This window comes from Dermacentor andersoni, chromosome 3 (genome assembly GCF_023375885.2).
Source record: "Dermacentor andersoni chromosome 3, qqDerAnde1_hic_scaffold, whole genome shotgun sequence".
NCBI classification, from domain to species: domain Eukaryota; kingdom Metazoa; phylum Arthropoda; class Arachnida; order Ixodida; family Ixodidae; genus Dermacentor; species Dermacentor andersoni.
This window is the reverse complement of record NC_092816.1, coordinates 90,875,859-91,164,216: the sequence shown is the minus strand read 5'-3', so window position 1 is coordinate 91,164,216 and position 288,358 is coordinate 90,875,859. Positions and strand designations below refer to the sequence as shown.

The window sequence follows — 288,358 nt, the reverse complement described above, 5'->3', positions numbered from 1 at the left end:
TGCGCTGCTCTGTTCGTTTGCATAGTGTTGCTATATTGGTTGGCGTTGCAGTATGGTAAATATTTTTTTTAGTTACTGCAGATTGTGAGTCATCCCGAAGCGGGCCGCTCACACGCGGGAACCGGTAGGCCAAGCCTCTCTGCCGCATTGTCGGCCTGCTGGACAGCCCTGAGTTCGCCAGCCAGAAGAGTGCTGGGGAGAACCACCTCCTATCTGAGCGAGCTGTTATCGATGATAGATCACGACCGGGCACACCGCCAGAGCATATGTTCTAACGTGGCTATTTCTCCACAACCGCGGCGAGTACCATCGGTGTAAGCATCCGCGTAGATTGCATTTAAGAGCGACGGATGGGGATACGTATTCGTTTGGAATTGACGGAGCGTTAGTGCTTGAGCTCTAGTGAGCCGCGGTGAGGAACGAAGTAGATTCTACGACTGAGATATTAGTGTTTACTCAGCTCATTGTAGGTGGAGGGCGTGTTCCTGTCCTCTGGGGACTCGCCTTCCGATTGATCGGGGGTAGCACGGTGGGCAAGTCTGCGCGCAGCCCCGTGAGCCGACTCGTTCAGGTTGGGAGAAGCGCCCTCTATATGACCCTGATGTGCGGGCAACCAAAAAATGAAGTGGTGTGTGATTTCCTTGCCCCCAAGAAGTCTGATGGCCTGTTTGAAGCGGCGCCTTTTTCAAATGCTCTACCTGCCGACCTTGAATCGCTATAGCTATCACCCCGTAAGCTATCCAGCAGGGGTCATGCAATAGACGTTTGTTCGGAAATTTTCAAGCGCCTGGTCCGAACCGAGGCAGCATTGGTTGTTCCTTGCCGACCATCGACAGTGATGATAGCGAACGCCCGACTTTCCTTCCAAAGACCGCCCACAAAGCTGACCTGTAGCTAATCACTGTGTATTTGCCTAAGGAGGCTCGCCGCCTTTGCGTTACTTCGACAGCGAATATGGTTGGGGTGCATGTTCCTATGTATGGACATGACCGTAGTGTTCTTAGGAATCGATGGAGGAACGTCAGAGAACTCCTACGCTACTCTATCATGGTGGTGTCCGAGTTCCTGCAAGATGGATCTCCCTGCCTTAGCCGTAGTGAGTTTGATGTGGGCGCTCTCGGGCCTCTTCAATCCTTCCAGAGTATTGCGAACGCCAAGCTGTATTACGCGTTCTCTACAAGTGTATACCAGTGACACGAGAACCCGCCTAGTAATGTTCCTGAGCTATGCATAGACGTTTTCCCGGTCTGCCCGTTTACATCGATGCATGGCTGCCACGCAGGTAAAGTGGCACAGAACGGAAGCATGCATTAGTCGAACGAGGTTATCCTCCTTACGTCCCTGTCGCAGATTTGATATCGTCTGAACCAAATGACCGGCACTTTCAGTTTTATCAATTTGCTCCGCTATAGTGTTGCCATTTCTGCCCCCTGACTCATCGATCATGCCCAACACCTTGATTGAATCGACTCTGGGTATGCGGCAACCGTTTCTAGTATATAGGTTGATTTCTCTGTCTTCTAACGGTTTCCAACCCCGTGGCCTCGGACCCCGTTTCTTGGGGCTATACAGGAGGAGTTCCGACTTCAAGGGGGAGCATCTGAGACCAGTAGGTTTCGATAGTGTCTATGGCCTCCTGTAAGGCTCCCACAACCTGACCATCATTGCCTCCTCTGTAGCATATAGGGATATCTTCAGCATAAATGGTGTGTTTGTTGCCTTCAATCTCGATAAGCATTCTGCTAAGGCCGACCATGGCTATATTGAATAATGGGGGGGAAATGACCGCCCCCTGTGGCGTGCCCTTCTCTCCAAGTTCCAGCAGTTCAAATTCGAGATCGGCCACCTGGAGGGTAACCTCCCTATCCGCAAGGAACGGTCTGACGTAGTTCTAAAATCTCTCACCCAGATTGAGCCGATATATCGAGGCTAGAATATGCGAATGTAGAACGCTATCGAAGTCCTTCTCAAGATCAAGTCGCAAAACGGCCCGAGTGTCGCTAGGGTCGTTGTCTATGATTTGATGCTCAGTCAGTTTCACAGTATCCTGTGTGGATAGGACCGCTCTGAATGATATCATACTATGGGGGTAAATGTCATTATTCTCCCAAAACCGGGAAAGTCTGTTGTGGACCGCATGTTCCGCTACCTTAACCACACCGGATGTAAGCGTGATCAGCCTAAAATTGTCAACGCAAGGTATCCTACCAATTTTGTGGATGAGAAATGAGAGAGCTGTCTTCCAAGGCAATGGGACGGTTCGATTCCTCCAAATGTCATCGATTTCCTCTGTGAAGTATGCGATTAAATTTTCATCCAGATTTCGCAACGTCTTGTTGTGTCCATGATAGACTAGGACCATTGAGACCATTGAGTCCATGATGAGGACTAGAAAACTCCTCAACGCTAAACTCCGCATCCATGTAGGCCCTGGTAATTGGCATGCACGGTACAACGCCCTAACCGGACTGGGAATTATTTGTCAGCAAGCGTACAGATTAACGCGTTCTCGGAGGTCATTCGTGTTGACTCATGTATGGTTCTACCAAAGACATGCCTCTGATTAGGGTTAGTAGAAGGCTCATTAGGCAGGTGCTTAAGCAAGTTCCAAGTTCTACCATTACGCATCTGCCGTCGATGCAATTGCAAATCTCGTCCCACTGCCATTTAGAGAGAGTTACGCAATTCTCATCAATCTGCTCTTTAATCTCACATATCTTTTTGCGTAGCCTACAATTAAGTCACTGACTATTCCATCTGTTGAGAATGTACTGTTTGGCTTCTAACAGATGGGCTAATATATTGTCCATGTTGTCAATAAAAAAGTACCTCGTATGGCATAAATATTATACACGTATAATAACGACCTAACATGCAAGTACTCCTTCACGAGCACACTCATAAGCAGTCTCAACACGATCAGCCTTCACCAGAGCCACGGCCTATAATGTAAAGTAGCAAAAAAAGTAGCGCGGTAATGGGAGATGTCGGGTGCTTCAGATCTGATGTCGGTGAATTGTGTATTTGCACCCAGGTTGGTTTTCGGCCTCGGTGGTCAAACAAATGGGTCCAGCACGACAGCGACCCGTCGTCCGTATGTTGCACTTCCTGGATAAGAAGGCCTTTGGGGCACCGAGGCAGTCTTATTCGAGATGATAGCGTGAAAGTCATTACTTGTGGGCATTATTGTTCCATCACATTTGAGCAGGTGTCAATGTCCGAAGGCATAAGCACCCGTTCGAGTTGTGAAAGGTCAGCTGTACAAAGAGTTGACTTCGGGTGACCACAGCAGCGCCGTCTTCTTACGGGGGTGCATGCTGCCGCTGATCGAGCAGCCTGAGAGACGGCTTGGCCGACCTCTCACGGCTCTCCGGTACGCGGTAGGAGGGGGGAAAGGGAAAGGGTTCGGCTGCGGGTTGCACTCGCGGAAGGTAGGCATAATGTCAGGGCTTGAACGTCCTCTGAAAAACCGGTTTGGTGGACGCTTCGCACAATTCTTCTCAAAAGGCGCATTTTACGAGCGACGTCGCTGATGTCGGCTTTTTGTTTTAATTTGCACACTTCGGTCACAAATGCGTACATTTCTGCACGGGACTTGTTTCTGCTAGTCTTCAATAGCTTAAGCACTTACGCAGCGCGTAAGTGAGGCCCCCCCTGCATGATAAGTGTGGCTCCGTTTGGCTTCACTGTGCGGAGATTTGCTATAGACTGCCATCCTGCTAAAAGCCAGGGTTACCGGATCGCTCCAACCACCCATCGCCAATTTGGCCGTTGTAGTCGCCAAACGGTAGGCAAAACCGAAAAACATTTAGTGGCCCAAAAGTGGCCAGAAATCTGTATCTTTTGTAATGTGATTCCAAGCACATTATTTTTCTGCAAAAAAAAAGTATCCATATTAGATTCTTCCGCGGATATCTACTGAAAACTGAAGGCCGGAATTAGAGCAATCTTGCACTGTGGCCACTGAATAAACCACAAAGAAGGTGCCAAATAATACTTGGAAAGTTTTCCGAAGACACGTAACGTCAGAAGAGCAAGATAACCAAAAGGAAATTTTGTGTGCCAACTCGGACGAGAGGTAGCCTGATTTGGATATTAATTTCCCAATCTGATAAACCAGCTAAAGGCGCTATACCGTTTTTGACAAGATACTAGACATGCCTTATTCTGCCAGTTATCGCGAAAGAAGAGTGTTTCCTTCCTCGTAATGCTTGCAGCCAATAAGTAACTTGCACATGCGCTGTGAGCCTGTGATGCAATCACTCTTGTGAGGAAGATAAACGCAACGTCCTATAAAATTTTAAGAGAAAAATGAAGATACAATTTTTTTTAAAAAAAGAACACTAATGCGGAATCTCACATGAAAAAAAAAATAAATACGTGCAGCGTCATCGCTTCCCAATAGAAACAAAATAGTACATAATATTATTACGGTGAAGGGAAGGAAGAAATTGAATTGGACTAAAAGAAGAAGTCTGCCAGTTGCCTGAACGCCATATACCGCAGTTATTTTGCATCTTGGATTATTTGTTTTCCTTTCTTTTTCCGGGTTATTTATTTATTAACCAATTTATTTTGTTTTATTTATTGAATCATATTACCATCCGATTCGTGGCCTATCCCCCTCAGTGGATTTGTGCCATTAACTGAGGCTTCATCATCATCATCATCATATACCTTAGTTGTAAATATACATTATTTTACACTCGTAGGCCTGCTTTCTTCCTGCAACATTTTGGTCGAGGTGCGGGGTACAATCACGGAACTTCGCAGCGCACGTCATCTTGCTGACGCCACAATGGCAAATCAACTGACACAAGCGACAACGCCTCAGCAGCCCGTGCCAACGGTCATCCTCACTCATCCGCGGGACCCAGGGACATCTTGTGGCACGGACAACGCCGATGTCGAGGACTGGCTTACGATGTACGAGCGAGTGTGCGACAACAACAGGTGGGATCCAACAGTGATGCTAGAAAACGTGGTATTTTATCTAAGAGGAACTGCGAACCAATGGTACGACACACACGAAGCTGACCTAACGAGCTGCAGGATGTCTGCAAAGAAAAAATGTGAGACCTGTTTGGCAGACCTGTCGGTCGTCAGCTGGCAGCAAAAAAAGAACTTGCGTGCCGCGCTCAGACGTTCACAGAATCCTATGTCGTGTACATACAGGATGTGCTGGCCCTCTGTTGCAAGGCTGATAACAACATGACCGAGGCAGACAAGATTGGTCACATACTGAAAGGTATTGCAGACGATGCCTTCAATGTCCTGATGTGTAAGGATTGGGCCACTGTGGATGCTATTATAAACGCGTGCCGGCGCTTCGAACAAGCGAAGGGCCGCCGCGTCGCTCAAACTTTCGACCGATTGCCCAATACCGCCGCGACATCTCTTTGCGAAAACCCGCCGCGGTTCGTTCAGCCCGCAGGACCGGATGATATCACGCGCATCGTTCGCCGTGAGCTTGAGGCCACGGCTCCGGCTCCAATTCGTCCCGACTGTCGGCAAAGCGTGCCTGCTATCTCCCTTATACAAGTGGTCATTCGGGAGGAAACAGCAAGTTTGGGCATTCCATCTCTCTGCTCGGTCCGCCATACAAACACCTACCAGATTTCTCCGGCCGGTCGCTCCCAGACGCAAAGCTTCCCGCCACTCCGTCACAACCCAGCTGACTGGCGCACACCGGATGATAAACCCATCTGTTTTAATTGTTCCGGTATTGGACACATCGCCCGTCATTGCCGCAACCACTGGTCGCCGCCTCCTCGGTGGTCGTCTCCGAGTCACTACCGCCAAGTACCATACAATCCTACTTTCTCGCCCTATACGCCTACTAAGAAAATCAACGCCGACAGTGCTCCACCAAGATCCAGCCGCTCCCCGTCTCCGCAAGGTCGTAGGTCCCGTTCGCCTCTCGTTCACTGCTCTTCGTGCCCTTCTGCAACCGGTCGCATCGCTTCGGCAAACTAGGCGGTGCAGCTCCCGGAGGTGAAGCTGCAACTCCGACCCGGCCCAGAAATCCTCTGTTCACCCTGCCTACATGTGGAAACCTACTGGACATTGAAGTTGATGGTGTTCCTGTTAGATCTCTCGTTGATACAGGAACGCAGCTTTCAGTTGTGAGCGCTGCTCTCCACCGAAGGCTCAAAAAGGTTCTGACACCCGCCGTACTGGGCACTGTGCGAGTCGCCGATGGAAGTACTTCACCCATCGTGCACTGCACGATGGGTGAAGTATGCACCCATCGCTGATGTACAACACGTGTGACGATTGGGGACCATTATACAATTGTTCTATTTATCGTCCTTGAACACTGTCCGCACGACCTAATTCTCGGCCCCGACTTCCTTTCGAAACACTCTGCCCAAATTGATTGCTCCGCAGATGTTGTACAGATGGATCTGCCGCTTCCTGCCGACGCATCCACTTGTGCTTCACACCGCTTATGTTCTGCTGAGTTTGCAGGGCTGTCTCCACAAGCAACTACAAATGTCCTCCTGACGCCCTGTCCTCCCGTACCTGTGTGATGTGTGGTGCGCGACATGGTGCGGTGATCGCGACGGTCAAGAGCAGACGACGCTGAGTGCACGCGCGCCGAGGTGGAAGAAGGAAAACAACGACGACGAAGAGCGTCCGGCACGAGAACGCGCGGCGCAGGAAAGACAACAAAAAGAAAAAAGCAACCAATCAAGAAAGACCACGGAGCGTCGGGCAGCCAATCCTAAAATGCCAAATCGGCCAGACCAAAAGAAAAAGCGCGGTGCGCCGGCATAGGAGGGCGACACGCAAGAGGGCACGCAGGGAGACGCCGGGGAGACGCCAGGAGAGTCCCAGGAAACGACGGCCGGAGGAGGTCAACCACCGGAGCGGGCGTTGAAGACGGGCCGTCGGGTTCCGGACCCGAGCCCACCAGGACTTCACCCGCCCGGGGCCTCCTGCCAATCTGTTCCTGTGCGTCGCCCGTCTACCTGAGCGTGCCGTCAGCTCCTCAAGGCCGGTGAGCTTTTGCGCCTGTGGGCAGGACGAGAACAGTCGGGCTTCGGGCCCGAGTTCTACGCCAGCTGCCCGTCCAGAACGCCACCCCCGTCTGCCGTGCCGCCTGCTACCCGAGGTCGGCGTTCGAGCTTCCGTGCCCGTGGGCGAGATGGGAACAGTCGGGCTACGGGCCCGAGTTCTACGCCAGCTGCCCGGCCAGAGCGTCGACACCGCCTGCTCCTGCCACCCAGCCGCCAGCGTTACCTCGCCTAACCAGAGCTGGCGCACTCCCGGCGCCCGGTCGGTCAGCTTACACCGCGACTTTTGGTGAGACCGGCGCCACTCCTTCTGCCAGCTTCTCACCGCGTTGCCGCGTCGAGACTGCGACGCGTCCCCGCCCTCGTGGCAAGCCCGGACTCGCGCCCTCGTTAAAGCCCTATGTGTGTTCCTTACCGCAAAGTACGCTTGAGTGTTTATTTTATGCATGCTTTCTATATCTTTCTAATTGCTTTATGCCTTTTTTAGTTTGATTAAAAGTCTTTGTGTGTGTGTTCAAACCAACGGCTTTGTCCTCAATTGGGTTCTCGGAGGCTCCGCCTAAGAGAACCGTTAAAACATTGAGAACACGAACCTTTGCCCCCATAAGTGGGTCATCACAACCTGATGGCGAGTACGTCGTGTCGCCGCTTACTGACGTGGTTTTGAAGCGCAATATTGCCCTGCCGAGTACCTTAATCCGGACCCGCGAAAACTGCACTCGCGTGCCCATCCTCAATATTGGGTTTTCGTCGCATGTGCTGCCACACGGTATCGCCATAGCGCATATCACTCCTTTGGAAGAATTTGAGGTTTCTTCTTTGACCTTTGAATCCTTCCTCAGTACCAACGGACCTTTGTCACCCACTCCTCCGTACTCGACGCCTGCAGACAATGTTTCTGAGATGATCGCCCCTGACTTTCCTTCCGAGCAAACGGCCCCTCTTCGTCACCTCCTGTCATCTTATCGGGACATCTTTGATTTGGACGACCGTCCACTTGGCCAGACATCTGTTGTCACGCATCGCATCAACACCGGTGGCGCCAGCCCCATTCATAGGCGGCCATATCGTGTCTCCGCAACAGAAAGGGTCATCATGCAGAAAGAGGTAGACAGGATGATGGACAAGGACATCATTGAACTTTCCAGTAGCCCGTGGGCATCACCGGTTGTCTTAGTAAAGAAAAAAGACAACTCGTGGCGCTTCTGCGTTGACTACCGTCACCTCAACAGGATAACAAACAAGAATGTTTATCCCCTGCCTCGCATTGATGACGCTCTTGACTGCCTTCACGGATCCCAATACTTTTCATCAATTGACCTCCACTCCGGCTATTCGCAGATTAGCGTCGATGAGATGGACCGAGAGAAAACCACCTTCATCACATCGGACGGTCTGTACCAATTTCAAGTCATCCCCTTTGGATTATGCAATGCGCCAGCTACATTCGAGCGTATGATGGACTCTCTTGTGTGGCTTGAAGTGGTCTACATGCCTCTGTTTCCTCGACTGTGTGATTGTGTTTTCGCCGAACTTTGAGAGCCATCTGCGGCGCCTCACAACCATACTCTCCGTGTTTCGCTGGGCTGGCCTTCAGCTAAACTCCTCCAAGTGCCATTTCGGTCGCCGTGAACTTAACATGCTCGGCCATCTCGTAAACGCCGCCTGAATCCAACCTGATCAACAGAAAGTTCATGCCGTGCGAAATTTTCCTGTATTTTGTTCAACAAACGATGTCCGTAGTTTTCTGGGCTTATGCTCTTATTTCCGGCGATTTGTGAAAAATTTTGCCGACAACGCTCACCCTCTCACTGACCTTGTTAAGAAAGACTTCTCTCTCTCTTGGGGACCACTGCAGGAGAAAGCCTTCTCTACCCTCATTGAGCGGCTTACAACTTCCCCAATTCTGTCACACTTTGACCCTTCTGCGCCCACTGAAGTACGAACTGACGCGAGTGGTCATGGCATCGGCGCTGTCCTCGCTCAGCGTCAACAGGGCCAAGACCGCGTCATCGCTTACGCTAGCCGTCGTCTACGCCCGAGCGAAATTACGCCATTAGTGAGGGAGAATGTCTCGCGCTCGTATGGTCGGTCGCGAAATTTCGGCCGTACCTTTTCGGTCGGAGCTTCTGCGTCGTAACCAATCATCACGCCCTCTGCTAGCTCTCCTCTTTGAAGGACCCAACTGGACGACTTGTACGTTGGGCAGTGCGTCTACAAGAATCAACATTTTCTGTTATGTATAAGTCAGGGCGCCTGCATAAAGACGCGGACTGCCTGTCCTGCAACCCCGTGGATCAACCGGACGATACCGAGTCAGACTCGGAAATCAGTGTTCTATCCCTCTCCGGCTTCCTCCATATTGGCGACGAGCAGCGCAAAGATCGTGTTCTTCGAACACTTATGAAACGCCTAAGCTCCTCGCCCAATAACCCGTCCCTCCGGATGTTCACCTTGCGCGATAGAACTTTATACCGTCGTAGCGTTCGTCCTGACGGCCCGGAGCTCCTCCTAGTCGTTACCAAACACCTTCGACTCGCCGTGCTCCAGCAACTTCACGACGTTCCTACTGCTGGACATCTGGGCATCACTCGTACATACGACCGCCTGCGGCGCCTCTTCTTCTGGCCCGGCATTTATCGCTCTGTGCGCCGTTATGTCGCTTCTTGCGACCTGTGTCAGCGCCGGAACACGCCTGCTATGCCTCCCGTTGGTTTGCTGCAACCAATTGATATCCCTACATAGCCCTTCTTCCGTGGGGGCCTAGACCTCCTTGGCCCCTTTCCAATTTCCATCAAAGGAAACAAATGGATTGCTGTAGCAACCGATTATGCCACGAGATATGCCATCGCACGAGCGCTACCAACCAGCTGCGCTACAGATGTCGTCGACTTCTTACTATACGACGTCATCGTGCACCACGGCGCCCCTCGGCAGCTGCTGACCGATCGCGGCCGCTATTTTCTATCGAAGGTCGTCGATGATCTGCTCGGCTCCTGTTCTACAGAACACCAGTTTGCTACCGCGTACCACCCTGAAACGAACGGCCTCACCGAGCGACTCAACCGAACGCTAACTGAAATGCTGGCCATGTGCGTTTCCGACGATCACCGCGACTGGGACGTCGCTTTACCATACATCACTTTCGCATACAACTCGTCTCGCCACGCCACTGCCGGATTTTCGCCATTTTACCTGTTGTATGGCCGTGACCCCACCTTGCCTTTGACACGTTGCTACCTTCCGCAGTACAATCATCCAGCACTGGTAACGCTCGCGATGCTATTGACTTAGCCGCCCAGGCCCGAGAAGCCACCCGTCATCACCTCACAGTCTCGCAAGCTTCTCAAAAGCGACGCTACGACCAAGCTTCGGAACCAAGACTTGCATTTTTCAGCTGGTTCCCTTGTCCTTCTCTGTACGCCTTTACGTCGCGTCGGCTTGTCGGAAAAAGTACTTTCCCGTTATTTTGGACCGTACCAGATCTTACGACAACTGTCCGACCTGACATACGAGATCGCCCCAGTCGGTCAGCCTTCAGTGCCTCCCAACGTCACCAGCAATGATGTTCACGTCACCAGGCTCAAGCCCTATGTCCCCCCATTAAGTGAGGCTCTGTAACTTGCACATGGATGGAGCTACTCCACCGGGAGGTAGATGTTACGGTGAAGGGAAGGAAGAAGTTGAACTGGACTAGAGTAAGACGAAGTCTGGCCGTTGCCTGAATGCCATATACCTCAGTTGTAAATATACTATATTTTACATTCGTGGGCCAGCTTTCTTCCTGCAACAATATTATCATTAAAACCCGGACAAATCCTTGCCGTAATTCCGGTAAACAGCATATAAGTTGTCTCCCGAGACTCTAATAGCACAACAAATATGAGTTTTTGAATCGTATCGATAAGAAACGAGCGTAACATTTTTTTTTCTTCTTTCTCGCAGATTCACCTACCCTGCGGTTGCATGTGGACGCAAACGTCACATTGTGCGAACGTGTGCCTAGAAATAAATTCGCTCTCAATGTTCTAACTGTTGAAAAAGCTAACAGCGTGAGAAAGGGTAAGTTCCTTGTTCCCGGTACAAAGAAATAAATGGCCTGGCATGGTGTCAAATACTTGTTCTGTGTAAACTTTTAACGTTCGTCTAAGAACGCCTATGTACGTATTGCGACGGCAGTCTGCGACGGCAACCAAGAAAATGGTGCAGCGTCATAGCGTCCTGTTTCATATAGTATTGCTCATAATCATCACGGCGGTCACTGGAGAGATAAGCTGGAGCGCCATCTTTAAATGAATGCGCCCGCATAAAACGCTTAAATATATAGCACTGTAAATACATCAAACTTGGACAAAGTTTTAATGCGTCCTAGTGAGTTTTGCCTGGTGGCATGCATAGCATCAAGTAAAACTCTTGCTTGGGCTAGTTGGTTCATGCTTGAAGTAGGTAAAGGCAAGGCGCAGAAGACCAGGACTTAGGAAGAAGAACACAAACGACAAGACGGGCGCCTGGCAAGCTGAGACGGCGATCAAGTTGACGCACAACATGGCAGGATCGGTGCGAAAGCTTTGATGAAAGAAAGGGCCCAATGTAGAAGAAATATGCTCAAGTAAAACTCTTGCTTGGGCTAGTTGGTTCATGCTTGAAGTAGGTAAAGGCAAGGCGCAGAAGACCAGGACTTAGGAAGAAGAACACAAACGACAAGACGGGCGCCTCTGGCAAGCTGAGACGGCGATCAAGTTGACGCACAACATGGCAGGATCGGTGCGAAAGCTTTGATGAAAGAAAGGGCCCAATGTAGAAGAAATATGCTCAAGTAAAACTCTTGCTTGGGCTAGTTGGTTCATGCTTGAAGTAGGTAAAGGCAAGGCGCAGAAGACCAGGACTTAGGAAGAAGAACACAAACGACAAGACGGGCGCCCGTCTTGTCGTTTGTGTTCTTCTTCCTAAGTCCTGGTCTTCTGCGCCTTGCCTTTACCTACTTCATGCATAGCATGCTGCTGCAAATAAATGGGGCGACTAACGTAATGACGAGCTTGTAGTCCACAGCACAGATACAAAACATACAAAAAACACAACACTTAACGCTCGATTAAGGTATCTCATGGAGACCAGCGTCTCTAAGAAAACACAAGAGCTAACATATTAGTATGTCACTTCACTAGCACGAAAGCACTGTCAGGAGTTAGTGGGGAAAATGGCGTATTTTCGCCTAAATGTCAAAACATTGACAGTGATAGCAAATTATGAGACAATTAACTACGATCATTACTTCCGTAAGGGTCGTAGTTTTATCAACCGCATAAGTCGCTGTAGACATTTCGCTACTAATTACACGAACAAGCAATGTGTCACGCACTCACAGGAAAACGTGAACAGATTTCGCTCTATGACCGCCAGCAGTTGCGGTCACAACGCTGACGTCATGAAGAGTGCCGGCCTCGGGGAGGGAACGCTTCGCGGTGTCTCTCGCTTGCACTGGTCTGCGAAACTTGAGATTACGCGAACTAAAACACTAGGAGCGCGGGAAGACAGCGCCCATGAAGCGACCAGCCATCTCCACTCACCAATATTTTGCACCCGCCGCATATTACCTCCAAGTTAGGTCATGCGGGTCGTGCATGTGCTCAGCCGGGCGTCCAGCCATGCGCAACCACGTCTGTGCTGGCAAGGAGACGCGCTCTCACCTCACTCCCTAACGCGCGCTTAATCAGGCTAACCCTCGCTTCTGCCACGCATTACGGGCACTTTGTCACGTGACCTCCAACACTGGGCCACCTTCATTCTCAACTCACCCTCGGACGCCTTTCCTCGCACACGGACAACACCACCTAGAATAAATTCTAGCAGCCCGGTGACAGTGCCTCCTTGACTTGACAGGAAAGGGGCCCCACCTGCAGCGTCTTAGCTCCGAGCGGCCGCTTCCTTATTTGCTAATAATGTAATATTGGCCTTCTTTTACGGCAGCTGCTCGTATGATCCGAGCAGTGACATTAAGTAAAAGGGAGCACACGATGTTGAAGACACCTAAACCTAGAGATTTCTGCCGCCCACCGCGGTTCTAAATTAATTTCATTGCCAAAGTCAAATTGCCGCAGCAGTAGCATTATCGCACGTGAAAAATTCTTTTACATCCCAGCGGAGAAGAGATGTATCGATGCCTGAAAAAGAAACATAATACCGCAAGCATGCCTTTGTTTTCTAATTCCTATCTGGCAAAATAGAGGTTTTCGTTAACTTTTTCGAAGTGTCGAAAGTTACGTTGGAGTACGCGCGAGCAATCCATTTTACGCTCTAAACATACTGCGGAATGGCCAATCCTATCAGGAGAAGGACGCTCTTCTGCCACCGCATTCCGCGAAGCTTCGCACTACCTTCAGAATACAGTAGGTAAATCACGTACAAAGTAGCTTATTATACATGTTAGGAACCTGTACAAACAAGAGGAAGGAATAGGTGCCGTAGCACATTTGAACGGCACTCCATGCTAGCGCGGCCGAGGGCTCGCTGTCCTAACGGAAGGGGTGTTTAGAAGCGGCTCTAGGCGTTAAGTACGTTAAAGGATAAGAGGTTAGAGTACAATGTACGTAAAGCACGCAAGAATCGGTCGTCGACCGATTCTTGCGTACCTGACACGTACCTGCATAGGAGGATAGGAGGTACATGACACGTACCTGCATAGGAGGATAGAGCAAGAACTGGGCTTCAGAAGCAAGTCATTACCAGAAATTAGTCAAGAGAAAACGCAATTAGAGAAATATAACATAAAACAGAAATAGTGCAAAAGTGATCAGTCAGAAGAAATGAAACGAAATTATCGGAAATATGGAGTGAGATATAAAAATTTGGTTTTAATGAGAGTATGGTGAATGTGATGACAAAGTAAGTAAATTAGCACAAGGAAAGCTTGTAGAAAAGAGAAAGATGAATCAAAATAAGACGGTAGTTTTATTCCACATAAATTTAAGGATAAGCGCTCTCAAAATTGCTATTATCTTTTAGTTGCATAGTGCTTCGTTATTAATGTTTGCCTTTTACCCATTTTGTATTTTGGTGGGTATACATTTCAATCAGTTCAGTGAGGACAATCCCCCTCATGGGTGCAGGCCATGTTTTGAAGCAACGACAACAACAAAACTTCAAAAACAGGGCAACAAATATCTATGTGCTAAACCTACCCTATGTGCGTGGAAAAATTATTGTACCGCCGAACTTACTGGTATTCTGGGCTCACAACATGGAGCTTCAAGATCCCTTCTTTTCTTATTGCGATAGCATTTATATGGACACTCAAGGCGCATTTTGCCGTCGCCGTCACCGCGATGTTCCGTATAAAGTCCAACGGGTATAACGCCGTCGCCGGGCGTCGTATATGCTGCATGTGCGAGTGAGAGCACGCGAGGGAAGCCGGCGATCGCGGCTCAATCTGGCGCGCGCAAACGAAGAAAGCGGAGAGCAAACGCGCCGTCTTTTGTCGCGCGAAAAGCCGTGGGGGTATGGGAGGAGCAAGGCGGCGTTGTGCTCCGCCCGCAACTGCACATTTCGCGACCGGGCGCAAGAAGAACAGATGATTGCGGCTCAATATCGCGCGCTATATGTGAAAGCCAGTGGGGAGGCATTGCGGGAGGGGAGGGTGGGGGCCGGCTTCGACTCCGCCAACATGTGCGTACTTTGCACGGCCACGCACGGTCGGGCACGCTGTATAGTGAAAGGCATCTGCAGACGCCTCATATCTTTGTGCGCGCTGTGTTCTCCCCGCTCTTGCGTTGAAGCGATAGACCGCACGAAGGTCACTTCGCTCGCTGCTGCTGCCGCGCTTGCGCACACCAGCGTTTTGGCAGCGAGTGACCTCGCTCATCGAGTGTGATCTGTTCATGTTTGCTTGCGCGCGCTAACACCATGCTTGTTAATTCAGTTAGTGAGCGAATGTTTCCAAGTTTCTACAGCTGATAACACTGCTATCCTTACTCCGTATAGCTGTCTACCAATTTCCTGTCGCAGTCGATGCTTCGCCTTTCGGGCGCAACTGTGACTTTATCACTTCAATACTGCCGACAGGATCAAAAGAAGGGGCCTACCAAACATATTTTATTATGTGTTTGGTGTCGCGCCAGCTCCCTTTAAAAGTAAAGAAATATTTATTAGCAGGATGCGACCACGTGACCTCGTTTATGACACTTTCAGTAGCAACTATCTATGTAACTCTTTGTTCAAACAAAAACAAGGTTGGTCAAATTTTTAACATCTGAGGATGTCAGTGCTTATTTCACGGAATAAATTCGCAAGGAATATTTCTAAACCTCGCTGCAGTGAAATGAACTTTACCGAGCAGAAGACGACTCGCGGGCATATTCCGCGACGTTTGTTCTAATAGATCAGCCACTTCGCTTAAATAAAAGCCCTGGTAACTGGAAGAGTTATAAGCGATTGTCTTGTGCTGACCAAGCTTACCGAAAGAAAAGGTGAGTGGGTCCCCGTTGTATATGAGGGTCACAAACCCGGCTGTGTGCGATAAAGTTCTGTTTATCTTAAGTTGGGCAGCTCTGAAAACGAGCTCCACAGGTGTCACTTCTGTGTGACTGGGTCCGGAGGCGTTTCAACAATGCTAGTTCCCGTATGGATACCGGGAACAGCTACGGTGGACTACGGGGTAATTATTACAGTTGAGAGCCTATCTTAAAGTTGACGGGTTCAGATCCTTGTACGACTGAAGGCAGCCAGTGATGGCCAACATCATCTTTAATAGGGAAGTTCTTGACATAAAAATACGCCCGAAACATTTTTACAGCATAGATCACCATCGAGTACACAATTTCTGAGGCGTGATAACCATTGTTCGGGGGTTACACCTGGGGGCTGGCATACATACTAGTCGTCTCATTCCCCTGTCAACTAACCTGAAGGAAGGCCACCTCAACGTCATTGTTGCTAATATCAGTGTGGACTATGGCAGGTACATTATCCTTCCAGTGTGCAATAATTGGCAGTGTGGAGATGGAACTTTTATTGCGTAATGAGCATAGTTCCAAAATAGAGTGCAGTTGCAGCGCGAGCCTTTGCATAAATGTTCGTTAAAAGGTCCCCGTGAGTACCACGAAAACGACGAGAAGCCAACGCAAACCCGAGGAATTCTTTTTAGATCTTCGGCGGTGATGGAAAGTTGGAGGGGGCTTTTAGCACGGAAAGTTGAGGGCTGAGGTTTTTCCCACTGAAGACATGACTCAAGCCCGTAGCCAGCGCAAATGTGCGCTATCGGCTGCGCTCGAAATCGGAAAATAGGCACCGTGTTGGGACAATGTTAACCTTTAAGAGCGCCACCACAGAAGGAACAAGACAGAGAAAGTGCACATTGAACGGTCCGGCGCCTTTCTTACAAGGCACAGTTGGCGACTGGAGCAAAGCAAAGTAGGCCGTAAAAGAAATCCGTCGGGCAAGAAATTTCTCGCCAGCCGTGTAACTTCAATCTTGATTGTGAAACAACCAGTGGCTGTGGCCGAGCGCTCGCCTTGTTTCACCAGTATGGCCGATCCGTTCAGTGTTCTTGTGTCCCTTGTTTTCTCTTGTGGCCACAGCAGTGAGGAGAAGGAGGGACGGAGCAGTATTGTGTAAGAGTATTGGCGACGGGCAAGATGAAAGAAAGGCGGTCTGATGTGGGGAGCCGCTCAACCGCAACAACTCCGAATGTTTCTGTATTGTTTTCTTTACTCTACGTGTTACTCGGTCGTCGTTAGAAAACAGAAAGAAAGAAAGAAAGAAAGAAAGAAAGAAAGAAAGAAAGAAAGAAAGAAAGAAAGAAAGAAAGAAAAGAAAGAAGCACACCTACAGAAATATAGAAGGCACAGACGGCGCGATCGGCCACATTGCGCCCCAATTAAATGCTGTGGCTGCCCGCAAGGACACACGCGAGCCTAGATCGGCAAGCTTTGTGTGCTGCTAGCGCTTTTCTTAATTGTCTTAAACGCAGGCTTTACGGCGCAGTAGGGCTTGTCACATGACTTTGAGCGGGTTTTATGCCGTTAGGTCTTTGTTGCTGAAGAAAGAAGCTTAAGAAAGAAGCCGACAATGTCTTTGAGACCAGTGGGATCATAAGAAACTCGAACTCATTTCCGAAACGTGCATTGTCCCAAGAATAAAATGCTGGCTTTCTTTTTTTACCCATTGAGCATCTTCAGGGATGGGCGTGAATGCAAAGTGCGACTTAAGTGGCGATGTGTAACAATCTCGTTGCAATAATTATATATATATTATATATATATATATATATATATATATATATATATATATATATATATATATATATATATATATATATATATGCGCTGATTCTGGCGCATAACTGAGCATAACTGCGCCCCACAAGTTATCTCAGTTATGCGCCAGAACCAGCCCTGTCAGCAGACAATCAAAATCACGCAACATTGCGCACAGCAAGAGTTTCATCGATTGTGCAAAAATGGAGAGAGGGTTTCCTCGGAATACATTGCTCCCAATGCAAATGTCGTCCACTCTCTGAAAAAAACAGAAATTTGAAACATAAATTCTAGCAAGAAATGCGCATGGAAACACAAGACTCATCATTGAGGCAGCGATTATCGCAGAAGGCAACTGCGTTAGCAAACTGTCCATAGTGTTGGCTGTTAAAGAATTTGCTTATCTGAAGTTCGTGCGCGGGAGGCCGCCTTAGGCCTTGGTGAGCTCTTGTTGATTTGTGGTGACCATGTTGACTTGAGCGATTGTATCTGATCGTGATCAAGTGCGAGAGCTTATATATGCATGCCTTTTTGTAATAAACGCCAGCTGGAAGTCAGCCCTTAACCTCGTCGCCTTGCTAGTGTCCCGCGTCCACTCTTGCACTGGTTACATCAGCATGGCATACCAACTAGCCCGGTCTCACACCTTGCAAAGGTAACCGCAGTAGATGGTGGCCACAGCTTAGGAGAGCAGCCGAGGAAGGAAGAGGGGTCGCAGCAAGAGAAGCTCCTCTGTCGCGAGTGCGAACACCAAGTGTGGCGTGTTACACCCACAGCCACGCATTGATGAGCCGCATGGGAAGACGCGCCAAGGCGATGAGGGCTACAAGCAGCACGCTGAAAGCGTTTCCACGAGGCAATAGGACGTGCTTCGGCAAGATTAAGGACAGTGGAGGAAGAAGGACAAAATTAAGCAGAGTGTAAAGACACAAGGTGAAGTTTTGGTGCTGTTAGTTGTGTGTTGCGCCTTGTTCTGACGTTCACGCGACAATACGCGTACATATGATAAATTACAACGTTCTACCTTCCAGAACAACATAAAACGTTTTTCTTTCATACGATTAATGGTGTTCGCCTATGTTTCTAACAAAAATTACATGTTAAAGAGCAGAAGGCATACTGCGGGTTAGCTTGTTAAAGCGCCAAAATCGCCTTTCACCAAATGGCAAATCATAAATACTAGCCTCAGTGTTTGTACCACAGTTTTCACTAAAGCATCGCTCTACGCTATATATGTGTTTCATCATTGCTCGAAGTTGTGACTCATGGAATAAATATTATTGGGCAAATTTTCGGCAGAGAAATAGTAAGCAAAAAAGTTACTAACCCGCAGAGTGGGCGAAACTACAGTAGATAAAGCCCCACTCTTACAACACTATACGCTTGCACTCCGTTCCCTAAGGTCCTGAATCATGTGATAAAAGTAATCTCCAGCGTGGATGAACACGACAAGGTCATCTGCAAACAGCAGGTTGCTGAGATGTTCCCCATTGTCCTTTGATCCTAATTCTTCACAGTCTAAAAACTTGAACAGTTCTCAGAATGCAGTTATTTGCACTGGTGAGATGGTGTCTCCTTGCCTGACCACTTCGCATCTGTATGTTTCCACTTTTCCTATTGAGAATAACGGTAGCTGTGGAATTTTATGCATATTTGTTAAGGGGACACTAAAGCGAAACAATAAACAAGTTTAGACTAATGAGGCATTGTTTCAGAACCCTGCCGGCAGTCATTTCAAAAAAATAATTTGATTGTTAGATGAGAAAATGAAGGTCCAAGTATCAGTATTTGAATTTCGCGCCGAAACCCCAGCGCCGGTACGTCAGCGAGACGTTAGGGATACCAAAGTATGTTCTCGCATTTGAGCCGCGTTGGCTGAATAAAGGTTCCCGAAACTTGCCATGTTTAATGTTTGGTTCCTTTAGAACACAGTGTAGTCAATCTGTACCGCTATATATAATTAGTAGGCCCTAGAAGATGCCATCGAAATCCAAGACGTCACAGCCCCCAGGTGCGGGAACTTAAGTAGGCGTCGCCACCCGTATTTCGTTCTTGCGCTTTTTCTGGCTTACCAAACGTCTTATCGTTGTAACAGTGGTGTTTTTGGTGTTGTAGAACGGTAATTTACTGATGCCGAAGAAATCGTTTTTCACTTTAGTGTCCCTTTAAATCATTCACGCATGCTTCCCGTACTCTTTGCCCACGCATAGCGTGCAGGACTACAGGTATCCCCTCTGAATCAAACGCACTTTTGTACGCCGTAAAAGCTGTATAGAGAGGTTAGTTGTAGTCCGCAGATTTTTCGATACCATGATTGGTTGTATAGATGTCATTCATTAGAGAACATATTTTCCTGAAGCCAATTTGTTCTTTAAGTTGGCAGACGTCAAGCGAAAAATCATCACTATATGTAGTGTGAAAACAGACCCCTTGTACTGCCGAAGGGCGCGAGAACTCAATATGGCTTCACTGTATTTAGTGTCTAAACTGCTAACATGGCCATATATCTGGTAATGTTTTCTTAAGAAAGAAGTACGCTGTTCTTGTCAGTTTTTGTTAGTATAGTAACTATCTTATTTTACACAAGTTCAGATTCACATTTCCGTGGTGCGAGCTCAATGCTGCGTGTAGCAACGTTGCACAAAATATCAGCAGGCAAAAAGATGAAACGCTAACATTTATTTTTACCTATTTGTTTCTTTTTTCATCCATCGCATATAACAACACAAAATTCATCTTTATTCCTTTCTTCCCTCTCCGTGAAACGTATTTAATTTGGTCATGAGCTGTCTTGAATATGTTTACAAGCTCATTTTCTTGTATGGGCTTATGTTTACCTTTCTTAGCAATATTTTTAGGTCCCTAGTTGTGTCCTCTTTGGCACACCTGGTTTACCAAGTAATTCTTCATATTTTTCAGCAAGAATGAGTATTTTGCTCTGTTGAGAAGCCCATTCTTATCAATATTTATGTGTTTTAGACCTGCTTTTTTTTTTGTAGGTGCGAGGTTTTTCAACGTTTTAATGTTTAACCTGAATGTTATTTTTACTGCTACATTATACGAAACATGAAGTCAGAGCTTCAATTGGAGCGTAATGCAAAAGCGCTCGTGTAATCAACTTTAGGTGCTCGATAACGCACCCCACGTGACCGGAGCTAATCCAGATAACCACCTCTTCCCTCAATTTATTTATTTAGTTATTTGTTTAAAATGTCCTTACCGGCCTCGTGTGAGGCATTGGGTAAGGGGGGCGTCACAGAAGGACTGAAGGAGTATATATACTGCGCATATAACAAAACATAATATACATACATTATTACCAGACAGTCGAAAAATGTATACACATCTTATACAAGCATTAAAGCATTGCACAAAAATAATAGGACCGGTAGTGTACATATAGAGTAGAGACAAACGATACAGTTCTTTCGATAAACAATGTCAAAAATATAGTCACCCTAAACAAACACTAAATATTACGAAAAAGCTCAAGAATAAAAAGCGAAATAATGAACTCATAAACAAGAGAGCACATAACTAAAGAACAAAAATGCATCATGCATTTTATTGAAATTAGGTAGTGCAATATAATCTGATGAGCTGACGGAATTTATCCGTATTAGTTTCGAAGACGGTGGAATCAGAAAGAGCGTTCCACAACCGAATGCCACGAGGAAGCGTCGAGCAATCGAATGCATGGGTGCTCCCGTAGGTGCGCGTGAAGCTGAGGTGATTATATAGGATAGGATAGGATAGGAATAACTTTAATAAAGTGCCGGCAAACGACGATTTAACGAGTCGTGACGCTGGCCAAGCGTCGACCTGGGGTTATACCCTACTCTGCACTAGCCCAGTTGGGCCCGTTTGTAGTGGGTCATGAGGCTTGTGCTTTTCGAGCGCACCCCGGGCCTGCTGGACGGCCCATAGTTGTGAGTCCTTGTCTGCAGACTGCCGTGCACTTTGAAGTTCTGGCGGGTAAGTCCTGGAGGTAGCTGCCGTCGGGAACCTGGCAAAGTCCCACATGATGTGCCATTGGTCCGCCGGACCCGCTGCACAAACACCGCACAGCCCACACGGATAGAGCTCTGGGTGAAGCACGTGCAGCAGTGCGGGGGCGAGGAGTGACGCGGTCTGCATTTGTCTTAGGATTACGCCCTCCTCCCGACTGAGTGCCGGGTGGGGAGGCGGCATTGTCCGTCGAGCTAAACGGTAACACTTGGTTACTTCGGCATAACTAGTCAATCTGTCCTTGGTTTCGAACCACCACACGGATCGGTCACTCTCGGGGGCGCTGAAGGTAAGCGCTCGCGCCGCCGAATGGGCCGTCTCGTTGTGGTTCGGTGAGAATGCGCACTCGCCGGCGTGCGCCGGGAACCACTTGATACGGACGGTGCTGCCGCGGTTTTGAAGTTGGAGCTTGCCGATGATGGCGGCCGCCGGCGCGCATATTCGCCCCTTGGCAAAGTTGCGCACGGCATTCCTCGAGTCGCTGAGCACGGTGCGACACTCGGCCTCGGTGATCGCCAGAGCGATGGCAACCTCCTCGGCGTCTGTGGCGTTCGTTCACCGTACGCTCGCTGCCGTTGTCTTGGTGCCGGTAGCCGCCGCAACGACCACTGCCGCGAAGCCTTCCCGCTTGTATTCCGCGGCGTCCACGTACCGGGCGTGCGGGTCTTGGGCGTGTTGCTCGGTGAGGGTCTTGGCCCGCGCCTGCCGCCGTTCTTGGTTGTATTCTGGGTGCATGTTCTTCGGGATGGGGTCCACGTAAATGTGGGCCCGCGCCTCATCTGTGATCTCGCACGGTTGCCGGCTGGGAGCTTGGGGGTTGTAACCCAGGGACGTCAGTATACTGCGGCCCGTCTTGGTGGTGGAGAGGCGCTCGAATTGCGCGGTCAGCTGCGCCTCGGCTATTTCTTCTAGGGTGTTATGGACGCCGAGCTGCAAGAGCCGAGCCGTACTCGTGGTCTCCATTAAACCCAGCGCTGTCTTGTAAGCCCATCTGATCAGCGTGTTGATCTTGGTCCTGTCAGTGACGTGCCAGTTAAGGTAGGGCGCAACGTAGGCGATGTGACTGATCACGAACGACTGGACAAGGCGCACGAGACTGTCTTCACGCATGCCCGCCCGTCGTGTAGAGACTCGGTGTATGAGCCGGATGGCGTCCATTGCCTTGGTGGTAAGCTTGTTGATGGTCTCGTCGTTGCGGCCGCTCTTGTTGAGCAGCAGGCCCAGGACCCTGATCTTGGGAACTTCGGGGATGCGTTGCCCCGATGCAGTCACAATTTTGATGTGATCACACGCCCGAAGAGGAGCGCGCTTCCGTCCCGGTCGAAGCGGTGTGACGACGAACAGCTCGGATTTGGCGGGCGAGCACATTAGGCCTGTGCCATCAAGGTGCTGCTCGATGGCGGTAACCGCCGCTTGCAGCTGTTGCTCGATGCTGGCGTCGGTGCCGTCGGCCGCCCACAGGGTAATGTTGTCGGCGTAGATCGTATGCCGGACGCCGGTCCCCGTTACTGCCCTCGCTACCCCGATTATGACGAGGTTAAAGAGCAACGGCGATATGACCGAACCCTGTGGAGTACCCGTACTGCCGAGCTTGTGTTCGGGGAGCTTGAGGTCTCCGGCGTGCACTTCTACCGTGCGGTGATTATATAATCTGCGAGATGTGCAAGGTGCGTTGTGGAACCTGTCATACTAGGTTGCGTCCTTTGGGTCGCAAAAGTCCCAAATTTAACCGCAAGTAATTCCAAAGTCGAGCCTGGCTTGAACAAAGGCCGTGCCGTGGCGGCCAACATTCTTTGTCGCCACTCTATAGCAGCCATTTCTTCCTTTCTCGAGGTCTCACCCTGACGGGTAAACGGAAATTTTGCCCCCACTTTTCCCGCATAGGCAAATGACTCTGTTTCGTACACGTAGAGAGAGTTACGGGCGATTTCGTGTCGCCACTCCATCGCAGTGCCCAGCGCGCTGCCTTGCGTCACGCCACGCACACACTTCGCTTCATCCTACGTAGTAGCACTAGCGCCGCACAGACCCGCTCCTCGCTATCGCGCTTGCGTCAGGCGGTAATGGCGCGCTAAAGCTGCAGTGAAGCTTTCCACTTTGCGAGTGCATGAAACCTCGACTATTTATTGCGGTGACTATTATTTCTGCGGCCTCTATATAGCGCCCACTTTCTCGTGATTTCGTATATATATGTGTGTGTGTGTGTGTGTGTGTGTGTGTGTGTGTGTGTGTGTGTGTGTGTGTGTGTGTGTGTGTGCGTGCGTGCGTGCGTGCGTGTGTGCGTGTGTGCGTGTGTGCGTGTGTGCGTGTGTGTGTGTGTGTGTGTGTGTGTGTGTGTGTGTGTGTGTGTAACTCTTCTATTGTAAAATACTTTCCAGTTGCATCAATTCGAAGGGACGCAACGAGATTTGTTACACGTGGCCAGTAAGGTCACACTTTTTTGTACTTTGCACTCGAGCCCATCCCTGAGGATGCTGAATGAGGGGGGAAGAAAACAAGTATTCTTATTCCGGGGACAATGCGAGTCTCTGAAACGAACCCGCCGTGGTTGCTCAGTGGCTACGGTGTTGGGCTGCTGAGCACGAGGTCGCGGGATCGAATCCCGGCCACGGCGGCCGCATTTCGATTGCGAAAACAGCCGTGTACTTAGATTTAGGTGCACGTTAAAGACCCCCAGGTGGTCGAAATTTCCGGAGTCCCCCACTGTGGCGTGCCTCATAATCAGAAGGTGGTTTTGGCACGTAAAACCCCATAACCTTTAAGTTTATGAAACGATTTCAAAATTCTAATGATCCCACTGGTCTCAAAGGCAGTGGCCGCTTCTTTCTTAAACTTCTTTTTTCAGCAACAAAGAATTAACAGAATAAAATCCGCTCAAGGTCATGAGACAAGCCCTACTGCACCGTAACGCCTGCGTTTTTAAGACATTAAAGAAAAGCGCTTTGCACCAGTTTCAGTGTCTGAGCCCTATCGAAAAAAGGGCAGTGTGGCATATCCCAGAATTTCCGCCACTTCCTTTTTATCATATCCGGCCATGGCATACTCGGGACAGACACGTACCCGCACGTGTAGCGTATCCCCCTAACCTTCCCTACGCACTGTTACGTTGCCTGCTGTCATTCACCATAACCTGCAGAATGACGTCCTTGCATAAATGTTGAACTGATAGCCGTTAGTGACGGGGACTATGTTCCCAGTACAGATGAACAAAAGTACGCTGTAAAGTAAACAAATAGGAAGATTTATAGATTTATGGAATAGAACAGAACTAACCAAGCTATTCTGCTAACGACAGTAAAATGCATAACAATGGCGAGAAAGCTTGCACTTCGTGTACATCCCAAGCTTCCCTTCAAGTTAGCTTATGAGATTACACGTATCGAAATGACGTAATAAGAAGGAGACGCAAAAAATACTGTAATGCCCCACTGTAAATCCTAAATGGCGATGCGGGTAAGTGAAAAAATAAAGAACTAAAACCTTAAACGCAAAGAAAAATAATCATAACACTTCTTACACGTAATTAAACTGGGCAGTTATGGGCAACCGATATATCATCATCATCATCATCAGCCTAGTTACGCCGGCAAAGGCCTCTCCCATACTTCTCCAACTACTTCGGTCATGTACTAATTGTGGCCATGTTGTCCCTGCAAACGTCTTAATGTCATCCGCCCACCTAACTTTCTGCCGCCCCCTACTACGCTTCCCTTCCCTTGGAATCCAGTCCGTAACCCTTAATGACCATCGGTTATCTTCCCTCCTCATTACATGTCCGGCCCATGCCCATTTCTTTTTCTTGATTTCAACTAAGATGTCATTTACCCGCGTTTGTTCCCTCACCCAATCTGCTCTTTTCTTATCCCTTAACGTTACACCTATCATTCTTCTTTCCATAGCTCATTGTGTCGTCCTCAATTTCAGCAGAACCCTTTTCGTAAGCCTCCAGGTTTCTGCCCCATACGTGAGTACTGGTAACACACAGCTGTTATACACTTTCCTCTTGAGGGATAGTGGCAACCGGCTGTTCATGATCTGAGAATGCCTGCCAGACGCACCCCAGCCCATTCTTGTTCTTCTGGTTATTTCAGTCTCATGATCCGGATCCGTGGTCACTACCTGCCCTAAGTAGATATATTCCCTTACCACTGCCAGTGCCTCGCTACCTATCGTAAACCGCTGTTCTCTTCCGAGACTGTTAAACATTACTTTAGTTTTCTGTAGATTAATTAACCGATATATAGTCGATGCTTAAGCATTGTGTCGTTAAAAGTACGGTTCCCAGCCTCAATTCTGTCATTGTTGCAAACATGAACATTGGAACGCAATAGCGCTTTCTAGCTGTTGCTCACGACTCGTTTGTGTTTGAATTTGCGAATATTGTACATGTCGATCAAGATTAATCGAGTTGAATTAATGAAGAGATTGAAGGAAAATTATAAGATGAGAATGGCTCTTCTACTTTCTGATCCTACACAGTTTGGAATGCGTCTTGTATACCAAACACAATGCTATCGCGACCTGAGGCTAACCTATTCTAATGTAATACTGAAGGCTTAATTTAATTTTTTGTGACTGTATCTTTTTCTCTGGACAAGCCTTTTTGCAGAAAAGCTTGCCTCACAATTCTCTGCAGACTGTGCCTGTCGTCCAACCTACGGTGTAGTAGTTCATAGAAATTCACCAGCGAGAGAGCAGCCAGAAAAAAAAAACATACGCAAGAAGGAGCCAGCTTCACACGTTCAAGCAACCCAGGTTACGCACTCTCTCGAGTTGCGTGAGGAAAAGCGAGACAAACGCGAAGCCCTGCGCCAGATACTTCGAAAGTCATCAACGGCAAAAATACCTCTGGGAAATGCTTTTGCCTGGAACAAGGGTTGACTTTGTGAGTGAGTGTGTGTGTGTGTGTGTGTGTGTGTGTGTGTGTGTGTGTGTGTGTGTGTGTGTGTGTGTGTGTGCGTGCGCGTGCGCGTGTGCGTGTGCATGTGCGTGTGTGTGTGCGTGTGCGTGTGTGTGTGTGTGTGTGTGTGTGTGTGTGTGTGTGTGTGTGTGTGCGTGCGTGCGTGCGTGCGTGCGTGCGTGCGTGTGTGCGTGCGTGCGTGCGTATGTGTGTGTGTGTATGTGTCACACTCCGATATATCCTTGTTGGCACGTGATCTATTAAATTCCTCTAATTTACTTTTATACCAACATGCACACAAAACCTGCTTACAACTTTAATATACTAAACGCCTTTTCCTTCTAACACATCAAACTTCTTTTTTTCCTGTTGCATGTCGTGCGACACGTATACCGCAACAAGGTAGCGTGGTCGTGGCAGTATTATCTCCCACTAAGAATTTCAACTGCATTAAGTGTTCTTGCCTTCCACTTGTACGTAATACGTAAATGGTGTTTTTCGAAGTACGTTGTAATAAAGACTGTGCTAACGTAGACGTGCCGTGTGCTGCGCTCAGACACGATATATGTCTCTGTCTGCTGAAGCCAAAGTTTATATTTTAAAAATTATTAGTTTCGCGTCACTAAAGGTTGCGCGAAACGTGATCTATCGGCTGATCTTTCGACTTTTTGTCTCCCACATCTTGTAATTGGTCGGAAAGTTTAACCCGCCAATTTAGCTGGCGGTGGCAAGTACCCTTATAAAGGCTGTCACCACCCTAAAACAGAGCTTGCATTTAGGTTCCCTATTCCCATTGAACGCGCTGCACTACCCGGCGACGCCGCCATGAAATCCGTGCGAGACGGCTGTGTGATTATGTATTCGGAAAAGATTGTCTGACCATATATGTCGTAGGCTTGATTCTGCCTAGCACCGGATAAATTTTAAAATATTTTTTTGTGCGTGTGTATGTATGTGAATGAAAAAGTGCCACGTACGCAATGATCCAAATCGGTGACAAAGAGGTTCATCGAAAAGTTGAAAGACAGCCGGACAAATGTTTATTCCTTGTGCACCTGAACATCTCTGTCATCGCTGCACAGCCGCAACTTTTCAGGACACGACGTAAATATGTAGCAAAAGCGCAATTTCCTTTTCCGCGCTATCTCAGTAAGCTTATGTGTGTGTATCCGAGTACGTATATATCCTTGCCGATCTGGGCACGCGTGTGTTCTTGCGAGCAACCACTGCATTTAATTGGGGCGCCGTGTGGTCGATAGCGCGATCTACGCCTTCTATGTTTCTCGTAGGGGGGCTTCTTGCGTTTGGTTTCTCCTTCTTACTTTCCTGTTGTGTTTTTTTTTCTAACTAGGACCGAGTAACACGAACAGTAAAGAAAAATATAATAAAGAAATCTTCCGAGTCGTTGCGGTTGGCAGGATCCCGACACCAGACCGCCTTTCTTTCATTTCGCCCGTCGCCCGTGCTGTTTGTTATACGATACTGCTTCGTCCCTCCGTCTCCCCACCGCTGTGGCCACGAGAGAATACAAGGCACAGAACAACAGTGAAGGGCCCGGCCATAGCGTAGAAACAAGGCGATCGCGCGCCCGGAAGCGCTGATTGTTTCATCGTCCAGATTGAAGTTACACGCCTGGCCAGAAATTTGTTGCCCGGCGGCTTTCTTTTACGGCCTACTTTGCTGCGCTCCAATCGCCCACTGCGCCTTGTAAGAAAGGCGCTGGACCGCTCGACGTGCACTTTCTCCGTCTTGTTGCTTCTGTGGCGCCACTCTTAAAGGTTAACATTGTCCCAAGCCGGTGCCTCTTTTTTCTCATTTGGGGCGTAGCCAATAGCCCGTAGCCCGCGCACATCGGACAAGCTGAAATTACATGGCCTAAATCCCGAAATCTGAACGGTCATATTTCTTAACAAGACGAACTGCAGGAGGCGGTATCGGTTGGTATTGGTGTCGAGAAGGTTTTCTTTTTTTTACTTTTCTCGGAGTTATTGCTTTGAAAATATACCTTTCTTTATATTTCAATAAAAATGTTAAAAGTTAACGCTGCACTCACTTTTGAGGGTAATTTTCTTTAACAGCCCCTTCTGTTAAAGCGAATGGCATGACACTAAGGCACCTGGTTATACTAGGTCAAATAATACAGGGAAAATGTCGTAAATTAGGTCGAAAACATGGACCTGCAGGCTCGACAGACAGGGGAGAGCTGCTACGGTGAACTGCAGATAGACGTGAAGGAAAACCAAGAGGTTAGCCAAGGTCCCACCCGGTTGGCTACCCTACACGAAGGGAAGGGGAAAGATAAGAAGGAAGAAGCAGAGAAAAATAACCATTGTGCGCAGACTCGAAGATGAACGTTCCCTCACGTACGTGTTCCCTGTTCATAAATGTTCACTCACAAGCGCCCGTCTAGTCCGGTTGTCACAAACAAGCGCATTAGCCATTTGCTGGCCTTGTGCGTATCAGAGTTCTTTGGCCAGAGTTCCAGGATTTTAGCTCATCTGAGGCTTAGGCAGTGAACTTGATACCTGCTTCAATCTATGTATTCAGAGATTACGCCTTCGCAGTTCCTCGTTCTCATTTCAGTCTTATAACGTTTCTTTTTATTTTTGCTTGGGAACATAAGGACAGACAATTTGGCGAGTTACTGTTAGTGAACGATGTGAAACAGCGCACAAAAAACGAAAACGATATACGAAGAGACGAGAACAAATCTTGGCTGTCTGTTTTTCACCTCTCGACGCGAGAATTTCGACGTGGGCCATACCAAAGTGGACGTTCCATTGACATATTAAGTGATCAGTGCTGCACGTTTCATGATCGTTGTTACTTATGTTTATTATTGTAAAATATTACGCTGTGTGAATGAAGAAGGTTAGCGTTAACCATAACAGCAGTTGATGAACAGCACGGCAACATTTGAGCAGCGCTGGAATTTTTGTCCAGCGCCATCGGTTGTTCCCTTCGTTATTTGCGGCGAAATTGACCCCTCGATGTGTGAACGCACTAGTAAAGGGTGGGCTAGTGTGCTTTAGCATCTTGTGTACTAAACAGTACACTAAAACATGTGTTCGTATCACCATTCTGTGAAAAGAGGTTCTGGCGATCACCATTTTTATTTAAGGAGTCCACGCTGTAGTGAGAAATCCATGGTTGGTTGAGTATGCGTATTCAAAGACGCGTAATGTTTCTTGAGGATGCACTTCCGCTACGTTAGAAGCCGTGCTCCCCTCTCTTCTTTTTTAAAGGCTTATATAAAGTACTGTGACCCCAAGCCGGTGTAACCCATTGTATTCCTGTTTTTTCTATATTCCTATTCTCAATGTCCAGTGTAGCGTGACAAACGCGTTTACTTTTCAGGTCCTTGAGCGAGTTTTTGAACAAATTTAGTGCTTCCTAGAAGGCCTTGTGCATAGTGTCACCTTAATGTAGACAAGAGAAGTTATCAATAACCATCCTGAAGGACGCCACTGACCACCGTTTCTCCCCAATTTAGCGTCAAAGAGGACGGCCTCTTGCTCAAGCGAGTAAGTCACGTTCATCTCCACCCTGTTACTTGTAATCCTCGTGGCATTGTGGTTTGGTAGAAATAATTGTATGCATGGGATAGAAGAAGCCTTCTGATGCAAGACCTGTAAATGTTTTGGTTGTGTCAAACCAAGTTATTTCTTCAAAAAGATTTTCTGACATTTCCCGATGTTCAGCTGGGCACACCGAGACGTTCCCACCTCATCGCTACCACACCCCCGACCCTCCCATAAAAATATATTTTTTTTTAAATCTGCCTACCCTTATAGCTCGCATAAAGTGTCGTGCGACGAAACCCGCCTGTCCAGCCACCTTGCTCCCCGGTCAAGTGCATGCCTCCATCTCTTCCCCAAATAAATGTCTAGCTACGCCACTGCAAGGTGTTCTTGTGCATGTAAGGCGAAAGTGACTGCTTTTTCGTATTTAATAACACAAAGTAAGGTGCGCCGCATCCAAACTTTCTTTATATTAACGCTTACGTGTATCAATGTGGAAGAAAGAAGCCTGTTGGAGCAAATGAAAATTGTCGGCACCTGCACTCACTGGAACTGTTGTGCATGTCGCCCACTGCGGTGGACATATTGTATCTTGTGAAATAAACATTCGAAAGCAGAAAAAATTCATTTCACTTTCCCTGGATTCAGGTTGATAGAAAAATAGAAGCAGCCATAGCTTGCATGTGTAATTTTTCTTCGTGCCACGCAGGGTTCCGCTGTCCGCTTGGCTGTCCATTTAAAGCGTCGGCTTCGAACACAGCCTGTGCGTCCGTGTGTTTCGTGCTCTTAGTTTCGTAACAGCCAAACTTCCACGTGCTCAGGAAGCACGAGAGGCTCGCAGGAAGAGAAACAAACTAGCTCCGGAACCGTGCTACCTCAACACAGGCGCCAACATCTCCGTTTCTTTTCGGATGCCATGCAATGCCACGGAAACCCTTATTAAAGTGTAGGTGGTCTAACTGACCTCGCTATCTCCATAGTTTTATTAATGGCATACTAAAAAAACCCCAATCATCCACTCGTGTGAGAAAATGGCGCTTGCGACTGCTGGTCGAGGCAATGGGACAGAGCCGCTGCTGGGGGAAAGGTAGCTCGCCTCGTCGCATAATGACATTCTAACATTTCGTTTGTTTTTATATCGCTCACTACTAAACTTTTAAAGCTTTTTTTGTGATGCAAACATTTGTCAGTGGCAGTTCGCTAATTCTACCCTGTAATCAATATTCTTGACTGGGCCTGATGAGAGACCATTTGAGTGTTTTCGGGAAGTTAGCACCTCCATCCACATTATATGCCTGTGGTGGTGCACGCTTTACAGGCAACAGTAAAGTATGGTTTTTTTCTAAGCCCGATGTTTCAGCCGTGCCAAGGCCCTTCGAGACATGCAAGGCGCATGTAAGCATTGCAACACACACACACACACACACGTGCGCGCAGAGAACGGCTGTGTGCCTCCGACCAAGAGGCATAATGGCGTCTCTTTACGTGAATTACTAGAAGGTTCGTGTAATGCTGTTCGTAGCACTCTACGCCAGTGGAACGATTAGTATGCCATCCTCTCAGAGATAGTCAAGGAACAGAGCTAGGGTCGGGTAGGTTAATCACGAAGATGCAAGCCGTTACGTAACACGCGAAGGCGTGCACACGTCGATCGCGTTACCAGCGACCATCACTCACGACGAGTGAGCAACAATGCGAACGACGTGGATGTTAGACTGTACATCATCGACGCGGCAACACATGTTTTCCGGGGATGGGAGAAGGGTGCGTAGAAGCAGCTCGCAATATTACACGCGGGCCGAATCGAAGCTGAGCAATGGCAACATCATGACGCCATCCGCTCGAGACAAAAAAACGAATAGAAAAAAGAACGAAGCATAAAGAGAAGGATAGCTGCATCGCGAGTCAGATGCATTTGCAAATTGGACGGCGCCGGCTGTCTCTATCGAGCGCACGTCGTGCCTGTTGTCGCCGGACGCGAGACGCGGAAACGCTGCATATGGCCACGCAGTGGCGCGAAAGGCGCCGGAGAGACGCGAAACACCGACGTGCTCGGTCGTGCGTTCACGCCAATGCTTGTTTCTCTGTCACGAAGCGAAGGCGTCGTTTCGGTGTTCACTACGCCCCGGTGCTCCGCGCGCCGTTCATTCTTTAGCACGCTCGCGACTCTGCAGCAAGGGACGCGCTGTCGGCTGCTGTTGCATTCAAATATGCCGTGTCTCACTCGCCTCGCTTCTATCGTGAGCGAGCGGCCGGCTTTTGTTTACTGTCCCGCTGTCGAGGGCTCGCGCCCTCTCTTTTGGCTCGGGAAGGCGTGTCACTTGGGATATAGCCTCGCGTTCCTCGGCTGACTGTGTCTCGCAACGATGCGAACGCACCGCGCGAAACTTGCATTACAACTTGCAAGGGGCTGCTATTTCGTCTTTCTGTGGCTGCGTTGTCGACTTTCGTTCAAGACAACGATAATGTATGCGTACCTTTCTGAAAGAATTGTAGAAGTGGCGCCCTAAACTCAGCTGGTCCCTAGGGCCTCACGAAATATATGCGCGCCGCTAGAGGACGCTAGGGGTCGTGCCGGCTTAGGGACCTTTCATACGCACGTCTAAGCACAGCGCTTCAAGGTGCGCGCGCGAAGGCTCCGTACCCCGATTTCAGTTTCAGTTTATTTCTTTAATAAGCGGATATACATGCTTACATAAGTATACAGAAGGAGGTCCCAGAGCTGGCTGAAAACCCAAGGGCGGAGTTTCCTACGAAAATTACTACAGAGAACTCTGGTGCTACTCTCTACGGAAAACGCAAGTATATGGAGGTTCAGCGAGCATGGAAAGAATGATTAGTTCATGGATTCGCCTAAATGTCGCCTTAGGCGACAAACAGATTCAAACAGATTTGTCACTTTGCAACTTGGTCGTTTTCAGCAAAATATCGCGTCGTGGTTGCACTCGTTCACCACGACTATGCATGTACGCTGAAACGTATTACCATGGTGCGTTTAGAGAGGCGTGAATTCTTGAAAATTTAGAGAAAGAAAGCGTAATAAATAATCCTACAAGAACATCTGAAGCCACAAGCACGAATGTTAGATAATTTCGTGCGCTATCCAACAATGTTCCATGGTTTCTGAATGATCTCAGCGTCAAACTCTCATCTAGCAGTTTTTGTAGGAAACTCTATATGGGGTCTAGAACACGCCATTCACGCTCAAGCGCATGTTACAGCCTAAATATGCAATGAATGTCTCAAAATATTATTTCATTCATAGAAATATGTGGCGTTCATCATATCGGTCACACGTTTTGTGCACAACGTGTAATAGGTGTACCTCAACACATGCCCTATACAGTCGGTGGCCACGAGTGTATAGGGCATGTGGCCACGCTATACGGTATAGTCATCAGTTTTCTCGACATCTTGAGCGAAATAAAAACCTGCCTCAGGCGGCTCGAGACAAGACTCGGAAATGACAACTCTTGAGCTGCGCGATTTGCGCTAACTTCGACGAACGATAAAAGTAAGCACGCCTGAACATACGTCATCAATAATGTGCAGGTACTCTCTTCCTTAGATGTGTGCTTTATGAAAACTGGTTAAATTTTCTTAATTGGCCTTCATAGTTGCGGGCGATTCGGGTCAATTTCAGCGCGACTAAAGATTCAAGGAGTGCGCCTTAACTCCTCCTGGTCACTTTTTTCTCTGGCGTTCTCTCTTTTCCCCAACACTTTGCAGCCAACCTAGACTCAGACTGGCTTACTTCCCTGCTATTCTGTCGTTCACTGTGTAGACACTTTGGATTGCTTAACTGATTCGTGGTCTGCACAGGAGAAGGGTGTCTTTCTTTTTTCTTATTCTTTGAGGGCATAGCATTCAGTACACACGTCTTCTTATCAAGGCACAACGAAATTCGATAGCGGGTACGCGACAGGTGCTGGCGAGCTGTTCAGCTGCTGAAAATTCTGCAATCGAGTTGCGCTTGCTAACAGACACGTCTGCATTCGCCTTGGCAGCCACTCATTGTCAGCACCACCTGAACTAAGTTGGCGCGGAGAATGCACCAAAAACTTCTTGCACCAGTTCTGAACCAGTGCGTTTACAGAGGCGAGTCACCTGTAGTTGGCTTTATGCTACAAAGCACAGCGCGATTTTCTTTTCATTTTGCTATTCTGGCAGCTTGAACCCACCTGATTTTTTTTTTATCCACAGATGCAGAGAACACACTCTGTTCATGTTATTTATTTTTATTATTGACTACGTCCGCCAAATCCAGATGGCGCGCAATGAAATAGGAGAGGACGCAACCATAGGTTTGCGGCTGTCCGTACTGACGACGAGCAAGTTCCAGATGGCAGCCTCTAACAAACCACGACTCGAAACGCGACTGCGAGCCAGGTGTGTCCGCGGGCCCAGTGGGCAAAAAGAACCACGAACGGGGGACGCGTGATGCCATATCGAATACGTCATTTCGCGTCTCGCTGCGAATGCCTCGCGTTTTTTATGTCCCCCTGCGTGAGCCGCCCGAAGCCAAGCGCAATATCCTTCGACCATTGCATACTTCTTACTCCCCTCAGGCTGGAAGAAAGCACATGGAAAGCAAGAAAAAGGGGGTCGAAGGGAGGCTATAATATGGCAGTATAGAAAAGACGGGGGCCAAAGCGTAAAAGCGTCGAACATAGGATAATATGTGAGGAGAAAGTGGGAACGGGGAAGCGTCAAAAAAGGATCTACGGGAGTTGAGGGAAATGCGGAGGGATCTCATAACCTTACCCGTCCAGGGGTTGGGGAGCCGCAGCGAAAGCACCTTTCTCCCGCCACTTCTACGCAGCCGCCGCCTCTGCCGGGCCAAGGTTGTTGGGTCGTCGTGGTGTGTGTTGCGACGCGGCCTACCAACGCGTTGGCCGGCTCCTGCCGTGGCTTGTTCCGGTTCCTTCCTCGCCCGGCCTTCTTTCCTGTTGTAGCCACCTTGTCTATAAGAGCTGTAGGCAGCGTCCCAACTTTCAGGGGTGGCAGCGTTTCATATTTCTGGCGCCAGCTGTTGGGTCGCTTGGCGCAACCAAGTCGGGATATACGCAGCCGGTCTCTCACCTCTCGCCGTATTGATTGTTTTTCTGGCGGCTCCCGGCTCCGCCGTGTTTATTTCTACCGATCTGGATGTTCATTCCTAACCGTGGATCGCCCCTTACATTAGGTATTTACTTCGTGTTTGTTTATCACTCTGCATCTACGTCTGGTTGGCCAGACATGTTCCTATTTCAACGAAAGCCCACGGAGGGACGGAATGCTCACGGGGGGACGGTAATGTATCGGCGCTCACGAATGACGCATGCATATTATCCGTCATGAGAGCCTGCAAGCGTTAATTTTGGCGTGCTGCAACATCTTCAATTGAATAAGTGAACTAAACTAATGAGCTTCGGATCTTACCGCAGAAGTAGGCATAATTTAGAAGAGTTAACTGCTGGGCTAGTTGGTGATCTTGCATACTGAAAAGATCTTGCGCCAAAAAACAACACACACAAGAAAGACGACGACACCACGGGCGAAAAGCACCCGTGGTGTCGTCGTCTTTCTTGTGTGTGTTGTTTTTTGGCGCAAAATCTTTTCAGTATGCAAGTAGGCATAAGCGCGTTAAATAAATGGCAGTAAATGAAACAGAAGAGTAGACCACATGCACGTGTCTTCCGGGAGTCGCAAACATGCAAACGTAACAGGAAATGAAGGCAGGTCAGGCATGGTAAGAGATAGTGCTTACGTTTGTTTGAAGTGTAGAAATGACAAAAATGAAATTTGACAAAAAGAAAGATATCTTGCGAAAGGCGGGGTCCGAGAGTACATCGTCCGCATTACGCTTGCACTCTCATGTGCAAACTTATGCACCCACGCAGATATTAAAGAATGGGGATTTGTATAGCTGCAAGAAACTGGAAGTCGAGGCCCTCGGATCCCCTTACTCTTCCAGCCAAATGCATAGCGATCGCCTCGAATATGGCAGTGTTGATGTCAAGAGGTAGCACACGAGAGTTACCGTACGAAAAAAAAAACTAAATACACTAAAAATACGCCTTATTACTTCTCCGTATATAAGCTCTAAGCAAACTTCGTGCATGTTTTTTTTTTTTTTTTTTTTTTGTTTCAAGCTTCATTTTAACGCTCGTTTCCTTGTCCTTCGTGTACTAGAAGGCCTCAAATAGTCCAATTTACCACACGAAAATGGCCGGAAGCTCAAACCGCACGAACCCTAAATCAATGTGAAGTCGTCACAGAAGTCTTTGCCTTGACAAACAAGAAAGAAAATGAACATGTGGAATGAGCCAGGCTAAAAGACCGACCGACGTGCTGTGCACTGAAAGCGAAACACTGAGATGCTCCGCGCAACCTTGTGATTGTGCAGTTCAAAAAAAATTCCTCGCTTAAAACAGAATTTATGTTTTAAAACTTTCTACATCAATTAGCACCGAAGCATATAACACAGTGCTGGTAAAGCCGTACTTTTACTTGGACCACTACATTGGCCGAATCCCTGCAACAGAAGCTAAAAGCGGGCACTCCAGCGAATGAGGCAAAAGCCAGTGAGCGGACAGACCTAAGACCGGAAGCTGTGCCATATGTGCATAAGACGAGCCACAAATTGAAAAAAAAAAGTGGCGAATAGTTACGGAGTGCCTGTCGTGTTCTCAGCTCCAAAACAGGCTGGCCCAACTGCGTCCCCGCATAATGGTCAGCTCGAAGATAGGCTGCCAAGTAAAACACGTCAAACGCTAAGTGCGTTGTGCCAACGGGGCGGTTTATGAAATCCCCTGTGTTGTGTAAAGTCCTATATAGAACAGCCCGCTGCATCAATGACCGAATGACCGAAGAAGGACTTCACTGCGCATCTTTAAGCACACTGTAAAGCCTGCCCTTGTAAGCCGGTATTTCACGATGAAGATCCTGGGCAGAAGTAAAGATAGAATGGCGCGTGAGCTATTAGAAGCGTTTCGCATAAAAGAAAGAAGTAGTGCCTGCGTAAACCAGACTTCTGTTGCTTTGTACAACGCGAAGCTTACTTTGTTTAGGTCTACCAAGTGATCTTTCCCACCCTGATAATCGCCCTCGGTTGTGTTAGGCGCGTCTCCGTGTTAGGAAGAGTATATAAACTCTTCTCGCTGTCCTTCAAATAAAGTTGTAAGTAGCGCCTGTGACGTGTTCTGTGTCTCTTCTTTGTAATTGTGCCTTCGCACTACATTATGTCGGTAAGCACGCACCAACTGGCCCATCAAGTCCTTCTACAGTACACTGTGAAAATGGAGCCACAAATTGAGTCTGAGCGTGATTTTCTTTTTTTCATTTTCGTCATAATATTAGCAGAAAGTTCATGTTCTATTTCATTTCAGGGTATCTTTGTCATCTATATACAATCTTTGTCATCTAGTATACAAACATGTAAGGCCCATGTTGTGCATATATTCTTCATGGAACAATTAAGTTTTCTCTAGAAAAATGATAAATATGCAGCAATTGTCGACAGTTTCTCATTACTAAAGATAATGTGTATTAAAACAAAAAAGTAATAAAGTACAATTGTCATGAAGGAATGCCGTCTCGAAAACATAATAAAAAATTGCCAGTAATAAGGTGAAGCAATATTTCTGTAGAAATCTGTCTTTGCATTACGCGAAGACGTATATCGCATCTCACCTGCTGCCCCTTGATTCTTCATCCAGTTTCGTTGCCATTAATTTATCATTTCTTTAATTCGATTAATAAGTACAAGTCATTTCCCCTATGCCGTCCTTGGTGTCCTTGTTTGCTGGCAGCTTCTTATGATATCACTAATAGAACTCGAGCCCTTCGGGTTTATGTCACTGATATCTTCTCGCCTGAACATGGGAGTTTCACAGGAGCTCGTTGCGTTTCGACGGTTTCTTTTTTTTTTTTTTTCGGAAACAGCTTTCTATGTGACATACGATGGGTGGGGTTGAGACACACTAGAGAGTTTTAGAATAGGGGCCGCAATAGTTTGGGGCCCCAAACAGCTTTGCGGGTGTTAGCGTTGGGGCACGTAGGAGTGAAGAGTTTTAGAATAGGGTTTTACGTTTGCGGATAGCGTCTTGCGCTGACAGCGCCACTATACGGCATCAAAGAAAAGCTATTCGAAATAATTAAATAAAATATACCATTTTATGATAGGAATAATAATTCTGACTTGCGTGTATTTGCGTTTAATTACAACTTAGAGGTTATTCTGTAAGCAGCAAATAATTAGTTGCGCTTAGTTTTGAGCAAACCAACTTTACTAGCCTTCACCAGCCAAGCTTAGCCGTGTTAGGCCTACGAGCCATAAAATCCACAATCGAATTCAAAATCAGCGGCGTCTAATGAGTCAATCTTCATAACACACGCTGGTTGGGAGAAAGCGATAACCGCAGTCACTTCTCCTAGCTTGCGAACTTCACGCGTTACCGCGAATCGAACCCAGTTTTGTGCTAGGTTAGAGCCGTCGCTTCGATGGGTGCCGCCATGTTTGCCGACGCAAAGCTTTTGGGGACGCTATTTGGGCTCCCGCTAAATCGGTGAAATAGCGTTCCCAACGCAAAACCCAAACGCAGTTTGCGTCGTGCGCATGCGCAGTGGCTTCGACGCTATTTCTTTGGGGCCCCAAAACGTTTGGGGCCCCTATTCTAAAACTCCCTACTTTGAAAAATGTGCCTGACTTGAAATCGGCCTGCGAAAGCAAAAGTAGGCACACTGCGCTGTCTCAATCCCCTGTCGATAGCTGTAGGCGTCACGGTACACTCACGAAATACCCCACGCACATGTAGCATGTCGTGAAGAACTTCCGACAGGAGTCCGCGGTAAGACTTTATATGGGCCCAAAAGGATGGCCCGTGCTTCAACGGCGCGAGGTCTGGGGAACCCCAGGTGGTCGAAAGTAATCCACAGCCCCTCCGCTCCGGCTCCCCTCGTAGCCCACTGTGCAGTTTAAACCACGCAATTTATATTTTAAAAAGCGGCTCTGTGTTGCGCGTGCCTCGATATTTCAGCAATTTGTCATTCCCGGCGCGTCACCTGCCAGACAGCTTAGGGTGGTTGGTGAGATCGACCAACAATATAGCGTAAGGACCGACGTTCGCTGGGTATGTCTGCGCTACCAAAGCCGCTGGATGAAATAAAAGTAGGCACGGCCTGCCACTTCAGGCAGGCTGCAATGGGAGCGAACGTCTTAGCCGTAATTGTATTCTCGGACGCTTCGCTGGGCCGAACGGCGCCACCTCTCGGGGACGAACGCGTCGGTTTCCACGGGCAAGGGCGTTGGAAACGCGTTTCTATGTCGATCCCAGGCAACAGTCCCCAACTGGCGGTGCCGCGACGGATGACAGCGTTTTTTTTCTTTATCTTTTTTTTCAGCGGCCGTGGCACTAGTAAGCCAATCCGAAGAAAAGGAACGAATGTGTTCTGGTGGAGTGTGAGCACCAGTAGCTCAAGTATACAAAAATCACATAAGCCGCCACAAGGTACCCAGAAAGCATTATGTAGTCGATTAGTACCTCCCTCACTTTTTTTTTCTCTCCCTCATCTCTTCTACCACTTTTTTTTTTCTTTTTCCAGTATGGCGTAGACGGCCAGAAATATCCTCTGGGTAGCCTTCATCTCTGGTCAACTTTCAGCTCTCTCTCTCTCACGCACGCGTACCACGCCGTGGTTGATGTAGACATAGTAAAGAGACGACTTGAATGGCTCTATTACTGATCTTTAATGCGATTGGCATTCTTTCGGAACTTCACACCCTCAGTAAGTGGAAGAGCGACAAAAATTGAGCAATGACCTTACACGCCTCGATAGCCCACCGTTGTCGGAGGAGGTTATTTTAGACCCTTGATGAGACGTCAAACAGAGTTTTAAGGCTTTTAAGAACATCCACGCCTTACTGACCTTTTTAAAAACGTACGGGCCTGCACTATAGGCTTTGAGTAGACCAAATTGCTTCCTATATGTTTTACATCATCCTCCTCTCGTCATCGTCATCCATCATGCTCCTAATCCTTCCCTCTTTCTTTCTTTCTTCCCCTTCCCCCAACGCAGAGTAGCTGGCTAGAGGAATGTACCTCAGGCCGACCTCGGCATTTCGTATCATTAAACTTTTCCCTGTCTCTCTCTCTAGCACCCAGTTTGTGATGTGTGCCTGACTTCTTTCGCATACCTAGGGGACCCAAGTCGTCCACCAGTATGGGCCACTAGGTATGTGTTGACTACTGTCTTGCCAAATAGACCTCATTGGTCACTGGGTACCTGTCACAGAGTAGGTGCCCGAACAGACAACTTTTGCGCTCCGTGAGTGATATAGTGTGTACCCATTCTTGGCCAGTCCCCATCCGTAATGGACACCTCCTCGTCGAGTGCGGCCGCTTGACGGATAGCCGCTGCAACGAACTTTGCAGACATAATAGTAGAGGTAGCGGGAGTAGCTACGGGATTTCGAATTGGGTGCAGTGATTGCGACAAGTTATACCTTATCGTGGTATATTTCGGCATTGTCGCTGGCAGCGAGTTGGCAGCGCCGCTTCGTGTGCCTACGCATGCGCCCGTAAGGTCTCGCGATTTCCGGATGGCATGGGGACATGGCATTCGGTATTCAACAATTATCGGAAAGCTCATCATAACGTAGAAAACATGACATCATTATTTGCACACCCATCATAACAAAGATTGCTAATCGCATTAACGTCGCCAATCAACTCCAAAGAATAAATCGATCGCAGTTTTATTTTTATTTTTTTGTAATCGTTGTATTTTTTCATGCCCTCCACAAGCAGCTATGGCGCTTGGTTAAATAAAGAAGGCCAGTTGAAGTTAAATTCGCTATATTTAACAATCTGCGATGGTTGTAGCAAAAGCAGTTGATACGTACAGGCTCGAACCTGTATGCGCTGAACCTATATTTGTTACGACAGACACCGACAGGAGAATCCAGAGATACCGAAGCGAGCCCAGCGTCCATAACACACCTCGTTGTAAAAATCCCTTCCTCTCGACACGTTCTGCACGAGTATGCATGTGCTTCCGCTAAGGGACGCTGGTGGTCATGAAGTATCGTTAAAGCCCCCAAAATAGGGGCTTTAGACGCAGCAGTGGCGGGAATCGCCATTAATCCTTTCGTCGAGGTGTGTCGTCAGCGTAACGACCTCGTCACCATGGTGGGGAATCCAGTCAAATGCGGGGAAGCCGGAGTGCAAGGAAGAGGAAGGGGACCTTGAGATGGCGAAAAATGCTTGAAAAAGACGAAGACTGTACAGGCGAAGCAATAATGTATGAGCGGAAGGCGTTTCGCGATGACCGCGAACAAGTTGCTGTATAACGTAGCGTCGCGAAACGAGCTTGGTCGGCATCGGAGAGATGACCGCGGCTTTTTTTTTTTTCTGTTTAGCGATACTTCGCAAGACGGTGACGACGAAACACGTTGCATTTTTTTTTTTTTCTCAAGGAGTCCTCGTTTGCCGTCTCTGGATGATCGCCGCGAGGAAGCATCAGAGCTGCGACGAATGGATAAAAAAATTTGAAGGGGGGCAATTTTTTTATGTTCCTTTTCTCGTTGCGCGATAGGCTCATTGATAAAGTTTTAAAATATGTCTCAATGGTCGAATAGACATCCGGATACAAAGGGCAGTGCTGTTTGAAGGGTTATGTTTGATGCGAATATACCGCTCATGGCACAAGGCGAATTCTGCACTGCTGCCTTTCGTTGATGCGTCTAGTTCCTGAAAATTACCCTCGGCTAAATCTTTTTCGTTATTTTTTTTGTCGGTGCGCTGATGCGTATACGAGGACTTCGTGAATATGCTTGTGGTTAGTCCTGTTTGCAATGCTGCAGAGACATTTGTACATCAATACGGGTTCTATAGTTGGTGCTCGTCGCTAGGTGAACACCAACGCGAATGCTTCCTCTTCTTTTTTTTTCAAGGCAGTAAAATTGCACGCTCACGTGCCTGCCGACCTTCCTGTCATAAATAACTGAACTTCTTTATGAATCTGACATCTCTTATGATGTAGTCTGCAAAGCAAAGAAGATGTAAAGAAAGTCTGCTGATGAGTTAAGCTCAAGTCGGCCGCTACTTTCTTTTATTCAAGTGACTTGCCGCAACTATAGCTATATTTTTTAACAGCCCATCTCGTATTTTCTTATTATTACTTTCTTATATCCTGTGCAGCGTTTTGACTTTTCTTTTGTTCCTCTCCCTGTTCTACACCGAAGTTATTGTTCTAGTGTCGCGCCTTCTCTTTATTTCTTTTCTTTTTTGTCACCTGACTCATTTATATAGATACACTGATGCCACCACTGGAGTACATGCGGATCGTCGTTCTCTCCAGACATGACAGATTCTACTTAATTCAAGACGTCCCATAAAACGCCGACAGCCTAATTCGGAAGTCAATGCATATTAGAAAAGAAAAACAGAGCGCGGACTAAAGTGCTAAAGTGCTGTGGTCAAAAGGGTTAGGAAAAGCATCGGATTCCACAGGGAAGCCTCGCTCACACCTTCTAACCCTCTTGACGGCGCCATTTTTCTCGCCGTTCTAGACCGGGATAGTGTAACGATTGTATTCCAATTCTATGCCTTTCCGCGTTTCGCCCGTGATCCGTGTTCATTCTATCACCGGAATGGGCCGACCGGCAACGGTGAATGTAATGAAGCAATAAAATCGTGCTAAAAGAATCCTTGCGTTATGACGGCCCTGCTTTTCTTTTGGTAGTATCGAATAACGACGCAGAAATCACGTACTCCGACGCTTTCTCATCCGAATCTGCCGAGCGCGATTCTTTCAGTTCTCAAGCCTTAATTTCGCTCCCACGGCGTCACTGACCGCATAGCCTGTCATGATTCATCGGGATTCAGCCTGTATGACATTACCAGAAAATAAGTACACCCACCAGCTTGTAGAGGAATGAATTCCCCCAACTCCAAGTACGCTTATTCTCACCCACAGCTCGGACAACGGCTCATCGCATCAGTCACGTGTGCAAAACGACATGCTTCTTTTCTTTTCTTTTTTAGACTGTTTATTCGCAAGCGCATATTTAAAAAAAGTATGAGGGACCATTCCACTCTGTCGAGGTGGATGACCACCGAAGCTGCAGCACCTCCCACAGGCTTAGACAAGGGTACATGCATACATTTCCATCATATGGTAATGGTAGTGACGATAGCTTTGTGATTACTGTGATATACAATAAGTGGTTCGGTTGCAACCTCAGACAGATTTCTGGTCAAATTTAAATCCTTACACGACCGTCGTTGAGTAGTTGAGCGATTTGGATCGGTGTGGCGCTCCAAACCAAACTTTTCTAGCACCAATTGAGTGAACCATTTCTTGTCTGGTTGTGAAATGTCCACATTGAAGTAACCAACGATGATCACAGGGGTCGTGTCCTCGCGGCTAACCCATGCAAAGTGCGTGGTCATGAACTTCTCGATATCGCACTTGCGCGTACCTGGAAATATACACGCAGTGAATGTCACAATTCCGTTTTTCGTTCGTACAACACGAACGTCCCTACAGTCGTGCCATCGTCCCCTTGGGACTCAAGGGCTTATGGGTGTACATACATTTTATGCTTTGCGTGTATGGCAGTGCCTCCTGCTCATGAGTCCATGTGCTGTTCGCAAACGAGTCCAGTATACCCATCGACATGAAACAATGCATCTTGATTTATTATTATTATTATTATTATTATTATTATTATTATTATTATTATTATTATTATTATTATTATTATTATTGTTATTATTATTATCATTATTAATTTTATTATTATTATTATTATTAGTAGTAGTAGTAGTAGTAGTAGTAGTAGTAGTAGTATTGGCGGAGGGCTTGAAACCTGAAATCCCGCTGCGGGTCGCCCCGATATTACACTATCCCCGGGAGCGGCCCACGCTCGTCTTTTCTTTTATTATTGTTATTGTTGACGCACAAACAAGAAATATGCAGGGAACCCCAGCAGTACACAGCTTCGCCGTAAAATACTCGCTCTTGAAAGAAGTACCCTTCGCTTCTCGTTCATTAAAATTTCGCCACAGTTCCGTTCAACGGGTCGAACACCTCTTCACGCCAGTACTGCAGTACATGGACAAAACAAGGGCAGTCCAGGCGAACGCAACTCCGTTGAACGATCTACACGTCGATGTAAATCACGGGGAGCCTTCTTCGCAAACAGGGTCGTTGTAAAATTATATGTATCTATCATACACCACAACACACCGTGATTGACCGGTTTCTGTACCTCTTCAAAACTGACGCATTGGTGGGCACTTCAGGATACACTCTTGCTGCTTCAAGAATCGGAGTAAGACGTAGATACACCGAGCTTGAGAAGCTTTCGATCACTACAGTTTGCACAAAAACTGCCGAACGAATCCGCCACACATTTTGCTTCACGGTACAGATCCAGCGAGTTGCACAAGCTTTCGATCACTGTACTTTGTACAACGCTTGCAGAAAAACATTTCCTGTGTACCTGATACATCAAGAGTAAGAGCAATAAAAAAATGCAGCACCTCTGCTTCGCAAACAATAATATCAGGTAGATCAGAGAGCCTACCAATCTCTCGGAAGCATGCGATGCACGCGATACGCGCAAGGGAGAATTACCGAACAACCATGTGGCAATGTACGTAAAATACAAGCGAGACTTGAAAGACTGCTCAGCGTATCACTTCTCCTTGGGGATAAGAGGCAAAGAAATACGTCCGCTATGACCGGCCAGCTAGCCGAAGAAAAAAATCCCTCTTCTTCCAAGAGGGCCATTTCATCCTGGCATCATGCTCTCTTTTCATCGTATCCTCTTCGTTTTCTTTTTTCCCCACTCCCCCGACCACAGCGTCGACATCTCTATATAGCGCGCGTACCCAACCGCACGCTCACTCGCACGCCACATGAAAGGCCTGCTCGGCCAAGAAAGCTCTCGATGCCGACGGGCCGCCTCGAGCCATCTTTCGCGAGAAGCGTCGCAGAGTGTTTGGCGAGCCTAGGATACACACAACGCCGGCGGCAGGCCTGCGCAGCAGCTGTATTCAAACACGCTAGGCTATACCGAGCACTCCTTCGCCCACGCGTATATACGCTTCCGCGCACGCACACACGCCCACTAACACTCACAAGCACGAGCGAACGCAGGAGTGCAAACACCGCCGGGCCGTCGTTTACAGCCGAGTGCGAGACTGCAGAGCGCCTCTTGCGGCGTGACAATGGGAGGGAGGAAGGCAAACCGGCGGCTCCCGCAGATTCGCAAACGGCCGGAGAGTTTTAGGGGATGGAAAGGAGTAGGAGGAAGCCGGTTGTTTGCTCTCAGCTTCGTTGCGGCTATTAACTGGCTGCTCAAACATTGCCCCTGCGGCAGACAGTGAGGGATCAAAGTCCCTCTTCTTTTTCTTTTTCTTTTTATCCCTTTGCGCTTCGTGGCGGTACTGACGAAAGCCATCGTTTTACGCCCGCCACGCTAGTACACACGTATACTAACCATGAGGCCTTGCTTTCAACGAAAGTTGGAGCTCACGCGCCTCTACTTCCTGCTGTGTCATGCTATAGGGGGAAGCAGGCCAGGGTGGGCGGAAGGGCTTTGTAAAAGCGTATATCAGTTATAATCAAATTTGGAGTGCGGTTATTCTGATGTCTTTCGCTGTATGTAGAGTGCACGAGTAAACATGTGAGGGAGCATCATCTGCGTCGTCGCACTACCCTTGCTCTTTCTGGGTCTTATTTTTTTATTCGTGAGCTCCTCTTCGGGACTTCTGACATTTTGGATCTCAAATATTGGCAATTAAACTAACGAGAAGAATCAATCACTCTTGGGGTTCCAGAGCTCTGTGTTATGCTGCACAGTGGATTATCATTGATGCCGAAAAGGAGGCCGGTACGTATGCCTGCAGGCAGTTTAAGTGCTTCTGAAACAACACCTAACCCAACGCGGTTAGAATTTTCTCAAAGCTTTTGTTAGACAGTCAAGTGCAGGGTAAATTTTTGAGGACTCGTACGAATGTCGCCCCAGAAATTATCACGGTCTAACCAGCATAAAAGGCAAAATTTACCCAGAATTCGCACGATTACGCATGCAGTAACAAAGTTGTTGTTGTTGTTGTTGTTGTTGTTGTTGTTGTTGTTGTTGTTGTTGTTGTTGTTGTTGTTGTTGTTGTTGTCCTGAGTGGCCGTGGCACATACCCACAGTGGGGGATTGGCCATGAATCGGGTGAGTGGTGGTGGTGGTGGTGGTGGTGGTGGTGGTGGTGGTGGTCGTCGTCGTCGTCGTCGTCGTCTTAACACGTGGCTCATACCCACGAGCGGGACTGGCCACGCTATGTATAACTACACAGTAAAAAAAATTCTCAACGCACTCTGTGCACGCCCTCACAGCCTTTCTCGCATTTTTTTTTTATTATTGGTCATGTTTTAGGGGAACATGGGAGTAAAAGAAGAAGTACGGTTAAGCGAGCGTGTCTTTATACGCCTTGTAGGAGTTGAGGAGGACGTCAGGATGAAAACTGGAGGAGGTTTATTTCCATTATTTACAGTGAGAGTCAAGTAACAGTCTTAGAGTCATTACGGGCCGGCATCAACTCGGACGCTGCGGCCCGTCGCAAGAAGTTCGAAAGAGATGAATCAAGGAATGCTCTAGGAATGCTCCTGGTCTGCGTCTTTTAAGCCCTTCATTGTCTCGAAGACACGTCACGTTCGGCCAATGGGAGAGCCCGCTCAGGTGACGCCATTTTCAGCCATTCGGCGAGCCCGCTCGGGTGTCGTCATTTTCGGCCAATGGTAGGCGCCCGTGCGATGGAGTCACACCCGGCGAAGAGAGTCGCTGCTCGTGTGTTTGTCCGAAGGCTTTCTTCTCCTTGCGGTCTTGCCTTGCTGACTTGCAATGCACCGTCACTTTCGGGAAGAGTCAAGCAGTGAATAGCTCCACCGGCTGCACACGAAGTGGGGTCCGCCAACTTGTTTGCACGTGCCGTGCCTCAGGAATGTGGTATCCGTGCTTCTGCGCTCCTTAATTAGCTGTGGTGCGATTCGATGTGGTCTGGGGAACTCGAAGTAGGCTCAGGAAACGGTCCCGTATCTAACAGCCTTTATACATGATCCACACTCCTTTTTTCTTGCTCATTGGCCAAGTTTTCACACTTCACAGGTCGTTTTTGTACAAAAGCAATTAGATAGTCTAAATATGAACATTCGAGAGTTAATTCCATCAACTGAATCAAAACAGAATATTAAGATTGAATTTGATTACATCTTCCCCCGGAAACATGTTTCAATCAGTCAGGTTCTTAAATAACCTGTTGCTAGATTACCTTACACACGTACAAACAAATAATAGCTACAGACGCTCCAGTGAACAAAGGTAAGACGGGCGTAGGCATCTTCTCGCTTTCGCTTGGCTGGTCTTTCTCTCTGAGCCAGATTTCATCCCCGTTTTTGAAGCCGAGCTTTCGGCATTGATTCTAGCGCTGAGAAAACTCTCTTTGAAAAGCTATCAGTACTGCTATTATAACAGATGTCCTTTCTGTCTGTACTACGCTTACAGCTCCATCCAATTCACTAACTATAAAGACGTTTCTGACGTTAGTTCCTCCACAGTTGAATTTTGTCAAGCTATTATGCGTACCAGGTCACTGTGGATTACATTTAATTGAAACGACAGATTCATTAGCTCGAACATCCCTGAGTGGACCGATACTGTCGGCTCTTTTAGAAGTGGCGCACATAACAGTGATTAGATATCGAAAATATTCAATTCGTAGAGATGGATGGATGGATGGATGGATGGATGGATGGATGGATGGATGGATGGATGGATGGATGGATGGATGGATGGATGGATGGATGGATGGATGGATGGATGGATGGATGGATGGATGGATGGATGGACTGACGGACGGACGGACGGACGGACGGACGGACGGACGGACGGATGGATGGATGGATGGATGGATGGATGGATGGATGGACGGACGGACGGACGGACGGATGGACGGATGGACGGATGGACGGATGGATGGATGGATGGATGGATGGATGGATGGATGGATGGATCGAGCGGGCTACTCCCACCTTGGGACCGGGAGTTTTAACTCCCTGGCCGCATCCTGGGCTCGCTGGACGGCCCAGAGCAGCTCCGCCTCAAATATCCGTAGGAAATCTAGTGGTGTCCATCAAGGCAATCGGGGAGAGAGAGAGAGAGATGGCGAAGAGAGGAAAGGCAAGGAGGTCGACAAGACGAGCGTCCGGTTTGCTATCCTACACCGGGGGAAGGAAAAGGGCGAACAGAAAGAGGAAAGTGGGATAGAGGGAAAACTGTGTGTGCACGCAGCCAAGCGCCTGGAAATCCGTCAAATCCAAGCAAGGGCCCTGCCGATATGTTAGTCTATATTGCGCTGCCGTGTCCCCCCATTAAACCTATATTTACACAGGACTGGTCTCGCGATATCGCCCTGTGTCAATACTGCCAAAAAACAGAATCCCTAGATCACTATGTTTTGTTATGTCGCTGGTATAAATTATTGAGAAAAAGATTTCTAGAAATTCCGCTTGCTAAATTAGTGTTAACGTTAACATCATAAATAATACTAACCTTCGGAGCGTCAGTTCTCGGTTTTAGCCACAGGGATGTTTTTGGTGCCGGTTGCGGCTAGTGTACACTTTTCAATCTTTTTTTTATCTGATATACAATACTTCAAACATTAAGTAACAGTTCAAGCACACAATTCTTGGCCAATCCCTCAGTGTAGGTGCGAGTCATAGTATAAGGTCATAATCATCATCATCATCGAGCGTGCCTGTCGACGTCCTTTTATCCTTTCGAAAAAAGTTGTTCCTTTAAATGAGTATATACCCATTTAAAGTATATACGTGGCGACGGCCACGAATATCCAGGTAATCGATTCGGAGCTTGAATCTAAATGACGTTATAATGGCAACGAGTCAAAAGCAGAGTTCGCAGCTCGAGTCACGTTTAGCCCGCGGTCTTCATTGTTGGTGCTGACTCTGTCTTCATTCGGTGCTCGCCGCCTAAATTAAGCGAAATAACCGTGTGTTCTTCTTCTCCGGCGAGCTTCGCAGAGCCCAGCCTTTTTGTTGTTGATGATTATGACGACGATGACGATGATGATGATGATGATGATGATGATGATGACCTTAAAGTCTGGCACATACCGACTCCCGGGGATTGGCCAAGAGTTGGGCAGATTTTACACAGGAATAAATTTAGAAATCCGTAATTTCGAGCAAAAAATCAAAGCGAGTAAAATCCAAGACGATTTAGTAAGCAGACAGACGTTCTTGTCGCTGGCTCGTTCTCGTCTTCGTCTTCGCTGCGCGATCGGCGCTCGCGGCTGCGTTCGGAGCGACTCACTCGCTCTCGTTGGCCGGGTCGTCCCCGCCGAAGATCGTCCAGCTGAGGAACGGATCACACGACTCGTGAGGATGCCGTCGCTCGGCGCGCCGCTTTTTCGCTTTCTCCTCGTTCTCACTGCGGCGGCTTTCGTCGGCGGGGCCGGCAACGAGGCCGGCGCTCACTCTGCTCACGGTCAGTGCACTTGGACATTCGCTGCGGTAGGACAGCAAAGCAGTTATAATATGTAGTGAGGGTCCTTTTTCAGCGCCGAAGTCGACCACTTCCGAAAAACATTAAACTCGGCTCGACGAGGTAAATAGGAACCGAGGATCCCGATTTTAGTTCATCGCAACCGTATCCGTTTATTTCTTTTTCGTATCCGTCGTCATCCGTAGGCGCAGGTTCAGGCGTAGTAGACAGTGACGGGGCGTGTTAGGTATTTCCAAGGTTGCACGGTAGCTGCTTATAGGGGGCCCTACACAGGCAGTTGCACGCAAGCGAACGCACAGCTTCCTCGAATGTCTGCCTGCGGCGCTCAGAACCGACAGACATAGTTTCCTACAATCACTGAAGGGAACTCTGGCCCTGCTATCGTTCAGCCACCGCGGTAATTATGGGTTGTACATGGATTTGTCTGATTTTCGTGCTTGTGGATTCAGATGCTCTTGTGGCTTCGTTGATTACGCTTTCATCTGGACCTAAATTGACTTAAATTTCTAAGCAATTAATACTTTTTAATTCAGAAGGTGATAAGAATATGCAATCACGCATAATCGCTGCTAATCGCAGTGGTTCCGTTTGTCCGCGCGTCCGTGGCGTAATAGTTTCAATAGCGGGCCTCAGTGCTAGAGGTCCTGTGTTCGAATCCTGCCGTCGGACAATTTTAATAACGCCTATTTAATTATTTGTAGCGCATTAGTTTCCTAAAATTATAAGTTTGCGAAGCCATTTTAAGCCAGAAAAACGAAGTTTACGCAAACCCATGTACTATTCCCATGATGTCTGAACTATTCTGCTTGCAGTTCGTGTAGACACTAGCGCCACAGGTTCTTTTAGTAATTGCATGAAACTCTATATGCCGACAGACAGCCACCCTTACGTGTGTTCTAGACTGTACAAAGGTTTGCTTGCTAGGAATTTGCCAACAAATTAGACAGTGAAGCCAAGGAAAAGATAAGTGAAAGTTAAGGGTGATTTTAAAGGCAATGAAACTGGACGAAGAGATAACTGGCCGCTAGTTCAGTGTACTAATTCTAGTACGCTGTACCGCTAGTGGAAGCCGAACCCACACCTTACACATGCGATGCTACTGTCGCGGCTAGCCTTTCGTCCAATTCATTGGACATTTGCTTAAGTGTGCTAGATCTGGCCCTGGAAGCGTTAGGTAGTTCCGCTCATGGCCATGGCGGTGGTTATGGCACATTTTTTTTTATTTCCTATGTTTGTTTTTTGTGCCTGCGGATATATATCAAGTACTTTTATTTAAATAAAGACCCTGTTTTCATGAATAACTTTTGAATCTTTATCTTTTTGCGGACAAACCAGGAATGCATTCTTGCTTCTCGTAAGCGAACGTCAAATATCAACGACTTGAGGTCCCTGTCAGTAGTGTCTGCCGCTTGAAACATTAGGGGAGAGGCGGTAGGGCGTTCTGTATTTTTATATAGAAATGGAGGCCTGTTTACTATCAGGGTAGGCGCGGGAGTTTTTTCTCAGATGGAACCCACTTTGCGCGTGCGTCAGTGTGGGCGTAACATTAAGGCGAATCGAAAGATATGTAACGTCACGTGTGTTTTTACCAACTAACGTAAAAAATAAACATGTAAATAATATGTGCCAAATATATCTAATTTCCCGAGTATCGACTTGTACAACATAAGCGCGAGACGGAAAATGACTAAATTAATCAGGGAGAGGTGCGCACGTTTAAGCACGTACCTCTAAACTGTGGTTCGCAATTGTTCACGTACTCATTTAGTTTTGCAAATAGTAATGTATAAATCTGTTATTGCAGCGTTACGATGCGCTCCACACTTCCCGTGTACCGTTTCAAGTTTGTAAAAAGTGCAACACGCTGAAGAATACATGCTTCTTATGTGCGGACTTAGTCTGGTCAATTAACAAGCGCTGTGGGCTTAGAATTACCAAAAAAGCTATCATGTAATGAGGACATCGGATGCAGTATCTAGGTGTGCATGCATGTATGTATGTATGTATGTATGTATGTATGTATATATGTATGTATGTATGTATGTATGTATGTATGTATGTATGTATGTATGTATGTATGTATATATGTATGTATGTATGTATGTATGTATGTATGTATGTATGTATGTATGTATGTATGTATGTATGTATGTATGTATGTATGTATGTATGTAGCACTGAGGACCATTTTTAATCAGTGGGAGAACTCGACCTTGACCCAGCGTGGCACACGATAATGAACGTACACAGGTAACAAAGACAAACATATACAGATGAGGAGGAAGTGCATAATAAATGCCCAAAGTATGTATGACTTTTCACCCTTCGGTGCTTTAGTCGGGCGCACAAACATCTGCACGTAGGCGTTTTAAAGCTTTTAGCTTACTTTGAGAACTAACCGCGATTCTCGACTGTCAAACCGTTTTCGTGGGTCGATCCCAAAAACAGTGGCAGTCTAACACAGCGGCAAAAACCGTACGGTGACAACGGTGTTACTGGTACCACCCTTCTACCGCTGGTACCCGAAAGGAGAGTTCTCGCATTCCACCCTCGCGGTAGCTGGCGTTTTGAGACGATGTCGTCGAGGCGTTGTGCCTCCGGTCTAAAAATACACGCACGGTCGTTTGAGACACTGCACCTCTGATCACTGACACTGCACGGAGATACGAACTGGTCCTTGAGGAAGTGGCGCTCGAAGTAGTGGTTGGCTTCCGCCTACAGATAAGGCACGGTGGTTAAGGGAACGCCACCCACAACATTTACTGCAACATAGTGCGGCAAATAACCACATCTCAAAGCATGTTAAAGGCATTCTTGGACAGCCAGCTTGGTTGGTTCTTCATAAATATTACATTGGTTCGTTCCGGACATAAATGTGAACGCTATGTGGCGCGGTATTGAACTCGTGACCTCGCAGTCGGCGACTGAATGCCATTGATTCGTCGTAACACGCAAGCTTCGAGCCATACCCGTCTGTTTTGGCGATTGAACCAATTAGCCTCCGGCAGCTTTGTCACCCCTTTTTCGGCTTGTCTACTTGCAGGTGCAGACATAGAAGCCCTTCTCGGTGGTCATGGTGCGAGCTTCCCGATCTGGAAGATCTTCGGAATCGAACTGCCGAGGCGGAAGGGAGTAGAGGTCTCCTCTTTCAAGGTCCACGTCGACACCTCCGTGAGCTCGAAACGGCCGAAGAAGCGTGCCCGCACCGACAGTGGAGCCCCGGAACGCAAGCACCGCAGGGGAACGCGCGCGCGACGTCCGCCGTACGTCGTCGTGGAGTCCACGAGCAACGGCGAGGTTCTCGGCAAGTCCCTGCTGCGGAATCACTTCTTCCACGACCTCTTCAAGTTGCAGGGCGCCCCCGCTGGCGAGAACATCAGCGTCGTGGGTCCCCAGTACGTCGTGAACAACGGTGTCGGCCAGAAGAACAAGAGCGTCAATCCCCTCATCGTCATTGTTCGCCGGCGCTCGGCGCGAAACGAGTCCGAGAGAGCTGCGGAGAGCGCCGCTGCGTCGAGGTTGCTCGGCGCCAAGGGGGGTGAGCTGCACGTACTGGAAGGCCACGAGTCAAGGAACGAAATGGGAAGCCGCCAGAGGGCGTCTGCCGAAGCGGCCATCAACGTCATCAGGAAGGTCATCCTGAAGAAGATGCTGTCTTCGAGCCGCTCGGTCGGCGACAGGTCGAAGCCCTGCAAGAACGGCTCTGCTCTGACCGCCGCGATCATCTCGCCGGCGCTGTTGTTTTCGCGTACGCAGCATTTTCCTCCGGTCTTCTTCGAAGAAAGCAGCAAGGGCGGCTACAGGGACGCCGCGCCGGTTCTGCCCAAGATCGAGGTTTCCTACGAGTTCCAGGAGGTCAAGTACGAGGGCGGCATTGAGTCCGGAGCAGGCTCGGCGGCGGATCTACTCTTCCCTGCCTCGCCGTACGACCGCCGACCTCCGGACGCGACGGCTGTCTACGGAGCGGTCCTGGCGATCAGCATGCTAGCGCTCCCGATCACCATCATGGGCCTACTCCGAGTGCTCAGTCGTTACCCGAGAGCGACGACGGGCACCAAGAAGACGATATTCAGGTTGCCCTGCGAAGCACCCGCATACGCTCCCGAACCCGAGCCTAACACCAAGGACCTGAACATCACAGGATCTCTGCTAGAAGATCCCATCTCCATCACGGTCAACAGCTACTATCCCGCAACGGCACGGCCAGGTTTAATGCAGCCGCCCAAGCAGACCACCGTATAAAATTGAGCGAGAGAGAGTGAGAAGGGGTGAAGAAAATAGAGAAAGCGGTTTCTTTGAGCAGTTTTCTTTTTTTTTATCGGCCATATTTATCACCGATGAGTTCCGGGATATATTTTTTTCTTTCTCTTTTCCATTAGGTAAATGGTTGGTGGGTTTGAGTAGCCGCTAAAAGCTTCACCAAAAGGACTGAAAGCATGAAGAGTTGCACCGTAAACGAAGAAAAAATTGACCAGTGCTAGTGGTTTTTCTTTTCTTTTTGTAATAAAAAAAAAGCCAGTCTCGTTAACTTTGCCTGAAAAAGTAAAAATAATGAAGCTAGAATGGTTTCTTGCTGGGCTAGTTAGTTCATTGCAACTCATGTAATGGCGCGAAAAAGTAAGGAAATGACGGTATAGTAGAGACAGTGAAAAGAGCGCCATTTTCACACTGTCTCTATCGTCGTCAAGTTCTTACTTTTTTCGCGTTGTTACGTAAGTTGCAATGAAGACTCTTTCAGTATGGTATGCATTGTATATAAACTAGCACTAGCAAAGTACATGTTACGTGGGTATACGAAATTGGGTCGTCATAATCACCGGCAGCAGTCGCCTCGGCGAGAGAGAACAGTCCATCTCGTAGATTTGGAACTGTGTCCTGGGTGCGCAGAACTCAACTTGCCAGCTGCAAATGTCCTCATTGTCTTCTCTCGCACTTTGCTTGCTTGGCTACTGCTTGTGCCATAGCGCTTAACCACAACGGGAGATTGGCGAAGAAGCCGGTGGTTAAAGAGGAGGGGACAGAAAACTAAGTAGTCGAGGAAGGGTTTCAGAGAGAGAGAGAGAGTGAACTTTAATGAGCACCAGCAGTTCAGTCGGCTGGGCCTAGGCCTCCCACGATGGGACGTCGAGGTCTTGCCTCTTCACCGCTTCGTAGGCCTGCTGGGTACAAAAAATAAGTTGCTACATAAAACCTGGACACATAATGTCGCTTCACAGGCACCTCTAATGTTCACCGATCCCTTAATGGAATGGAGAATTACATTTACTGAATTCTTTGATCTAGGTTCTTTTCTTTGATATAGCAATTTCACTGTGTACTAATTGGTGTGTGCCCGTTTATTGGCCATTCCTCCAGAGTGAGCATACGTCCCACTACTGCTCCAAATAAAAGTCATCAAACCAAACCAAACCAGTTTTTATATCGCATCAAATAGACATAACCATTATACATGCCTTCGCTTCACACTGATTCCAGCATGTACGCTGGACCTGCACCTATCAACAGGACCGCATTTACAAGTTATCAAATGACAATCAGGTGGACCGAAGGCCGAAAAGAAGGAAGAGTCTTGGAAAGGAATATATATATATATATATATATATATATATATATATATATATATATATAATGTGTGTGTTACGATATAACATGTCCACTGTAAAACTAAGCGCGAATAAATGACACGCGCTCCTGCGAAGTCCCGTCGTGGGATTAGCCGGGTGCGCGTTTTATCGCGTTTTGCTTGACCCAATAAAAGGCGAGGACGCGACGAGTTCGCGTCCTCACCGGACCTGCAATAAAAGCTTCTTCACTCACTCACTCACTCACAAGACACGTGGAAAAAAAGAAGAGGGAAACCGCTTGTCCTCGTCTGCTTAATGCGTTTATTCTCCCTTGGTTTTTTAATGAACATGTCAGACTAATCAGCCCAACCTTCTTAACTATATGACATGGCATGCCGAGGGACGCTTACAAAGCTATCGTTTAAAAAGATAGCAACCTAACGTTGGTTCTACCAGATTTTTCTTTTTTTTTTAATGAGAACGTATGATTGCATTAAGCAACAAATTTGGTGGTATTAAATGGACTTCGAATACAGGATCGGCAATCTTGTGAGGAATCCAATTACTGCATCAGAAAGTTAACATGGGACAGTCACAGGGGTACTCGCAAGGAACCTTGCAGACGTTCCTGTGGCTTAAGCCTAATGCAGAGACCCCGAAGAAGAGAATATTTAGTGAATTTGAAGGAACAATTACGTAGTTGTCAGAATTGAATTTCTAAGTACTTTTTCCTCTCGTTTGTAAACTGACCGCAGGTTAAGAAGAAATGGTCAATGGTTTCAGGTTTTCAACAGACATGGCACAGAGGGGATGAAGCCAGATCATCCCGACCATCTTGTCGTCCTTGTTCCTGTTGTCGTTCTTGTTTCCTCTGCACAAGTGACACATGTCACCGTGGGGGATCGGTCATGAATTTGGCGGTTTGCACAAAATGGGAAACAAAATTTAGACGATCAAGACTGTCTTACTGAGGAAATACGTGTTTATTGCTTGCCTCTAATTACCCACTTTACCCGGCTTCAGTTTCATCTGTGCCTATCAACATTGCGAAACTGCTCGGCCTGTATTCAGTCTCCGCCTTCGAGCGCAGAGGGCACATGAGCACTTTCCTTTACTTGCCCGCACGGCGCGTGACGTCACTGACGCAGCCTCTCACCGTGACGGTTCTCCAACATGGCGCCTTGGATGACGTCAGTGTGTCATATTCATTGCCGCGGGTAACTGACTTCCATGCAGGAAGGAAAAGCTAGCAGAGGCCCCTGCCCTACCGGCTGTGTTGGAGTGTTGGAGCCGCGCGAGACCCCAACGGACGCAACTTTTCACCATGCTGGTTCACCAGCATAGCGCGGAGGGTGACGTCACTCTAAGTCATTTATTAATTCAGCCGCGCTTTCTGCCACGCGGCAAACAAGCAAAAGCGGCCAAGTGCGGCTGGTCCTCCGAGATCGGGAGCGGCCCCGCAATCTCGAAGGCTCTGTTTAACTAATGGCGAATTCGGCAAATCGTGCCGCTGCGCACCGGAGCGCCACAGTGCGCCGTTTCATCTAATCCTCGTCGGCCCAGGGCGCCCAGGCGCCTGCCGGTGCGATTTGCCGAATTCGCCATACAATTACTTGATATTGCTGGTGAAATGGAGGAAATAATTGACATAATTGAATAGTTTTATAGAACCTTTCTTCGTGACTAAACTTTGAGAATGCATTTTCACCGATGCTCTCGTTCATCTCCACGTCTACCCTCTCCGAAAAGATCGAAAACAGCAAGTGATATTTAAAAAAAACGCCAAGACTGCATTCGCTATCAACGAACAAAGTGCAATGGAAGGTGTGGGCCGAAAAATTACGAGCAATGTCTCATTCGATGGTCGAAATACACAAATGTGCACGTGTCTTCTTAACGAGGCACTTTAAAAAACTGACCAACATATATACAAAATTAAGAAGAAATAAAACAAAGCGACTTGCCAGAAAGAAAGAAATTCATCATCAAGTTCACTCCCGGAAATGCGTAAGAAACCGACAAAATATTCATCTGAAGAGAAATATTGAAAGTAATCATGAAGTATCTTGTTTGCAATTAATGGTCAATCCTCAACCCAATGCCTCATGACCGCGAGCGTACCGGAATCTTGGAAGAACGCTAACATAATCCTAATCCATAAGAAAGGGGACGCCATAGACTTGAAAAATTATAGACCGATCAGCTTACTGTCCGTTGCCTACAAAGTATTTACTAAGGTAATCGCAAATAGAATCAGGAATACCTTAGACTTCTGTCAACCAAAGGACCAGGCAAGATTCCGTAAAGGCTACTCAACAATAAACCATATTCCACTATCAATCAGGTGATAGAAAAATGTGCTGAATATAACCAACCCTTATATATAGCTTTCATTGATTACGAATAAGTGTTTGATTCGGTCGAAACCTCAGCAGTCATAGAGGCACTACGGTATCAGGGTGTAGACGAGCCATATGTAAAAATACTGAGATATCTATAGCGGCTCCACAGCCACCATAGTCCTCCATAAAGAAAGCAACAAAATCCCAATAAAGAAAGGCGTCAGGCAGGGAGATACGATCTCTCCAATGCTATTCACAGCGTGTTTACAGGAGGTATTCAGAGACCTGGATTGGGAAGAATTGGGGATAAGAGTTAATGGAGAATACCTTAGTAACTTGAGATTCGCTGATGATATTGCCTTGCTTAGTAACTCAGGGGACCAATTGCAATGCATGCTCACTGACCTGGAGAGGCAAAGCAGAAGGGTGGGTCTAAAAATTAATCTGCAGAAAACTAAAGTAATGTTTAACAGTCTCGGAAGAGAACAGCAGTTTACGATAGGTAGCGAGGCTCTGGAAGTGGTAAAGGAATACATCTACTTAGGGCAGGTAGTGACCACGGATTCGGATCATGAGACTGAAATAACCAGAAGAATAAGAATGGGCTGGGGTGCGTTTGGCAGGCATTCTCAAATCATGAACAGCAGGTTGCCACTATCCCTCAAGAGAAAAGTATATAACAGCTGTGTCTCACCAGTACTCACGTATGGGGCAGAAACCTGAAGGCCTACGAAAAGGGTTCTGCTTAAGTTGAGGACGACGCAACGAGCTATGGAAAGAAGAATGATGGGTGTAACGTTAAGGGATAAAAAAATAGCAGATTGGGTGAGGGAACAAACGCGAGTTAGTGACATCTTACTTGAAATCAAGAAAAAGAAATGGGCATGGGCAGGACATGTAATGTGGAGGGAAGATAACCAATGGTCATTAAGGGTTACGGACTGGATTCCAAGGGAAGGGAAGCGTAGCAGGGGGCGGCAGAAAGTTAGGTGGGCGGATGAGATTAAGAAGTTTGCAGGGACAACATGGCCACAATTAGTACATGACCGGGGTAGTTGGAAAAGTATGGGAGAGGCCTTTGCCCTGCAGTGTGCGTAACCAGGCTGATCATGATGATGATGATGAATGGTCAATCTCAGCTCATTTTCTTTGAGCATTAGTGTAACGATACGTTAACGTTTGTTGCTGTTTGGGAAAAGTGCACCACGCGCTCTTCAGCCGTGAGCGCGCCGAGTACGCTAAGAACACACTAGGAAGCTGCGCTCCCTAGAGTACGCTAACAACCCCTACAAATGCGTGAAACTCGATTATGCAGGCCCCTTGGCACACGCTTAAGTTCCTTGTTCGACGCTCTTCCGAGCTATTTCAAGGATGGGCGGAAAACGCCGAAAAACGCCGAAAATCCTTTAGAATATACGAGGGACTTTAGAATGCACGGTATTGGGGCGCTACCTTTCAATCGCAGCACCAAGTGAAAGTACCAGCGCGCATAGCCTCCGAGACAAACATAAGTCAATTTTGTGTACGGTTAGTTGGTCTTGAAATCCAGCAACAGGACAGCAATGGGGCACTCCGCTTCACGCTGGAACCGCTGAATGGCAGCACCAGTAAGCGGGGCTCTTAACGGCGCTTAGTTCAAACGGTTGTTTGTGCAACCGCTTTCGATATTGCATCTGAAAGCCCCGCGCAGAATAAATATGAACAAGATTTTACTCTTTATGTTGCCACACCGAGGAAAGAGCTGAGCGGTTCGCGCTTGCACCAAATCAGCGGAGTTATTGTGGGAGGTTTTGAATGAGCCTGCGATCTATTGATACACAGTTTTCAGTGAACAGAAAACGTGGCAACCAGATTGTACTATGAAATGCAAACAAACAGCCGGTCATCCGCCGCAACACCTGTTTAGTTCTCCCGTTTCTTGTCCTTCTCCCTTAGCTATTCCGTGCACTTTTTCCTTACAACTATTACGCTTTCTGGTGATGTTCTTGAGAACGAAGTTAGCGAAAGTGTAAGTTAGGCGAGTTTATGCGAATTCACACTGCGAAGCACAGCTCTGATATTTGTCGCTCTCGCATTTTTTCTTCTTTTTTTTCCGTCCCTGTGTTCCTTCGCGCTCTGTTCCTGAAGAGGAAATCGCAAAACTGTGAGTCGACAAAAGCAGCGAGCACTGCATTCGCGCAACTACAGTCACGAAAAACACAGTCAGTAGACTAAAGCTTCAGGTGAAGTTACCAAAAGATGGATGCACAGGATCTGTGTAAGTGGCAGAAGCTAAAATGTTATCCGTGAACTGATGGTTGTATATTTCGCTTCATGTCATATCACATATGCGTCGTTTCCAAGTTCTGTCACGCTGATTTCATCCTACACTCTTAAAAAAGTTCGCCTCCTCTGGGGCTTATCTTGTCCCACAGCAATAATCGTCATCTGCCTTGCTTGCGGTTCCTTTCTTGAAAACTCAGCGCTCACTACCTTCCTCTCGAGAATGATGTGTCGCGCTGATAACGAGCAAGCAGTTGGGAGTACCGGGCCCCTAGCGTTAAAGAAAGAAAATGCAGGCAAGCCAGATGACCATTATCGTTGTGGGACAAGGTAAACCCGAAAGGGTGTAAATCGTCTAGTAACTAAACAAGTCGCACTTTCGCCCGAAAGGCGAAGCATTGATTTGATAGCAAATTAGTAGACAGCTATACAAAGTAATGATAGCAGTTTTATGGGCTGTATAAACTTGTGCACATTCGCTTACTAACTAAATGAACAAGCATTGCGTCGCGCGCGCACAAGCAAACATGAACACATCTCACTCGGTGACTGCGGAAACTAGCTGTCAAAACGTTTGAGTGAGGAAACGCAGCAGTTGCAGCGGGCAAATTTACCTTCACGCTGCCTCTCGCTTCAATGTCAACTAAGCACCGAAAACACAGCGCACATGAAGTTATTATTTACCCGTTATTTATACCGCGTTCACCCTATTGCAAAGTGTTTTGAGGAGCTCACTCGACACACCTCCTGCTTTTTCGAGGAGAGACTGCTCCGGAGCAGACCGTCGTCGGTTGCGCCATATACAGGGTGTGCCACATGACTTTTGCCAAAATTTAAAAAAGAAAAGCGATTGCCGCGTAGCTGGACAGAACCAAGGTATAATGTTAATTGCCTTCGCTTGGATGACACCCGACTATTTTGCATGATTAGTTGTAATAATAATTGACTTCTCAAATATAATCAGAGCACAATTGTCAATAAGAAAATTGTAGGCCATCATGAAAAATTCCCGATCTATCCTTCTGTTCCTGGCCCCATGATATATACATATATATATATATATATATATATATATATATATATATATATATATATATATATATATATATATATATATATAGCATTTACTTGTAAACCCTGATGAAGATCGGTCCACCGGTCGAAACTGTTGAAATTAAATACTTGTTCTGTTTACCTTGTAGCACCGCTCAAGTTCTTTATTTTTGAAAGGTAGCCTGATGAATTCCTCGTTACCTAGTATATATATATATATATATATATATATATATATATATATATATATATATATATATATATATATATATCACGTGACCAGCTTCCCGCACTTCACACACGTACACTTTTTCCCACTTTGACACTCCTTATGCCAGAGCATTAATACTTTATTCAGAACAGCACATGAGCGAGCATATATCTCCTCCGCTCTGCAGCGGGTGGTCCCCTCTGTCCAGGAGTCCAGCGCCTCAATCGCACTTCTCGCTCGGTAGACCAGATCAAGCTGGTCCGTCGAGTCGGAGCTGGGCGGCGTTGCCTCCCGTGTATGATGGGGTGTGTAGCGTGGGTGTGAGCTCGGTTGTGCGTCCGCGTACCCGTATAGAGCGTTGCGCATTCATCGCAGTGTGAGAATTTACCTGAATACAGAGCAAGGTGTACGGCGTGGTACAGACTCAAATTTGGCTATGTGTTTGTAGTTCCCCCCATACCATGGCCTTCTCTCGCCTGAGAGTTTTGTGCGGCAGTGGTAGTGATCTCCGTGACAGGTGGTAGTGTTGCAGAATGCATGTAGCGTGAAGAATGTATTGAACTTTATCGGCCCAGGGGTGGAACTCCTCCGCGCTCCCCTCTCGCGGTTCCGGCTGCGCGTGTGCTCGGGCGCAGGCTTGCGCCATGCCGATTGCCGCATAAGGACTCACACCCCGGAGCTCACAAAATGCATAGTTGAAGTTGGTGCGCGCTCCTCTCAGAACGCTATGTGCGGAGCTCGAAATTTTGCCGCGGGAATAATTTCTGCATACCGCCGGAGAGTTCAGGGCTATGACGCAGTGCCAGTGCGGTCTAATACCGTGATGGCTATAGCGCTATCGCTAGTTCCTCTGCCTCCGCAGCACTCACCCGGGAAACGGACGACGCATTTATCTCGATCCCGTGATCGTCGTCTATACGCACGGTGGGCGAATGCGGTGCTTCTTGTCGCGCTGGCCGCGTCCACGGGCAAGACGCTTGGGTTGCTTTTCATACTTCCTCGCGAGTACCTGTGCCCTGGCTTGTCGCCGTCGGCTGTGAAAGTTTCGGGGCATTTTCCTGGGAATCGGTGAGACGTGCGCGATCTACTGCATGTATATTCGTGCTGCGATTCTTGTCGGTACGCGGCTGGTCTCCCGTGCAGAATATATCCGAGACGTTGCAAGACGCAGTGTGTCTCGCAGCGTGCCTTTCCTTCTGGCTTACCGGATGTGCTTCTATGTGATTTCCTGCGCATTGCGTGTTGTACAACCTCGTATCCTTGAGGCTAAAGGTGGCCATACCAGGTAGGCGTAAAAGCGCTTGTTAATACGTCTTTTGTATCAGCCAATTGAGAGCCCCCCCCCCCCCCCCTCCCTTCCGGTTTGCCGAAATTTATACATATGGTGACAAGTATATACGTAATGCGGATCAAAATCAGTGTCTGTGCTTACTCGGATCAGGTCCTGTTCTTTGAGCACCCTTTTACTTTGGTAACTCTGCATCATACGCAAGATCGGCGTGACCGTGTGTCGTAGCTTCTGTATGGCGCACTTCACCGATATTCAGCTTGCGCGCATGCGTCGTAAATCACGCGCGCTGTCACGCGCAGCTCGCTGCCTTTAAACTTCCACTGTAATGGCTGGAGGGCAATAAACGGAGCTTACGTTTATTGTCTTACGAACAATACATTTGTTGTTTACGGACAATAAACGTTTTCTGGAGGACAATAAACGAAAATTTAGCCGCTGCATAACGCTCTTTAATTATCCACTCCCGGACGCTGTGCTCAGCCAATGCCGTAAGCCTTGGAGTGCGCCGGTCCTGAAACTGCAGCGATGCGAACGCGTCTCTGCACGCCCACGTGGACAGTGAGACCGACGCAGAACGAGTGTCCGACGAGCTATATATGTAGATATATATTCGCCGTGTGGAACATTGTAATAACGCAGACATGATTAGGGCAATCACGGCCCCTTCTCCGACGATGACATTCTCGTGGCTGAGAATCGGGGATGTCCTATTCATTTCCTGTCGCGGAAAGAAAAGAAAGAAAGAACGGCATGAGAGCGCGCTATTCTTCTCCCGCACTTATTGCCCGGCTTTGCTGTATATACCGGGACCAGCTGCATATGCCGTAGCTCCGGCCAACAGCGCGTGTGTGTTTGTGTGCATATATATATATATATATATATATATATATATATATATATATATATATATATCGGTCGCTCGGTGTATCCCAGCACTCACGCTGGCGCACAATTCCCAGCGCTATCCGGGGCCGGATTTTGCAGGCGAGTAACGACTTATCCAGGCGGCATCGCCCGATGGGTGTTGCTACATCTCTGGTCGTGCGCCGGAAGCAGAAGCTATATAACTCCTGTGTAGGCAGGGATTACTCCTTCCGGAGGGTATATACAGGCCACGGAAGCATGTACGGTAAGCCGCGATCTTCCGCTCCGCCTTGAGTGTTCTTTCCTCGCTCTCTCCGAATCGTTCTACTCTTTCTAGAGAATGCGTATATATAGCGTGTGCACTTGTGTAGTGCGCGCAGGCATACGTGGGCGGTCTCGAAAAGGCTCTCGCTGAGCCTGCCCTATCCCCAGAGTTTTTGATGATTCGTTATACGGGAAGGGGAGTTTTGATCCCCTGGAGGGGCCTCTCATTATTACGGTGCGCAAGCTGCAGCGATGAATTCATTTTAATAAATAAATAAATAAATAAATAAATAAATAAATAAATGACGTAGAACAAACTAGCTCATTTTGCGATCTGGAGAAACCCGGAATGAGGATATCTTGAGAGGGTCCGTACAGCTTCATTTAATTTTTACTCGCGTACTGGTACGACATGCTCGTTTGCTTGCTCATGTGTAATGATGCGTCAGTGCGTGCGTGCGTGCGTGCGAGCAGGAACGAGTGTCAGCGGAAGAGAGAGAAAGGACGCGTGAGGAGTAGTGAAATGAAGAAAGCCGATGAAGACCACGGAGCGCCGTGGTCTACTTCATCGGCGCCGACTACGGGGGGTGGCTCCGGGGCCCGAGCCCCCTCCGGAGCCCCCTCCGGAGCCACACCCTCCCCCCCCCCCCCACACACACACCTGAAGTGTAATTACCAGAGCTTTGTCACCCACATCATTTGTAGTTTCTTTTTACTTTCCTTGACCTATTCACTTGAAATTTTATGGTGGCTAAAAGCTTACTGCGTCATTGTTGGCGCGGACGTCCACGACTTTTATTTATTTATTTATTTATTTACCCTCAGGGCCTTTGGGGCGTTACAGAGGGGGTGGGTACGTGGTTGAACAAGAAGAGAATCTTAAGTTGCGGATGAAATCAAGAAAAAACAAAGAAAACCAAAGCACACAAATACAGAACATTTAGTTCGTACTTTCGCGTTATTTCTGTAAATCCTGACAATAGGAGCACGCGCGCATTAGAAGCACTATAGGGGCGGCTGCCTCATCCCTATATTCTCATTTCAACATTCTTTTAAATTCCTGCTGTAAACACCGTGCACACACACAATATATTTAAATATACGCACAGGGCAAAGTTTGTTATATTCTTGAAAGAGATGGAGGTAGCGAATTAAAATTATATTTCTCAAGGTATAAATACCCTATGCCTAGAGAATGAAAATGTTGCTGTAAGTTCACTACGCTTCAAATTTATTTGCAGCTTTATTGACCATGAAGAACACCTATAGACTTCATGACCCCTTCGGCAGACATTTATCAATGGCGTGTGAAATGCACGTGATTGTTGTCTCAGAATTGTTTTTCTTACCAGTAAGCAATGCTAACGACTCATAAAAAAGTCTTCTAATAATTTAGAACATTTATAAGGGATGGAAACATCGTCAGTTGCATGCAAAGGTCAAAAATATACAGGGTGTCCAAATTAACTATCATGCACCAAGGTTTAAAAAGAGAGTAATGCGTTACTCGAAGAAAACCTATATAGCATGTAGTTTACAGTATAATGGAGTAGCTGCCAGTAATTCTTTCGTTAGGGGGAGTTAATTAGGTAATTGCAAATAATTATCTAACTCGGGACATACTGTCCTTATTATCAAAGTGTCACTGAAGCATTTGAAGGCACAGCCAAGGCACATCTAACTGCGGTATCTTCAGCGACGTACTAATTGCGTACTAATTTTTTTCCGACTAATAAATAAACCCGCGAAATATGGAGAATACCACGTGACTGCGCTCCCACCAGGATCACAAAGCAGCGCCCTAGAACAGGCGCCCTCTGAGTTATCCAGAACGAAATAAAGGAAATAAAGAAAAACATTGTGATCGAGATAGTGCCTTATCTGCCGCGCCTCGGCCGAAGTAACACGTCCCGTTTGGTGTTAGTTAGAAACAAGCTGTGATAGCCGTTGTCTTAGCGTATACAAAATGCATGGATGGTTTTCTTTTGTTCTTTTGCCACAGAACCTATCACCACAAAAGCGAATTGAAAACGTCAGTGTAAATGTTTAAAAGCGCGTTTTGTTTCGTACCAGTCGCCATGTCTTTCTCTAATGAGCAGAAGGTAAAAATCATCCTTGCTTTGGAAGCTGCAAAGGACAACAAAAGGAAGGTCGCAAATATATATATCAGTCATGGAAGTCTGTCGGTAGAGCAAGCGAGTCGACTGTCATCAGAAATTTTGAAAATCTGGGACAAACCGGCAGCCTCAAGAAACAGTGGTGGAGGACTCCATCTTTGAGTCCTAGCCTATACGCACGGATGTTCTAGCACTTATGGCCTCAAACCCTCATGCTAGCGTGCGGGACGTGGCCGCCCAGGTACCGGGGGACGCTCGGAGGCGTTCCGTGAGGTCGGACGTGCGACGCATCGGCTCCGTCGATTTTAGACTGGAACCGCGGGCCAACACACGGCACACCGAAAATCTTGGTCTTATCCGACGCCGAACATCGCAAGGATCCTGCAGACACCGACCTGAGGCAGGTGGACCAATTTTCAGCGCTCTTACGCCAATCTGAAGATCGCATCATGCCGCGGTTGAGCTGACCCTAACGAGGACTAAGCTCGGCGCAGCCGGCGTCGGAGGTTCTCCGGACATGGCGACGCAGAAGATCACCGGGTACGACCCGCCATCCATGAATTGGACCGCAATCGAGCACAAACCCCGAGATGAGGACATCCTGACCACCGAAAGTGAGTGTCTTCAAGCACTTGTACGCCTGCGGCAACGGAAGCAACAAGCGAACATGGCTACCAAAAGCTGCGTTGGCGCGGCGTCGCCGACGTCAACGGCGGCGGAGAATTCCCTCCGCGCCGGGAATACGGACGGTGCTCGCGCTGCGCCACTGCTGCAAATGAAGACGGCTCGCAACTGGCGCCCGAAACAGACGCCCAGACTCCGTTCCGAGGACCTAATCGTGGTGTTGAAGCCCCGAGGTACCCTGGACCTGAAAATGGCCTTCAAGCATGGTGACGTGGAATCGGCGGTGGCTCAATACGTGGGTGAAGAAGCCGCCGGGGATCTCAATGTGTGGCCCGTATGGGAACAGAACGTTATCGTGTGCGGAACCCAGACAACACCGATAGCTGACAAGCTGATCAAAGATTTCGACCTGCAGGTAGGGGAACGCTCCTATCCCTTCCGCGGTCATCTCAAGCTGAATGGAGAGGTATGCAAGGGGGTGATCAACGTCCGCGAGGATGAAACCTCCGCCTCTCTCAAGCCCAAGCTCTACTGGAGGGAGGGCGAGATCGCCTTTGTCCGAAAATTGGGAACTACTAACGTGGCGGTGGTAACCTTTGAAGGCCGAAGACTCCCCCGTTACATACAATATAATTATGATTGCGTTCCGGTCAGGGAGTATAAGAAGACCATACCCGCGTGCTACAGATGCGGCACGGTGGGCCACTGGGTGCATAACTGCCCCCACCCAGAGGAAGGAAGATGCGGCTTCTGTGGCAAACAAGCCGGCTCCACAACGGACGGACTTGCAGAACACGAGTGCGCACCATCCTGCATGATCTGCGGAGGAGCCCACCTCACTGGATCCGCACAGTGTGTAGAAAAATTCCGGAAACTTAAGCGGCCGGGATCAACGACCCCAGCAAGAGGAGCGGCAACGCCATCAACGCGGCAGCAACGGGGAGGATTACAAGAACCACAACAACAAAAGAAGACAGGCAAGTCCGGACAAGCACCACTGGGACAGAAGGAGCAGAAGACGCAAAATGCTGTACAATCCGAGACCGGGCCGAAGCCGCCTTCTTTCAAAGCAGGGGATTTTCCCCCTCTTGGTAACTCTTCAAAACAGGTGAGCAACTGGGCGGGAGTCGCCTCTCATTCCTCCTCTCCCCCCTCCCAATCTTCCCCAATGGAACTCGAGATGCGGAAAGAGCTAGAAGCTCTCAGGAGACAAAACGCGCAGCTAGCTAGCAAAATTCATGCACTGGAAAACGCCGGGACGAACAGTCCGATTCCGGGAGGACCCATGGATGACGAGGGGGGTTCGGCACCTGTGTGCTCGGGCAGCACCGTAAAGTCGGCAAGCGCGTCGCCTACTAACAACCTAGAAGTCCGGGTTACCGCCCTGGAGCAGCAAATGAAGGCCTTAAGGGGCAAGTGGCTCAACTCCCAAATCTAATCAGTGAGCCAGTCCAGTCTGCCATTCAACTGAAAACACAGCAAATAGCCACAATAGTCACGCAACAGGTGACTCAAAACATCAAAACATGGATCCAAACTAACCCAAGACTCTTCCGCCGCACCGGTCCCATTAGAGAGGCCGGGCGTCCGAGCAAATTCCTCCGCGTAACGGAGGACGAGGAACATGACGAATTTGCTGATTCCCTAGATACCATACAGAGTGCCGGCACGGTTATTTATAGCCAGCCAGAGTCTACTAATGCTAATCATGGCGCAGGGATCTAGAAAAAGGCAAGCTAAATCAAGACAGGGACCACTGTCAATCGTACAGTGGAATTGTAGAGGCTTCAAGAATCGGACTAAACGCGCTCATTTTCGTCTCTACTTAGAAACATTGCAATCTCTAGCAGCCATCATGGCTCTACAGGAACCAGGGGCCTCAGCTAAAATTTCAGGGTACAATGCGTTTCAGCGAGATCCATCTACTTGCATCCTTGTACACAAAGCGTACACCGCACAAGAGGTAGACCTCGACCTACAGACAACTTATTCGTACACCATGGTCACAGTGTTACCTCTGCGACGCTCTGACCCACAAGTACACATCCTTAACATATATTGTCCGCCCAAGCCAAAACGTATCACTTTTGCAGACATCTTCACCCGGGCACTGAAGATAGCTGGTCGGGACCCCTTACTTTTTTTAGGCGACTTCAATGCTCCCAGTAAGGTGTGGGGTTACAAGAAGGAGGAGGTGCGCGGTAGGAAGCTAGCGGAGCTCATCTCCACGCTAGGCATATCCCTTCAGACCAACCCAGCCCAACCAACACGTATTGGAAACTCCGTGACTCGGGACACTTGTCCCGATCTCACGCTTTCCAAACACATACAACACGTTGAGTGGTACCACACCGAAGACACGCTAGGAAGCGATCACTGCATCATTAACACTTTAATTCATACCCGGCCCCTAAAAAGGCAAATAACTCAAGCGAAATTGCCGGACTGGACTGCTTTCCGTAAGTCCCTGCCGCAGGCCAGTCTTCTCGAGGAAGGGTACAGCTTGTGGGTTCAAAATCTTATGACAACACTCAAGAAACATGTGAAAAGCATATAGATTGCGGAGGACTGTCCAGCGGTGGATAATCATTTACTCCATCTCTGGGAAGCTCGCCGCAGTCTCACGAAAAGATGGAAACGACAAAAACACAACAAAAGACTGAAAAGACGTACAACAGACCTGACCCAGCGGGCTGCCGAGTATGCCTCTCAATTAGCTGATTCCAACTGGGTTAATCGCTGCAACACGGCAGCCCGACAGATGTCAGGGAAGAATACATGGAAGCTCCTCCGCAGCTTGATTGATCCCGCTCAATCTCGAAGAGAAACACAGAAACACTTACAACGTGCTTTACACAATTTCCAGGGCACAACAACACAACTGGCAGAAACCTTAAGAGACAAGTATCTCTGCACCAAACAGGACCCTCGAGGTCAGGAATATCTCTATGCAGGCCGAGATAATCCAGAGATGGATCAGTCGTTCGAACTCTACGACCTCAAGGCAGCCTTAGCCAAAATGAAGAGAGGCACTGCGCCCGGTCGGGACAAGGTCACAGTGAAGCTGCTGGCCAACCTCCCGGATCGCGCGTATGAAGCCCTTCTTGACTACATTAATGCCATATGAAAAGGGGAGACTCCCATACCCCTCGATTGGAAAACATCCCTTGTCACCTTCATTCCTAAAGCAGGAAAGGAAATTAATACGGACAACCTGAGACATATCTCGCTCACATCGTGTGTGGGCAAACTAATGGAGACGATGGTGCGAGATAGGCTCTCAGAATATTTGGAAAAGCGTAACACTTTTGCAGACACCATGTTCGGCTTCCGCCCACACAAGTCGGCACAAGACATATTATTACAACTCAATCACGACATATTACAGCCAACGGAGCACCCTCACAACGACAAAGTTGTCCTGGCCTTAGATCTAAAGGGAGCTTTCGACAACGTTAAACACAGCACTATCTTAGCACACCTCCGTGAGACCCACTGTGGCAAAAACACATTTAATTATATCAAGGATTTCTTGACGGATCGAGCCGCACTCGTCAAAATCCAATACAGTGAATATGGACCCTACGAAATGGGTACTAGGGGGACGCCACAAGGCGCTGTGCTTTCCCCGCTGCTATTTAACCTTGCGATGGTGCATCTCCCGGCCCAGCTAAACGGTATTGAAGGCGTGCGGTATGCGCTGTACGCCGACGATATCACCATCTGGGCCACAGAGGGAAACATAGGGCATATAGAGGAAAACCTGCAAGCAGCCGCCCACGTAGTGGATCGCTACGCAGAGCGCTGTGGACTTCAGTGTGCACCAAATAAATCAGAATTTGTGCACCTTAGACCAACACCTAGGGACACTACACAAATACATCTCTTTTTGGCTAGTGGTCCCATACACGAGGCCTAGGAGCTCCGAATTCTCGGACTCTTTATCCACAATCAAAGAAGAGTCGACACAACACTAGAAAAGCTCCGCAATGTTGGGGACCAAGTGGGCCGAATGGTCCGGCGTGTGTCCAACAAGAGAGGGGGATTACGAAGCAGGGACGCTGTGCGGCTAGCTCATGCTTTCGTAACAAGCCGAATTCTATATTCGGTCCCGTATCTCTATCTGCGGCAACATGATGAAGCCAAACTCGAAGTCATCCTCCGCAAAGTGATGAAGAGGGCCCTTGACCTCCCTGTCACAACTTCGAACGCGAGACTTCTCGCTTTGGGAGTAGTGAACACCTTTCAGGAGCTCAGGGAAGCCCACCTTACCAGCCAGTACACACGTCTAGCTCAGACAAACTCGGGACGGCATTTGTTGGACCGGCTGCACTTGAAACACACCTTTCACATTCAGGAGCGGATCCGAGTGCCCGAACTCTGGAGACGCGCCATCAGAGTTCGACCCCTCCCCACAAAAATGGATAGGGAAGACCACAGTGGTCGTCGCCAGGCGAGGGCGGACGCCTTGCAACGCCACTACGGCAACAAACGCGGAGTCTTCTACGTGGATGTGGCCGGTCCATGCCGCGGGGGGTGGTGTACGGCAGCGGTCATTCACGAGGAAAAGCAAGTAGATGGGCTCACTTTCAAAGCCTCGGGCTCAACACATGCAGAAGAAGTAGCTATTGCCCTGGCTGCCTCTGACCCCCGGTCTCAATATATCATAACCGACTCGCGCGGGGCTTGTCGAAATTATGAAGCTGGTTGGATCACCCCACTAGCGGAACGAATATTGGAGAACTACAGCAACGGGGGAATTGATCCTACCCCCCATTGTCTGGTCTGGACTCCGAGCCACCAGGGCCTAGCAGGGAATGAAGCCGCGAACACGGCGGCCCGAGCACTCATATACCGGGTGTCCCAGTTAGACCGTGAGTACCTGGAATCCGAAGGCATTTATCTTGTAACATTAAAAGATATCACGACCTTTTACAAAGATAGGCATCGCCAATACCCAACTCCTGCAAAAGAGCTTGGCAAGGCTAATGAACGGATCTTGATTCGACTTTTCACTAACACTTTATTGTGCCCGGCAATCTTGAAACATTTCGATTGTTCCTTCACTGGCAAGTGCCAATACTGTGGGGAGGTGGCTGACACCTACCACATGGTTTGGGCTTGTCAGCTAAACTCAGCTCTTCCCCTCAACCCTAACCCAACCCGAGAGGAGTGGGAGGCGACGCTGCTCGGTTGCTCGGACCTTCAGGCCCAAAAGGCCTTGGTCCAGAGGGCTAAGCTGGCGGCTCGTACAAATTGGGTCCTGGAATAGAGACTCCACCCATTGCGGAGCCCCATAAGGGCTCTACCTCTCTTCCTGTTTTGAATAAAAGCTTTCAAGCAAGCAAGCAAGCAAGCCCAGGTACCAATTTCCAAGTCATCAGTTTGGAGGATTCTAAACGACGGCCTTTCACCCGCATCATCTTAACCAGCATCAATGCTTAGAAGATAGAGACTTGTAGAATCGTCTAGATTTTTCGAATTGTGTCCTCACAAAAGCCGATGAGTCAACGGACTTTTTAAGCAACGTGATGTGCACAGATGATACCAATTTTCGCAGAAACGCCTAAACAAATTTGCATAATGCGCACTATTGGAGGGACTCCAATCTACACTGGGTAAAGCGCAATCGGCACCAGTACCAGTGGTCGCTCAATGTGCAGTTCGGAATTGACGCCGGTGCTATAATCGGTCCCATCTTCTTCGATCAGACACTGACTACATCGTTACGTGAACGAAATTATCCTTGAAGGAGTGGTGGATGAGTTGCTCAGCGAAGTCCCGCTTTCACGTCTTCCACTTCTGTAGTATCAGAAAGGTGGGGCACCCGCACACAGTAGCAGCCGAGCACGAAACTAACTGGATGCGACTTTTCATGCGCAATAGATTAGGTCACCTGACCTCTCCCCGCTCGATTTCTTTCTTTGTGGATACGTGAAAGATCGTGCTTACAGGATCCAGACGGACTTCAGATTAGTTCAAGGTAAGAATAACGAATGTCTGCGGTAGAATTCCGGCGTCGGTCATCAAGAAAACCATTGAAGATGTTATAAAATGGTAACAGCACTGCGTAGCAGCAAAAAATGAGACCTATTCGAACACGTCCTCTAGGCTGGTGTTCAACGGAGCTCACGAATTCAGAGATAATAAGGGCACACTGAAATATGACGGTTTTTTATTTATTTTTGTTATTATTTTTTTTTTTTTTGTGCAGACATGCTGATTGCCAAATCGGCTCATTTAGGAGTGTTATATTTACTTTATTGAACGCATCAGTTTTGACTTTTCTACACATTGATCGCTTCTCAGTCTGTTTATCTCGCTTTTATCTTTTGACACGAACCTGTTTTTGCGGCAGGTATACACTTTCACGAAAAATTAAACTGTCACTTCAATTTGGCCTTGGTCCGAAGTAAGTTTCTGGCGCGAAATATAGCCTCGCGCGCACTGTTTCGATGCGGTGTTAGCAAAGCCGGGATATTGAAGCATTCTATGGCTATTACATTGCTTTTTGCATTTCGTGCGTGGTCAGAGCGGCGCTTCGGCCGTGTTATCAAGGGGCCTTTGTTATCAATGTGATCGGTCGGCTTCGAGAGACGCACAATAAGTGTGACGCAGAAATGATAGGAAGGAATAGCTGCGAAGCCGCGAAACCTGCTGTTGGTGCTCCTTCCGTGCCATTATCAAGGTGATGCGCTGTCTCTTCGGGTTTGTGACAGGCTATGCAGTTGCTTTCAATAATCTTATTTGAGGGCGCTGCTTTATGATGCGGGTGGGAGCGCACTCACCTGGTATTTTTCATACTTCGTGAGGTTCCTTTGTCAGCCGTAAAAAATTGTACGCAATTAGCACGTCGCTGAAAACAACGCAGTTGGATGTCATTTTGGGGTACCTACAAATGCCTCATTGACACTTCGAAAATTAGGACAGTAGTTCTTGAGTTAGATAATCAATTGCAGTTACCGAATTATATCTCAATAACGAAAGAATTACCGGCGGCTGCTCCACTGTAGTGGAAACAATATGCACTAGTTTTTCTTCGAGTAACGCAACTGCTCTTTTTTTAAATGTTCGTGCATGATAGTTTGGGAACACTGTATAATTCACTCAGTAACCGAAATGAGGCCAAGCTGGGTTGACTCGAAATAAGAATCAACTGAAGTCATGCGCAGCAGCGCTTATACTCGGACTCACAGAAAAAGAAGAGAGAGAGAGAGAGAGAGAGAGAGGGGCTGCAGTTTCGCCGGAAAGGCGAAGCAGTATTCGGGATAGCCAAGTGTGCGACAATTACACGAAGGAAGATTACACCACCAAGAGGACTCAGGCTGTGAAATTGAACTGTCTCCTACTATGAGGTCTTGTATATACTCATATAACGCCGTCACTTCAGCGCGCTCAATTCTTCGAGGTCACACGCAGTTTCTTCAAGCGGAATATATATATATATATATATATATATATATATATATATATATATATATATATATATATATATATATATATATATATATATATATATAAACTCTCCGCCTATGGTCTACTTTATAAGCTTATTCCACGAGGAAAAAAAACGGGCGTGTTAATTAATGCCCAGTCAACACCACATACTGAGTATCACGGCAGCTCAACGTCGCGGCCGATCCCTCAGTGCATGGTTACGTAGCCTGATCGGTCAACTGCGCGCTGATATGAACTCATATCATCGCTAGCGGCCGGAGACACGCAATCAGCTGCCGTTTCGTCGCAACGATGATAGTGATCTAAAGAAAGGAAATACGCTTGATTCTGCAACCCGTGAGGGAGCACGGCGAAGCGTGAGGTGGTAATGCAAACAGTTAGAGGAACCGCGGCGCCCTTTCCACTTTGTTTCCGACAGCAGCCACCGCGAATCGTCCCACGAGGCTATTTGCCTATCGATGAAGAGCGGACGTTCGATGCATGGGCTCCGTTGACAATTTTCGATTGCGGCGGATTACAATATTGGATCACCGTACATTTACCATCCACGGGTTCCCTTCAACGCCTGGCATCGCCTGGTACCACCAGTGAACCTGTGAGTGCCATATTCTAGGCGGTAAAGACTGTCTGGCTTCTCAGCACCACGAGAAGAGCGCTAACCCTAACGGCCGAGCGGTTTGGGTGCATCACCGCAGCGGAGACGCAGGTGCGCCCGCGGATGCGCGGCATGGCGTTCGCGCAACGCTGGGTCTAACGACGTTCGCCGGTGAGTGCTCCCGCTTCACTCATGACTACCGCGACTACTATGAATTCCCTAAGAGGCTACGACCCGACGGAGATGGACTTCAGTCATGTACCAACATCCCAGCAGCAGCTGATGCCCCCGCAGGATCTCCCGAAGGACGACAACAGCCATGGCTGGAACATATGGTCCCGGCGCAACAACGAAAGAGCGGCGCAAGCTAAATCGACAGCTCCCAAGCAAGAGCCGGAGCAGAAAGAACGCCGAGAGCCTCCCGCACCGAGACTTCCGCGTCTACCGAGTTTAAAGAATTTTCCATACAAGGTCATCATCCGACCTAAAACCACGGTGGATCTGCAATCTATGGCTCCACGCTCCTTCGATCTCGAATTAGGGATCCAAGCGGCCCTCGACACACCGCTACAAGAAAAGCCAACCCTGCGCGTTGTTAGCCAGCAGAACATTATAATGATATGTACTCACTGTGAGGAAGATGCGTTCCGCCTCGCCAAGCTTAATAGCCTGCACCTCGACGGCAAGAGTATAACAGTCACCGCCTACGTTGCCTTGCCAGAGGATGTTTGCAGGGGTGTAATACATAATATCAAGCCTGAAGTGGGTGATGACTCTATCTTCCAAGACGTCTCCTCACCCTGCCATACAATCCTGGGAGCGCGCCGTCTGGGCAAGACTACGTCGGCAGTCATCGTCTTCGCCGGCCAGAAAGTTCCATTCACGGTCAACTACGGGTGGTCAGAGCGCCGCTGCTACATCTACCGGAAAACGAGGGCGGCTTGCATCAACTGTGGAATGCGAGGTCACCGAGCAGACGTCTGCCCGAAACCCAAGGGGGCTGCTTGCCAGAACTGTGGAACGCCGAGTCCAGATGAGACGCACGAGTGCGCGCCCGTTTGCGCGCTGTGCAAGGGTCCGCACAAGACTTATTCAAGGGACTGCAAGGAGAAATTCCACAGACCGCTGAACAAGAACGCTAGTGCCACGTCATCAAACGCGGCATCAACAACGGAACTTGAAGAAGGTAGGAGCAGGCCGAGGCAGAAGAAGCAGCCTGAACAGCGATGGCGAGGAGCGTCGTCATCAGTCTCCCACTCTCGTTCCACCTCTCGCGGCCGTTCGAGCTCGAGACGCCGGGCAACCGGCTCCAACCAGAACGCCAGTCAAGTGGAGGCGGGTAAAGAACAAGGCAAGGAGAACCTCACGAAGACCACCGGGGCGCTGAAGAAGACGTCCTCGGGTCAGCTCTCAGATTCGAAGGTGAGCTTTGCAGAGTGGCCTCCCCTCCCCTCGTCCTCCCCGCAGAATAACACGCAGTTGGCAGCACTCAAAAAAGAGATAGAAAGTCTTAAAAAACAAGTCAGCGCTTTAACAATCCAAAACCAAGAGCTTAGGCGAGCCACTACTAATGGAATAACGCCGGTAACTCAGCCGACTCCTCCAAGCCAAACACAGCAGGTGCCTAGCTCCCAACCTGCCTTAGGCGAGGTCTACCAACAAATTATCCAAGAACTCCGATCCTTCAAGGAGGAGTTTCGAGCCTTTCCAATTTACGTGAACGCCCAATTCCAAGAAATTCGAGAGCAGATTGCAAACAACAGACGATACACGGAGACGGCAATTTCTGCACTTCGGAAGGAACATGCGGATAAAAGACATAAGTCTAAATTCGCTCGTACAATGCAAGTGGACGAGCCCTCCGATACGGACTCACCATGCCAGCCAAACCTAGAATAAAGATCTGGCAGTGGAACTGCCGGTGCCGGGGCTACAGGAGAAAGCAGGCGGCTCTTAATCTCCTACTATCTCAGGAATCAGACCCACCGGCAGCTATCCTAATTCAAGAACCCCACCTAATACCTATCAAACTCCAAGACTATGTGACTTATCAGCAAGACCAGTTAACTGCCACGTTAGTGCACAAACTATACACTGCCATACTGCACGACCCTTTCGAGCCGGATATTGCGCACTGCTATATTACTATTCTTCCTCTCCAAAGAGGAGCGACAAGCACGCATGTATTGAATGTTTACAGCCCTCCCAAAGACAGGCACGCAAGATTGGGTTCCCTCATAAAGAAATTTCTGAGCTTAGCGGGCCATGCCCCCTGCGTGATTGGGGGTGACTTCAACGCACCGCACCCTTCATGGGGCTACCCGGCGGCGACACCAAAAGGCAGAAAACTGGAAGAAGTAGTGACGCAAGAAGGGCTATCGATCCTCACCGATCCCACTTACCCTACGAGGCTGGGAAACAGTGTTAGTAGAGATACGTGTCCGGACCTGACGTTCACCAAGAACATAAACAGCGCGATATGGAAGAATACCGAACAGCACCTGGGAAGCGATCACTTCATCCTCTCTCTGGAGATAAGCACAAACGCGTGCAAACGCAAAATAGGTATCGCAAGAATTACGAACTGGGACAGGTGGAGACAGGCCCGGGCATCTACTGCAAACCCTATTACAAACCTAGAGGAATGGGTTAAGGGTGAGGTGCAAGCTTTGAAAGCCTTTACGAAAGAGGTCTGCACGACAGAAGATTGTCCAGCGGTCGATCCGCACCTTCTACATTTATGGGAAGCAAGACACTCATTGACAAAGAGATGGCGAAGACAGCGGCTTAACCGCAAACTCAGGAAAAAAATAGACGAGATAAACAAAAAGGCAGAATCCTACGCCATATCCTTGGCCAGACAGAACTGGAATACGCTCTGCGATGGTATTCAGGGGAAGCTAGGTGTGTCAAAGACTTGGAAGCTCCTGCGTGTCCTAATCGACCCCAGCAGCAGCAAGTCGGCCACTAAAGACAGGCTCACGAAGATTGTACACACCATCCCGGGTACGGACACAGAGTTGATGGAAAACCTCAAGACCAGGTATCTGTGCACGGACCCAGTCGTGGAACAACCGGAGTATTCTGGGCTGCCGAATGCGAAGCTGGACATCGCACTCACGAAAGAAGAGATCAAAGCAGAAATTGCGGCCATGAGAAAAAATGCAGCTCCAGGTCCAGATCAAATAACAGCAACACTCTTATTTAACCTCAGCGATGACACCATCACCTCGCTGGTGGAATGCTTCAACGAGCAGCATTGGGCTACAGGAACGCTACCAATGTCCTGGAAGACGGCCGAGGTTCGCTTTATTCCGAAGCCGAACAAACCCCTTAAACTGGATAATCTTAGACCGATATCACTGACCTCGTGTTTGGGCAAGCTCATAGAGAGGGTCATCAACACGAGACTCAGTAGATACTTAGAAGAGAACAACCTCCTACCTAACACTCAATTCGGCTTTCGCCCTCACCTATCCACCCAGGACGCCCTCTTGTACCTGTACAAGGATCTCCTTGAGACACCCCCCAAGTCACAGACAAGGGCCATCCTGGCACTTGATTTGAAAGGAGCGTTTGACAACGTTCTGCATAAAAATATTCTTCAAAGCCTCGCCGACACCAACTGTGGCTCCAGAACCTACAACTATGTCAAAAACTTCTTATCAGCAAGGCAAGCCACTATAAACTTCGGTGGAATAAAATCAGATCCCATCACTCTAGGCCCGACAGGAACTCCGCAAGGGGCGGTACTGTCACCCCTTTTGTTCAATTTGGCTATGAAAGATCTCCCAGGCCTTCTCTCCGAAATCCCGGGTATCAAACACACATTGTATGCGGATGATATCACTGTCTGGTGCAACTCGGGGAGTGACGCCGAGATCGAGGAGCGTCTTCAAGCAGCAGCGGACACGGTGGACCAGTACGCCAGGGAAACAGGCCTCCAGTGTGCGCCGGAAAAGTCCGAGTTGCTCATCCTGAAGAACCCGAGGACACCCCTGGCACAGAACATCACGGTGTATATAGACAACCACTCAGTACCGAAACCCACGGAGATCAAGATCCTAGGGCTGTATATCCCGCAGGGGCGACAGAATACCACCACTATGAAGAAGCTTACAACATCCACCGAGCAAATCCTCCGGATGATGCATCGTATCAGAAATAAGCACCATGGCATGAAGGAAAGGGACGCCATCCGCTTAGTGCAGGCTTTCGTGATTTCTCGGATAATGTACGGGACGGCATTCCTTAACCTCTCCAAGTCGGAAATTGAAAAGTTGGAGACACTGATCCGGAAGGCCTACAAGACGGCACTGGGCCTACCAAACTCCACGCCAACGGCAAAGCTCATGGCTCTAGGAGTACATAATACCCTCAAAGAGATGTGGGAAGCACAATACCTCTCACAACTCAATAGGCTCGCACTCACAAAACCAGGTAGAGATCTGCTCGAAAAGATCCATATTAATCTGCCCTATACGATAGACCAAAGGGAAGAAGTACCACGTGATGTGAGGAGACGCATCAACGTGTACCCCATTCCGCGGAACATGCATCCCGCATATAACATCGAAAGGAGAAAAGCAAGAGGGGAAGCCCTGCAGAAGAAATGGGACGAGCAACCTAACACCCTCTATGTGGACGCCGCAGGGCCAAAGAATGGAGTGATGACTATTGTGGTCTCAACGCCTTCAGGATTGATGGTGAATTGCGCCTCGATGAAAACATCCAACCCCACTCACGCAGAGGAAGCAGCTATTGCATTAGCTATAGCATCTAACCCCAACGCCGATGTGCTCACTGACTCCCAGAACGCCTGTCGCAACTTCAATAATGGATTAATTCACCGGTCAGGGTTGTCATTGCTGACTAAGCATCCACCCAGCCAAGCCTCAGTCATCTGGTTTCCCGGTCACCTGGAACTACCAGGAGGAAACGAAGCCGCTCACAGGCATGCCCGAGCTCTTCTATACCGGGCGTCTCCCCCTGATGACCGTGAAGAATGCTGGGACCTAACTGCTTTAGCAGTGTATGCTGACAACCTTGCACCATACAGAACAGCCAGGAAGGAGTACCCAACACCACATAAATTCCTCAATAAGTTGGAAGAGAACACTCTTAGGAGGCTACAAACTAATACATACCCAACGCCAGCTAAGTTACACCAGTGGTACCCTACACTATACTCCCCGCAATGCCCACACTGTGGAGAGGTAGCTAACCTCTACCACATGGTGTGGGCTTGCCAATTTAATCCCATAGTTGACCCCATTCCAAATCCCTCAAAAGAGCAGTGGGAGGCTATTCTGCTCAGCGATGATCCTGACCGTCAGCACTGGCTGGTGGGGAGGGCCAGCGCAGCAGCAATAACCAGTGGGCTACCGGAATAGGCGGCCCACCCACGAGTTCTACGAATATCCTGAAAATAAAGATGTTTTCAATCAATCAATGCCTATCGATGCTGCCTATCTAGGCTATTTGTCTATCGAGGCTATTTGCCACGTGTTCGCGTGTTCCCGCTCATATTGCTCACGACTATAATAGTACATCTTGTTGTTTTTCTGTTGGTTTTCTTTTGATTTAATTTCGAGGAAAGATTGGGGTCTGTTATTACCACTGATTCTTTGCTGCAAGGTTCAGAATATAATACGAAAAAAGCGGAAAGAACACAAAAGGAGTAACTAAATTTCTCGTGGTGGGAACATCTAAATTCGTCACGGCGCATTGCACAGAACACAAAATGTCAATCAGCGCTTCCGAGATATTCTTGCAAGTGCTTCAATTTTACTTTACCTCAAGAACCGTCTCCACCTTACCATCTATGAGAATGAAGCCATGTCTTGGAAATTGCGGTATGAAATAAATAAATAAAATATATCAAGCGGGATGGTGCCCTGGCGGCACAGACATAATCGGTATTAATCAGTGTGTACAATAGCGGTAAAGTAATTCTTAATATTTATTACCTCATCGCGCTTGCCAACAAATGCGCGCCAATGAAACTCTTGAATTTAGCGCCTACGAAGTATTCCTGTTCCCACGGAACTGCACAGAACTTGTATAATGAACACTGGTACTGGCGGCCGCTGCGGTGATGTGGTGCCATCTCTCTTCCCGGCTTCGCACTGGCGCCTCTGCGCACCTGAAATGCTTGTGCACAGGTGGGGTTGTACAAGGCCGGTTTTCCGAGCTTTTAGGGCATTCAGCCGTCCAGCGTTCAGTGTACCTGCATACCGCTGTTTGTAGGGGCGGTCAACGCGCTGTCTGCTCGCGCGCCGTTAACCGTTATTTTCTAATCGTCGGCACTTGTGTCTGTGTTGTGCAACAGACTGCAATTATCGCCCGCAGTTGCCTTGACGCACGCACCCATGAAGAAAGCGTGCTTGACTTGCGCGGATGAAAAATAGCTGCACCGGTTGTCGATAACGCGCGTCCTTCCTGTCTCTAGGTGACAGTCGCGGCATTGTGACAACTGAAGGCGTGGGCTGCACAAGTTCGAGCTTCTCGTGTCCGTCGTTCAGGGCTTAAGGGATGTCGCAATTTTCTGCAAAACGTTACGGCACTGCCGGATATCCTTCGGACGACGTCGTGATTGAGCTGGAGCGGGTAAATACGGATCCGTTTGAACTTCTCTGCGATCGCCTTGAACTTGTCGAGCCATTGCGGTGTGTTTGGCGCTTTGACGCTCAGCGACAGTTGCGCGCGATTTGAACGGACTCGTTACTAATGTGCTCGTATTGTGTCGCATGTTTAATTGAACTTTGACGAGTCCTGTGTTTTCTCGCTTTCAGCTGTGGAGGCCCATCTTTGATAAGGTGAGTGCACATTTTGCAGAGTCAGCGTATTGGTAAGTTGAATACGTGTAGATGTCGCACGTTTGCGTCATTCAAGTTGTCCTCTATACTATTATTTTCTCGCCCTCTTTTACGCTCCGTAATTAGTATGACCGTGACCACGATGGCGAGATTCCGCTCGAGGATATCCTGCAGCTGTTGCACGAAAAAAATGAGGAACTTCAGCACGACATTCCTCCAAGCGTCCTCGAGGAAATCGTCGAGAGAGCCGACTGGGATTCCAACCGAAAACTTTCTTATGCAGAATTCAAAAAAATGGTGTGTCCCTTTCTTTATTTCGTTTTGCTATCAAGCACAGCTATTGCTCCTTTATTCCGCATTTCACGTACAGCCTATTTTGAAGCTAGATTCGCGTGATCACGCTAGCTTTCAAAGTGATAAATTGCACTAGTTATAGCCCTGAAGTTAGGTTGAAATTGACCTCCAATGACAGGAAAGCATATAGCCTTTCTAGAGTTACCTATAAAGTAGACCATTCCTTCTCAATCTTGCCACAGTTGCAAGGTGTTGGCCAGACCTAAGGAAACTATTATACGTCAGAACCCTGCAGAAATTTGTATGCATCGCATCCTTAGTGCTATTATGCATCTTGCTGTTAAATATATCATGCAACATACAGGGTGTCCCAGCAGACTTTTGCGAATTAATGTTTAAAAATGGGCTGAAGCACTCTAGGAGGATTAGAATACCAAATGCACATAGTTGGCTTTCTTTATGGTCCCCTTAGAATGTTCCTACATATTTTTTAACTGTTGCTACAAGTTAGCTGGGACAGGGGCTGTAAATGTACACACATGTGCATGGCTTATTGCTAAAAACTTGGTGAAAACAGTTTGTGCATGCAGTGTCGTAAACATTTTCATTTTTGACAACTGTATACATGTTCCACACATGATGTTTGCTTTCTTTTGCTGTTCACTTCTTACATTATAATGATTGTGTTGTGTCAGCGTCAGTTGTGAGTGCTGAGAAGAAAAAACCTATTTTCCTACAGGTACAAGCCTCTGACTTGGCTGAACACAGACCACGGTTCCTTAGATTGGTTCGTTATGCTGCAATGACAGTTGTTCCTAAAGGACAGCGAGCCACAGTGGTGCGTCGATACCTTGAAGAGTATAGCTGCATGCAACCACCTCTCTTCGTGATCACTGTCAGTCTCATTGAGGTAGGTGCACATCTTTTGTCATTTTATAGGGAAGCTGTTAGCGTCTCGGTGGTCGGCATTTTCCATGTCCGTCTGTGAAAAAAATTATCATCATCAGCAATGGCTCACACCCCCTAAGCAAGCAAAAGTGCAATGGTTTACAAGCTTTAACTACCGGGGGAGGGGGGGTGGAGCTGGAGGCCTCGAGACCCCTCCGAAAATTTTCCGGGGGCAAAGGGCACTGCCCCTCCCCCCCTCTCCCCAGAGATAAGCAATGGGATCAGGAGACATCATGTCTTTTGTACAGTTTTGGACAAATCGACTGAAGAACTACAGTTGCCTAAAGGTTTGCCTAATAGATTTGTCTTGCACCACCAAAGGAAAAGCGTGACAACACCAAGAGATTTAGATCCAGTTCATCATCAGGATTCCAACTGGCAATGGGAGCTCTCTGAACGTCTACTGCTCCAAGTCTCTGTGCAGAATCAAATGAACGGCGAATTATTAAGTGCAGGTGTTTCTTTCGTGCCCATTTTCTTCTGAGACTTCAAACCCTTCCTGAACATCCAAATCAACTTTTTACTCAAAACATCAACTGCAAACTTACCTTTAAAAGTATGCCTGGCAGAGGCTACACATCATCCTTGCGGATATAAATAAAATGTATATAGCAAAATGAATGGGACTCTGAGCTCTATGTTAAGCTCCACAGCCTTACACCCATCTTGAGTGAATGGTGGAGTGCCAAACACTGTGAGACCTGTCGTGCTGCTTGTGAGATGAACATTTTTCTTCCAAATACTTCCAGATATAAGGACTCTGGCTTGACATTTGTGCAAAATGGGTTTTCTAACTGGAAGGAAGCTCTTCTGAGATTTAAAAGTCATCAGGCCTCGAATCTGCACTGTGCACCCATGAGTGGAACCACAGCTATGAAAAGGGGGGGTGAATGATGCAACTGCTTGTGTAATTGGGAGTAAAAAGGAAATGGAAGATGCAGGGAAAGTGCTGATAGCGAAATCACCTTCATTGCAGTAATTACCATGCCAGATATTGGCAGCACATGGTCATGATGATGCAGGAAGTAAACATCGTGCCAATGACACTCCAGAACTGCAGCCATGGCTTTCTCGAACCAAGTACAGGCGGCTCTCCCACGACATGTTAAACGAAATGGAAATTTTCGCTTGTGATGTTCTCCAGCCGCTCGCAAATGAGGTTCGTGAAGCAGGGCACTATGCCGTGATCATGGATGAGACAGCGCACATGTCTGCCAAGGAGCAAGTGTTGATCTGCTTTTGTATTGTCCAAAAGAACTTCGAAACACACGAGCTGTCCTGTGTGAGAAGAAAGGGAACCAAGGGGCCAGATTTTTATTAATCATACGATAAGAAGCCAGCAAACAGACACCAAGGACAACATAAGGGAAATTACTTGTGCTTATTAATTGAATTAAATAAATTATAAATTAATAGAAATGAAAATGGATGAAGAAACAACTGGCCGCAGATGGGGAACAATCCCACCTCTTCGTGTTCCTCATGTGATGCTCTTGCCAATTGAGCTTCCGTGGTTGGTTCTAGTATTGAAACATAACCCCAGAAAGTGGATGGGAAAACGGCACCACGGTAGCTCAATTGGTTAGAGCATTGCACATGTAATGTGAAGATGTGGAATCGTGGGGGAACAAATGAAAAAAGAGAATGTGTGAATTTGGCCCCTGCCCCCCTCGGCAGGCTGAAAGCTCGGCGCCTATGCAATGGCTCATCCCCCTTGTAATGCATAAGCTACAAGCACTCGCCAAAGTGAAGTGAACAGTGCATACATTCATTAGAATCACAAATACAACGTACAGAACAGCCTACGTCTCAATAAAGAACAAGCTCAAAACAAGCATACGTCATCATCAGCAAGGGCTCATACCCCGTAAGCAAGCAAAAATGCGATGGCTCATACCCCTTTAAGGCAGAGGCTACAAGCACTCAGACTAGTAAAGCGAACAGTGCATACATTTATTAAAATTGGCCATGCAACACACAGAACAGCATATGTTTCAATAAAGAACAAGCTCAAAACAAGCATCTGAATCATCAGTAAAGACATGTTGGCATGTCAAGAAGCCTGCCATAACTTGAAGGCTGAAGAACAATGGGGGGAATTCATTCCATCCAATTGGGGAATCCATCCAATTTGGGGAATCCATTCAATACTCTCAACTTTAGCATTTAATGTAAGAGTAACTTTTGTTTACATGTTTATGTCTAGGAAAGCTCGTTCAAGATATGAGTTATTTTACATGCTAGCCAACGGCAACAAACTTTCATCACTCACATGTTTATGACATTCCGGAGAAGTGCAGGCATTGCAGGGCGTACTGGCAATGTCGTTAGTTTCAATGTAGACCACCACCTCATTTTCGATTGTTGCAGAGTCATTTGATCAATTGAGAATATCAAAATGAGCAATGGACCATACGGAGGATGATATGTTACGGTCCATGCACAGCAATAAAGTGTAGTCTGATAGTGGGGATATGTACATTAAGTGTAAATAAATGTTTGTTCTTTGAAAGTAAAGTTTGCCTGCATCATCTTTTTGAGTGCCAGAATTGGAGGCGTGCTACATTTTTCTTGCTAGAAAATTGTGTGGGCCTTGGATTTCTACTTTGTTTAGAAGCTGTAATGTCATTTCTGTATTATTGTTCTGCTTTGAACCTATATAAAGTAGCTGCACAATTGTTTCAGGGGCATGTTAAAATTAGACAAAAACTGCTGAATGAATCAGTGATCTGTTTAGTCGTTTTTGGTGCCTTTTGTTTCATTTGACTTGAAAGATAATTCAATCAATTTTGTTAGTACCATCAGAGTCTGATTTACAGAAGTAGACTTGTATCTTGCAAGCTCATAGGTATCCTTAGATGGCCAATATTATCTGCAATGTTGTGTCTCTAAGAGACATATAAAGTCGCTTAGCCATGTTTGCTGTTGAATAATTATCCCATGACAAATCTTTCTCTTTCAAAACTTCTCTTGCTTAGGAATATTTCTGGCATACTTAAGAACTCTCTGTGCCATGTGTCACTGCCCCTGGAATTGCCTAGCTTCCCAACTCGTGGATCAGCATTCTTAGTGTTGAGCTCTCCAATGCGCATGATTATTGTGACCCTGTGCCTAGGTCTCTCATAGAATTGCAGCTGACCAAAGCGAGTCAATATCCCAAATGGTGGTGGCTTGGATGCATAATATTACCAGGCTGTTGCAACAACTATTGAAGCATCCATAGGTATTATAACTGCTGCGAGCATGTAGAATTATTGGAAAACTTTTTTGATAATGGGGCAGGCTTCTTTCCAACACTGTGCTTCATGCAACAGCCCTCAAATTGTCACATTTCAAAAGATGCTTGGAAGTAATGAACATGTGTTGTTTAGTGGCACAAGTGCCAGGTATGGCCAAAGAGTGCCGAGCCAGTGTATGCTTGGAAGTACTGCACCAAGGTTATCTTCTTCCTCATTATGAACTTGATATCCTTGAGAGTGCAGGACAATTGTGTGTTTTCCATGTTCCCCAGAGTTCCCTGGAGGGCATGACACACATCTCACAGTGTAGGCACAAGTTGATTCCTTCAGCTACATTACAAGATCGGTAGGTGTTATTAAAGCGAAGCTTTCTATGTTTCACTGATTCATGCACTGCAGGAAAGCCAACTTACACATCTGCATAGAACATTACAGTTTACATTCGCAGTACCGTGGCAGCGTCAACTGGCCAGCCAGTCAGTGCATGATAATGGCGCGAAACGACGAGCTCAGCAAGAGTAGCGCATGTGCACAAAGTTCACTGGAAGCACAAGTTGCGTGTGCTAGGCATAACACCACCTCTGTCGCAAGTGTGTGAACACGGGCTCGTCTTAGTATCTGAAAAAAAAAAAAAGTCGGAGCCCCTTTCTTAAAGAATTATGGTTGAACACCATGCTACCCAGACGAACTGTATACCGGGTGTCCCAGTTAACTTGGACCAAGATTTTTAAAAAACCCAGGAGCTCAAGAGAAATCATACCAACTGCATAGTAGCCGAAGTCATGTGTGCTTACAGCAAGTATTTTGTTATCACGAAGTATATTGATGAATTGCTTTTAATGAGTCAACTTTTTATTATTGCTTGAATCGCAACTATATCTATTACAAAGTTATAGGGCACCTCAAATAACCTCCGAATCAAGCATTTGTTTCGTGCTCAGCTTTGCCTCATTGTTCTTTTCCAAGAAAAAACAAAAGCATGCGAAACATCCAAAATCGAAATAGATACGCGCTCGCATGCTGCTACTCAAGCGCTCCCAAGTGAATAGCCACAGATACATGGCTTTACTAGCAGTGGCAGCTCGATTTTGCTAAGCATAGCGGAGCTGTAGGGGGTAGTAGGGGGCATTTTGAAGCAGGTATACTGTGACAGTGCACTTGGGACTGTAATTTTGTGCACTTGACTTGTTCTGTAGATGGGCGCGCCCGGAACGTACGTTCCTTTTGTTCCATTTAGCAATAGAAAGAAACCTTGCGCAGGCTATGCCCATCTAATGCGTTTTGACGGATCTGTATGGCCAGCATATGCTGTTGTCAATTACGTAAATCATTTTTGCTTAACATGCCAGTGCGTAGATAATAACGGGAGATCTCCATGGTACCACGCCAGTGACCTGCTCTTCAAGAAGACAGTCATGCCCTTTACGAATGATCAGAAGGCTAAAATGATCCTGGCTTTGGGGGCGGTGCATGGCAACAAGAGGAAAGCAGCCAAGCTATTCCGGATGTAGCATTGTGGAAGATGCCCTAGTCCGTCAACAATACTTAGAACGTACGAAGTCCTTTGCGAGACAGGTAGTTCCACAAGGAAGTGACTCAGGACTGCGACGGTACTTCAAGAAGCGGAAACGGATGTTTTGATATTCTTTGCTGCTAACCCTCACTGTAGTGTGCGCGATGCCAGTGCGGAGGCCGGAACCTCAAGGTCATCAGTGTGGAGGATTTGAAAAAATATCATATGCATTCATACAATGCACATTTTCATAAAAAACCTGAAGACCGAGATTTTGAAAACAGACTTGGCTTTGCCCATTGGATTTTCACGAAATGTGAAGGAGAACCGGACTCTCTCACTCGCGTGCTTTGGATGGATGAGGCTAATTTCTCCAGAAACACACAAGTTAATCTTCACAACGCACACTACTGGAGAGATAGGAATCCCCACTGGCTGGCACAAATGCGACACCAGTACCAGTGGTCATTTAATGTGTGGTGCAGTATTTTTGATGGCAACATCATCAGACCCATCTTTTTTTGGCAACACACTGACGACGCAATGTTACATCAATGACATGCTCATGACCTTGTGAATGACATCTGTTGCAACATTGAAACATTGCTGCAACATTGCACCTTCGGCACGTCTAGTTTCAACACAATGGTGCTCTTGCGCATAGTAGTAGTTAGTCTCGAGTATGGCTCAACAAGTTTTTTTCTGGACATTGGAGTGGCTGGCGTGGACTTGTACCCTGGCCTGCAAGGTCGCTGGACATGACACCGCTGGACTTGTTCTTGTGAGGCTATGTGAAAGATTGCATGTATAGCAGCGAAGCTACCACATTGGATGACCTAAGGGTAAAAATAAGTAGAGTCTGCCATGAGATTCCAACGTCATTGGTCAAAGCTGCAGTAGCACAAGTGTTTGAAAGAAGTTAGTACTGTACTGCTTAAGACGGTGACCTGTGTGAGCATGTTCTCTAAGGGGCAGTAGAAAATAACCGCTGAAAACTGGTATAAAATGTGACTGTTTAACGCACCTTCATGATGTCGCCCTACCCTTACATAAAGGAAGCTTGTGACAAAGATAGAAATATGTAAAAAACTACTTTGTTTTGCCTCTTTTTTTGGGGTTCAAGAGACAGAAAGGGTAAATGGCTAAACCGGTTGCACCTTTGGATGTTTCTCTGTGGGCAGCTGAGACACCTTACATGCTTTTGGTTTATTTTTGATTGAAATAAACTCCCAAGTTGCTCTTTCCTGTTCTTGCGAGAGCTTCCTTTTTTTCTTTTTTTGAGCTCTATTGCGCACTTTTTTTTTTTTTACATTGTTTGAATTTCTTTAGGAGCTTTGTTTCATGCTGTGCTAAGGTTAAAGCTATCCCGAGTGCCTCATGATTGAGCACAACATTCTTGCGTCTGCCGATGCTGATGCTTATCACATCACACTTGTTAGGCCACGAAACTTCTCGAGCCATCCTACATGACGAAGCCTTGTACGATATGGCGATAAACGAATGCAGCCATATATCTTTCAATTGTTCTTTAGAGGCGCTTGAGTAGTGGCGCGCGAGCGCGTATCTATTTCGTATCTCGCATATTTCGTGGGCTTTTGTTTTTTCTTGGAAAAGCTACCAGGCACACTTCAGCATGAAATAAATGCTTGGTTCGAGGTTACTTAAGGTGCCCTACAACTTTGTAATTGACATGTTCGCAATTCAAGCAATAATTCAAAAGTTCACAGCGGTGAATCAATACTTCGTGATTGAAAAAATACTGGCTGTATGTACACACAACTGTCGCTACTATGCAATCTGTGCAATTTCTGTAGAGCTCTTGGTTTTTTAAAATCTTGGTCCAAGTTAACTGGGAGACCCAGTATATCTGCATCGTATTACGCGTGTCACGCCTCTGACCGTCTACTACAGCGATCACAAGGCAGTGCTGTGCAAGCGTAGAGTCGTCCGTGAAAATGTGAGTGCGTGCGTGTAATCAACGACTATATAATCTAAAATAAAGGCTGTGTGTCTTCGTTCAACTTCAACGTTAAAAAAATACAATCCTAAACAAGCAATCAAATCACATATGCATAGCATCGGCTTTCTCAGCATTTCTTGGGTTCGTTGCATGGTCGTTAGCTTAGTACTTTTGACTTTGATTCAGTTTGCATTGGGGGAAAACTTCGCATTCAACCATCTTTCTTTAAGAAAGGGGCTTTGATTTTTTCTTCATCAGTCTACTTAATTGACATCCAAAGAAGCCGTGTAAATCTTTCACAACGATTGAGACTTCACATGGGCTTTGCTCAGCACTACCGTTTTTGTTATTGGCCATGCAAACAGTCCAGACTGCGAGAACTGCACTGTGCTGGAGACTATCGACTGCATGCTCCATGCGTACTCAGCGTACTTGGAAGAGAAGCAATCATTGGCTAAATCTTTCACTTGCCTTGATAACTGGCAACATTATGAAATACTTCCTTTAGGTCCGTGGCCAAAATACTCTGTGTCAGGCCGAGAAGGCCTGTGAAGCTTTTATAAGAGAAATTGAACTGGGTATGTGACTACAATAGATGTTCCCGGCTTTTTTAGTTTTTATTCATGCACATCTAATTTTATCTCCTTACGATATTCACTTTCTAACTCCCCTTTTCCATTACCTCTTACCCCAACATTGAGTAGCAGGCTAGAACTCGGTAATACAGGCCAACTTCTCAGTTTTCTTTTTTTTAATAATACATCTCTTTCTCTCTCTCAGTCGGTTGGCTAGTAGTAGTGTACAAGTAGGAGGAGTGACATTCTCAGTTTCAGTTATCTTTAGCCACTGCTGTCCAAGTTTGCATGGCTTTGCTGTTCAATACTTCACACACTTCACTGTTTTCTTTGATTTTGCCCTCTTGACAGGTTGCCGTGTTCATCTACTATTGTGTGACCCTTGGAGAGTTCACAGCCACAGGCCCAGTGCCAAGAGACAGCCCACTCATCTACAACCCGCGGCGCCGAAAAGAAGCTTGGCGTTACCTTACGTACATGTTAATACATGTTGGGTAAGGTCCGATGTTAACATTGCTGTGCCCACCTAAATATTGTACTTTGGAGAGAGGTACTGAGTTATTTAAAATAAGTACGTCACAGGGTGAGTTTGAGAGAAAGGGGTAAATAATGCATGAAGTCTACACTGGTAAATAAAGTGAATAGAATAAAGGAGTGACAGTAAGGTTCATAAACGCATCCACTTAGCCACGTAATACTGGAGATCATAGGCTGACGAAATAATGAGAAGAATTTATTGTAAAAGCAATGTGCAGGTTTGCGCTGAGCGAAACAAACTACTAGTGTACTTCAGTAATGCAGCAGCTCTTCAGGCACTCTCCTAATCAGTGCAGGAGACCAGTTCTTAAGTGTCTGTCATCATCATCAGCCTGGTTACGCCCACTGCAGGGCAAAGGCCTCTCCCATGCTTCTCCAACTACCCCGGTCATGTACTAATTGTGGCCGTGTTGTCCCTGCAAACTTCTTAATCTCATCCGCCCACCTAACTTTCTGCCGCCCCCTGCTACGCTTCCCTTCCCTTGGAATCCAGTCTGTAGCCCTTAATGACCATCGGTTATCTTCCCTCCTCATTACATGTCCTACCCATGCCCATTTCTTTTTCTTGATTTCAACTAAGATGTCATTAACTCGCATTTGTTCCCTCACCCAATCTGCTTTTTTCTTATCCCTTAACGTTACACCCATCATTGTTCTTTCCATAGCTCGTTGCGTCGTTCTCAATTTAAGTAGAACCCTTTTCCTAAGCCTCCCGGTTTCTGCCCAGTACGTAAGTACTGGTAAGACACAGCTGTTATACACTTTTCTCTTGAGGGATAATGGCAACCTACTGTTCATGATCTGAGAATGCCTGCCAAATGCACCCCAGCCTGTTTTTATTCTTCTGATTATTTCAGTCTCATGATCCGGATCTGCAGTCACTACCTGTCCTAAGTAGATGTATTATGTATTATGTCCTAAGTAGATGTAGAGTATGTAGTAGAAGTGTCTGTCAAGCTGACTTAAACTGGCCTGCTGAGGCATGTGTTGTGATCACAGCAAATAACCACACATAAGTACATTGGCTAGACAGTCTGCCTGAAGGCTTATTTGTGCTAGTTACTGGCTGTGGCTTAGTTACTGTGACATTTGGCTCTTGAATTCAGTGCTTGGCCAGAGTCAGTCATGGGAGTAGAATGCAAAAACATTTGTATACCAATTATGGGGTGCACAAGAGCGCACACATGATCAAAATTAACTTAGAAATGTGCACTATGCATTCCTCCATGTCCCTGTCGCGTAGAGTCCTGCCAGTCATGTATGAGTGCTGTGAGCAAGAAGGATCTTAACCTCATCCCTTGTCAATCCACAATGTTTCCAGGTCCTTAAAGGATAAGAGTTGCAAATGCTGGTACTGTGCGCGAAACAGGAGTGACAACTGTGTATGAAGCCCTTCTTAATGGACAGAGCATGAACAGAAACAAGAAGGCCTGTAGCTACTGGAGCAAAGACTTGAAAGAACTTCACTGGATAAGCTATGAGGAGCTCCTGGAGAAATGCCAAATGCTTGAGGCTGAAATGCTGTCCCTGGGTCAAGTGCCTCGTTAGAGAATCATTATGATCAACTGAAAGATGGGCCTTGAGCATGCTCTCTCAAGCTACTCCTTGGTGCACTATTGCATGGTTTCCTAACCAGTCACAGACAATGCTTATCTCAAGGCCACAACATTTGTTCTTTAGCAAATGGAAAGTTCCGTATGAGTATGCGACTCCGTAGATAAAGTGCAATACTTCGTCAGCAAGGACGACTCACTTCCAGCTCTCAAAAATATTGTGTGTGGCGATGAAATTTCACTGGACATTATCACTGCATGTCACAGTAAGGGAGTGGAGCTGGTACTGGGAAGTGATTCTCTGAAGCTTGGTTCAAAGTCTGTTCAAGAGCCCATTTCATCTACGCAAGGCATGCTATATGGACTTCTCTATACTAATGGAACAGCAGGAATGCCCAAGGGGGGGTGCCTGTCCTACATGGGAGTCTCTTGAAGATGGCGATCGCCATCAACCCTCTGGCAAGGGTGACCACGCTAATGCGTGGAGCAGCCCTGTGCTTCTGCAGAGGAAATGTGCATCTTCTCTTAGATGATAAGAACGCACTGAAGACTCACAACCTGCCCATGGTGCCCTGCATTCTCAATCACATATTTTGCAAGGTTCACTCTAAAGTTCAAAAGTGTGCCATCAAACAGTATATTAAGCAGTATATTCAATACGAAATCCAAGAAAAAACTGCGCAAAAAAAGGGACAAGACAAAGAAAGAACCACACGACACGGGCGCAGACTAACAACTGGTTTAATGCACCATCGTTTGCACCACCATTTGTCTTGTCCCTTTTTTTGCGCAGTTTTTTCTTGGATTTCGTAATGCTATACCAACTAGCCCCTCACCGTACGCTTCTAGAGTATATTCAACTTCGCTGTAAACCAGAAATGCAAGCTTCATAGCCCCTTGTGTTGCTCTGGGATATTAACCAACTCCAGAAAATCGCAACATAATAGGACCGTCAAAGTGGTTCAAGCTGTGCAACGTTCACGGAAGCTTGAAATAATGCGTAATACAAGGTGTCCCAGTCAACATGGGCTAAGCTCCCCAAAAATTTGGGCATGAGATGTCAGGACAAGGTCAACTGTATTCTATCTATGGATGTCTTCTGAAAACTGGGGTATTTTTTTCTGCCACATTTGATTTGCTAATTACCTAAATTAGCTCATTTATTAATCATCGGTCTAATGGCTCATGCTTGAGTGGCAAATTGTTCTAAGCATATTAGAAAGCATCATAGTTAATAGTTTTCAGCCCGCTCCATGTTTTAGTTTTTGTTTCTGCATTTTAATGTTGCGGTGCAAAATACAAAAGGAAAATGGTAGGCGATCCTAATCTTTGACTTCGGTGTCTCTTAGTGGCACTCGCACCTCGGCATTGGTGTTCTTTAGGTTAAGCGTGTGAACGTCTTTGCCCTGGCACGATATGTGGACGAGGAATGAGGGAGGGCGAGGAGGAAGCGCAGCGCATGCCACCTGGCAGGGCATAGCCCCCTAGTGAGCGGCTTGCGAAGCACACCTTATGCGCCCTCTTCGGTGTTGATGTCAGATCATATAATTAGCGTCTGCGCGCACAGATGTGAGCGAGCGAGCACGTGCGCGCCAGTAGAGGAGAAGCAAGAGTGGAGGAAGTGATGTCACATCCGCTCCGCTAGGCAGACGTTCAGTCTACGCCAGGCAACTGCTTTCCATTAATTAGCTGGTTAAATATCATGCCACCTTCTTGTGTGTGACATCATTAGTGACGTCATTGCTTTTGCTTTTTACTTCCGGGTTTCCAGGAATTTCGCCAAAGTTCTGCTCACCTGGCGGGTCCCTAAAGTCTGCGATTCTGTGCTTTTGGGTGCAGTGGTTTCTAGTTAATTCTACTTATTCCAGACACCTCAGTAACTCAACTTGTAACTAAACTTATGCTCTGTTATCATCATCAGCCTATCCAATGTCCACTGCAGGACGAAAGCCTCCCCCTGCAAGCTCCAATTACCCCTGTCCTGCGCCAACCGATCCCAACTAGCACCTGCAAATTTCTAATTTCATCATTCCGCCTAGTCTTCTGCCATCCTCGACTGCGCTTCCCTTTTTAAATAATGGTCCATCGGTTATCTATCCTACGCATTACATGGCCTGCCCAGCTCCATTTTTTTCTCTTAATGTCAGTTAGAATATCGGCTATTCCCATTTGCTCACTGATCCACACTGCTCTCTGCCTGATATCATGTCTATAATGGAACCCATAAAATTTGTAGTGTATTATATTTTTTTATCGGATTTATTTTGAATTTCGTCCCCGGTCATCTCAGGAGGTCTTAGGAGGTGAACCAAGAAAAAATGTAAATTGACTGCATGCCTATGTGCCTCATGTGTGAAACAGGTGTGCTTGCAAAGGGGGTTTCCCACAATTCTCGAAATGACTGAGTTGGCGACCGTGTAGAGTGACAGGGCCTATAATTGTAAGTGTAACAGGATGTAACTGTTGTCCAACGCTAGCGGAGGCAGGCAGATGCGGGTGCAAACTACAGCAGTGCTCACCAGTTTAGGATAGTTATAAAAAGTACAATTGATCTTAGTATTGGCCGGCAATTCCACCAACGCCTTATCACGTTCCTGCTGTTGCCAAGTCAGCCACTTATACAAGCAGTTAGTTGTTTGGAACCCCCTTTAAGAACGCTACTGCTGCACACAGACATGCCCAGTTTGCTTTGTGTGTGTGTGTGTGTGTGTGTGTGTGTGTGTGTGCGTGCGTGCGTGCGTACGTGTGTTTCATGCCACACCTTTGGAACATGAAAAATATAACCAAGAAAAATGTAGCGTGCTGGAAACCATGTAATGCTATGTTTTTGAACATGAAGAACAATTTGGCATTTGATTATGCTACACTAATAACTAATTTAGCTTATTTTCGACCATTTTGAGGAAAAATACCCCAGTTTGTACAAGATGACTGAAAACAGAACCCCGTTCATCTCGTAATGCTATCTCCTTGCCTGCTTTTTTAATTGGCTATATTGACTGGGATACCTTGTATGCAGATAGTATTGGAGACTTTTTCTGAGGCTTGTTCTAGATCTATGGCACATAAGAAACGAAATGACTTCTCTGTTGTCTGTATTTGTCTTCATGGGATTCCGTGCATAGTAAACAAAAAGTTGGTTTCCCTGCTAATCCGTGGGCATTTAGATCAATCAGAATTTGTGGAATTTGGCTTTGAACTAGTCAAAATTCCACAGACTCATTCGTGCGAAAGCCCTGAGTGTTGGATCTTCAGGATCTATCTATGTGATAGGCCTGCTTTTTGAGGCATAATTTCATCACCATACATGCTTTGACCAGAAATGCAGCACAGTCCTTGCTTTTCTACGTATATGCCATTCATTGTTTTCTTTTCATTTTTCAGTGGCTTCCACATCTTTTTCAACCTTCTTGTTCAGCTTATGCTTGGAATTCCACTTGAAATGGTCCACAAGTGGTGGCGAGTCATGCTTATCTATGCTGGCGGAGTCGTGGCTGGTATGTAAAAAGGACTTTACACTGATATTTTCAATCTTTTTGGGTGTAGCAATGATCTTTATGCGCATACTTGCCTAGCATGTAGAATTCTTAATCTAGCCATTATGATTGCTCAGTGGCCCATGAAGTCACAGATTTGTCTTGCAACTATGGCAACCACATTCATAAGCATGTACAGTGGAACCTTGGTTATACGTCCCCCAGTTTTACGACAGATTAGGGCAGTCCCGGCGAAGTCCCCATAGAAGCAATGCATTAAAAACTCTGGTTATCCAACGCAATTTTATGCCTAACCTGCGTAATACGACGACCCTCACAAGGCACGGGACAGAATGCTAGACGAAAGGAAAGTGCCACGGGTCTCTTTCCTCGCTCCAATCACTTTCTCCCTCTCTTCTCGGTGGCGGTGCCTCACGTCGCGTTGGGGAAGCATTTCTCTCCCCCCCACCAGCAGCCGCCCGCGACGCCCGCTGTGCTGAAATAGCGCTTTTTCTTCTCCATACTCACTTTCTCCCTCTCTTCTTGGCAGCGTCGCCTCTCATCGCGTTGGGGAAGCATTTCTCTCCTTCCAGTTTCCCAGCAGCAGATCGCCGACAAGGTAGCATGGAGAGGCCTAGATTTATCGCACGTGTTCTTAGTCGTAATCGTAGCGACCAGCGTTCAGCTGAGGTTTTGAGTTGTGTGGAGCAATGCGACGTATGATGTCCCGAAAGTGGACAGTTCTGTCGCTCGGCGATAAGCTGAATATTATTGAGGAAGCGGAGAAGCGGCATGGAGCCACGAAAGCCAGCATTGCCCGGGACCTTAAGATACCCAAATCTTCGCTTAAGACGATCCTGGCAAACAAAGCAGTGATATTGAAGAATGCCAATAAGTTTGGGCTCAAGCGGAAAGCGGCAAAAGAAGGACGGCATGAGAAGTTAGAAAAAGTTCTTGTCAAGTGGCTGCATCAAGCATGGAGCTCTGCGATCAACGTTGACAGCACCATTCTAAAAGCAAAGGTGGACCTTGTGGCATTGCGTCTGGGCATCGACGACTTTCAGGCATCGAACGGGTGGCTGGATTGCTTTAAAAAACGAAAAAGGATTGTGTACAGCCACTCCTGCGGAGAAAGCACTTCCGTGGAGGTTTCGATGGTGAACGAGTGGATGGAGTCGTTGCCGGAGATGATTGCTGCATACAAGCCCTGTTAGGTTTTCAAAGCTGATGAGAGCGGTATTTTTTACCATATGTATCCTGAGCAAACCCTTGTGTTTAAGGGTGACAGCTGTCATGGTGGCAAGCGTAGTAAAGAGCGTGTGATGGCACTATTCTGTGCTAACGAGGATGGTTCCGAGAGGCTGCCCTTGCTCGTTGGAAAGATTGCAAAGCCACGGTGCTTTAAGAACTTGAAGACGCTGCCGTGCAGCTACAACTTCAACAAAAAGGTGTGGATGACGTCTTCGCTCTTCATCAATTTCTTGCAGCTGCTGGATAACAAAATCGGTGCTAAGGCGAGGAAAATATTGCTTTTCGTGGACCACGCACCGTGCCACCCACCCAATATGTCCAGCCTGAGGAACATAAAGGTTGTTTTTTCTCTGCCCAACTGCACAAGCTGGCTGCAGCGGCTGGATGCCGGCATCATTAACTGCGTCAAGCAAGGGTACTGGAAGTGGTTAGTGCAGCGTCGAATGGCGGCTATGGAGCGCAGTGAGTCGGAAAAAAAGATCGCTGTGCTTGACGCCATGCATTTTATTGCCAGTTCGCGAAGTGTTGCGAAGCACAATTGCTAACTCGTTCAAGCACTGTGGCTTGAACTAAATAGCAGTGCTTTAAGTAAAAAAACTGCACTCTGTTCATATTAAACTACAACTGTAGGGGCATGCGATAGAAAGCTGAAATTTCTGTTACGCACAATGCTGCTGGCGTACTTCCTTTTGCTCATCATTTGCCACTTCAGGGGCATATTGACGAACTTGCACTAGCAAGGTGCTCATCACATGCACTTCTATGAAGCCTTTATGTTCACTGTGTCATGGTATAGTGCCATCTAGCATGCACTTGGAAAATTGCAGCTTGTGCCTCCCAAGATTTGGGTGCACACTTTTGCATCCTTTTCCACCTTGTTTTTCAGTTTTCTTGCCTGATTAGATATATGGTACACAAGAGGCTTCAGACATCATGACATCAACGAGTGCGAGCCCCGTTTAATGTGACCTTTTAATGCCTGCCACACATAGCATGTATTGAATTCTAGTGGGTTGCATGTGAATCTGGTCATTAATTAAAAATAATAATGGAGCACCATTGCCATGTGATTAACACGTTGACCTTCTGGCCTCAGGTTCAAATCCTACGGTAGCCGCAAAGTGTATCTGGTGACATTTTTTTCTTCTTTAGAGAAGGCCGTGGGATGTAGTTGCCACAGGTCATTGTTACTAGAAACATTGCTTGCGGTGCTGTTGTTGATGGCTCAAATTGTCTGTCACGCTTGTTCTTTCTAGGATCACTGGGATCATCACTGTCAGATCCACAAGTTTTTCTTGCTGGTGCTTCTGGCGGTGTGTATGCCCTCATCGCAGGTCATCTTGCCACACTTATACTGGTAAGCCTACGATTAAACAACCTTATTCAAAGGTGCATTAGAGGCAAACAGTAATTTTTGCAACAGTTTAGTAGTCTGAAATACTCAACATGCCACTTTTTTACCAAGGACAAAACTTTAATAAGTGAGAAAATGGCACCTGACTGTACAACAGGACACATGCCAGGACTTTGAAAGTACGGAAGCCCCTAATTGCATTTTTTATCCCTCATGTAATTGCTGCATTGCAATAAAGCAGTGATGATAGAAATATAATTATTATATTTCACATGACTCGTCGTGTGGTAACTTAGTGGCTGTAGGGGTTAGGCTGCTGAGCACCGGGTCCCAGATTCAACTCCAGGCCAGGGTGGCTGCGTTTCGATGCAGGCAAAATGCAAAAATGCTTAAGTGTTCATATTTAAGTGCATGTTAGAAAACCCCAGGTGGGTAAAATTAATCTGGGGCACACCATCATGGCAACTTCCATAATCCACTGTGGCATTTCTGGACGTTTAATGCCACAATAATTTTTTTTTTCCTTCCCATTTTTCACCCTTTCAGAACTTCAAAGAGATGGACTTTGCCTGGGTGCGTGTCCTGTTCCTAACGATATTTGGCAGCACGGACGTGGGGGTCGCCGTGTACACACGCTATATGGAGGAAGATGAGGATAACCGTGTGAGCTATGCCGCTCACCTGGCGGGTGCCACGGCAGGCCTCCTGCTTGGCCTGCCCCTGCTGCGAAATATTGTCGTTCATCGCTGGGAGGTGATCACGGGGCGGGTCTTCTTTGCCGTGTTTGTCGTGCTCATTCTTGCCGCTGTCCTAGTAAATGCCCTTTACCAGGAATACTTTCCAAAGTCGGAAATGTGAAGGAATGGCCCCAGAGTACTGTGGCGAGTTCATTCGCTGAAGCTAAGTGCACAGGTGATCCTCGCTGTTCGTAGGAGACTGTCACCTGTCCTGCTTGAAAGAATGGCCGACCAGGAGTTTAGTGGGCACAGAAATGCCTCGAGCGAGGCCTTTCTCGAATAATCGAAGGCCTAGTTTTACCCGCCGTGGTTGCTTAGTGGCTATGTGTTGGGCTGCTAAGCACGAGGTCACAGAATCGAATCCCGGCCACGGCAGCCGCACATTGATGGGGCCGAAATGCGAAAAAACCCGTGTACTTAGATTTGGGTGCACGTTAAAGAACCCCAGATGGCCCAAATTATTCCGGAGTCCCCCATCTACGGCGTGCTTCATAATCAGATCGTGGTTTTGGCACATAAAATCCCATAATTTAAGTCTAATTTTTTCCTGAAACCTCGTTGGATAAGCTGTGGCATTGCTGCAGAGTAAGAGCTATGCTCACTGCCTTTAATGTGTACAACCACCAAAACGTGCGTGTTTATATTTATGTTTTGAGGGATGAATATGCTTTTTCTGATTGCAAAGAGAAATGTGGCATCTTGTGCACTGTCCAGCTATTTGTACTGTCAGTCTTTGCCAGCTCCGTGCTATATTTCTTCAGTGGTGCTCGTCTACTTTAATTGTCGGCGTTTCGCTGTCCACGCTTCTGGAAGCCAGAAGATGTTACAAGAACTGAGCAGTACGGGTGGGTAATCGGCAACAGGTTTGCCATTGATTGTGTAGATTTTAAGAAAATGGAGTTGTCACACAGCATGTTTCCCGCTCTATCTTAGGCAACATACAGTGGCCTGACTGTACTGCAATATATCCTGTGTACTACCAAAAACCAGTGAATCTGTCGTAAGTGAAACAATTCTAAGTAAAGAGCCGTACGTCTTTCATTGCTGGAGTGGATCAGCATGGTCAGATTTGTTCAGACTGAAGCATAATTTGAACTCAAAATCACTATTATAACCTTGTGTGTATGCCCCAGTCCTGCTCATTCATGCAAGGCAAGCACATTTGTTGCACCGACCAGAACCCCAAAGCTTGAGCTTTTATTAAACAATCGGTGACAGATGTCATTGCAAAGCTGCAAATTTGTGCCATCAAAAACTGCTCCTTTCTGTCGCTAGCCTACATGTTATGGTCCTACTGTCAGCTGAGAAACTTTCTATGGCAGCTCGCTATAAAGAGAATTGGGGTTAAAAATAGAAAAGTTGTACTGTAGTTAGGTGCAACAAGATCTAGATGAGTGTACATTGTCTACACGCTTTTTTCGAGCTATATGTAACTTTGAAGAACAACACATGACAGGTAACTTTTGAAAACTTGTCACTGAATCGTCATGCCTCTCAAGAAGCCATGGGCCAGTATGCCGTGATGCAGCAAACCTATTTCATCAGAGTTAGCACCCCTAACAGCAGTGTATGAGCAGCTGTTCTTCTTTCATACTCGGGGTGTCTAGGGGCTTATGATCACTTTTGAAAGTTGACAGTATAACGATGCTTGTGCTGGTGAACACCAAAGTATAATTGGACGTGACACCTTTGCCTATTTTGAACCGTGTGTATTTTTTCACAAGTTTAAAGGGATGCTGTAACAACTTTTATTTGAACCTGATAGCACATTGAATGTGCCAATGACTAGTTCCTTAGAAATTTTCGGAAAGGACCCATAATATGATAGTGCAATCTTTGCTTTCCCCGTATCCTCTGGACTAAATGTTTCATCTCAGCTGGGGCAGCGCCAATAGCTCCTGTGGTGGTGGAACAGCAGAACAGCGCCAAGGACCGTCCTTTGTGCCATCCTGCTCTAAAACTGCATTTCGGCGGAAAGGTGCACCAAACCTGCGCCAAAGAAGCCTAAAAATGAAGGCCTCATTCCGTTCATGCTGCCTCGCCAGTAAAACTGAAATCAAAACCTCCAGTTCTGGTTTCAGTTTCCGCTCAGCAATCGTTCCCGAGCGGAAACTGAAACGAGAACTGTAGGTTTTAACACAGTCTGCTCAGGAATAATTCATGCTTATGGACAATCGTCCACTGGCTGGTACCTGTGGGCCGTCGTGCAGTCCACGGTGTCGTAGACCACAGCAAAATAGAGGAGTCCTCAGACACCAGAGGAGACGACAAGCAATCTTTTATACAAGATTGTAGGCTCCCAGCTGCATAGTGCAAGGGAATAATACTTGACTTGTACATTGATGGCGGCATAGCCTACAGATCGCAAAGGTATTTTTTCCATTTTATAAAGGTGTTGCAGTGCCCTTTTAGGCATGTGTATTAGGCACTTTTATTGGGTTCGCCCTTCATGCATGACTGCAGCGCATGCCTTCTGCAAAGAGCTTCACGTAAACACTCTTGGCACACAGGAGAAAAATGTTTATTGTTCTAGTTACACTGCTGAGAGGCTCATGTGTTTAAGTCATTAAATGGGAACAAACTGTATCTCTTTTTGCCTATGCAGAAGCCGATGACAGTGTCACCAAAGCTGTTGTGACATCGCGCTTTGTAGCTTGTTTATAAGCTTCTATGCATGCATCATTCCATGCTGTATGCATCAAAGCACATTTTCGTGTTTATACAGATTGGTGACTCACATTTAAACCTCTTGCTGCTGTCACTGGCAGTTGTTGCGATCGCCTGGGAAACAGAAACTGCATTTTAAACAAGCCCAGTTGTTGTCAGAACAATTAATACTGCTGGTTGGTGAATTGCGTGCTGCAATTCCGGCGATTTTGTGTGCATTGCAGGGAGGAAAATGCAGTCAAAGTTTGATGTGTCATGTCCCTTAGACAGCCATTCATTGAGTTTTACTTAATTTTGATCAGAGTTTCTTTCTTTTTTTCTTTTTTCTTTAGAATTGAGTAATGTACCTAGGATTTGGGGGATTCATTTGACATCGTTGAACCTATTGGAAAGCTGTGATGATATACAGTCCACCATTTCACTTGTGGAAGATTATGAGGTGTTACCATAGAAGATAAAATGAGGACTTGGAATGTACACTGTCCATTTTTCAACTACTGCTTGTAATTACCTATGTGCCTTGCAGAATCGGAATGCAATTTTTATTGCTTTCTGCAAAAATGAGCAAGCACTTTTTACCACGTCCTAGCTTCAAGCAGCCCTAGCTGTGTCTACATAAGTGCTGCTGACTTTCAATAATTTATCTTTGGCTGACTTAATCTGCTGAAAACGCTTCTTCACCTTATTTCATTCAGACAGACGCAGGAAATGAATACCGCTCTCACTGACGTGAAACTATTTTATTTCCATGTTTCTTCCTTAGTTGTGTTCAGTTTTAACCCACCATGGTGGCGTAGTGGCTTTGGCTTTGCCACGTAAAATGCCAGAATTTAATTTAAAAACAATGAATCTGGGCCCTTTTGATGATATTTTATTTCTGATTAGCCCTTCAGTACTCTTTATTCTCCTCCGAAACACAGTTAGATCACAGAGCGATCTGAATTGTTGCCAGTCAAACTTGTACTGGAAATTTCGTGATGTCAGCACATCGAACCATTTTACATGGCGTCTTCTTTTTAAAATATTTTTCTCCCTCTTCCGCTTCTTGTAATGTTTGAAAGCAAAGAGATGAAACATTTTTCTATTTTGTATGCTGTGGTGGATTTTATAAAGAAAGGTTTCTTGCCTTTGCCAAAGTTAGATTATGATGAGTGTTGTAAGTAGCATAGACAAATAATCTAGTGAGAAGCATTTTTAACCATAATTGTTTGTGTTGCTGTTTGTGTCTTCATGCTTGTTGTCATAGCACTATGATGTCAAGGAGTTGCATACAGCGACAATCATTAGGCGAGCCACGAAAAGTGTTTAAAAATTCGCAAGTATCTGTCCGGTGCATCGAATATTTCATTACTCTTTTATTGTGCTTTGCAGTAGAAGACAAGTTGTGTTTTTATCAGATGTCACAAATGTTAAAATGCAAAAATGAAAGCAGGATTACTCAGTCAACCTGTTTTTCCTGTCCATACTTCAACACAGCTGCTCACAGATGTTGGCAAGAGAAAGTTTATTTTTAACACAATTGCGTGTTGCTCACTTTTTTATGTGTTGTGTTGTCAAGCTAGTCTCACTACAATCATGATGGCAAATAGTGCAAAGAAATTTAACTTTAATTTTTCTTGGGTGCGATATATACAGTGAAAAAAAAAACATTTTAATGCATTCGGATCAATAGATCAAGGTTAGTTGAAATTCATAACAAAATTGTGTAAAGGAAATGAAGCAGTGATACAAGTAGCAAATTTGGTATGCTCAATACTAAGCATGTCGCTTTACATAAGAAAGATAACATATCCAAATTTTTTGCAATGCACGACGTACAGTAGGCAGTACACAAATGTGGAACATTTTAAAGTAAATGACATGCATCAGAAAAGACCTGCAGTAAATGTGACCTTAAACGGAGGAAAGGAGATCAACGTAGTACAGTTCTAGCGATGTTTAAAAATCGGCTGCCTGTTTTACTTCTGTAGGTAGACTGTTCTGCCTGGACTATACCAACACTTAAAGTTCTTACCATACTCACTGCAAACTTCTGAAACTAGGAAAAATTTTCTTTTTTTAGTGCACTGCAAGTGTTGAATCTTCAGTGAGTAACCTTGCAGTGAGCACTCGTATCTTGGTACGCATGTGAATAGTGCTTATGTCAAGGTTCACTTCTTTGCACTGTTTTTGCCGCCATGAATGCTCACTGTCTCAGTCAACATTCTGTGCTCTCCACAGACAGCCTTTTTTTTTATTATTTTATATTTTATTTATTTATTTTTCAATTGAACAATTGCTCTGCATCAGCGATCGCTTGCACATTTAGACTTGAATCCCACAATTTTTCCTACTCTTTAGGATGCCGTAGTTTGATCGTTGTGCAACCTGTTGCGTCCATTTCCTCTTGAAGTAAGAAAGATGATGGCCTTACTCACAATCAGCACATTGCTGTAAACAATTTTGCATCATGAAGCCATCTTGTGTCAGACTTCATAACTTAACTTCAGGGTGGTGTTTGGTGCACATTCTAACCATTTTTGGTCATGCACAGGTTGTGTTATTGCCCATCTTTGTATGTCATTGTGCGCTTTTTTACATGTTAACCTGAGCCTTTTTTATCGTGATATTCAGCATGTTATCCAGTGAGCTCATTCTAAACAATTTTTTGAAGATAACTTATTGCATGTGCCTCTATCCGCTTCAGGAGTTAGTGCTTGTTGTCCCCAGTACAAGCTTGCTGTGCCTTTTGATATGTCTGATCATGCCTGTCTAATGCCTGCCGCAGTGGCCCAGTCGCTCTGGTGTCCTACTGCTGAGCACGAGGTCATGGGTTTGATTCCTGCTCGCAGTGGCCGCATTTTAATAGGGGAGATCATGTACTTATAGTTAGGTGTACGATCATGTACTTATAGTTAGGTGTAAATTAACAGTGAGGTTATGAAAGGCAAGAAAGCACAACTTTTTTTCTTTCCCCAGGATCTGTGATGTTACCTAATTTACATTTAGCCATTGGTTGTGTCTGCAAAACGTTGCACCATCTGATTGTGGCAAAACAAAAGGAAAGACTGAAAGACATGCTTGTTTTCTGTATGTGCAAGAAAAGAAAGGATCAAAAGTGCTTTGGTAACCACCTCCCTAATACCTTTCATCACTGGCTACTTTAAGCAATGAAACACTGATTAGCCCAAACCTGTGCGAAATGCATGTACTTTATAGGTGATGCCATTGGTCTCCAATAAGATGTGCCGTCTGGAGTTGTAGTACATGCTGACGGGACAAAAAAAATTGCATACTTTCCATAGTACTCTTGCGTTCATTAATGCGTGCAATATGACCAGAGTACTGGGCCTGTATAATGCTTGGATTCCTTTTGCTTGATTATATTTCTTATCATCCGCCATTCATAGTAAGCCAGTCCCAGTGATAACGTGGGCGAAGTGCCGCTCGTACCACAGTCAAAACGTGAAAAGACTAGCATTCGAATAGAATTGTTACATTATACTGGCCCTGGTAACGTCACTACAAATGAGACATTGGCTGTGGTAAGTTGAGCTGCAAATTATCACCAATGTTTTGTGCACTTTGTCTCGCATCTGCACCAGAAGTACTTAGTGCAACAAGGAAACTGGCTAACTGGCGTGTTTATTGATTCCGCAGCCCTGCTTCCAAGTAAGGTGAAAAATTGGGTCAGTTAGTTTTGCATCATGAGATTATACCAGCGCTAACTAAAACAAAGAAAGAGACACACAGCGACCTACTTCCAAGTGCTTGCCACGTACAGTACTGTACGCTCTTAAAGGGGCTCTGAACCACTTTTTATCGAAGTGGAGAAATGCATTTGAAGTCAAAATAGGCTATTTCAGAAATACTTTGCCATAAAAAGTACTAATGCGGTTATTAGAAGCGAAGTTATTGGCAATCAAACACGGCCTCCACTGTGCTCCCGTTCCTTCTTCAATGCCTTGCAATGCGAAGGCTACGACGTAGTGGGCAGTGCCCACAACGTATCTGCCTTATAAATTTCACCTTGGCGCGCAGTTCAAATTTCATTTTGGATGTTAACATAGATGCCGTGGCTTCTGATTTTGGTGCCTACGTCGCGTTAAACATAAGCCAAACGTGGTTGTCTTCAGCATGCCGCAGTCCACTTAAGCAATGGACTCGTGGCGGCACTCTGCAGCACTCCGTGGTATCTATGCTGCCTAGCCGACCCTAGCTACCTATAGTAGCCGCGTATGGGAACCCGCCTTATTACGAAATAAAGTATCCAGAAGAGAGTGAGGAGCAGGCTTCTGTTTGAAAAGAGAGCGTTTGAGAGAAAGGTGACTTCACGCTGCACTTGCAAGCTCCACACGCCGCATACAACAGCAAAACTCGGCTGAGATGTTCACAGCAGTGTATGCTACCCGTGAACAATGTTATTTCACCAAACCCGAGGGGTGGTTGAGGGCCCCTTTAAAAGAAACGCCTAACGGATAATCAGATCAATGTGACTGCAGCATTTCTTTAATAAAAAAAAGTGGTTGATGTGATGCATTAGTCAGGTGTACATGCAGGAAAAAAAAATGAACTGCAGGCCTTCATGCAATATCTCCACTATATCTCCAGGTAGAATTCTAATTACACTTGAGCCTCATTATAGCAGTCATATCCAAAAAAAAAAAAGATACCCTTACATTGCATCTGATATATTCGTTACTAGCATATAGTATTTGTTACGTGATGATTTCAGCAAAACACATTCCATATTTACTTTGTTATATTCATGTTAAATCAAGGTATGACTGTAGGTGTTCTCTTTAAGAGTGAACCGCACAGTATTCATGACACATCCTTGCCACTTTATTATGAAGACTGGTTCTCTTGAATGGTTGGGTTGCAAGCGTACAGTGTACATTTTTGCTGAGTAAAGACAGGTAAACCTGCTTGCGGAGCTATGTTATTGCACAAATAATTTTTGTACATGTGATCCCACTGCTATGTGCTGATGCAGAAGTCGGGCTGCTTTGGAATATATGTCTTTCATTGTTGCCGCCTGTTGCTGCCTGTTTTGATGCTCAATGTGGCAGTTCTATGACTGCTATGTGTTTGGCTTGCATGCCGTCATAGTCTAAAGAATCCTCAGGTAAATCTGTCTTGTATGCTTAGATACAGTTATGATTGGACCTGTGTTCATGCCGGCCTCTTGTTTTGCCTGCTTATTGTAGAGAACTTGTACATGTATTTTATGCTTACGCTTGCGGCTTACAGCATTAATATTTGGCTTGTGATTATTGCTCTCAAAAGTAGCTTTTTATCGTTGCTTATCATGTGTCTGAAGATACGGGCTTTCTCAAGTGTTCAGCTGCATTTTGTTTGTCTCTGCATGTATTAAACTTATTCACTTTCAAGTTGCATTGTACTAAAATGTGACTGCATGTTTACAAGCACACATTTAGCTCTCCATTTACAGTAGTGTGTCTCTTTATCAAGCTCTCAGTTTGTTAAAATAGGGTCCAGGCTTGTTTTTTACTTTAAGCGGTGATCAAATCTTAAGAAACCACATTGCTAAATTGTCAGATGTTCAAATTCACAATGTGAATGTGTAAAAGTTGTCTGCACTGCTTGGTTCAAGAATGCTGTGCACGTGACTGTGGAATGAACAAATGTGTGCGCAATGGCAGCATACCCTGGCACACACCGTCGAGAACTCCTGCTAACATACTAATGTAGACAAAAAAAACAAATAACACGAACGGGATGGTGCTGACCAGATTGTACATACCATTTTCATTCTGAGTGGCATCAATGTGATTTTGGCAATTACGTTCACCTACAAATATTTTGTCACCAGATACTTGGCGTGAAATTGCATACTCGTGTCGTTATTTGTAGGCGGTGTTTTGCTTAATGCTCCTGATAAAGGTATTATTTGTCTGCAGTACTCTGTAGTGCTAGTGGCAGTCTGCAAATCAGCCAGCAAACATATAAAGCTCACCTGTGGAAGTACTGGACGTGATGGTAGTATATATTATATCCTTTCTTGTGAAATCGTATGGCTTTAAATCTGTTACTATGATGATACTAATTGTATTGAAATATATTTAGCGTGCTAGTTCTGATTCTTTCTTAACACAACTAAGCCTTTACCGGAAATGTACACTGCCACGAGGTAAAAATTAAAATGTGACAATGAAATAATGGCTTGTGATTGCAGAACATATTGTGGGAAGCGTGGTCCAGCAGCTTCTTTCCTGTAGCCTGTCGCAACACCTCTTAAGTGTGTTCTATATAGGCCCTAAACTTGTTTTGTGTATGTTGATGTTTGAAATATACAAGTTAAATTGGATGGTGTGGCCCTTTCTTACTGCAGCTGCTATAATTTATACGAACTTCATTAAAAACATTCAGCTACATGTTCTGGCATGGTCGATGCTCAAAGTTCAATATCTCAGGTGTTATTGATCAATTTTATTGCGTTTAAATGCTTCTCTGGTTGTGGTTTTTGTCATGTCTAGTCAGGTAGTTTGCTGTGTAATTATGAATAAAGTGTTATTTTCACCTATTTTGTGTGGTCTCATTAAATATTGTCGCGGTTACACCACTGCTGGCTCAATTCCACTTTCACACACATGTAGTTGCCATATTCTCTGTAGTTATCCAGCAAACATGCAGCTCATGCCATGCTGCAGAGTGACCAAGAAATAGATGGATTATTCGAAGTTTTAATCGGAAATGAATATTCAGGACTGATATAGAGTATGATGCGGGAAGGCAAATTTACATATTAAAATTGTAGAATGGCAGCAGTAACAATAAATAATGCTTAAGTGAAAAGTACACAAGAGATAAGCGATACAAATTTAGGCAATGTGCTGGACTATAAGAAATGAAAGGCGAAGCAAACATCCTTGTGGTTGAATGCTAGAGTCGAGGCCTCAAACGAAAGGACACTGCGTTGGTTCCTCACCATAATCTGCTTTTATTTCATATCTTCTATCAGAATGTTTATCTACATCTTAGCTACTGTCCACAAGGGCGCTTCACTGCAACGCAGGCAATGGTAAGTGCTTGTGCTAGGAGTTTAGATAAGGCGATAAGGTTTTTCTTCCAACTGTTCCAATTTCCACAACATCGACCGTACTCATTTAAAAGCAATGAACGCGGCGTTACGGCGACAAAAGGCCAAAGATGGCAGATCGCCTCCACACGGCGTCTTGGGTCTCGCAACACTGGAGCGATTACGCGGGAAATGGACACCTTGCGGTAAATAGTAAACACGTGAAGTGGACGCCGCCGTTTCTTTTAGCTATGCATTTTTTACCGTCGTTCTATTAGAACAGAGAAAGCTCAGGCTTGTACCCTAGAGCCCAAAGGCGCCCGAGATGAGCCTGCCGGACGGATCGGAAGATAAACCGCTCCTGTTTGAGAACGTCAAGTTCTGCCTTGCCGACGACTTGCAGGACGATGAGGAGGTAGGCGCGGCTGCTATAACCTGCGGCTATTGATAATCGAAATTATTTGCGTTCGTTCAATTAAGTGCTCCCCATCAGCGGAATGAGTTAGTGTTCGATCTGAGCTGAGAGGTCGAGGTGCACGCTTTCATGGCATCGAAACCTACGCATAAAAGCGAAAGCTCGCCGACGCGACTCCAAGCTGAGCGTCACAGCGTGACGAGTATGAGCACTCGTAGGGACGACGCTTGTCTTAATTCTGGGGGATCCACGTCATCATCCCCTACATAAGCTAACTTAGCATGATGCCGCTGACGTTTCGCAGATGAAAAACCCCCTCGTTGACGTTTCTGCGACACTTGCAGATCTACTTCGCCACTTAATGGCACTTGTTAATGGTGAAACCGAATGCGAATAATATTACGCAGAATGGGGACAGACATTTGTTCTAAACTGTACCTTGTAGCGTCACTCGCATTACGCTACCTTCGCTTCACACGCAAACGCTTCATGATTACTTTCGGAAGCGTTCCTAACTCCGTGAACGCTTCAGTTCCAGAGACTCCTTGTCAAGAATGGTGGCACTTTGATCAATTACCTCTCTGACAATGTCACCTACGTAATCGCCGACAATCCTGACAGCTCAACAATAACTGAAGCCCAGGATCTTTACGAGAAACCAGTTGTGACGGTAAGAGACTACAAACATGAGTCCTGTGTCCCCACAAACACCCGAAAGTGAATGAGAAAATATATATGTATATATTTGTTTGTTTTCAGAGCGCATGGGTTCGCCTCTCACTAAAGTGTGGAAAGCTTCTTCCGTATCCTTTTCGTCCACATTATTTGAGTATAACCTAAGTATCATTGCCAACACATGGAAAAAATTGTTGTGAAGCCTCTGGCTGGTAATCTTGTTGGTTTGATTTTGTTACACTGTGAATGCGAGCTAATAGAAACATGTGTAACCTCCCTTTTCACTGCTACGATCTCCAATGTCTCATCTGTACTGCCTTAGTAGTTCAGATTCCCACATAAAATTTCCATGGAGTGCATTTGCTTGCAGTGTTTGATTTTACCTTTGTAGAAGTTTTATCGATGTTTACTCATTAACCCAGCCAGCAAATATTCAATTGTCTATAAACCAAGAATTCCACCCACTGAGATCCGATTGAGTTGTTACATCCTGGACAGTTAAGATAGCTGATTCTGCCAAGAGGTGGCTGATGAAAAAAATATAAGATTTAATGTCCCGTAACTGCATAGTAGGTTATGAAGAATATTGATTACCTGGGGTTAATTAAAAGTGCATTCAAAACGCACAGTATACAAATGCTTGCACACCACCCCTGTCATAATGCGGCTGCCACAATCAGGAATCAAATCCCCGACGTTTTTCTTAGCAGCAGAATGCCATAGCCATTGAACCACTGCAGCGAATGCTATGGCAATAGTTGATAAGGTAAACGGTTTTCAGATTTCAATATTTATTTAGGAATGGGAGGTGTAGACTACGAAAAAAACAAGCAAAGAAAAGATGTGCTCGGCACGGTGGTCTAATGGCCACACTGTTTTGCTGCTGAGCATGTTGTCTGAAATTTAAAAGCACCTGTTTGCTGTAATTTTGTATGTGTAGTGCATGCTAAAGCAGCCCAAGTGGCGTGCATCATACTGGAATCCTCCACTACAGCCACCCTCGCAGTCGGCGACAAATTTTCTAACACAAAGACAGCGGCATGCCAGACACGTGTGAGGAACATAGTGATGTATGCATTCTTTAATTATTGAATCAGTTATTACAAAAGGGCGGGCTACTTGATTACACGAATCGAGAGTACGGTGTCTACCAGCGATACAGGACAGGACACGGGAGAAGAAAGGGACAGTTCCTGCATTTTTCCTATCAGCTTTTTACACACTTTGACTTGGCTGTTGCCCGTAGTTGGCGTTTGTCGCTCTACTATTGGCTCCCACTGGCATGCTTAGTGCCTGCCCTTATTGTAAAATGTTGTTGACAGAGTCCTTGAGGTATCACAAATAAATACCAGAAAATTACCACATTTGGTAAGTGGCCTACCCTTGCGTCAGGCTTACACATTGTTACTGATAATCGCACCAGAGCCATTAGAATGATTAGAGCATATCAGAGACATTAGTGTAGTACATGTTATTTACTCAATGCACATAACGTACATTGCATGCACAAAGTAGCTGCTGAGTGTTTATAAAAGTCAGGAGGTCTACCCATATGAGTCATCTGTTGCGCAACCCGCTTAAGTTGCCCAAGAATAATTGTAGTGTGTCATAAGCTTAATGAAGGGTTATGAATTAATTGGTGTAAGAGTTCAGATCCAACTTTTCTGCAGTCTAGACTTGCGTCTTTGTGGAAGCAATACCTTTGTATTAGGATCTGTTACTCCCAGAATGCTCCTCACTTGGCGGACATATTGACACGGCTAAGAGCACTTCAGCCGCTTTCCTGTTAGCAGGCTTTGCTGCCATTGAAATGGCACGGCATCACTGCTACAAGTATTGCACGTAATTGCGGTGTTGGCATGGGGTGGTCGTTAATGTTGGGGCGCTGTGCCAAGGAATTCTGTAGCACTGCAGCTTAACAAGCATTCCACTAGCTGAAGCCTAGTGAGAAATCTTAAACTGGAGAAAAGGGGCAGAACTACCAGCTAAAAGTAGTGGAAAGGAAAAAAGAAAAGGGTTCCCAAGCTTGTGGCTGCCATATTGTACAAGCTATCATTGTAATTGCTTTGCACTTAGGCTGAAACTACAAATTTTTGCTCTGTCGTGTCTCCTAGCACTGGTGAATTTGTGTCTTAATGGGATCGTCAATGTTGCTCATAGCTAGCACAAGCTTGACATGACAGGAAATGGCTACTTGCGATATTGAAAAACCTTAACCTTGTGCTGCAGTTTGGAAGCGTTTTCACCACACAAGAACCAGATTTTTTCAAATGCGGTCGTCTGCCCTTCCCAGGCAAGTATTTGTTGCTATTTTGTTGCAAGTCTTTGTTGCTTTGTTGCTATTTACATCTGTATGCAAACGAAGTGCACTAATGTCAAGGTGTCTGAATTTGCTACGAGGTTGTCATTGCTGAGATCTGCCAGCTGCAGGGTCTAAATGAAAAAGTATGACATGTAAAATACGTAATTGAATGATTAAATTTGCGATATTTGTTGCTGGATTTGTGGGGATTTGAATGTGGTTTGTAAGAGCGTGATTATAAGTACTGATGCCATTAGGTCCTAGCCTAGCAGCTTTCTGTGGGCATTCTGCGACTTGTTTGTGTTTTATTAGCCTTGCATAAGCATAGATGTATTCCTCAACATATGCTTTGAAGAAGAATGAGTTCTTGAACTGCTCTTTTGTTTTAACTGATTTTCCTCTTGTAGCTTTCAGAAGAGGATACGAAATCTTTATGGGCCATGGTGACTTTTCATGGCGGCAAGTTCCAAAAGGTCCTGGACAAAACTTGTACACACCTTGTGGCTGCCAAAGCAGATGGGGTATGCTGCTGTTATTTCTTTCTGTTTTAATGCTCCTCCTTCATTCAACTTTTGGCAGGCTAATTTTAGTTGCCCGGCAGACACCAGGGTGCTAGCCATAGTGTCCATCAGTTTAAGTGCATAGACAAAAATGTGGAATGTACCTTTTTCTTCTCTCACATGGGTCGCCATGTAGCGTATGTGAAAGTAAAATTATAAGTTAGCATAGAGGTCTGTTTCGTGCAGATATTGCAACAACTTGTGAAATGCATGAGGATGTAAAGGAAGGAAGGAAAGGTAGGGAGGTCAACCAGACCATGAGCTATCAATCGCAGTCAATAGGTTGACCAGTTCTTAACATCCCTAAGTGAATATGGCACTGCTGCCAGAAGGCGTACACCCTTAGGGTGCACTTAATCAAGTCTTAGTGCATTTTGTGTTTTCGCATGTATACCCCCACCCGTGAATGTGATCCACACCTCCATTTACCTGCATGGTGAAAAACGGTGCAACTTCACGAGCACGCAGAAAGAAAAGTCGTGCACCAGTGCTAGTGTATGTCTTTTCTGTGTCTGTGAAATGTTGCACTGTTTTCCACTACACACCTGTACCAACTCGCTATAGTGTCACATTCATTTAGCAACATCAGAAATGGAACAACAAAAAGACGACCCATTTGTGAGCTTTTATGATGCATCTGCTCGTATTTAAAATGTGAAACAATGCACGGAGGTTGCTCTTGATCTACATTACCTGAAACTAGGCTCTTTACACGATCCAAAATTTTGTTGCAGTTGGCCTTCAAGGAAAAGTTGAGATGAAATGGCAGAGTTAGGTAGATTGAAATTAATGGTTATGTACACATCTCAAACAGCTGAATAGCATCTCAATGTAAGAGTTTTTATACCAGGCATCCTTAGAAGAAAGAAATTCTTCTCTCTTTATCATTAACACAGGTCAAATATCAGAAGGCCATGGCTAATGGCTGCCTACAGCTGAAAATTGTCACTCCCGACTGGGTTACGGACTCCCTGAAGAACAAGGCACTCTGTGATGAGGCACGTTACCACCCTCGGCTATTAGTGCAACCTAAGCCTCTGACGCCACCAAAGCCGCCTACCCCTCAGCCAGTGACAACATCCCCGATGACGAGCACTGCTGCTGCCCTATCGCAACAACAGCAAGGGTTCATGAGCTTCCGTGCACAGCAACAGCAGCAATTCGGAATGGCCCCTGTCGCACAGCAGCAGTTGTCAGTGTCGCAACAGCAGCAACAAGCTATGACTTTGCAGCAGCAGCAAATTCAGCAGATTCAGCAACACTTGATGCAACCGCCACCGCCACATCAGCAGCATACTCTTCAGCAACAGCTTGCGCAGCTCCAGGTTTCGCAACAGCAAAACCAACAAGTGAACCATCAGCAATTGCAGCATCAGTTGCAGCAGCAGCAACAACAGCAGCAGCAGCAGTTTCAGCAGCAGCAAGCATCTCAACAACAACAGCAAGTCCCTCAGCAGCAGCAGCAAATGCCTCAACAACCAATGCCTCAGCAACAGCAGCAAATGGCGCAGCAGCAACAGATGCCTCAGCAACAGCAAATTCCCCAGCAGCAGCAAATGTCTCAGCAACAGCAAATGTCACAGCAGCAACTTCAACAGCAGCTTCAACAACAGCAGCAGCAGCAGCAGCACATGGTTCCTACCTCTCAGTTTGCAACGCGCATGGTCAACGTGTCATCGTCAGGCAGTGACATTAAGGTGTCCCTGGCAAGCAATCAAGGAATAAGCATTATGACCATCAACAAGCAGCAGCTCTTGCTGCAACAGCAGCAGCAGCAGCAGCAACAGCAGCAGCAACAGCAGCAGCAACAACAGCAGCAGCAACAGCAGCAGCAGCAACAACAGCAGCAGCAGCAACAACAGCAGCAACAACAGCAGCAGCAGCCACCGGGCAGTGCCATGGTACGGCCAGACGGTACCATGGTGCGATCGGATGGCACGGTGGTTCGTCCTGTCACACAGATGCAGCTCATGCAACAGAAGCAGCAATCGCTCCAGCAGATGCAGCAGCAAAGGCAGCAGTTCCCACCAGGCATGCCAGTAGTGGTGTCGCAGCAAGGCGTTGTGACACAGAGGCAGGTAAGCAACATGTGGCATCTGTCAGTCACTTGTTATGGTAAAATTAGCTTTAATCCTAGTTAAGCTTTTTAGCCACTTGAAACAAATGCTTCTAACCAGCCTTTCAAGCATTTGCTATATTAATGAATTGATCGCTGCAATAAACCGTGCAGCATTGTCGCAGTCTATAGTTGCCGGAAATAGGTGCTTGTGGCAGGTGATAAAAAAGCAAATGATGGCTGTGTAAACTTTCATTGCTTGCTTTCCTGGTTGGTAACTTGTCCACAAAATGCTCGTGTTTAAACAAAACAAGACAGAAGAAATATGTGCCATAGAATTGTAACTTCTTTACAGGACATTCTCATGCTTTCAGTTTTCCGATAGTATTTATAATTTCTTATGCGTATTAGTTATACGTATACGTATTTCTTATACATATTATACATATTATTCATGAAATATAACCAGCTCTCAAAAAAGTTTATAACTGGGGATAGGCTAGGTTTTTCTTACTTCTTAATATTTTTATGAGTTTTCTTGAAGCGTGCCTCACATCCAGAAATGTAATTGAAAGTCTGACTTGGATAAACGTCGCCTGCGTGCGGCTAAAACTCCTAAGATGACTACAATGTCACGTCATGTCAGTGCCAAAATACTCCAGAAGTGCATTTCTTGTGGTTGCTGCTTAAGCACCCGCGCACCCATGTAAACCAAAGTATATGTTCTAAATTAGGAAACCAAAACATTTTCTGAATCTTTTCTGCCGAGAGCACGTAATGATTGGAACCACCTCCTTCGAATCATTGTTCTTATAACTGAACCCTTCCGCTTGCGAAATACTCTAGTTGATTTTTTAGTTGCGAGTAACTTATGTTCTTGTTTTAACATTGTACTACTTGTGTTGCTATGTTCAGCTATTTCTGTTCTTTGTATATTTGTTTAGTTGTTTTTAATTGGGTTCCATTATCTCACTTATTTTTTTATTTGACCGGTGCCTGTTCCCTTTTGTAATGCTGTTAAGCCCTGAGGGTAATAATAAGTGAAATGAAATGCCTGTACTTGCTAAAACTAACTAATTACTGTGACAGAGTTAAGATATGCATAACAACTTAAAGTTGGAGAATTGTTGGCCTGATGCATTAGGCTTGTGTGAATATCACTTTTTGGTTCAAAGCAATTAATACTTAGTGTAGAATAATTTCAGCTATTCGGTGCAGATCTATTTTCAGTGGCTGTAGGGCTCTCATAAATCTGAAGAATTACCTCGCCAGTGAAAGCGAGGGTATGAGGCACAGAACCTGAATTGTACCAATTCTCGTGGGTGCCATTTTTCAGAACCCGTGCCAGTGGATCATGTCCAAAAAGTGAAGCGAGACACCGTATGGCATCCAAAATTTCGGTTGCCATTTCTTATTGGTTTAATAGTTAAGGTGCCACTGTAACAAGGGTCTTTAAAGAATCTAGCTGCTGCAAAAAATCAGTAGACAAGAGTAGAGGAATTTTTCATTCTTGGCTTGTCTTGGCTACGAGCCATGTTAATGGCAATGCAACTTGTTCACAGTAACCGGAACTGTAGGTGATACACATTTGAAATTTATATTCACTTGTTCCGGATACTTTGCATATTCCAAACACTGAAATTTGAACCAAAGTGAAGATCAAATAGTAGAATATTCTATTGAATGTTTGAAAATATGCTGTGAAAACAGTTTAAACCTTTTGAGGTGTGTCTTTGTTTTGTGTGGTGTGTGTCCCTTTCTTTCATAACAATATATCTAATTGTCATCTATCTTGCATGCTTTTTTTTTTTTTAATATGGCTTGTCTGGTACTTCCAGGTAACAAACCACATGCATGTTATCACCGTGACACAGCATCCTTGACTCCTAGGAGAGTAGTCAGTGCCAAGTTTTCAAGAAAGAAAAAGCAAACAAGAGAGGTGACGATTATTACTGTGGGACAAAGATACAGCCCCAAAGGGGTGCAGAGTACTTTTAGAGAGTGCTGAACATTCACACAATCCTATGAAACACGTTTAGTTTGACTTTAGATGCCTTGATCGGTTTGGTCTCGGTTTGACCGAGGCTGTACCTAAAGGAGCATGATGTTCGCGCACCTTCCACTACTGCAGCCATGGCCTCAGCAGGGTGGACTACAGCTGACCCCGCAGCAGATCATGCAGATACGCCAGCGCCAGCTTCAGATGCGTCACCTGACACCACAGCAGCAGCAGATTTTGATGCAGAACCTCCAAAGGCAGCAACAGCAGCAGCAGCGACCTCTTACCATGCAGCAGTTCCAGCAGGCAGTGCACGCTGGTCAGCAGCCCATGCAAAACCTCCAGCAGGCGCAGCAACAACAGCAGCAGCAAGCACAGCAACCTCCTGGGGGCGGCCAGCCGGGTGTCCCTCAGCTGCTGAGGCATCCGCAGCAGCAGGTGCTCATTCAGCAGATGCAGCAGCGTCAGGGCATGCCTCCCCGAATGCCTGCTCAGCAATTCCAGCAGACTGTCCAGGTAGCTCAGTCAGTTGTTTGTTTCGCTAATGAGTGCACACTGCACCCAGGCCTAATTTCTTCTAGATGATTCTTTTATCGTTTCCTCTTTTTGTATTTGCAAAAACAAAAGTGCCGTGAGTGCTTTGTGTTTGTGTGTGTGTGCATGCATGTGTGAGTTTATGCGTAACCACCAAGCAAGCAAGCGAGCGAAATCGGGGCATGATAAGGGCGTTGGCTTTGCTCTCGTTCAATGGTGAAGCATAAACAGCATGGCACTTTGGGCGTTTGCTAAAGACTCGACAGTTATGCTTCTTGGCAGTTCAATTTTCAGTTCAAATTTTTCAATTTCCTGTGTGAAATTGGCCAAAATTTATAACACTGCTGAAATTAGCAGCTTCATCATTTTGTGTGTATGTGAGAAAAAGGGGGGGGGGAGGTAAGAGGTTGTAGAAGTGGTCACCCTCCTTCCAAAGAGCTTGCTACCCAAATGTCTACAGTAATGTTCATCCTGAAATACTAAAATATGCGCCAGGCTTCTACTCTTTACCTCCCCCTTCTCCTCAAGTGACTTATGAGACCACTGAGCAGCATAAACTAAAATGCTTATGCTGAAGAGGAAATGTTTTGTCAATGTAGCAAATCCACTGTGCAACATTTTGACAGTGCTCGTTGCAGTGGGAACAACAATGACGGTTGAGCAAAACAGCATAGGTAGATTTGCATGCCACAGCAGTAAATGTTTGCACTGAAATTCACTGTGCTAAGCCCCTACAAAATCATTTGCCCACAATATTGCCCTGACTGATGTGGTCATGACTTTGTAATTTAGATGAAACGAGATTTTTCTCTCTTCTATTCTTTATTTCACCTTGGGCATCATGCGCCGCCCATGTCTTTTGTCATCAGCACTTCTCAACAACTTGTTGTCCCTGTGTCCCATGGTAGCGGAAAAACCAAAATGTAGGTTGAACTTTTTTTGAAAGAACCGTGGCAAAAAGTCAACCCCCATCTTATATATTGGTCATTTCTCACCTGTTTATACTGTTTTTTTCCTTCTTTTTCATTGTTTTTACAAATAAAGTTTGAGGGCTGACCTATATTCCGGTCTGACATACATTCCTATCTGACCTATATTCCGGTTTTTACATAGCTGCCACTCTGCGTCATTGTAAGGCTACAGCATTGAAGTGCAGGTCACCCTTTATCGCACTGTAGGTTACTGAACAGAATCATCTCTTAGTACACCCAATACATACATACCACACACTTGATCAGAAGGACCTACCTGGCCGCCTCGGTATGTTTGTACACAATCGTCAAAATTGTTTCAGGGTCCCTTTAAGAAGACTTTCGAAAATGACCAAGTTTACACAAGACCTGCAGTATTTTGTGATTTAGAATTTCCTCGATTCTTTTGTCCCGTCTTTCTCTCAGGGCCAAGTGGCTGGGCAGCAACAGCCGCAGCAGGCACCACCACAGAATTCTCCAAATGCCGGTCAGCAGCCGCCACAGCCGCAGCAGATGCTGGCGGGTGCGCAGGGTATGGCGCCGGGACAGTCATCACCGCAGGCCATCATGAAACCACCACCCCAGTACCCATACACAGCCGAAAGACCGCTGGTCCGCCCACCGTACCCGCCACAGCAACAGCCACAGCAGCAGCAATCCAGTTCAGTGGGCCAGCAGCAGGCCGCCGGACCACAGGTTGGTCGTAACGACAATGATTTACTTTTGCTTCAGGCAACGTAACAGTGAAGTGTTGCCAACAGTTGTACTGCTACATGTCTGCATTAACGGGCTGTGTTAAGAAGAAACTGCAGACAAACATAGACGGGGGGGGCACGGGCCTCGGAGACGCAATATCACACAAAAACATCAATTTTCTGAAAGCTTTATTTTTGGATTCTACACTGACTGACGCATGGTCTTGGAAAGTATTGTGTGTTGTGGACTAATATTTTAGTTAATAACCTTTCATATCATGTCGGCGAGCTTAATTTCTACTGATGAACAGGTAAAAAATTTCCTTTTTTCGGGATACGCAGCTGCCATTTCTGATCATAATCATCGTGGTCTCGTTTGAAAGAGCTGCTGTTCTTCTTCAGTTTTCATGCCACAGCTACCCTACGCACTGAATGGCTATGCAGAAAAAGCCAACCAAAAAGCTGTCCTGCACTTGCCAACCTATGAGCTTCAATATTCGTAAAAATCCCAGTGGACATGACAAAAAGGGAAAGGGGGAATGTATAGCATACATTTCTTACATGTTTGCCCTGGTCACATACTTTTTGGGAGTACATTCGCACTTTATTTACCATGATTTACATTTAGACGCAATCAAACAAGCAGCAACCAGCTTAATGTAACAGCAAAGACAAACAAGGAACAAAAAAGATATCACTATGTCTGTTTCCAGGATTTAGCTTTTATCAATTTGGCCTACTTAAGGAACTTGTCTTAATAAACTTGTTCGAAGCAAGTACTCTGGCATATGGCTTCTTGCAGTGGCACAAGAGGACGGTGCCGGTACTACCATATGGAATAGTCAAAAAGTCAAATATTCGAGAAACTGAATATTACATATTCGATGAATTGAATTATTCGAATGTTCACTATTCGATACGAAATCAAGTATTCGCCCAACCCTAAGAGCAAAGTAATCTGCTAAATATGACTCATCTGATTTTTCACTTTAGTGTCCCCTAAATCAGGTTAGACTGGTAGAGCATGTATTAAAATTTATTTGCGTTTCACTTGAACATGTTTGCATGTCCGTGAAGGATCAAGTGCGAATTCATTGTCGGGAATGGGAAAAATATGCATGCACGCTGCCCTTGATGGTTCATGTCCATATAGTATAAATTACCTGTTCAGCCAGTTTGGGTCAGTGCTTTACATTTAGTTTCATCAAAAGGAGAGAAACCTTTATAATGCACAGCAACTACACAAGCGCTACTTGCAAAGCAACCAGCCACTGTGGAAAATTTGGGGTTTTATGTAAGGGGCCTGTAATGGTTGTTTCACTGCTCCTTCCCCACTCCCCCTATAAAGAACTTCGACGTTTTAGAATTTTCTGCATGCACTCTGATATCGAACTTAAAACTTAGCACTGAGATGTCACTGCATCACTTCTTCACTTTATTACCTTAAATACCTCGGTTAGGGGGTATTAAATAAGGGGTAGGTTTACAAATAAAGGTTACAGAGAGTGATCTTCATGACAAACAAATGCAGTTAAGTTGTCTGCAAAAGTTGATGAACACGTGATGGCTGCAATGTCACGGGAAAGGCCATTCCAGTCCACCGCTGTGCAAAGAAAAATTGAGGCCGCAAAAGTAGTGGTGTGAGCACGTGCGCGTGCGATTGAGTAAGGATGGGACGTACGGGGAGATATGCGCGCCAGTGGGATGATATACGATGCTTGATTGAGGGAACTGTGAAATAATTTGTGAAACAAACAAAGACTGGCGATGCGGCGACGCACAGAAAGATTAGCAAGATCAATTTTACGTTTTAGGGGTGATATGCTTATGTCGTATGAATATGAAGAATGGATAAACCTAGTGGCACGATTTTGTACAGATTCTAGTACGTTTCTTAAGTATACCTGGTGCGAGCTCCAGATGGGCGCTGCATATTCTAGTTTCGATCTGATGAGTGATTTGTACGCGAGATGATGGTGCATGACGCAAATGATGTTTTGAAAGACCGAGGGATCTGTTCGCGGATGATATGATATTGCTGATGTGTGCGTTCCATGAAAGGTCAGAGGATAAGGTAACGCCTAGGTATTTGTATGATTGAACTTGTTTGACAATGGAGTGAGAGACTAGGTATGAGAATGATAAGGGATTAAGCTTGCGTTGAAAGGAAACGAGCTTGCATTTAGTGGGATTAAGCTTCATTAACCAGAGATCACACCACTGTTGCACAAGGTTAAGGTCATGTTGGAATCTTTGTAATTGTGCGATAGATGACACAGTCGTCGGCAAATAAACGGATATGGGAGGATACATGTACGGGCAGGTCGTTAATATACATATATGAGGAATAAGAAGGGGGCGAGTAAAGATCCTTGGGGGACATTGGATGTTACTGGGACAGAGCTGGAACGGCTATTTTTAATTGAAACAAACTGGGAGCGTTTGTTGAGAAATGCTCTGATCCATGCGAGAAGGTTAGGGTGCAAATTCAGCTGGGAGAGTTTTAGTATAAGGCATTTATGTGGTACTGTATTGAATGCTTTTGCGAAGTCGAGAAAGATTGCATCGGTCTGAAGGTTGTGGTCGAGATTAGAGTGTACATCATGAAGAAATATAGTAAGTTGGGTTTCACAAGATAAAGATTTACGGAATCCGTGATGCTCTTAAGAAGGCTTCATGTATTGCACAAAATTTTGTTATAGTTCGTCCTTTTTAGCTCACTTCGTGTTGAAGGGCCCCTCACCAGGCCCCATAACAAATTTCGGGTATATGTTAGAAGTTATGTGTACTCACGGAAGCGTTCTGCCGCAAAAATTTTTCAAATCGGCTCATTAATAGCTGAGATAGAAATATTTCAGTGCTGCGAACCCATGATTTCAGCAGGCGGGCTCCACTGCCAAGCAAGACGCTCTCTCCACTCGCCCTGTGTAGCCTACGCAAGCTAAATTCCTTCCCTGCATTCTCCCATACCGGACCTCGAGGATTGCATGACGCATACGGCACAATCCCCGTCTTCATTGTTCCTTTTTTTTTTTTTTTGCCCATTGCTGTTTCTTTTCTTTCTTTTTTCTTGGCGCTATGCATTTCCATCGACGGTGTCGTGCGCGAGCTGTTGTCTCGTTCGTGCAGCTCAAGATTTTGCGCGCTGTGCACAAGGAAACATGACTAGTGGTATAATTCAGTGCTACACGAACACTGAGGCAGAACAAGTGGATCGCAGAGCGTGATCACGTGCTGGAACACTGTATAAAATGGCATAGTTTCAATACCTGCGCACATGACTGTGTCAACAAGCAGACTAAGCGGCAGTACATCTCTCTTGCTTCGGTGTGAAGTAAAACAAAAAACAACACGCAGACATTCCGTTTGTGTGTTTTATTATTTCTGTAAACTTCACTTAGTCAATTCAAGCAACAGATCGCACAGATAACAGATGTTGTCTTGAATAATTCTCGAAGTCAGTTGTCACCACAAGCGACGTCACACTGCGGACACGATTACGTAGGCGCAGGAGCCCGACTACCTATCCTTTCCTCTCCGGGCGGATTCACCGTGAGTGAAGAGGGAAAGGCGTTCGGATTGCAATTTCAGGCCTTCTCGCGGCACGTAGCGTCATAATACTTTGCAGACATGATTGTTATCGCGCAATGTAATGCTCTGTGCTTGTCAGCTCAAAAGGGCCAGACCTGGTGAGGGGCCCTTTAACAAGGGTCTGTCCCTGTTTGTCTCCTTGCAGCAGTTGCAGTGGGCCAACTTCCAGCAACAGCAGCAGAGGAAGACTCCCGACGGTGGTGTCCCAGCGCCCTTGCCGCAGCCGCAGCAAGCAGTCCAGTGGCGACCCGCTGCTGTGCCTGCAGGCAGTGACGAGCTCAAGGCTAAGGTGCCGCAGGGGCTACCCGGGCAGCCTCCAGTACGTCCCGAGGGCGGCTTGCATCCTCAGCAGCAGGCAGCGCTCTGGCAACAGCAGCAGGCACAGCAGCTGCAGCTTCACAAGGTGGCGTCCGTGTTTGGACAGCATCTCATTTAGTGGAGCGCGCCAGAATTGCATTAAGGGGACACTAAAAGAAAAAAATTGGGCAGATCCCAGACAGTATGGAAATTGGTTTAAGCAAAGTTTTTATTGGTGTTTGTCAGGAACGCTATCCTTTAGTGACCATTTGAAGGTAGAAAGCGCACAGTGGGGTTGGACACATCTTTTGTGGTCACCACATGTCTGCTCGACAACCACAGTCAAGTTCATGCTCAAGGAAAGAGTGGACTACAACAACGTATACACTATAAAACCAATTATTATGTTTGGAACTACAGTTGAACCTCGCAATAACGAAATCGGCGGGAAACGCGAAAAAATTCGCTGTCGCGAGAATTTCGTTGTTGCGAAAAGAGACAGCACAGATAGGTAATGCATCGCAGAACAAAACTTTACTGTCCAAATTCCGTTAGCTTACTTTGCAAGCTTTGCTCGAGGATATAGAACCGCATTGTTGACAGTACAAAGTGTGCTGCATGCGTCGACCAGCAGTGGCAGTAGTGCCGTAGCGCAGAATTTACGGTCAACTGCTTTCGGAGATGCGATCACTTGCCGAGATTTTGCGTAACTCGGCACCGGACGCAGAGCAACAGCGCATGCAGCAGCATTTCTCCAGCACACGCTGTTGCCCGTAAGCGCCGACGCGGGCGGTGCTGATAGCAAAAGTGATCGTATCTCGTGTACGCAAAGGCAAATGATCGAGATAACGGCCCTTTCGCGCAAATCTACATCTGGCGTAGAATCCGCACACGATGCCTGTCGGGTGGCACCAAAACCAGCGTTCTTGAAGCAAGGGATGCGTATTCCCGGACGATCAGTCAATCATGGCCCCATACGTGACACTCCATATGCCTCGACCGCCATCTCAAGTGCCATAAACAATTCCACGTAGGTGGGACGTGGATTTCTTTGTTTTTGCTGCATTTTTCCCACCGAGGCGCACATTACGCAGTGCACTGCCGCGATCGGGGATTGTTGTTCGAAACACGCGTCCAGTTTGCGTTCAGTCTCGCCTCACGTGATTGGACTAGGCGGGGAACGCAAAATGAACCGCGGGGAACGCAAAATGAACGCGCGTTTCGGACAACGATCTCGCCTGGTAGGCGCACAAACACCGCCGTCACATGTCGGTAGCAACGTGCGTGCCGCTCATGGTGCCGCTTCAAACGGGCGATCAACAAACAAGATGGCGGCCATGTCGTGTTTCCAGCGCACTGATCGCTTCCGGCGCTTGGTTGTGCTGGTGAACGAAAATGGCGGCGCCCACGCAAGTGTAATGTGGTGGTATTTTACGCAATTTTAATGCAGAACAATCACATTTGAGCACATTTTGGAGCCTGCTAGCCTTACGCAATATGCGGAGTTACGTTCCGGCAAATTTCGTTGATGCGGGATTGCAGTACAGCTACATTTCGTTGCCGAGAGGTACGAAATGCATTGAATCCTATGGGCGTTCGCCGGGGATACGAAAATGTTTCGTTGTCGCGGGAATTTCGTTGTTGCGGTATTTCGTTATCGCGGGTTCCGACTGTACTGCTCAGACCACTTAGAATATTATTGCTTAAGGCCGGGATACGTGAAGCGGAAAACCGGCGTCCAAGCGACGAAATATGCCTGGCGGTGAACGCTCGCCCCTCGGCATCCAAAAATTTCACTCCCGCCAGCTACCCGGTCCAATTGGGAAAACGCTGCCCGACGAAAATCTCCGTCGGAAGTGGCGGGAGTGCATCGTGCGCTCACTGGGCGTCACAACGATCGATCTCCCTCTGACTTCCGACAACTGGTTGGTTTTTGTGTATTTTTGCTTTTCCATCAGAGCGTCCTTCGCGCAGCCGCACTGAAGCGAAGAAATGCGGGCATTTGTGCTAGTTTGGCTGCGCACTTTTGGCCTCTCTTTACGTGAAAGGGACACCGTTGATCATTACAGCCAGATATTGTCTACAAACTTAAGTGAAGTGCTCACGAAACAGATAATTATAAGTGCAGTGCAGCTTTCTTACCAACCCAATCGAAGGTTCCATGGCGCAACATAGTGTTTGCATTGTACTGCTTTTTATTGTCTTCTTTTTGGGGGGGGGGGGGGGTGCCGGCCATATGGGTTCGGGTATAGGGGACGAAACGGTTTCTCATTCGCGGCGCCCGAAGCTGCTTTTTTTCCTTTTTCGCCATCGACATGCGTGCTTGTAAAGTTTGGTTTTGTGCTTCTTCGGTCAGAAATCACCCCTGCTCTACTACAACCATAACTCCCTTCTGCTCAAGTGCCTTGAGGGAAAAGAGTGACGAGAGATTATAGTTAGAAGCCGACCATGCCTGGTCTTGTGGCTCTGTGCATCGGTGTGGACCCAGGCAGTGCATGGAATGCCTAGGGCATCAAGAAAGATAGCCGCTGACTGGCCCATTTCACGCCAAATACGGATAATTCTATCCTCTCCGGCTGCAGTACTAAACGCTTGTTGTTGGAGGAGGCTTTAAAGCAGAAACTGAAAGTGAAGTAAACGTGAATAACCACAATGTGTTTTGACACAAAGTAAAATAAAGTCACTGTTGGAGAACCACAAAACCTTCTGCAACGCCTGCGCTCCGCAGTGCCACCACTCAACATAGCCAGACGGCGCAAAGCTAGCCCGCTAAAACGCTTACAGCTCAATGAAATGTGTGGAAATCGTTTGTAAGTGCCTCTATGAAACTTTTTTCCAAGTTGTTTAGTCATTAACAACAAATAATACAAAGAAATGCCTATTTACGATTTTTCCTTTTCTTACTCAAAAACACATTCCTAGAGTCTGGCAACACTGACAAATATGCCGTGAGCGCGCGGCGTCATCCGCCTGTTTTTCACTGAATGTAAGCTGGTTTTTTATTCTATGTAAGCGATGCCAGCAAACCATCGGCGGCGTCTTGCTGTGTCTATTTGTGGCGGGCGAAGTTCGCCATGAAAGTTCATCTCCACGTATCCCCGGCTTTATAGTGCAAGACTTTATACAATGCAGCCTTCTACGACTCCTGTTTATCTTCCCATAGAACTCAATGTATACGCGTGACTTTTACAGTGCAGCCATGCAGGACGAAATATCGGTTATAATGCGAATGCCGGAAAATCCTGCAGAAACGTGAGGCTGCGAGCGTGCTTCTCAACGAGGTGCCCTGGCCGAGGGGAGAGCAACGAGGCCGATTCAGAGGAGGAGGAGAAGATCCGGAGCGAACGAACGAACAAAAAATGGAGGGAAAGAAAGACACAGCAGTAGCGTGCCAACTTAGCAGGCACACAGGAGTTGCCTAGGCGACAGAGAAGCCTTCTGCTCCAGCCGCTTGCCAGGGATGCGCAGTCCACACCGAACGCATGCACACTGTCGCTTTTTGGATCTTCAGTTTGTCAATGGAAAGTAAATACAGTCGCTGACTCATTTTATTGGACGCGAACAGATTTATCGGGCAGGCCAAAAAGACTAATTTCAATTGTAAGATCAGTTTGTTGTTTACAACTCCAGCACTGCGGAAAAATCAGTTTGAGGGTGCGAGTGCATCTTGTGTTTACCCATCACGATGCCCGTCATTGCAAAGTGCAGATGTCTTGCGCACAATCGTGACCCCATGGTGCTGTCAGTTTAAGCTGTGTTCTGCAAGTCTATCAGTTCAGTCCGCACACGAGATTTCGGCGTTCCTACCAGTATGTGCACATACAAACTTGCTTTGTGTGTTTGCGATAGTTGCCGGCTGATTGCCTGCGAACCCCACTTCATGCACGCTGCCTTCAGTGCAGCCTGTGCGCGGGATCTCGCGCCAGGTCAATGTGTATTGGTCTGCGGGTGTGAACATATACAGTCTACGCTCGTTACAACGGCCCCGTGTACAACAGGTTTTCGGATATAACTGACCATATTTTAGGCTTAGTTTCTTCTACCTATTTTATTATTTAATGCAATGTAGTGTGCTTTTAAAGGAGAATGCTGGAACGGACTATCGGCTACAGCGGATGAAATTAGTGGCAATTTTTTTCGAAGTTGGGTGTATAAAACATACTTTTGCCCTGTCGACACAGGCTGACAGCTGACAGCAGCGAGAAAGAGGGGTTCTACGCCCGCGGCTGTTGCTTAAGGTGCAGCCGCTGTATCTTGAAAGCTGTCTACGATGTGGACAAAATGCACACCCACGCGGGCCTCATCTTCAAAGCAATCTGCAACGTGGGCAAAGTGCACCCAGTGCCGGTAGCTTCATATGCGCTGTGCTTTCAACGTTTAGTTTGCGCTGTAGGGAGAGACAGCTCGAAGGTCAATTCGCTCGCTGCTGCTGCTGCGCTTATCTTGCTTAATTTGCTATTGCAATTGATTTTTCACCTTCGAGCGAAACTGTGACTTCTTTGTTCTTTTCTTTTTTTTTTGTTACTTTGGACGTTCGTCACTCGCTCTTTGCAATAAAGTTGTTAGACATCGCGACAAAAGTTTCGGAAGTGAGGTGTTTCGGATATTACTGACTTCAGATAGAATGGACGTTTCTTGTCGGATTATCGGGGTCCGTTGTAACGAGAGTTGACTGTATCAAGGACAAGCTTCCTACAACGGCCTACTCTCCGAGGCCCCGGCCAGCTAGGCCTAACCAGCACTGTCTCGTCGAAAGTCGGTGGCCAAAGTTTCGGCTTGGTTCAGAGTCAAAGAAATGCTTCACCGTGGCTGTACAGCAGTTAGAAAGGGGAAGAACCAGCTTACCAACAAAAGTGAGGGCACATTCTATTGTATCATTCAGTGATCCGGACACATGCGGCTACTTGGTCTACATTTGTTGCGCGTGCACAGCCTTTGAAAAATGTTTTGGGTACAGTGTGGTACCGCTTATAGTGTGGAAATTCGCGACTCCAGTCACTTACATTATTAGCAGTTTATGCTGTAGTAGTTGGAGCAAGCGTGCTAGCTGTACATAGTTAGCATCACTGAGATAATCCTCGAAGAAAATAAGCAAGTTAAATGGTGCTTCTGCCTTCCCAGCTGTGTACGGGTGGCCACGGTGTCTGTCGCAGCATCAGCCTGGCTAGATAACCACATGTGGGAAGTCAGAAATAATGCATGTAACAAAGTAAATGCATTTTTTTTTTGAAGTCTCCATAAATATATTAATGTATTCGAAACCTCACTTTAATGGAGTAAGATTATCCTGCCAATGGACATAATGACCAAGATTTATCTTTGTGAACAAAAAAGTAGGGATGTGCGAATACCAAATAGTAGCTTTCAAAATGAATATCGAATCGAATCAAGAAAAGAAAAGCCAAATGTCGAACATCAGAAAATTTAATACAATCGTTTATGCTTGCAAGTTTTATGCAAAAAGCACAGTGCTGCGCATGTTCAGGAGGCTAATCAGATTACTTCAAAATAATCTTGCTAGCTATCAGTAACTTTGTTACCTATCAAACGAGATGCATATTACGCTGTACTCTTATTAAAGGGGACGCCAAATAATTATGCCGTAATAGGTCCGTCTGGATATTTTAAATCTGCAATAAAGATAACGACTCTAGAGGGTCACATCTGGCAAAAGAAAAAAAAAATGATGACGCTCAAAGGCTTAAAGAGGTGTGAGAGTACCATGGCATGGCAATGACGGCTTAATTCAGGGTGTAGATGTATGGTCAGACACGGCAGACCCTGTTTTGAGCTCTCAATTGCTGTTGTGGCAGAAGGACACTGTGCCTTTGTGGTGTGCCCGACACAGAGCACCATGGTCCTGTAAAGTATACCTTATCTAGTTCGCTTGCCAGCTCTGCAGTGATTGACTGTGTACTCTCAGGCTCAGAAACTCGCATCTACACTGTGGCCTGTGCACCATGCTTAGGGCTACACTGCAACAAGCGATCCCAACTGCTCCCATCTGCGACATAGATGCAGTACCTAACTGTGGCTTACTTCTGGCCAATGACACCCTTATCTTTCTATCTTTCCTTGATTTTAATATTTCCGTCCTCTTTCCCTTTCCCTATTGTAGGGTAGCCAGCCGGGCTCAGTCCTGGTTAACTTCCCTACCTTTTATTTATCATTTGCTCTCTCTCTCTCTATCTTTCCTTGAACACTCTAGTATAGTTAAACTTTTCATAATCTCTTGTCTATAGAATCTCAATATAGCAAAGTGTGTTTGTATGTAATTTCAGTATAATGAAATTTCGCTTCTGCCACAATGGAAAGCCAAGACAATAAATAAATCAAACTTCGGTGGCCGGTCAAATGATTGAATTACGAGCATCTGCTTGCAAACGCACCTCTCAAATTGCATGCCGCCCGACAAGAGCGATTGCCGCAGTGGAGCGGCATCACATTCCGTATAAAGTCCAAGTGTGATAACATCCTATCGTGGCCCGGGCACTTTGTGCTTTAGGTGCAAGTGGAAGTGTGTGAGGGTGAGACAAGAAAGATGGTGGCTTCGCGAGCGCCGCCTTCCCGCGCAAGCAAAGGGTAACACGATCAAGCGTGTGCACGAGGAGCAAGTGGGGGGAGGGTAGCTTGGCACTTTGCGAATTCTGGTGCGCATCTCAGCTGTGGCTGCCCGTGGCTGCAAGTGCGGCTGAGCGCATACGCAGCCGCACACCCTGCTTTAGAGGCAATCTGCTGCATGTGCAAGGAGTGGCCGTGCCGAGACGGCATGGCCACGAGTTTCGGTGACTTGTTGGAACAAGAAGCAGACGAAGCATTCGCTCCCCGCTGCCGGTGCTTTTCCTGATAGCGTCGTCCCAGTGCGGGTGACACTATCAGCAGCGGGGGCGGAGTGCACGCGAGAGCGTGGCTTGCTTCACTTAATTTGTACTGCTTATGTGATATCGTCGACATGGCATGAAACCATATCATTCATCACCGACTACGAAATTTATGAAAGTAAATTGTTTTCTCAATTAAATTTGCTTTTTCAACTGGTCAATAATTTGGAAAATCCTGCGATCCCTTTCCTTGCAAGAAAAATCGATCGGCAACTGTACTTACTTGCATAAAAGGTCGAATTTCAATAAAAATAAATTTCGATATAACGAAGCAAATTGCCGATTTTACCTACTTCGTTATATCGAGGTTTAACTGTACTACTAATCACACGGAAGTCTCACTTGACTTAGTGGCAGCTGGTAGGGTTCTCAGAGGCAGAAATATCTCACTGCAGTGAACGGTAAAACAGTGAGACACGCACAACACTGCTCTTTCCATCTCCGTCACCTTTTCCTGTGGTTGCCTTTATTGAATGTGCAACTTGGTTCTTCAAAGCACGACACCTGTGTGCACCTTATGTCTTCCTTCTCGTCCATGTGTTTTGCACTGCTTTACTACTCCTAATGTTAAATGTTAAGCCAACCAACCCAAGCTTCCATTCTGAGAGAGCCTGCCATGTACGAAATAATGCTTTACTGAGTAGCTTTGTGAACTGTTTATAAATCAAATGCAGGCACAACTTCAACAGCAGCAGCAACAGCAGCAGCCTGTGCCTACGGGGGGAGGAGAACCAGCGCCTTCGAGCAGTGCTGGAAGCCAGAGTGTGCCCACTCCTCAGCAGTTACAGCAGCAGTTGCAGTGGCAGCAGATGCGTCAGGCTGAACTTCAGCGCAGGCAACAGCTCCTCCAGGAGCGGCAGTTGCTTCAGCAGCAACAGCAGCAGCAGGCTCAGCAGCAAGGGCCTCAGCAACAGCAGCAACCGCAACAACAACCTTACATGGTTCAGCGGCCGCCACCACCGCAGTATCCTGGTGAGGAACATGGTGTCATAGTTAGCCTTCTCTACCTTTACAGTATCGCAGTGAGGGGCATGATACCATTGGTGGCCAGTGCCTGTTGCCCTCCAATACCATCCCCATTGGCCACCATAACAACTAGGGTTGTGAAAATAGTCGAAGGTGACCGAATCAATTGGTGGACGTTGAAGTAATTTTATTCACTAATCGAATATCTACTATTTTAGTTTTCGAATCCAGTAGAACCTCGTTGATACGTTCCTATTACATACGTTTTGCCGGCGGCAATCAAGAACACATAAAAAAAGGACCCAGTAGTGTTACACTCATTTTTTACCGGTTCATACGTTCCCGGAAAACAAAATTTTTCGACACCAACGTTCAGTACATCACCAAACTGGGATCGTATGATATGTTTAGCGGCCACTAGATCCCATGTAAACAAGAAAACGTGCAACGTGCACGTGTGATCGAGAATAGTATGTAGCTGCGTGCCGCAGCAGCTTCACCGCAATACTCGCCTGCCCGTCTCACCATGCAAACGCCGGCACGCACTCAGTTTCTAATTTCGGTACCAGCAAATCTTCTTTGGGGTCGTCACACGTACCATTCACAGCTGTCACCGCCAATCCTATTGCGATAAACATCTTAACCTATCTGCTTCACAGTGCGTGGTGCCGCCGGAAACGTAGTGCATGCTTTTAATAGGCGATAACAGAAACACACTGCCGTTCCCTGCTGCAGACTGTGATCGTATGTGTTTTCGGGCACTAGATCCCATGTGAAAAAGAAAAGGCGCGATGTGCATGCAATTGAGAGCAAGCAGTACATAGCCGCCCATCTCACATGAAATCGACGGTGCGCATAGTTTCCCATTCTGGTACCAGTTTTTATGTCAACACCGTGTCAGATAATGGGGCATATATGACTTTGTGCACCTGCCATGCAATTGCAGGCGTTGGCATGCCAGGACCTCGAGATCAACTTGCAGCAGTGGGCGTTGCAAGGCCACCGCAGGCGGCACCTGGAATGGTGCAGTTCCAGCAGCAACAGCAACAGCCGCTAGTCCAGCAACAGGTCAGTGCTTGTTGATAGACTTTTTGCTTGCGTTTGTGTGGGGGCTATGGTTGTCACAAGAGCTGCATTGGTGCAACCTTGATCAATTTACACGTCTGTGTCTTGTTACTGTGGCTCATGTTGATTAAATGGATGGGTGAAATTATGCACAACTCCATGAAACCAGACTTTTTCGGTGTACTTGCAGCCTTTCGGTATGGAAACTTGCCGTCTGGACAATAAGCAGTTTTTGTATGATTGGAACATAGACTAGCGGAGGATGCATCTTGCTTGGGGAGTTCTGTGTGCCAGACACTTTTGACGAGGACCATGAGTTGAGGTCAAAGTGCTGGTCTTCTCTTTGGTTTCATGTTTTTGCACTGCTGAGGTGCCTGGCCAGTTCCAGCCAGCATGTGTTTCCACAAATCGAATTGCCGATAATGGCAGACAACAATTCACTATGAGAATTGTAAACTGAAAGCTCTCATAACAATTGGATAAATTGAAAAGATTTGTAGTTTATACAGTCGTATAGTCATGTCTGGCTGCAGGCAGACAGAAGCTTAGCTGCACGCAGGATAGGTCTTGCACAGCAGTTTCCATGGCACCAATGCGCTGGACTGTTCCTTTGTGTTGTGGTTCTGGCTACTGGGTTCATGAGTGCTGACACACATTTGGAGCTTAGTGCGTCTTGTCATGTGTGGTGTAGGGATTAAGATAGCCCAAACATCAATACTGCCCACTTGGTACTTGAAATAAAGGAAATGCTTGCCTGCAGGTGGGCTTGCACTTCTCTAGGAGAGTTCAGTGCAGTGCATTACTAAACGCACATCAGTCTCTTCTCATAGCTTCGAGCAACCTGTTGCAAGACTAGCTTTCAATTTACACGACGCATGCGACGTGCCGTATGACAGCCTCTTGTTTCGGGCACCCTTTGTAGACACACACACCAGTTGACATGGCAAGCACAAAAATGTTATTTGACTAGTGTGCTGACTGTTCGGCTGTAGATGCAGTTGCACGGATCATGGAGTGGACGTGGGCAGAGTGTGGTGTGTCACACAAACTTTCTGTTGCCTTCCTGATTTCAGAATCTGTCAACAGGTAGCAATAGATGGCTATCCCGAGAGTGAAGAGCCAGTTGCTCTTCATTGTTGACACCAACCACAGTCGACTGCCACTACACCAACAAAAGCCATGCGTAGAGCAATGACATCAAGTCACATGATGTCTGTCATGCAGACTGACCTTTAATTAGCTGACAATGGCATACAGAATTCGCCTGCAATAAAAATAGGAAAAACCTTTGTTTTCTGAAGGAAATCTGGAAATCGAAACTTCATAAACCAGTAGAAGGTTGCCATGAAGCACATTATGACCCACTATTATACCAAAAGCATAACTGGTATTCAAGACAGCACAATTTTACTATTTCATCAGCTTTAAAGAGAAATAAAAAATGCTTTATTAATTCAATAGACATTCTGTTGATGAAAATGTATTTATTTTTCAGGCCTTCATATGAAAATTAAGCTGTAATCAACAACGGCATGCTTATTTAGTATTCCCTTCAATACGAGTTCACCATACTTTACCATACGTTACCTTTATTTCTAGGTACCAAACTCGCTGATACCTAGCAACATCCTTGTTATACAATAAGAGCGGGCTCCTGAGCATGTGGAGCAGCTGGGTTTCTTGCAAATCTTTAACCCTTTCACTGTCGGACCTTTCTGGCCGTGACGCACCCCCAGTGTCGGCTTGGTTTCAGGGAACGAGCATAACAGGGAATGAACATAGCAATTTATTTTTGATTATGACTGGTATACAAATAACATTGTCAATGCAATATGCACATTTCAGTGTTCTGCAGCTGTTGTTAGTAACCATCATCATCATCATCAGCCTGACTATAACATCCGTTTAACATCCGAATCTGACGATGCGGAACTCATCTCTTCCTTGCATGAGACGCTGTCCGAGTCCAAATCCAAGCTCGGCTCGTATTCTGAATCGGAAGAGCCACCGTTCCAATGAGCAGACGAAGGTCTCGTGCCGCTCAGCCATCCAAAAGTAACCGCGCGCAGGGAGGATGCGCTATCAGTCGCGCGCACAACGGAGAGAAATGGGATGTTGTGTGATCAAGAAGACAGAGGGAGATGGAAAAAGGCTAAAATTTTTTAATTTATACTTTACTCGTTATTGAGCTCTTTTATTTTTTACTGTACAGTGGAATGTCGTTAATTCAAATCCACTTAATTCAAACAGCCACTGCGGCCATATCAAAACGTTGTTTGTTTTGATGCGTGAAAATGGCGATAATTCTAACACATAATCGTTTACGGCGTTTAATTCGATCATGCAACGCCACTAACCATGCTCTCAGTAGCGCACCGACTGATGCGGTGGTACTTTTGAATGGTAGTGCAGCAACGCGGCAGCTTCTGCTCCCGTCTCCCATTGCAGAAACCACATTTTTACCGCACCAAAGGTTCACACAGTTTAACAGTAAGCACATGTGAATTTGCCTTGAGGTGCAGCTTCACAGTAGAGAAAATTTTTGCCTGGAAGTGTGGCTTCTGGAACTTTTTGCTTAGTTCGGTGCACGTGCGCAGCCTAACGCAGCACTGCACGTAATTCCTCCAATCAGTGAGCTTCCTTTATGTCGAACGCTGTTCAATTAGAAAAAATTTTCAGGCCTCTTTGAGTTCGAATTATCAAGATTTCATCATACAGTCGAACCCACTTATAATGATACTGGTTTTGGCAATATCCCGGATATAGCAATGAGCAGCTGATGCACAGTCAACTTTTGCTTGTGTTCTTGGTAAAATAAATTGCTTACTGCAATGCTTCCAGGCATTGCACAAACAAAGGGCCGCAGGTGGAAAAAGCAAAGCGGCGTGGCCTGCACAGCGACGCCTGTGACGCCATTGTACTCCTGCACTCTAGCACTCTCCCCATCCACTATGGTGCGGAGTTTGAATTATCAGTGGCGGCGCGGATTTCGGTGTGAATTAGCGGGATGTGTTACATATTGCTTTCAGTACGTTGCTGGATGAACCGCAGCGACTACTTCGAATTATCCGAAATTTCGAATTAACGAGTTGTGAATTAGCGAGCTTTTACTGTATCCAATAACGCAGCATGGGAATATTGTAGCAAGCGGTTTATTTCACCATAGAGCACGCACGAAAGTTCAGGGTGGGGCAGCTGCTCATTGTTACATTCGAGTATTGTTAAAACTGGTAATGCTTTAAGTTGGTTCGACTGGGCTTCTTTCTGTTTATAAAATGTTGGAAGGTTTGTGCCCTCAGCTTTTGTACAGCCGGTTATAACAGGTATCAGTTATAACAATGGGATTTTCTTGGCATATGAGTATTGTTATTACTAGGTTCGACTGTATATGATGTTCTATTGGATATCTACTGGTATTCAGTATTTGCACACCCCTAATTGTAACACATTATGGTAATAAGTGCCTTTAAAACATAATTGAGTCTTTTTCGCAACACTCTTCTCTTTAAGGCAGGTTCCTGCAACGTTTTCCATCCCTGGCAGACGCCTATTTCGACGGGGTGACATAGGACTGGCTCGGTCCTTGAAACATGCTACACGGCGTAAGAAGGCATGTGAAGTCAGTGCAACATTGTACTAAATGAAAATTTTTGACAATGTGGTTAAACCTCGATACAGTCTACTTCTACTTGCATTAATTTGACCCTGACGGGACCGAATAAACTGTTCATATTATCTGACGGATCGAATTAGGTGAGAGTCAGAACAGAAACCAGAACACACTGCTGAGTTATTTAACAGTATTTGACTCTACTCCAGCACATGCCAGAACTGAACGTGCACCCATCATTTTTATGTTCAGTGCAGAAAACTAATGTCAAAATGACATCAGAGCTCCTAAGCAAATTAGAGAATGAATGCAAAATTAACTTTTTAACAAGAAAAACGTAGCATGCCCCTGATTTTGGCAATAAGAAAAATACAAAACCACCGAACTTACCTTCATAAAATGGTAATTTATTTACTTAATTTCTGTCGTCATCACCCTCAGACAGCACTTTATTGTGGTCTATGAAGAACCACGAGATGTTGTCCTCCGTAAGGTCCACAGCGCGTTTGATATTCTGCATTTATCATAGGCCTCCGCAACAATCGCAAATGGTACATGGTATCCATGCCTTGACTAACCACTTCACTAGTTTGCCATGCGATGAATGCAATTCTCTGTAATGCAACATGTTCCCGCAAGCTTAACATGTAAAAGAACTTATTGTTTGAATCTGCTGTCATAATTAAAATGAAAGCAGCGCGTCGTCCTCGTACTACGCGAGAACTCGTCTTGTTACAATCCTTGGCCCCAGTTTGGTCCCATAGAAATTTATGGGCACCGGCCAGAATCTTCGGTCGGGACCAAATTTACTGAAAAATTTAATGAACCGGAGTTGAATTAACAAAAGTCTACTGTGTAAAAGTCGTAAAGAAACAAGTTCAGCGGAAGTGTTTGAAAGCGATGGCAAGGTTGTAGACGTGAAGGGGCGCCAACAGCGCTATGCCTCGGCATGCCGCGCTCGGCTCACGCCTGCCCATCAACTGCAGTCTGATTCAAGCTTGAGGAAGCAATTGATGACAACCACATGTACACTCAGAAAGCATTTATTACGCTTGCAACTAGCACTTCGAGCAGGCCAACTAGCTAAAGTTCATATGGCTGAGCGATTCCTTGAAAAGAATGTGCTAAAAATAATGAGGGGTTCATGACTTATCAGCTGGGATACAGGCATTTGCAGTGTCTGGCAGAAACGTGGTTGGCTAACCACGTGCAGGAAAACTGGAGCGGCGGCAAAGACATACCTATGTGCCACTTGCTGAAGACCAAAGAGACTAGGCCGATCTCGACTAGAACTCGTGCAGCTCGGCCGGTGGCGCCACCCCGTGCCCAGCCCGTGTGAGGGAGGTTCCCCTCTCTCTTCAATCTGCTGGCACATGTCCACCCACCCAAATGTTCAAGCACTCGCTTTGAGACACAAGGATTCCCGCAAGAGTTCTTATTGCACTGGAGCTCCTCATACGGTGCTCTAAGAACACATGGGCGTGACATGTTGGCACGACATAGCAGGGAAGACAGCTTGTGCTGCATGGCAGAAACAGTGCTCCAGCAGTTATCAGGCGTCTCACAATGCTAGCGTGACAAGGAGCGTCACTATTTGGCATTGCACCTTATTGGGCTCACCAAATGAGACATAAGAAAAAGCACCAGCGTTTGTAGCTTGTGAAGTTTGCTGTCCATTCCACTCATGCCAGTATATGCACCTCAGTGCGGTATGCAGACAGCTGCACACCAGAAACACTAGCGTTTGTGTGCGCAATGCTCGTTCTAGCAGCATAAGGCAGCATGCTGCCCTGTGGCTTTGCTGCAGAGTCAGTTGAGCGGACCATTAGGGTGCTTTCACTTCGCTTCGTCGTTTTCTCAGCCAAATGCACTGTGTGTTTCTGGAAACCTTGTAACTCGCAAGGCGGAGACCACACATGTCCATGACAGCACAGTGGCAATGACAGTGCCTTGGGTGTACATATAACTGCTATCACCATAAAATTGGCACTTTATTTTGTTACATCAAAATTTAATTCCGGTGAAATGCCGTGTATTCTTGTGTAAGCTCCGCGTCGTTTCACGAATAATTATTTAAGAAATTATCCATGGACGGTCTACTCTTGCCTTTACCCAAATCTTGTTACGCACAGCCGCACAGCGCGCGTTTCGCTATCTCCATGTCATATCGACACAGTGCATAAAGGCATGTCAGTGTTCTCTTCAGTTGTCTTGGCAGTTTGTGATCTGTTAGCCGAAAGCTCATTGGCTTCGGGGCTGGCACCACAAAATTCATTCACTGTCACACCACGGTTTGTCCTGCCGTACTTTCCGTACACATCACACACGCCGGGCAACAAGACTTTTCGTTGCTTCTGCACTGCCTAAAAAATACCCAGGTATTACAAATTGAAACATTCCATGGACATTTCATATGCGAACGTCAGTTTATTTTTATATCGCACAACCTTATGTGTGGCACCAAGTCCGAGAACTGCTTCAACTTTGAACGGCACGGTATCAGCGTAGTGCAAACAGGCTGCAGTTTATTGTTTGTCGACTAAAGATTGGGTTGATCATGAAATTCATATCCCTCGTGGCCCATTTGAGACTGCCCAATGAAGGCTACGGGTCGATGGAAGCTTGGGCAGTATTGTTATGTTTTTGTGGCAGGTATTATGTGTTCATAAGCCGAGATGCAGTGTTATAAACACAGCTATTCATTACCTGTCATGGTTGGCTTGTACGTAATGGAAGTACGGAGGTGTTCGGAGCAGCCTGGCAGTTAAAGAATACAAGCACCTTCACACGTTAGTGTTGGCGATCCGATATTAGCATTGCTGTAGAGGAGAACAGAAGAGCACAGCACACTCTTTATTACAACATGCTGCATGCAGAAGATGGAGTACCTAAACCAGCACAAGAAAATATATTTGGTCAACAGTCCTAATTGGTCTCAGAGCTCTTGTTTCAATAGGCTGTGGTGCAGTAAGAACAGAGAGTTTCAAAATTGGTGGCGACATACCTTTGTTAAACATATATGTGTAAATACAGTTAAATGTCGATATAACAAAGTTAATAAAGTCAGCACTTCCTTTTATAGAAATTTTGTAATATTGAAATTCTACCTGATATGCAAATAAGTACAGTTGCCAACTGACTTTTTTTTTTTTTTACATAGAAAGGGCTGTAAAAATTTTCTACTTACCGGACAAATTTCAATGACAAAAAAAGAATTTGAGAGTCGGCTACCAAAGATACGGCAGCAGTGTCACCAAGTGGGACGACACTATCAGCAGGTGACTTTTCGCGCAGTCCAACCATTGTAGCATCAAAACCTATCCGACTTCACAAAGAAAGGTTCACTTTAAGGTTGCCTGAAAGTGAAGCGACGGATGACAATTTGTTGTTCAAGGCTGCCATATTGGTTCCAAATATGTGGCATTGCGCGTGCATGTCATGTCGTAGAAATTGAGCAAGATCCAGTACAGCATCCAAAATTTTGGTAGTCGTTAGTGTTTATAGTATTAGTTGTATCAGTAAAAAAGTCAGTTTCACCCAAAAGGTGAAGCATTGATAGTGACAGTGAAATAGACAGCTTCACGAAGTAAGGGGCGTGGTTTTATCAACCATATAAATTGCAGTAAACATTCGTGTGTTAATTAAATTGATAAGCATGGTGTCACACACCATGCACAAACATGAACAGATCGCACCCGATGATGACAAACGCTTTTGGCCACAACACTGGCATTATGAAAAGTGCAGACAAAGTGAAGCGAATGCTTCGTCTGCCTCTCGCATTCCTTGTGTCGAAACTCGTGATTATGCGAACTCCAATAATAAATGTGTGGGAAGACAGCACACATGAAGCCACCAGCCATCTAGGCTTACCCAAATGCTTGCACCCTCTGTAATGCATACTTTCTCTCACACTCGCAACACAGGGCACAATAGAATCTTATCACACCTGGACTTTATATAGGACATGATGAGGAAATGGTCTGGCATTTAGTACTATAGTTACTCATGTTTATAATGCGCTACTCTGCTTCGGCGGCCGCTCAGCGAGGCACGGTGTACGCAAGCAATCCCACATAATTTAACCACTTAACCATCTGTGCCTGCAGCTGTTTCCATTCGCTGCCTCTGTATTCTTTCGCGGTGGCAATGAAATTTCGTTATATTGAAATCGTTAAAACGCTTAAAATACATGGTGTTCTATGGACAAGAAGTTATAAAATTTTAAATACTTTGTTATATTGAGGTTTAACTGTATACTCATCTTTGCAATTCATTCACATGTGCAACAAGAGGCATTTGCTGCCTGTGTACATTTAGCAACCTTTACCCACGCTGCACAATGCATTTTGGTGTTGTGGTGATATTCTCCTGGGAACCTGTTTCACTGGACCATTTTTAACATTAAGGTGCCTGGCATGGTCTACAGTTTTGTGTACGAAGGTTTCAGTGCACTTATTAAATCTGTGACCAGAATCATTTCAATGTTCTCTCTGGTATGGCAGCTCACATTCATTTTTAGTGCATGTTTTCTTCTTCTTTTTTTTATTCGGAGTTTGCCCTGTGCCATAAAATGTTTATTGCGTGCATGTTCTATATATAGATTGGTAGTTCTTTATGTCCAATGAAAGCTAGCAAGGATCTACGGTGCAGAACATAGATCCTCGGATGGTAGTCAGTAGGGCTTGGGCGCAGCTCCACTTTTGACAGTTAGTGGCACCTTGATGAGTGCAGTCCAGCACAATTCCACAAGAGGTGCAGTAGATTTGCGGAGGCAGAAGCGACAGGTGGGCCAAAGGCAGGCATACAGTCCGGAGCCCATAGACAGGTCGCAGCTGGCGTCAATGCAGCAACCACACATATCCTTCTTAACGCAACCTCCTCGCGGCGGGAGAGACTGGACGGGAGCTCTGATCCCAACGGAGTTATCAATGCTTGTGCGGAGCATTGAAGGACTTCATTTTTTTCATAGCCATGTGAACACGGGGATGTTGTGGGAAGAGCAGCAGTGGATATATCACTGGAGGTTAGGGACCTGCTGCGTCTACCTGGATGTGTCCTGGTGAAGATGAACGGGGTATCCAAACAATTCACACCATGCACGGGAATGTCAACACTTCATGATGCACTTTGTCGGCGAAAGGTGATCCGTTCAATATTGTGCGAAGGTCTTTCACTGCTTTGGTGTTTTTTTTTATAAAGGTGAAGCATTACCTGAAGCATTACAGCTCAAGTACTTGGTTTGATGTTATGCCATACTGTTAAGGCAAACTGGTTCAGAACGATGTGTGTGTGGAGGTTACAATCCAGGCCACATGTAGAATGGCACACATCGTTCCACCCACATTGCATTTCACTTAAGTTGCTTACTTCCTTGGCTCAAAATGGCATAGTAGACATCGTCTGTAACCGAAATTAGTGACAGGAGCCCCATGTTGGCTTGCATGTTTGGTGGTGCCCGAGGTTTGGACAGCTTAACCACAAATTTAAAGGCTATTGCTGGCTAATTACAAAACACATAATGGCACATAAAAGCTCGATATGGCGATCGCTATTACTGCACTGTAGAGTCACAAAAAAACGGATTTGTTTTTATCCACTTCCTTGAAGTGCCAACATGTGGGAGAAGATTATGTTAACAAAGCCTCATAGCTTAGCAGCAGAAATCACTGATGACACTGCAGGTTCAGTTGAGGATGCAGAGCTGGTTTAGAGCACATTGTCTCTGCTGTCAGGGCTTACAGATGTGTCAGCGGGACTACTAGTACTGCCAGCTGCTGCATTTGCATGATAAAGCAGCATGTCTCACATTTAAAACATGTTAGCACTGGCTGGGCAAGTTGCCTCAGTATCATGTCTTCATTCACGAGTGCTCTTCATGCCGCATTACTCAGATAGGAGACCCAAGGCAACATCCAAGCACCATTCTATCTGTCATAAAGCAAGTGTTCTACATCTCTGCCATGAGGCTGTTCATAATGCCATTGCATACATTGTGGAGATGACGGACATGCTTGCTTCCTTTCAAGGCATGCTATAAAGCACTACAACTTCAAGCACCACTCTGTCAGTGACAAAGAAAGTGTCCTATCTTTCACGTGGCGGAAGGCTTGCTATAAAGCATTTCAGTGTGGCCCTGCCCACATACTTGACATTTTGAGTGATCGCTACCACGTGCTAGGCACTGCCTATTTGGTCTTATCCTGGCGACGGTAAAAACAAGAGCTACATCCTTATCTCAAACAGTGGCTTCACATGAAGGTTTGCTCTTTTAGATCACACCACTGAGGCGTTCGTTCCGTGTGGTAAAAATGTGTGGTATGTAAAGATCATCAGTTCTACGCATTTTCACATGGCCAACACCCATTTGTCACCACATTTGACTGAGCGCCTCGTAATTTCATCTCTTTTGCCACCTCTAAAATTAGTACGGTACACGGAGCCTGTTGGGCAAGAAAACGCAACGTCAGAGAAACAGTGCAACTGCTGCAATGGCATGGCAGTTACACCTTTCTGCTAGTGAGCGGGAGGGGACATATTGGACTCCTGGCTGTGGCGGCTGTATTCTGAGTTTATGTACATGCCCTAAGAACCCCAGGACACCATAGTTAGTCCCAGAACCCTTCAATACAGCGTCTGTCACAGCCCAACTGTTGCCTCAAGGCATTCAATCCCACTGGGTAACTTAATTGTAAATGCATTGCACTGTGCAGTTGTTTATCGTTTCTGGGTGTAGTGTCTCTTATGCAGTGTTGATACAGTGCAGTTATGCCTTGCACATTTGTCTCGGGCCAGCACCATCTGTGTCGTCATCAGACTCAGTCCTCACATTATGTCCCTTCCATCGCCATGTCTGCTCTGTCAGGTGCCTTTTGTGGGTGGTCCACAGCCCCCAGTGGGGTCTGCCGCAAACACAGCAGCAGCGGCTGCAGTAGCCGCGGCCACACTACAACAGCAGCAGCAACAGCAGGCTGCTGCAGCAGCAGCAGCAGCCGCAGCAGCAGCAGCAGGTCCCAACCCAGCACAAGTCACACCCAAGACCAAGACTGCACTGGCCAACCTGCTTAACACACGTCTCCAAGGTGTCGCCAGAGGGCCCGGAGACTTGGCTGCTGACGCCCTGGGTCACGGCGTCGTGCGGCTTCCCACCCCAGGCAACGAGGAACAGCAGCAGGCCCAGCACATTAGGGTTGGTGCATGATAGGACAGGCTGCAGCTGGGGCCGTGTCCTCTTGGACTGCTCGCAGAAGTTGGACAAGCTGCATGTTTGTCAACTGAGGATGCACCGTGATGCAAGTTGTTTTAGGGTTCCTGTTTAGCTGTCGTGGAACCCCTTGACCCACTTGCTGCAAGTCATTCACTGACCCTCTTGAATGTGAAGTGTTTTCTTTTAATGCAAGAGCATGCGTGATAAAGTCAAGTTTTGGCTGCAATGACTAAAAGCATGCTACATCTACTGCTAGCAGATTCACGTTTCTTGTATTTGACTTGTGACTTGTTTGTGATCAATAAGAGAGGCAGTGTTGCATGCCAAAATGAGAAACTAACTTCAGTTTCATTTGAAGGCAATCAAGGTCTGAAGTCTGATTTAATATCAACACTGTTCCTTGGTTTGATTTCAAAGTGAAGAGTACATCTTTGCACAGGTTGTCATGGAAACCTCACTCATGGACATTTCAAGAGACATTCGTCCATGGCAAATTTAAATTGCAAATGCTGTGAACAGCCTGGAATTGAGCGCACAAGACATTCCTTTTGTTTGTTAATTATTACATTAGTTCACCCTGCAGCATAGATGGAGTGAGGCTTTTTAAAGACGAAAGAGAAGCCCAACTGCTAAACGAAGTTTATAAGTTGTCTAACATCAGAAGTCCAGTGATCAGTTAGTGTGGAGGCTTACAGGGCGAAGATGGCAGCGACACACTGATGTGAAGGCTTGGAATACGTCAACTGCAATTGACAAGGCCCATGTCAACAACAGGGGCGGCAGGGCAGGGGTCGAAAGCCTTTGTGTAACTACAAGTCAATGGAGAAGCCGGCTTAATAGCTGCATTCACTCTAATGCAAAGGACCGAGAGCTCTCCAAGATGACTGCGATCTGCCATGGATGTCAGAATGCTGCAGAAGTGCTTGCATGGAGCACTGAGCACTTTTGCAGGTGGCTAAGGTGTTTGTCTCCAGAAGTTTAGTTTTCTTGCTCTGTGGGCTCTTTTCCTAGCTTATAACTTAGGCTTGGCAGTCCTCTTGGTTTCATTTCTTTTCATGTTGCTTAAAACGCGAACCAAATTCCAACTATCGGTTATTTTGTCTTGAGGACCTCTGGGAAGCCATGAACCACGGTTTTCGGAACACTGGTTCAGGGTGTATGCAGGAAAAGCCGACACATACACACTGACTCTCGACTTGTTATTTATGTGTTGCTTTGAATGATAACCTTCAGCAGAAAATTTTTGAGAACTTGTCCAAAAGTAGCTTTTTGCATAACGAAACTATATCATTAAACTATGGCATGTAACTCTGCTGGTTATGCTTACAAGCTCACGTGTACATGCTCAAAGGAATAGAAACCCCCTCTACCTAAACAAAAACACTGCAATGCTGCCACATCTGCATGATGTTACATTTTGTAACTTCTGTACATGCACACACCTTTCAACACTCTCAAGCATACCTGTCAACTCTCCCAAATTTTTTTTGTAGAGTCTACGAATTTGCTTTCGATATTACGAACGTTGCACATTCTGTTTGGCAAAAAGACCTTTAAAGTTGTTAAAAGGCCAAGGTTGCGAAATATGCATATAAAAATGAATTGCAATGGTACCTGCACCACTCTTTTGTGGCAGCATAAGGCACCATATGCTAGAAGGGCATCTGAAACTTGAAGTTTATCAAGACGAGTTCCTAGGCCAAATCAGCAACAGCAGATTCGCTGAAAAAGTCATCGTATTGAAAAAAAAAACTGTGTTGCTTGTGGGTCTCTACTGTTCCATGTTTGCTGCCACTTATATGCTGCGTTTAAATGTAAGTCATTGTTAATTAATTAATAAAGCTCCATTTGCAGAAGAGATGGCCTAGCCTGCGTGAGGTATACTGTGCATATATCTCATGGCAAACTTTTGACGAATGCGTGCCATGCACTGCTTACCTCCCTCCCCCCCCACGTCCAGGGACCTTTTACAAGCTTTAAATTTCACGGGTTGGCAGGTATGCTCAAGGAATACACGTTTAGCCAAGCTAGATAGATAATGCCTGCAATAGTAGGTGAGCAAAGAGGCTTGGCATGCCAGATAAATGACTCAACATTTGAGTGAAAGGCAAGGGTGAGATTGTGAAAGCATTTCGTTTTCCAAACGTTCGCTTGCCCTCTCATGATTTGCCGGGCACCACACTCCCGCCCCATTGCAGTAGCGTGCGGTGACGAAAGCGTGTCACCTGGCGAACCAGAAGAGGGCAAATGAACGTTATGAAAGCAAAATGCTTGTGCGATTTCGCCTCCAGGTGACTATGCCACATCTATTATTTCCAAGCAACTTGCTTGTGTTACAGATTACAGCAACAACAGACCGTTATGGCCAGTTGTTTGTTGATTACAAGAAAAGCTGCATTGTATTTGAAAATGAAAAGGAAAACTTGATCAATATGTTTCGTGGGCATGTGTCTTTCGTATATTACCTATGGGACCTGCCGTACAGCGGTATTGCAGTATTCATGAGGTGCAGACAAAACTCTTATCTTTCCTTGTCACTTTACATTTGTTCTGCCAGACGCATCATGCATTGGCGAGGAGTGTCATTTGCACGTGCAACTTGCATGAACACTGCATGATATTGTCAGCCTTACTTGTGAAGGCAGAGTGGCACAGCTACATCTTCCCTGCCCTGGTTGATGCCATGTTGAACTAAAGATTTGGCGGAGTCTAATGTCGCTATATCCTTTTTCTTTGTCCCCCCCCCCCTTTTATTTATTTATTTATTTATTTATTTTTGCTTGAAATTGTCTCACGAGAGGTTTTATGCATTACCTGAGAACCTTCCTGACTTGCATGCTGCACGAGACAATTCGGTCTCATTGTGGGAACAGCGTGGCATAGCCACATCCTCTCTGCACTCGCATGCCAAACCGAACACCTGCTGCACTCTCAGATCCTGAGTATCTTTGAGCTGAACAGCATAAGAGTACAACTCACTAACTTACAGCACACAAAAGAAGCTGTGCTGTACGTACACACATGCAGTCTTCGTGAAAAGTATACGGGCTCCATTGCCTGCAACCACAATGCTCGCTGCAATCTTTGAAGGTGTTCTAGTGGTGTACCAAAACTTCCAACGCTCTGGGGAATGAAAAACACTCTTGTACTTGCCATTCGGAGGTTTGGAGTGTCGGGAGTGCCACAGGTACCGCAGCACATAGCCAGCCAAACAACATATATGGTGAAGACACGGTATAGCCCTTATACTTTTCACGAAGGTTATGCATACCATTGTGCACTGTATAAGCTGCACTCATGAAATGAAATGCGTCAATTTAGGGCTGACTAATACGCATGCCTTTGTTTCCAATGTCTCGAGTTCATTTCACTTTGGCATAATTTTTGCTCTTATGCTTAGATCATAGTTCCTACCACCTTTAATGACCAGATGTATAGGGACGTGACATTGTGCTCTGAAGTAATTTAGATTGTTCGGTGTTGTACTTCAAAATTTCACTATCGCATTTCATTCCGTGAGCATACCACAGTCAATGCTTGTTAAAAAGGACCTGCGTACAACAGACTTTTGGATATAACGCACCATACTTCAGCATTAGTTTGTTTTACCTATTTTATTAATGCACCAAAGTTTGCTTTCAATGGACCGCGCTACAACGCACTATCGGCTACAGCGAACGAAATAATGGCCATTTTTTTTCATAATTGGCCGTATAAAATGGACTTTGGCCATGTCGACATGGCCTGACAACTGACTTGCGAGGGTCAGCCGACGATCGGGACTCAATATCGCGCGCGCGAGGGAGGGAGAAAGGCGGGGCGGAAACACGCTTGTCTCCTTTCGCGCGCGAGGCACAGGAAGGGGGAGGGGCTAGGCGAAAGAGAGAGAGAGCGGGTTATACTCCGACGGCTACTTCTTATGGCGCGGCCACTGTATCTTGAAAGCGATCTGCAATGTGGACAAAGTGTGCATCCGTGCGGGCGCTGTATCTTGAAAGCAATCTGCGACATGGACAAAGTGCACGCCCGCGCTGGCGCCGTATCTTAAAGGCAATCTGCGATGTGGACAAAGTACGCGGCCGCGCGGGCCTAATCTTCAAAACGATTTGCGATGTGGACAAAGTGCGCCCCATGCAGGTAGCTTCATATCCACTGTGCTTTCAACGTTTAGTTCACATTGAAGTTAGAGACAGCATGAAGGTCAATTCGCTTGTTGCTGCTGCCGCGCTTATCTTCCTTAATTTCCTACTGGAATCAACGCTTCGCCTTGCGGGCAAAACTGCAACTTCTTTGTTTGATTTTTTTACTCTGGACATTCGTCACTCACTCTTTCCAATAAAGTTGTTAGACATCATGATAAACGCTTCGCAAGTGAGGTGTTTCGGATATTATGTACTTCGGATAAAACGGACGTTCTTTTATTGGATTATCAGGGTCCGTTGTAACGAGAGTCGACTGTGGTACGTGCACATCTCTGTCCTGTTTTCGTGTGCTGCAAGTTAGTGGGTTAGGAACGAAATTGGCCCCACAGTCTATTCCTGTGATGAGTGTATTCATTTAGAGTATGATGTGCATGCGCTGTACGTGTACACGTTGCATGAAGTAGTTTGCCCTGGTTGTGGGGTCAGTGCAGTGTAGCTGCATGCTGCACGCAATGACACAACGCTCAACTGAGTGCACGTACTGGGTTTTCGTCATATGCTCACGCAATAAACTGTGTCAATTTAGGCCTAATCAGTGTGAGCACATTGCGTTTTTCCAGTTCATCTGACATCGGCATAGTTTTCGCTCTTATGCTTAGATCTGAGTCTGTGCCATCTTTAGCAACCATATACATGGCGCCCTTATACCGCACCCTCAAGTAAATACATTTATTCGGTGTTTAAAATTTCCTTGATGTGTGTCATTCCACGAGCCGTCTGCATACTTGAAATGCATTGAACAACACTCGAGTGCTGCACGCCCCTTGTCCCTGTACAAGTGTCCCGCCGGGTGTTTTATTTATTGATTGGAAACGTTCATGTGCACATTTGCATTGTGTGAAATTCCTTGCACGGTTCCAAAACAGAGTGCCACAGAGGCACCACTTCCTCTTTACCGCCTTGTTGAAGTGAACATCGGCCTTATTCTTACTTTAAAGTAATTCAAATGCATACCAGAATGCTCTTCTGTTGCTGACCTTTTTTTTGTTTTGCTTGCACTTGTTTCACCCGTTGTGTTATGCATTGATTGGGCATCTCATTGCATGTGCCATTTACACTTGTATTGCGCAAAATAATTTGCACTGTTATAGGGCTCATTGTCATAGGTGCCACCTTCTACGTGAGTGCATTGTTTGGCTGGAAGCCTACAGACATTAACGTAGTTGTAGTCAGCACTAATTACATTTTGCTGAGGAAAAAAAAATATAGTACAAGTTGAGCACATCTGATCTCTGTGCTTTAGTTATTGTATTGCACAAATATGATCAAATAATTGGAGATATCTTAAATTTATTGTGCATAGGAACTCACGTTGTGTGCTCACGTGCAGAACACAGCTGATTCTGATGTATTTTTGCAAGATGAGAGGAATTTATTGAAACATCTATGCCATGTGAGAAAGAAAGCTTTGCTAAGTTTGTTGGAGATCTTGCTCTTGACTATAGATCTTTCAATATAAACAGGTGCCCCTGTCGCATATTCAATGGAGTCTTCCAAACAAGAAAAAAAGAGGAGGAAGTGTCAAAATTCTGGCTAGAATTGTGTCAACAGTTGTGTTTTTTGGTGTCCTCTGTCTCCCGACTTCTGCATTAGGGATTTGGTTCTCTTTCGGGTTATGTCAAGTATACGGTCTGCTTATCAGGACGAAAGACATAGGTCAGGGTGTTGATTGTCAGCATTATGCAAGGCATGCACCAATATGAATGAGAAGAGATCAGAAACCATCTGAATACATGTTTGGAAATAAGTTATGCTCATATTAAGAAACTTTAGGTTCAGAACAGAAACGTTTAACGTTTCTCTTTTTAACATAAATGTTCTGATACCCTACATTCCATTATGTAGCTTCAGATACACGTGTGCACAACAGACGCTTCTATACTGTACTTGAATGATTCCTCAAAAAAATTGTTGGCAGCGCATGTGAATGTGAAAATACTTGACCTGCTTAACTGCACGCAGCAGTTACACACGCGTGTTGCATTTTGTTCGCACTGCTTCCCTTGAAATCTTCATGATTTTCGGGGGATAGACGTTGGTGACATGAAAAGGCGGGGCAGTCCACTCGCAACAATATTCGCAAAACCCAGTTATCTGATCATTATATTTACATGTCATTGTGTCTGAACAGTTATATACATTACATATATGATGCAGTAGACAAAGGTAGTTGCTGTTTGTCATTAAATAGTCATATTGTTGTGTAAATGGACTTCTCTGCATTCCAACATTAGCCTTTTAAGATGAAAGCTTTATTTCGCATGCAAAACACCACAGCTGATGGCACGCACAGTACACCATGTGGCACAGACAACCCAGTGACAAAGAAAACGGACAACCTGAGTTCTGTTGTCGGCTTCTTTTCTTTTTGCTCATGTTTTCTATCTCCCATACTGGTTGAAATACTAACAAGCCTGTCTTGATGTCTTGGAAGAGTGGGTGTTCTCAGCAGGGGAGTAACTAGCTCTGGTGCTTTGAGCCAAACTTGGCTTCCCTTCTAACAGTGATGTCTTCACTCACAGCTCAAAAGCATTCTTGATGACTCGTGGGGCATCTACTTCACACTAAATCCTGTATGCTCTGTTTCGATATCTTTATTCTGTTTGTTTGGTTGCAAGGATTTGGTGAGAGATTCTTTATTTTTTTATGATTTTTTGTTGTATGTCCCTAAATTTAGCTATGCCTGTTTTAGGAACCATCTCTGGCTGAAGGTTTTCCGTAACTTAACCCCTTTCTGGTCTGAAATTTCTTTTAACGAAGTGAAAATATATTATGTTCATCGGGGTTATAAAAATTAGGGGGAAAATGTAAAGCAAGAATTCCCCACTGGAGTTATTTGGCAATGAATTAAAGGTTTTTCTCATGAACTGCCAAGAAGTCAATTTGTTGTAAGCAGCATGTGGTTCTTCAGACATATCAGTTCAGGATCATAATCATGTGAAATATTGTCACAGATTATTTGAAGGCCATTTTTCTGTCACCCAAGGTAGGCTATATGCGTTAGGCAGCAGGCTAATGCATATAGCCACATTTATCTATCTATATATAGGGAAAGCCACATTTATCTGTGACATAAAGTCTACAAATTATGTAATTACTAATTTGAATTGCTGATGCTCACATTTCTGAAAATAGTTTCGCTGTTTCTTTTTATTGATGTCTGGATATTTCATGCAAGACAACACGATTCCTACAGGAATCATTGGACCAGAAAGGGTTAATCCTTGGAAAGTAAAGGTAGAATTTACTGAACATCATTTAAGTGTTGTGTTAGGTTTTATTTGCTATTTGTTCTTCTCACCCACTTTTTTTAGGAGGGTCCCATGATGAACCCGGCCTACCGGTCAGTTCGTGCGCCCGTCCCTCCACCAGCTCAGCACTTGGCCAATGATGCAAGAAACTTTGGCACTGAAGTCCCTGTGAATGCCAATGCCCCGGTTGAAGTTCACTTTTATGGACATGATCCAAGAACACAAGGTACACTGGTGTTTCATGCACAGTTCTGACTGCTTTTTTCGCACTAGCTTTTACCTGGGACTTATATATTCGCATTTTTAAATGCTACCGGACAAGACCTGGCACATACGGGAGTGGTTGATCAGTGATGCACCATTAAGATAACATGAAGGAAGAAGTGGCACCTTTTAAATTGGCTTTGGCTGGTGACTTTGCCACTGGATTTTCTTTATAAGACTTTGTGGCCTTCATCTTATTGTGTACAATTGCTTCGCATTTAGGTTCTTGAATAATGCTCCCTAGAAATTGACAAGATAATAAGCATGCTGGGGTGTGTGTGCCTCCAAGCCTTTTTACTTAAAGGGCTTTCCGCCTTTGCTAGCTGCATATTTAGGCTTAGTTTTCCTTCTAATAAGGCAGCATCAGACATCCGTTAGGCTTAGCTCAGCCTACAGCTTTAAGCTTACCACTTCATGTCAAACGCTGCTTTGTTTCTAGGCTTGGATGCTAACGAGTTGCAACATTTTGCAGATATAGTTCGTTATTGCGACGCCCATGGCATATTTTTTTCATAAGAGCGTTTTTTTTTTTTTTTGCTGAGCAGTAACCAGTAGTGCATGAAGTGTCAGATTAGAGACACCAACATTCATCTGGTCTACAGTATGCACAGCAGCAGCACTGATTGTATGGTGCTCCCCACGAGTTCTCCGATAAATAGGCTGCTTTGTCAAGCCACGGTTAACGCAGTGCAGTCGCTCGCAGAAATCTGTGAGACACAGAATCTACATTCAAGAAAAAAGATCGTAATAGGCTCGCAGTAATGAAAAACTTCTGCTAATTGGAGCAAATTCATGTGTTCCACACAATGCAGGCGACGTCGTGAGTATAATTCTGTGGCACGATTGTACTGTTGTGATAGTAACATTGGCAAAAGAAGAATAGTCGCAGAGACAGCAATATTGTCCACACAGGATTCAAATTTGAACGTTGAAGAAACGACTGGCTGTGCATGCTAGTTGGAAAATTAAGTGCTGTAGAACAGAAAGTGCGCACGAGCAAGATTGAAAAAGGTTCAGCAAAAGAGTCGTTCAGTGCAATTATCGGTTCTTGTTTCTGCCTCACCCCGTCATTGCTAAAATTATATTTAGAGTGGTCATAACTACGTGGCATCCCTGACGTGTACACATTTCTGTGGCAGTTTTCAAAGCAAGCGAAAAATGCTAGTTGCACCGCATGCCAATTTTTCTTGTTTGTTATTAACAGCAACAAAATTCTGGACCACGTAAGAAGCCCCGTTGCAGATAATTTAGACATACAGTAGCCTCTGTGGGAAATCTTACACTTGAAATGCGATTGGCTGCTTCACAAAACACTCGCAAAAATTAATTTTTTTCGTACCGAAACTGAAAAAAAGAAAATGCCGCCATTACGACTTGGCGGAAGTGACATACTATTTAGACTGTAGAGAACCAGCGTCCGGGTCGTCTGCTTCCCTTTGTATACCGTTCCCGTGTATCAGCAAACCAGTCCTGCACGTAGGCTAGCCACAGAATTGTATATATTCTGCTAGCTGCCTAGGGCGCTGTAACAATTCGGCATTGCGCGCCCACAGTGTTCGTTTAATACGAAATATTGTCCGAGTCAAGCCAGTTTTCGTTATCTGGTTGTCTACTTTCAACGAGCAGAAGCTCAATACATTCTGTCTCCGCTTAGAAAAAGAGAGAACATTGGGGAGCCAAGCTAAAGGCGCGGTTGTAGGACAGCTTAACACGGACGCGATCCACGCATGGCACAGCAACGCTACGTCGGCAAAAATTGGACACTCTACAGTCTAGTGTGGCAGGCGTGGGAATACATGCCCTATCGCACGCCGGAGCCGGAGCCGCTACGTCGTGTTCTCCTTCCTAACAAATGCAGCACGTGGTTCCTGCTGACCACATTTCTGGCGCTGTGTCAGAAAGGCTTTCATTCGTCTACTTCGATGCGTTCGATTTAGAGACGTGCAAAATGTCTCGAAGATGATGCGCTACTGGAAATAATCACTCGAGAATATCACCCCTTCATACCACTTACCTTTGGCTTTTATGCGCCATCGTGGCTTATAGTACTTATAGTCATACTAAGAAAGCATTTGGCCAGCAGATGTTGCATGAATAAGTGACTGTGCTCGTGAAATGTACCTTGTGCAGCTTCGCCAAGTGCTGTTTACATGCTTTGTGTGTGCTGGCTGGTCTGCATCCCACTTTCCTGCCGCGGCACGGTGCACATTTGCAAGCTGGGACAGAAAATACGTGTTCAGTCTTCCTCTATGCAGCATTGTGTACCGCACAGCCATATCGCTCATGTTTGAGTATGTGCTCGAGCACCTGATGTCCAAGCAACGCGTAGGTATTCTTGCAATATTTCATATCATATGCACAATGGGAAAACATGCCAAGAAAGACACCCATCAATGTTGAGCGAGCGATGCACTTGGGAACCTAGGCACAACTAAGAGATCAGCAGTAGTGCACGGTTCGGAAACTTTCGCCATATCCGCATCACAACCACTCATCGCCAGCCGCATGCATCATCTGCTGAGGTGCTATTTAAAGGCTGCTAATTAGAAACTTACGAGCCCTGTGGCTTTACCAACATTACATAGATAGTACTATACGCAAAGCATTTACGGGAAGTTTATCCCAAGTGAAATTTCGTTACAGTTGGCATTTAAGGAAACCATTCCATTTCTTTGCAGTGCCTACGGAGATGTGCTTAGTGGGTTGTGTATTCTGCATCGTGGACTACGATCGCCTCTATGAATCCTCCGAGATATTGAAGTGGAAAAAGGTGAGTTGGTGTTTAGTGCAAGATTGAAGCTTTGGATTACGCAGTCAGTCGCTACCAATTCTTAGCAGGCCTTCCATTATTTGAACCTTCCAGGGACACTGCTGCATTTGGGGCTTAGAAGCAATTTACAGTTAAACCTCGATATAACAGAAGTGCTTAAGTTTTTATAGCTTGTCCACAGAGCACCATGTATTTTGAACCTCAATATAACAAAGTGTATTTATACACAATTTCAATATAATGAAACAAAAGTGCCACCGTGTAGGAATACTGAGACAATAAATGGAAACTTCTTTGGACTCGGATAATCAAATGGTTGAACTACATGCAACTGCTTGCAAACGCAGCTCTCAAATTGTGCGGTGACCCCCTCAGTGGAGTTGCATCATGTTTCGTATAAAGTCCAAGTGCGATAAGATCCTATCGCATCCCGCGCACAGTATGCTTGATGCGAGCGAAAGCATGCAAGGGCGAGCGAGAAGGATGATGGATTGATGAGCGCCGTCTTCCCGTGTTAGAAAGGAAGACGGGAGCGCACGCAAGGGGAGGGGTGGAGGAAGTGGGCTACAAGTTGACGCAAAATTCCTTTTCTAGCGCGGCCGTGGCTGGGTGGATGGCTGTCAGCATGCGCGTACAGAGCCCATGCGCCATGTTTTAAGAGTAATCTGCCACCTATGCAAAGACTGGGCAAGCTGAGATGGCGTGGCATCGTGCGCTGTCTTCTCGCTCGTTTAGTGCTGGAGGTTGTGTAATCTCCAGTTTCGGAGACACGTTGAAGCAAGATGCAGACAAAGCATTTGCTTCCCGCTGCGGACAACACTATCAGCCGTTGGGCGAAGTGAACACGAAGGCATGGCTAGCTTCGATGTCAAGACCGATGTCAGGATATCATTGCCACGGCATGAAACCGTCACCACAGCATGAAACCGTATCTTTCATCGCCGTCTTTCAAATTCAACAAAATTATTTTTATTCTCATTCAAATTTACTTTTTCTGATTGCTCGGTAAATCTAAAAATATTGTGCCCCTCCTGTGTAAAAAAAAAAAACTCCATCAGCGACTGTACTTATTTTCATGAAAGGTCAAAGTTCATTGCAACGCCGATTTTATTGACTTCATTATATCAAGGTTTAACTGTATAAACAGCATAAAAAATTTCTGCTGTATAATAATGCATGGCTCATTTTTTTTAGCGCTATCTGCATGTACAATTTTGCTGAAATTGCAGCCATTGACGAGGTTGCCATCATTGTGGTCATCACGTGCTGCCACTTCTACAGATGCGCTTCGACATAACAAACTGCCGTATTTGCACGAATATAATGCGCACCTTTCTTTTTCCAAGAAAATGGGTTAGATAATTGCCTGTGTGCTACAATCGTATATGAAACCAAAACCATGTTCGTGCGTTGGCAACAGCCTACCGTCAGAGCCGCCAGACACAGCGTCATCGCCATCACGAGATATTGGCAAAGCTTGTTTTTTTGAGGGGTGCTGTGGGTTCAACTCATGCTCGACTACAATCACTTTCGAAGGTGCTATCACTTTTGTGAGATATCGCGCGACTCGGCACCGAATAGGTTGGCGTATACGGACACCAGCGTTTCTGGTGCTGTGCTGAGCTTGCTGTCACTGTAGAGTGCCAGGAAGGCTCTCGGCCACATATTTCGACAAGTCCGATGCTGAGTCAAGATCTTGTGAATGTGATAAGGGTTAAGGGGTAAAGACAGTGTTTTGTTTTCAAGCTAGCGTGCTTCATAGTGCTTTAATGTGTGAAAATTTGTTGCCTGGGCCGTGAAAGTGCTCAAAAACTCATAAATTTTCTTTGCGCAAAAAGAGCTATGAACCCTTGTTTAAAATGTACTTTTCTTTTTGAGTGTGCTCTTCTTTGCCGCTGGCATGTCAGGCTCGATGACTCCTTTTCCTTTTGTCCTCATTTGCCTGGCCAGGTCATAATGCAGCGAGGGGGGGAAGTGGAGGAGATGTACACTCCCCGTTGCACTCATGTCATCTGCGAGACACAACGCAGCGCTGTTGTCCAGCAGGTTGGTGCATATTTGTCTCGTTGTGTAGTGCACAATTGGTTGTCACGGCTTGACGCGCGTGCGTGGCGCTCTTTGGCTATATCTGGTCCTTGCGCCACTAAAAACTACACGTCAATCATTTGATACAGCCCTGATCTGTAGTAGGTTTACAACGGTATAATTTGTTGGCCACTAATAAAAGAACGTTGAGTAAACAAATGTCTGCATTGGGTAAGAACAATGTTTGACCCAGTCATAGCAATAAAGTATCGTTGTTACCAAGCATAGAAATTTGTGAAGTAGACTCCTCATAAAATTGGTTAGAGGGACCCTGAACCAGCCTTCGGGCTTCGTGAAATAACACAGACCGTGGGTAGCGTATGCTGCTGTGAACGTCTCAGCCAAGTTTTGCGGTCATACGCGGTGCGTGAAGCTCGCAAGTGGAGCGTGAAGTCGCCTTTCTCTCAAACGCTCTCTTTTCAACAGAGGGCCCTGTCCTCACTCTCTTCTGGACGCTTTATTTCGTAATAAAGCGAGTTCCCATGCACGGTTGCTATTGGTAGCTGCGGTCAGCTACGCAGTGTAGATACCACGGCCGCCTTGGGGTGCCGCCACGAGTCCACTGGCTAAACGCACTGCGGCTAGCTGAGAACAACTGTAGTTGGCTTACATTTAGCGCATTGTAGGCACCGTAATCGGAAGTTGTGGCGTCTACGTTAACATCCAAAATGCGATTTGAGCTGTGCGCCATGGTGACATTTAGAAGATGGAGTGTTGTGGGCACGCCCCACTGCACCGTAGCCTTCGCAGTGCAAGGCATTGAAGAAGGAACGGGAACATGGCGGAGGCCGTGTTTGATTGCCAATAACTCTTGTTTTGCTAAATGCATTGAAATACTTTTTGCAGCAAAGTATTTCTAAAATAGCCTGTTTACACTTCAAATGTCTTTCTCCACTTCGATAAAAAGTGATTCAGGGTCCCTTCAAAAGGCTGGTTGATTGGGATATGCGGTTGGTGGTCCATTATCATGAATATACAGCGCAAAGGTTAAACGCGGGCATAGACAAAACAGACAAGCACTTCGTTTTGTCTTGTCTGCGTCTATGTTTAGCCTTTGTGCTGTATTCTCATGATGTTGGTTAAAAGCTTTTGTGTTTGTGTGCATAATGCTGATGGCTGTTTTCTGTAAGAAACTAGGTACAAAATAACGGAATGAGACTGTTTTGGGGGCATTTAATTTTGGGATTATGCACTGCGCTTTGCGATTAGCTTGGATTCCAAGCGGTAATAAAATGGCAAGCTGAATTTTTCGCTGTTTTTACCCTTCAAAGAACTTCAGGTTTTGGAGCTGTACTCATACGCAACTGTCATACTCATAGCACTGTCATACTAAATTAATCAGAATATGCAGGACATTCTTCTAGTACTTTTATTGATCAGATGCAGCCCATATTAAGCAAAAATTACTTGTTCTCGGAACTAGACAGATGCTAGCACTTTGAGGGCCCCCATCAATAATGTAAGGTGTTTTACATCCAAAGCCTGTAAAGAAGGACACTAGTTTTTGTTTGCCTGGGGCTCTTCAACTTTCACTTAATCTTGGTACAGGGACATTTCTTGCATTCCATCCCCATCAGAATGTGGCCATCAAAGGAGGGAGTTCAGCCTGCAGCCCTTCAGATGCAAAAGAAATTGCCTCTAGCTGTAGAAAAGACAAAAAAATTTTTGGAAATAAGCATAACTTGCAGCAACTACAGATCGTAGCCAACAGCTACCCACATTGCTTAAGCCAAGAAAGTCAAAAACACCATTCCACATCAAGGCAAACTAGAACAACTTACTTGCCTTTATTTCTGGTCCTGCCTAAAAAGACAATGAAATGTTATTTGTGTTAAAAATTAATTTGTGTAGTAACTAATGAATACATAATTAGTTTTCTTAGTTTCCACCACTGAAATTTTGCGCCAGAGTGTCTACAACCCTACTCTAGTTTTGCGTCGTTTCACACGAAATACGCATTTTGAGGCATCAGACTAAGCATATTAAATATGATACATTGGGCTTCGTGGGGTTAATTTTTTTACCTCATTGCTGGTTCATGACATCCTCAGGCGTTATGCTACAGCTAGGGGCGAAGGCTGCACTGCACTTATTTATCTTGGTAAAGAAAGTGAATGCACTTGTGGCCACGTGTATGAGGATATACAACATCTTCTGCTAGAATGTTTGCGACATGACACACAGAGACAATGTTTAACACATGATTTAATGGCATTGGACCACAGGCCCTTCAGCCTCAGGAAGGTCTTATGTCCATGGCCCACATATTCATTGCAACGACAAGCGTTACTTACCCAGCAAATATTTCTAGAAGCGAGCGACACTCTCGGAAACTATTACTAAGTCGAATATTTATCATTGATAAGCTCACTCTATGTGTTTATTTGGACCTGGATTTGGTTCGTTCAATGCATGGATGCGTGTGAATCTATTCCGTGTTTTATTATGTGCCATAGTACAGTTATGTGACCGCACTTTGTGTTGACGGTAGTGTACTTGTGTTACTGGACTTTGCGTTGCTTTGTTTCTGAGTTGACTTTCAGTTTTAGTGCGACTTTAGTGTACTTATGTGACTGGACTTTGTGTTACTATGGTTTTGAGTTGAATTTCAGTTTTAGAGCTTTTACGTTATTCTTTTTAATATCTGTGGAGTTCATTATTTGCGCATCTCTATTTGAAAAAGAGTAGCTAATTGAAGGCGTCAACATCTCCTATCCACTAAATAATTTTTTAAAATGTTAACGAAGGAAAAGAAAGTGATGGCCTCGCATGAGTCCCTCGCATGCTGTGATCGTTTTCAAAGCACGGACAGAAAGGAAACAGAATCGTCACAAAATGTGGCAAAGGCAGATGTTTCCTGTTAAGTGCACTGAAAGCACATTCGGGATAAGTGTGATGGCAGCTGACGTGATACCAATGCTAGGTAGGCAGGTACACTAGAAGAATGGAGCAGAACACGGCTCTGATAGTGTCATGTCAATGTTGTGCCACCAACACAACATTGTGTTGTCTTCTTTTTGTGTCCCTGTCCCCCAGCACCAGCATCGCACTGTGTCCAACCAACGAGCTCAGTGCAGTGTGATGACAGCTGTTTGCTTATTTCTTTGTCTGATTTTTTTTTCATTTTCCTTTCTTATGTCCAGCAGCTGGAACCTGCATGTTTATCTAATATTTGCTTTTCTTTCCAGCCTCTCTAGTTTGCTGCATGTTTACACTCCGTGTTTGCACTCAGTTTTCTGTGCGTGTGATCTCTTTTGTTTCGCCAGGCATTGCGTGAAAGCAAACGGTGCGTCACAGTATTTTGGCTCAATGACGTGCTGCTGCGAAAGAAGTTGCAAGCTCCCTGGCATGCCCTGCACTTTCCATCACCGTACCTGGAGAACAAGCCTTGCAAGAACCAGGTGGGGATTCCATTTGTTATCTTCTATAACTCTTGTTATTCACCGTACTGGATGCTTAGATGTGGGGTGGAGGGGAAAAAACAGTGTCAGTAGAGTCGGAGTATTTTTTTAATGTTGTCACCACATGATTAATCAGAGTTTGACGGTATAGACCTTTTACAGCACCAGAGCCATGGGCGCTGCTGTATTTGCTCGCGTGACAGCGCCCGTCATTGAGTGCCTTCTGATCAGCGTTTGCTCCCCTGTTTAATATGGCCATACCAGCTACAGGCATGACTCAGACAGCCGCTATTTCGGCCACGGTGAGTAGTGAGGGGGTAGACAACACAAAACTTTGGTTAAAGGTGATCTGTTCCATCTGTATATTAATCTTATTGTGTGCAAGCTGACCAGCTGAAGGCGACCAATCTAGCAGCCTGAAGTTTGTTTTAGGCTTTTACCCTTTATGATCTAGTCATTGCAGTGCTAGATTTGTAGGGCTGTTATGACCATGTACTTGTTGTTGTTGTTGTTGTTAACTGTATGCAACAACTTCATTCGGGAAGAGGCTTGTGTGCGCGCAGAAAATGTATGTTTGCAAGCTGCTCCTAGCCACGTAATTCTTGTTGCCAGTCCTGATCAGATAACTTGGGAATTGGTTTTCACATTGCTTACAGCGCATATTAAAACGTATTCTCATACACATGGACAAAAATGTTGTAAATAAGGGGCCGAGCGATTGCTTCACATTGTTGTTTCATTCCCGGCACAGAAAGAAAACTCGCCTGTGCTTGCCTATTATTCTCCATTTGACTTCGCTGTTATAGAAAGTGAAGTTGCTCGAGTATGTCAGTTGCGCTGACTTGCACGCTTTTGAAGTTTAAAATTTCGGTATATTTGGGCCAGCAGTAGCGGTAACACTGTGTAAGGGGACAGTACTCATAGAGCACCCCGGTGGAAGAAAAAGAGACAAACTAGCGCCATCAGGCACATAGGCTCGACGATGGTAGCCGCGACATCAACGCAGTCACCTGATAAATAAACAGCAATTCTTTGTGGGCCTTCTGTTCCTACAAGTTGGTGACCTCAGACGTGATACCACATCACAACTGTATACGTCTACCAAGTTTCCTCTTGACACCATGGAACCGGCCGCCGAACAACGTGGTCTTGAAGAAAACCGAACGTCTTCTGTCGCCACACTCAAACTTCCCTATTTTTAACCCTCAGACTATGAACTCTGGTACGTCCACATCGAGGTGCAGTTTCGCCGTCGCCGAGTCACATCTCAGGCGGCCAAGTACGACAACATTGTGAGTGCGCTTAACCCGACCACTGCAGCTTTGATCCACAACATTTTGCTAGTTCCTCCGCACGGTGATCAGTAAGACACCCTTAAGCGGGAGTTACTATGGCGCACACCGATTCTGAGTCGCGACGGATTCAACAGCTTCTCTCATCGGAGGAACTTTGTGACAGAAAACTGACTGAGCTGCCTTGCCGCATGACGCAACTCCTGGGAACCAGTCCATCATCAGCAGACAAAAATCCTTCGGGAGCTCTTCTTCTAATGTCTGCCGAACCAGGCACGCATGATTTTATGTGCCTCACCTACTATAACATCTGTCAAGGCCATAGCGACGATGGCAGACCAGATTATGGATTCTTTCCATTATGTGATATCCGCTGTTGACCGTTGTAATGCAGCCGTGGTGACACAACTCCAGTTACAGCAGCACTTTGACAAACCCGACAGTTCAAGCACGCACCTTGCTGCGCAAGTAGAGGAACTAACTAATCAGCTGGCTGCCTTATGCTTTCGTGTTAATAACCATCAGCAGCGGCATCGCTCGAATGACCAAAATGTGTAACGCCCTCCGTCTCCCTTTATTTGTTGGTATCATGCCAGATATGGCACTCACACACGTCAGTGCCGTGCGCCTTGCAACTTTCCGGAAAACGGTTGGGCCAGTCACTGATGATGGCTAGTGCTACTGGCCCTACATCAAGCCGTCTCTTCTATGTTGCTGACCATGTCACGAAAGTTCACTATCTTGTAGACACTGGTACAGAAATTCATGTCATTCCCCTTACTTTTCAAGGCTACAGAAGACATCGCCATGACACGTATTTTCTCACTGCCGTCAAAGGTTCCAACATAAAACGTACACACAGAAATCTGTCACTCTTGGCTTTGGTCTGCAACACCCTTTTCGATAGCTATTCTCTGTCGCCAACGTCTGCGGGCCGATCATCGGCGCTGACTTTCTGTGGAAGTTTAACCTTCTTGTCGACCTTCGCCACCTCCGCCTTCTTAACTTCTCAACATATTGTCCGTACAAGGTATCATCACGTCTGCACCACCTTGGCATCTCATTTTCGGCATGACACTTCACGTACCCGCCAAGTTCTTCATCTCGGAACCGTCATCTGCTGAGCTACAATCTTACGCCGACCGCCTTTGCATTACAACGGCCACTGTTATACCACCACCGCTTTGTAACGACCACAGAAATGTTTACGTGAGCCCATGTTTACTTCATAGCAGTCATGTATTTATCCGTCACAATGCTACTTGCGCTTCTTTACAAGCTCCTTACAATGGTCCCTTCAAAGTCCTCAAGCGTGACGCTAAGTTTTTTGCACTTCTTGTCAGTGGACAAAGACAATTTCAATCAACCGCTTGAAGCTAGCTCATCTCGACTCTGGCAGTGCCATCTCCACAACTGAAGGCACTGCCGTTGAACGGCAGTGCCTTCATCGCTGGGGGGAAGCCACGTAGTGGACAGTACTCATAGAGCCTCGCGGTGAAAGAAGAGACTGGGACTAGAGTGCCGTCAGGCATATAGGCTTGATGGTGGTAGCCGCGACATAAACGCAGTCAAGTGATAAATAAATGGCAATTCTTTGTGGGCCTTCTGTTCCTACAACCGCATAGCTGCAGGTGGTGCTAGTCTGGCCGTCACTGCCAACAATTGGCTGCCGGTCATTGCCAACAGTTGGCTGTCTAGCACTGACGGTAGAGCTTGTTGTGCTCACATTGTAGAAGAGTGGGCATAGCGAACGGTCATAATTACAGGCGCTCTTTATGCGGCTGAGTTGAATAAAGCTTGCACACAGTCTTATCCCACACAGTCAAATCTCTGTCGCATTTCAATGACAGAGCACATCTTCCCTCTCCTTTTCCACATTTTACATTAATACAGTTGAATCTCATCCATTCGAACACGCTTAATTCGAACTTTTGGTTTATTCGAACTGACACTGTGGACCCGTCAAAGTTGTGCGTATTCCAATGGGCGAAAACGCCCGGTAATTCGAGCGTGCAAGCATTTGCGATGGTTAATTCAAACATACTGCGCTCTGACAGTGCTCTCAGCAGCGTGCCGAATTCCGTGGCGAAGCCTCTGACCAACACATCCACTCTCAGCTGGAGCCACACCGCGGCAACGCTAAGCCTAGCTGCTTCGACGTTCGTTACCAAGCTTCTTGCTGTTCCGCGCCCTGTTTTTCATTGAAACAATTCACCGCTGTTAGCAATGGCACTGACTCTGTCTGTAATTCTCGCCGATGGTTGCGGAGCGCGGAAAGTGTGGCACGCTGCATAATGCCGGTTCTCGAAAGTCAGCTTTGTCCCAATACAGTAATGTTGTACGGTGAAGCATATCAATAGTTAGAAGGGGCAGTTGTCACAGGACGTGGTATGTTTCCTTTAATTAAACACGCGTTCACCCGCCATCTCCTACCACAGCACGAGTACTGATACGCCTAATAAGTGTACTGGCAGGCCCTTAGAGCTATTTTGGACGTGCCTGTGGCAACTTGAGCCCTTGGGGGCAGTAAAAAGGCATGCATTCATTTTTTCGGGCATATTTGTGGCCCCTATGGAGTCCGAAAAAACGGACATCGACTGTAATTATTAAATATGTGTGAATAAACCTTGTGTAACTTCCCACTCATGTGCTAGCTCAGTGCACATACGCCACTGCAGATAAGTCCTCCATTCAATTAGCTTCCTTTAATTTGAACAAATTTTTGGGCCCCTTCAAGTTCGAATTATCGAGATTCGTCTGTAGTACTAAGTGATTCCCGGACTCTCGTTGGAACGTTGCTAGAGCGGCACGTAGCGGCTGATGCATGCTTGCTCTTGATTGAGAAGGTGCTCATTGGCATCGGGCCTGTGGTGGCACCTGGTGCGCAGTCTGCAGACTGCTCACTGTAAAAGGCCTATACGACAGTCACCAATAGGTGTGTAGTGGAGATGAGAAATCAAAACACCCTCCTTATATCTCACCAGAATTATTCACCAGAATTACTCACCAAAAAAATAAAAAAAAGAGAGGATAAAATACACAAGTAAAAGCATAAAATATGGTCTAGTAGCTTTTAATGGTATGTTTTATAAATGGATTAGTCGCATGAGAAACAGTGGTAGTTTCCTCGTGCTGCCATTTTAGGAAGGCACAACCATGAAAGCGATTTCATTGTGTGCTTCCGAATGCAGTGCAGAAATGTTATGAATCAGAGAGGAATAATAAAGTTATGTTATGGCAAGCTTTAATTGCACTTTCTAGAATGCAAATGTCAGATTTTTTTTATAGAACCAGTGTTAACATCACCCTTTATCTTAGCACAATACTTCACCATTGTGTCAGGACTTGCACTTTCTTCTGCAGGCTAATTACTATCGCCCTACACAATCAAGCTGTTAGCAGACAAAAATCTGTTCTTTATGCATTTGGGTGGTGGAACTTGGCACAGGTCTTACTTTGTTGGCCATGTGTTACTCCTCGGCTTGGCTCAAACATTGGTTTTGACAATTATGGACCCTCTGCATTAATCAGCTGTTCCTACATTCGACCTTAGTCTTTCCAGAATGGTATAGTGCTTGAGAAATGGAAGTGCTTGGCACATTAGGTGGGCGAGTCATAAGTGAATCCTTGTGTTGTCCACTTATTGCGTTGCAGATTATCTGCACCACTGGCTTTGACTCCGAAGAACGAGCGCTGCTAAAACAGATGGTCCTGACAACCGGTGCCAAATATACCACCTACCTGACGCGTCTGAACTCTCTGCTCATCACCAAAAAGTAAGTGCTGGTTAAAGTGGAGCACAGGCTTTGTTCACAACCTGCGCATCTCTATCGCATGGCATTAGAAGAACCATTATTTGCAAGTGGGGTGTACAGTATTGCATAGATTCATCTTGGGGCTAGCATTTATGGGGATAGAAGGAGCTGTCACCTGAAGATGTTCTTATTTACATGTATGTTGATTTGGTGGTTGGTTCTTGGCACATGGTTAAAACACACACATGCTCACACATAAAAAGGAGGGAGAGTGACAAGGACGATGTGGAGGTGGGGAAGCGGAGTGAATGAACAAGGAACAAAAAAAAAAAGGATGTGGCAATGTGATGCGAGCGCATGGAGTTGCCTAGGCGATGGAGAAGCCTTTACTCGGCTGCTTATCATGGGCTTGCCCTCCACACTGAATGCATGGGCATTGTTGCTCTATGGCGGCTTTGGCTTTTCAGTTTGTGTGTACCTGTCATTATGTGCATCATCCTCAAATGCAGATATAGTGCATGCAACCTTGACTGCTGTCAGTTTAAGTGGTGTTCCGAAAATTTAGTTCGGAGCCTTTAGGCTTTATGCCCCCCATGCGAGCTTCCACCGTTCCTACTTGTATACGTACATAGAAACGGCTGATCGCCTGAGAAACCAAACTCCGCTTCATATGCGTTGCTGCCAGTTCAGCTGCTGCGCGTGATCACATGCCCAATCTTCTATGGGTATGAACAAATCGAGGGCAAGGTTCCCGCAACAGCATGCTGCCTGTCACTGCCACTGGCTACGACTACCTCGTCGAGAGTAGCCAATCAAAGTTGCGGCTTGGTGCCGAGTCAACGAAATGTGTTGCAGGGGCTGTATGACTACTGGAAAGCAGAGGAACCACTTCAACAATGAACGTGAGGGCACAGATGGCACGGATAAAACTCGAATGGCAGCAACTTGGTTCATGGTCGCCATGTTTTCGGCACTGCTGATTGCGGCAACGAGAGCATGTGCAGCAACAAGAGCATGTGCGGCGTCTGAAATTTCAGTCGCCGTTCTACTTTAGTTCGATGGAGTTAGTTGTGCGGCAGTGCCATGGGGAATTTCAAATAAATGAGCGGGTCTGAAAATTAAGTCTGTGAATTACTTCCCTCTATGCAGTTCATTAATTTTTTTTTTCTGTGTTGCGTTTTTCTTGCAAGGACCGTGGGTTCTCGGACATTAACCTTTCTATGTTCGTAAATATAAACGGATTCAAAATTCCGGTCGCATGCCTTGGTTCTCAGATACAGTCAACGTCCGATTTGTCGGATTTCCTAAGGGCCGTGAAAACGTCCGAAAAATTGGGCATACCGAAAAAATGAATGTATGCCTTTTGCTGCCTGCAAGGGCTCAAATCGCCACAGGCACGTCCGAAGTAGCGCTAAAGGCCTGCCAGTGCACTTATTAGGCGTATTGGTGCTCATACTGTGTGATAGGAGACGGCAGTTTCATGCGTGTATAATTAAGGACAATTGCGTGACAATTGCCCCTTCCCACTCTTGATATGCTTCATCGCGTAACAGTGCTGTATTGAGGCGAAGATGACTTTTGAGAACCGCCATTATGCAATGCGTCGTGCTTTCTGAGCTTCGAAGCTATTGGCGAGGATTACAAAGGCACAGTCGGTGCCATTGCTAACAGTGGCAAATTGTTTCAATGAAAAACATGGCACCGAACATCAGAAAGCTTGGTAGCGAACATCGAAGCAGCTAAGCCTAGCGTTGCCGCGGTGGTGGCTACAGGCACCCTTCAATGAAGTTTGGCTGTACATAATAATAATAATAATAATAATAATACTTTATTGCGCGAAGTATTGAAAAAAACATGTCACGCCACCTAGAAGCGGTAGTGATCACCCGCTAGTAGGCTTTCACCGTCATTTCACCATTGCTCGTACTGTGCTTAGGCCCGCCTGAAAGCTTCGTTTTCCAGTTTTTCAACGGATTAATCACGGCCTGTCGGCAGCTCCTCCATGAGAAGTGTGAACAAGAAGAACAAGTGCAGAGACTGTTGTGTTAAGCATTGTCACAACTGCAAAGGGGATGTTGGCATCAAATTGTAGCGCTTCCCTTCAAAACCGTGAGAAGCAACCCAGCGGCTTAAGTGAATCTTTGCGGTTCATGTCACTCTTGCAAATTTCTGTTAAAGAAACTAAGATGGAAATGCAAAAAAGAAGAAAAAAGAACCAGCAGTGGCATCCGTAAGAATGCACAATAAAGCAACAACTGCATAAAAGCGCATGAACTGATTCCTGCTATTGTAAATTGGTTTAGAAGTTTAGCTCATCTTGCTCCAAAACAAATGCGTTGTAGTTGTTACGTGTCAAATCTAGCTTCGTAAGTGCTCTGTCCTGGAGCTTTGTGCCAACTTCAAACTGGAACTGGGCTCATTCATCTCTATGTATTCTCACACTTAGAATAACAGGAGTAAGGCTGGAGTGCACTGCAGCACACGTCAAGTATTCACAAATTAGCATTTCTCTTGCGCCTGCTAGCGCACATTTGTTGTCTTCACATTATTTAGTCTCAGCTGATTGCTCTCTATTACGTTTGAGCGGCGATGACCTCTCACCTTCGATTCCGAACAGCAATACCAGAATATGCTCGAGGCACTTTGTCAACGGAGAAAAAAGTACTTACTGTAAATTCGCCAAAACCTCTACAATTGTGAGGTACAAGGAACGCTCCAAGTAATGAAGCTACAAATGACAATTAAAAATGTCTATGGCCATATTTGCTCACATAAGTGGCATAAAATAATGATTTATTAACTTACTTTGAGTTCGACGTCGTAAGCATGCTTGCTTTGTTGTGACAAACACTTCACGACCTTTGGTGGTTGCTTAGTGGCAATGGTGCGGATTGCTAAGCGCAAGGTCATGGGATCGAATCCCGGCCACGGCAGCCACATTTCAATGGAGGAGAAATATGAAAACACCCCGTGCACCTAGATTTAGGTGCACATTAAAGAACCCTATGCGGCCCAATTATTCCGGAGTCTCCCACTACTGCGTGCCTCGTAATCAGGTTGTGGTTCTGGCACCCGAAACCCCATAATTTAATTTAATTTAAGCACTTCACTGCAATGTCTGTGCTGTTTACTTCTTTGACACGATATGCATGGTTGTAGTCGTAGATTTGATGTCCTTTCTCAAGCGCCGGCGATCCAGAATAGGCCTTGATGTTTTTGATTGCCTTAAAACCACACTTAGAATGGCCAACATGTTTCAAACGAGTGCTGCAAAAGCATGCCTCTGTAGCAGTGGCCGCCTCGGTGTTTCGCGGAACTGACACAGTGGCACCGATGGCCGAGCCGATTGCTGAGCCACCTCCAGTGAAGGTAGCCGATGGCTGCCACCAGACCTGCATGCGAGAGTGCCAGTTTGAGGCGGCGAGATGATCAAATTAGCAGTGGTGGTGGCTTTGATTATTGTCGTTTCAAACGTACGGTCATGGCAAATAGTCCGGAAAATCGGACAGTGAAGGTTTTTTGCGTCCGAAATAACAGACATTCTTCTACATTGACTCTATTGTGTTTGTGGCGGTGCCGCGAAGGCATCTGAATTACGGGGCATGTCCGAAAAATTGGACCTCCTGAAAATTGGTCGTTGACTGTATGTGCAGCTACTTGATCTACATAGAATGTGTGCAGCCATTAAAAAAATGTTGTTTGGTTATAGCGCAGTACTGCTTATAATGCAGATATTCCCGGCTCCGGCTGCTTAAACTATAAGTGGTCTATGCTGTACAGTCTAACCTTTATATAACGAGCACTGTGTAGCTTTAGGTTGCTCTACCCAATAGTTTAGTATAGTTTAGTTTGCAGCATGGTGACGTGAGGTGAGGTAATGCCACTAATTATGAGAGTAAGTCAGAGTTGTTTTGGTCGTATGCACAGTACACCCATCAAGGAAAGCTTTCACCATTTTGTACCTTGAAATATTAATCAGTGCCTGCTGCTGTGATACTGCAGCACTAGGTGTAGAATGCTGTCAGCTAGTGAAGGCACAATTGACTGATAGTACAATTCACGCTTTAGAAGGCGTGGGAACAGCGCAAAATATTAAGACGGAGACAGGAAAGACACCACACCAGCGCTAAGCGTGTGCATGAATAGAACGCAAGCTTTCTTTGTGTGGGTAATTCTAGTTCAGCTTGTTCATTTGGATTTCACTGGAATCTCTCCGAATCATTTTACTCAACTGGCAACGAGGTTGGTTTGTTGAGACCCGCTGCTAGAGGCAAGAGTCGCTTTACTGTCCCCACGTCTCTTCTGCCCGAGCAGGAAGGAGGGCCTGAAGTACCAGAAGGCCCAGGAGTGGGGCATCAGCATTGTGAACACGCAGTGGCTGCAGGATGTGATGCTGGGCCACTACGAGGCCCTGCGACTGCCCACGGCCCCCAAGTACCAGCAGTTCGAGGACGTCCGACTAGACTACGGGCTCGTGCCGCACCTCATGGGTTAGCATTTGGACTCAGTCTCTCCAGTTATTGGGACAATAGCACTTATGTGACACAAGCAAGGAAGAACAACAAGGACGGGCACTAACTTTCAAGTGATTTTCGTTTCCATAAGTCGCATACTTAAGTCATACTCAGAGCTACAGACGAGGCGGGGGCACTGACACAGCTGGCGCCTGCTTTTGCTATCAAATTCGCTTCCGCGATTTCCTGCGTATCTTTAGCTGCATTACTATACAACGTGAAACATTCCTTAAACAATGGTTCGCAACCACAATCGTCGCAGTGCACTGGTCCCACTAACTGTATCAAACCAACTAGCCCAATAGCCTGTGATCCTCACTCTCTCCACACTGGCATGCGGGAAACCGAGTGTCAAACCGAAACTTTTTTGTTCCAGTTGTCGTTCCAATTAAGAGGAAAGAATTTTGTTCTAGTTCAGGTTTTTAGTAAAAAAATGACTGTTCAAAGTGGTTTGAACCGGTCTATGTACTTTTGCATGACCAAATGATAATTACAGGAAAAGAGCATGAATTTATTTTGTACCAGAACTTCACAAGGGCAGGCAATGCATGGATCAATAGCTCCAGAGAAAGGTTGGCAACTGAACCTAAAACTGTTATTTTTCTTTTTCCATTTCATTCTGGAATGAAAAGCATTGTAACATTCCTGTTCAGTTCAAGTATGATATCGTGGTGAAATCTGAAACTGGGTTTTGCAAGGGTACAAATCTACGCATGTGCCGCTCACTTTTTGCTTCAACACTGCAGCATGACTGATCATATGTCTACTCCACATGCTTGGCTGTGTTGGGATGCTCATTAATATGCTATAAACCAGTAATCTTGAAGTGTGACTTATCAGACACTTTCCCTGTGTGTTTGACTGTGTGCTCTGCTTCAGAGAACGCTTGTTCATGTACATTTATGGGATTTAATGAGAGAGACTTGTGCACTTTTTTAACGCTGAGGGGATTCCCTGTGAGTAAAGCGTTTGGCATTCCTGGAGAGTTTTAGGCAAAGGTTACTAGAAGGAAGGTAGTGACTGTCCTTCTTGAGTTGCTGTTGGCATGACGCTGCAGTGGATTCACTGCAGCATATTTTCTAAGAAGAAAAGAGCCAGTGAAAGAAAGGGAAAAGAATTGAGTGCTCTGTCCTGTCCTCTCTTCTTTCTGGTAAAATGTATTTTTTCATGCTAGGAACTATGTTGCAACAAAAGGAACAGCTGAAACTAGACCAACTCTCTTCCAGAATGAATTCATTACAAATGCAAAGTAACTTTGAAAATGTCTTTGTCTCAGCAGAAGTTCATGTTTAAGACAGTTTCTAGAGCTTGTTGTATGTGAATTCTTAATTTGTCTATTGGAATGTTGGTTGAACTGAATTGGCACCTCTCACGGAAACCAGTACTGGAACTTCACTGTTATGACTGTTTCATAAAAAAAAAAAAAACTTTTGAGTGTATATTGGAATGATCTGGTCAGAACAGAAATGAAATCTTGGAATCAAGTACACTCTTGTTTATTCCTAATCCTCAGTAAAAGTGCCTGTATTTGCTGATAATCTTGTCTGTATTTCAGCGGCGTGGAGGATACCCATTAAGCTCACAGAAGAGGTCTGGAAGGTACGTAAAATGACAGCATGCAGAAGCTGTTGATACCTTGTATACCAAATCTGAGGAACAAATTTTACTCAGAATTTTTGAGAAAATTAAGGAAATGTAACTCACATAAAGTATGAACCGAATCAGATAAAAATCGACCTAATATTTGAAATAAGCACACAAAGATACATATAAAGACAAACAGCTATACTATATTGAAGCCAGTAAAATCTAGAGTTTACTTCAGTATAACAAAATTACATTATATTCTAATTCAACCTTTTGTGCAAATCACCAGTTGCCAACGGATGTTTCTTACCCATGAAATGGCCGTAAAATTTTCCATATTATCAGGCAATGGGAAACAATGAATTTCAATTAGAAAAGAAATTCATTTTCTTAAAATTGAGAGCTGCTGACCAAAGGGAGTGTTTCGTGTTGTATCAACGATATTTTCATATTGCCGGTACGAAGTGAAGCCTGCAAAGCTTGCGCATCCACTCCACCGCCGTAGCTTATAGCATCGCCTGCAGTGGAATGACACTATCATGAAAAGTGCATGCAAAGGGGAGTGAACGTTTCATCTGCCTCTCGCTTCAATGCGCCTCCGAAACTCAAGGTTACGCGACCTCTAGCACTAAATGCACAGTAAGACAGTGCACATAAAGCCACAGCCATCTCGTCTTGTCCAGTCTTCGCACCCGTTGCAAATTATCTCCAAGGCCAGGCATGCGAGTCGCGTTCACGCTTAAGCATGTGCAGCTACGGCCGAACCTGCCCCGACTGCTTCTCCCACTAACACACGCCTGATCACATTACTGCGCGCTCGTCTCCCTGCCCTCCCGCTTGCGAGGGAAGATGGTGTACATAAAGCCACCATTCTTCTCGGCTCTTTCTGGCATGCTTTTCCTTGCACCTGCAGCATATGACGCAAGGCGCACAATAGGATGTTATTGCATTTGGACTTTATAAGTAACGTGATGGCAAGAGGGACTTGCTGCTGCACTTCGGGGGTCACTCTCCGTCGCGGCGTGATTTGGGAGTTGCACTTGCAAGCAGCCACATGTATTTCAACCCTCTGACGATCTGCATCCACGCCAGTTTTCATTTTATTGCCTCAGTATAACTTCACAGCGCAGTGAAATTTCTTTATAGTATTGACATCGTGTATAAACACATTGTGTTATATTGAGGGTCAATATACATAGTGTTCTATGGACAAGAATTTGTAAAAAGCTACCCAATTCATTATATTGAGAATTTCATTATTATCGACGTCTAACTGTATCTGCAAGTTTTCAGCACCATAACTTGATTAATAGGGATTAATAATGTTCTTTTGTCTATGATCCAACTTCTTCCAAACGGCACAATGGTATGGGCTTGATATAATCACCAGCAAGTGTGAAACGTGTTGCCGTGTGTTTATGACTGTGATATTATGTCTCTTAGGGCACAAAGCCAATGTCTGTCTGTGTCTCTTTGGCTTTGTGTCTCTTTTTCCAATCATAGGAGATTATAAAAAGCCATCTATCTACCAAATAAGGCAGAGAGATGGCTTTTTCCAATCTGCTAAAATTAGATGTGTCACTTAAAAACAATTAAAATCTAAATGTAACCTGTATGTAATTTTTTGTTCTTTGTTAAGTGACATGGCTGTTGTGCGACTTTACACAGCATATGACCTCACTAGCGAGCTTGTTCACTCCAGCTGTTCTGTGGGCAAATATTGCATTCAAACAGAGGGCTTTGTTTTTAATCAGCATTAATGTGATCGATGTTACTATGTTCTCTTGTTTTCCTTTAGGTATGACGCTACAGTTTCTATGGTTTTTATATTCTTGTTTCTTTGCACCCTTCTGTTCTTGTTAAGCTCTGTTAATTTCATTCAAGGAGAACTGTTTCGCTGTTCCTTTTCTTTCTTCTTCACTGTGTGCAGCGGTTCACAGCTTCAGAAGCCTTCAAGGAAGCCCAGAAGCGGAAGCAAGAGAGCCCAGTGAAGTCCGAAGCAACGACTCCAAAACAGCAAAGGTCTGTTCACATTTCCGGCTTGTGCAGTGCTTTTACAATATTTTTGTTCAGCATCATTCTTGTTGTACCACAGGCAATTAGGTTTGTGTACAGTTCTGCTAACGCAATAATCGACAACTCACTTAGTTTTGTAATATTGTTCAGTATTGCTGAACAGCCAAACGCTGTAGAGTGCAGTCATTAATATGAGGCAAGGAAGAAGGAAACCGAGGAGAGGTCTCACCAATTCCAGATGCATTGAAAGAACTGGTGTAAGTCACATGTCGTTTTAGGCATCGTTTATACTGCGTTGACAACACTACAATTTTGTTTAAGGAGCTGGTAGATATCCATGGCTCATAGTAACCTTGTCATGGCTAGCACAGTGGCAGTTGTAGCATCTGCTGTTATTACATCAGTGATAGGCACATTGCACCTTTGTTTTTGTTGCCTTTGGTCTAGGAGCATGGAGGAAAAGTGCTTGGCTGCAGGCAAAGGAGAGGAGTTGGCCCATATTCAGAGGTGTTTCAGTCCTGTTACAGAGAGTGACACAGGGGCTTCCTCTCACTTTTTTTCTTGTCCTTCCTCTAGAGTAGAACACACCTGTTTAGCACTTTGTGAATGGCATGCTCCTACATAGTTGCTTAAAAGTTTGGACAGTGACAGGCTTTTTGCTTTACAGTAGCTGTGGCTCTTCTTCAGCTTATTATTATGAAATGTATCATCATCATCAGCCTGTCTACGTCGACTGCGGAATGAGGGCGTCTCCCTGTGATCTCCAATTACCCCTGCCATGCGCCAACCGATTCCAACTTGCACCTGCAAATTTCCTAATTTCATCACCCCACCTAGTTTTCTGCCGTCCTCGACAGCACTTCCCTTCTCTTGGCACCCATTCTGTAACTATAATGGTCCACCAGTTATCCATCTTACGCCCAGCTACATTTTTTTCACTTAATGTCAATTAAAATATTGGCTATCCCCATTTGCTCTCTGATCCACACCTGTCTCTTAACATTACGCCTAATATTTTTCGTTCCATTGCTCTTTATGGGGTCCTCAACTTGTTCTCAAGCTTCTTTGTCAATCTCGAAGTTTCTGCCCCACATGTTAGCACCGGTAGAATGCAGTGATTGCACACCTTCCTTTTCAGTGATAATGGTAAGCTTTCAGTCAGGAGCTGACAATGTCTGCCGTATGCAGTCCAACCCATTTTTATTCTTCTTTGAATTTTCTTCTCTGTGATTAGGTGACCAACGTAATCATACTCCTTCATAGACTCTAGAGGCTGACTGGCGATCCTGAACTCTTGTTCCCTTGCCCAGCTACTGATCAATATTTTTGTGCTCGGCATATTTATCTTCGACCCCACTCTTGTACTCTCCCTGTTAAAGTCCTAAATCATTTGTTGCAACTCTTCTCCAGTGTTGCTGAACAGGACAATGTCATCGGCAAACCGAAGGTTGCCTGAGCTATTCACCATCGATCCTTGCTCCTAGGCCGTCCCAGTTAAATAGCTTGAATACTTTTTCTAAGCATGTAGTGAATAGCATTGGAGAGATTGCGTCTCCTGCCTGACCCCTTTCTTGATAGGTAACTTTCTACTTTTTAGGTGGAGAACCAAGGTAGCTGTGGAATCTTTGTATGTAGACATTTTCCAAGATATTCACGTATGCCTCCAGTACTCCTTGATTACAGGATGCCTCTATAACTGCTGGTATCTCTACTAAATCAAATGCCTTTTCATGATCTATGAAAGCCATATAGAGGGGTTGATTGTATTCTGCAGATTTCTCGATTACCTGATTGATGACATGGATGTGATCCATTGTAGAGTGTCCCGTCCTGAAGCCAGCCTGTTCTGGCTTCGTCCTGAAGTCAAGTGTCGCCCTTGTTCTATTGGAACTTGTCTTAATGAATATTTTATACAATACTCATATATGATATGATATGATATGATATGATATGATATGATATGATATGATATGTGGAGAACCTAACCAAAACCAGCTGCCCATGTTCATGTGCAGGTGCTGTGCTTCCACAGTGTTAATGCAAATTAACTGCAGGGTCGTCACACGTCTGTTGAGAGAATAGTACATGGGGATTTGACAAACTGGCACAGTTATTGCTGCGGATTGAGATAGTACTGCGGATTGAGACAATACAATATTCGTTTTTCATTGATATTTTAGTTTGTGTGGGTGTGTGTCCCACAGCATCATTTTGAGGACAGCAATGTAATTATGTGTAAACTTTGTTGTGAATGATATTTACACTGAATGTTCGCTACATGCAATAAGAATTTTGGCAACTATGGCATTAGAGTCAACAAGTGTTTGTGCCCGTGTGTGTATTGTGTATTGTGTTGATACACACATGCTACATATAGCAGCCACATATGCTGGGTACAGGTGTGCTGTGATCTTTATTATCAGGCCAACACCTGAAGAAGAGGAGAACATACCGGTGTCAGTGACCACAACTCTTCCGGAGGACAAAGTCCCGCAAGTTCTCCTCACAGGCTTGAAGGACGTGGAAGAACTGAAAAAGGCAAGTTGGCATCCCGCACTTGGTTGTTTTTGCATAATAATGGCACGTAGTTAAGCCTTTTTACTCAGCTCCTGTCTTAAAGATCTCGTGCCTTGATAATCTCTGAAAAAGAAAAATTGTAAAAATTGAAAAAGAAAGTGTCAAGATGACTGGGCACTTACCTGAATAGTGTACCTTTTCTTTTACGTTCTGGAATTTAAGCTAACAGGGCAGCTTTGAACGCGCAATTGATGTGTGAAAAAAAGAAACCGTGCATTTTGTTTGGTTGTTTATTTGCTTATATTTATTTAGTATAACTGTTTGTTAAAGTGTTTATATATGAAGTTGCGTAGACATATGCCCATTGTTATTTGTTAGCATTGATTGATTGATTGATTGATTGATTGATTGATTGATTCATGGAGAAAGAGTGCCAGCTCTGAGAGGGGAGGGGCAGTGCAAGTGAGGAGGTTTCTGGGATTATGGCCAGATAGGCTCTCTGTTGAATGTGAGATTAACAGCTGTGCACCACAAAAAAAGGGGCTTTATAGTCTAGTGTATACAATAAGTTTACTTCACTCTCGACGCGTACATAGCCCCAAATGGTTTGTGGCTGGCAGTATCAGTACAGACATGGTATGCAAAGCAATAACAAATTGAAAATGCGATTTTACCCAAGGTTTTGTGATTTGGAATCAGATATGAGTCATAACTTGTACTTAAGAGGAAGCTTTAGCTCTTAGAAAGCAAATCCAAGGGATGCGTTTCTAATGTATTTTCAGCATGGGGGTTAGGGCAGTACCATAATGTCCACGGTGCGTAACATCCATTAGGCTTGCATGATGATGATATTCCTGGAATGGAAACCCAGTGGTCAATGTTTTGGCAGTGAAAGTGACATGGTTGTCAGGTGACATAAAAGGATGCATTGACAGTGGGAAATGTTGCACCGAAAATATGTTGGAAATGAATTCCTCACGGCAGTTGCCTTATTCTCCTTACTCACGCACATGTGAAACCCAGAAGTCATCTCCTTCGGCAAGCACTGGACTTACTTAAGTGAAACGTGTGGCACCTAAAATAAAAGGACAAATTCTAGTAATTGTAGAGTAAAGGCCTGAGTTAACGAAGCTTTTCATTTTGTAAGAGCTGCTGCTTGCCATTGGTTGGCACTTGGCATATGAGCAGTTCTGGCATAAACTATTTTTCATGAATACAGGCCCTGATTTTTATTAGGGCTCTCAGGTTCTATGCAACACCTGAAACAAATTGCAGATCTAAAGAATTGATGCATCATATTCACAACCACGCAACTCCACAGGGAAAACAGGTATTGTGGTGCTACAGATGTCAACTGATTGAATTTCAAAGCTGACAGTATTACTTTATTTACTTGAAATTGTTTTAAATTTTTGTTGCGAGCCTCGCAAAGCTTTGTTCCGAAAATAGTGATATTCTCTGGAGCCACATGCAACATGCCCATTTTTTTCTATTTTACATGCCTTAATAGCTTTTTGTGAATTTGGTGCTTGAATTTGCTGAGCATTCTTCTTGAATTTTTTTTAAATTTATGTTTGTTATTTATAACAAAACGTTAGGGCTGTGTGAATGCCGAATAGTAAATTCTCAATCACATGTCGAATCAAATCAAGAAAAAAAAAGCTGATTTTCAAATATCAGATAATTATTGACAAACACTTGATGCCTACAAACTTTGGGCAATAAAATACAGTGCTGCACATGTTCATAGCATTGCCAAACAAGAATGTAGCAAGCTATCAGTAAATTAGGTAGATAGAAATCAAGATATACAGTGTGGTCAGGTCTTATTAAAGGGGACACCAGATTAATATGTCCGCACTGATTACAGCTCAGTTCTAGCATATGAAGGCCTGGAAAATTGTTTATCTATTGAATTTCTGTTCAGTTGAATCAACTGCTTTCTTTTTTTAGTCAAGCTACGAATTAGTGATGTTCTGTTGTACTGATACCAGTGATGTTTTCAGTTTAATAGTGGACCTGTGTTCTGCGGCAATCTTTCATATATTGCATAGAAAGTTTTGCTTTCCAGTTTTTCTCCAGAATACAGAAGGGCCATCCCACTTTACGGCAAATAGGTTATCGTAAGGTCAGTCTGCACGACAGACAGAAGGACTGCGCATCATGCGACTCGATCACCACCCCGTTAATAGCCGGTGCCGACAGTTAAAAGCAGGTGCAGCTTCATTGTCAGGTTCGGCTTGTGACTTGCCACCTGTCAAAGATTCCGAAATCTGAAGGGTCACAGCAAGTTCGTGTTGTGCAAACTCCCCTTACTCTGGCATGCTCTGGTGCAGTAAGGGCGTCGTCACTGCATTATACCCACAATGCTTTCCCTCGTGCACTGAGAAAAGCACAAACCAGAGTACACCTGCCGAAACTTTCAGGCTGACAGTTAAGTTTAATATGCGAAAACCAAACAGCTTGTACGCCACACACACCCGCTAGTGTTGCTGGATTGGTGTGTTGTTCAACTGCGACATAAAGAATTCACATACAAGCGTTTACCACACCAAATGTGCTCAGATTTTGCCAGCTTGCTGTGGGATGCATACAGTTTAACAGGGAATGTATAATTCAAACCAGAAAATTCGGTGTCATGGCCCCTTTGATGCAGTGGAATTCAGTAACCTTAAGCAGGTCTGTGAACTGCTTGCAGAAGCAAAGTGTCCCAGTCTATGTAGCGTGGTGACTCAATAGCTGCGGCTTTTCATCTCTAAGCTCGAGGTCACGAGTTCGATTCCCAGCCTTGGCTGGGAATCAATGTATTCAGTGCAAAATATGCAATGCGGAGCAAAAGCATTTGTTTAGCGAGATTTTGGTGCGCGTTAAAGAACACCAGGTGCCCAAAATTAATAATTCCTCCACTATGGCTTGTCTTGAAAGCTCCTGTGTTGCTTTGAGACATTGAATAAACCGAGTCATCGAATCATTCCCTCTACTAAGGTGTCCAATTCAGATGCTAACGAGTTATCATTATGTCCCCCACGTACAGGGTGTTCTTCAGCTTGGCGGTGCACTGGCCAAGTCACCCAAGGATTGCACACACTTGGTGACAAACAAGATCCAGCGAACGGTGAAGCTGCTCTCAGCCTTTGGGTCAGCTAAGTTTGTTGTCACGCCACGCTGGATCCAGGACAGCATTGCTAACAATGCATTTGTAGGTAAGGGAGCCACAGGAGTTTCTGCTCTGTGTCGAGGTGCAGGTTGGACCTAGCTGATGAAATGATTTGGGAGAAAATGGCATGCAATGATGCAACTGATAAAAAACTAACAGTTGAAGGCTTTCAAATAAAGGGCTTCTATTTTAAGATGCCTCACCTTCATCGTCGAAGTATCAGAGGGTGGAAACAAATACAGGAATTGCTTGGGAACTTAAAGTATTTTCAATGTGTCACTGCTGTAGTTGTGATGAGGAAACTTAAAAAATAGTAATACTAAAATGAAGCACTAGCCTCCTCAGACCCAGCGTCCACTCCCATGGGCAATGGCTTCCATCCTTTACAATATTGAAACAGGAATCATAACCTTAAGTATCCTGGCATTACATCAAGCTACTATGGTATCACCTGCATTCAATCCTTTCGTTTTCTCTGATCTTTGAGAAGATTGATACTTCCTGTGAGATGTACTGCAGTGTCGTCATGAAGAATGGAACAATAAATGTTTAGTAGTGCATTTCAAGTGCCACCAAATGGCGCTGCCATCCAGGCTGAAAAATGAAAGCAGCAAATCGAAACATGATGAAAAACCTGTATCTATGTGTTTAGGCATGCAAAAAACACGTATATCTTAACAAACTGGAGAAATTAACTCTATGTCCATGTACATGGTGGTGCTGATGTGAACATGTGCCATGCTATTCGAACAAGGAAGTAGAAAGTTTCTCACGTTCGTAAGGGACCGGTGGACAATAAGAATTCACGTTAAAATACACTGTGTCACTAGAATTTTGTTGAGTCTGAGGAGGCTAGGCATAGAAAAGGAGCAGTTCAATCCACTATTGATGTGAACACATAATTAGTTTTCTGACCAACACAATAACTGCAGTTTTCTATTTTTTTTGGAAAGAGAGGTTGATATGGCCTATTAGACTCGTGAACAGAGTAGACATGCAGGATGACAGCTAATAGTACTTGTCTTATTGTGCATAAGGTGAAGGACACCGATGAGTTACCTCAAATGTTTGCTATGGTACTCTGCAATATGTTCATTTCACCACTGTGGCTGCCATTATGCAGTTATGTGTTGCCACATCTTGATGCTCAATTACTTTGTGTGTTCACTGCCTTTCAGTGCATAGCACTAAGACAATAAGAATAATATTAAGCGGCAGGAAGATGACAGTGCAAATTATAAACCTCATTTAATAGTTGTGTAGCTAATGCTTAGAGGTGTTAAGTTTTCCTAATTGATTCGAATTCAGAATATTTTCTTATTTCTTAAACAAAGTGAAATAGTGCAAAGGTTGTGTGAAGTGTGGTAACTAGAAAGCTTATCTGCATTGTTTAAACAGACGCATGCAATTATTTTCACAACTGGACATCTGGTCAACTGAATTGCTTGTAAATGATAAACTGCTTTCAATTGTCTGGTGCGCCACAACAATAACAGTAATGAAACAAAAGATTCCCGCGTCATCAGATACACATGCGCATTGTGTTCACTGAAGGATAGAGGTGCGGTACTGTGCAGCACAACACAATGTTTTAAAAGGGCCCTGAACCACCCCTCGGGCTTGGTTAAATAACATAGTCCACGGGTAGCATACGCTGCTGTGAACATCTCAGCAAAGTTTTGCTGTCGTACACGGTGCGTGGAGCTCGCAAGCGGATTGCGAAGTTGCCTTTCTCTCAAATGCTCTCTTTTCAACAGGAGGCCCTGTCCTCACTCTCTTCTGTACACTTTATTTCGTCATTCCCTTAGACGGCTGCGATCGGCTACATGGCGTAGATACTGCGGCCACCGCGGGGTGCCGCCATAAGTCCACTGGCTAAGCACACTGAAGCTTGCTGAAGACAACTGCGTTTGGCTTATGTTTAGCGTGTCGTAGGCATCCAAAGGCGGAAGTCGTGGCGTCTACGTTAACATCGAAAATGAAATTCGAACTGCACGTCACGGTAACATTTAGAAGATGGAGCATTGTGGGCACGCCCCACTGCACCGTAGCCTTCGCAGTGCAAGGCATTGAAGAAAGAACGGAGCACAGCGGAGGCCGTGTTTCATTGCCAATAACTCCACTTCTGCTGAACAAATTGAAGTACTTTTTGTGGCGAAGTATTTGTGAGATAGCCTATGTTCACTTCGAAGGCCTTGCTCCACTTCGATAAAGAGTAGTTCAGGGCCCCTTTAAAGAGGTTCAAACACAGTGAAAGCAGCCAAATAATATATACATTTTCCTGAATCGAGACACCAAAATCGTGTGTAGTCTGCCTAAAAGCGAGACATTCTTGTTGAATGGCTGGACGTTATTGAGCAGAAGTTATCTTCTTCGTGTGTTCGCTTAGGGAGCAGTGCTTCTACAAGATAGCTGCTACTCTTCTGCAGAAAAATAATTTAGAGCAGTGTCATTTGGGTCCCATTTGTGTCAGCGCTGTTAACACTTGTTGACTCCAACATGTGTTGTTATCCCTTACATTGAACAGATAGGAATATTCAACAACTTCAAATAGTGAATTCTCAAATCGAGTATGATGTGAATAGCAAAGAACATTTGATTGGATATTACTGGGAAAGACCGTCATACTTCAGTACACATGTATCGGATGATGGTGATCTCTAGCACTTGCTCTTGCTAACTGTGCTTTTGTATGACTGTCTCTTTAAAATCAGGGCAGATTTCAATACTCTCGTCCCTTCCTCCTCATCTCTACCCCTTGTACACTTGACTTGCAGAAGAGCGACCGTACCAGGTTGATGACCCAGATGCAGAAAAGACGTTTGGTTTTAGCCTTGATCAAGTTCTACAGAGAACAGACCGGACACCACTGTTCAAGGCAAGTACTAGATGCAAAAACTACTGTTGAGAAGACATTTTTTTTCCTACTGGAGAGGGTAAGAGAGTCTCTGTGTGGCACCACAGTTTAGGAATACATTTTCTTCAATTACTGACACAGAAACTTTGCCTAAGATATTGGCAAAAGAACTTGGCTTGTCGCCATAACTAGCAACTACTCCAAAGATCCACTCCACCACCATGGAATAAGTGAGCCTGCATTCCTCACCTGTGCCATCTGCAAGCTCGCTGCAGCGCTGTTGTGGGTAGCACAGTTGAGAAATGCTAAGTAATATGACATATGGTTCGCAGACTAAGCAGTGCCATCATCTGGCTGTGGCGTAAAGAGAGCAATGGCACTTTGTGCTTTGGTTTGAGGAGTAGTCGAGAGGCTGGTCGCTGCAGTCTTAGTGGCTTAGGAGGATGGTAGGTTGGGTTGATTATTCACTGTTGCTGTAGAGGTGTACAGAGTGAAGCAGTGGACAGGACAATGGGACAGACAAATATGAGTCATCGGGTTTGTCTCATGTCTTCCTGTTGTGCTATTCTCTGTTTTACACTATACGCATATATGCCAACTCCCCTAACTTTTTCGTAGAGTTTATGTATTTAGGCTCGTTTTACGATTTCATGGAATTCGTGTCAAGTTTTATGAAAAATTTGCACTCGAAAGTGTTTTGCTCATAGGTCTCAGACCTTACCATTGGAAGTCTTCTGATTGTGAAAAGGCGCCGGAGGGGTACTTGTTTCGAGTTAGTTTTTGCATGAAAAGTTCCTGAAGCAAGTGAAATCTGCAACAGGAGATTCGCTGAAGGTCACTGTGGTCTGGAAACAATGTGTTCGTTGTCAGAGTCACCTGTTCCAAGTTTGTTGCTGCTTGCGTGTTCCGAGTCTAAAGCTAAATCATCATTAGTGAGCTGCGCGTGAATCTCGTGAAAGGCATCTGTTCAGGTCAAGCTTTATTGCATGCTATCCTCTCCTGAAATTCACAGGCCGGCAGGTAGGCGCCCCTGCAACAACTCTGTTGTCCTACTGTCCACCATTAGCTCATGATTTGCTTAGTCATGGTGAACATTTAGATGAATGCAGAAGCCCCTCTCGTCCTCATTGTCTGCTGAGAGGGCGCACTATGTTCCCCTGCGCTACTTTTCTTTGCAAGTCTTAGTGCAAGTCTGGGACATCTTTACATTTTTCGCTTGCTGTGGTAAACAATTGCAGGGCATGATCTTCTTCATCACGCCTGGCGTCTACCCATCACCCCCAATCTTGAAGGATGTTGTCGAGTGTTCAGGCGGAATGGTGTACCTGAAGAAGAGGCCTTCTCTCAAGCAAGTCACATCGGTCACACAGGTAATTCACGTGCATGCATAGAAAGTCAGACGGAGATGGGACAACAGAGTGCAACTGTAGCCTTGTCCTCATTGCTTATAGCTTACTTTGCCTGCAAGGAGGGCCCGAATGAACATTGTTTTCTAAAGGCTCTTTAAAGAATGCAAAACCTATCTAGAATGTTCTGTTACTCTTCAGAACTCTCTGCATTTTAGCATGTTGAAGAGAGTGCTTATGAACTGAAAACAAAAAAATCAAAGCTAGTCATTTATCTCATGACCAAATTGTGGCACTAATGACGTCATCACGATGACATGGGTTGCGCACCGTCGTTGCACACACGTTTTCTTCTTATGCAGGCAAAGCAATCATGTGTTGCCATGCTTTATTTTCTGTTTCTTCAGTTGCAATGTGTTCGCCTTTCTTTAGCAACTCTAACACTTGCTGCCCAAGCATATGTCACGGGGAGCTGTTGCGGAAACTTCAATATGGTGTCATCATTGCTACATCTTGTTGGATTTTTGGGGGGTTTCCAGAGATTCCGTTCGCAGTAAGACAGGCCTGTTAGCAATTCTGTAGGTGTGACTGACCAAACTTAGCCTGGTGTAACACTAGGAAACATGAAGTATCATGACTGACCTATTATAATTCCAAAATATCAGATAGCTCAGCCTCAATATAAACACAGGCTTTGTAATCAGAAAGGATGCAGAAAAGACTGGTGGTACCACTACCTCAATATTATGAAGTCAGCTCCCCGTGCTGCAATTAGTTAAATTATACATTGTATAAAGTTTTTTGAGTGCTTCTCAACACAGGAGGATTGCATTATATTTAGTTCAAAGTAAGCTAGTCTTGACATGAAAGCTTTGAGGAGCTTTCTCCTGCTCCAAAACAGTTGAGATACATGAAAATTCTGTGAAATCCACGAAGTCATAGTGACATCACCGGTACATCTGACATCATCGGCACAGCTGCTCAAGTGCAAAATTTGAAAAGAAAACTTTTGCTTCCTTTTTCTCTAGGGATATTCAATATCTTTTTCTATGAAAGAAATGCAAGTGGAGTTTTGAAAGAGTACGGTACCCAGTAAAAAACTTATTCGGCATTTCTTCTTATAGTTTATTTCATGATTAAGCTTTGGTTCTTGATTAGTATAGGCATGTGAAAACCAATAACAGGGATTGTGGACTACAAAGCTTACCAGCTGTCTTGAAACAAGCCCAACACGTAAGAGGCTATAGCAATATATATTGAAGCAAGCAAAACTGGTAGATGAGGGATGTACCATATTGCACGATTCTATCATGCCACCGATTGCTAACGTGCAGTTATATTACTGCCAAAATACCCAAAAAATAACTTGGGGCCAATTCTACTGTGCACATCGAGTAACGAAACCTGAGTCAACGCGTACAATGTTGAAACAATATAATGGAACGTACAAAAGCACACAGACATGCTCTCAGCTGAATCTTGGAGGCTAGTGGCTATCGGACTCCAACAACACTTCCTTTTCGCTGTCTACCGACCACAGAAAGTCATCTCCAGTTCCATTTAATGCATCAGAAGTGATATACTCCTGGAGGCTCACGCAACCGTCGCCTGCGGGAGGGCATTCCATGCACCATGGACCCACCTTGCGATGTGTCCGAGCGTCGCTTTCTTCAAACGACCCGTTTGATGGCAGTATGGCTAACTACCTTGCATTGAGCATTCCTCCTTTTTTTCTTCTTTAAAGTAAAATTTCATTTCATTTTTGATTTTGAGTAGAACTAGTCACGATTGTAATGCGCATGCAAATTTGAACCCACATTTTATTTTTTAAAGAAGTGTGCGTTAGAATCGTGCAAATATGGTAGCATTTAGGCCATGTTTTGTAATGGCGCTTTTGATTTTTCTTTTCTTGCTCTTAATCATTAGCTCACACAATACCACAGCCTCAATATCACCATTATCAGCCGCTCAACAGGGTGGATCATAGATATGGATAAGATTATAGGAAAAGGATCCTTTCTAAATACGGCACTAATTTTCTTTTACCAACACCAGAACTTTGTATGCTAAGAAATGACCTAAAGAGCTGTGTCAGCAATGCCTTTGGATTTTGAAAGGAGTCTATCCCATTCAGGCTGGTTAGCTGTTAGTTATGATAAATTTGATTACTTAATCAAAATTGATTAATTCTTAACAGTTAGAGACTAACTTCAACCTGACAACCTTTCTTTTTTATGCTTTTGCTGCAGAGAGAATGCCATAATCTGCAGAGATGTTAGATTCTCAAACCTGTGGTGCCTTTGTGGTGCGCGCTTGCAAGTTTGATCATTACAATGGATTGTGATGCATGACGTACTCATCGTAACCTTCCTTTACCTTTATTTCTCTCTCTTCTTTCAGGGGGGAACCAAGTTCATAGTCATATCCTGTGACAACGACCTGCATCTCTGCCGGGATTACATGTCAAAGAACATTAGTAAGCAAAACACGTTGAATTGTGAAATCGGTTTACTCCTGTTTGACTCTGATAATGCGTTATACAGTCGAACTCACTTATAACGATTCCTGTTTTAACTATAGATCGGTTATAACAATGAGAAGCTGCTGCACCGTCAACTTTTGTATGTTTTCCATGGTGAAATAACTTGATTACTACAATGCCCTGATGCCGTATTGTCGGTTATAACGAAGTCTGGCTGCTGGGTGTCGGAGCCAAAAGGTAGTGAAATGCGAAATCCTTGAAAAGAAAGTGAGAAATTCAAGGCCGCTGCACGATGGGCCACTGATCCAACAGCCGCTGCGCACTCATTTTCCAACCATCTCCACACACCTCTCTCCCGTTGCCCTTCCACCCCTCCGAACACGAATCGGCTGCGGCCATAGCTCTACGCCGCCCCTCCCGCCGAAGCACAAATGGACCACGCCAACTACCCTGCTCGTAGATTGCTCACATATTGCTCGCTGGCTACTCATTCAGCTCAGTTCTGTGAACAGCTTAATCGTTCGCGTTCGTCTTTGTTGGTTGCGTTGAAATCGTTCGTGGCCACACTGTTTCTCAGCCTCGTTTGACTCACCGCCTAAGCAGAAGATGGCTGATGTGCCCACTTATCATCGGCAATGCATGAGATTACCGGTGAAAAGAAAGTGCACGGCTATAGAATTGGGAACTGAGTGCTACTAACCGATGAGGCGATCGTTGCGAACCTGCTTGCATCAGATAGCGACGGAAATGATGGCAGCGATGACGTGATAGGGCAGGCAGCCTCAACGTTGTCCTCACAGGAGGCCCGGCAGATTGATTCAGACCCTCCGGGGCTTCGTTTTCATGAGGATCCTTCCTCTCTACTATGAGGAGCACCTGGATGCCTTGGAGAAGGATGTCAGCTAGCTTCACGTAAAGCATGCAAGGCTGACGGACATAGGGTTTTCTTGTGCAAGCCAGTGAGAAGTACGTGGCAAGATGCTTGTGGCGACCTCACCTCAGTGTTCTTCTGGATATCTCAAGCGGACAGGCTGCCGTGGCAACGTCCTCGCAATTTTTAAACGACCCCTTTTGGAGCCACCAAAGCGATGCCTCGGCAGTGCTCGCATATCGCTTCCCGCCCGTGACCCCTCTTTGCAGTTCTTATAGCAGTACCATTCTTTAACACCAACAGCCGCGACTTGTTACACGCAATCGGAGCGCCCAGGAAGCAGTTAAACGAGTGAACACAATCAGCAGCCGGATGGAGGAAAGTGGTGGGGAGGGGCACTGGCCTCCCCGCTATATAGTTTCCTCACATCACCTCTGCCATCCCTCCACTTTGAATTTTTCATGCAACCCAGTTATATCAATTATCGGTTATAACAATGTAATTTTCATGGCACTTGAATATTGTTATAAGTGGATACGACTGTACAGTCGAACTCGTTTAGAGCATGATAGTTCCACAAAAAGTTATTGTTATGTCAGTAGTTAATAACATGTGGACTTGTTCTTTAAAGCATGCAGAAATTGCCTACACAGAAGCTCACATCAACAGTCAGCACTTTATGAACGTTTGTTGGCAACATACCCAAAAAATATTGGTTTTCTTGCCAAGTTTCAGTTCTGGGTACAGAGTTTCTGGTAAATCTGGGCAACACTGGATGACAAGCAACAAGCTTCATTTATTAATTAAGAGCAGCAAGAAAGCACGAGAAAGAAAAGGTTTGGCACACGACTAGCTTTTCTTTGAGAGCTCGGTCAGAGGAGAAAGACCTATGCAACATCTCCAGCTTCGGTGGCATCACACAGTTATTGTTGACGAAATGCTACGTACACCTCATTTTCGCATCCCACAAGTACTGTCTGGGCGAGTTCCACACGAAGCCATAGGTGGCTTGGGGCAAAGATTGCTTTCGGTGTCCTGTCTGGTATTGCCCACAGGCAACAAACGTATTCCTGAAAAAATTTCGACAAACTATTTATTCCTTTCGTATAATATCCTTATTCTCTGTGTATTTTGCACAATTCTACTAAAGAAATATTTAGTTCAAGTATTCATATGTTTCGTTTAAGGGGTTTAAGATGCGACATCACTTCGAACGAAAAGTCAGAATTTGAATATTTTCAATTTTGTTCAAAAAAGAGCACCTAACTTAGTTACGTTGCACATCAAGCCGCTGCCATTTATTTTCCTCTATAACTTGCTATATATTTTACTACCAGTGGGACTTAAGTGGATTCTGGACGTGAGAGCGATGCATTCTAGCTGGCTAGAAGCACAAACTACTGCGGCACACTGCCATCTTGCAAAGGTTTCGTCATTATGGCTGCGCGTCAGCCACTTGAGCACTTGAGCTTGTCACTTCAGCCAATAAAAGAATAAAGTTTGAAAGGTAGGATGCCATCAGCCATTGTCGGCAATCAGCAACGATGTAAACTAAGTCAACAATCCGTGATGCCCCAATAACAGCAGAGTAACCGCTGATTCTTTGCACTAATACTGCTTGAAAAACGAGTGAGCCGGCTCGCAACTTCCGAAATCAGCATGTGGCGCGTGCCCATTTATATCTTGTTTTCATTTGGCACGCGCCCTCTTGTTGCCACAACCAGGTTTAAAGTGTTCACTGTAACAGTACAATACATAGGAAAAGTTTTGGTTATAACATGGATGCTGCTGAATTAGAGATGGCCAGAAGACTTTTAAGTGCACTGAAATGGGATGGCTACAATCGATAGATTGTTACACCTTTAATCGTTATATGTGGGTTCGACTGTAAAGGTATCGTTTAGGGATGTGCAAATATCGAATAGCTCGATTTATTCAATTTCAAATCGAATGAAAACAACTGCTGAATAATGAATCATATATCGAGTACCAGAAGATGTTTCACAAAGTTTAATGTTTACAAGAGCACGGTGCTGCACATGCTCGGGAGTCTCCTAGCATTGCAGAAAAATAATGAAGCAAGGTATCGGCTAAATTAGGTACAGAGAAATCAAAATATACAGTACCGTCTATCCTTATTAAAGGGAAGGCCAAATTAGTATACCAGCGCTGATTACAGCTCAGTTCTAGTATTTGAAGGTTTGGAAAATATTTCTTATCAATAAAATGTCCGTTGAATAAAATCAAGTGCTTTCTTCCCCCTCTGAAGCTAAAGAATTAGTGACATTAATTGTATTGAATACCAATGAGGTTCTCAGTTTAGTAGTGGACCCGCATTTTATGTCAATCCTTTATTGCGTAGAAAGCCTTTGCCTTCCAGTTTTTCTCCAAAATACGGAAAGGCTTTCCCACCTTTACAGCAGGTGGGTTATCGTAAGGTCAATCTACGCGACAGACCAAAGTGCCGATGGTGCATTGTGTGACTTGAATCACTGCTCTGAGTAGCCATGGTTAGCGCTGTGTGGGTCATTCATGGTTGGCACGAACGGTAAGAACTAGGTGCCTTTTCAATGTCAGGTTCAGCATGATTTGCCACTTGTCAAAAGACTCTGACATTGGGAGAATCACAGCAAGTTCACACGACAATCCCTCCCTCCCCCACTTGCCGTCTGCACAAATGCATGCAGCGGAGCGGTCAGCACACTGTGGTCATGTGACACTTTCGTGCCCACCGTGCAAGTCCAAAGCTAGTCTTATGACGTGTTGCTCGTATCTGCAAGAAAAGAGATAGATGTGCATCTTCGCATGGCATCGGAACAAGAGGCCACGGTACGTTGTAGGCATGTCACAATGACGGCAGCCGTGAGCAACTTTATTGCCATGCTTTACACTCGTTTTCATTTGCAAGGCAGTTTGTCAGCTTTCCGAGTGTCATGCAGCAGCTGCGAATAGATCTTGGTCGATTTGGCACCAAACCATAATTTAAGTCACTGACACCCGATGAAAAAGCATCAATTAGGCCTAATGGTCTAGGCAGCGTGGCTGTGACGAAAATTCAGCCATCACTGGCTGATGTGGTAAAACGGGCCGCAAGCTGTCGCAGAATGCTTGCTGCTGATATGTTCATACACTTGGCTCATGGTGATCAGTGATCAGTCCGAGATCATGTGCAGGTTAAGATTGACAATTGTTGAAGCGACGATAAGTTCATCTTCGTGTACATGTCCAACACGATTTGTGTGCCTTTAGGCATGGTGAATTGGCCCAATCTTCGCACATGCTTCCTCACTTTCCGAAATATGCACTGCTTTTTTTGCCATTCTCTCCGTGAGCGTCACATTATCATCTCGATTCTTCTGTCAACCTGACGAACCTTAACTCATTCCATACCATGGGAAAAATAGGTGTGTTTTGTAGGTTACGCCAGTTTTTTTTTTTTTTTTTAGGGAGCTATACATTTAATATTTTACATGATACATAAACAAAAAGCAGAATGAATGCACTTTTCACTCATAAAGGTATTGTCAATGAGATGTGTGTCATAAAACAGATAACTTCCAGAATCAAGATCCCACAACCTTTGCATGCGAAGGTTGTGGGATCGTTCCTCACCTGCGGCAAGTTGTTTTTTTTCATCCACTTTCATTTCCATTAATTTATCGTTTCTTTATTTCATTTATTAAACACAAGTAATTTCCCCTATGTTGTCCTTGGCGTCAGTGTTTGTTGGCTTCTTATGATATGACTAATAAAAATCGAGCCCCTCGGTTAGCCCCCTTTTATCTCACTTAAAATCAAGATTGTGGGATGAAATTGAGCAAAGCTTGTAAAGACACACTTGTATCTACTAAGAAAAAAAACGTAACAAAAATTATGAGATATACAAAATTTATTGCTGTCTAAAAGGCACTTTCCTTGGAAAAATCAAAATTTTTCATTGAACACGTATTCCACGACAAGAATTTAACTACAAGCACTACAGTTGGGCGTGCCGGGCTGCCACCACCGATGTTCCGGCTGGCTTGCTTTGTCGTCGCTCTCAGAGTCAAAGTCCGACAAAAAGGCAGCATCCTCAGACTCGTTGCTGCTCTATCCATCGCTAAAATCGGCCGTAAATGCAGGGAAATCTCGATATCTGCTATCTTTCGAAGCGCCCGCGTCACTTATGGAGGCAGCCATTTTTTGCTTTCTACTTTGACAATCGCAAATCTTAGGAGCGCATTCAGAAATTAACACCTTGCAGGTAAAAAGCGAACTGCTTATAAAACAAAAACATAGTTCTCCTCCTTCATGTCCGATGGAACAGAGTGTGGGAGCAGTGCGGATGGTCTCGAAAGCGGCTAACGATGCCCAGTGGGCGATGTACGGGAAGAGTGAAGTGACATGGGGCACAAGGGACTCTGCAGCAAATGCCACATACAGCACTGTGTGGGTCTCTGCACCAAATACACCAGCTATTCGAGAAACTGAATGCGTACTAGATATTTGATTCACAGTATATTCGGTCTCGGTGCCAAATATTCGAGAAATATAATAGTAGATATCTGATTCTCGAATTATTTGAACATTCACTATTTAATTGGGTAATATTTGAGTATTCGCACACCCCTTGTGTTGATGGCTCAGTGTCACCTGAAAAAAAGAGAAAAAGAAAAAGTGGGTTTGCTTGCTTGATCATTAAATGCTGTTCATTCTAATCTCAATTTTTGTGGTATCGTTGAATGTTTTCTTCAAAGCTGTGCTGCATACTGCAGCTAATAATTCAACTGTCGAGTCAAAGCCTTTTTTTTTTTTTTTCTGTTCCTCAGACATCTACTCAGCCGAATTCATCCTCACAGGAGTATTGCGTCAATGCATTGACTCTGATGCCTTTCTTCTTTCATGACAGTCGGAGGACATGTAAGTACTTCCACCTCTTTCTCTCTCTCTTTTGCGCTGACCTTTTCTGTTTGGAAACCGGTCTGTCATGTTTTTTCAGAAACTGTGAACAAGCTTGAACGTTTCGCAGCTTAACTTGTTCTGATCCAAATTTACGTACATCTGAATGACAAAAGTTGGGCAGGAAATAGAAACAAATTTCTCCTCTAGAGATTTTGGAAACGTATCGAAGGTTTTTCTCATGAACTGCCAAAAACTCAGTGTGTTGTAAGCTGCACGTGGTATTTCAGACTTCTCTATTCGCAATCATAATAGTGTGAAATATGGCCACAGAATATTTGATGACCACTTTTGTACCACCCAAGGCAGCAGGCTCCAAAATATAGAGTGCTGATGCTTAATCTCAGTGTGATTCAATGCATGGGCAGTTGTGAAATTTCAGGAAGAGCCATATTTATCTGTGGCATAAAGTGGACAAATGATCAAATTAGCATTGCTAACGCTTACATCTCTGAAATCTCTAGTCCCGGACCAGGACGAATTTTTATTCAACTCTGAGGCTTTTCTTTCGAGGAACCCGTATGGGTTTCCTTTGTACAATTGCTACCAATGAATGGATGTCTGATTTTCCCTTTATTAATCTCTGAAATCGGTCTTGTTGCTTGTTTTTCTCGGTCGGATATTTCCTGCAACACATTCTCATTTCGTCAGGCATCATTGGACCAGAAAGGGTTAAAGTTTAGAATGGCATTCTGCACCTGACTTTCGAGCCTGCAGCGTGCACTTTTCAAATCTGAGCTACGTGTTTAGGCTGGGTTGGGTTTATTTGTTCTTTTGTGTGGTGTCCACGTTCCAGAAGCTTTCTTCACCCATTGTACATTTCACAGCTACTGGATTTTGCGTTTATGTCAACCAACAGTTGTCCCTAACGAGGCAGATATCTGCTGAATGTTTACCTTTGATCCTTTAACGTCGCCATTAGTTGCACCATGCTACCTTGGTAGTATAGTGTATTTCACCGCAGTTCTAGTTTCGTTGTGCTTGAAATGCCAGCTGTGATCAGAGACACTTGGCTTGTCACGTGACGTAATGGTAAGATGAGAAGAAGGGAGCTTGCCTCCGAGAACATGTCAGAAGTCAAAAATGTCATTGACAGCCAGTGATGAACCTACGGCGCCTTAGTACTCTGCCTAGGCTTTATCTTTCATGCAGAGAACTTTGGCTCCATAAAGCTGGATATAATCCACAAAAATATAGCAACAGAAAATGTAAACACTTTGGATAAAAAGAATAACACGGTGCGAATATACAAAAGTTCGAGTACGAATTGAATAGTGTTTGCCGTTCGATTTGTGTTCAATGCGACAGTTTTCTGTTCAAACTTGTCGAATATTTGTTTCATTCTAATAGTAAGGGACAGAAAGAGTTTTTGAAGTCTACAGCAGGAAAGACTGATTTATGTGGAGAGTCTTCCAAATGATTCTGCTGCAAAACCGTAGTTGTTGCGTGAACGCACGAGTTGGTGAGCGAATGCATGGCGGAAATCATTTATAAATAATAGTTTCCGGTTGTTAAACATGCATGTCTTGCTTTGAACAGTCTACGAATTTCCTCTCCAGATTTAGGCATATCTACTTGTTTAGGTTATGTGACCATCTTGGATCTCTTAACGTGACATGCGGTACTGTATGTTAATGCACTTCGATCCTTCGATGACCACCACAGTTCTGTGTGCATTTGATGAGGTGCTTCTTGTGTTTTAATTACTGTCATTGTCATAGTGCACCAGATACAGTGGCATTTCCTTTGTACTCAATTACAAGCTTTTCAAACGAGCTAAGTTCCAGTTGAGAACAGCATTAAATGTATCAAATAATGTAAGCCTTTTGCTGCCAAACAGACTACACAGGAGTTTTTATATTTTGCTTTGTTTAGAAATAACAAAATATTAAATTCAATATTCAAAGCCAGTTTTCTTAGAATACTCGTATTTGATTCTACATAATAGGAAATCTTACTCTTCACTCACCCCTAGTAATAACAAAAAGTGAAATCTGCTGGTCAGCCAGGAGCAAGTTCTTTTTTTCTTTTTTTTTTTCTGTGTCAGAGTTGTTTTTCACAGTGCAAAAGATGAGGACAGAAGAGAGAACACAACACAAGGGCTGACTTCAACTAAGCTTCATTTGCAAAACCGTCAGAACTATATTCTTTAGACATGAGCAAAAAGGAATGAAAACTTTTGCATGATGTCACACATCTCACAAACCCCTTTCGTATTGCCGCCAGATACTTGATTTCATTTTTGGTGAGGGCAGGAGAAGGCATGCTGATCCGAAGCTCACCCAGCCACTGTGTCTTGTTAGCCTCTGTGATTTCACGGGTAAGCTTTTCTCGGTGTTTGGAGATTATGACACATTTTTTCAAATTCAGGCACACAAGGGTAGTCTCTGCAGTGAATGCCGAGATGACCTTGAACAGCTGTGTGAACATTGTAAAAATGCCCTTTCCATCTCTCATTTAAACATCTGCCTGTTTGGACTTGCAGAAAGAAGTACATTGGCCAATGTTCACCAAAATCGAACTTGAAGAATCATTAACTTATGTTGAACAGCCAGTCAGTTTCCTTAACATACATTAACTTCATTTTTTGCACTGTTGAAATTTTTTGTTGGCAGCATTGGGATATTTACTCCTGTCTCATTAGTATGTCATGGTGAATTTGTTATAAGCATTCCTTCTTTTGTTTGTGCTTATTGCTGTTTAGTGCATTATTTTTTTATGAGTGCGTGTTGATTGCCCATGCCTGGTGAGGACTTGAGTTACCTACATGTTAATGAAAAATAAGGAAAACAATTCTAAATTCAATTTCCCTTCTTTTTTTCCTCTTGCAGATGTTTGAGCAATTTAGGCACAGAATGCACAGATGTGCCACACAAGCCATCGACCAAACCTTTGCAAGAACTGCCCGATTCATGCAATGTTCAAATTTAATATGTGCGAAGAAGTACCGCTCTATGCAATGTTTTTAGAGTCACACGTTTGCAGTGTTATGTGTATGTGATTGTTTCTCATAAGGTTACTTTTCATTTGTAAATTGTGTTCATAGAAGCAGCATATGCAAATGATCTGTTTTTGTGCCGGTTACACGTCATTCTGTAAGTTAGGTGTTGTGCAGTGGTACGTATGCCAGCTGTCTAGTCAGTATCATGAAGTTGTCTCTCATTTTGTTTCGTTTTTTTTTTTTCTTTGTATGTGTGTCTGTTGTTGCCACCTGTTGTTCAGCGTGAACATTTTGCGTATTAAATGCAGTTTTTGGTTTTCACAAAAGGCTGTTTTGATTTTTCATCTCTGCAGCACGTTTTACCACATTTGGATACTTAAAACTGCTGCAGCAAAAGACTTCTGATGCACTTGCATGTTGTTTAAAGCTTAAAAATGAGGACATACAGTTAGCTTACTGGACATAAAAGGCCTGTCTGAAAAGTATCCAGCCACATTCCAAAAAGAAAAAAAAAATGAAGCGTCACCTAATGTATTTGTCGTCGTTATCACTTTCAAAGTATTTCCCTTCTGCACAGCAAGTCATGCAGCCCATCCGTTTCTCGAAACAGTAGTGGAACTCTTCCTCAGTCAGTGCTGTCAGGTTTGAAAATGCATTTCTTTCAGGTGCCTTTCATTCGAGTACAGCCAAACGTTTCGTGCGGCCATAATTGGAGAGCAAAGAGCTTCATGAAATACTTGTATTGTGCCAATAAAGACTGAACTTCATGAGTCACATGAACAGGGGCATTACCTTGCTGCAGTCATCAGGCCACTGTCAAAATCCAGGGCACAAACTTTGCAGGTACCCGCTGTTTACCGAGATCATCTTCAAAATGGAAGTCTGAGCATCTTCCTTGCTATCTACTAGCCGAGCAATTTCTCTCACACAACTGATCTCTTATTGTCAAGGGTTGCACTTCATCAAGAATCTCGTCATTAAGCCATTGGCTTGTTGAAAGCTTTCCAAATGGTGGCTCCCTATCTGCAAATGTTTGGCCTTCCTTGAAGCGGTTGTACCATGTGCATATTTGCTTCATATCCATAGTGTCATCTCTGAACACTGCTAATATTTTCCATATTGCTTCTTTATAGCTACAACCAAGCTTAGAACGGAAGGTTATGTAATTTCAATGTTCAGTTTGCTCCACAATTTTTGCATTGCATCTAGACCAGACGACAGTACTCAATACAGCTGCTAATGCACAACAGCAGACACAAGCCAAGGTCTCGCCACCTGCAGGCTAAACAAATCATGAAACTTCCTTCTAACACTCAGTATGGCCCAACCTGCACCTTGTTTTCTTTTTTTTTTTTGTTCTTTTTCCTAAAGTAGTATGTGGGGTGATCTCACAGACTCTCACTTTTGCATGTCAAATGTCAAGATATTGCTAAAAATTTCTTGCAGGTCTACATGGCTTGTGTAAGTAGCCCACAGTTTTTGAGTGTGGTTGAACTCTAGGACCTCAAGGACAAAGTATTAAGCAGCCTGCATTTGTTTTCGTTTTTCCACAAGTTATGCAATGCAGATCTGGCAGAAAAATCACTTTTTGCCTTTCACCATGCAAGGTCAGTGTAGCATAGTAATATATGTTCCTCTCTTTAATTTGTTTTGTGCTCTTGCGGTAGGCACGAAATGAAAGCACGTGGCGAAATCCGCATAACAAATTGCCGCAAAAAAAAAAAAAAAAAAAGAAAGTTTAGGACATATCTAGGGCCCAGTTGGGCCACTTCCGAGAACGTCTGTAGCAGCCAAGTGCTTTTTTGCATGGATTTAGCGTCGCCGAAGCGATACGTTATTGATCCTTGGTAGACTTGAATAAAAGGCGTTTTGCGTGCACGCGCGTGCTGTGCCGCTCTTTCTCGCTTTGGGAAACGTGTAGTCGTACGTGGCGTGCATTCGAAACCGCGCGTGCTCGCGCGCGGTAAATTCGTGAGCGGCGATTCGTCCCGGTCACCCCCCCCAATCCCCCACTCTTTTCTTTGTCCCCACATCGGCTGCCGGTGCTTCTTCCGCGTTTACGGCGCCCATGAGGTCACGCGCATGACCTCAGTCGCCGGCGTCGGAGATCCCCAAACTCGTAGCGCGAGCAGCTCGACGGACGTTTCCGCGCCGCAGTTCCACAACACTGGGCCGGCGCCTGTTCGTCCCGTGCGCTTGCTCGCCGCTTGCTTGTGTCTGTGCAGAACCCTCCGTGCGCCACTTTCGCTTGCGCGGGTCGGTGTAGCAGTGTAGCAGCTCTCTCCGACGACGCTTTCCCGTGTGCAAGTGTCAGCCGGCAGACGGTAGGAGGCTGCATGAAAAAGGCATCGTACTTGGAACAAGCAAAAGGCAGCTAGCTAGCGCCGACGCGGTGGTGTACAACCACTACGGCTCCTTACGACTACCAACAGCCCCGCCACTAGCCGCGTCGCTTCGCCGCCTGCCCTCGCTCTCGGCGTGCTTCTCCTGCCCAGTGGTTGTCTGCCTGCATGTGTGTGCGTGACGCTGTGCCAAGGTAGTTTTTGGAACAACACTCCGGCTGCTTCTATTTTTGCGGTGTTCAACCCCAGCCTTCGGCTCACGTCTTGCGCGCGGCCCCAACTCCTACGCCGACGACACCTCGGAACGATCCGCGATGGAGGATCTGGGTGAGCAGCCGGCCGTTTTACGGTTTCTTCTTTATCCTTTACTTGGACTGGCCCACGCAGGAGCAGCAGGGCGGGTGCGTTGGCCTGTGGACACACTGGTTTCTAGACGAGCGTGCAATGTCTGGCGCGCGAGCGCGCGCGCTCTTCCGTGCTCCTTTGAGGTGTTGCATACGTGACGGGTGCCCGTAGAGCTCGGGCCTGGACGGCAGCAGCAGCGAAGGGCTTGGCAAGAGTGCTGGCCCTGTCGTTTTGAGCGCACTGCCAAGGCCGCCGAGCGACCTTGTTCAGTGCCGCAGCTCACTGGAGTAGCTTGTCCACATCATCGCCCTTGTTCGTGTCCAAATGATTGACGGCGACCGAATTGCTCTTTAGGGGTGACAGAAGCGATGTGCTTTTTTTTTTTTTTACAGTCCACTAAACTTGAAACCGTAAGCATGTCGTAAAGAAATCGTGCCGAAGTACTAGTTGCTGACGGATGAAGTGTTGAACTTGTTCACATGTTCGGCGACGGTAAAATATGCGCCTGCCGTGTCGGGGGCTTGTTCACTCATTTGTAAAAAAGCTGTACAGCTTTGCAGTAGCGTAAAGCCCTTTGTCAAAAAGCTTTTCATCAGTCGATATAACGAACGCGCTGTTTTGACCAGGGGGCATTGAAAATGGCATTGTTTGTACTAGTCGGTTGGCGCGTGATTGGGAATTGCTGGTAGTGATGAATTGTTGTCATCAGGTCTCTGGCCTACTGCTCTTTTCAGCAGTTCACTATAAAACATAGCGCTGTACATGGCTGCGCAAAGGAGGGTGTCCTGTGCGAGCGTTGTGGCCGTGTGCAAAACAGCACGGGTCACTTTGACGACCCCGTTCGCTCAATGAGATAAGACATTATTTCTTGACAGCATTGAGCTTTTGCTCAGGTTACTGGCAAACCGAACGGCAAGGTTGCCGCAGCGTCAGCATATGTTGCTAATTTGTCGCTAACAGTGGTCAGGTGTGCAGTCTCAAACCCTAGGCTGAAGAAACAGATCGTTATAATAGACAGGTGTACTGCGGTTCATCGAGCACGATCTGGTAGCTAAAATGCGAATAATTTGTCGCATTGCTGAACTAAAAGGCAGTGCCGCTTTAAAACTTGAGATGCAGCTTTGCCTAATACGGCTGCCACGTAGGATGCGATCGAGCTCGATCGGGATCGAACTTCTTGATCGCTGTTGACACCCTCAATTGTGCAATCCGCGGAAAGAAGTGCTTGATCAGGGCAACGTATAAACACGTTGGGGCCCGTTTCAGCATACATGTTGATCTTTGGAAATGCTATGCAGCCTTTCGCACGATTATTGTAGTAGCGTAGCGAGAGGTTGACCTCCGAGTACCGAAGCACACGCAGATGTATCAAGTAAGCAACATCGCCAACGGGCACCAAAAAGAACTGAACAGTTTATTGTTCGTAATCAAACAGAATACAACGTATTCTGTGTTAGGGCCCCAGAGCTCAGAGTTGTGGAAGAGGGCCCCATATATCACATAGTGTTGCGTGAACAATCCGTGTGACAAAATCTGGCAAGTGTGTAGCAGTTATAAATTAGAGTGTGGTTGGGAAATGTTGTTGAACAGATGCCAAACTGACTACATAAAGGTTGTGTATCAGAGAGAGCGAAAAAAAGCAGAATTAAGAATCTTAAAGAACACATATCTTTAGTGCATGCGCGCATGTGCAAGACAGTGCCCAGTATGTACTTTGAAAAGACGTATAAATCATTCGCAGAGGCGTCACATATACATACTACGTTAGTCACCCGCATGAATAACTGCGTCCTGTTTTCTTTTTTTTTTTTTTCGCACTCTCTGATAGCAAGCTTTCTTTTAAATGCATGGATGCCGTGGGGAAAATTCCTTAGGGCTTGGTTGATTACGCAGGTTCGTGTAACGGCATTGTAGTGTATAGCGGTCACACACTGGGGTACACAGGTGGCCGAAAACGGTAAACCCGCAGCTGCTATGGCCTTCTGCCGCCCAGGCAAAAACGCCACCGCAGCCAGCAATCAGGAATTGCGACCACACATTTCGACTGGGCGGAGCGCAACGATTTCAGGATCCCGAGCGCTTTTAAACAAATGAAGCTAGACAGTAATGTTAAGCCGAAGCCTATCTGCCACGTCGCCCTTCCCAACGTCTGCATCGTGCGTATAGTTTCGTTTACCTTAAAAACCCCATAAGTTATGTAATCGCGCCCCCGCTGCGTTGTTGCTCCTACGCTCCCGACATCTGCAAGCTGTTGCAGTGGATGATCGCCGCCTTTCAGACGATAGTTTTCTTTGAAGCTCTCTCTCCACATTTTTGGTCAAGACGATAAACACAATCGCTCGCGTCATTGGAACCGCGAAGTTCCTTGACGCGACATTTGTGTACTCGCGACTCCTTGTTTTTCTCGGCTATAGTATTATCGTCTGACATTTTCTTTTCCTTGACGAGTGTGCAGTACATCTGTTGAGCTACAGCGATTAAACCTACACCCACAGTTCCCAAGACATTGAGCCACGTTTTACAGCGTTTCTGAGCAGTGTACTTGGTTCTTCTGTGTGCGAAGTCTGTCATTTCAGATGTAATACAGGGTGTTTGTGGCTCGAGCAGTTAGTCATAAAATGGAGAACGCTTAGACTAAAAAAAAGGAAAGAAAAAAAAAAAAGAAATAGGGCATTTCTGGACCCTTGACATCCTGCGAAGAAATTCGGCAAACATGTTTGTAGCTGTACCGCGTTCGGGAAAATTTCAGGATTCGTAAAGCCAAGCATTTTCGCCCGCCGGCATGTGGGTATTCAGCGCTGTGAAGAGATTTTTCACCGTTTGATTTCTACATCAGTATATCGGAAACGAATAAAGATGCTGTCGCTAATGGGGAAAGTCGAGTGTATCGAACAAGAGGATTTGAGACGTGCGCTGGCGTCATTACAATTTGTGAGGAAGTCGGAAGAAACATAAGCGCCACACGCTTCGGCTTCGAAATTGTTACCAAATGTATTCTTGGAGTTCAATAATTTGGCTGAAGGATCGAACGGATTCAGCGGACAGCTTCCATAAGTGTCGGAACTGGTCTGAAGCTGAAGAACACTGAAGAGTTGTGCTAAATCAGCTTATAGAGCGGTTGATATATTCTTTCAAAACCAAATTTTTCATTCCTTTGGTGCAAAAATGTTAGTTACTGGATGTGAAAATGAAGGCGCGAAAACTCCCCTTTATTGAATTTCGCGCCGGAACCGCAGTGTGACATCACGACTTTCAACGTATAATTTCTCGTATTTGGACCCGTTCTGGCGGCAGAAAAGTTTCCCACGGACTTCCTTTGTAGAACCTTTCGTTTATTTAGGATGCAATGTAACCTATAATTCTTTGACGAGAAAGCCCAAGCATGGCGCTGTCAAAATCTATGATGTTACGAGAAGCTGGTGCGGGAAAATCAAGGGGGCCTCTTGCACTTTTCTGGCGTATACCAAAACCTCCGCTCATGCCAAGGATGAGCTTTTTGGCATTCTGGAAAAGTGATTTACTAAAGCAGCTGAACTTGGTCTTCTTCAAAGCGACACTATAAGGAAAAGCACAAGATCAGTTTAGAGGGACATTGTACTCGTTAATTTCACGGTAGGTGGCCGGTTATTAAGAAGGGAAAATGGACAACTTTAATTTGTCGGATTTCGCGCCGAAACCCGGCTAGGCCTCGGTACGTCGGTGTGACATCACTGATTTCAAAGTGTTTCATTTTCTTCGTATTTTGGCCGTTTTTGTGCAGTAAAATTTCTCCATACTTGCCATGTTCGGTCTTTGGCTCTTTCACGATACCATTGTCGATCCTTACCGACGAAAACAAACAATAGGCCTGGGCAGACGCCGTCGAAATCCGGACGTCACGACTGGCTGGTGTGGAAACTTCCAGGCGGCGTCGCCACCAGCCTTTCGTTTTTGCACCTTTATCTGACTTACCAAACCTATTCTCACGGTGAGAGTTGTGTTTTTGGCATTGTGGAAAGGTAATTTACGAATACAGCCCGAGTCGTTTTTCTTTATTCTTCTGTGTTTTTTTTTTTTTTTTTCAGTTCTTTTTTTCTTATCGGACCTCGTACACGTTAAGGTCCCTTTAGTACACGTAGTACACGGCGAGCTCAACATCCTTGATCGCAGCCTCTTGTTCGTCCAACAACATTTGACAAACGGCACGCAGCTCGAACACACTAGGCGGGCCTAGCAAGGGTATTGTGTCGTGATATGCTGTTTACAGCGTCGCTGTCGTGTCCTCTGAGAGCCGTTATTTTTCATCCAGTGTTTATCGGATACAAAACAGGCTTTGGCGATGCGAAAACGAGTGATGTTTAATGAGACACTTTAGGCTTCATCGTTCAACTGCAGCGCGTGAGAGGAAAAGAAAAGCAATAAAGGCGCAAGTGCTGCCATGTTTCCCTCTCCGGCATATAGTTTGAGACGTTATCGTGTATTGCGCAACTCTAGACCGAGGTGATGTGTTGACTGTACTCCAATTCTTTTCCTTTCTTCTCTCTGATCAGCTAGTATTGGTCCGAGCGATTCTCCACCTATATACGTTATCATCACGCAGGATAAATCATGAGCGATGAACTAGGATAAATGAACTGAATCAAGCGAAAGGAATCTTTAAATTATCGCCCTGAGAACCATAGACAACTCCAGGGATACAATTGCGCTGCAAAGCGTTTCTTGTTACTGACTAATATGTTACAAAGTTGATAAACCTTTCTTTTTTTTTTAATATCGCAGTTAGATGCTGAAAGCATCATCTCCATGCACAGTGCAGTCCACTGTTTAAGGGAATTCACTGATGCGCGGCTTTCACTATGCTGGAGCTGTATCTGCATATGCCTGATCCCTCTCACCACCTCGTTGATGGTCCTAATCTGACTTTCGGCAACGCGTTACCGTGCATGAGATCATAGGTTCGAGCAAGGTTGGAAATTAAGCAACGCGGGGTAGGTAGACCTGCTTTGGGAGCACACGGAAATACACCAAATCGGCGGGTGCAGGGTGACATGGGATGGACATCATGCGAGGGTAGAGAAGCTAGCAGCAAGATAGAATTTTAGGAACGATTGAGAGAAATGGCGGAAAAGTGGTGGGCAAGGAAAGTTTTCAGTTACTAGTTCATAAGGAATGCTAGCATGAAATGGAGGGAGCGAACAAGAAAATTGTCACGCAAATATTTGGACAACAGGAGGGAAGCAAGCCAAGAAACATCGGTTAAGAAAAAGGTTAAAGACACAGAGAGGGGTCTGTGGAAAACAGGTATGCAGAAGAAATCGGCACTGGGAACATACGGAACTTTCGAGCAGGAAATTGCCAAAGAAATATATGTACGATAATTCTAGGGGAAGCTCTTTTTGTTTAAAGCCAGGGCAGGAGTATTGCGGACTATAAGACGTACCGAGTCAAGTACCAAGGGATAGGCACGTTACTGTGGAGAGGAAGGGGGAACGACTGAACACGTGATACTTTTCTGTAAAGGACTTCACCCTGCAGCTCAAAGCAACGGGGCGGACTTTTTCAAAGCATCGGGGCTTAGGAACAGTGGAGAAAAAATAGACTTCAAGCGGCTAGGAATAAGCAAACGAAGGGTATCTGATTGGCGTCTAAAATCAAGACAAGAGTGGAAAATTTCACCCTCCACGAAGTACAATATGTATTAGTCACGGCTAGGCGGCGTGTGCTGCCGCCCGATTCAAAGGGCTCAGCCTTATCCATCCAGCCATCCTGCATGCCGCTGCATCAATACACTGCGCGCTTGTGTAGAAAAGTACCAGCGCCACCATCACCAGACAGTACACGTGGCAGAAGGGGAAAGCCTGCATTTGTTCTACACTCGTGCTTTCCCTTTAAAGGTTAACAAGGAGTCTGTCTCCATGTTATAATTGAAAATGCTTTAAAGTTTAATAGCGCAAAGATAGCAGAGGGGAGAGAACAGAGCGCTCTGTTCTCTCTTCTGCCCCCTCTGCTATCCTTGCGCTGTTATTCAAACTTTAAAGCATGTTTCACCAGCAAGCCCCATCCTACAGCCTCCTTGATTTAAAATGTGTTTTCTTTGCCTACACACCGATGTGAGCATATGTGGTGTGCCGCTATGTTGATAGTACGTCCTAGATTATTATTTTTTTTTTTTTGACGTATCACGGTATTCAAAACACACTGCACGGATGGTCTTCGACGACACAATGGTCTACGCCAAATTATTAACTTTCCCGACGGCTGGCAACAAGAATGTGATTCAACCATTTCCATATATTCCCGCGTGCATCTTACGTCATATCCGGGAGAAGTACGTTAAGCAATTGCTTCCGCATTAATATTGAAAAGGATTGAAAGCAAAAGCGCGATGTAATGTAACGAGGGGTCTCGGGAGCATGTAGGACTATTGCTTCTGACCGGTTCGTCAACCGGACATTCGCCTCCTTGTCGCCCGCGTGGCGACTACGGAGGGAATGCCCGGATGACGAACTAACAATGCGCACCCGAGGCTGGCTCATAATCGCGCGTCTCCTCCGTCAGATCAGCGAGTCACCGACTCTTCCGAGGCGAGCCAGATAAGCGTGACCAAGCGGCGCGCCGAAGCTTCGGGCTCCCGCCGTGACCTTATATCTTTTGCGGAATGCTTCAAATATGTATATAACGGTGAGTCAGGCAGGGGGGGCTCGGCTTCCCCGCCACACGCTTGCGGCCCGCGGCGGAAATGATTCCTTTCCCGTGTCGTGCTCCCGTGTGGGCCACTTTCGTCAACCCCCGTATACGGTGTCCGCGCGGTTTCGCTGCTTCCTTTCTAGCGCGCGCGCGTGTGTGTCGGTTTTGACAGAAATCGAATGACTCGTCTCGCGACTGGCTCTTTTCGCCGCCCGTCCGTCGTGTGTCAGTATTTGCATATCAAGCGGCGCCCGTTCCCTTCCTTCCGTCGTCGCGAAACGCGGTGAGCCGCTGTTTGTGAAACGCGCGTCGTGTTTCTAAACTCAGGTGCATGCGTGTACAGCCGCGTATACCGTATCGGTCAATGTCGTGCGCCGAACGCGCCAGCGCCGCGATAACGTAACGACCCGATTGCAATTATTTTCTTTCGCGCGCTTCGCTGACGGTCAAAGCAACGGTTCGCCTGTATGCGTTATCACCAGCATCGGCCGGTCGTAAAATCGGGAGAAGAAAAAAAGAAATTGGGCAGAACTCACCTAACAATGACAATCCAAGCATGCGAATAGCCGAAACGCGTCATGTACGAGGCGCGTCTGCTGCAGCCGGACTCCTCTCACGCGCTGCGCCATCTGGTGACGCCACCGCGAAGTTCGTGCATACCCAGTGGCACCTACACGGTGACCCGATTTGGCATCAGAGATTCATTGAAGAGCGGCGCATACTCAGTGCCACGTATATATGACCTCGGGAACGGCCCACATTTTTAGACTGAATTCGTCCCGGTCTGGGAACCCGCGGAGCAAGGCAAATTCTACCTCAAGTGCGACAAACGTCAACTGCGTTTCGTCTTTGTGAGAAACCACCCGTATATGGGTTTCCTTTGTAGCTTCGTGGTATATACATTCGAGCGGATGACAATTTTTTTCCTTGCATGAACTTTTATCCATCTTGCGGGATTTAGCAGAACTGGTTTGTCATTGCAGCTCCCTTATACCCGAGCGCCATGTTTCCGTCTTGTATTTTTTCTATGAAATATGTTCGGAAGTAGTATTTGCCTATCGAGAGGCGCCAAGAAACACGAAGCACGGATTGGTTCCGTTTCTACCTCGGAATATAGTTCAGGTATCGTATTTTGTAGCGATCCATGCATTTAATTTTATCCTTTCTATTCACGTTGCTGCGCCGCGCGTTATCGCTGGCATATTGGTCGGTCGACGCGACGGACATAAAAGCGATGAAAAAGCTATGTGCCCTTTAATTTTTTAATTATAAGGTTTTACGTGCCAAAACCAATTTCTGATTATGAGGCACGCCGTATAGTGGAGGGCTCCGGAAATTTCGACCACCTGGGGTACTTTAACGTGTACCTAAATCTAAGTACACGGGTGTTTTCGCATTTCGCCCCCATCGAAATGCGGCCGCCGTGGCCGGGATTGGATCCCGCGACCTTGTGCTCAGCAGCCTAACACCATAGCCACTGAGCAACCACGGCGGGTGCTATGTGCCCTTCCACTCTGTGAAGAAGGATGACCAGCGAAGCTGTGTATGTGGGCCCCTTAACACCTGCTTCACCTCCACCGCGGGTCGGCCCGGCATTTCACAGATTGGCCCACGTATGGGGAGTTTTCTGTCTGCACTCGGACACGATCCTAGGGGAACTAGCTCTTACAGCTGCACTGTAAAAATGAAATGGGTCATTACAAAATGTTAGTCCAGGCGTCAAAGCTTGAGCGAGACAGCTAATATGCAGTAGGGGTAGCCACACTCCTTTTTTTTCTATTCCATGGGAACTGGCCAAAAAGAAAGCCGCAGGTGTGTTCGTTTGCTGAGGGTTCGACAGAGTCATTATTTGCTCTTCATCCGTTCGCGTTCCGGCTGCCCTGTGTAAACAGCAGCGACTGAACGGGTTTCTGTACTCAGCACGGCGTCCCACCGATGCTCACGGCAGAGGAAGCTCCTCGTATTGGCCCCGGCTTGTGCAACCGCAAGCTTGCAGACGGCTCGTATCCTCGTACTCCTTCCTCCGTTACATACCCTCTTGTCCTCCCATCCTTCTAAATGACCTTTCTTTTGTTTTGTTTTCTAAATTTTTTGTACGTGTGTGTTTAGCCGGGGCGTGTCACTCGGTTCTTAGGTCTGATGGATGGATTGTTGACTGACGATCGAGACGGCTGGGGCAAATGCGGCGACGGCTTCCTGGAGAAAAAAAAAAAAGAGAGAAACCAGGGAGAGCCACGGTTTCGTCTGTCCCTTGTCTTGTCGCTCGAGGGTTTTAAAATCGTCCTGTTCCCCCGCGCCGTCTGCGCATCCTGTTTGTTTTCGTTGAGTCGGCCGTGGGCTTTGGCAATGCGCTATTTATGATTGTTTATGACGGGACAGGCGCGCTGTGGGCGCACTACGTATGACGACCGATGCGAGGGTTTGTCTTTTCGCAATGCCTGTGCCTGACGGTTTTAAAGCTGAAATATTTCTCTCTGTCACTCTTTTTCTTTTTTTTTTCGCTGATCACTTTCTGCGCCGTCTGCGTTATGAGAAGACTGTAGACAGCCGACGGAGAAACAGAAAGAAAATGGGAGGGAGAGGGCGGGGGGTTGCTGATCTGAAGTCTTGTTACTTTGGGCGACAGGAATTCCGTACCGTTTCGAAATCGCACTTCGTTAACGACGCTGCCACAGCATGGTGGGATTGCGAAAAGACCTACTGTGCAGACGACGCCTGGACGATTCTTGTTTTAAATCTTCGGTTTTGTCTTGTGTGCTTTTTTTTTTTTTACTTATCTATGATCGCCTTGGCATTTTCACGAGACAGCCGTCGGGAAAGACAGCGCGTCGTTTACCAATATGATAAACGGGAAAAAAAGAATAGCTGTCTTCTTGTCGGGACGGGCTACGTGGCACCGACGACTGTGCCTTGACAGTGTGTGCGGCAAACTCGACGGTATCCTCCGAGCTCCTTTGCAGTTTTATCGCGCGTGCACGTGTTCTTCGCAAAAATGACCAGTGACCTTACACTTTGAGTTTATTTATAACCCTGGTGGGTTGCAGACATAGAGGCCGTATACCTCGAGAATGAGGAGATCGAAGAAAGGGGCATCAGTATAAAATCGTAAAGTACTCTTTTAAAGCTCTATTTTTATTCATTTGGCGGGAATGTGTTCTTTATTACAGTGGTAGAGAAAGTGAATGTCAGCTTCCCCCCCCCCCTTTGTTTTTTAAGTTTAGCGCTGAAGTCTCAGTGCCAGCTAGTACGACCTTTTGACGTCGCTGGCCTCGTTGTACCTTCTCGAAAATTCTCGAACGTTCTCGAAACTTGCTAGGTTGATTGCGTCTATAGTTGCTCCAGAAAACGATGTAGTCCCGTTTTATGGGTGAGCAATTAACTGCAGACGCTGTCAAGTTTTATGACGACACAGTGGCGTCGTTACCCGTCTTTTGTTTTCGGGTTCCTTCTGGCTTACCATGCAAGCCCCCCTCTCAACGTAAAAGTGGCAGTTTTGCTATTGTAAGAGCGTAATTTAATAATAGAGCCGAAGTTCATATTAGGCTTCGCTGTCCTTTAGACTGACATTTTCTGAGCTTGCTACTTGACGTCTTCTCTGTGACCCGACAAATTGCTTTGGAATGTTGTCGACCCCTACTTTTGACCTGTTTGGGTTAAGGAAAAAAGAAGTTTTACTGCGTGTATATAGTTTCGAGTTCTTGAAATCTAATGCGAATGCGAGAGAAAGAGACGCGGAAAGGCAGGCAATATAATCGGCGTGAATACGAGCAGCACCAGGTGTTCTCGACGTCTGCCGTTCGAGGAAAACTGGCCACCATTCGAAGCGGTCACCATACACTGCGCAATGTTAGCCTTCCTTCGCTGCACGCGTTGTCTCAGAGGAAGACGTTGGTTCCGTAACCGAGCTGATTGAAGTGCCGCGTTACCTAGCTATATCATTTCTCTTTCTTTCTTTCTTTCTTTCTTTCTTTCTTTCTTTCTTTCTTTCTTTCTTTCTTTCTTTTCTTTTCTTTGACTAACTTTTCCGTCACGGACACCCACTATACGTGACACCACCTGTGTAGGCTGTACATATATAGCGAGCTGGGTTTCCCAAGCCGTGTAACAGGTGTCACAGAGCAGTAAGCAGCGCAACACGCACTTCATGCATGTCTGTCTGTCAACGGGACAACCATCGTCTCGCCAGTCCACGCGCTAGCTCGCCTACGACTCCCCTCCACGACCCATCACTTCCACGGAGGAGTCTTGCATCGGAGGCGCACAGGTGGCGCAGCGTGGCGTGAACGCGTGTGGTTGCGTAACGATAGACGGACGGCGCGTTTAATTGCGCCACCCGAAACGTGCCGCTGCTGTTGCTGCCCCGGTTTGTTTCTTTATACACTTCTTTACGTTATCCTTTCTTAGTTCTTGTTTTCGTCCTTATTCTGACCTTCATGCTTCGACGCGCGCGCCGCGGATAAGGACGTTAAAGGACGAAGGAGCTAGAGAACCAAACTTTTGATTAATGACTCGCCTAATAGAGTTGCCGAAGTTCCCGCATAGTGACGGCGAAATCTGGCACGGTGGCAAAAGGTTTGAAGGAGGGAAGGGAAGTCGCGTCTCTTTCGCGAGCAGTTCTCCCGTCTGTGTACAGCACGGGAGAAGACGCGCAGCGGGTGGTGAACGGAGCAGGACTCGGCAGTATTACTTGTAGGCTTCGTCTGCAGGGACGCTATAATGGCTCCCATAACTGGAAAGCCAGTTTTTCCGTAAGGTAGTTCGCCAACCTAATGGTGGCGTAGTCATTTTTTTTTTTCTTTTTCACTGTTGGAGTGTAAGAGTGCAGTTTGCTTGTCTATAGGATATGGAAAATGTAAACGTGGCTCTCGTGATGAAACCATGCGCAACAGACAAGCATGTTGACGATGAACCTTAAACGTGGCACGTTACCCGCAAAGGGTGTGGGTATTAAACGGCATCATGATGCCGGCAAGGCACAACAACAATCCTTTAAACTTCGACATATGACAAACTCATAATTGGTACTAACACCTATATTTATGATTCACAATGCTGAAACGGTTGTTCCTCGCACTTTTAAACACTTTGGCCTCAGCAGTATTAATCCTAGAAGGAAATTCTTTTCGTTCCTGTATACGAACATAGGAACCGTTCTTCCTAAAGTAGATGCTCTTGAAAACCTAGGTATATATACTGCAACAGAATCAAATTTGTTTGCAGTTACTGAAACATGGTTTAACCTTGCTATAACTTGAGTCTGAGATACTGCAACTTTTCCCGGATTTCAATACTTTCCGACGTTACCGCACTAACAAGCGTGGCGGTGGCGTAATTACGGGTAGTCAAAAAAAGTCTTAAGTTCACCGAAATTAAAACATCCTTGTGTTTGCAAATTATGTTCGTTCTCTGTAATGCTTCTTATCCCCCCGCCCCACAACGATAATCGGCGTTTGTTATCGCCCTCCTGCTAGTGACCCTCTTTTTGTACCCGAATACCACGAGGCTCTTCGCTGTCTAATCGGCATCTTCCGATACTGCTGTTATGCGACTTTAAATTTCCGGCAATATCCTTGGTCAATCTAGCATGGATAGCTTCCAAAAACGGCATCGAGAGCGATTTCATCAACTCATGCCTAACCTTTGGACTAACGATACTCATCAATGAATCCACACGTTACAGCGATAATTCTTCTAATACTCTAGATCTTCTTCTTGCACCTGAGTCCGACAGGGTATCAAAATGACGTTTTCGCCAGGGCTTAGTGACCATTCAGTGATCCATGACTATTACTCCTGTTTCGCATCCCAGGAAAACGATAACATTGTATGATAAGGGTAAATATTCTGCTATAAACTCTGAGCTCGAACAATTTACTACTTTTCTTCTGATTTCTCAAAGTGTTCAGTCGAGGCTAACTGGTTACTCTTTAAGAATAAAACGCTAGACATGTTCACTATCGCATATACCCAACATTATTGTAACCTAAAAGAAGTCATCCTCCTGGTTTAACGTTGCATTGAAGCGACTGAACAAAAAAAGAGAAGGCTATTTCGTTCTGCAAAACGATCCAATGACGCATGCGCGTGGAGCAGGTACTATGCCATATAAAAAGAATTCTAAATACTTGCAAACACAGAAAAAAAATCCTTTTTTTACAGACATTGTCCGCTATGTTACAAAATGAAATAAAAAAATTCTGGAACACCATTAACCCTGATAACCCCAATCATCAGCATTGTGCGACGAACAAGACAATCCAATTCTCGATCGTGAGGCCGCCGAACTTGTGTTGTTCCTTGTTTACCGCCGAACCTGTCAGCAACTTCCCTTTCCTTATGCCTACCATATACCGTGATGCCTGAAGTGACATTTTGTCCAAACGGCATAGCTAAACTAATCGACTCGTTAAAACTCATCTTCATGTGGCGTGGACGGCACCAACGCGAAAATGTTAAAAAGCACGAAATTGACCACTAGTGTGATACTATGCCATATTTTCCAACAGTCACTATCAACAGGATGGGTACCGGTAGACTGGAAAGTGCGAAAGATTGTTCCAGTACCCAAAAAAAGGTCCCCCATTTTTTTTTTTTTTTTTGTGCAGCAGTTATCGCCCTATTTCACTTACTATAGCATTTGTTCTAAACTAATGGAACATGTGATTTACTCAAACATTGTCAATTTCTTTGACTGCAATAACTTATTTCATTCTAGTTAACACGGCTTTCGTGCAGGACTGTCACGTGTTACCCAACTAGCTTTATTCTGTAACTATATTAGTTTAAGCCTCGACCTAAATATACCCGTTGATGCCATCTTAGACGTTGAAAAAGCATTCGTCAATGTTCCGCGTCAACGGCTACTCCGATGCACCACTCCGATCCACGTCAATTCAAGGCGGCACTGGTATCGCACTTTCACTGTAGTTAAAACTCATCCCTCATGTAATAAATGAAATGAAATAAAGACGATGTGAAGACGTTATGAAGGCGATGTGTCCCGCTCTTGCGCCTGTAATCGATGCCCGCCATCTTACTTAGGGCATTCGCAGGGACAAAGACAACCCGCGAAAGTGTACGTAGGGGGGTGTGTGAACTTATTAGGAACTGAACAACATGATCGTTATAGCGATGTTTGCATATCACAGGTCGCTATATGTTTTGCACTATCTGCATGAAATGGGGCTCCATGCTTGCACTGACCTTATAGTTCCCATGTTATACTGCCTGCCAGCCCATGGACGAAATTGCAAAAAACAAAAACAAAAAAAAACATAAGAACGGTGTTTCGATAATTGCACTGTCCACCCTCGCAAAATCAAACAACTTGATGCCGCTGTCTTCTCGGCGACCTGTTTTCACTGTTGCGCGCGGCCGGGCTCAGCTGTTGCGAGCTGTCGCTTGGTGCTCGCAAATAGCTGCTTGCCGTCATGCTGCGGGCGGCCTCGGCACACACGACCCGGCACGCTCCTTTGTAATAATAAAGTCTCACGAAAAAAGAAACGAAGAAGAACCGTGCAGTAACGAGGCCACCGACACGAGCAGCGCATGCAGGCGCATCCGGTGGCAGTGTCTTACTGCCTTGACAAGTAATTAACCCAATTCGGGGCCGCCCATCATGCAGTCTCCCAGGTTAAGCTAGGAATGGTCTCAACGAAAAAAAAAAAGAAGAAAACCGCCTGGCGAACCGATATGCGTGCAGTCAAAATTAAGTGCAGTATACTGTTGCTGGCTGCAGACAAAATAGTTTTCGTCAGCTATGTGTCAGCTTCAGTCTTTCTTTTTTTTTTTTTTAGGTTTTCTCTTCTCAGAGACTGCAGCTTGATCTCTTATTTGGGTTTTTTTTTTTCGATGTGCCCGAACTCCATGGTGCGAGTTCGAATAACGTGAAGCATGGCCTTGTTGATGAGCTATAGAGCACGTGGGTTCGATTGCATGCACTCTGCGGCGGCATCATGCCGGTATACGTCGGTGCCGCGTGCAAAACGCGCGCGCCGAGATGTATCGGTGCACTGAACCCCAGCTGGTCATAATAATAATAATAATAATAATAATAATAATAATAATAATAATAATAATAATAATAATAATAATAATAATACGTAGTCATCCGCTGCCACGTCCCTCATATATAGCCTATATGAGCAGCTTTAAGGCGTAAAACACTTCCGTTTAGACAAGAGCCATCCGCCAATCCTAAAATTTAGTATGTACATTTGCGCACGAAGAGATCGCATATTTCAACCTGATACATCGGACTTCTCTGTGCCGTTCACGGAGCGGTCACTTAACACCTGCGCACAAATGCTTACGAACCTCGTGCTGAATTCGCAAATATCTTCGATAGTAAGAGTTGCTCGCCGTTGGCCGGCATCGTATAAGAACATTTCTTTGTGTGCGTGTGACTATGTATACTGACGCACATCGAATATACGCGGCCTACCTGTTCCTTGCGGCCGTAATCCGACGGGGAAACCCGTCGAAAGCAGTGTAATCCGCCCATCGTAGCACGCCTGCGACTGTCGTGGTACGCAAAGCCCTTCGGAGAGCCCCCGCCGATCGCTCCATTTTTTTCTCCGCGGATGTAAACGCGGTCCACCCGACGACTGAAGACTGCCGCCAGTGTTCTTCTACGCAGTACACAAACGTTTCGTCGTCACCTCGTTGTATGCGGAGCAGCGAGCAGAGGCGGCGGCGCACGTTTTTCGGCATACGTGGTCACGTGGCGCAACCGGCGTGGGTCGCTCCACATATATCCCTGCTTACGTACGCGTATAGACGTATGCGTATACTATATACGTATATGCGACGCACACAAACAACTCCCGCACGCCGCGCAATGCGTGGTATTTTCCCCGGGTTGGAACTGGCGTCTGTATGTACGTTTGCGCGCATACGACTCTCTCCCTTTTGTAACCTTGGTTCGTATACCGCGGCTGGTTCGTACGCCTGGCCCCTCGCAGTATATTGTCGATCCCTCAGACGCGTTCTTGAGGCGCGCCAGTTCTCGCCGGCCGCCTTTCCATTCATCCAAATAAGGTGGCGTCGTAGTCGTCAGGGGCGCCGGCGCGGCAAACGTCTTGTCGAGGATTGCGGGCGTGGGACGAGAGCCCCCACCTCCGAGCCCGCGTGTAGCGAGAAAGCTTGCATAGATCTGGAGGTGCGCGGGGGCCACCTGGGTCCCAGGGTTTCATTTTTGTTTCCGTACTTTTTTTTCATTTCTTGTACACATGCCTGGCGCGTTTGTTTTCTCTCCTCGCTGTGTTTTGCGCACGGCACCGATTTTTGAGTTGGCGACGTTTGATTGCGATCCCTCCCCCCACCAGTAGCTCGGGTATCTCCTTGTTCGCAGCACTTTTCTCGTGCGTGTGCCCCGCTTTTGTGCGTGTGGATCTGCGCGTGCCACCGACTGGATCGTACATACACGTTCTCTTGAGCGAGTTGCGCGATACACGCCGAGTGTGGGCAAAGATTGTTGTTTCACACATACGCTTCGGACGCGGGCATCCCTCTTGGCACTCGTTTGCGCTCTTGGATTGACGGAGAGAGCCGATTCGGCGAATCGACAAGAAAAAGAGCGAGGTCACCATGACGATGGTAGCGCACATCACCTACACCCGAGAGGTGGAGGAGAAGGAAGAAGTGGAACACAGGGCGCCACGCCGTGAGTTGGAACTCTTTAGTATATATAGTTTTCACAGCTGATCTGTAGAAACGATTGAACAATTGGATTCGTTGGCGGTAACGCCGCGTCTCGGCGTGGTCGAGATCTTCGCGCTGGTATTTGTTGGTCGCCATGACAACATATCCATATAGAGCGCGGGCGATCGCACGCTCGCGCAAGGACGTGCTGCAGCGATCGTGACTGGAGTAACAGGTTGTCTCCCTGCCGCAGCCGCGTTTACCTGTGGCGACGTATCGGTTTTAAGTGGTCAGTGCCTTATATATTCGACTACATATCAAGCGGAGAGGAAGGTGGCGCGCAAGCACACCCGCCGTGGTGTATCAGTGGCTGTGTGGCGTTGTGCTGCGTAGCAAAAGGCCGCAGGTTCGATCCCCGCGGCGGCAGCGGGTGCGCGTCGGTGGATGCGCGACGCAGAAGCGCTCGTGCTAATCCGGAGACCCTCCACAGCGTCATCCCTCGCAACTCGCTGTGCACTTCAGGGACGTTAAAGCACGAGGCGTACGTATACATATATCCCCTGTGAAACAAAATAAAACACGAGGTTACTGGGCTGTATAGATATCATCATCAGCAGCCTAGTTACGCCCACTGCAGGGCAAAGGCCTCTCCCATACTTCTCCAACTACCCCGGTCATGTACTAATTGTGGCCATGTTGTCCCTGCAAACGTCTTAATGTCATCCGCCCACCTAACTTTCTGCCGCCCCCTACTACGCTTCCCTTCCCTTGGAATCCAGTCCGTAACCCTTAATGACCATCGGTTATCTTCCCTCCTCATTACATGTCCGGCCCATGCCCATTTCTTTTTCTTGATTTCAACTAAGATGTCATTTACCCGCGTTTGTTCCCTCACCCAATCTGCTCTTTTCTTATCCCTTAACGTTACACCTATCATTCTTCTTTCCATAGCTCGTTGCGTCGTCCTCAATTTCAGCAGAACCCTTTTCGTAAGCCTCCAGGTTTCTGCCCCGTAGGTGAGTACTGGTAAGACACAGCTGTTATACACTTTCCTCTTGAGGGATAGTGGCAACCTGCTGTTCATGATTTGAGAATGCCTGCCAAACGCACCCCAGCCCATTCTTATTCTTCTGGTTATTTCAGTCTCATGATCCGGATCCGTGGTCACTACCTGCCCTAAGTAGATGTATTCCCTTACCACTTCCAGTGCCTCGCTACCTATCGTAAACTGCTGTTCTCTTCCGAGACTGTTAAACATTACTTTAGTTTTCTGTAGATTAATTTTCAGACCCACCCTTCTGCTTTGCCTCTCCAGGTCAGTGAGCATGCATTGCAATTGGTCTCCTGAGTTACTAAGCAAGGCAATATCATCAGCGAATCGCAAGTTGCTAAGGTATTCTCCATCAACTTTTATTCCCAATTCTTCCCACTCCAGGTCTCTGAATACCTCCTGTAAACATGCTGTGAATAGCATTGGAGAGATCGTATCTCCCTGTCTGACGCCTTTCTTTATTGGGATTTTGTTGCTTTTTTTGTGGAGGATTACGGTGGCTGTGGAACCGCTATAGATATCTTCCAGTATCTTTACATATGGTTCATCTACACCCTGATTCCGTAGTGCCTTCATGACTGCTGAGGTTTCGACTGAATCAAATGCTTTTTCGTAATCAATGAAGGCTATATATAAGGGTTGGTTATATTCCGCACATTTCTCTATCACCTGACTGATAGTGTGAATATGGTCTATTGTTGAGTAGCCTTTACGGAATCCTGCCTGGTTCTTTGGTTGACAGAAGTCTAAGGTATTCCTGATTCTATTTGCGATTACCTTAGTAAATACTTTGTAGGCAACGGACAGTAAGCTGATCGGTCTTAAATTTTTCAAGTCTTTGGCGTCCCCTTTCTTATGGATTAGGATAATGTTAGCGTTCTTCCAAGATTCCGGTACGTTCGAGGTCATGAGGCATAGTGTATATAGGGCGGCCACTCTTTCTAGGACAGTGTTCCAACCATCCTTCAACAAATCTGCTGTTACCTGATCCTCCCCAGCTGCCTTCCCCCTTTGCATAGCTCCCAAGGCGTTCTTTACCTCTTCCGGTGTTACTTGTGGGATTTCAAGTTCCTCTAGCCTATTCTCTCTCACCTTATCGTCGTGGCTGTTACTGGTACTGTATAAATCTCTATAAAACTCTTCAGCCACTTGAACTATCTCATCCATATTAGTAACGAGATTGCCGGCTTTGTCTCTTAACGCACACATCTGATTTTTGCCTATTCCTAGTTTCTTCTTCACTGCTTTTAGGCTTCCTCCGTTCCTGAGAGCCTGTTCAATTCTATCCATATTATAGTTCCTTATGTCCGCTGTCTTACGCTTGTTGATTAACTTAGAAAGTTCTGCCAGTTCTATTCTAGCTGTAGGATTAGAGGCTTTCATACATTGGCGTTTCTTGATCAGATCTTTCGTCTCCTGCGATAGCTTACAGGTTTCCTGTTTAACGGCGTTACCACCGACTTCTATTGCGCACTCCTTAATGATGCCCATAAGATTGTCGTTCATTGCTTCAACACTATGGTCCTCTTCCTGGGTTAAAGCCGAATACCTGTTCTGTAGCTTGATCCGGAATTCCTCTAGTTTCCCTCTTACCGCTAACTCATTGCTTGGCTTCTTATGTACCAGTTTCTTCCGTTCCCTCCTCAAGTCAAGGCTAATTCGAGTTCTTACCATCCTATGGTCACTGCAGCGCACCTTGCCGAGGACATCTACATCTTGTATGATGCCAGGGTTCGCGCAGAGTATGAAGTCGATTTCATTTCTAGTCTCACCATTCGGGCTCCTCCACGTCCACTTTCGGCCAACCCGCTTGCGGAAAAAGGTATTCATTATCCGCATATTATTCTGTTCTGCAAACTCTACTAATAACTCTCCTCTGCTATTCCTAGAGCCTATGCCATATTCCCCCACTGACTTGTCTCCGGCCTGCTTCTTGCCTACCCTGGCATTGAAATCGCCCATCAGGATACTGTATTTTGTTTTGACTTTACCCATCGCCGATTCCACGTCTTCATAGAAGCTTTCAACTTCCTGGTCATCATGACTAGATGTAGGGGCGTAGACCTGTACAACCTTCATTTTGTACCTCTTATTAAGTTTAACAACAAGACATGCCACCCTCTCGTTAATGCTATAGAATCCCTGTATGTTACCAGCTATGTTCTTATTAATCAGGAATCCGACTCCTAGTTCTCGTCTCTCTGCTAAGCCCCGGTAGCACAGGACGTGCCCGCTTTTTAGCACTGTATATGCTTCTTTTGGCCTCCTAACTTCACTGAGCCCTATTATATCCCATTTACTGCCCTCTAATTCCTCCAATAGCACTGCTAGACTCGCCTCACTAGATAACGTTCTAGCGTTAAACGTTGCCAGGTTCATATTCCAATGGCGGCCTGTATATATATATATATATATATATCGTTGCCGTAAGATGGTAGTCACGAATGCGAGGCACTGCTTGCATCCCGGGCCTCCCTAGCCGGAATCCCTCAACCGCGCAGTCGGCACGCGAACTCGGCACGCGTTCTCGAACTCGTTTAGCCATTATTGCAGTGTATTTTTATCTCTCCTTCTCTCTTTCTCGCGTACTCAAACGCGCGCGCTGTTTAGCATCGGTATAAAAGCATAGGAGCAAGTTTGTGTAGACTGGAGAACATGCGTGATTTACGGCATGTTACGGCATTTACGGCGAGGGAGAACCGTCTCGTTCAGACCAGCAAGATCCGCATTAACGAGCGATTAAGTGAACCCAATAGTAAGGTAAATTAAGTGCCTCCTCACGAATGTTTCGCGCATCATTCTCAGTTTCATGGGTGCCGCGCAATATTGGATAATACTGTCATTTTAGAAAGATATAAGGCCGAAGTTACCAGCTTAACCTTATAATATAGAGGCTGAGCACATGCGTCGATGCACTTGGTGTATCCTGCGTCGGCGAGACAGCAATATATCGTACGTTGCCTCTCCTAAAGGGCTATAGAGGGTTTCCTGCGCAAGCGGTGATAAAGCATTGTACGAGAGGTATGTGGTATAGCTCGGTTTTAAAAATAAAGTCTGTTGTTGAATATATATATATATATATATATATATATATATATATATATATATATATATAGCGGCTGCGTGCGTGTATTCCGTGTGCCTTCTCTTCTTGTCCCCGTGCCTTATTTTTTTTTCGCTGCAACTCGCTTTTCCCGAAACGTTATCGTACCGTGACTGCTTCTTGTCATGCCCTCGTAATGGATAGCTACCATGGCTCATCGACCAGCGCGCCGTCGAGACCGTTCTGCACACACACGCACGCACACGCATATATACTTGACGAGTGTTGCTCCCTAATGAGAGCTGCCTCGCCCGCTCCGCGAGAGATTCCGAGGAGAGATCACGGAAGCAGCGACGTGCGTGTATATAGCGTGTGTACATGTATACGTACATGCACACCTATCGCGCACCGTTGGTGGTGACCTCGTTTTGGACAATGTGTGCAGAGTTCCTTTGCAGCAGGCGCTGCGACGCCTGCAGGGCCGAGCCGAGCCGATAATAATGTAACCAGTCCATGCTCCATTTTTCTTTTCTTTTTCTTCCGTCTGTCCGCAGCGGTAGCTCGATCAGAGCCTATAGCGCTCAGCGTGCCGTTTGCACGAGGTTTTGCAGCTTCCAATATCGGCCGCGGCGGCGGCATTTCGATGGGGGCGATTAAAAAGAAAAACAAAAAGAAAAGGCTAGTTTATGCTTATATAGATTTAGGTGCAAGTTAAAGAACCCCAGGTGGTTCCGAAATTAAATCAGAGCCCTCCTGCTTCAACTCTCATATCCGACTAGGAAGTTAAACCCCACAATGTAATGTTTTTGTTTTTCTTTCGCGCGCTTTGTCGGTGGTCTGTATAGACGTTGGGCACTAAGCGTATTTTATAGCCATGATCGGCCAGTCGTTGTATTATAAAAACGGTATAGAATGTAGCGTAATAAATTCTTGTGCGTTGTACCGTCCCAGGGCTTACGTATGTGGTCCACGCACAGCCCCACGGAATCGGTCATTTGCACGCCGCTGCAATAGTTCCTTCTGTGCAATTGGCGATAGGCCTCATGTCCGCTCGTTCATGTCGATGTTGATTCCTTGAAACACTTTAAAGTACCCACGAGAAGGTAGCTTTACATATCATATGATCAAAAGTTTGACATGATCATCTGGGATCCTATACAAAACCCGCGCGATCGTACCAGGTCATTGGACAAATGACAAATGGGTGTTTTTCATCTGGGCAGCCTCACTTATACTGACGCGTAGGCGTCGATGTCTGGAATAACAAAAACGCGTTTGAAACGTGTTCGACACTGAGTACATCATTTATTTATTTATTTATTTATTTATTTATTTATTTATTTATTTATTTATTTACTTATAATTGAACCTCGTGCTCACGCAGCAAGTATACGAATAGTCTATTCGTGAGAAGAGACGACGCGTGCTGCTTCTTGGACAGTGTAACGGGTTCAGCGACTCTGCATGACCTGGGCACGTGCAATTCGTCTAGACGAAGCTGCGATAACGGCGCGAGCAAACTAACGATAAGCTATCGGCGTGCTTGTCAGTGCATGGCTGTTTACACCGCCGAGTCTCCGTGATTTACCTGAGCCAGACGATGCAGGGGATTGAACCGCGTATATAGGCTGTGGCGTTGCTGACCGAGACAGAGAGGCGCACGCACGCACGCACACACGCGCGCGCGCACACACACACACACACACAGTGAATTCCGCCCATGCAGTAGTATCGCGCGGCCTCTCTTCTCCCGTTTCAGGATAGTGTATTGTTTAGCTGGTTGGTGGGACATCTGTGCGAAGGGGAGCGCTAAAGTTGTACGAAAAAAAAGAAAAAGAAAGAAACGCACACGAACAGCAAGGACGTTTCCGGTACTTAGCAGGCAACGGTGCGGAAGCTAAGTATAGTGCGCTCATAGCCGCCTCAGTCCGCGCGTATCGTATTTTGTTTTGTTTTTTCCGCCGAGCTTTCTTTGCGAACACTCCCGGAATTTACTGACTGTGGCTGCTGGGTACTGCTGCTGTCTTGCGGAAGAATAGCTCTCTCTCTCTCTCTCTCTCTCTCTCTCTGTGTGTGTGTGTGTGTGTCGCACGCACAGAGAGAGAGAGAGAGAATAACGCGCCCGATTGTGGGATCGAACTTCGGTACCCCATCACACCAGTCCGATGCTCTTTTGTTTTCTTTATTGCCGGTTTCGACAAGACAAAACAAAGCACGATTTGTTAAAACGAGTCAGCCTATTTTTGCCGACGCCACTGGAATAATGTCTTTAGTATACAGCCGCGTCGTCAAGCAGTGTAATCCAATCGAGCGGTTCGGGCAGCGCCCTATAAACTTGCGTGTACTGAACAGCATTTTCTGTGAATTTTCGACGTACTCAGCGTATATTGACGTCGGAATGTCTAACCTGCATGCGCGTTTTCCACAACCTGGGCACGCCACGGAGCATGATCTCGTCATAAGGCACTTCCGTGGTGTTAACTGGTAGAAAACTGCTGCCGTGCGGATTGAGTGGTAGCTCGTTCTCCTTTTATAGCTCTATGTATAGAACACCGGGTCCCAGCATTCTAGGAAAAAAATGCGCTAATGGTCACAGTTTTTTTTTAATTAGTATTCAGCATAGGCATTGTGTCTTCCAGGCTACGACCAGACCTTTTTCGCTCAGCCATGTTTTCACTGGTAGACTGGTAGTGTGTTCGTTGTAATTTGAGGAAGAAAATTCTTATGTTTGGCTTAACTGGTTCATTCTTTTTATTCGCATTGAAATATTTTTTTCCTTGTCCTCCACTGTGTGTCCATCGATATAGAAGCTCTGGCATGAGTGTATCAATAAATTCTTTGCGCAATTGTTTTTCTTAGAAAAGTGTATCGTGGGAAATCTGACAGTAAACATATTGACAGAGACCACTATCTCGCGCATGTATCCTCTCAGAGAACCGAGAATGTCTTCACTGAATGACACAAAATCATCAATCACATTTGATTAACTGTTAGCGGAAAGGCATCTTTTCGGTCTAGAGTAAAAAAAAATCACAGGGTCTCTTAATTATGGTATCCCTAAGGTGAAAGCTCAAGTGCCGATGCATTAAGGACGGACATATGACGTACACATTCCCCTTAATTCGCTTAGTCTACTTCGCTTAGTCATCCCTCTTAATTCGCTTACTTATCCCCTTAATTCGCTTAGTCATCTGCCTTTAATTCGTTTAGTGTACTTCGCTTAGTCATCCCTCTTAATTCCAAAGGTCGAGGGTTATAGACTCCCTCCCAAGGTCGTGGGTTCGAGTGCCTTAATTAACTTCGCCTTCATTAACCCCAAGGTCATGGGTTCGACTCCCGCCAAAGGTCGAGGGTTCGTAGCCTTTTTGTACCTTTCGTGTCGACGACGCGTTTTTCGCTCAAGGTCGACTGACTATAATGAGACACAAGGCTTCTGCCTTCATAAAACGCGAAACAACTTGCCGCAAAAATAAACGAATGAGCCTCATCTCCAAGTTAAATTCCGTCAATTAGAGGCCACAGTCGCGCGTAGACACTTCAGTCGTGCCAACGGCAACTAGCTCTTCGAGATGATCGCCGCGTGTGTCACACTACGCGTATAGCACGGCTGCACGAGACGAGCACGTGCGTGCGTGCGTGCCGTAATTTCTTTTGAGCCAAAGACGCGGGAACGAAATGAGCAAATTTTTAACTACAGCTTCACGAAAGCAATTCGCTTCACGTACAGAATCCAGGATGTGCGTTGCACCTGCATATCCATTTTTAATCTGCGACGCTCTCTGTAGAATAAATATACGTCGTAGGTTGCGAATAACTATACAACACGTGGACGACAGGTTGCGTCGAATCTTGCTATGCGTGAACCTTTGTGCTTGCAGTATACGCGACGCGCACTACGTCTTAATTGGTCGCGAAAGCCAGCGGTGCGCTGTGGCCATTTGTCGCAGAAACGATGTCACTCCGCTTGTTCGGTGGTAAGTGTGCATGCAGATTCAGACTCCGCCACGTCTTATGTGTAATAATTGCGTCATATATTGCTACATAGAAGTGTGGGACTTAACGTTACATCGAATTATATGACGCGTATCTGTATCTTTCATTCGTATGGGACGCACGATTTCTTGTTCGCGAATGCGAGCATCGGTCAGAGGTCTCTCTAGCATTCGAATCATTAGCATCGCGGCGAGCTTTCCAAGTATACATAGGCAGCGCATCTTTTTATAAACCGAACGTAAAGCGATGCCTAAGGAAACTCGTCGTTCATCGGTCCAGGTAATGTTTTTCTTTTTTTAGGATATTATTTAAGCGCAGAATGTCACAACAGGCGGCCCGCGTCGGATACATTTATTAACCACTCCTACGAGCGCACTTTTTCAAGTATGCGTGTGCGTTAACGGATAATGCCGCTCACACGGCAGTGCTGACCTGACTCTTCTGACGTTTTTTTTTTTTTTTGCGTTAATTGGAAGTTCTGTGTAAATCGAAACCATAGAAGCAATACTGACGAGCCTCGACCTAAACAATTTGCTACAATATTTTTTTTTTTTTACACAGATCATTTTCGGTTTATATCAGGTAGGTTTTTTCATGACGTCATGAAACAAAAGGTGGCCACGTGGGAGCAGAACAATTGTGACGTCCTGGCACTTGCCCGCGCGGCTCACTCGGACGTCTGCAACGCTGCTATAATATATCGGGCCGCGCAATGAGTAGCAGCCTAGTCAGGTCCCCTTACCAAGTCCCGTCAGAAATATTGATTATGCAGCAGAAGTTGTAAAGCACCGTCCAGGAAGTGTTCTACCTCAAGAACTTAAAAAGAAAAAGATGTTCGTTGGTAGCTGAGATAGAAGTAAAATGAATGGTGCGATGCCATGATGCGAGGAGGCGAGCTACCCTTCTCGAAGCAGACGTTTTCTCCCATTGCCTCGATCGGCGCCCGCAAGCACGTACCTTCTCCCACATTGGAGTCGAGGGTCCGCATATCCTTTACGTGATGACCCCCTCCCCCCCCCCCCTCGCTTCATCTTTTTTTCGTCTCTCAGCGTGGTGGCCTTCCAGAGGGAGTTTGATGCGTCCTGCGTTTAATTTGGGGGCTACAGGCGCTGCACATAAGCACGAAATCGCCATTCTTGTAAACTCATGTCTTCTGGCGGGAATGAATGAATAGAATTTATTGATAGGAAAGACCGAGAGGTCGACCTGAGCTAGTGCGCTCTAGTCTGCTACTCTGCACTGGGGAGGAGGGAAGGGGAGGGAAAGTATTGGGATGGATGATGATGATAAGAGAAGTGGTGAGTAAATTTACTCATCCGAAAAGGGAACTGGAAGGGCGCGTGGCACCTTGCTTGAATTTTCACCCGTCTTCGCGGAGTATATCGATGCGAAAGTATATAAAATGGTCCATTGGAGCGAAAAAGCCTGCGGCGTCTGTAGCAGCGAAACGGCACTTAAATTCACATTGGCTGCGACGCCACGTAACGAGCTCGCCTCGACGGAGCGGACCGGGCGAAAGGGGACACCTGCTGCCTCGCTAGTGCGCCAGGTGTTGCGTAAGGGGAGAGGGCATCGCCACGACGCCACGTCACCCTCGTTTTCGGATGCTTTCGCGCGATCACAGCGGGCACAACCACGGTTTGCTTGCCTTGTGACAAGGAAAATGTAGACGTGACTCTCGTGACGAAACAGTGCGCAAGGGACAAGCCCCAGCATCCGCGGCTAGCACTTCGTCATTACTTTAATGGTGACCGATGCCGCCATTAATTGGGCGAATGTGCTGTCCAGAGTAGCGCACTTGCGAATCAGGAAATAAATCAGCAGTGCCCTGAAAAACGCAAGCTCCCTTGTCGAATCATTGGCTTAGGCAGCATTCCTTTTTCGGCCACCTGTAGTATCTAATTTCCTGTGATTTTCTGTCTTGATTTTCCTTCGCTGTCTGTTGTCTTTCTGTCGGCTTCATTGCAGATCGATCCCATCGAATCCCCCCCCCCCTTTTTTTTTTCGCCTATCCGTACGTATAGTTGTATCATACAAGTCATTGTGTTACGGTGACATCTGCGCATGCCAGTCAGCCATGGCGCCCCAGTATATGCGTGAGTGATCGCCGAATAAATGTTTTTTTTTTTTTTGTTGCACCCGTGTCTGATACAACAGTAGGACGAATATAGATGACATGTTTGCTAATCGTTGCACACGGTTTGCCATTATACGTACATAATGTCTTTGGGCTGCTTGCACGAACATTTCATAACGAAAACAATAACGAATTTGAGAACGCGTTCTTGCACGGACTAGGAGTCGTCTAGGGAACATTTAAGAACGCATTCTTAAATTCGTTATTTTCGTTATGAAATGTCCGTGCAAAGTCGCCCCTGGGCGCCTGGTCCGCGGCGAACGCGCGTACGTCCGGCAACTTCCACGCAAATTCGTCCTCGAGAGAGTTTGCCGGTAACTGAAGCGAAATTTCGACGCCGAAAAGGTTGGAAGAGCCGCGGCGTTATTAGAGAGTTTTAGTTTAGGGGACGCAAGCGGCTTGCGTACGCACTAACTAGGGGTGACGGTACTGCGCGTGCGCAGGGCCCTACGTCTGGGTCTGCGCATGCGCAGTACCGGCCTCCCTAGTTCTTGCGTGCGCAAACCGCTTGCGTCCTTTAAACTAAAACTCTCTATTGGGCGTCTGGGACGAGCGGCTATACTGCAGGAATGTGCGTTTACGCCAGTATCGCGCCAGGAAGCTCGATATCCTTGGCATTTGCCGAAGGACGCGACCGCGCGTTGGCCGGTACCGGACTGGGGTGGGTGCGCGCTGTTGGTGAAGCTGTATGTGGGTTACTGCGTGTGCGGGGAGGAATCGTGGAGGACGGCGTGCCACGTCTCGAGAAGGACTGCATGGGCGCCTTTCACGGCCGGGCTCTCGCCGAGCTTTGCTTTTGCTCTCTCTCTCTCTTCTTTCAGTATGGAGACCCGCTTTCACACTGCGCGAAACTCGTGTAACGTTTTTGCATGGGCTGCTTCGCCCCATGCCGCGCTGTGCAAGTGGTTATTTGTGTTCGTCGATAATTCATTCACGAACAGTATGCGTCGCGCTTTACGGACGAGAACAATATATATATATATATATATATATATATATATATATATATATATATATATATATATATATATATATATATATATAATGTGTGTGTGTGTGTGTGTGTGTGTGTGTGTGTGTGTGTGTGTGTGTGTGTGTGTGTGTGTGTGTGTGTGTGTGTGTGTGTGTCCTGCATTTCGATTCCGGGTAGGGACACGATATTTTTAATTCAGGAATGACAACCAAAGATGTATATTACTGACGACAGTCCCCTCCCACGCAAGGGACCCAGAAGACGAATATACCGCGTATTTCTTGTCCTATGGTGCTACTGCTTTGCCAAAAGGTATTAAACAGACTCTGGGACGCGAACGCGAACCGTCGGAGACGATAATTAGCGCAAGTGTATCCTAAGCGCACACTCCTTACTCGCCTTGGTGGGACGGCCCTCGCCACGACTGCTCTGGCCTCGTCGAAGCCTGATGGCAATAGTCAAGAGGGAAGGGTGATGGGATATCGTTTAGTTTACGTTTAAACGTATACGAGCAGCTCAGTCTAAGATTTGATCGGGCGCCTCATCGAAAGCGCTCGCAGACTGGCGTCAGAGCCATCGCACTTGCGCGCTGTACGAGCGTCCCTGTCTGCGGGGTGTCCACGTCTCACCATTGTTGTTCGCCTCGCGACTCTCGTGGCCTCTGGCACGTTGTAGAAGGAACGTGAAGCCAGCCCGCGTCGACACGTTGCCAAGGCCGCGTGCTGTGGCGTTGCACAATATGCACCACCTGCTGCTCGGCGCGACACCGCTCAGTTGGAAAAAAAAAAAGAAAGAAAAACTTAGCACATATAGCCGACCAGTTCTGCTTGGCTACTTTTGAGATTTCGCCGTACCGCTTTGTCCTCCGAGTCTCCGACGTCTGTTACGTACACGCGCGCGGACCGAACTTCCGGCTGCCGCTTAGTTGCGCATCTGCTCGCGTGAGATAAGTTGTCTGAATGTTTAGAAAAAAAACGATACACAAAATGATGCAAGAAGAAAAGTTTAGTCTTTCAATTTGACCAGCTATAACAAGTATAGGGAACGTGCTTTGTTAGAAGCATTGACTATTTTGAAGCTCATTCACAAGTGAAACTTTATGGGTATATGCTATGCGAACGAGAGAAACAATGCTAAACGCTCGAGCGACACTGTTAGTGCACATCGCGCCAGCGCCGACGAGCTCCCTGAGATGGTCGCCGCGTGTTCCAGTCTTGTGTATAGCCCGCGGCTGCGTGAGAGCGCATGCGCGCGCTCCGCAAAGAGTATAAACTTTATTGATGCAGCTTTCCGTGAAGAGGGCTCCTTATTCTAGGGCGCCTGCGGGCCGCCGAAGGGTCCCGGTAGATCCAACAGCTGGTGCTGCAGTCATCCTGGCTGAAGCTGAGCAGCAGGGCCTCCCATTAGGATTGGGGATAGTGGGTATCTCGGTGTTCCGCTGGCATTCCCATGCAGTACTGTGCTGCAGGTTTCTTTTTTTCTTTTCATTTTTCTTTACGCCTGTGACGCAGGAATGAAATGGGCTAATTTATAGCATAGATTCCAAGATGTGCGTTGGATATGCATTTTATTTTATTTATTTTTTCGAATTTTATGGCTCACTCGATCGTGACGTACTCCACTATTCAAAACGACGCGGACAGGAAGGTCGTTCCATGCCATGACAGTATACTTAGGAAAAAAATTACTTGTGATATGTCGTTGTGCTGCTCGCCCGAGAAGAATAAACGGCATTTCGATGGCCTCTCTCTTCCTCTCTCACGCACTCATACACACAAACATCCTATTTAAACGCGTTCTTAAAAAAAAAAAAAAAGCTTACTCGGTCAGCTAACAAGGGCGGCGCCGACGAGTGGGCATTTATTTGGCCATCTCCGCGATGGCACGCCGGGCGTGTGCTCGAGCGCCATATACGACCCTCCGCGGTGCGGCTTCGTATTCGCTTTAATTGGCCTCAATATAACGCTTCTCTCGAAAAAGCGAAAGGGGGAGAGAGAGGAAAGGGGGAGAGAGAGAGAGCTAGCTAGCCACGGGAGGGACAAGAAGAGGGCCGGCGCATTTCTTGGGCGGCCACCACCCGGCGCGCTTAGGGGGTCGGGGGGGGGGGGGGGGGGGGACGGCGAGAAGTGATAAAAAATAAAAGACGCCGCCACTGGCGCCTGCGCATGTTTTTCCTCTTTGACTTGTTGCCCGAGATCTCCCAAGGATGCGAGGCGTCGGCGTCTTTTTCTTTCTTCTTTGCGGCACGTTTGATGTCTGGCCGCAGTCGTGGGCACTTTCCCAACTAGTATGTATAGTATATATTGTCAATTTGTTCTCCACGGGAAGCGCTACAGTATATAGGCTTTTGAAATATTTGGCAGCGGCGATTGGCGTCTCCTTATACGTTTATGACGGTTTTTATGCTGAGGCGGGAACGTACGGCACGGTCATTATCGATGAGGCACAGATGCATCGTACGGAGCGCGAACTGGCGCTCTGGGTGCGGCATGTGCAACATGAACATGCCTCGGTTATAGCGGAAAGTGTAAACTTACTAGGCTGGAATGTAGCAGAGCGTTTGCAGCAGTCTTAAGCCTTGGGTATAACCGGACTCCTCTGACTTCCGAATGGTGTGAGAGTTCCTCTGTATGTAAAGCTTCGCTGTCTTTGATGAGTCGATCGCACTTGCGTACGTCTACGAAAGCCTTCTTTCTCTCTTTCCTACGTTCTTTCTTTCTTTCTTCCCTTCTTTCTTTTATATTTAACGAGATAGGCCGACGACGCCCTGGGGCATACTGCTCGCGTTCTGACTTACATTTGAGATTCGTTGTACTTAAAGGCAGGCGTGCAAGTGCGGACAAAAGTAGAACGCAAAGGGCGACACGAACAACAACATAAACGCCTTTTCGTTCTACTTTTGTCTGTGCTTTCCTGCCAAACTGCTCAAACATTCAGTCGTTCTAAGTTACAGCTGAGAGTAAAGTACTTCTCTGCCGTGGTCGCGTCGTTGTTATCATTGTTGGTGTAGTTGTTGTTACTATAAGAATACCGTCTCTGGCATTCTTGTTTGCCCTCCTTTCCCGGTCTGCGGCTCGAGCGCCAAAAAGTCGCGCATGTTCTTGTTCCTTTGTTCATTCATTCCTTCCCATTCTCGCTGCTGTTCTGCGCATACATGCACAGCCGGTGTCAACAGCTGGGCGGTGCATATAGCCTTTATTGCCCCCTTCTCGGCTTCCCGTTCTGCGCTGTCGCCTCCGTCGACGTGTGTGGCGCCTTTTCGCCGCGACCTTGAGTGCCTATAGTAGACGCGGAAGTCTAACCTTGACTGAGCTCGATCCTCAATTTGTCTGCGCACGGCTCACCGCCGTGCTCTTTCAGCTCCCGTTCGCACGTTTCCCGCTTTATTTGTCTTTGTTTTATTCGTTTTCCTTTTGCTGTCGTGGTGCCCCCTCCCCCTCGCCGCTCTTGTTCTTTTCTGTTTCTTCCTCGCTCCCCCCCCCCCCCCCTTTCTACGGCATTTATTAGGAGCTTTGCAGCTCTCATACATTCTTCTTCTCGCGGGTTTGAAATTGCGGACAGCTCTTGGCACTTTATTTTTTTTGTCTTCGCCCCATTCCCTCTCATCTGTCAACGGAAATGAAGCATTTTGGCTTATTTTAATTTTTACATTTCACGTACGACTGTCACAATTCGTATGTGCGTGCGCGTGTATGTGTCTGTGGCGTTACGTGTCTGCATGCAATCTGACGCAGCCGAACGACAGGGCAACTCGACGATATTTAGCTTCGTATGGCATCAACGGGCTTGGCGTTTCTATGTTTTCGCGCGCGTGTGCGCGCGCGCAAATTTGCCCTGAGCGTGAACGTAACGTAAGAACGGACAATGTTGAGTCTGTAGTGATGATCTCTATATAGACTAAACAGTATGCGTTGTTGTATCGAGTGCATGGAGCTTTTGGGGCTACCCTGCCACTTGTTTTATTAGTTGCGTTAATAGTTCTCGCAACGTGCTCGTGGCTCCATCTGTGGCTCCGTGCATTCAGTCCCTTGTGAACGAGAAGGCTCCCGTACTGAACACCGAAACGTCACTAGAGAGCTTTAGCGTACAGCGGAGACCGGATAACGCCGTCTTGTGACCGCGGGACACTATACAGAGCAGTACCAAATCAGTTTTGACCTGCTTTAAGTATCATTAATTCGTCACGAACAGGTTAATCACCACTGAGGTCAAGGTTTCCTTTTATTATTATTCTTTTTTATTGCTTTAGTTATTTATTTATTTCATGCGGGCCGGTAGGTCAGTGTGACGTCGCGGATATCAAGGTAATTTTTTTGCGTTCTAATAGCCGTTCTGGTGCAGGAAAAGTTCTCGAAACTTGCTAGGTTGCGTGTAATTGGCTCATCTATGTATAATGCAATGCGGTCCCTCTCTGCTGATAAACATTTGACTGGACCCGAACAGAAGCTGTCGGAATCCATGATGCGTCACTGCGTGTTACTTGAATTGGGGGCGTCGCCGCCTGTCATTCGCTTTTTCGTCTGTTCTCTCTTCCCTCCCCCCCATGTTTTGCCAAATTAATAAAAAGGCTCCTTCCACGGCAAGAGTAGCGTTTTCGCTGCTGTAAAAGCGTAACTTTCTGGCACGGCTTAGACTAATGAAGCATTGTTTAAGAACCCTGCAGGCAGTCATTTCAAAAAGATAGTTTGATTATTAGATGAGAAAATGAAAGTCCAAGTATCAGTATTTGAATTTCGCGCCGAAAGCCCAGCGCCGGTACGTCAACGTGACGTCAGGGATTCCAAAGTATGTTTTCGCATTCTGGCCGCGTTGGCTGAGTAGAGGTTCCCGAAACTTGCCATGTTTAATATTTGGTTCCTTTAGAACACAATGTAGTCAATCTGTACCGCTATACATAATTAGTAGGCCCTAGAAGATGCCATAAAAATCCATGACGTCACAGACACCAGGTGCGGGAACTTGAGTAGGCGTCGCCACCCCCATTTCGTTCTTGCGCTTTTTCTGGCTTACCAAACGTCTTATCGTTGTAAGAGTGGTGTTTTTGGTGTTGTAGAAAGGTAATTTACTGATGCAGAAGAAATCATTTTTCACTTTAGAGTCCCTTTAAGCAAAAACGCGCTGCATCGTTATATTACAATTACGTAAACTATATGGGTTAGAACAAGAGACAATGAATTGTTTATAGCAGTCTGCTGAGCCCACGTCTCGCAAACGTGATTCTGTACAGGTACATACATCCACAAATGCACATGTGTCAACGTTACTTGTCAGCGCGTAGATTTTCGATGCAAACTCTATTACATTTGATATGTATGCCGACGAGCACCTCCTCGGGAAATGCTACTGCAATTTTTAAAGCATTGGCGGAACAGAATCGCGTCTGTGTTGGCAGTGCCTTGCGCCCGCAAACTGTCGGTAAAAAGCTGAGATTTTAAAATCATAACCCCTTGTGTTGATGCTTCATTGCAGATATACGTATGCATGAATGGTTCTCATCTGTTGACGTTGTTTGTTCTACTAAGTATTATCGTCTGCCATTGTTTCTCCTCATTTGTTTGTTTAAATACAACGACGGAATCGCGTGTAGAACAACGAAATTTCAGTGGGTGGGCCGTCAAAGGAATAAAAAGCGCGGTATGATGTACAAACGCGGGATGACCTCCGCCGTGGCACTCGCAGAGATTGAGGAGTGTTAGATATGGGGCTGTTTCCTGAGCCTACTTCGAGTTCCCCAGACCACATCGAATCCCACCGCTGCCACCAAGATGTAGGGGTTGAGGACGGTCTTCGGGATGAAACAAAACTTGGGAGGTTTATTTTACATTATTTACAGTGAGACGTCAATGAACAGTCGTACAGTCATTACGGGCCGGCAGCAACTCGGACGCTGCGGCCCGCGGCAAGAAGTTCGAGAGAGGTGAATCAGGGACTGCTCTGGTCTCTCTGGAATGCTTCTTTTAAACCCTTCGAGCACTGGAAGTCGCGTCATGTTCGGCCAATGGGAGAGCCCGCTCAGATGACGCCACCTTCGGCCAATGGTAGGCACCCGTGCGGTGATGTCACACCCGGCGGCTCCCCGCGGTCTTGCCTTGCTGTGGTGCAATGCTCTCTTCAAAGGCGGAGAAGGGGGACGATTGGGCTCCATTGTCCGAGGGCTCACCTGCTCCCGGTGGTACGGCCCCGCTGTGGTGGCAAATGCCTTCTTCAAAGGCGAAGAAGGGGGACGCTTGGGCCTTCCCGGTACATCACAGCCGTCCGGTTGTCACGGTGCATTACCCCCGTCAGGCCGTCCCGGCACAATACCGCCGTCTTGGTTTGGCACCCACTTTACTTTCAACAGTGCCGGGCTATCCCTTCGCTTTTCTGGAAGAGTCAAGCAGTGAATAGCTACCGCGGGGCACACGAAGTGGGGGCCGCCAACTTGTTTGCACTTGTCGTGCCTCAGGAATGTGTCATCCATGCTTCTGCATTCCTTACGTAGCAGTGGCGCGATTCGATGTGGTCTGGGGAACTCGAAGTAGGCTCAGGAAACAGCCCCATATCTAACAGGAGCTAATCCAAATTCCGTCCTCCGCCGTAAGATAGCTGTACTGTGGCCGACCGAAGTAATCTTATATATGCAGGGTGGGGTCTTCTAAGTTCAGCACGCAGTACCCGACATTTACGTAAGACCAGCCTTCGTCAGAGTACAGTGGCACTGTACAGAGAGCACTGTACTCTGACGAATGCTGGGGTCCACCAGCCGAAAACAAAAACGTTAAGTAAGTACGTCTTCCAGAAGGTTCGTCGTCTCTTTCCTGCATGTATATATATATATATATATATATATATATATATATATATATATATATATATATATATATATATATATATACGTACTCGCCGTCTCTTCCCAATCTTCCGTAAAGTTTACGAATTTGGCCTAGTGCTATCATTTCAAGAAAGGGGCGTCATGTCATGCTACAAATTCTGTGTCCGTGTCTGCACGCCTTTACCTTCTCGCACGATGAATCTCTACCAACTATCACTCAGCTTTCTGTAATAAATTCTGGTCTCCCAAAAAAAGTTTCGCTCGGAGGAATCCGAACCTTCAGTTCAAAGCCTTCTGATGGTGAAATAATGCCGGTTGCATTTGCGTCGAGCAAGTTTGTAAAGACGTATCTTTAGAAACTTGTTCGAAGCAAGTGTAAGTTCTCGAAGCAGGCTAAATAGGCAACAGAAAAGTCGCTTATAAAGTCGCTCTAACGTGAAAACTATGTTGTGGTTGTTGTGTTTTTGTCAGTCTCGGCTGTTCGATATATTTACTACTGCTTGTGTGTTGCGTTAAAAAGTAAATTCCTGAAGAAACGTGAGCTCAGGGCATGCCTTCAAAAGAGATGCGTGCTGTCCTTCCGCCTACTTCATCTCATTGTGTCAGCGGGATCTTAATGTATATGAAAGCTCACAGGCATGGCAGGTGTATATGTTTTACAGCTTTCGGCAGTCGCTGAACGCTGTCATGTGACTGAAACATGTTCGAAACCTCGCGGGTTTTTTTGAATGTATTGTTCGGGGGAGAGAGAGAGAGAAAGAGAGATGGAAGGAAAGTGTAACTGGAGTATCGTTCGGCTTGCTATATTGCGGGAGAAGTGGAAACATGGATAGGGATAGAGTTACCACACGCGGGCTCCCGTAGGGAGCGTTTGGTAGGAATGAACCCCCCGGGTTAGGAACAACACACAGCGCCATCTAGAGATACGTCGGGAAGGGAAATGTGAGTGAGAGAAAGAGAAGATCCGGCGGAGACTCAGGCGCACAAGGTACCGTATGTATGTATACGTATGCACGCTCGCCCATTTAAGCCAACCGATCATGTTGGCTTGCGTGCGGTGCTTTGAGCAGTATAGTTCTCCGAGAGCGATTAGGGGTATAGACGGGCGAGGTTGCTCCGTTCAAGCGTGTCATCTCACGAATCTATAATTGTGTACTAAAGCGTAACACCAATATGACTGTCTCTGCGTACAACGCGCTGATAGGGAAACTGCCAGACTCAAAGTGGACGGGCCCGTTTCGGAATGTTTTCGCCACGAAAGCTTTTCGTGATGGGTTTTACTCAGTATACGTATATAGCTTTCCATTCCCGTACGAATATATAGCTGCTTTGCGGCGAACACCCGAATGCCATTAACCGCGAACTATAGTGTCAGTGAATGTAGCACTTCCGATCAAGCTTTTTGTGGACTTCCTGTACGCGCACGCAATCTTATTATTATTATTTTACCATTCTCTCACCTTGTTTCTTTCCTGGTCGATGCAGTTGCGTCATCTCTTTTCCCAGCAGTATAGTGGGCCAGCCCTGCGCTGCTATTTTAGATGTGCGGCGCGTTTAGGGAGCGCAGTTCCGTTGTTTGACGCGGTGTTTCGTAAGCCGCACCCTGCAGCTGCTGTAATGTACAGTGGCGACGTTGGCTTTCGCACCGTCGTCTGTGCGTGGCCGCGCGGGTGGAACACTTGCGAAGAAAAAGAAAAAAAAAAGCCGAGAGGAAACAGTAGGCGCCGGATTTGACGGTCAGGATGCGCAATCGTCGCGCTGCGCTGAGACTTTGAGACATTTATTTTTCTCTCGCCGGTTCCTCACTGCGCCTCAGTTTCCGACCGGCGACCGTGCGTTCGCGTTTTTCCGGCTGACGTGGTTCGGTGGCGTGCAGTTGGCGTAGTATACCGCCGGTCGCGCCTCGTCAGGGGTCCAGAAAAGAACGTCTGGTCCAGAAAGGAACGTCTGGTCGTCGGAACTGTGTCACCATTGTTCTGCTGCCTTGACTAGTGAAAACCGCGCTCGCATTTGTCAGCGACGCTTGTTGCCCGAGCTTTTCGGCACCGTGTTTCGGCGTCTTTCTTAGTGGGAGCTCCTGAATAGTAAGTTGGGGCGGCTTGCCCTTTGAGTTGTCCACGCGTTCAGCTGCCCTTTTAATGTCTCTTTTTCTGTAACGTCCGCTTGCAACGCTATTCGGAGCAAGTTTAGGTTGCTTCTGGTGTGACATATCGTTCCAGGGACGTCTGTTTATACCTTTTGTTGTAGGCGTGAGCGACCTACATGTGTTTCGTTAACGAGAACTTTGGATGTATTGTGTAGGTGGCTTGTAGCTGTATAGCTGTACTTGTCTGTATGTAGATATAAGCATGTACTGTGTGCTATATACGTGTCTAGGTGTGCTAACAGATTGTGTACTAAGAGGGAGAGAGAAAGAAACTTTATTTCGGAATGATTCTTAGACTGGGTCGGTGAGTTCATAGTTGCCTGAATCCGATAGCGTGTTTTGTGTGGGCTTATACAGTTCTTGCAATGGAGTGGTACAGCTTTTCCAGGTGTGGAGCAGGGAGGGTGGGATGATTTGTCGAGCTCGCTTAATTTATTTTATATACCGTAGGTGGGTAGAATACTTGGTAAATTACCCGCAGTGGTTGCTCAGTGGCTATGGTGTTGGGCTGCTGAGCACGAGGTCGCGGGATCGAATCCCGGCCACGGCGGCCGCATTTCGATGGGGGGCGAAATGCGAAAACACCCGTGTTCTTAGATTTAGGTGCACGTTAAAGAACCCCAGGTTGTCGAAATTTCCGGAGTCCTCCACTACGGCGTGCCTCATAATCAGAAAGTGGTTTTGGCACGTAAAACCCCATAATTTAATACTTGGTAAGTTACCGTGATTTTCCTATGCATTTTGAAAATATTGATTTCGATGTATTTTGACAAATGAAACTAATTAGCAGTGACGTAACAAGGGGGCGGCCCATCGGGCACGTGCCCCCTTCCCTCCCCATCCCCAGTCAGGTGCGTGCCCCCTAACCTGTTAGACTCTAGTTGGTCGGGATATTTCTTGGGGTTCTCAAAAAAAAAAAAAAAGAGGTAGCGCCATCTGGCGGGCGCGGCCATTCAGACAGACCTCAAACGGCAGCTGGAAAATGGCTTTTCCTTTTATTTTTGTTTAGTTTCCGCGTAACAGAATGATGTTTTCTCGTATAATCGAATTACAATCCGATGCTATCACGTCTGCTGGTTGTGTCTTAAGTCTTATCTTACGAATTTTTTGACGCATTTTACTTTGAGAAATTCAATCATTTCAATGACGCACTTGCGCTAGGCGGAGTGCCTCCAAGAGGATGTATGCTGCACGTTCGCTCACGTGCGTGCGCGCGTGGCCTACGTCGCGTGTGGGGGTGGTGTTTGTGTGACGTCATCTTTGTCTAACGTCGGCAACAGCTTCGCTGTAGATCCACTTTCACACGGTAGAATAAGGGCGGAAACTTTATTGATAGGTTACTTTCTTTTCTCCCTGTAAGTTTCAGCGTTACACGGAGAAAAATAGGCCAATGCCCAATACGACCAGTACAGCATTACACTTTAATAAGCGCGGCACAAGTTTCTGCAGTGCCGCAGCATTGAACGGTACCGCCTTCGATGAATCGTGCCAAATGCACGCGATGTTTTCGGTGTATTCATCATCGGTGAAACGCCAATTAAAGTGCACGGAATGTACCGAAATTTAAAATGGTTGGCGCCTCGTGAACCTGCTCTTTAACCGCGTTCGCCGTCGTCGTTGGGAAAACCGGCGGACGCGTCCATCGGGTTAGCTCGTTGTGAGGAACATGTTCACGTAATTTCTTGGATATCCTAACCCACTGAGCACACTAAGCTGGGGCTGGCTATTGCGTCTGCACAGTCAATCTTAGAATACCGTTTGTCGCGATATAAACCTACGGGAAAGCTATCATTTCCGAACTGTTCGCAAACCGAACTTACGTTTCGGATCTGCCTCGTGTTGTATGTACTTCGAGTTTTGTCTCGGTACCCGAACATTAGGTATATATCACTTAATTTTGTACGCTTGCACAAAGCACCGCTGACAGCACGTCATTTTTCTGCTACATACGCATCACGTAAGTTTTGTGATGCGTGTATGCTTTATTATTATTATTATTATTATTATTATTATTATTATTATTATTATTATTATTATTATTATTATTATTATTATTATTATTATTGCGGACGGAGGCGATTATTTGGACTGCAACACATACATCATTTGGTTTCCGATCTGCGGGCGCGAAGTCTGCCCAGAAGATTCGTAGACTACACACTCAACGCATTTTATTCGTTGTTCACCACGTTACGACCTTCTATTTTCATCTATCCATGTGCCTGCACGGCCGCTCAATGCAGTCTCTCTGACACGACTTTAAAATTAGCGCGATGCGTGCCCGATCGCAACGGCTCCTCATAGATGGCGCCAGCCGTCTCGTCGGCTGGATTTAGCGCTTCTCTGTTTTTGGAGAGGTCCTGTGCTTGGGTGGTTCCCCCTCTTGGTTTTGCGTGTTGTATAACTTTTGAAGGGGTGCAGAAACTTCGACTTTGGCACAGGCGAACGATCGGTTGCGCCGGTATTCTCGCGGAACAGGAGTTTGGGGTAAGTTTTGCTCGCTTCTGGTCGCGTACTTTCGGCGCTGGTAATAAGAGTGGGCGCTAGACTGGAAACCGATGCTACCTGGGTGCCCGCGCCTCCAGTACGATGTTTTTCTTTCTTGGCGAGAAAACTTATTTTTGCTGAGGCCGACACTCGATACGTTTCCGCTGGACCCACTTTTAAGCCGTCTGCTTACGGTGTCATGCGCTGTATCCGCACAGAAGGCGCCGGAATTGGGCCATATCGGGCTGAACGATGTTATGACAGCTGTGCGCATCTTGGATAAATTCTTGATTAATGGGGCTGCAGCGACATCTTGTGACTTCATGATCGTCTTTTTGATATGTGGCTGCCCCGAACAAAAAAGAAACAGGCTCAGAACCAGCAGTACGCGTTTGTTGCGCGATTTAGTGGTCCACGCCGACACGCCTTTATTCGGTAGTATCCAGTTATATCTTGCACCAGGGTGACATACGGTGCGGGGGCGGCTTAAAGTTTAGTCTGCCCGGTTTCTTGAGGGAAAACGTTTATAGCGTGCTGAACGCCCTGTTTATGTGTGGGTTTATATATACACGGATGGTGTGAAATGTTTAGTTTCGGTTACGAAATCGGCTTCGCGCGTCGGGTTGGGTCGGCCTTGTATTGTGAAAAGGCGTATTCCGTCGACGGCCGTCTTCAAACGGAAAGGAACGCCGCCTTCTCGTGGAAAGAATGAGTCTGTCTGTTCTGCACATGTTTATGTTCGCCGCGTTCCTTCGTACGTGAGTCACCGCACAGAGCTTCCTTTCTTCACCCCTCCTCCTCTTTTTCACTCTTTCCCGAATAAATATGTGACAAAAACTTAAGGAGCGGTGTCAAGAGTTGTACGCGCTGACAAACTGAACAAGTTCGCGAGCGCATTTATTTATGCGTCAGACACGGGTCATACACATGCATGAGCGTCTCAAGCGCGATTGTAAGGAAATGTCTTTTGCAGATATAATAAAATGTGCTACGCGGTGAAGTGAGTGATGTGTCTGAAGAACTCGTTTCATCTTTTCTTCCTCTTTTTTTTTTCTTTTTTCTGATACAGACGCCCTGCTTGCCGATCTGCAGCAGACGACGGCGAGTCTGAGCAACGGCTCGTCGCCTCTGTATTCGAGCATAAACAGGCCAGGAGTTCTCGGGAAAGACCACAACATGAGCCACACCGTTACCACAGAGCGCTACGACTACAAACCCTCATCTGAAAAAACGTCGGTGAGTTCTTGTGCCTTTAGTTTGCAGAATAGAGCTACCTTCAATACTCCGAGCACCTGTGTCGTTCATTGTGTCAGTGATGTACCTCGTACGTGTGTGTGCAACAGATGTAGGAGGGAGCAAGAGAGTATACCCAGCTGTAGTTTTGTATAAGATGTTTGTTTTGCCTAAGTTTTTGAATGGTAAAAAAGTATAACAATGAATGACATTGTTTGACAATCACGAAGGATATACCCTGAAAAGATTGTACGTACATGCCTAGCTATTACTCATGACATGTTTTGGCAATACACTACGGGATGTGTCGATTGTTTGGTTGTCCATTAGTTTGCTAGATTGCAGCATTTACTTCCAGTTTAGGTTAGCCCACTTGCTATTAAAATAAAACAATGTTTTTTTGTGTGGTAGCTAATTGTGAATACCGGAAGAGCTCATACTGCCAATTAAAGGAACCATTGACATTGCAATTACTTGGATGAGGCAGTATGGTGTTGGGAGCAATCCTTTCTTTCATATTTTACCCCTCATCCCACTTATAATGCCGGCCACGGCAGCCGCATTTCGATGGGGGTGAAATGCGAAAACACTTGTGCACTTAGATTTAGGTGCACGTTAAAGAACCCTAGGTGATCCAAATTTCTGGAGTCCCCCACTACGGCATGTAATCAGAAAGTGGTTTTGGCACATTAAACCCCATAATTTTTTTTTATAATGCCACTAAATAAAGACAGCGCAGGCGGTGTTTTTTAGAGGTTAAAAGGGCACTTCAGACAAATGCTAAATTAAACTGCATTGTGAATTACATTCTTGTGATCGAAAGCAGGTGACATTTATGATGGGAGGAAGTTTGGCTAGCCAGAAAAGATACAGAAACTAAAGAATAGTGACGGTGCTGCCCTAAAGTCCTCTGACCAGCTCACTATGATGTCATAAATGTTCACAGTGTTTACTCCAGTTTTGTTTAGTGTTCATCTGTAAAAAGGACTACACAGAGGCTTTAGCAACTACACTTGGCAAGCAGCATCAACTTTTCCTGCACAAAACGATCCAAATATGAGGAAATATTTTCGAGATCCATGGCTTACAGATGCGCATAAAAAAAAAAAAAAAGTTTTATTCTACTTTCTTTCGCACCATGGATCAAGCCTTTTTCAGCAAATGAATGATAGTGGAGTTTCGAAAGAACACCAGTCTTAATTAATTTATTATTGCTGTACTGTGTCTCTTTAATTTATCTGTCATGTTTCCATTAATTTTGAGCATGCAGGCAACCATAGACAGTGCCTCAAATATTGTCACATTTGCACTTCCAGCCCATCTACCAGAACCAGTACATTGTGCGCGAAGTCACAACTACAACTACGAATCGAACCGCGTCGCCGTCGTCGCCGCGCAGCCGGGGCCTGTTGGATGGGGCAGCCAGTCCGCCGACTCCAAGGCGCTCACCCATCTCCAACAATCTGTCGGAGCTGGACAACCTCTTGGAAGACCTCAACACAGCCAAGTTCCCACATGCAGTCACACCTTCGCCTCCGATGTCAAGAAGTAGAGGTAAGTGTCCGAACAAATGCAGCTTTATTTGCAACGTCATGCCTCGATGAGACACTGCATTTTCAACCTACCATGATTAAAATTCAAATAATTAATTATCTGAGTAAGTTCAAGTGAATAGCGAAACTATTGCCGGGCTACAAAGTTTTCAATATATTTTTAATGCATGTATATCTGAACTTTTGGTTTAGTCAAACTGTCGGCTTACCTGGGCAAAGCATTACCAGCACAGTTCAACGTCGATATGGTGAACATGGTCATAACAAGTTATTTATTATAAAATGAAGTAACTTAAGTCTTCGTCTCGCCAATATTAGTGTGTAATGAATACGTGTATGCTTTTAACAAATATAGGATAAAAGTAGCTATGGTATTTTTGCGTCGGATTAAACTTCATTATAGTGTCGTTTGACTATAGCATTTCTCCTGCGACTGAAATATGATGTTTGTGCACTGAATGTGACCAAATATGGCTTACCTAGAAAATTTAAGCTTCAATCTCTTCTGATGAGAAAGCAGTCAATGGGTGACCAACTAATATCAGGGCATGTGACTACTGTTGTACGACAATTCTTAATTACACATTGTTACACTTTTTCCGCACCTCAGAATTTTGAAAATCACCACACTTTGTTAAAGGACTTAGTCAAACAGTATGTTGAAGTGCAGCATGTTCTTGGGTAGTGTGGCCTTTGCAGACGTTAGGCAGTTCAAGGTGATAGTGGGTCGATGCATAATTTGGGGTCCTGCTATTTATCTTCCAGCCAGCGTTGCAGTGATTTCAGAGAGCGGTGCTTCATGCTGACCATATGCACCACTGAGCTTTGCTCCAAGCTCCCCGTCTGTGGATTTTTGAAGATCACTTTTTGCCGAGGGATTAACAGTTTCAGTTCAAACCATAGCCACCAAAAAGATTACATCACGTATGTTTACGGATCTGGCAGATCCGTTCACATGAACTGAACTGAAAAAATTCAACTTCGCTGGATAAGTTTGCTCAGAAAACGAGAGAGAGGTGGAAATGTATGCTACTGGTTTTGTTATTCTAAAGCGTTGCAACATGTAAAGCAGTATAGGTTTGGCACAGAATCAATGCTCCATTTCTTATGTGAGGAAATCATGAAAAATACCTGTGCTTTTGTTACTATTTAGTACAAATTGGCTGCACACAGTACAGAAATCATGTGAAGTTACTTGTTTCCTTCCACTAGTCATGGCCACATGTGGCAGATTTAATGACTGCCTAAGCTTTCTATTTGTATGTAACAGTTAAAGGTATTTTTTTTTTACTGTAGTCTATGTTGCTACTTAGAAACTTTCGTCACCACATTTAAAGACCACTGGATCAGTTGCATGGCCTTTAAGTTCCATAAGCCGATCCGACTTGACTAAATTTAATCCGGGGGAAGTGTTCAGTTAGTCTTCAGCTTGGAGTAGCAGCTCCATCGTGCATCATCAACTCACACTGGCTGAAGCACTCACGTTTGTGCACTCAAGTTAACATATGCCATGAAAGTTAAGAAGTTTGGCAAAAGTGCAAAATGCAAGACAGTGCACTGAACTAATCCTTTGATTTCCGGGTGTCTTTCTGAAATGCAACAAGTTCAATTTCGGTCTAAGTAACATGTCAGCAAGCTTTTGGAATTATATTTACTGGTGGCATGTTGCTGAACATATTTTGAATTTTTAAATCTGAAAAGAAAAAGTCAAACTTATGTTAATGAGTAACCTTAATTAGGATTATAATATTTTCTCAGGCAACATGTCCTCTTTGTCGCTGTCATTGTCCCTTTAAGACACCTTGTAATCGGCATCAAAGGCCCATGAATCATAGTTCATAAATTGAACTCTTGCATCGGTGAAAGAATGTGCAGGCTTGTTGTACCGGTCTGCATGGTTGTAAAATCTTCAAGCGATGCCAATAGACAGTATGCTTAGTCGTTCCATGTGTCATATAAAAACTAAACCTACCATGAAACTTCAGTTAAACCTTATTCTGAATAGATGGCGCAACCAGTCTATAGATTTGCATGTTCTCGAAATAATTCGGTCATGGCCAGGGGATGCATTGACAGCCAGGCAAGCGTACGCCACCTAAGCAGTTAATGGTATGTTTCAATGGTATACACTTCTAACCTTATTCTGAATAGATGGCGCAACCAGTCTATAGATTTGCATGTTCTCGAAATAATTCGGTCATGGCCAGGGGATGCATTGACAGCCAGGCAAGCGCACGCCACCTAAGCAGTTAATGGTATGTTTCAATGGTATACACTTCTGAAACTGTGAATTAATTCTTCTCATTTGACAGTTTTCCAAGGTAATCTGCATTCAGAAAAACTGTAATTTTCGCAAAATTCAGTTAAATTTAGGCTGATTTTAGCAGGAGTGCTGCTGTGGACTTCAATCTTCTATTTTAGCTTGTTTCATAATAATCATTGTAAAGTGAAAGCTTTAGGCATACTTTAAGACTGAAAAAAAAAGGTGGTGTCATTTGAAGGATTGTTGAAACAATAAAATACGTAGAAATTACTTTACACTGTAGGCCCTTCTGAGACAATGTAAAGCATCCTATAATATTTAAATGATAATTTTCTCAAGCAAGCATGGTGATTTAACACTTGTACTGGCTTGGCCATAACTTCTCTAAATTTTCACCAAAGGCTTACATTAACACTGTAAATTTGCCTTTTAAATTTCATTAAAATCTGGCCAGCACTTCAACATCAATTTTTTTTGTGCACCATTTCCCCTCATAACAGCAACACTGGGGTTCTGTTACAGTGTCTGGTTATATATATATATTTTTTTTTTCAATGGGCTTGAATTATTGCATATATGCGGTATAGTTAATGTGCCTTTATAGTTTGTTTATTATAAAGCGAAAGTTTTAGGCACAGTTTAAGACTGAAAAAATAAAGGTAGTGTCATTTGAAGGATTGTTTTCTTTGAGACAATAAAATACAGAGAAATAACTTTGCACTGTAGGCCCTGCTGAGACAATGTAAAGCATCCTATAATTTTTAAATGATAGTTTTCCCAAGCAAACATAGCATTATATATAACACTTGTACTGGCCTGGTCATAACTTCTCTAAATTTTGACCAAAGGTAATGAAATAAGGCCCATGGGCTTACATTATGACTGTAAATTTGCCTTTTAAATTTCACTAAAATCTGGCACTTCAATATCTCTTTTTTTTTTCACCATGTCCCTTCATAACAGCAGCGCTAGGGTTCTATTACAGTATCTGGTTATATATACAGGGTCCATTATGAAAGTAATGCGCATGATTTTATTATGACGCGACTATCCATGGTAGCGTGGTAAAACCGGTCGGGAAATGTGAAGGTTCTGCCCTGCCAACGCAGCCGGCCGGCAGTTTACTCCGAGCAGTGTGAGCGGATAACACAGCAGTGTGAGCGCAAGTTCCACACGAAGCTTGTGTCGAAAGTGTCGACGGAAGATCAGAAAGAACGAGTTTTTTGCTGTCAAGAATTGTTCGATTTGATTCAGTATGAGCCGGCCCTTCTTAATTCTGTCGTAGCCGAAGATGAATCCTGGATGTTCGAGTACAACCCAGAATCGAAAAGGCAGAGCAGCGAGTGGCACACAAAATCATCCCCCCATCCCAAGAAAGCGCGAATAAGCAAGTCTCGCATCAAAACGATGCTCATTGTCTTCTTTGACGCCCGAGGAATTGTCCATTTTGAGTTTGTACCGCAGGTAGAAACTGTCAACTCAGCCTTTTACCTGGAGGTGCTCAAGAGGTTGAAACGCCGGGTCACGCGCGTGAGGGCTGACGTCAAAGACACGGCCAAGCTCCATCATGACATTGCCCCCAGCCACACATCCTTCATTATTACCAACTTCCTGGCCCGGAGGAACACCCCGGTAGTCCCTCATCCGCCTTACAGTCCCGACTTGGCTCCGTGCAACTTTTTTGTTTCCCCAACTGAAGAGAGCGCTGAAAGGAAAGCATTGGGAGACCGTGGAAAACATCCAAAAGCATTTTACAGCGTTCCTGAGAGACATTCCCGTCGAGGAATTTCAGGGTGCCTTCCAGGCGTGGCAGACACGTCTCCACAAGTGTACTGATGCAGGGGGAGAGTATTTTGAAGAATTTTAACCATTTGTACAGGTGCAGTCAATAAGTCTATTTTTCTCAGAAAATGCACATTACTTTCATTATGGACCCTGTATATATATTTTTCAATTTGCTTCATTCCCTGCATATATGTGGTATAGTTAATGTGCCTTTATAGTTTGCTGTAGTAAATAAGTAGTGTTATTTACAAGACCGATGACCATTTCCTTCTGTTCAATTCGACATTAGGTTCTGACTGGTTTCCAACTCTTAGCTGCAGCTGTACAATGACTGAGATGACTGTATTTTGTAATGTTGCTTGATGATGGTTGCCAAGTCAGAAAATGAAACTAATTAGTTTCTTGAAACCATTTTTGGGAGAGCTGTGGTTGGTGGCAGCAAGAGGATGTGTAATCTCGCATTTTGGACACAAGTGAGGGACAAATTATGCAGGTTATAGCACGCTGAAATGGACAGAATGTCAGGCTTTGAGGTGCAATAACAACTTTCCCATTGGAAGTCACAATATTAAAATAGTACCTTGTTCTATTAATCTCTAATTAGCCAGGTAAGTAGTATGCAAAATTATATTGAAACAATTCCATACACATTAATATCCAGTGGGGGCTTTCGTGCCCTTATGTGTTTAATAGTATTTGCATTCACTTTTGAGCATCTCTTGCTTCTATCCCATCGACATCCTGTTGATAGTTTTCTCAACCTGGCTCGATCCACAACCACTTACATTGAAGCATAAGATTTCTATCAGAGTTTTTTTTATTTTTCAATACTAACCATATGAAGCCAGTAGACAATGAAAACAAGGGAAATGTGGGATGAAATTAGCTGTACTTTAATTTAAGTGTAGAAACAGTAAGGAAAAGGAGAGTGGAAGTGGAAAAAAGATACCTTGCCTCCGGTGGGAGCATTGCCTGTGATGCTGTACCATTTGAGCCAACTAAGGGGATGACTGTCTGTCCTCCCATTCACTTTTCTTGGGTATCATACACATTCCCATGTTCCAAGAAATTGGCTAATTCAAGAAAGTGGCTGAGAAATAGCCATGTGCTGTAAAATCTCTAGAGTGTAATTCGTTCAAAAAGATTTGCGTATTATATCCCTTGAAGATATCTTTTTGTGACGTGGCATACTCACCGCATGACAGTTGGTTTCATATGCTACAATTTGAATGGTGCTTATTGCTTCGCAGTTCACTTTGTAAGGTTCAGAAATTTGTATTATTATTATTATTATTATTATTATTATTATTATTATTATTATTTCATTGGTATCAGTGCTCTGCTTTCGTGGAACATTTAAGCTAACTAGTGGCCGCTTAATAACATATTTTAAGAGTATTCATTTCTCAGGTGTTAAATGGGCAACAGAAGTAAAACTCCTGTTTGCATAACAAAAAATAGGGCACTGGCATCGGTGGGTTATCAAGGAGCACAAAAAATTAGCCTATTTTATGTAATGACAGCAAACCCTTTAGATTAGATAATGTAGTGTGATGAAATATTTTCAGTATCTTTTTTCAGCGATATGCAGTTGGTGTCAGGCAGTACAGGACAAATTGATAATGGCAATTATGTCTTAAAGGGACATTAAAGCAAAGCAATAAATCAGTTTAGACTAATGAAGCATTGTTAGAAAACCCTGCAGGGAGTCATTTAAAAAAAAATAGTTTGAATTTTAGATGAGAAAATGAAGGTCCAAGTATCGGCATTTGAATTTCGCGCCGAAACCCCAGCGCCGGTAGGTCAGCGTGACGTCAGAGATTCCAAAGTATGTTTTCGCATTTGGGCCGCATTGGCTGAATAAAGGTTCCCTAAACTTGCCATGATTAATATTTGCCTCCTTTAAAACACAATGTAGTCAATCTGTACGGCTATATATAATTAGTAGGCCCTAGAAGATGCCATCAAAATCCAAGACGTCACAGCCCCCAGGTGCGGGAACTTAAGTAGGCGTCGCCACCCGTATTTCATTCTTGCGCTTTTTCTGGCTTACCAAGCGTCTTATCGTTGTAAGAGTGGTGTTTTTGGTGTTGTAGAACAATGATTTACTGATGCAGAAGAAATCATTTTTCACTTTAGTGTCCCTTTAAGGAACTTGTTTGTGTACTGTTAGTGTTACAGAGTTTTCTGATATCTTTACAATACTAACAGAGATCAGCTTAGAGCAGTTTTGTTTCACGCACAGGGCTGCCACCGTAATTGATGCCAAAGAACAAGTTAACCAGCTTAAATAAAGCAGGCCCAGCTGAGTGCCATTGGCATACCTGTAAAACTTGGCAAGAAATTCAGTCTCCTCATGCCTTGATGCAGCGCAGTTCCACAAGGTGCAGTTTTAAAGACAATACAGAATTTTTTTAAAAATTGCCTGTGGCTGATAACAATGCATTGAAGCACAAGAACAAATTGGATGTCCATGCATATTGTAGAGAATTTTGGGAATGAATATCTCGGAACTGCTGGCATCTTGAAAATTCATACCAAGTCAGCACACTTGTAAGCTCACTGGCTACAAACCTGGAGTAGCATGTCACGCGAACAGCCAGGCTAACATCTCCAGCACATCATTAAAGCTTGTTTCTCTCTCACTGGCTACAATTTCGAATTGTAATTTGTACCATGAGGTAATTAAATTAAAAACTGAATTAGCTTTTGTTAGTTGGTTGATTACACATATCAATTTCTCGCAAAAGTAATGTCCACCTCTTCAAGTAATCCAGCTCAAGGACTAGAATTATGCTATCTGCCACAGGCAATTTCTTTTTTTTTTTAATTCTGTATAGTAAGAAAATAAACACCCAGTGTATTGGTACACTGTGTGGCAAAGCAAAAGAAGAGAATAAAGGGTGGTGGAAGTAGTAGGCTGTTGTCGACTTCCTGAGGTACCATAAGCAAGAATAAAGAAGCACGAATTGAACATTGGCATATGGAAAAAGGCACATATACACACTAAGTACGATACTTCCAAATGTTTATTCATGTGACCCTTTGACTACTTGAAACGTACTACGCATTAATTTTTGCCATCTGTGAGGTTGCAGTGGTTTCTCTCACAAAAAGTATCGATTTTCTCAAATACCGGTGACAGCAAGATCAATATATATATGTATATATATATGATGTGTGTTCATTGCATTCAAAACGGCAAGAAACCAGTAGTGTAAGTGTTCGCAACACTACTGTCCACAACACAACAGCGCTGTGTGCATTCCCTTCTGTCCCTGCCTCACGTTGCACTGTTGTGAATTGAAGAGGATCAACAAGCTCAAATTCTGACGTCATCTACTTTATGCCCCACAGACATCAGGGTAATCAGAGTGTATCATTGCGCAGAACTAGAAGACAGCATTAGATGTTACAAATTGTCATCAACATCACACATGCTGGCAGAACCCCAAGGAAAGCAAGTTCAGTGCGATAGAAGGCACACTCATACACATGTTCTCTGCGGAGTACCACCATGCCCAGAACTGTTGTTGTCGCACATGACTTTATTGAGCCAAAGAACCATGCCCAAACTGCCAGCCCTGTGAGCTAGCTTCCTTTCTGCTACTTCTTCACCACATAAACGTTTAGGTTGGGGGCCAAATGTAAAAACGCCTCTGTACCATGTGTCGGCTGCACGCTGCAGGGCCCCAGGTGGCCAAAATTAATCCAGAGTTCCCCACTGCCGAGTGCCTCATAATCATATCTTTGTTTTGGCTCATAAAACCCCAGGATTAATTTTTTTTAACTATACAAATAAGCCACTTTCACCTGAATGAACTTTTGGTTGATTTAATAAAATTATTATTTTGATGATTGCTGGCTTATGGCATAGTACAAAATAAACAACTTGTGAATGTAACCTTGCATTGTGCAGGAGGTCCAGTAGGGCTCTGTAATGAGTCATCTTGAATATACTTCCTGAAATCAACATGCTAGTAACAACTTTGGTTGATTTGTTCAGTATCTATCACGATACCTCTGTCCATTTCATTTGTAATATGTGTAGTCAGGTGGGTATATACAGAAAAATCCCCATAACTCACATAGGAGTTGTGGCAGGGGATCGTGTTTTAAACATCAAGAAAAAATATGGAATGAGTTAATTCACAGTAATAACTAAAATAATTTTTAAAAAAGCACACAAAAATGTTGTAGCATATTAGCAGATACATTAGGTGAATATGTATATACAGCATAGAAGTGTTTTGCAAATAATCAGCGTACAAATAAATGTGAAGGTACAACAGTGAAAAACAATCTTAAGTATCTATACAGGCATACAAGGGGCTATTGTGGCTGCAGCATATGCTGATACAGTGCAGATGTGAAATGAGTGTAAGTAGATATGTTCTTGACGTTTTGAGGAAGGGAATTCTGTAGTTTAGAAGCTTGAAATATAAATTAATAGTCTGTTCGTATGGGTAGGACTTGTACATAGTTGGTTAGGTGCTGATCTGATTGTGCGGGAAACATTCCAGTATTCAAACCCAATGCCTAGAAATATGTAAAAAAGGTATGTGTAACGACAAACTTAATGAGTCAGCGTAACTTCAAAACCATTGGTAATTGAAGAACATGTCTGTGCCATCCGAAAGCGTCTTCTCCAAGTCCCACCAACAATTAAATGCTACGCCTCATAGAAGACGAAGATGCTGAGTAACAACAATCAGGCGTGCAAGGTGCTCATATGTTACAAAATGACAGACTGGTGGGCTAGTTAGTATGGCATTATTTACACAGTCGCGCAAGAAGTACACGGACGGTGAAAGAAGCAGACGGGACACAGCGCTGTGTCCTGTCTGTTTCTTTTGCCGTCCGTGTGCTTTTTGCTCTACTGTAGTGTGTTGCAACACCACCCTACCCCTGAGCGCAAATCAAACGAGCTTTCAGTGTCTCTGCTGAAGCCTTCGCTACAAAAATGAGCCTAGATGACCGACAAAAGTTTTGAAAATCAATTGTCAGAGTAGATAAGCAATGTGTGATGGGACTGCAGAGGACACACTGAAGGTGTCAGGCCAGCTCGTCCTTTCCACTGTATCTGTGGAACGTCAATCAAAGTGGGAGGAAAGTAACATAGAAATAATCAATTACTTTTGAGTAATTCCTCAGTTACTTTTGCAGGCAATAATTACTAAGTGTAAACAATTACATTTTGGGATTAAGTAATTGTAATTGGTTACTTTTTTCTGTAAGATGTACAAGTCTGGCTAAGACAGACGCTGCTGCCAATTTCTTGGGTCAAAATAACAAAAGTATTGGCCTGTATATATAGATACGGGTGCCAGTTGGGACCTTTGGTCAGATTCGCCAGAGTCGAATCAACGAGGTGTAGTCTATGAACATTTCATTTTATACCTATGCAATTGTGTGTAATTTTTCAAACCTGTCCACGAGTGTACTAAGGAGAGTTCAAAATATTGTGACTTTATTTATGACGCCTTCACACACGACAGCTCTTCAGCTAGCCAATCTTACCGGTCATCTTCTGCGACTAATGTGGCAGTGCTATTTGTTCCACTTGTCCCTAGCAGTGTCATTCCACATCTCTCTAAAGTGCGTATCGCGGATGTGTAGCTAAAAATAATTTTGGCACCAGCACATGTTGTCTTTCTTTTCGTGCAAAGGTGCACTGTTTATAACGTCTAGCATCTGCTGAGTTGAAACGCTGAGTGCCTTGGCACCAACCGCACGGTCAGGGACACAGGACCAAGTGTTGGGCAAGAGTTGACATCGTCCTCTCTGCGACGGCTCATACATCGTGGAACTTCTGCAAACGTCTGCGCAGTTCTTGATTTAAAAAAAACTGGCGAGGATCGAAGTTGATAACAATAACATGGGGATTTCATGTTGGTAAGGTCGCAAGCTAAAGTGGTACTGACACATATTTTCAGTTATAGAAGCTGTATCCAACGCTTCTTGCACTTAACAGGTTGGAACTTGGTAAAAATGAATGTTGGAAAACTCTCATGAGGTACTTTAATTTGATTGTAAAATTGGTCTCGAAATGCCGGACATGGCATCACTGACATTTTGTGTAATTATATTGCTCATAAATGTAAACAAGATGCGTTTCATCTGGTTTCATATGCGATGGCCAGCCATCATGACCGCATCAATGAAACTTTGATTGCTGTGTATCACCAGTGTATACGTATATAAGCCAGTGTATCATGACATCATGACGCATCCACTTCCTTGTTACTGTAACTGAAGCTGGAAGTTGGGAACAGACCCATATTATATAGGTAAATTATTTAGAGTGTTCTGATGCTTTCCAGTATTTATTTTAGAGTTTAGAGGGTTTGTGTTCTCATTATAAACAACAGAAGAAGTGACAGGTCAAAAATGTCATGTCAATGCTCTTTTAGGCAATGCGAAGCTTGACAGAGCACCATAGCACTTTGCAAAGATAGCTAATGCAAGAATTTAACGTTGCTTGAGGCACCGCGAAACCCATTCATTATGAAGTCTTTCTAGCAGTTCCATCAAGCTAATATATAGGCCATTGGTGTTAACACAATGTTCCTGCATCACAATGAAATGCCTTTGCAGTAATTAATTTGACAAAGTGATTGTGTCAGCTGTTTGGACCAGTTTTATACAAAAGTGGTTCGTATTGTGTACACTGGACACATTATTTGCATCTCCTAGGGCCTGCAAATTTTTCCTTAAATAATTGCATGTGGAAGTTGCCTGGTGATGTTTGAAACAGGGTCCGAAATCAAATAATGGCTTACTACACAAACAAATGTAAGCTTCTGGTACAACCAGCATAAATAAGTATGTAAATAGATATATGCAACATCCAATCGCATTTGCAGTAGCTACATCAGTGGCAACATCAGTGGCACTATGTTGGAGGGCCACCATCTGTATACGTAGTAGCATGATTTTATTTTATTTATTGATACTGCAATGCCAGGAAGGGATTTTCACAAGGTGGGCGTACAGATACAAGCATGGATCAAATATTTACAAAAAGAAAGCCAGAAATAAATAAAGGCCGCAAATGATTATAAACAAACAAAATGGATCAGCATTGGAGACAAAAAAGTTCAATGATGACAGTGCAACATAGAAGTAGACATAGCAGTACAGTAAGGTTTATGGCATATCTTAATTATTCGAGAACACATAAAATATTTAGTGACTACATTAATATAAAATGTAAGGGGCATAAAGTTGGTAGCAATAAGAAATTAGTAACTATATGGGCAGCAGGGAAATTTTTGCCCCAATGATTGCTCCAATGTAGGCATCTGAGACTAATTGTGCATTATGAAGTTCTCTAAGCAGCCGTTTTTGGCTGGTTTGGAAGCCAGTATGTTGGGGATGATTGAAACACATGTTGCAATTGTTTGAAATTAGCATTTTAAAGATTACTTGAAAAACGTATCATGCCAACCATATTTCTCCAACCTTACTAGCATTTTGAATTATCCTAATTCGAACTACCGTGAGTATGCTGTATTTTCTTATTTTCACTGAGTGCTTGGGCACTACATGGATGTAAAAAGATAGGAGCTCTTATATTAATGTTGTGATACAGGTGTGTGAGCAAATATTACATCATCTGGACTGTGCTACTCAACCACAGGGTGTTTGGGATTGACGGAACACTATTGGAGGCATTACATATGATACCTACTGTCAACACATGAAGTAGTACATCTGTCTCTACAGTGGTAATAATGGAGGCAATGCCTATTGACATGTATAGATAAATAGTGCAAAACTTGAAGGTGAGAGCAAGTGAAAGCTTATGCCAGATAACATCTTCCTAGCTTCCGAACCGCACAGGAAAGGTACAGCTAAGGCAGCATGGAAATAAAGGCACAAGTATTATGTGACAAATGAAATAGAAAGCATAGTGTTGTTCCTAGAATGACATCGTGAACCATATTCCCAATACATATAGTGATGTTTGTGTTAGAAACCTATCAACAAGGATTTCATAAAAATTGCCTTCAGTCCGGATGGTTCTGAAATCGTTAGCCAAGTCTATGTTGCTGAGCCATTGCCTTGTTTGTGTAAGGAAGCACTCTGTTAGTCATGCTTTATTTTCAGCTTATCTTCCTTTTTTTTTTAATGCAAAAGCATCAAATGGCTCATTGAGCGAAAAAGCCGGTGTCTGTAGCAACAAAACGGTGCCTGAATTGCCATTGGCTGTGATGCCACGCCATGAGCGCATCTCAATGGAGTTCCCATTGGCTGCGATGCTACGGCATGAGCTTGCCTCGACAGAGCAGAGCGGGTGAAAGGGAACACATGCTGCTGCAGTAGCATGTATTCCCTTTGGTGTTGTGTGCCAGTGTTGTGTGAGGGGAGAGCATGTCACCAGGACGTTGTCACCCTCACTCTCGCTTTCAGAAGCCTGTGTCATCTGTGCATTCCTTGTCTGCACAACCTCTCGCCTGCGTTCAAACTGTGCCTCAGTAAGGCCAAATCAAAACACAGCAACCGTCTCTCAACACGCTGGCTTGCCCGCAACGAGTTCATAACACAAAGTACTGCTCAGCGGCATTCAGTTGGACGTTGATGCTTTTACGTTCACAACTCAGACGTGCTTAGGTGTCGTATGTTTTTTCTTTCTTTCTTTTCTGACTTTGCAGTCACTGAGGTCACCACAACTCGCGAGGTCTCACATGTGCCGAATGGGAGGTCCCTCTCGCCATCATCGCCAGTGCGGTATCGGCCACCCTCATCACCACGTTCTTATGAGATGGAACCTGCGATGGAGAACCTCCTCGACGACCTTCAAAATGCCGTTCCACAGCCAAGTCGAGGAGTGTGAGTCGAACGCATCAAGTTTTCCGTGATTTCTGTTGTTCAAGAGAAAGCTGACCATATTCAGAAAGTAGGCATAGGTTTCAGATAGCTTTTCTGTTATAATCACCTAACCCATCTCACTTTTTATAGCAAACACCTTCCTTTGACTACATTGCCTGTTCTCATGGTCAGTGGTCGGTGGTTGGCACTTTCACTGCCGATACAAAGGGCACGTGCTCTCATGTAACCGAGTTGCGGGGCACGTTCGTCACCAACAGTGAATATATCAGATTAAGAAATCTTCAGTGCGAACATAGTTGTCACAAACATGAGTTTTACATATGGCATTTGCATCACTAAATACTTAGTGTGAGCACAACATATGACTGACTTTCTGCTTCATCTCCACATATCATCATCCATTGTACATCTTCTTCATCTGTATATATCATGACCAGCAGCACAGCTTGATCCTCGTGGTAGTAGCACAAGCTCGGCTGTAATAAAGCGGTTCCTTACAAGTGGTGGACGGTGCTTTTCGTTCCCCAAGACCTCTCGCACATTCTCACTGGAGCTCCGCTCGGGTCACCACATAACACCACCAGCCATGCTCGCTTCATCGAATCCAGGCACGTCCGAGGCCACTGCTCCACTGCAGTCTTCGCCTTCCGTCGTGACCATCAACAGCCGCCTGCGCGACCCCCAAGTCTTCGCTGGTCTACGCGGGGATGACGCAGAGGACTGGCTCCAAAACTACAACCTCGTAAGCGACTTCAACAAGTGGGACAGTTCACAGAAATTACGGAACGTCCCGTACTACCTATCCAATGTCGCAAAAACCTGGTTTTAGAACCATGAGCGAGATCTTTCACGCAACAGCTTTTGGCAACAATATTTTGGCAAATTTCATCAAAAGGTCCAAGGCTATTCTGGAGGTTCTGAAGATGGGCAATGGATGACGGTGCAAAGATAGAGCTTGGCTGCACTGAATACACGCATTTGTAACGTCGTAGTGTGTGTAAGCAAATAGCCGAGTATCTTGACACACGATTCTGTGCGAAAGCTTTGAGGAATTTGAAGGTTTAGATGCTGTGGGGAAGCACTTGGAAAGGATTGCCTTCCTCTTCTTCTGCGAGAGAGGGCTCTGACATAGCTACAGAAGTACTGGTTAACTGCTCTGTTCCCTATGTAATTACTTAGTGAAACAATAAATGTTACCTTAAGTGTCTTCACTGCAACAAACACATGCCTTCAAGCAGATAATTTCTTCAATAATATGAATAGCTTCCTAAAAGTGTTCAACTATTCGCTTACATTGACAACCATTGCCGATGGTTCATGCACAATTTGTACCAACACATCGCAATATGTCAGGTTCAGGTTCAGACATTTTCAAGGAAGATAGTTGACTTCGTAGCTTGGGCTGTGCTCATTAGTTGTCTTCTGGGCAGAAGCAACGGTTTTACATTCTCAGGCAAATGAAAACATGTGCGCGATAGCAACCGTGCGAGAGAGGCTGGAACAAACAGAATCAGACTGCGAATCCCAGGACATCTTTTTGTTAAAAAGCGTACCAAGACATTGTACTGAGAAAAAGCACCAAATCAAGGCTGACTTCCTTGTTTTTAGCTCTAAATAAAACTGCGTTTGTTTTAGAAGTATTTATAGATAGCAAATTGCGCAAACTCCAGGCATACAGTTTCGTGAGTCTGGTTTAAATTTTCAATAAATCTGATCCTAAAAAAAAAGCTAGTATCATCAGCATAAGCTATAAACGAGGTATTTGCATCTATTTTCACTGCGTAAATAATATAGACATTAAAAAGTAGAGGCCCTAGGATGCTTCCCTGTGGTACTCTGCTGTTCAGGGATCGAATGCTTGATTTGTAGTCATTCAATTTTACCTGCTTCTGGCGATGATTCGAGTAACCTTGCGTAAGTTTAATAAACCCTCCATGGAATCCGTAGCGCTCAAGCTTTTTCAAAAGTGTGATAAGATTAATTCAACGAAGACTTTTGATTAGGCGATAAATATTCCAGCTGCATACATTTGATGCTCGAAACCGTCTAATATGATTTCTTTTTGAAGAAATGACGGGGACTCCGTGGAATGTTTTTCGCTGAAACAAAATTGAAATGGCATAATGATGCTATGGAGACTCAAAAAGCTATTCATTCTTATGTGTAGTATCAGCTTTTCAATGCCCTTAGAAAAAATGGGCAGTATGGCAATAGGCCTGTAGTTCGATACAATATTTTTGTCACCGCCTTTGAAAATAACGGTAACTTTAGCGCCATAAAAAACGATGTCCATAAAAATCAGTTGTCAGTCCCTTGGACACTGCTTGAGCCAGTGGTACTGCCTTTGTATTACAGCTCTGTTATGTGTGCATGACAAAACAGATCTTTCTTCAACAACTTCAATCACTAATGTTACTTTTGTCGAGGCTAGATTATTCAAATTCAGCATAAAATATATATATAGTCAAGACAGCCAGAAGACCACAGGGAAAAAGCAGGACTTTACTCGTGTTGAAGTCTAGTAAAGTTGTGTTTTTCATGTCTGCTTCTAGTCTGCCTCTTTTACTGTCAGATCATTTGATACAATGCTGCACTGATATATATGTGTGTGTGTGTGTGTGTGTGTGTGTGTGTGTGTGTGTGTGTGTGTATTATTATTATTATTATTATTATTATTATTATTATTATTATTATCATTATTATTATTATTATTATTCAGATACCCTAAAGGCCCTTACGGGCATTACATGGGAGTGGGGGTTAACAACAGGATATTTCAAACACAATTAGGGGGGAAAGGCAATATAGAACACCATGGTAAAGATTACCGAATACAACAACAAGAAAATATAAAAAAGAAAAAAAGGAAAGAAAGAAAGAAATGCATACATGATGAAAAAAAGACATTCGGTACAAAGCATGTAGATGCACTTATAATGCGTCAAAGGCACAAAATTCAGTTTTTACTCAACATGCGTAAAACTGCGCTTCAAATGACTTACAAATTAGTCACGATCATGTATAGAAGCAATTTCTTTTGGCAGCTTGTTCCAGTGATAAATCGCAAGAAAGAGCGGTGATTGTCGAAGGAGATTTGTACGCGCAAACATGGGACGCACTTTGAAGGGATGGTCGAGGCGGGGGAAAATGTTTTGTGGGGGTTTGATATGGGATGCCGTAAAGGATGACGGGGTATGATACAATCTGTGGAAGTGGGAAGGCAGTGCTAACAGTCATCGTGTTTCTCGAGAGGGTAATTGGAGGGGCTCTTTGATAGGCGTGATGCTGGATGTTCTAGAGTAGGTTTTAGTGATGACATGTGCTGCTTTATTTTGTAAAGATTCAAGCTTGTTTATTAGGTAACTCTGATTTGGATTCCATATTATGGAAGCGTATTCAATCTTTGAGCGAACTAGAGCTATGTAAGCTAATAATTTAGTTGACTGATTTGCTAAATACAAATTTCGCCTGATGAATCCAAGTGTTTTATTTGCTTTCGAAATTATTTCATCAATGTGATCATTCCATATAAGGTTTGAAGTTAAATGGACGCCCAAGTATTTTAATGTAGACACATTCTCGATGCATATGTTGTTCATAATATATGAACTTAAGTGAACGTTACTGGCTCTGGTAAATGTCATTGTTCTTGTTTTAGAAACATTAATTTCCATTTGCCATTGCTCGCGCCAAGGTGAAATTTTTTTTAGGTCGGCCTGTAAAATATTGGTATCTTCACAGGTGATAATTTGTCTGTAAAGAACACAGTCATCTGCAAACAACCGAACTGTTGAGGTCAGGTTGTTACTGATGTCATTAATGTAATTTAAGAATAAGATTGGTCCAAGTACAGAGCCCTGAGGAACGCCAGATTTAACTTGCGCTAAAGCGGAAAACTGATCATTTACGGAAACAAATTGGCAGCGATTGGTTAAAAAACTTGAGATCCAATTAACAATTTTACCATGTATGTTAAGCCGGCTAAGCTTCATCATTAAGCAAGAATGGAGAACTTTATCGAATGCTTTCTTGAAGTCAGTAAATATGGCATCGATTTTTATGGAATCATGAACAGCTTGATGAAGATCAGTTATAAGTTCAGATAGTTGTGTTTCACAAGAGCGTCCTTGCTGAAATCCATGCTGATTATTAGAAAAAAAGTTATGTTCAGATAAATATTTCATAACTGCAAAAGATATGATATGCTCAAGTAATTTACTTGGAATACTAGTCAAGGATATAGGTCTATAGTTTGAGGGCACTGATCGGTCACCTGATTTGAAAATGAGAGTCATGCGACGGATCTTCCAGTCATCTCGTACAATTCCTGTATCTATTGATTGCTGGAAAAGGGCGGTTAACACGGGAGGTATTATAGATATTATAGATATAGATATTATAGATATTGCGTGCGTATGTGTGTGTGCATGTGTGTGTGTGTATTCTAGTGAGTTTTCTAATGAATAACCCAGTGAATGAATATTTATTGAGTGGGTAGTGTACTGTTGACAAGAAGCTGAAAACAAAAAGTGTGGTATAGGTTGTAGCAAAGCAAAATTTTACTAGTTTATTGTTTAAACTTGTCATATAGTGATCAAAATAATAAAAGCACCTGCAAAAACAGCGCATAGGGATAGCATTGTAACGTTTAGCCAGCCTTACATGTGGAAATACACGTTCTAGGTGCTTGCATCATCCACGAGCAAAACACTGGAATGTCTGTAAATAGCAGCCTGGTCTTTAAAGAAATTGCTGTTTTCTGGTTCATGTCAAGACAACGCAATGATAGATATACAGGCAGAGAGTCATTGGTGTTGGGCTGAAGCTCTTATCACTTTGAGCGACAAGAATGTAAATGTCTATGGTGATTCTAAGATGTGTCCTCAACTACCTCGCACACCTGGTATGTGAGGTATGTAAACACAGTTGGTGCAGGACAGCAGCTTTTGCATAGCTCCGCCTGCGGTTTAGTTCTGCTGATTTCTCCATCTGCTCTCATATAATGAATCTTTAATACAGTGAATGCATTTTTCCTACGGGCGTTCATAAATTAGTTTAAAGTTTGTTCTTCTCTTTCTCAAATGCTAAGAGCAGTGATGCAATGGCATGAGTAGCCAGCTATTGAAGAAATGCTGTTATTTTACTGGTAGCAGCTTGGTAGTAAAGATGTCCGTAGGAGCAAGGAATTGCTCACCTTACACAAACACATTGTGTCATGCAGTAACGCTTTGTGCTATCATAAATCAGCTACCTGCAAAATGTGTTACATAATAATTTCCACAATGCTTGGAATGTGCCTAACTTCTCCTCTATATTGCACGCTTAAGCCTAACAGTTAGGCCTGATTATGGCTAACAATTAATTTTTAAAGAAAACACAGTTAAAAAGAAAAAGTAGGTTTCTTCTGTGTTTCTTTTCATTTATTGTTAACAACTAAAAGGCAACATTGTGGTATGCAAAGCATTCCTCAATCGTGTTCGCTGCCAGTTGGCTTACTCACCTGTAAGTTATTCACAGAGGCACGGTTGTCACATTTTCTGACTATAGTCCTAGGAAACCTCGAAATAGCTGTTGCATAAGAAAATAGAGGTGTGCGCGAAACAAGCAAGACAAGAAGTCCTTGTAGGTCTTGAAACATACCTGCGTGCTTTCTTTTTTGGCCTTTTATTTTTCTGACGTGGTTCTTACCTTTTTTTTTTTTTTTTTTTTTTTGAAGGGCATAGTTGCATCACTATTGCCTAAGCGTTCACGAGTCGCAAGCAGTATTTTCGGGCACGTGTGTAGGCAGAGGTCCAGCGCTCTGGTTTTTGCTAAGAATAGTACACATCGCCTACACATGGCGAAAGTTGTTTGTTTTGGTGGAGTGCGTGTTCTTTTTCGTGGTAAAAAAATATCACTTTCACAAGTTGCTTAGCTGTATTCCTGCTGCTCATAGGCTTAAAGTGAAGTTTTAAGGTAACGATATAGCGCAACAGTAAATAGGCCACTTAAGACCCGTATTCTTTCAAAACTATTTTCATTCATTTCATGATAAAAGCATAGTCAAATACTAGTAACAAAACAAAAGGCCAAACTTTGCTTTCTCAAATTTCAACCTCCACGGTCAGTGTGTCAGTGGGACGTCACAGATATCAAAGTGTTTTTGGCCATTTTGGTGCAGGAAAAGTTCTCGAGACTTGCTAAGTTGGATGATTGGTTAGTTTAGAATGCAGGATAGTCCTTGTTCACCAATAAACAATTAAGAAGGCCCTGGTAGACGTTGGCAAAATCCATGATGTCACGGTGAGTCGATGTCATTGCCACCTGTCTTTCATAATTTTTGCATCTTTTCTGGCTTTCCAAGCCAGAGAGGGGAAAATATAGATATGTTTTGCCTATTGCAGAAGCATAATGCAATAACAGAGGTGAACTTAATAGTTTTTCTTTACTATCTTTTTAATCTTTTACTATCATTCCTTTTCCGCTGTTACAGATAAATCAGGCCGAATCGATGTTATCTTCCTTGACTTCAGCGAGGCTTCTAGTACTATACCCAACTCCAAACTAATTCATAAACTTAATCTGATTGGTTTCCCCTCTACCATTGTTAACTGGGTTTCATCATACTTCTCGCACACAGTTTGTTGACATAAATAGCATTTACTCTAGCCCTTTTCCAGTTAACTCCGGAGTCCCCCAGGGAAGTGTCCTAGGACCGCTACTGTTTCTTAATTTATATTAATGATATTACAACATGTGCTAAACAAGGTGTCGAAATGTGTTTGTTTGCTGATGATTGTCTTTTATTCCGTTCTGTTAACTCTGTATATGACCAAATAATACTGGACCAAACTGTTAATGCAATCACTACCTGGTGTGACTGCTCGGGCATGAATTTAAACCCTGATAAAACCATATTTATGTGCATCACTAATAAGAAACAACCGTTTATTTACCAGTACAGTATCAAAGGAATCCCAATTTTGCTAACAGACACTTATATATATATTGGCATCACAATCACCAGCAAACTCACTTGTTCCTCCCACATAGAAAAGATTTGTTTGTTCGCACGCAGGAAATTAGGGTTGCTAAGCCATAAACTTAAAAGCTCCTCGCATATAATACAATAATACAGTCTCGTTTGGAATATGCATCTGATGTTTAAAATCCACACACTAAAAAAGATATTAACAATCTTAAGAAAACCCAAAGATTAGCCGTTCATTTTATTTTCAACCGTTTTCGCCGCTCTGACTCCCCAACTGAGCTAATGAATAAAAATAAAATGCAATCTTAGGAAAATTGCAAGACTAAAATTTATTTTCCACCTATCTAGAAAAAAAGTGTATTTTAGACCTGTATCTTCGCGTCCTACAAGACAAGACAATACCATTCACCCAACTTGACCCCTATCTTTGCCCGTACTAACAATTTTAATTCTTTTTTTTTTTCTCGCCTGTCACATCATATTTTTTATTCCGGAAGCATACTAAAATCCATTGAAAATTATTGTGAACTGTGATTTTGATCTTGTACTTTACTATGTTACATACCTGTCTATTATTTTGCCACGCCTGTATTATTATGTATTTGGTCGTGTAACTTTTTTCTGTAACTCCCCCACTCCTGCTTGGTCCATTCCTTGACCTGCAGGATCTTCTAAATAAATAAATAAATAAATAAATAAGTCTGTTCAGAGGAAATACAATGCTATGATAAATGGGCCAGAAATGTGCAACCGAATAGCACCTGATAACATTGTGCTCAAGCTCATAGCAAATGATGAGCAGTGTACCACGATGGCAACAGATAGAACAGTTTAGATGTGGCTTACTATGTCTGTCAAACACAGCTTGCACTGTGGTTGCGAAACTTCTTTGGTATCAGCAGGCGTGTGGTGTTAAAATCTGTCAATTTGGCGCCATAACAAGCCATGTGTGATGTTAGCGGTGACAAAGTTTTTCACTAAAGCATACTATTTAAAGCTCAGGTCGCAGATATGTCATCCATGCTCTCTACAGATGTGGCTACATTGTGGGAAGCGCTTCAAACTGATATTTTTGAAGGGCTCTTGAATAGTGAGACGAAAGGTTTCATGACCACTAAGTACTTCTTTGCAGGCAAGGGCTTGGCATCAAATTGGTCATGTGATGAGCTTGCTGTATAGACAGGGCAACATGAACAGTACAAGTTACAGCAAATCTACTATGCTAGATTCATTGGTGTACTACAAATACCACACACACAGACAGTCACTATGTCATCATGGCACTATTTTGCAAATAAATGTGTGATCTGCGGCATGGCACATTCGCAGAGAAACAAGCTATTGCAGGCATGTTTGACCTTACGGCTATAAAAAAGAAGAAAATTGGCAGTCTTCAACGATTTGTGTGGCTCTCAAATCGTTAACGGCAACAGCTGCAGGCTCTCACACTGGACATCGGCATCAAGAACACTTCTCTGCAATGCACATAAAATCATCTTCGTCTTCTACAGTACTGCCTGTTGTAGCCTCTGAAATACATGCACAGGTGCTGCCACTCTGGAAATCTGCGTCGCACACGAACCCTCTTGCAGATTGCCATGCCCAAACGTTGCATTGTAGCTCGGTCCTTATGAGGCTCCCACTGCAGATTGCTGCAGGGGCAGGAGTTAAATGCCCAGTGGTGACATGGGCAGGCTAAGTTTTGTTTCTCCCTGCCTTGTGGTGATAGTGAAACTGAGGGCACGAAGGTGGCTTGACAATGACAATGTGATGAGCTTGCTGTACAGACGGCCACATGGATGGTACAACTGACCGCAAATCTGCTCTGCTAGATCCACTGGTATGCTACATATACCGCACACATTGACGATGGCTACATCATCATGCCACTATTTTGCAAATAAATGTCTGATGTGTGACACAATAACAGCACGCTGACAATGGTTTAACAGAAAGGACAGGCAGAGAGATAGATGGACTTGGCAAACCAAATTTCGAGCTTTTAACTACTGTTAATGTACACATTCATGGTCAGACAGATGGATCTGGTGTCATTTTGAGCTATGCTTTCAGTCTGCACTTGTCGGAAGCACTCTTATTAAAGCACCCGCTGTTGATGCCCTGTGACAAGGTGTAATGCTGTGGCGTCTTTTGCTGCGTTGCATCTTGCTTCATCCATGGGCTTTCACTATGGGGGCCACCACTTCGTCCTTGGTCCACATTCTTTTTTTCCTCTTCTCCGTCTTTCTTCAAACCTCTTAGAAAAACCAGGGCTATGTTCGACCGAAAATTTTTTTTCGAGATGCCACTGTTGAAAAGCATAGGAACTAGTTAAATATAGGCAGCCACCCCTTTTTTTTTTCTTTCTATTTGCTGGTCAGTTGGCGCCTGTAAACCTCTTTTCAGCTGGGTGCCTCAGCAGTGTTTCCTCCGAAGGTTTGTTTCTCTAAACGTGTGCTCGGCCGCATTGACGGTTCCGCTGCACAACTGTTTGTTCTGTCACTTTTCTCGCGTTGTCACGATGACGGCAGCTTAAACTCGCCACAAAAAAGTATTCCTTGGGGGTGTGGTGTGCAGCTCCACGTGCCAAGTCCGGTGCTTCAAAGTGGGTCTTCTCCCATTTGCACACGGCACTGAAGTGAGGTGGAGGTCAGACGCTTGTTGGTTGGCAGTTATGGAGCGAGGCCTGGCACCTCTATCCTGAACTGGGTTTAGGGCACACGGCGGCGGTGGGCATCAAAAGAAAAAGAAGAAATTGCTGCGAGGGAGCTGCTTGCAGGGGGAACGGGGGCTGGGGGGAGGGATCTTTTTTTGGCACTTCCTCCTCTTTCTCCTCTTTTTTTCTCTGCACACGGCACATTCACCTAGGCGCCGATCGGTTTGTTTTCTGTCTTGTTGTCTCGCCTTGAAGGAAGATGGTTGCGGGTTTATGTGTTTGTCGCAGCTGTTGTGGTGCCGGCAAAGAGCGGCTGCATAATGTGTTTTGCGTTGGCTGCTCCACTCAAAGGCAGCTGTGGAAGTAGCAGCATGAAGTTATATATGTATATATACTAGTTTATTTCTCCGTGCTTCGCTTATTGGGAAATCTCGAATAGCTTCCTGGATGCCAAGCTTTGGGATGATGATGTTTAGGCTAGGAAAGCTACTTATAGATGGAGTGGCTGATGGCTCCTTATGAGGCCAGTCTGACAGGTCATCCACTCTTTCTCTTTTCTTCTTTGAGGTATTAAGACAGCTTGCAGATGGCTTTTGTTACAAGGAAACTCGTTGCTCCTAGACCTGTTGCAAACGAGGTGGCATTCGTGTAATATAACCATGGCAAAGCAGTTTTTCTTTATTTGGACACATTCAAAGCCCCTGAGGATGTAAAATTTAGAAGAAAAAAAATGTCTTGCTTTGCCATGATAGTTTTTTTTTTTTAAGGGTTTAGTTGTTCATTGTTCAGAACTCACTCGCTTCCTCCAACGATGCAACTAAAAGAGTTTAGCAAGGTCATAAAACATTTCCTGCATCAAATGTTTTTAGAGAATATTGCTGAACTTTGAATTGTTTTTCAGCTAGTACAGCTCTGGGGGTTTGCTACTTTGAGCATTTGTGGTTGAATGGATGCCAGCTGAAGATTCTAGGCCATGTGACATTTCTATTTTCATCCAAGTGGGGTCACTCAAACTGACAGCTGCACTTACAGGACATTGCAATCCGAGCCAGTAGTGCTTTCTTTCAGATGCCACCTGTCGGGAATGACATGAGAGACTCGAGATGTCTCAGTTTTATAGTGCCAAATAGATGTATTGTTTTGATGCCGTGCCAGGAAGTTTGTTATTTTTGGCAAATGCAAGTACCAGCGGTATAGAGCTGTGTTAGATGGAGCCATATGGACAGTAGATGACATAGAATCCTGTAGGCAATCACTAATGTATATTAAGGTATTTCACAGAAATTCATGTGTACTATACTTCTGTATGTATACACTGCACAAATAACTACTTACAACAATGTTCAAATAGGCCACCGTGGTATTCTGTGGCTCACATGCAAAAATTTTGAAGACAATCATAATAGAAGGTCAACTTTAATGTTTCACTGATAAGTAGTAGTTCTTTTTTCTGCCAGAGAACAGCAAATAAATTTTTTAATGAGAAATAGCTTTGCTTTCTGTTTCACTGTTTTCTATTTCTTTGAGTGCCCGTTTTGAGTGTTGTGGGAAGTTAAGACAGAATGTTTCTTTGTCATTGGTTTGCTAGTAAGTAACTACTGCTGCTTGGAGAAAGTGTCGCTTGTTTTAGCAGACCAGAACAATGTTTCTCTTACAAAATAAAGATGCACGCTACCTTGCCTGCTAGGATAAATTAATTTGTTAGATGAAAGTGAAATGTCTAATGTTTTACACTGTGCACTTAGTACATGTCTTGCAATAGCCCTTTCTGGGGTTGACAGTGTAAACAACAAACAGTGCATGTGCCTCTATTATTATTTGCCACTTGCAGTCCAAGGACACCACAGAGTCCCAAGGCACAACGTAGCTACGGCACCCCAACTCCAACCGCATCGTCTGCAACAAAGGAACTTGATGACTTGATGGCATCACTGTCAGATTTCAACGTGAGTTCCTTTCATATTTTACGTGCATGCCTGCTGAAGTCTGCTTGTGCATGTAAAGTTGGCAAATGGCCCTTCTCGTGCAGTGCTTATACAAAATGTTCTTCTATTTCGATCAGATTTTTTTAGAAAAATCAAATGTGTCAGGTGGGGTGATTCTGTTGAGTACATTTCTGCAACTTTAAGTGGACTATTCTGTGCAAGAGGCTGTCATTATTTGCGTGACAAATTACAATGTGCAGTAGGTAATTGGTGAAGTTCTTTTAACTATAATATTAACTCATTTCTAAAGTTGTGTGCTCTGAAATGAGCAACAGTGTGCTATGAAATACATTGGCATTATGCTTATTATCTTCTAATAAGGCAGCGCTCTTACACTGTGAGCCAAAGCCAAGTGGAGTACCAATAGACTTTGTGTGGGAATTCATGGATTGATGTCTTAAATCTGGTGGTGGTTACAGGATTCTTTCTAAAGGGACGTGAAGGCTTTTAGCACTGACTGGCTTCAGTTCTGCAGTTGAAAACGCTTATTCTGGATGAAGTAAACCTGATTTAGTCGAACTATGTTAATCACCTGATTGCACATACCAGTTTCTAGTGTGAGTAATGTCCACCTCTTCAGTAAATCACCTGAAGAAATGGAAATGTACTGTCTTCTTCCAGTTAATTTAATATTTTTAGAAAATTTCTTAGGAATAAAAGATAAAAAGAATGGAGGACATGTGTTTTTGCTGCGTGTGAGACAGACTCAAAGTTTTGTTAACGTAGTTGTTGGGAAGAAAATTGGGCTTCCTTGTTGACTGCTTCATTTTCTTGGCAACTCATGTTTAAAATGTTAGCCATGCAGTCTTTGATCCCTCTGTAAATGCAATGTGTTCTACAAAAAAAATGAATCAATGATAAACTGGAGCCTTTCCCACTTTAAAGAAGGGCGCTCATCTTTACGAAGACTAATTTCTATAACAGCGGCATCACATAGCAATTTGAAAGCTAGACATGACCTCTTCCATTATAACTTGCATTCGCCACCACCACCACCCTAGAGAGAGGGTGCCGAGTCTTTTTGTCCTTAAGGCAGCGAGTCGGGTTACTTTGACGCCGCTCGGACCCAAAACAAGTGCAGCATTTTCCCCCTGCAATGCCGGCCGGCCGGTCGGTCGGTCACGGTGTGGAGGCGGCGGCAACGTGCCGCTGCTGCTCTTGGCAGGTTGCCCTCTTCCCTTTCCTTTTTTTTTTTCTTTTCACTCGACCCCCCCCCTCTTCATTTTTTCTCCTTCCTTTCTTTATAATTGTTTATTAGCTGCCTTCGCGTGGCAAACTATCGAGGAGTGCCCTACATAGCCGACGGTCTGTCCTTGCCCCCAGGCCGTAAAAGAATTTTTGGTTATTTTCTTTTCACAGCCTCCAGGGGTGGGCAGCGCACTCTACTCATTGGGTTGATGTCATCGTCTGACATCACCTGTTTCTGAGCTCTTCCCACTCCTTTCGGGTTCTCCTCTCATCTCCTCCTCTCAAAATCAAGTGCCTGGGGCACAGTCTGCTTTTCCCTCTCCCTCTACTGGACGCATCATCCCAGTGTGCCACGGCGCTTTTATTACTTCTCCGTCATTTTTGGCAGCGCGGCCTAGTATGTAGGAGGGAAAAGCACTCCCACCTCTCGCGTCTGCTGGCATCGTGAGAGCTTAACTGTCCACTCCTGCACCGGGCTCTGGAAGAAACAGGCTGTGCTGTGTGTTTGTGCCTGCCGGTCCTAGGGTGCAGTGCTGGTTCGCCCATAGCGGCTCCTCGATTCCTCAGCTGTTAGAAGAAAACAAGGCATCTCCACCTTGGGTGTGTTGTGGATTTCTCACTGGATGTGCCCCGTGTGTCGTAGTAACATGACCGGCGCTGGGAAAATGGGAGTGGCTTGCAGGAAGGCTTGACCTAGGTGCAGCATTTTTATCAAGTTCACAGGGTGCAGGCAAGTGTGTGCAGAGGCTTTGAACTTGGTTCTACGGATGGGCTACTTTATAAAGCATCTTTCACCTTCTAGACCTTTTCCTGGGGCAGTGGCAGCAAGCCAATACAGTTCAGACTTGTGCGTACATTGCTGCTGCGTACAAATTGAGTGTTAAACACGTCTGTATAGCTGTTACCTTGTAGTGAAAATGCAAGATAATGTGTGGCAAGGCCTTTTGAGTTAGTGGCAGCAGTTTGCAAGCAGCATAATAGTATGGGGAAAGGTGTCAAGTATTCAGAGGGTCTACAGTGCCTCGTAGAAAATATTGTTGCATCTAAGTTTACTTGTCTAAAGTTGTGCATTCTGTTTGTACTGCTTGCGTTAGAAACAGTTCACAGCAAGAATTTGGTCCTCGTGCTTTAAATGTGTTACTTTTGGCGCATCAAATTCAGTGCACATTGATTGGTTGGGCAGTGTATTTGAAAAAAGAAATGGCACACATCCCACCACTGTTATTTTCACGCTGGTTTGCTTGTGAGTGCATGGATGGGCTTGAGTCATTACACTGGGTGTTACGGCATGCAAGAGTGAAAGTATGGCCAACCAGAAATTCAGCCCCTGGGCAAAGTCCTGGCAAACTTTTAACAGCAACAAGACAGGGAAGCATCCTTATGTACAGTTGGTGACAAAAGCTTACAGGACGTGGGTTTTGCACAAAAAATCCACGCTAAGCCTGGAGACATAGCCTTTGAATTTAAATTTTCAGTCTGTAGTAGCCTTTACAACCTACATAGTGTTCCATTAAATTGGAAGCACTGTGCCTGAGCTGAGCAGAAATTCACATCTGTCATGGAACTCATGTCTTTAATGTGGCCGACTGTACACGTCGTTAATTTTCCTAAATAAGACTACCGAATGTAAGGTAAACATGGAAGTTGATTAAACCTGCATGAGCAGTGACTGAGCACAACTCTGCTTTCTCATTGTGCTATGAGAGCTGCCTAAAACCAGATAAACTTCCCGTGTAGCTGGTTTCATTGTTTCGTTGTTCAGTTAACCTCTGATGCTAAATTGATTCATCGTGTTCTTGCCTCCATAATCAAACTACAGTAGACTTATCTTAAGCTAAGCTTTTAAAACAGTAGAACAATTTTGAACTATTACAGAATTTCAGTGCTGCCGCGTTTCCATGTCATTACATACGATAATGCAGTAATCCATCTTGCACCTGTTCCAATATGCTAGGAGTATAGGGATCCACCATAATGCCAGGTGCTTTTCCATGTAGTAAGACAGCTAGCTAAAACTCCATTTGTTTTAGTTTGCTCTAGATTCATTGCACTTATGCTAAGCTCAATTTCTGGTAAGACAAACATGATTTGCAGAGCCTCTCCATGTTTTTCAACATCTTGTATATTCAACACCGTGGCCACCTTTTCTTCTTAAAGGTGTGTAGCTTTGATTGCATTGTGTACATCAGGATGGCACAAGAATAGGTTGTGCTTCAATACCCAGCGCAGTGGTTCAATGGTGCTAAGGTGTTTTACTATTTAGCACAAGGTCACGTGTTTGGTTCCCAGCTGTGGCGGCCACATTCCAGTGCGGCAAGAATGCAAAAAATGCTCATGTAGAATACATTAGGTGCACGGTAAAGAAGCTCAGGTGGCCAAAACTGATCCTGAGCCTTCCACTACGGTAATCCCATAACCTGCTATAGGAATTTTGGGACATTTAACTTTGCACTTAAACTTCCTTCATAATGAAAGTGCTAGTTCGAGCACAGTGGGCACTGTTGAGATTTTACTCAGTACAGAGAAGTTGAATTGGCATCTAATAGACTTCTCTTTGAATACCGTATTACAGTGCAAGGCACACAGGGTACGGGCTTTACATGAGAGGCAAGCTTATGGTTACTCACTGATGCCTCAAAATACACTCGGACTACTATGCAGAATAACGCAATTACTGGCTGCCAACTATGAACTATGTTCTCATTACTTGCATTTGTGTCATTTGATGAGGTTGCCTCATCGGCATCCTTCCCTAGGCTGGTCACCCAATGTGTCGAACTTCTGCCCAGCTGCATGCTTGCCATGTTGTTCTGCGTAAGCAATCAACTCTAGCTTGAAGGCCACAGTCTATGCCAACAGGTGTTCCCCTATCGTCACCAGTGGAACACGGCCAAAAGCACGATGCAGCTAAACAACACACCTCAGCCCAGCCAATGCCGTTGAAGAGCTCTGAATCTATGCCGTGGGGATCTTGCGGGGTATGGTGGTTATGATGTCATCATTGGCAGGACAGTAAATAGTGCCATCTAGCAGCGGCTTGTGGAAATTAACACCAGTATGCGAGTATGCACATAATGCTTAGTGAAACTTCTTTTTTTCTTCGAATTTTCATGCTCTACAGTGAGGGTCTGCACTTTGTACAAGAATAAATCTTGCACAAGTAAAGCAGATCATGCACCTATGCACTGATGCCTTTACTTAATCTATATGCAGTAAAGGCATGCCAGCAGTTCCTGCTGGATTCAGTTCCATCATAAACCATTTTTTCACAGCCAGATAGTGAGTACAAAACAGTGTATATGCAGCATGTGTGAGCAATTACACAAGTTACTGGGAACAGTGAGACATACTGAAATGTGTTTAAAAATGTTTTGCTGCAAACATGGTGACCTGGGAAGTTGTAATGAAAGCTATGTTGTCCTGGTGTTCTCAACTCTGCCATGGTGTTGGAGCTACGACATTCTGCCATTGAGCATGAAGTTGCATGTTCAACTCCTAATGAAATGAAAAAAATGTGTGTACTCAGGGTTGGGCATGCATAAAAGAACACAAGGGGGTTTGTATTAAATCCAGAGCCTTCTAGACAGTGTCTTTACGAGTGCGCCTTTAGCTTAGTGTTGTAAGGAAAGATTCACAGAACGGACTGAATTTGCACAATGAATGGAGCAATCTATAGAGTAATTGTGGTGTTATTTGGAAGCATTTAATTGTGTGGCAAACAGCTGATCTGTGTGATTTCGTGCAACTAAGCCACGTCATATTCACATGTGGACTGCATTGAGGATTCTGTCCATTGTGCAAATCCAACTTGATTATATTGTGGCTGAGTGGTTTATGGGCCTAGCAGCATTCTGGGGAAATAAGTCAAGTATTAGCTGCCCCATGTTGAAAAATGTGTTATTGCCAGAATATATATTAGATAAGGGAAAAAAATGTGCTTCTAATGTTCAAGTTCAAGTTCTTTTATTAATCACGTGAAGCTAAGTACATTGGGTATGGTATAAAGGTGGAGTCCTATAGACCTTCTCATCGGGCGAGGAGGAAAGGGCGCGTGGCGAGCCTTTCCTCCTTTCTGGCTTGTGTGATCCGGCATGGCGCTGCTTGAAAGTAGTTGCATACTGCGGAACGATTTTAAGATGTTTTAGATCGTACTTTGTGAAATTTACGCAGTGTCCAGTCATATAAGGTCATCAGAGAAGTCTTTCGGTGCATTAGTAACTACAGTACGCAGAAATATCTCTTGGGGCGCAAACATGTGACGCGCATTATCATCTGCGGTGTGTATGTGTTGTGAACTATATTGCATATATCGGTTTTCATTCTACGAAGAGAACCGGCTTCTGTGTATTACCAGCATGAAATGGTAAATCTGCTCACTATCTGATCGCTTGGCCTAGGAACATGAAACATAAGAGTGCATGCTCGTGTGCGGCCAACCTAAGGCAACTACGAAACATCTGAGCAGCAGGCGCTATCAATTATTTCTGATACATCGGCATCGTCCTCACGCATTCAAGTCTAGTATGCTTGAAATCACTATATGTCTACGCTAGCCTTCTGTATGAGGCCGATGGCGCTGCTCAACACAGCAATCACTGTGGTTGATGAACCAGCATAATACATGTATAAGCTATGGGTTTCGGCATTGCCTTTTTGCCTGGTAAAGTCATAATATATGAGAGGGATAGCATAAAAAGAATGCAATGGCCATTCTTGAGGGCAAAGTTTCCATATATGTGAGTGCGTCGTAGAGAACGGAACGAACACAACCGCAAAAAAAAATTTGGTTATCATCCTCTTTCTTGAAAAAGAAAGAAAACGGGCTAACGCCGCATTACAACCTCGCATAGTCACACCGCACCTTTAGAGATCTATAAACATTGATGCCGTGTGCTTCATGCGCTGTACAGAACAAAAATATATGTAATCCAGCACCAACTGCTTAGGATGCTCGTGCAGTTCGTAAACAGTCTCTTTGCTGAACAAGCTTAATTCACACTGTAAGGTATGCTGTTATTATTAACCAAAACAATTTTATTCATGGGTAGAAACCTCATCGACCGAACCAAGTAGTCGCTCAATGTAATCTGCAGCTAACCATTTAAACGCTTGTCAAAGTATAACAGCACAGATCCTATCGTAGCAGAACTGTACCCACGCTGTTACGATTGTCACCTATGTTTCAGTGCTCCTAAAGCGCAGCTTATAACTAGAGGATAATTCTGCAATAAGGTCACATTAGTGAATGGAACATTCAGAAATACACAACTGATCTCCAAGGCCGATTGTAGGCTCAAATATGCGCGCACACATTGCACTGCGTGCTCCGTCCGCCTCAACGCTAGCAGAAAGTCCGGCCATACTGCCTTAAACCACTTCAGTACGTTTCACAGAACCGTTTACCACGTAGAAGACGCACGTCATACTAAATAGACCACATGAGCGTGAAAACACGCCAGAAACTGCTGCCGAGCGTATACCTGCCATACAAGACAGAGCGCTCGCCCAAGCCAGCATGTTGACTGCTCATAGATGGCGCCACTGCGTAGCAATATGGTGGCGCCCATGAAATAATAGTGTACAACTCTCGTAGAAGTTATGAAGGGGGCCTCCATGTTATGCACTGTTATATAAACACTAGAGCACAGAAGAAAAAAAAGAAACAATATGTGAGACAGCACAAATATGGCACATACTCATTGAGCAAGTGATGCGAGCATAAAAGAGGGAAGGTTAGTTTTGTATCTGATAAATGGCTGTTGTGCTGTTAGAGGCTGTTGTGCTTCCGTTTAACATTAATAAATTAAATGTTTACCCAACACTAATTAAAAAGAACTAGACATATTTAAGGTCTTGGGTTACGGAAATATTTAGCACGAATCTGCACCTTGCCTTAAACACTATATCCTTCTCCATTAGTTACATTGTTTTATGTGTATTCTCATGCTGTTATATTTGTTGATTTTCTTCTTGTTTTTTCTTAGTGTCGAATCTGAAAATATTTATATGCTTTGTTAGGACTTAATTCACCTATACACTGCTGCATACTGCATGACCGTACGCACAAACACACATGCTTATGCATGCTGTTCATTACTTAGTATACACGGATGTGAAATAAACTTCAATTTCAATCAGCCTAGCCTGGCTGCTTGGTGAAGCTACAGCAGCCATGAGTATAGCTTTTACACTCACCCACCTCCTTTTCTCCCCTAATGGCAGCTGAACGGGCCACAGGCTCAGTCGCCCATCCAGTCCCAGCAGCGGCAGCAGCTGCACGGCTCTCCGACGCCCGTGAGCGACCCGGCGTACGCCAAGCCCCACCGGCTGAACCGGCCCAACCAGCCACCCGGCAACAAGCTGGATTCCATGTTGGGAACCCTGCAGTCGGACCTCACAAAACAGGGGGTCACCACGACTGCCAAGGGGCACTGCTCCGCATGCTCTAAGCCCATTGTCGGCCAGGTACGTGGGGCTCACTGCTTGCGAGCTGTTACACTAGGCCGAGTGCTCCAGCACGGCACAGATACGCCAGCATAAATATATACCAGAATTCCGGAAGCAATGACTGAAAGCACCAGCACTTGCAGTGGCTTGTTGAGATGCCATATTCAACCTAATTACATAGTAATGCTTACTCACTGTGAAGGCTCAATTGAATACAGTGTTTTGCTGCTAGTCACGAGGCCATGGATTCAATCCCCTGCTAGCATGGTTGTATTCCAGTGGGGGTAGAATTTAAAAAAATAACAATTGTGTATCGTGTTTTGGGTGCTTGTTGAAGGGTGCACTGTGAATGTGCGTTAAGTACAGCTTCCATCATAGCTTGTGGTGCAGCTTCAGGTTGTTAAACCTAATTTTGAGAGAGCTGGCAGAGACGTTTTTTTCCAGACCCAATTTAATTTTCCTACCCTACTCACTGTGTTAAGGAAGGTTCAAGATATTGTGCAAAGAGCGTGTCACTGGAATTCCACCGTACACTTCCACCGGCGACGGCCTGTGGATGTGCGCATGACAAGTTTCAAATTTGTTTTCCCATACAGGTGGTCACTGCCCTGGGTCGCACATGGCACCCTGAGCACTTTGTGTGCGCCCATTGCAACCAGGAGTTGGGTACCAAGAACTTCTTCGAGCGGGACAATGAGCCGTACTGCGAGACAGACTACCACAACATCTTCTCCCCTCGATGCGCCTACTGCAACGGCCCCATCCTGGACGTGAGTGTTCTTTCATGCTGTCTCAATAATATCCCGTGATGACCAACCTTTCGGCCACATGCTTTTCCAAACAGCAGAAAAAGTTTGCTTCTGCTCCATGTATGTTAGCAGCCAAAGTTTTGTAGACCAGTATGTGTCGAATGGTGACTAATATCAAAGGGACACAAATTAAGTTAACCAGTATCACAATCACAATAGTAAAATGACCACTCTTTCTGTTAGAGGAGACTCGGTAAGCCATAAAAGCCCCAATAACAAAGGGCGGTTGGGGCCGCCTCCCTCAAGTTCCCGTACTAGCTCACTGTGATGTCATGCACCTTGACCATGTCTACTCGCATACATATTCAATTATTTATCAGCCAAGAATAACTAAATTACATTCTAGAGTAGCGAAGGGCTCACTCAGCCTAGTAAGTTTTGGGAATCTTTCCTTCCCCGAGTGTCCTGAACAAGAGAAAGTACCGCCTTGTATCCTGTTTTGTGTCATTCACACATTTTTCTGCAGTCCTTACTACCCTCACTACCAGGCGGAACTAGTGTTGGAGTGTATCTAAATATATAGCCATCTTAACTACATCCTAGGTACAGGCATCCCTACAGGGCTTGTTAAACCACTTGCATCATTGCAAAACTTAACACCTTCACCTATTTGTGGTCCCTACAGGGCTTGTTAAACCACTTGCATCATTGCAAAACTTAACACCTTCACCTATTTGTGGTGCAGTGTTGCCAAGCAAAGCATTGAATCTAATTTTGCACGTGGCTATATTTGTTTTGTTTATTTTTTGTTGTGCAGAAATGTGTAACTGCCCTGGACAAGACATGGCACCCGGAGCACTTCTTCTGCGCCCACTGCGGGATGCAGTTTGGCGAGGGTGGCTTCCACGAGAAGGACGGCAAGCCTTACTGCCGCGACGACTACTTCGAGCTGTTCGCACCCAAGTGTGGCGGCTGCAACAGGCCAATCACTGAGAACTACATCTCGGCCCTGAATGGCCAGTGGCACCCCGACTGCTTTGTCTGCCGTGTAAGTACAGCTCATGCTTTTAGTGATTCGTTCATGCAGTCATTTAGCAAGTGTCTGGACTGCCAGAACAGTGTTCGGCAATTTGCAGAGTTAGTGCAATCGGTGCATTGTTTCTACTTGTTATTTTGTTAGAACTGCTGACATCGAGTCTAGTGCCGTGGTTGCAGAGTCTGGTCAGTGACATGCCAGTGGACTATAGCTGATGCTTCTTATGCCTTCATCCCATGTCTCATGTATGGCATGAAAATTTTATTTGAAACATACCCACAAATACAGGGGCTGGGACTGACAAAATGTTCCAGCTTGTTGTAGTGTCCACAACTGCCGACAGCCACTGCTACTCTAAGAAAAGCTATCCAACACTAGTAGCAGAATATGATTGTGGGACAATGTGAACAGATGTTTTACTGCTTGCGTGTGCACAATGGTCAATCGGGATTTAACCCTTTGAGGGTCGAATTATTTTGAAGAAACCTTTCCCGGGTGGTCAAATTAGTTTATTGCGGATCTTGAATGTACAAGATGTATAAAGTCGGGAATAAATAGTAAAAAAAAAATTAGGAACAGTATTTTGGTGTCGGCATCACTCAGAACTGCAAAATGTTCAATAGTATTTCAGAGTGTGGTACTCCTTGAAACACGAGTCTCCGCACAGCTGCAGGGAGCGAGAATACCTCATGAGCGGCGGTGATAAACGAGCTAAGAGCAGTGCCAATCAAGATAGAAATCAACTTCCGCCGCCCCTGCGATAGCGTGCCGACAAAGATAAAAATCACGTTTCGCGCGCCTCCGTTGCGGCGGAACCGAAAGCGCGTTGCCGCTGAGAGCGAGAATACCTCGCGAGCGGCGATTACAAACTAGCTAAGAGCAGCGCCAATCAAAATAGAAATCAACTTCCACCGCATCTGCAAGAGAGTGCCGACAAAGAGAAAAATGACGTTTCGCGCACCTCCGTTGCGATCACGCGGCGAAACCGAAACCGCAAAAGGGGTGTTGCCGCAGTCTGCGCGACACGCTGAAGCTAGAAGTCAGTTCTGTTTATCTCCCCAAGAAGGTAGCACAAATTTCAAACGCTTCTTGTAAGTCCTAAGAGGTGGCAGCACCTCCCAGTAAGCCTGTATCGTCATTATGGCGCGAAATTTCAAACGGAGGATCGAAACCGTACCCGTACGGCAAAGACCTTGTGGGACAGAAAACCGCCGCCGTACATGTACGGCAAAAACCGTCAAAGGGTTAACGGCGGGTTGTGCCCGTGAACAAGTTTTAGCTGCTTAGTTCCAAAGACTCTTGATGTCTTCGAAGCATTTGCTGCTTGCTTTTCAAGACCTCAAAGCAGGAAGCATAATACTATAGTGCAATATCCACGTGCATCACGTCGCTTTGCCTGCGAGTACTGAAGCGCTGTTGTCGTTTTCTCTACCGCCTGGGTGCAGGACTGCAGGCAACCGTTCAATGGTGGCAGCTTCTATGACCACGAGGGGCAGCCCTTCTGCGAGACACACTATCACGCCAAGCGGGGCTCGCTGTGTGCGGGCTGCCACAAGCCCATCACTGGCCGCTGCATCACGGCCATGTTTCGCAAGTACCACCCTGAGCACTTCGTCTGCGCCTTCTGTCTCGGCCAGCTGAACAAAGGCACCTTCAAGGAACAGAACGACAAGCCCTACTGCCATGCCTGCTTTGAAAAGCTCTTTGGCTGATGGCGCCTCCCCTATCCCAAGACCTGTGCGCCAAGTGCGCCGCTGTTGCTGCTGCTGCTGAACACTGCAGTCGGCAACAACCTAAGAACACAGTAGCAAGTACACCATTCAACTCGGAAGAGGATTTGTAGGGACGTGCCACTCAATTACATTCTCTCGTTTCGGCGACATACTGCCGAGGCAGACATTCGACATCCAACTGCTGTGGTGGCTTGGTGGCTATGAATTTTCGTTCTGCCGAGCGTGAGGTCGCGGGCTTGATTCCCGACCACATCCTGATGGGGGCGGAATGCAAAAGCACCCACACAATTCGATCTAGGTGCAGGTTAAAAGAACCCCAAGTGATCCAGTTAATCAGGAGCCCCCAACTACAGTGTCTCTCCAAGCTTGTTTGTTGCTTTGGGATGTTACACTTTGCAATCTTGTTTTGTTTGCTTTTTTCAGTGTCCATGGCGTCTCTCTGGAAACCATGCATATGAGTGGAAGTGCGGAGGGCAGGTTCGGCGCTGTCTTTGTGGGTGGAGCTTGTATTGAATTGTCACTGAGTGTACACGTGAAGCTAGTGCAGGACTTACTGCTTGGACAGAGCCAAAAATCTTGTCTACTTATCCCCAGTTTGTTGAGAGCGTTCCATTTTAGAAAGGGTGATACCAGTTGGAATTGGCACTGCCAGGCATAACCATCTGCAAGCTGATGGCGTGTTCTTTTGGTATGTCTCAATGTGTAAAATCATGCCAGAATGAAACACCAACTGGAATAAACAAAGGAGAATCTTGTGTACACATTTACAAGTTACAACATGTGATTGTGGTGTAACTGAATGCTAAGCATGCACCAGTGACACACACACACCACACTGGCCATTAGCTTTCTTGTGTTCACTTTCGGTGTGGCACAATGGAACCATAGCTGGCCTTTTGCTCCGCACACGTTTCCACTAGAATTCCGTGCGCTAACGTAATACCAACTGTTGTTGGAATGGTGCGTACGGCACCTTAGAATGACCTAAAAGGGCACGAAACAATGCAAACATGCAAAACAGATGAGGGCTACAACTCGGCATACAATTTTGTGTGTTGTGTTCAGCAGCAGCAGCAGCATCATCAAGTTACACGACTGCAGAAAGTGGCTCGGTACTTCCATGCAACTTTTTTCTGCAAATGTTAAGTTTTTAGCTTGACTTTCCTTCTTTTTTTCTTTTTCGCAATGATTGTTCTGTTTCATACTGTCAACTAATTAATAAGTGAGTGTATAGTAGCTCTTCTTCGGGGCTATATAGGGCTTACAACCAACTTGCAACAAATAGGGAAAAGCCATGTCATTACTGGAAGCTCCGGCCCACTTCTCAAATTTCAAGAATGTTTTTGTCCGTCTGTATAAATTGTGCAGCCAGCTTGGCTAGTCCTACTAGGTCTAGGACTTCTTTTCATAACTGCTGGCCAACTGTTTTAATCGTGCTGTGAGTGCCGTTTACAGACTGGAAGAATACGCTTTGCAAGGAATATTTCTGCCGCCTAACCAAACCAGTGTGACAAAAAAGCACATGGGAAGAGGCGTGCGGCAAGTTTGCCTACCTGTTGGAGAACACTTGTATATGTTGTTAAGACGAAGCCTTCAATGTAGGCTTTCTGCAAGGCATTAGACGGTTGCATTGCGCCGGCTCTGTGCTTGGTGACCTGAAATTTTAGATACCTTTAGAAAACAGTATCACATTTTAGCTAAGCATTTCTTGGCAGGCATGGAGCTGCTTGATGTTTTTACTGTTGGTATTTTAAATGTGGCAGTTTTCTTATGACAATTCTTTATCTTCCCCTTCATGTACATGTACAATGCATTACTCAATTATTCCCTAGCTCGAAGCTTGTCATAAAGAGCTTTTCTGTCTGACCTGTCATGTTGTTGGCGTCTTAGTGGCACTTAATGCAGCCTTCGGCAAATGGTTTGTGATGCCTGTCATTTATTTTACATCTCGTCATGTTTGGTCAGGAGAACCCCTGATGCAGGAATCACATGCGAGTCGTACATTGACATTGTGTGGATGACATGTCAGTATGTATCTCTCTGCTGTGAGCAATGTAACTGAGCTTCGAAGTAGCAAGGTACTTCTGAAAAAATGTCAATTTGCGCCACAGCCACGCTACAATGGCAAGCAAAGAACACACAAGTGACAAGAATTCACATTGTGATTTCTGGTTGCACATTTCTAGGATGAATGTTAACTTTTTACAGCTTTATACTGGGAAAAAGAAGGGATGGGACTTCCCCACAAAGAATGCTAGAGTTACCGGGACAAGATAATTTAACAGCTTTACTTAAACTACAACCCATTCAAATCTTTCGGGCCTTTGTTCAGGGCAGAAATACCACTGTGCTGTTATTGCCATCCCAGCCCTTTTATCACAATGCATGATCGAAATGTAATAGTGTTGAATGAAAAGAACTGCATTACACTAGCAAATGTGACAGTGCAAAAGAAAAACCTATCTGTACTCGACATTATCAAAGTTGATGACACAAATTTCCACATTTTCATTAACTTATAATGAGAAACATTTTTGTACCTCGTGAAGCGGGTACAGTAGTACTAGCTTGTTATAGGAACTCCGGATATAGTAAAGTTATATGCCAGCCTCTGTCAATTGATTATGCCTTCAACAGCAATTAAGAAAATTCTTAATGTTTTTAACAGCCACACCCAATAAACCCAATTCAGTAAACTACAATGGCAGTCATGGTACTGTTTCTAGCCTGATCTTCCCTCCCAGACTAACTGAAGGTTTGAAATCCAAAATTTGGCAGTTGCATATCAATGCAACCCTACGCCTGGAGGGGTCTTCTGGTGGACCTTCCTCTGAGATGCCATCACTCAATAAGTTTGCAATTTGCAGCAATGAACAGTTTTACTGAATGTGGAGGGATCCGTTTTCAGCTATCTCGGTGAAAAAAAGGCTTTGGCATATATTGGCTTTTGTAAAGTAAAGGTCCTGGTACAGCAAACATTTTACTGTATTCTGACCAGTTCACTATAACAAGTGGTCCTACTGTATCATCTAGTTTTGCAACATACTGTGCCAACGAATTCTACACTTCCATAAATGTATACTGCTCATGTTTCTATCGCAACGAAAGCGTAGCTCAGTTGGTGCTTGACATCAATGACACTGAAGGCTCACGTACTGGCAAAGCTGCACGACGCACTACTCTCATTTTTTGGGTTGTTGGCTGGTACCTGAGATTTTCTTTTGTTCTTTAGCATAGAGCTTCGTCTTGTAGTTTCTGCTACAGCGAGTGTTAGCGCGCACCTCGAAAAGGTTGTGGTCCGTGTTGGGCACAAATTACCCCAATTTCATGACGAAACACTGTGAAGTGCATCCTACTGCATAGGTGATAATTTTTTGGCAGCCACATACACATGGAAGACATTTTTTTTACACTTGTGCAGCAACTCCAGCTATTGCAAGGAATCCTTGTGCACTAGAGACTCGTTTACCGTCGGTCATTTGGTGCGTTAATTGTACTGTAGTGCCCTCATGTTGCATGTTTTATTAGCAACGACAGTGAGATCACATGTACAAACGCCCACACTTCTGTAAAGAGTGTTCAAGCAATGCGCTACAGGCCAGATTAAGCATAACACTGCACCTCCTGCTGGGTTCAAGGTACCAGGCTCGAGATAACGCACCTGCGTCCACATGGCCACTCTTTTACCGAGACGCCATCGTGGTACCCAGCTTTTGCACCCAAGTGTTACTTTTCTTGTTCCACAGCACAGCGCTCAAGCATTCTAGACAGATGTGTGGATGTCTGTACCAGTTGCCCGACCCAACGCTTGCTCACTGCCGTGTATTTTGGCAGTGTGTGCCTATTAACTTCGCCACTCACACATCCGTGAGATGTGTACAACTTTCTTGGCAACTGCACTATACTCTCGTACTTGGAGTTATGACAATATTTTAGTCTGGGGTTTCTATCAATCTTTTTATACACACACATATATATATATATTACTGTGGGATGATGCTCTAAGGATGTGGGTTGGTTTTTTTTTTTTTTTTTCATTCGTATAATAGCAATATGCTTAAATAATATTCCTGACCGAGAGTGCTTATCAGTGCTTTTCTCCATCATAAAGTCATCCATGAATGTAGAAGTTGCTAAGTCATGTTGAAATTGTGTAATGAGGGTTGAGCAGACTTTGTGTGTGTGCATCTTTGATGATGCGCAAAATGACGTGCAATTTTTAGTGCCGCCAGCTCTGTATACAGTGTTCGTGTTTTGTTTTCTTTCGTCAGAAGCTGCTACCACCTTCACATTGTGTCTGTAATATCAAGGCCTAACAAAGAATGCCTTTGTTTGTTACTGGGTCTGTGTTCTTTCACCTGCTCAAAGCAGAACAGGCAGAGATTCGTAGAACTCTTCGTTTGTATGCTTTGCTATTTGCCAGAGCTAGTGCTTCCGTCAATGTGACAGGCAGTGGGGCAATAACGGAATGGCAGCCAACGCACTGGTGAACTCCAAACTGCACTTACGTAGACAAGTTTTACAAGTCTAAGCCCTAACATTGGTCTTTATTTATTTATTTGTTCTTTTCACACACAAATTACTTTTGCATGTCGAAAACTTCGTTCTATTAATTTTTTGTGCTTGTGGCATTAATGGGTAGCACCAAACACAGGAAATTTCTAATTTTTTGGTGTGTTTTTTAATCTTCCCAAATGTGAATTCACACCTGAACTCCCAACATGATTTTAGCTACAGGAACGAGATCGACCATTTCCTATGCAGTGCATTTGGAAACGCCCAGCCAGTTCAGTTTTGAAGCATGACAAGTGGAACCGCTTTAAGTCCATTCTAACAGTTATACTTTCTATACTTCATTATTATTAATTTTAAATTATATTAGTATTAATTGTTAATGTCAAGAAACAACAAAAGAAAAGAAGCGGTACATGCCCACATGCTGATGCCACCGGAAAGCATGCAAATCTCTCTCGACTTCTTTTTCTTTTTGAACATATTTGGCACATAGTTAAACAATTTTGAAGAAAAGCTCAAATGAGCAATATGTCAAGATGTAGCAAAAAAAGTTAATGTCATTATTTTGCAGCGAAGCTGTTGAGGAGAGTTCCACTACGGTTATCATGTGGCGATAGCATGGTCAGCATCAATTGTCAGTCAAAAAAGAGCCAGCGATGCAGCCGGAAACACAGTCCCAAAGTGGCTGTATGACCAGGATAGAGTGTACTGGAGCCATTTCTGCACCTCTTCGCTTGGCATGTTTTGTGTCTTCTGTAGCAGCGGTGGTGCAGTCGCAAACTATTGAAGATTATTTACTTTATTGGTGAAGCGCATTGCACACTGTAGTAAAACTGGTCGGGCACGCGCGGCTGGCATCTGACCAGACACACACTCCAGGATGGCCATGTGTAGAGGTAAAATTTGCTAGACCTGTTCAACAGTTAGCGATGACAACACTGTCACTACAAGCAGCACTTCTCGGGTCACGCATGATAAATCATAGCGAGCATCAGTCAGCGCACTGCCCATATATTCTAGTTCACCGTAACCAGGGCGTCGGTGATGAGCTACCACTAAGAACAGCCAGCAATGCAGCCCTACCAGGCCACCGAAATGCCCAGTCAAACATTGGCTTCAGCAATGTTGGCACAGTATACAGGAACATGTGTTGAACGTAACGGAGAGTACAGATGTACTAAACTCGGATTTACTGAAGTGTATGAAAGGGCTAGGGTGTGGCGAAGGAATTGCACTGGATATAGTGAAGGCAATCAAAATGTCCTGAGTGGACTTCGGGCAATGGCAAAACCAATGCCTAGGACTTCCAAAAGGTGCAAGAACCTTCTTGTACAGCTTTGCTGGCTTGGATTGGCATACAGCTGTGAAAAATTTTTAATAGTCTTTGAGAATAGTATCAGGCATTATCACGGCATGTAAAATTGTAGACACTGCTTCCGAGAGGTTTATTTTAAATGTATAAGCATTTCTATGCCTACCCAACGAGGAGGCCCGTCTGTCTGTCTGTCACGTAAGATGAATCGCTATAAATAAAATGTGTGAAACAAAATAAATTCAAAAGGAAAAACGTGGGCAGTGGTGAGTTTCGAACTTACGGCCCCATGCTCAGAAGCCAAGTGTCTTAACCACTAAACTAAACCTAAACTTGCAGAAGGTGAAAGTGTATGAATGATATGAATGCTTTGTACTGGCAGTACAAAACAAATGTCAAAGGAGAACAGTTTCTGTGAAGGCGTTGTTGAAAGATTTGGTGATAGTGTAATAAAATCCATCTCTAGGACCACATGTAGAGCCAATTTAGAGCATTGTAGACATCAGAAGAATTCCGGTTTTGCAAAAATTTAATACGAAACACGGCACATCCCCAATGCATTTCGGTGGTTGCGGGATGCACCTTCCATTGGGGTGGGGTGTTCCTTCACCGACCGAAATGCCACCGATCTCCAAGGGCTTATGCGCTTCACATCATGCAACACAGACAGGTAAGCAGTCAATGAATTAATAAATGCTTAAGAGCAATAGGGGGCTTATATTGGAGCAATTCTGATAAGGTTAATAAGTGCCGATAAGGGTTAAGGATTGGATTGATTGTGATAAGGTTGATAAGGCTCAGATGAAGTCCGATAAGGTTGATAACCGATAAGGGTCACATCTAGTCCAATAAGGTTGATAATGACTAATAAGGGTTGATAAGGGTTTATATTAGTCTGATCAAGTTTCATAAGATTGATAATTACACTGGGCTGCATGGAGATGGGCAAATAGCACAATACTTACACGTACTTAACTCCTAGTGGAGTTTCTACGTGAATTTTTTGAAGTCTAGTTTCTGTCCTAGCTTGTTCATATGAACATATGTGTCAAGCTTCACAAGAATGTTGCGAACCAGTCATTTTTGGTTCCATAGCTTTGTTTTTAGTTGCAATCTCGACAATGTTTAGTAGATAATGTTATGAATCCATAATCAAAGGCCAACTTCAGGAAATCGCAATACCATATCATACACGCTCCAGAAATGGTGTACGAATGCTATCGCCAACTTGGCGTCCCCGAATTAGAAAAAAATAAGCTGGTCTGCTCTTGGATTGTGACACTCTGAATACGTGGCATCTGGTATCTTTGGACATTGTTGTGAAGTCACAGATATACTACCACCACAAAAGGCAGAGATGATGACTGCATCCAAGATCTCTACCATTGCCTATGAGGTCTGAAATAAGGCGGTAGTAGTGGTATAACACGTGCACAACAATCCTACCAATCTTTTTGTTCACCAATGGATATAGATAGCTTACGTAACTCATTTCAACATTTTTGTTGCAAAGAAAAAAAATTTGCAGGTTCACCCTAAAGGTGAAGAATCGATAGTGATAGCAAATTAGCGGACAGCTAGCCATACGAAGTAAGGATATAGCAGTTTTATTCGCCGTATGAACTTGTAAACATAGGCATACTACTGTAATTTAATTGACAAGCACGGTGTCAGGCGCGCACAAGCAAATGTGAACACGTCTCACTGAATGACCAGAAACTCTCTGTGAATATGCTGGAGTGAGGAAGCGCGGTAGCAACAGCGAGCGAAGTAACCTTGGTGCTGCGTCTCACATCAATGCAAACTAAGCTGCGAAAAAACAGCGCATGGCAGTCTGCCCCTGTTGCAGACGGCATTCAAGATACAGGGGCCTGGCTTTCAGGAGTAGAATGTGTGTGTCCCACCCAGATACTTGCATGCGGCGGAGGACGGCGCGCTTCCTCCCTGCTTTCCTCACTTGTGTGCGCGAGATTAAGCTGAGATTGCCGGCTCATCCTCGCACGCTTTCACTTGTACGTACAGCACAAGGCGCGCAGCGACGATTTTATTGCCGTTGGACTTTATACGGAACCTCATGACAACAGCAGAAATGTGCCTGGAGTGTTCATATGATTGCTATTGCAATAAAAGGGAGGAGGGGGCAGGGGCATTTACACAGCTATAGCCTCGTGCATTACGCCATCGGTCAACTGGACCGAGATGCTTGCTGTCATGTCCATGCTGTTTGAAGCATCACTTTAAAGAATGCACATAGACACAAGCACCATGTTCTCTTCAAGGGTAAGTTTTTAAAACTACGATGGGAATCCTTCATGCCTGCAGCATGCATCGAGACAATCTTGGAAGGCCCCTTTTAGGCCAGTGAGCCAAATGCAGTGCTTGGGCGTGACGACTTTACTGGCCCCTTTCGCTGCTATGACATTTTACCTTTTGAGTGCCACCTTGCATTTGTGCTTAAACAGTTCGTTTTCCTACGAGTTTGGCCTGAGATAGAGCACAGAACTGTCTGCAGGCAGTTTTACCGAAAGCAGATGCTGTTATGTTGAAATGCTATAAAAAAAATTGGACTGCAACTTGTATTCAAGTTCGCAGCACAATATTAGAGGAAGCTCACAGAAACGAAATGGCATAGACAGATCCAGCACCTTGAAAGCTATGGTTGCACTACACCAATATGCAGTGTTAAGAGCCAGTTTGCAGAAAGCAACATACCTTACATACTACAAAAAAAAAGGAAGACATGCTTGGGAAATGGGTTACTCTCAATTGAAGCGAGTTCCTCTCAGTACTCTATACCTTAAAAGTATATATCAAATACATCCTGCTCTAGCTGTGGATGCAATGCTCCAACTGATAGCCCAGTGTCTTCAACGTGACAGCAGCCACCGACCAAAGCTGAGCTGGCGTACCCATGCTGGAGCATATAATTTGCTTCAACAAACAAGCCCGCATTAAAACACCTCAAATGTACTTCAGAAAGATTGCTGGCCAACTGACTCATGTACTACAGCAGTAATAGCTACTAGCAAGTAGCCATTATTAGTGTGGTACGCGAGTACCGGGAAATTAGGTGTTCAACACTGTTCACTCGTTTTCCTTCAGCCTGCATTTTAATGTCAAGTCTGTACAGAACAGGCACACCATTCACACATTCAAGTAAGCTCCATTTCGACGACACTCAAATAATCGCACACATTTAGGTTCTGATGAACCGAGCTGCTGATTTCATCCAAGACTAAAACTAGTCAACAGTCCCCAATGATTTTCTTTCAGTTTGCAATTTAATTTTTTACTTTGCATGTGGTAGACTAAAGTTATATACAGTGTTTACATACAGAAAACAAACGCCAAGCTGGTCAACTACATGGCACTGGTATTGTCATTCGTGTCCAGGTTTTCACGGACTAAACTGGCAATGTCGTCCAAGACCTGACCTCCATGCTTTCCACTGACCAGCTCACTGAGGCACTTGCACCGACGTTCAGAGTCCGTTTTCTCCGTCAACACGAACCACAGTGCAGCCTTGCGAAAGCCAGCCATGCCAAGCTCCAGCGCCCTGCCGTACACATCACAAACGCTTTCCAACTTGAGGTTCTGCCTCACCCTGATCTCGGTCTCCCTCTGTAGATTGGGAAGAAGCATGAGGTCGCAGAGACCCAAAACGTCCAGCTGCACATTGACCGACAGTTCGCTGCTCATAAATGCGCACGTCTGAAAGTTGCACCCGTGCAGGAAGTGTATCACAATGTTCAGTGGCTTTCCGCTGGCACTGCGGAATGCGACTACCTCCTGGTCCTTCTCGACAAAGTGTCCGTTGAGCATCGTCTTGAAGTAGTCATTTGCCTCGCTCAACCTAAGCCTGTTGCCGGTGACCCTGCTTCCGTCGTCTACTTGCAATTGCACATCCATCGTGAATGCTTCAAGGCGACAGGCGTCGTTTGCCCCAGATGCGCCTCGCGAGGAGGTTGTGAGCAGGCTACGTTTTTCCGATATCGACGCGCACAAAGCCGCGAGGCTGTCAACAGCCTGGCAGAAGGTTTTGTCCATCGCACCTTTGTCTTCTTCTAGGAGGTCTAGCAGGGCATCCAACGCTGAGCAGTCAAATAGCAGCTGACGTAGAATTGACTTATTGCTGCAGGAATCAAAGCAAGAATATGTTCTCAAAAAGCAGTAAATACGGGCACAGACGTGCACACAAACACCAAGTCTACACAATACAGTTTTAGCAGAGCACTACCGTATACAGCAACTGTTACTATGTATATAATGGCTGCCACGAATGCGCATGCATGGAGTTCAGCAGGCTCCGGCATCAGTTTACCGGAATAGAACGCTCCACCATATACAGCATTTGTGCAACGACATGGCAGCCTAGACTGCCCGCTTTGATCCTAATTAGCCTGTCATTCTTGCTCATCATCATAATATCAAGAAATAAATGTTGGAATCAGCCACCACTTAGTTTTGTCTAAAACTGCAAGCGCTATTTTGTCGTTATTATTCAGATCAGTTTGTTTTGACGCTGCTAGGCCTAGAGGGGCCTTGAAGGATGGCACACGCTGTCGTGGCCCGATGCCGGAGGCCATAGATGTGGAAAAATGTGTCTACTTCCATCTAACAGATGGAGCCACAGAATTTAGTGTCAATGAACGCTTTACAGTCATCTGTTAGATGGAAATCAACATATTTTTCTGCGTAGATGGTGTCCCTCTTGGCCTAGCAGCGTCAAAGCTAACAAATTCAACCAATCTCAATAATATGCTCTAAGTTCTGTATTAGCGATCTTCTTCAGTCTCTCTAAACGAATTTCGAGGAGAGTAAAGAAATGTTCTGACACATAAGATATAATCCGGCTTTCCTTTAAATGCAACAATTTTCATTCATATCAGCTAAGTAGTTCCTGCCTTGCAAAAGCATTTAAGCACTTTTAAACATATTTGACTTTGGAGAGTGCGAGGTAAGGTTTCCTTATTAGGAACATTGTAAATTCGCTGAAAATGACGCAAGGACCCATGTTATGACCACATATGCTGCATCACTTACTTCAGCAGTGTCTATTGTTAGAGTTATAAGCACAAGAAGCAGCTCATTTGTTAGGCTATGCACGGAAGCAACCCATGTAAAACCAGTGCATTGAACAAGCTCTAGAATGCAGCACTCCCACGCTCAAAACCACATTGCCGAAGGCAGTAGTACCTACAACTATAAATATTTGCAAAGTGAGCACTCACCGGACAATGTAAGGTATGGTGAGACAGCAGCAGGTCTGAATTTCCTTGCCCTGTGTCAGCAAACAGTGTGCCAGCACACCGCTTCCATAGCCAGACTCAGCCATATGGGTCAGGTTGGACAACCAGTGCCTGCTGAGGTCTCGAAACTGCTGACAGTGCTTGCATCCTTTCAAACCGCAAGCCACTATGCGTTTTATCAGTTTCAGGACCTCTCCTCCGCACACGATATCCTCAAAGGAGTGCAAGTCTGATGTTATTTTTGTCATGATCTGGCTAGCCCTCTGCAAGGGACTCTGGACATCATACAAGTAATGCATCAAACCATCAAAAAGACCCGTTGCTCCCAACTTATATTCTGGCATTTCTAGCACGGTGAATACTGTCAGAATTCTGAACATTCCATCGAGAAGCATCTCCTGAGGGTCCTTGTAGGTAGGTGTGACAGATTCTGACAGGGTGCGCCGACGCCTTCGCTTGGCGCGGCACGGCGGAGAGTCGTCCTCCGTACCTCTCGTCTGGCTGGATGCTTTCGCAGCTTGGTCCTCACACAACGAAGAACGCTTTCGCTTGATGAACTCCCTTTTCTTTGGAATGTCCCGGCAGACCGACTCCACCATGTTTTTTATGCACGAAGGAATGGGTTGCTCTGAGTCGCTGTCGCTTTCGGAACAGACTGGAGAGAAGCTGCGAAAAGGCTCTGGAGACGATACCGACACTGGTGAGTCACACCGCGGTGTACTACATGGTGACCACAGTCCGCTGTCTGTAGATCTCGGGCTCCACGTTCCAGGCAGCGGCGACACCGGGCGCCTAGCCTGGTCAGGTGACACAGGATTGCTGTGGTAGCCCAAGTCTGGGCAGTAACCTCCAGCGTCTGGTCCAGAATTTTGGCTCTCAATTTCCCGGTAACTTGGACTATGAATACAAAAAGTGTTCTTATTAGAATGCCTAGTCAATTCTGATGAAACTTCCTCATTTAGGACTTGCTCAGTAACATCGTCATAATCTGTGACTTCGCTCTTAGTTTCTGATACTTCACATTCGTCCTTGTTCTTCTGGTCCACGCATTTGTCACCAATGTCTGAAACGGAAATCTGCGGCACTATTTGGCGACTGCTGTGAGTGTTGTTTTTAGCACTATCACTCACACTTTCTTTATCTTTTACAATTGAACCTTCCGCACCAGTTGACATTTCGAAAGAGCCTTCATCGATGCCATCAGCTTCTCCAGACATAACTAATGACCTTAGGTCCTCCAGCCCACTCAATGTTTCACCTGCGGAATCCGCACAATGCTGATCTTTCTTGTGATTTTTGGTGTAGTCTCTGATGTGTATTAACAGAGTAGGAACAAGGTCAAGGCTCCAAAGTACCGCGAGGCTTGGCTCGTCATAACGGAAATGCAGGATCGCGCACACGCAGCAGGACCAAAGTTCTTTCCTGCTCTGGTCTGACAGAGCCTGTACCAGCAAAGGGAGACCTCCAGATTCACGGATCCGGACCCTGTTGACAGATTCTTGGCTGTAGCGACAGAGCGACGAAAAAAGTGTCCCATAACCTGAAAAAATAAAGAAGCATGCATGAAAAAAAGCCTGGAAAGGGCATGAAAGGCTTACTGTCCCACATAGTGCAAAGACATGGCTAAGTATCAGACTACATGCTCTCCCTTCTGTGTAAAGTACTGTTCATTCTACTGTCCGTAATGTGGCATACAACTTGCAAGTTTTATAAATCATCAGTTCTATGAACCCTGCAGAAAAAAAAGACATTTCATTTTCCGTCGTGTTATTCCATATTCCATAGGTCACAGGCACATGTGTAGGGTTACTGCAGATGTGAGCCGATTTATTATAAGCGCGCTATACTGTGTGTTAGCTAATTTACAAGACAGCTGCAGCAGCCATGGTCGACAAGGTCCAGGAATGCTTGACAAGAGGGCACACAGTGTTCCAGGGGTCAGATTTCATAAAAATTATTTTCCATCCCTTCATTATTGGCACCCACACAAAGCCATTCTCCTTGGGTGGTATATACACACATGCATTAACCCATGGTTGTGTTTTTTACCACATTTTATTTTTGTTCCAGTAAGAACAAAAGACTAGTGCTTAGAAGTTAGCAATTCATGCATAATAGCTATGCAAAAGGCGTCTTAAATAAGGTGCCCAAAACCCCCCCAAAGAAATGCTGAAGTAAGGACTCACTTGGCTTTGCCAGCTTGTAATCGCTGAGCTGCCTGATCAGGGCAGAGATAGCCTGAGCAGCACCAAGGTCTGGCCGCACGTCGCCCACCACAGACAGATTGACAAGAGCTGCAAAGGCTGATTCCAGCACTCCGCTGTCCGATGCTTGCAGAACTTCCTCCAGGACCTTGAAGCCATCAGCTTCTTTGATCTGTGGGCCAAGAACAGCAATTTCAGAATGAAAACAATGCTACATCTGCACTCCATAATGAGAAAGGAAGGTTGAGAAGGCAGAACACACTAACATTTACAATTTACGGGCTAGCTGGTTCAACATACTAAGGCAGCAGCACAGGAAGGACTAAGAACACAAGGACATAAGACTGATGCCACAAGTCCTGCACTCCTGGCACTCTTGGTGTCGGTTTACAGTCAGCAGTGGTCGCAGCATCAGTTTCACATTCCTCTGTCTTTTGGCCCTCCTGTGCTGCTGCCTTAGTAGCCCAACATTCACATTTGGCTTTGACTGTAATGAAGTAAGCTAGCTATTGAGGTGAAAGAACCTGAAGCCAGGTTGGACAGGGGACATTAGAAGTAGTTGGCAAACTATGTGTAAATGGTTACCTGTGGATGTACTTTGTAGCAATCTTCTTATTCTACAGTCGAACCTCCTTTTAATAAAGTCGCATCCAACATGAAAGTACATTCGTTATAAGTATGCACACTAATATCAGCAAAAATGAGCTTGCAAACATTACATTTACTTTGTTATATCCAATAATCCGTTACATCGGCATTCATTGTCTCAAAGTTCAACAAGAGCTGCCTTCTCACATTTGCTCTACCCTCATGCCCTTGCGTCTGAACTACCTCCGAAAGTGATAGTCCGAGAATATGTCCCCAGAACAGCATAGCCACTGTGGCAGATTGTGGGGAAAAAAATGAATTGAGAGAAGTGCTTAAAAAATCTGGCTACACAACTATCCAGCCCTGCACAGGAGCAATTGTCTCGCCAACAAAGGGTGGTGTGGTAAGTAGGGCACGAGGTTTACAAATTGCTTCTGTGCCTACTTGAATCCGACGCTGTCACTGAGCTGCAAGCTGTACAGCGACATATAAAAATACTAATGCCAAATGGAAACATTGAGTTTTTGTTTCTAAGTCACTACTTCATGCAAGAACTTTCTATGAGGCAGGGAAGATATCTGAGTGAGTGTCGCACATTAGCACTCTGTGTGCAGATTAACGAAAGCTACTTGGATGCACGTTTGGGACAGTGAACTAGAACACCTGTCATGGAACATTTATATGTTTCACAGAGGGCATGACTTTTGATGGGTTCCAGCGACCATACACATGCACATGAACTTCTATACATTGCTTGCTCATGTAAACCACTGCACAATGAATTAGTGCTCTTACACGGTTACACCTGACTGCTGTAACCCCATCTGTACAACGCGAGTCTAAACTTACACGAGTACTTATGGTGCATGTTGTTGGTACCATGCAAAGCAGAACAATGAGCAACATTGCTGTGCCAATATGCCACACTTGTGCACACACCAAATGCACGAGAAAATCTGGATCATGTGGTGCAATTGCGACACCAGTGATATTATTTGCAATGAAGTGCAGTCAAAGCAATGAATCAGTCAAGGCAGATCATGTCAGACAAGAAACAAGAAGGCTCAGAGTTCGTTACCAAGCATCATTGCTACTGTAGGTTAACTGATCTATTCACATTACAACGAACCATGATGGTACACTCCACATCCACTTAGCTTGGCTAGTAAAAGCTGCTACTAGCTTCCTGTACTTAACTAGTAAGAGAGCACGCATGCACATGACACAGGCAGCAGCACCACAAACCTAGGCAAACATTTTGCGTCGACCCATGGTGCAGGAAACATTAGGAGCAAAAGAAAACGAGAACCTGAAGACATTTCTTTAGAAGCATAAGTTGGAAAAGCATAACACGGATGCATAAACAAAACAGAACAAAAGCAAGGGCAGCACACAGCAACAATTAAGACTTAACTAGCCACACAAAGTCAGCAAAGTTATTAAAAGAAACACATGGAACACATGCAACAAGCTTATGCTAGTTAAAAAATTTTTTGCAACAAATATAAGAAGCTAATATGCATCTGGCTAAAAAGTACAGAGACACGTACATGACAATATTGCAATTCATCCACACATTCGTACAGTTGACTTCAACATAACCTGTGCAGAGTTGAAGTGAGCGTGCATCGGCATTGAACTTGCGGCAAGGAATTTGCCAGATGAATCTGTACCGCTCTTTTGCTGCCTTCGGAGTGTTTTCAATGAAGAGTGCTGCACTGCTGCTGGCAAGTATATCTGAATCATTCCGCACCGCTCGAAGCGATTTTATGAATTGTACACCACGCATAAACTTCAGAAAGGCAGTGTAAAACATATTCACGGCGCACCAAGCCTAAACAGGCATGCGACCGCTGGCAAAAGTACTGCCAGCTAGCAACACAGCGGTCACTAGCTTACCTGCAAAGCACACTCCAAGCTACAGGACTGCGTCAATGATGCGAGCGCTTGAACAGCGGGCTTCTGGAGGGCCTCAGTCTGCAGGAATTTCACGACAGCGGCAGGAGCTTTGTGGATAATCAAGTCATCGCGACTTTCGGGAGTGTTGGCGAGGATCCTGCAAGCGTTCAAGGCGTTCAGACGCAGTTATGTCGCACGACGTAGACCAGTACAAAAGTGGAATATCGGAAACGAAACCAAAAGTGCGGGCGCTGGCCGACCTCGTCCATTTACCTTACGGCGCGCAGCGCCGTGACTTGACTTTCGCATGATGTAGGCGAAGTGAGAAAAGTGACAACGTGCTCGACAGCTTTGCAGCCGTGAATCTCCTTGGCCCCTCGACTCGTCATCGCTATATTGGCGAGTCCTCGGCAAGCCCGGTTTCGGACGCTTTCTTTTTCGATGCATGATAGGATTCTCGCTGGAAGTAAAATTTCAAAAATGGAACAGCGCGAGTTTCGATAACTTCATCTAAACGCTGCGTAGCACGAAACAAATGGAAGAGTCTTCTTACCAATACTCCGGCAGCCACCGCGTCTGATGACCTTTAAAGGAAACAA

The 288,358-nt window shown here is 45.4% G+C and overlaps 5 protein-coding genes across 9 annotated transcripts in view; 4 read left to right on the top strand and 1 right to left on the bottom strand.

Moving 5' to 3' along the window:
• Window positions 1-49,040: 49,040 nt before the first annotated feature.
• LOC129387552 (uncharacterized) lies at window positions 49,041-53,793 on the top strand. The gene is made up of 2 exons (XM_055076603.1): window positions 49,041-49,247; window positions 52,309-53,793. Exons 1-2 carry the CDS (start codon window positions 49,145-49,147, stop codon window positions 53,505-53,507), a joined length of 1,302 nt encoding a protein of 433 aa, XP_054932578.1. The 5' UTR covers window positions 49,041-49,144; the 3' UTR covers window positions 53,508-53,793.
• Window positions 53,794-61,601: 7,808 nt separating this feature from the next.
• LOC126542377 (rhomboid-related protein 2-like) lies at window positions 61,602-107,358 on the top strand. Of its 2 annotated transcripts, XM_055076610.2 has the most exons (9): window positions 61,602-61,765; window positions 80,362-80,519; window positions 80,705-80,728; window positions 80,855-81,025; window positions 81,762-81,932; window positions 89,609-89,751; window positions 94,732-94,844; window positions 97,331-97,431; window positions 97,975-107,358. In XM_055076610.2, the coding sequence occupies exons 2-9, from the start codon at window positions 80,445-80,447 to the stop codon at window positions 98,284-98,286; spliced, it is 1,110 nt and encodes a 369-aa protein (XP_054932585.1). In that variant the 5' UTR covers window positions 61,602-61,765; window positions 80,362-80,444; the 3' UTR covers window positions 98,287-107,358. The 2 variants fall into 2 exon arrangements, with proteins under 2 accessions (XP_054932585.1, XP_050045390.1); XM_050189433.3 differs by lacking the exon at window positions 61,602-61,765 and having other exon boundaries at window positions 80,158-80,519.
• A 669-nt stretch (window positions 107,359-108,027) lies between these two features.
• Window positions 108,028-192,249, top strand: LOC126542341 (uncharacterized). Of its 2 annotated transcripts, XM_050189389.3 has the most exons (27): window positions 108,028-108,268; window positions 108,801-108,938; window positions 109,028-109,071; window positions 111,173-111,236; window positions 111,653-111,766; window positions 112,702-113,883; window positions 115,993-116,376; window positions 117,792-118,061; window positions 121,797-122,054; window positions 129,504-129,801; window positions 130,742-130,863; window positions 141,336-141,659; window positions 149,194-149,356; window positions 152,073-152,164; window positions 154,115-154,210; window positions 157,516-157,650; window positions 162,597-162,718; window positions 167,012-167,187; window positions 168,767-168,810; window positions 170,729-170,820; window positions 173,238-173,352; window positions 176,366-176,534; window positions 179,266-179,366; window positions 180,584-180,715; window positions 183,092-183,167; window positions 188,853-188,943; window positions 191,814-192,249. In XM_050189389.3, exons 1-26 carry the CDS (start codon window positions 108,179-108,181, stop codon window positions 188,927-188,929), a joined length of 4,878 nt encoding a protein of 1,625 aa, XP_050045346.1. In that variant the 5' UTR covers window positions 108,028-108,178; the 3' UTR covers window positions 188,930-188,943; window positions 191,814-192,249. The 2 variants fall into 2 exon arrangements, with proteins under 2 accessions (XP_050045346.1, XP_054932593.1); XM_055076618.2 differs by lacking the exon at window positions 141,336-141,659 and having other exon boundaries at window positions 108,029-108,268.
• A 1,761-nt stretch (window positions 192,250-194,010) lies between these two features.
• Window positions 194,011-276,330, top strand: LOC126542356 (leupaxin-like). Of its 3 annotated transcripts, none has more exons than XM_050189409.3 (9): window positions 194,011-194,592; window positions 234,629-234,795; window positions 236,109-236,346; window positions 249,051-249,228; window positions 260,686-260,800; window positions 268,250-268,492; window positions 269,071-269,244; window positions 270,041-270,271; window positions 271,705-276,330. In XM_050189409.3, the coding sequence occupies exons 1-9, from the start codon at window positions 194,580-194,582 to the stop codon at window positions 271,969-271,971; spliced, it is 1,626 nt and encodes a 541-aa protein (XP_050045366.1). In that variant the 5' UTR covers window positions 194,011-194,579; the 3' UTR covers window positions 271,972-276,330. The 3 variants fall into 3 exon arrangements, with proteins under 3 accessions (XP_050045366.1, XP_050045357.1, XP_050045375.1); XM_050189400.3 differs by lacking the exon at window positions 194,011-194,592 and adding an exon at window positions 210,606-210,940; XM_050189418.3 differs by lacking the exon at window positions 194,011-194,592 and adding an exon at window positions 233,448-233,559.
• Window positions 276,331-281,078: 4,748 nt separating this feature from the next.
• The window catches only part of Rnb (BTB/POZ domain-containing protein Rnb), a 7,690-nt gene continuing 410 nt past the window's right edge, over window positions 281,079-288,358 (bottom strand). Inside the window, exons 2-7 of the mRNA XM_050189471.2 lie at window positions 288,313-288,343; window positions 288,033-288,219; window positions 287,760-287,916; window positions 285,255-285,444; window positions 283,051-284,608; window positions 281,079-281,951 (exon numbers count right to left, since the gene is read on the bottom strand). Of these exons, the coding sequence (XP_050045428.1) occupies window positions 281,180-281,951; window positions 283,051-284,608; window positions 285,255-285,444; window positions 287,760-287,916; window positions 288,033-288,219; window positions 288,313-288,343 (2,895 nt within the window). The 3' untranslated portion in view covers window positions 281,079-281,179. The remainder of the gene's footprint in view (window positions 281,952-283,050; window positions 284,609-285,254; window positions 285,445-287,759; window positions 287,917-288,032; window positions 288,220-288,312; window positions 288,344-288,358) is intronic.

What these genes read in the sequence shown, in the direction of transcription:
- LOC129387552 (XM_055076603.1), top strand. Translation starts at nt 49,145, where the DNA reads ATGCCGTCGCTCGGCGCGCCGCTTTTTCGCTTTCTCCTCGTTCTCACT. An exon ending in CGGCGCTCACTCTGCTCACG is followed by an intron (nt 49,248 to 52,308) that starts GTCAGTGCACTT and finishes GTCTACTTGCAG; the next exon opens with GTGCAGACATAGAAGCCCTT.
- LOC126542377 (XM_055076610.2), top strand. Translation starts at nt 80,445, where the DNA reads ATGTCGCAATTTTCTGCAAAACGTTACGGCACTGCCGGATATCCTTCG. An exon ending in TCGTGATTGAGCTGGAGCGG is followed by an intron (nt 80,520 to 80,704) that starts GTAAATACGGAT and finishes TCTCGCTTTCAG; the next exon opens with CTGTGGAGGCCCATCTTTGA. An exon ending in ATGCAGAATTCAAAAAAATG is followed by an intron (nt 81,026 to 81,761) that starts GTGTGTCCCTTT and finishes ATTTTCCTACAG; the next exon opens with GTACAAGCCTCTGACTTGGC.
- LOC126542341 (XM_050189389.3), top strand. Translation starts at nt 108,179, where the DNA reads ATGAGCCTGCCGGACGGATCGGAAGATAAACCGCTCCTGTTTGAGAAC. An exon ending in AGCCGCTAGTCCAGCAACAG is followed by an intron (nt 130,864 to 141,335) that starts GTCAGTGCTTGT and finishes CTGCTCTGTCAG; the next exon opens with GTGCCTTTTGTGGGTGGTCC. An exon ending in ACGACTCCAAAACAGCAAAG is followed by an intron (nt 170,821 to 173,237) that starts GTCTGTTCACAT and finishes CTTTATTATCAG; the next exon opens with GCCAACACCTGAAGAAGAGG.
- LOC126542356 (XM_050189400.3), top strand. Translation starts at nt 210,865, where the DNA reads ATGACGATGGTAGCGCACATCACCTACACCCGAGAGGTGGAGGAGAAG. An exon ending in GGAACACAGGGCGCCACGCC is followed by an intron (nt 210,941 to 234,628) that starts GTGAGTTGGAAC and finishes TTTCTGATACAG; the next exon opens with ACGCCCTGCTTGCCGATCTG. An exon ending in GCAACGGCCCCATCCTGGAC is followed by an intron (nt 269,245 to 270,040) that starts GTGAGTGTTCTT and finishes TTTGTTGTGCAG; the next exon opens with AAATGTGTAACTGCCCTGGA.